We start from the raw sequence: 220,343 nt of genomic DNA, 5'->3' as shown, positions 1-220,343 counted from the left end.
ACTAGAACACCAGAAAACAAATGAGAAACAAAATATAACTGGAGCTATAAAAGGGAAAAATAAAAGAGTACCTAACAAATAAGAGAAAACTAGAGCCAAATAAAGACAACCACTTGACTAAAAAAAAAATCAGGACCAAAGAAAAAAACTGACGATAAATAAAACTCAAAGCTAGAACTGACTTGACAAGATATGCAAGAATAACACACACACACACACACACACACACACATTTTTCCTTTTTACAGGAAAAAAACAAAATATAAGATTTACAGCTGCGGCATAACAGTCTAATCAGTGGTAGTGTTTGATTCCGGCCCAAATGGCACACTTTTACGGGCTGCATCCGATATCGCACACACTTACCTAGTAGGCAAAAACCGGTATGTGACAGAAAAAGTTTGAATTCACTGTAGGCTACTCATAAAAGAGTAGGCAAAAAATACCAGGATGACCTACTCCTACTACTTCCGGCGAGATTCTGAAGTGTGCATACGATGAACACTTGACTATCCCATGAGGCCACGGGAGAGGATTTGTGAATGGCAGTGAAACGACGCAACTGATGCTGGTAGGTCGATACGCAGTTTTGCCAGTCCTGCTTTAAAGCGAGCTCCCCAGCAGACTTTTACCCGACAGTGAAAGTGGCGTTAGGTCACAAAAGTGCGGACTTAGGAAGACCATGAGTGTTTACGGTGCCATTTGGGACAGGACCTTCAACAGACCGAAAAGTAAACCCATGTCATATATTTTATTGTATATTTAGTGTTCTTGTATGTTAGTATAACATTAATGAATTAATTTTAATATACAATTTTTTTCTTTTTTGTCAAATAGCTTTTTTGCTTTTTGTAATATTCGGACATTCAAGTTTACAGTTTATCTTCTTATTTTAGCTATAGAGCTTAATCTGTGCAATACACAGCCATTTATCAATCATTCAGACTGCCAGTACTTCTACAACTCATCAGATGCAGACTTGTCATGCTTTTTTTTTTACCCTGAAAAAAATAAATGGTGTAGAAACAATTTTCACTCAGAAATTGTGGGTACATTTAATAAATGATTAGGCTACAAAGTAACTCAAAATAAAACATTTAATTAACTGTGAAATTTTGAAGTAGATAGAATGAAATAGTTTTTTCTTGTAAATCATAGGCCCACATTTAGTTTTTACTATTAACATGTTGTTTGCAATTAACAATTGTAAACAATTTCCCAAGCATCAACATAGACATTAGAAGTTGGGTTATTGATAAGAGAGTGTGCTTTTAGTTCAAGTAGATTTATTATGGCAGATATTTTCCATAAATACGCCTCATTGAATGTATTATCAGATGTTTATTTTATCAGATAAAATAATATAATATATATTCACTATAGTTGAAAGTGAATGTGAACCAATGACCCAAACAACATACAATTAAATGGCATGCATTTGACTATATTGGATTGAGATCACCATTTATTTCCAATTTCTTTTTTATTTTCTCATTTATTTTCACTTTTCTTCTAAACCACTCCTAGGTTTATGCCCAAACTGCACCATTGGTGTTAATAGCCTATAATTTAAATTTTTTTTTTAATTGGCTCAACTTTTAAATATTTAATACTAGGGTTTTAGTGACCATGTGCTGCGTAGATTTATGAGCTTTATCAGCTATTCCGCTTTGGACTGAAGATGGCGCTATTACAGTGAGAAATAAATAATGTGACTTTATTAGGCTACACACAATGAATGTATTTAAATGTCGTGAATTAGCCTATTATTTGCACGTTACAATTACACGCAATAAACAAACTCCAGTTATCATTAATCTTGGCCTATAACATGATTATCCTTTGATTGTATGAGCCAGATCGGTAAGCATCCAGTTTAATCTGACTAACGTTACTTGGGTCAAGGTGTCATGTGTCAACCCACTGTGCTCCACAATAGGGAAGTGAACTGCACTTCCTATTTCCTCAGTGTTACTGCTGCTCACCGACTCAAACTGAAATCGAGAGGATGAGAAACGAAAGGAACAAGCTTGACGCAAGGTTTATAAGTGATTATGAGCAGTAAATGACACAGATTCTCAGGTACGAATCCAGTTGAGCGCGCACAATGGGAGCGTCGCGCGTGCGGGTGTCAGTTTGATAAAACGGCGACTTCTCAAAGTTTTATATGTTGGTGGATGAAGAAGAATCAAGATGAAGAAGCAGTTCAACCGCATGAAACAGCTCGCCAACCAGACTGTTGGAAGGTTAGTGTGTTATATACTGATTGTCTTGAATATTTCCAAATGATTCGTGTAAAAATGCACACTAAAGTTGGGAGTGCCACTGTGTGCACGCGCGCGCAGTACTGAACTGCAATAAACCGAAGTGTACAGAGCAAAATGAAGGTCTGATGTGGTTAAAGTTATAAACTACACATGCTGTTTGATCATGCGTTTTATTTTCCATCGATTTGACAGTTTGACAGTGTGAATAGACATTTTGGTGAAATAGAATTATCTTCTGTTGGATAATTCTGTATACCTCTGTAGCAGTTATTAAGGGACATTTTACTAGGCTAAGCTAGCTACTATAAATGAGTAGCACTGTGATTTTGCTCATTCAACAATTAGGAATGCACCAATATATTGAACAACGAATAATTATTTTCATTCTGTGGACAATATAAAACTATTATTTGTCACTACATTTTTTGTCAATTTCAAAATAATGTTACGCTTAAGTGAATTAAGGCATCACAACAAAATGTACAGTATTATAAAATATGGATTTAAAATGAGTAAATAATGAAAAAGTTAAGATGAGAAGGTTCCTGTGGTATAGATTAGGACCATAGGAATTGGCTTTTAAAATCATGATGGAATCAAAATTGACCGTTGTTTTTTATGGAATATAGCAGTATTTATAATAAATTATTAATCCGTGCATGTCCTTATTTAAGGATAACGTCCCCTTCCTCCATCTCTCCCTCCATCTCTTCTCTGATGACATGTTTACTGGCGTGAGGGCGGGATCAAGCTGATAGCCTACTCACATGAGATCCACTGATAGCAAACCACGACCATCCAATCAATTCCCCATGGACAAAATCAAGTCCCACCCTAAATTTGTTCTTGTTTGAGAAGCCGTTTGACTCCAATATATGTCATAATAGGGAACTTCCAACTTCCATTTCATGCCGACTTCAAAAAAATGAAATGTTCATGTACATTTAATCTATAATCAAAAAGTAGTTGGAAACAAGTGCCCTTAATTAAATAGTAAATATCAGCTGATAACCATATTAGCCGTTAGTCGGGCCAAACCATTTTTTTTATAAATTGGGTAATTTCGCTGCAATAGCTTACACACAGCACAGGACGGCTTTATTTGAAACTGAACAAAATTTGCAAAACAATTACAATATTTTTTTTGTTCTTTGATTAACATGACAGACAGCAGCAGGATTATTAGGCTGATGTCACTTTAAGAGCTGCACCGATCCAATATATGGTTAGAAAACATGCTTTAATTATTTACATTCCCAAACTGACTGTGTTTACCTGAATACTCGCCAAGATGGGCATTTTGACATAATTTTGTCTGTATTTGAACATTTTAAGCGCAATAACCCACGATAAAGAAGTCAATTTGGTACTCACAATGCGAGCTGTTTGAGAGGCGGCTTTATGATTATAGATCATTGGTATGCACGCTTTTGGTGTGAGCGTGAAACCTGTGTAAAATTTTGCGCAATATAACTAAGCACTATTCACCTGGAGCTAATGAGAAGAGTGAATGAGAGCAGGCGGGTGTGTGTCAATTCGCTGTCGGAGAGAAGAGAGAACGAGGACGTGCAATTGGTATCGGTGTATCGATACTGCAGAAAAGGAGCCGTTTCCGATATTTCAGAAAAATATTTCGATAAATATCGAAGATGCTATGTGGTTGCTTGCCTTTTTGCTGCATACAGAAGCATTCTGTTGATCGCTGCAGTTCTCAAGGAGCAAACTCACAGCAAGAGGAACTTTGAGTTGGCTCGACTGGTTTCCCTGCAGAGATTTTTCAAGGGCCTGTCAAAAGGTGACAGTCATAAGTTGCCTTCTCTTGCATATTTACTCGTACAAGGGTGAAAAGGTTAAGTTAGGTCAAAATATCTTAGATGCTTTCCATTATGTTCACATTGAGCCTTTTTTTGCGTAAACATTGACATTTTCATATTGCTTTTGTGCCAAGGCGTTGTTTTTACAAGGCCTTTATTTAGATTCACTCTTCATCTCAGAGTTAAACATCCCAGGCAGCTGGTAGATTCATCACTCGCTTGTCACAATCTATCAGAGCGTCTGATGCAGAATGCAGATCCGGGGTAATCCAGAGTCGGAGGTATAATAGTCGGGCCAGCTTTCATGGCGGCTTTCCAGGCCAGAGAGACGCCACGTTTTGATACAGTCGGTTAGGTTACGGCTCCAGTTAGTTTTGCCTCTGCTTCTAAGGATACACTGTCAAGAGATTTTACAATGATTGAAATGCAATGGAATTGCTCTGTCTTCCGTGATAAATAAAGTTGCTCATATTTATTTTACTGTGATAGCTTTTAGTCATTGATATTCTAGGAGATATCCTGCGTCTTTAGTGATACTTGTGTTAAAAAAAAGTTTTAAACTTTGGTGCGTAACTTAGAAAATGTAAAAATCTAGCATTTCATGTATCGGATGCAAATCAGAAACGGAATAAAATACACAATTGCATCCAAAACATTGTACTCTGTTGACCATCTGTGGCTAATTTCTAAAATTGGGTAATTTCTTGCTAATTTTGTGTTTCTGAATGTCATTGTTTAAATGCATAGAACCACACAAAATGTCCAGACAGCAGGGATCTACCCATCAAAACACTGTCCTTTTAGATACAGGATATGTTATGCTTTTTAACCATGCTGATGAACATTGATTTCCTTCTTTTCCTGAAACCAAAAAAACAGATGTTTAATGAGCTGGTCAAATGCAAATCATGGCAAGAGTCACTCTGTCTAAAGCTTTATTATATATTTATCTTAGATCAACTAACAACAGCCCAGCTAACAGGGAACGTTCACAGAAAGTTGGCACACTTTCTGGCAAGGTTTTCTCAATGTTCTCTCAACGTTCTTTCAGTAACGCAATAAACATTAATTCAAAGTTTTCTGGTCTTTAATAATGTTCTCAAAACATTAGCACAAAAACGTTATTTATACATAGCATTTTAGTTAAACGCTCATTCATTCAACGTTTTTTAAATGTTTTTACTTGTTTCAGAATGTTCAGAGACCTTTCAAAAGTAGCATTCCTATTCAGAAATAATGTTTTCATAATTTAACGGGAACACAAAACATTCTTAGGGTACATACACGACAACAATGTAGGCTAAATGCTCACCTATAAACATTGCTTTTCACTACTCCCATAGTGTATGATTGCAGAAAAAATTGATATGTTTGTATTGAACATTTGATGGAGCAACAGATTTTGTGTGAAAATAAATCATAAAAGTGGTTTATTTTGTTTAAAAAGGTGGCTAGGGTAACACCAGCATGGGGCAAAAAGCACAAACTATTGATAAAAATATAGCTAAAATTATGTGTTTTTAATAATGTCAATAACTTTATCAAAGTTTGTGCTATTTTCCCCGTTTTCAAAAGTTTGCATTTGTTAGACCCCCAAATGGCATCATCGGGTAAATGAACAGCCAAACGCATAAAAAGTTTGCAGTTTTTAGTTGAAAACGGTGTCATGTAAACGGTCTCCACTGAGAGCTGGAGCTGGATTCTAGGACAAGCGGTTTGTAGTTTTGTTGGGTAACAAAATACCACCTAACAGAGGCTTTAATCTTAAACTAAACCTCTTATTCTGTTGGCTCAAAAGCTGCAAAGGTCTTGATCAGATGTTATATTTACAGTTAAAGCTACCACCAATCATATTCTGCTTCAATATGATCACATACATTACTCATTACATGATACACTTTGTCTTGTACTCTGAATCAGATTACTTAGAGATATTTCAGACTTCCAAGATCAATCCTGTTCCCTGAAGGACATTTTGATGGGCTAAAGCTTAGATCTTCATAGATCTTTATAATAGTGTCTAAACATGTTAGCTGGGTGATGGTATGCTGTATTTTCAACTTTGAATGTATGTGAAATGTTAGCCGTGGTATTTCTGGAGGTTGATACTCAACCCGATATGCATTGGCTGAACACAAGATCAATGCTAATTCAGTATTGATGGAAATCTAAAAATTCCCTCCCGCACAATGTGAGGTCATTCTCAGCCTGTGTAATGGGATCTTAGGGATATTTTCTCTTGTTACATGACCAATTTTGTGGCTTTTATCTAAGTTTTCTGTACTGAATGTGGACTGTTTCTCTCTTTTAGAAATAAAATGATGTCTGTGACATTTAATATTGAGCTACGAACAAAAATAATCACCATAGTGCCCTTGAGAAAGGTCCTTTTACCCTGATGGATTGTCTGTGTCAGTTGGTGCCATCACATGAAAGTTGTAGACATAAATAGCAGTTGTACTGGTTGTGAGGTGTTAAAGATTCTATGCTATAAAAAAGATTAATGTTTTTTTATTGTTGCTTTTTTTTACCTCTGGTTCAAACTGATCTTCACTGCTGGCTCAGCAGTTTTAGCACACTCAGCCCTATAGCCAGTTTCTACTGCTCCTAGTTTTTGAAGGCATTATTATTATTAGTAGTAGTATTTAAGAAGTGGTTGTTATTATTATAACTGAAACTAAAACATAAAAACTTTTGTTACTTGGACTCAAATAAATGTTAATTGAAATAAAATAAAATATATTTTTTTATTTCAAGTAGTTGACAAGGCTTAGTGCTAAACATTTTTTTATAAAAAACAATATAGACATATTTTTAAAGACATAATATGTTAAAAAAATTATTTACAAAAACAGCTAAATTACTAACTTTAACCGCTTAAACTCTGCGGTCCGGAATAAAAAAATCAAGTATATACTTTACATTTTAAATGTCTGTGGAGGAGCTCTGACCTCAAATGTGGTACCATATGAAAGCTTAGAATGTCTACTTTCTGGAGATATGCATCACTTTGGCATTTGTTTTACACAAAGTAACGTATTTACACTAAATTACTCTGGTACCATTTCCGTATGGATTTGGCCTACCCAAATTTCAAAAGCTTCCCATACCCACATACAGTGGTCTAAATAAAACATTTTGGTGTCATTTTACAGGAAACCATTTTAAGTTACATAAAACCCTGCTAAAAGTGATAAACATTTAAGTATATGTTGTCTGAGCTGTAACAACCCCCCCACCCCACCCCCACCCAAAAGAGGCGCTTTTTTATTTTTTGGTTATAAATTCATTTTTGAAAGTGTGTAACTCAGACACCTGTGTGCTCTAGCACCCTGCAGACAGTTTTGGCTTTTTCCACTAGATTCCAGAAAATACTGGAAAAAACATTTTTGTCTGGATCATGTATGCAAGATTTATTCAAATAGATGAATGGAGGAAACTGTATGTGGGTATGGGAAGCTTTTCAATTTGGGTAGGCCAAATCCAGGCAGAAATCCCCAAAAATGGCCCCAGAGCTTAAGTGGTTTTCTGAAATTAAAATAGAAAATATAAACGTAAAATTGAATTCAAGATATTAACAGGAAGTATAATATTATCTCAATGATACTAAAATAAACTGATCATATTAAAAAGGCTTATTATTAAATTAACTTGAGAAGCCAAACATTTTGTGTGTGTGTGTGTGTGTGTGTGTGTGTGTGTGTGTGTGTGTGTGTGCATGTGTGTGTGTGTGTGTGTGTGTGTGTATAAAATCAAGCACCTAGGCATGCAGACGCTTCTACAAACATTTGTGAAAGAATGGGTCGCTCTCAGGAGCTCAATGAATTCAAGAGTAGTACTGTGACCACCTGTGCAATAAGTCCATTCGTGAAATTTACTCACTACTAAATCAACTCCACGGTCAACTGTTAGTGGTATTATAACAAAAGTGGAAGCAATTGGGAACAACAGCAACTCAGCCACGAAGTGGTAGGCCACGTAAATCACAGAACGTGGTCAGTGCATGCTGAGGTTCCCAGTGTGCAGAAGTCGCCATCTTTCTGCAGAGTCAATAGCTACAGACCTCCAAACTTCATGTGGCCTTCAGATTAGCTCAAGAACAGTGTGTAGAGCTTCATGGAATGGGTTTCCATGGCCGAGCAGCTGCATCCAAGCCTTACATCACCAAGTGAAATGCAAAGCATCAGATGCAGTGGAGTAAAGCAGGCCGCCACTGGACTCTAGAGCAGTGGAGACGTGTTCTCTGGAGTGACGAATCACGCTTCTCTGTTTGGCAATTCAATGAATGAGTCTGGCAGTTGCCAGGAGCATTGGGGGATTATGGTGTGGGGTTGTTTTTCAGGGGTTGGGCTTTGTTTACATCAAGGGCAATAACTATAATAACTAAAACTATATCTATATTAGCGTCCATACCAGCGGACAATATTGTTCTGTTTATTATAAGCACATGCTGCAGTTTTGTCGTCTGCCGCTTTAAATGATCGAGCTCCTAAAAGCAGGATGAATTCTGATTGGCTGTCAATGTTTTTGATCGTTCAACAGATAGAAAAAAATATTCTGGAAGTGATTTGTTATCGTTACGGTTACGACCTCTGCTATTCTTTTATATTTAGAATGATTTTTAGTACTATATCTTTACTGTTATCGTTATAGTTATCGTCCTTGGTGTGAACAGAACAGTGAACAGTGTGAACAACTTTATATTAATAAATGGAAATGCTGAAAGTATCACAGATCATGCCATGTGAACGTTCAGATTGTATAAATTCCACGTGGCATAATTTGTGATAGTTTTATGGTCTCTGGTCAAAGGGATCCTCTACTCATTATTTATGAAGCTCCACCCTCTTTTGCTGACAAGGGTGTGTGTAAAGCATCAGCAGCCCGCCCCCTTTACTGATGTTGCCATAACAAACGATGTGGAATGCAGAAGGCAGGAAGTAGATTTTTTTTTCTTGTGAAGTGTGCCAAATGTAACAGTTTGTTGACACAGTTGCAAAATGAATGGTTTTTAATTTAGAATATTGAACTGCAATGAATGCTTTGAGTGGATGATTATAAAGATTTAATAATTTTTGCATGTGGAATGAAGGCTTCAAGCCTTGTTCTTGCATGAATGTGTTTTTTTTTTTTTTTTTTTTGGGCATCTTTTTATAGTGATACTGGCCTAACCTGCTTTCACAGTCAAGCTGAAGAACGTCAGAAAGCACATGAAGCATTGCTCATTATGTAGTCTGTCCATATAACCAAACACTTTTTCCTTTTTCTGTCCACAGAGCAGAGAAGACAGAAGTACTGAGTGAAGACCTTCTTATGGTGACTATTTTCTCCCTCATGACTTTATCACAACCATGACTGCACAAATCATCCAGCATTCCAGTGTGATTATTATTTGTATTTTATCAAAACATTTTATTAATATTTTGGATTTAGCTTTTATTTTTACAATTTCAGTTTTCATTTGAATTCCAATTACATTTTTTAGTAATTTTGCTTTTGCCATTTTTATTTTATTTTTTAAATATCACTTTTTAGGTTTAATTACATTTTTAGTTTTACTTGAGCTTAAGTTATTTCCAAGTAATTAGGTTTTTTCAATTAATTTTAATTTTTTCCATCTAAACTTTATATTTTATTTTATTTTATTTCAGCTTTGTTTCAATTAACAAAAAAAAGTTTTTAATAGGTAACGATAATAATCCTGGAAGTATTTGAGTATCATGTTTTATTCCACATCTCTCTTGAATACTTAATTCTGATTGGTCAATTGCCACATTCGGGATATAATTAAAGGAACATGCCAACTTTTTGGGACTTTAGCTTATTTGCCGTATTCCACAGAGTTAGATAAGTCCATACATATCATTCTCATCTCCGTGCGTGCCATAACTCTGTCTGACGCACCCACTGCTAGCCTAGCTTAGCACAAAGACTGGAGGTAAATGGCTACAGCTAGCCTACTGCTCAATAAGTGACAGAATAACCCCAACATTTTCCTATTTACATGTTGTGATGTGTATAGTTACATCGTGTCCGACGGAAAATTAAAAGTTGCAATTTTTTAGGCCGATATGGCTAGGAACTATACTCTCATTCCTGCGTAATAATCAAGGAACTTTGCTGCTGTACTATGAGTGCAGTGGCGCAATGATATTACACAGCGCCGTGCCGGGGACTATTTTCAGGCGCTGTGTAATATCATTGCGCCACTGCACTCATAGTACAGCAGCAAAGTTCCTTGATTATTACGCAGGAATGAGAGTATAGTCCCTAGCCATATCGGTCTAGAAAATCTCAACTTTTAATTTTCCGTCGGTCTTAGTACACAATGTAAGTATACACATCACAACATGTAAATAGGAAAATGTTGGCGTTATTTTGTCACTTATTGAGCAGTAGGCTAGCTGGAGCCATTTACCTCCAGTCTTTGTGCTAAGCTAGGCTAGCGGTGGGTACGTCAGACAGAGTTATGGCATGCACGGAGATTAGAATGGTATGTATGGACTTATCTAACTCTGGGGGATACGGTGAATAAGCTGAAGTCCCAAAAAGTTGGCATGTTCCTTTAACGATTGTCTCAAGCACACGACATTTGATGTCTCATATCACTCCACAGACTTTTTTTCTCACATATAATCTCAAATAAATATTTATGTATTGATATTTTAATATTTATCTGGTGAGTAGTTGTACAATAAGCAGGATAATATACAGCCACTCATTTATGGCAAAACAAAGGCTTTTGGAGGGCTTTTGAAACAAGACCATATTTTGCTATATAGACCAACTGACTGTACATTATCCCTTACATATATTGTGTATGTATTCATATTATTTCAATTTAGACATAGCCGTGCTCTAGTATGACATTAGCTCTTATCCAGTGTTAATGTTGGGCGTCTCTGTCTTTTGCTTTCAGTTATAGTAAGAGTATCTGAGTTGAACTTTGGTCCTTTACATTCATCATCTTCTTTCCCACAATCTCTCGTCTTTCACACCCCTCCCCACTCCTTTTTTTTTTTCCTGGCATCTTGCGGATAGCAGAAAAGCAACTGACTGTCTGAGACTAATTGATCCTATTAAGGCATTTTTAACGTCACAAGGGCTATGTTTGCACGAGTATGCACGACTGTTATGAACAAAGGATAGCCTAAAATAGCTTGGAAAAACACCAAGCCCTAGCAGCTTTACAATAGCGGATGTAGATGCTGGTAATTATGATATGAATTTCAATATACTCCATAATCTTCCAAATAATCGAACACTCTAAAACACTCACTCAAAATAATCAAACACTCTAAAAACAAAAACAAATAAGTCTAATCTGTCACTACCTCATTGTTTAAAAAGCATCTCAAGTTCAAACATGTCTGTGCACAACGGTGCATACAGGGCTGAAAGGGAAATCACTGAGACTCGACGGACTCTCACCAGAGCTTTATATGCTGCTCCTTCACCTTCATTCATGCATTCCTTGTCCAAGGGTCAAAGTTTAACTTCCTGATTGCTCTGCGTCTTACGCCGCCTCGGGTTTGCTGGAGGGAAAAGAAACACGATAATGGGCCATAAACTCCCTCTTGAAATGACTCAGACGGAGTGGTTTGAATGTTTTGTGGGTTTTGAAGGTCTGCCAGATGTTGGCAGACGGCCCCTGTTAGAGCTGCTTGTTAAGGTCGTGGTTGGAGTTCTTGAGAACCAGCGATCCGGTAACACTGTGAACTGTACTATATTTTTCAGTAGCTGGTTAAAAAACAGATTCGTTTTTTTTTTCCAATAATGAGCTGCTTTTTCCGACCAAGATTATTAGTGTAGCTTCACTACGCTTTGTGCACAGACATTTTATCGTATATCTTATTGCTGATGAATGTTTTAGTTAGTTATGTTATATGTTTTAGTCTCTCCAGCCCAGGGACTGCAGATTAAATTTAGCTCTGTCGCTAATTATGGGGCTGTCTTTGACTGTTCATTTAAATAACATAAACTAAGCTAAACGCTACTTTTTATGACACATTGTATTGCAAATACAGCTCTACAACTGAGAGAACTGAAGCTTACACTCTCTTAAAGGGGCGGTTTCAGTCAATCTCATGTCAATCTTTAGGACCTATAGAGTAGTATCGCATCCTTCATATCTCCAAAAAGTCTTTAATTTTATTATATTTATAAAAGAATGATGTCTTTCCGAGCGGAAAAGGGTTAATTGCATTGAGAGCGTCTAAAAGCTGTGCCATCCTTAAACGTGGAAAAAAAAAACGTTATCCTAAATAAACCATGGAGATCAATCAGATTTATCCATACATTTATGATCCAGAATCAGATCTAGAGGATGAAATTGAACAGGAGAAGCAGCAACGACGACTACAGCAGGACGTCTCAATGGTATATACTGTAACTGTAACTTAGAGGCTTGTCATGCACGAGTTTTGCAACATTTGTGTGTGTTTACTTGTGGTTTATGAGGACATAATTTGGTTTATCGATTGAATGCGATTTAATGTTAGCAGTAGAGAGCGGAATGGTTTTGCACGTCAGACTAGTGCGTGTTTACATAGAAAAACAATGGAATAGTAGCACATTTGAATGAACGAGTCGATGGCTAACAACACAAAGACATTTTAAGCAGTTTTACTCACGCCTGCTTCCAACACATGACCGTGAACCTTAATTGCTGGAACCGCTCCATTTTTAGCATTAGATGAGTTACACATCCGGAGTTGAACTGGGGCTTGTTCATGAACCATCGTCGCCGAAATTCAGGGAACAAACAAAAACACTTGCACAACTCCGTTGCTGCTCCGAAAAAACAAACTCCATCCACTGTCCCATTAATGCTGGGTTCTTTGGGAAGCTGTGCAGGGTTGTCTTGCTCTGACAAACAAAAACACACATCTTTGGTGACATTGTTGATTTCGTGAAGTCCTGTGACTGCAGCGCGCAGCCGATGACTTCCCTAAAGCCGAGCACAGCGTGTTAATGGGCGAGCGTTTGCTCTCTCACTCTAGTCGTGCGCGTGCCCTTCCGGGAGAAGAGCCCGTACAAGGACATGCCACCCTTGTTGACGTCACTTTGGCCCATACTCGAAAAAAAAACGTTCCGAAACTTATGAGAAACTGGAAGGAGTATTTTTGGCACAGAAATACTCCATCAAACGTCTAACTTTTTTTTGTTGAAACTTTGTCCATGTTTAGTATGGGAATCCAATACTTTAACAAAAAGCTCACTATGCATGAAACAGCATTTCACCCCCCCTTTAAAATATATTTTCTCTCTTGTATACTATACCTTTCATTTTAGTTTAGATGATTCATGTAAATGAACTGGTCAAAAAAGATTCATAGAATAATTTCATTACATCTCTGCTTTGCATTGTATGCCTTGTTTCGTAGCGAAATGTTTTAAAAGGCACCTATTATGCTCATTTACAGGTTCATAATTGTTTTTATTGGGGCTATTAGAATACGTTTGCATCATTTCATGTTTACAAACATTCTTTTTCTTATAATTTACATAGTTGCAGCACCTGATTTCACCCTCTGTCTGAACGCTCTGTTTTAGTTTCAGCTTCTTTAAAACCTGCCTTCTGAAAAGTGTAGTCTGCTCTGATTGGGCACAGCTAGCCCCAGTCTGTTGTGATTGGTCGACTGCTTAGTGTGTCGGAAATGTCACGCCCCCCTTAAAATAACCGGCAAAATCATATTCGGAAGCTTTCTGAGTCACTCTAAACACTAAAACTACGCTAACTATGGCGTCAGTTTTGCCGTATAATGGCACTGTCCCAAATGGCACACTTCATATGCACCTTTGTTCTTGTGGACTATCAATGGCTGCCATGTGCGCATGTCCGTTAAGTCCATGAGACCATAGGGTGTCCCATTTGTCATTTTCAGAACATCACTACCACATTTTCAGCATCAATACCACAGGTGCCCCCTTTGGTTGATATGCGCCCTCAATGGGCACTTTTGTTGAAACCACACTGAAGCGAGCTCCACGCTGCGCCACGAGGAAGGCCGCGAGTGTTTAGGGTGCCATTTGGGACAGGGTCAATGAGTCCAATACTGACAGTCAGGAAGAACTGTGACTGTAGTTTAAAATAAGAGCAGCTTGACAAACTACTATTTCAAAGTCATTTAGGTCTTGAGTCACTCTCAGTAGTGTGTAAATGTGCTTCATGGGAGCTTCGACCCCTGCTGGGTGAGTGCTGCCACAGGCCGGTGTGGCCCGTCATCATTTCCTGTTTGTCTCGTTTGCTTTGCTTGGAACTGTACATCTGTACTGCAGCTCTTTTCCTCTTCATTTGTCCTTTTTCCTCATTCCATACAGACCTCTATGTGTGTGTGTATATATATATAGGCCACGTCTGCATTTATTTGATCAAAAAGAAAAAAAGTAAAGAAAAAACTGTAATATTGTGGAATGTTATTACAGTTTAAAATAACTGCTATTTTAATGTATTTTTTAAATTATAAATATAATTTATTCCTGTGATGTAATAGCTGAATTTTCAGCATCATTACTCCAGTCTTCAGTGTCACATGATCCTTCAGAAATCATTTAAACATTTCTTATTGTTACCAATTTTGAAAAATGTGTGTGCTGCTTAATATTTTAATATTTGTTGAAACTCTGATACATTTTTTAAATTAAGTATAAAAAAAATTTACTGACTTTTTCCCCCCATTTAATATTTTTATTCGAGGAAGAAGAAGAACAGAGTAATGCATTACATACAAAACGAAGTAGCAATGCTCCTCTTGATTTTACAATTTTTCCTCCTTTCCCACAACCCACCCCCCAGAACAATTACAAAAAAACATACTGACTTTTTATAATATATATATATATACACACACACACACATATTAAGAATAGTTAATGCAATAATTAAGAATAGTTAATGCAATAGGTATCTTTTTTTTTTTTACAGCATTTATTTCTCTAGTTTGTTCTCATAAAAATTATATTGTTTATTGTTTTTAATGTATGTTCAGAATGCATTCAATGAAATACTCTAAAATTAAAATTAAAAGTTAGTTTATATTTGCTTATAATAGTTAGTTAATAATAAGGTAGAGATTAACTCATTTTAACTTGTGGAACTTTATTGTAAAGTGTTACCAAATATCAAGCATTGCATCAGTTCAGGCAGGCCATGTCAGTCAAGCTCGCATCAGCTTATAGCCAGCTGTTCCTGACATGTACCAATCCAGTTTCGGCACTTATCACCGCGGCCATTTAAATTCCCATTCTTCAGCATTTCTTCTAATCGAATCGCTGCTCGCAATCAAAACTCCCTCCTCCAACCCCAACTCCACCTTTTTTTCCCCTCATGTATTGTCTACACTCGTATATTGTGAATTTGTAATTATGTATGCATACTGGTTCCATTCTGTACCCCAGGGGGGTTGAATTGCTTCTGGACAGGCGTGGGGAGATCTTGCCCAGAGCAGAACCATACCGCCAACACTAACTGTATGCTTTTATTGTCAACAACGACAATAAACAATATACTTGACGAAGTGGTCCCGACTCTGTCTGCAGTGCACACACTTTTCTGCACTGTTGCAAACTGCCCTGTACAAATTTCAGTGCCCATGTTTGCAGCATAATATGATTTCCTTTAGTGAATCAGGCGCTATAACAACACAGACAGTGTGTGCAAATGAAACGGTTCTAGGTCTAAGTGTAGGTTGCATACATCGTTTTTTTTCTATGCAGAGAGACTTCTGAATTTAGCGTCTTTTGTGGTGAGCTTTTATTAAAATTAGTTAGTGGCAAACAGAAGCAGCGTGTATCTGAGATGCTGAAAGGAGCAGTCATCTCACACAGAGAGTTTCAGTTCCACTGCGACTGTCTGAAGTTATTTAAGGGACTGTCAGACACACTTTGAGTATTCGGCTCTTATACATGTGAGAACAAGAGAAACTAGAAAGTCTCTGCAAGAAACACTCAGCCAGTTTGGCAGCTTTCAGTTCCAGCTGTGAGACCGCATCAGTTCTGCTGAAGTGGTTTGTGCTCAAACTGTAAACAAACCTTGATTCTTTTCAAGATCCAAACCAGCCAAATTTCCTGGCCCAAGTCACTTGAAAAAATGTGTACATCCCACTCTGACAAGTCTAAACAATTTTTATTCTTTAAGTCGGCATGAAACACGAGGTGTGATAGTCTTTTCTTGTGCGATAGTCTTTTCTTCCCTATTGTGAAACAGCTTCTCAAACAAGAAAAAATGTAGGATGGGACTTGTACGGGATCAAATTCCCATCAAATGTATTGTGGCCAATTGCAATCAAGGTACATTCAGTCTTAGAATTAATTTACCAGGTTACCTATGATCGTTTAACAATGACAGTTAAGAGAATATGAAAAAATGCATTTAAACGTAATGGATCGCCAGGTATGCATAGCAGTGACGGGTCCTAAAGTCTTCCAACGGGTACATTGGCAGTTTTTAACTTAATTTTTTTCAAAAAAAAATTTCGTTTTGAAAAATGCAGGATGTCAGGAAGCCTTAGCATATTAGCATTATGAGCCAAGCAATATTTTTTAACACCAAATACCATATATTATGAACATAAAGATTAACGATCATAACAAGTGTGCACATTAAAAAAGAGAAGCATCTCATCATGTATCTCAAAAAAAGGAATTTAATTATTTGAATATGCTCCCCTCTTCGATTGATTGGCAAGAGGAGGAGCTGTCAACCTAGAACTAGTGGACCAATGGTGACACTTAAGCCTGCCCTAATTTATATGAAACTCGAACTGCAACAGTTGGAAAAGCAAGCGCAGATTGTGGAAAGAAAAGCGAAGAGAAAAAAATAGATATGAGCATGAAATGGAAGAGAGCACAAAACACAGAGTAATAAAACCAAGAAAAACATCTTTTTTTTCAGTTTGTGCAATATATTTTTACATGCGTGAATACATTTTTTTAAAACGCATGTAAAAATATATTGTACAATCTGAAAACAATAATGCAAAATGATCAGAATAGCAAACAACGTGATCACGGATCAAAATATAATAAGCATGAATCAAAACTTTAAAAACGCCTACTGATTTACATAATCAGTTTTAAAAAAAAATATGTGACTGCAATACATTTGACGAGAATTCAATCCAATAGACTTGATTTTGTCCATGGGGAATTAATTGGATGGTTATGGTTTGCTATTGGTGGATCTCATGTGAGTGACAGGTTGCCTCACCCTCACTCCAGTAAACACATCATCAGAGAAGAGAAGAAAACAAATTATGAGGACATGTGAATAAATTTTTTTAAAAAAAAGATGTGCATGGATAAATGGTGCATGGATAAAAACATTTATCATGGTGAATTTAAAGGTGTTGGTTAAAATGGTAGGTGTATGTTTTTTTAATTTTTTTTATTAGTTTCCCGAATACTTAATTGGTTGGACAAACAGACTTTTGACATTGGTTGAGCTGACATTGCTGTATCAGGCTGATTGGGATGCTCAGATATTTTAATAGCAGCACCGTTTTTACATTTTTCAGGGAAATCAACCTACTTATAGTCATACATAAAAATACACATCATCTCTGCACGCAGAGCGCAGGGTTTGAGGAAGAAAAGAACCAGATCAGATAGAGTGGATGGGAGGTGTGAACTGAGAATACATTTGACAGAGTTTTTCGTTATATTGAAAGATGTATGTAAAAGGCCAGCTGGTCTCTAAAATCAGGCCGTTTGTATGTGCTAAAGTGCACAACTTGCAGGCACGGTGCAGACCGTGTTCATTGTCATCATGCTCTCTGTTGCTTTAATTCTTTCACCATATTGTCCACTCTAAAAGCTTTTCCAGTCCAGGCCCCTCTGCAGCCTCTGTGTTTATGACTGCAGGTCAAAAATATAAATTGATGGCCAACTCAATGAAGAAACAACCAGAAAAGCCAGTCTGTTGTGATTGGTCTACTTGGCTCTGATTGGTCAGATGGCCCAGTCTTTTGTGATTGGTCTACTCTGCTCTGATTGGTCAGATGGCCCAGTCTTTTGTGATTGGTCTACTCTGCTCTGATTGGTCAGATGACCCAGTCTGTTTGTAACATGGGTGCAAGCAGAGACTCAGACTCAGTTTGACAGCTGACTATTCGTTTCAGGCAGTTCAGAGTCGACTCTTTCATTTGAGAGACAATAACTCAATTTATTGTGCAGTTTAATCTTTAAAACTTTGCAGACCTTTTACGTTCACAAACAGCTACAGTATATTACACACTACATGAAAGGTTATATCCGGAAAAGCATAACAGGGACACTTTTAAGAAATTAATACTTTTAATCAATAAGGATGCATGAAATCAATCAAAAGTAACACTAAAAACATTTATAATATTAGAAAAAAAATATTCTGTTCTTTTAAACTTTCTATTCCTTGAATCCTAAAAAAACACTATAAGGCAGCACAACTGTTTTGAACATTGATAATAATCAGAAATGTTTTGTGAGCAGCAAATCATCATATTAGAATGATTTCTGAAGGATCATGCGACACTGAAGACTGGAGTAATGATGCTGGAAATACAGCTTTGCTGAACAGGCTTTTTGCACATTTATAAGAACAGGACAACTGAAGGGTGTTTGTGTACAAGACAAAGACTTTGCAAAATCTCAAGTGGCTAAGCAGGAAAATACAGGAAATGCAGAACAGGTGTGCATGTAACCATTGTAAACATTGTTGAATGGAACTTTTGATGATGGCACTGGGAATCACTGAAGTCCCAATGAGTTTTAAATTTGAATCAAATGTGTGCGTTAATACAGATTGAGCGGCGCCTGGAAAACATGCGATTGGTCTCTCATAATACGCACAAGAAGATGTCCATGTGTCTGCAGGGTAACGTGGGCACAGATGCGGAGAAGAGGCATGTAAGTAACAGCTGCTTTTATGTTTTCGAATACCTCCATAGTGCACATTTATTATATGAATTATTATTTGAAAAAATTCCTCTTAGAAAAAGCTTCCTCTCACGGCCCTTTCACAATCCATGCTGGATGGCGGAAATCAGCTCGGAGACGAGTCTCTCATCGGGTGAGTTTATGAACTCTTTGGCTCTTTGACAGATGAAACCATCCCATAACCTGGTCTGCTTGACCTGTGATTCATACTCATAAAGAGAGAACTTTTAACTTAGTCATCTGTTTTCTCAGGCAGGCGGTTTCAATTCAATTCACATTTATTTGTATAGCGCTTTTCACAATACATATCGTTTCAAAGCAGCTTCACAGAAAACGCATCAGAGGAGACTATGTCCAAGTTATGTATTTCAGAAATGTACATATACAAAGCACAGTTAGCTAACAATGTATTAATAAATGTAAAAAATAAATTAAGGCACAGACAATGGGCTAAGTGAAATAAGAATACTTGTTGTTAACAATGATTAGGGTATATATATAAAATTGAGCATGGGTGCATGTTGATGCAGAGCTGCGTCATCTGAAGTCCTTGCAGGAGTTAGAGTCGTCTCTTCGCAGGTGATGGTCATCTGAAGTCTTCATAAGAGGCTGGATCCAGACCCGGCTGGATCAAAATCGCCCAGCCCTATTAATTAACATCTGTTAATCCAAGAATAATGGAAGTAACCAGGCAGCATGATGATAAGCATATTTGTATCTACAGGAGGATGATGGAAGTCTGTGGAGATGCTGAAAACAAACTGGCCTTCGAGCAGAGCCAACATGAAGTTCAGCTGGAGAGAGATATTATAGACCCCCTCAACCAGCTAGCAGAGGTACGTAACACCAAAGACCTGCATATATCCTGCTTTAAAACATGCAATGTAGGTTATATCTCTATTTTTGTGCTTGAAGGTGGATATTCCTAACATCATTAGGCAGAGGAAACATTTAGCTAAGCTTGTGTTGGATTTTGATTCTGCGAAAGCCAGGTGAGTGTATGTACTACTGTTCACAAGTTTGGGTTCAGTCATTTTTTGGGGGGAGGTGGAAGAAATTAATACTTTTATTCAGCACGGATGCATAACATTCTTTAAAAATGACAGTGATTCATCAAAGAAAAAATAATATTAAATGGTTAGTTCACCCAAAAATGAAAATTCTGTCATTAATTACTCACCCTCACGTCGTTCGAGACCCGTAAGACCTCCGTTCATATTCGGAACACAAATGAAGATATTTTTGTTGAAAGCTGATGGCTGAGAAAGGCCTCCATTGGCATTCAGTACACTTATACTCCCAAGACGGATAAAAGGCACTCAAAACATCGTTACAAAGTCCATCTCACCACAGTGACTCTACAATAATCTTACGATGCGACGACAATAGTTTTTGTGCGCAAAAAAAATCAAAATAACACCTTTTTCCAACTTGTTACTGCCTTCCGTGTGTGCCTCCACGACGCATGCGCGAGAATATGACGCAGATCCGGCGTTCGGACACATGACCCAGAAGCGATTTGTTTACAATCAGAGGAAGACGCGCGTATCTCAGCTGTTGGATTCTACATTGATCGTGCTTTAGGTCTCGGCGTAGTGCTCAAAATGGGGCTTAAGTGTGCATTTCATGGAATCCCGAGCCCCGGCGCTACGTCATATTCTCGCGCATGCGTCGTGGAGGCACACGCGGAAGGCAATAACAAGCTGGATAAAGGTGTTATTTTGATTTTTTTTTGCGCACAAAAACTATTGTCGTCGCATCGTAAGATTATTGTAGAGTCACTGTGGTGAGATGGACTTTGTAACGATGTTTTAAGTGCCTTTTATCGGTCTTGGGAGTATAAGTGTACTGAATGCCAATGGAGGCCTATCTGAAGCCTTTCTCAGCCATCAGCTTTCAACAAAAATATCTTCATTTGTGTTCCGAATATGAACGGAGGTCTTACGGGTCTCGAACGACATAAGGGTGAGTAATTAATGACAGAATTTTCATTTTTGGGTGAACTAACCCTTTAAGCATTGATTATTGATGATATAATAAGATTTTATTAAGATTATTAGGCATTGATATTGATAAGATTATATTACGCATTGATGTTGATTATAGAGTGCAACAGTCATTCATTTTCTCCATAAGGAAATCGATTTTTAACGAAACCTTTATAGACGGACTTACTGTGACCTTCGCGGTTGTTAATCAATGGTATTTGCTTCTGTTGAAGCGTCAGCCCGCATTATTTCAGCTTAGTTTTAAAATAATCATGTTTAACAGTGGAATTCCTGGTTAAAACTACATTACCCATGATGCTGTTCAGAAAATTAAACCAATTCGAAATTTAAAACAAGCAAAGTTGAAACAAGCAAAATGCACAAAGATCTTTTAAGCTCCACCCTCTCCCATCACAGATGATGTTTAAATATATAAATATATATATATATTTTTAATAATAAAGAAAAAAAAAAAAAAAATATATATATATATATATATACACACACACACACACACACACACACACACTAATAATACTTCCGAAACCAACTCCACTATAGTAAAAAAAAAAAATGAATGACTATCAAATCATCATGTTAGAATGTGACACTGAAGACTGGAGTAGTGATGCTGAAAATTCAGCTTTGCATCACAGTAATAAATTACATTTTAAAATATACTCAAATAAAAAAGTTATTTTAAATTGTAATAATATTTCACAATATTCCTTTTTTTACTGTAGTTAAATAAATGCAGCCTTGGTGAGCCTTTGAATAACATAAAGTTTTGAATGGTAGTGTAAATGCATGACACTATACCTACACCAGCGTCTGCTGACCATCTTCCGGTGCTTTGAGACATTTGATGCCATTTCCAATGCAAATTGCTTGGAATAATAAAGAAAACACTTCAAACTCCTCTATTACAGGTATCACCAGGCCACAAAGGCGTTTCCGTCATCTGCAAATGCTCAAGCAATGGCTGCCAAAGTTGACACTCTTAAAGAAGAGATGGATGAAGCTCAGAACAAAATGGAAATATGCAAGGTATGGATATGAGTCAGATTTTATGAGGTTTCTAGGTGACCTTAGGTAGCACACTGAACCTAGTCTGATCTGGTTTTGTCTTTAGGATCAACTAGCAGCAGAAATGTACAACTTTTCCTCCAGGGAAGGAGAATATGCGTGCTATTATGTGTTGGTAAGTCATTTCTATGAGCTTTATGGGAGCTTGAACCACACAAGACAAGTAATGTCTGATAAAGGTCGATTTATAGTGGAATGATGAATTTAACTTGCAAATACGTCAGTAAGAAAGTGCTCTAATATTACTATGAATGGGAGAAAGTGCAATATGGCGGAATAAGTCCTGCCTTTTAAATAAAACAGCCAATTAATTGGTAGTCATTGCATCACTGCAGCTGCCTTTAGAAACTCTGGTTAGTTTGCCGGTCCAGTCTGAAAAAGGCAATTTTTTTCTTGACCATTTAGGAACAAAATGTATGAGACGGCTGTTGTCAAATTTCATTGGTGATTTCAAATATGAAATTTAATCGTAAGTTTGGCGAACAGTTTTGGAGAATTTGATATTTCACCATTCAAAGAGAGAGGAGCGGCACTTGCATGACTGAAATAGCTGCACGAGAGGCGTTTCAAAGATGGCCGCAGAGTGAAATGACTCGCCTTAAAGGGAATTTGGTGGTGTTCGTAAGTCTTCTTACTATATGCCAGTAGCCAGCATGTCTAACCAGTGGAGTTAATTTAACTGTTATACACAATATAATTACAGTATACAGGCGGTTAGTAAATTAAAGATCATTTAGTGACAAACTTTTCTACTCTCAAACAAAAATAGAAAAATGAGGCTTGCATTTGTCTTGACAGTTGTTAGAAGCTCAAGCTGAATACCACAGACGAGCCTTGGCGTCCATCGAGAGCGTCCTGCCCACCATACAGTCACAGCAAGGTGGGATATTTACTCTTCACTTCCTAGACAGAGCATCTACTGGATAAATGTTTCATATGAATCACTCACAACACTTATGAAAGCATGGCCTTATGGGTTAGTTCACCCAACAATGAAAATTCTCTCATTAATTGTTCACCCTCATGTCATTCCAAACTCATAAGATATTCGTTCATCTTCGGAACACAAGCCTTTAAACCCTGAACTAACCCTTTAATCACAAATAAACAGAGTGTGCTGAAACAGAGACAACATTTATTTGATCTCTATAATGTTCAAATTGTCACAACTTAGAAACTAAAAGAATGACTCTCACAAAATCTGTCAAGAACATGTCCGCTAGTGCATATTTCACCCTAAAATTGTGTAAAAAAAAGTGTCACAACAATATTAACATCACACTTTATTTTCATGACAATGAAACATTTTTTCATGTCATTTGTTTAGACATTTTACTTTTGATTTTTTTTTTTCATTACAGTATACTTGCATATTCTCATAATGAAAAACAAAAAAATCTGGCAGTACCTTTATATTGAAATACTTTTAATTTAATTTAGAATAATAATGATCAATAATTTACTTTCACATTACAGTAATGAGAAAAAAATATTCATTTTATTTGAGATAGATAGATAGATAGATAGATAGATAGATAGATAGATAGATAGATAGATAGATAGATAGATAGATAGATAGATAGATAGATAGATAGATAGATAGATAGATAGATAGATAGATAGATAGATAGATAGATAGATAGATAGATAGATAGATAGATAGAAATTCATCTTGATAATGTCTGATAACTTTGATAGAAAGGTATGCAATGGATTACAATCAACCAATCACCTGTCAGCTGTTAAATTTAAGTACACAATTAGATAATACCATTTTAGATCAACCATTGACCATGCAATGCTTCATTTTGTTCAGTCTGTGGTGTAAAAGGTCACATTAGCAATTAAAGACAAAACACTTAAGCAAAACATGGTCAGGTCAAAGTGCCTGAATAAATTTGGTCCCAAATTTTTATAAATTTTACTGGTAGTCCACTGTATGAAGAATTTTGGGTATAATATGTCACATTTTAGGCCTACTTTATTTTTCTATCCTCACTTACATAAACAAACTATAGTGTCCTGCACCCACTAGTAAAAAATTATATCTGGTGTCTGAATAATTTTTGTTTGACTGTACATACATACATGGATACATATATATCATTTTTTTCTTTTGATTTTGGGGTGAAATATGACCCAGACATGTTCTTGACTGGGTTTATGAGATGCATTCAAGATCTGGCTAGTCATCAAGCTATGAATCATTCTTTCTCTTTCAAAGCTTCCTTTTGGCCGGCACTGTAATGTATCCTGTTTCACACTGCAAATCATCCTGTCTAACAGAATCTGTGTTACACACACACACACCTAGTGATGATTCTTAAATGTATCCTGCCATAACTTAAATCATTCTCACTCTGTCTCGTCGTCTGGCATAGATAAATGGACAGAGAAGCCAGCGTTTGGCACAGCTCTGGAAGAACATCTGAAACGCACAAGCAGAGAGATCGCTCTGCCCATAGAGGCCTGCGTCATGATGCTGCTGGAGACCGGCATGCAGGAAGAGGTACAGTATCTGACACTGTCAAACAACACATGAGAATTGACGGTTGCCATCCTGAAGGGATGTTGATGCACATTGTTACTGCATACACAATGGCAGATGGTGGTCATTTTCAGGGAAGTGCTCAATCTTTCTGCCTTTCGGATATTAGAGCTCTTTATACAGAACCATTTAAAAAGTTGAATGACATTTATTTGACATGCATTTAAAGAATAAAGCTGCACAGTTGTCAGAATACAAATGAAGGAGAGTTGCAAATCGGTCTGTATTCATATGTGTGCTGAATTAGCAAGCAAGAACTTCTCAATATTTGAATTTTATTCCTTTTGTCTCAGACAAAATGAACCGCGAGTAATTTGAGCTGTTACACCCCTAATAGAAAGATAGATAGACAGACAGACTATCTAGTGTTTTTTGCTAAAGCAAATAATACTGTTTAATTTACATTTATCAATTACATACAGATTCAGAACAATCTCAAAACAGCTGCATGTTCGTTCATTATTTTCCCATGGTTGAGCTACAGATTCTGGAAGACCACACACATTTTTAAGAGCAACTCTGTGGCGCTATATTCGTGTTACAGACGTCTACTGGTTCACTTCCGCTTTTTGGCTAAACCCAGACTAATAATAGCAGTGAAAGGAGACAAAATCGTTTCCCTGTGAAACCATCACTGACACTTACGAAAACTGTGTTTTGAGTCATTTTCTTTTCGTACATAAGCAAATCAGTTTATATTTTACTGCACGTTGCAAAGGTCTTGTGCGTTTACAACATTTCCTTTCGTGCCAGGGTTTGTTCCGTATCGCAGCTGGAGCCTCTAAACTGAAGAAGTTAAAGGCAGCACTGGACTGTTCCACTTCCCAACTGGAAGAGTTTTACTCTGACCCTCACGCTGTTGCTGGTATGTGCTGTTTTTCGTAAAAGAAATTGGTGAGGTACTAGCTACAGGTACCTCACCAATAGCTAGCTGTTTGCAGCTAGCTACAGGCAGAGTTGTTAGCTAACAAGTCATTTCTGCATTTAGAAGGACTTCCCAAAATGAAATTGAGACTTGATTTGTTTTATTTTAAACCATGCATTGCATTGTTGATTACAAAAACAGGATATTGTGTGACTTGAGTGATTTTGAAACCTGGAACGTTTCATATCTCTTCTCCAATGTTAAGAGTACCACGACTAGAGCAGTATTTTTAAACTCTTTGTACATTTTACAAGTCATGTTAAAACACAATCGAGGATTTGCAAATGCATTTGACGTTGGGCTTCTTTACTCATGATTCTTTAGGAGCCCTCAAATCTTACCTGAGGGAGCTGCCTGAACCTCTGATGTCCTACCAGCTGTATGAAGAGTGGATTCAAGCCTCAAAGTAAAGCACATTCACATACACCAATGTCCATGACTTCAGACATACATGCATATATATATATTAGGTATATTTGAATACACACACATACATGTATATATTTAAGAAATATTTGTTATTTGTTTGTGTATACTGTGTATGTATATATATTTATATTTATATCATATATAAATATTTTATATATAAATATAACCATTTTTTTTAAATATATACAATGCATTTGTGTGTATTCAAATATACCTAATAATTATACACAGTACACACACACATATATTATGTAAACACAAACCTTTATTTTGGATGTGATTAATCATGATACATTTTTCCCCAGCACATATATATACTAATTAAGAATATAGATAAACTTTATATTACTGCATTTGTCTAGATTGGTGGGTTTTCCCCCAACACATGTAATGTTTTATTATTACATTTGTGCAGTAAAATTAACTTTAAAGATCTACATTTCTCATTTTCATTAATGGAGATAACATGGATAATGTGCCATCCTTTAGTCGAGGATTTCTGTCACCAGGTGGAGAGAAAAAAAAACACTTTTAGAATGAAAATTACATGAAATTACCACTATAACCAGTAGATGGCTGCAGAGGACAACCCATTAGCTAATTTGCCATTTCCTCTTCTTTTATAGCTCTTTTCACGTGTTTTGATATATTATAACACATTTTAGCCATTTTATTGCACTGAAGTATGAAGTATAGCAAGAGTAGGAAAAGTCACAAAGTCTCATGTCAATTAGATGAAAGGAATTTCATTAAAATAAATAGAAAGCCAAGATTTTACAAAAAATTTAAGAAACTAAAATTGGTCTAGTGATGCCCCTGATATGGTTACATCCTTGAATGCACCAATATGCGTGTGGTGTCCAATTCCTCAGGCAGAATTCAACATAAAAAATGAGTCATGGGGGCATCAAGAAAGCTTTTTGATCTGGATTGGAAAGTGGATTGGCTCAGAAGTGTCTCAGTGTTTCAAATGATTGACATCAAAGTTTTTTCTAAAGGGTATCAGACTTGAAATATATCCAAATGAATGTGCCTGGTTCTAGTGAAATTCAATTCTAACTCTAAATAAAATGCTGATGAAAATGACACCCATGCTAATATGATACTGATTAAACAGTATGTGAATTTTAGAATATTAGAAATTATATTGAAGGTGTTTCAGATTTTAAATTCATATAAAATGTAATTAAATAATTTTTTATTGTGTAGGTACAGCAAAAGCTGTTAATGAGGCTCTTGTGTCATATGTATATCCCTTGTTTTTCTCTCGTCTGCAGTATTTCTGACTCTGATAAGAGGCTTCAGGCGCTGTGGGTGGTGTGTGACATGTTACCAAAGCCCAACAAAAACAACTTTAGGTCTGCTTGTCAAACTACATCAAACTAACTTTTAGCAAACTGACCTTTAACAAACTATTACGATCGTAACACGCTAATCCATGTCTGTGAAGGTACCTGGTGAAGTTTCTTGCCAAGCTTGCTCTGGAAAGCGACATCAACAAGATGACTGCGAGCAACATCGCCATCGTACTGGGCCCCAATTTGCTGTGGGCCAAAACAGAAGGGTGAGATTCGCTCACGTTACCCATTATACATAATGCTTCCCAAATTGCATTGTTTATAGAAGTGTCAAATGTCCTTGATGATGCTTGATGATGATGATCACTCTCACGGACCTTTTCCTGGACTGCCCCCACCTGGTGGAATGACCTGCCTATCTCAATTCGAGCCGCCGAGTCTGTAGCCATTTTCAAAAAACGGCTAAAGACACGTCTTTTCCAGCAGCACCTAACCAATCAAGAATAGCACTTAACATTCCATTCGATTCATTTTCTGTCTGTCTAATTTATTTAAAAAAAATAAATTAAAAAAAAAAAAAAAATTGTTGTGTGTTCTGTGTTAGATTAACTGAGACTTGTTACAGCACTTGCATACTGTAGCCCTTGACCGTTCTAGTTGCTTCTATTGCTCTCATTTGTAAGTCGCTTTGGATAAAAGCGTCTGCTAAATGACTAAATGTAAATGTAATGCTTCTTGTGGAACAGTTTGATATGTTACAGTTTTGTTCTTCTCCTAGAAGCCTTGCTGAAATGGCAGCCACTACTTCCGTCCATGTTGTGTCAATAATAGAACTGATGATCAACCATGCAAGCTGGTTCTTTCCTGAAGGTAAGACTACCATTGACTGTAGCTGTGCTCCAAACCTAGTGAGCTTCCTCACTGTTTACTGTCTAGATCAGTGGTTTTCAACCAAAGGGTCAGGGCCCACTAGGTTCCAAGGGGGTCTAAAGAACTATATTAGGGATCCTTAAATATTGCCCCAGAGTCAGAAAGATTAAGAACTGCTGGTCTAGATTCATATTGCTTCAGATTGGGCCAAAACAAGGCAGCATATTTTCCCAGGCTAATTTCCGCCTTTGTGTTGGAAACGTGCCTAAAATGTCTAGTAGGCAGCTCACTAGGGTTTTTGAACTGAGCTCGTCCTCTTTAAGAACAGCTTACTTTTACTCAGTCATGGCTATTTATTCATATCCTTTTGCTCTTCAGATGTGGACTTCAACGTGTCAGGCATGTTTGCCATGCCTGGGTGCCCGGGTACCCCTGACTCCGAAGCCGGAACCATAGACAGGAGGCGCCCAGGCAGCCAGGGGTCGTTCGATTATGACACTTCCCGCAAAGACAGGTACAAGTCTCACCCCCGTGTTTACAGACATGACTCCAGCTCCACAGTAGTGTCCGCGTCATATGTAGTGGCCAGTGAGTCCGTCACAGTCCAAGCAGACGGTCTGAGACCAGAGCTGGGGGCTGTTTAGACCTATTCATTTCATATGACATGCATCTTTGTCTGTGTTTTTTTTCCTCGTTTTTTTTGTTTTGCTTTGCTTTTCTTTTCTTTTGTTTTTGTTTTACTTTAGTTTTTTGTCAATCGTTGCTTATTGTATGCTTTCTGAAATAAATAAAATGTATGCTCATAGCTATGTTTAAACGCATTATTGATATATTTCATGATCATGAACTGGGTGCCAAAGTCAAAGAAAAAAAAGTCACGTTTTTGGCATGTGCGTTTCAAAAGCACTAATGCAGCATCTGTCAGAATAAAATGACTTAAAGGAATAAAAGGTTATTATTTGTATTTCAGTAATTCCCATTCTAGTTATCCAGTGAGTGTATAAGCAGGAAGTGTTCAGTCCCGCTCTTATAAGCTTGGTATGTTCAGAATGAGTCAAACAGCTCCTGTCCCGCAGGCGATCATACCGTAAATTCAGAGCTTGAAAATGTGAATGTTCTTGTGCCTCAGGTACAGGACAGACCTTCAGATGAATGTCACAGGCTGCTGCAGTCACTCTCTAAAGGAGATTTGTCTGCTTCATTACTAAATTAATTATTTTTATTTTAGTATTATAGTACTTCTTCATATTTTGAATTATAGCTTTTCTGTTTTACTTATAGTTTAATTTTTCATTTGTGTTGTTTTGTTTAATATTTCTATTTAGCTTAATTTATTTTTATTTCAGTTTTCGTTTTCGCAATTTTAGTAGCCTACTTCAGCTTAAATGAATATTAAAAATGTCTTGGCAAATAAAAAATAACAGTTCCCTTTCAGTCGGTCACGTTCGACGTACGTCACAATGTGAACCGACGAATTGGTCTCTCATGTGATATCCCAATTCGTCGGTCCACATTCTGACATACGGCGAACGTGACCGACTGAAAGGGAACGTCTCGGTTACGCATGTAACCCTCATTCCCTGAAGGAGGGAACGGAGACGCACGTAAGAGCATAATTTTTTTTCAGGCTTTATGTCAAATAACCTTTTTTTTTTATTGTTTTGGTTAACAATAACAACATTGATTAATGCTTCATTAACTAATGACTGCATACAAAAAATGTAAGCTAGGTTTTGAAATTAAATTTAGAGGCAAAATACTAAAATGTGTCACAGTTTCTGTCATTTACTGATGTAGATATACCAGTTAGTTAAAAAAAACAAAAAAACAACATTCCATTGCATAGTGTGTATTGTGCTATATTGTCTGTTTTTAATCAGTCAACGAAAGTAGTTCCGAACGATATCAACCAATGTGGGTCTCTGAGCAATATGTAGTAGTCGCAATCCACGTTTTTGAACAAATTGGTTGAGTGAATGTTTTAAATGACCTACTCATAGGTCTGGCTCAAGACCTGCTGACAAAACTATGTAACTGATATGTATATAATTAATTTATTTGAAATTTTTTTTAAAAATCTGTATGATGTATTCAAAATGTTAAGTTTGTACGATGCATTGCTAAATTCTAAAAACAATTCAAAATTCCCAACATATCTCTCTGGTTGCTGTCCCAGTGGTCAGGTGGTGGTCCTGTCCTTCTCCTCCTTCCCTTCTGTGGAGACTAATACCCCACTGTCACTCTTCTTGTGTGAGTGTTTCATACTGTCTCCCCTCTTCCCTGTAGCCCTGCTAACAAACAGCCGGAAATCGCCCCTCGTAGAGCTGGCACAATAAATAGAAAGCAGCACTCCACGCCTAACTTCCAGCCCCCTCTCCCTCCCATTGACGCCGGGGGGGTTCCCGTGTTTGAGCCCTCCCCTCAGTCGCCCACTGGCGGGGGTCTGGAGGCTGGGCAGGGGGGAGCTGCGGTGCCTCAGACGCAGCAGCTTTTAGTTCAGCAGAACCCTGCTGCGGAGAACAGGTAAGGATTGGTGCAACCGTAAAATCCCTCTACCTCACCATGCCATCCGCTGCCAGATGTCAGGAGCCAGCTGCCGAAATCTGTTGTGTGCACATCGTTTTGTGCCACTGTCTTGATTATTGCTTCAAAACGCTGCTTTAAAAAAAAATCAAATTGCTTTCAATTGGGTACAATCGCAGAGGAAGGTTACAAACCTTTCAAGATACCTGGGATTGCAATAATCAGTCAGTTTGTTTCTGTGTCATGCACATTGTCTCTTTGTGCAATTCTCATGTTTCTTTGTTCTAAACACTTTTAAAATCAGAAAATGATCACCGGTAAAGTTATTAACTATCACACTTGTACCCTTGGTCAAGACATTTAGCCTGGATTTATCCAGTGTCGGCCCAGGACAAAATTGATATGGCCCAAATAACAAGCTGTACAAACTGTTCCAAGGAAAATAGTGTTCAATTATTCAATGGAAATCATTTAAATATATATACACACACACAATTAAATCAGAGTTAAAATGATACTTTTTAAATGAATGAAAAATAAAATGATCATATTATTATATTAACGAAGAAAAAAATATATAAGAAAAATAGTGTTCAATTGTAGAAAATAAAAAATGTATGTATTGTCATTTTATTAAATTATTTCTATTCTGCTTTCTAAACAGTGGTTGGAAATTCTGTGATTAATCAGTTATTATTGATTTTTCACATGCTATTTTTAAAAGAAGTGTTTCCTCAACCTATTTTGTCAAATTGGAAGGATTCAAACAAATGCAAGCGAAGGATGATTCTTCAAACGATCATGCTGTCACAGTATTTCATCCCGGTCAGGGCAAAAATCCTTCTAGTCTTTCTCTCCATGTCTTTTCTGTAGAATATTCTCTGTTGCTTGAGTTTGTATGTCCTGCCTTGCCTTTCTCTTTTGCTTATTCTTTCTTTAGTAGAAAACATGCACTGCATGCAGAAAAAACACACTGCTAATTATGCTAACTGTTTTTCTTTAAGGCGTCTGCATTAACTTTTCCGTGCAAGTCATTAACTCAACTTGGACCACTACATGTTAATTCCCTGCATGTTAACTGACCTGTGTATACATACTGCAGTGTAATCCCACGATATGAGTTCCCTGCTTTTCTTCCTTCCCCAGTAACATGACCCGAGAGCCTGCGTCCACACCTCCAGCCATGAGGAACGGACCGGGAGGTTCGAGTGGGGCACCCGCTCAGCTGAATGTGGGGACCCCTACCTCAGGCCCTAAGGGCCCCAGTCCGTTCATGGTGCGCAGAGGTGAGTCATAATTGCCCTTATTCCAGATAAACGTTTCGATCACAACATGGCTTTCTTCAGTGTCTAGGCTCTGCCGTAAAGCTGTTTTTCTTTATCTCGCATAGTGTGTGGAAAATAATTCAAATAAAATAAACTAAAATGCATGTTGTTATAGTTAATAAAATCCGTCACTAAAATCATGTATGGATATTTTTGTTTCAGGTACAAAGAAACAAGCACCGCCACCTCCCAAACCAGCCACGCCTGCCACATCTCAGAGCGTAAAGACGGCTCCTAACCAGCCCACACCAAGCCAGGCCTCTGCCCCGAGCATTCCTCAGCCTCTCATCGCACTCCGTCGCAACAACCAAACCCCCATCCAGGCCCCCAGTCACCCTCCTCCTCAACCTCCTCCCCAGCCTTCCTCCCAGAGCACAGAGGAACCACACCCATCCCCTCCCAGAACCCCCACCCCACCCGGTACACCGCCCCATGACAGCTCCCTGCCGCGCCCCAGACCCACCCCTCGAGTGCGACCCAAACCTGTCGGCCCGCCACCACCCCAACCAACTAGCGACAGTGCCAATGGTGTCTGTGTTTCTGGATCCAAGATCATCTCAGGTAAGAATTGCCATTTTTATTTGACACTAATAGCATACTATCTGCTTTTGGATCTGTATTATTATTATTATTATTATTTGCATTTACTAAGGCAAGGTTTATTATTGCTCATACTTGAAGTTAGTTGAACAAACATTAAAAGTATTAAACTTTGGCGTTTGATGGAAATCAATGAAAGACAACAACATTGTGACATTTTTGCACATCATTTTTGCAAATAATAATAATCGTAATGATAATGAATAATAATAATAATAATAAATAACAATTAATAAATACATTATTTTATTATTATTTATATATATATATATCTCAATATAATATTGAACCATTCGGTACGGCCTTCAAGGTTCAATTCGCGCCTGTGAATTGCGGTTTTTCGGTTTTGCATTTAATTAAGTATTTTTCTACAAATTCTATCATTTGCCTCCATCCCAATACTGAACAACGCGACATCCATTCATATCACACGTTAGTGGTAGAGTTATACTCACGGAACACTATAGTTATTCACAATCACGAAAGTTCATTATTTGCATGCGTTTTAAAGCCTTGCCGGCGTGTGCGCGGTTTTAACATGCGCTTTTCCGAGCGCGCGCACTAAACGCTTGTCAAACACGTGATTACTGGACTAAGTCGTCTTACTGCGCTAATACTGTCAAATACACACAAGGTTTACATAAACACAGTCAGTTATGTCTAAAGTGAAGGTAAAATCGGCGCGTGTCTGTAAGATGCACGCAGGACAGTTCACTTCTAAAATTATGTCATTATTTACTCACTCTAATATTGTTCCAAAACTGTATTCATTTCTCATTTTTGAGTGAACTATCCATTTAATGTTAATACAACAACAAAAGACAAAGAGAAAACCACTCACTGCTCTTGACTGAAAAACTAATACAGTAGCATCAGTGTATATTTTATAGGGAAGTCTATGTAGTGTTTTATTTTTACATTTATTCATTCAATTTCATACTTAAATGCTGTACAGCTCTGAGCTGCCAGTGTAAATCTTGATATATATATATATATATATATATATATATATATATAATATATATATATATATATATATATATATATATATATATATATATATATATATATATTTATTTATTTATTTATTTATTTATTTATTTATTTATTTATTTATTTATTTATTTATTTATTTATTTATTTATTTATTTATTTATTTATTTATTTATTTATTTATTTATTTATTTATTTATTTATTTATTTATTTATTTATTTATTTATTTATTTATTTATTTATTTATTTATTTATTTATTTATTTATTTATTTATTTATTTATTTATTTATTTATTTATTTATTTATTTATTTATTTATTTATTTATTTATTTATTTATTTATTTATTTATTTATTTATTTATTTATTTATTTATTTATTTATTTATTTATTTATTTATTTATTTATTTATTTATTTATTTTATATTATACAATACACTAGGAATGTGTACAAGGGTTTTTTAAGTAAAGTTTTAAGTTTAAGTAAGGTTTTTGAATTCTTTTAAGTAAAATAAAGAAAGAGTATTGCAATTAAAAAATAGTATTTTTTCTCCTTAACCTCTTGCTGTTCCTGTCGCTTAAAATAGAATAGCAAAAAACTAATGTGACAAGCCATCAGAACCGAACCGAACCGAAAACCGTGGTTAAAAACCGAGGTATGTATTGAACCGTGGACTAACTGTATTGTTGCATCCCTATATATATATATATATATATATATATATATTTATATTTAGCATTTTCTTTGTAAATACAAATAATAAAACATAAAATGGAAATTTAAAGTCAATACCAGAGATAACTTTATCCTTTTTCTGAGAGCAACTGCACACACCAACAAAAAAAAAATCAACATGTTCGTGCAAGTCTTATGAGAATGTCAAGCACTCAATGGATGTCTCACTTTGACATCTCAATCAACTACAATATGGAAACATACTCAACTAGAGTCTTTATAAAACCACAGGTGTCCAATGTCCATAATTCTGTACCTCATTAATAGCTCATTATTGGGCAAGAAGCCCAACACTAACCCCTGCCAAACAGCTGCCCTGAGGGTTTCCCTCCATTAGGATCGTTTCACATGATGAAAGAAACGCGCAGATGCTGTGGAGACAAAGAACTTGGTCTTCAGATGACAGTGTCCATGCCAGGTCATTATAGACAAGAGCTGCAGTTTTGAATCAACCCCTATAGACAGCCTCCATGGCATTTATAAAATAAATTAAAACTAAAATTAAATATAAAATATTGGTAAAAACAAGCAAAAATCTTGTTTACGGTAATGCACTTACAATGGAAGTTTCTAAAGTCAGTTATTATAGATGCACTAAACACGACTCTTGATCATTTTTGCTGATTGAGGAATGTCAGAATGATTTTCTGTGTTAATCAACAAAATTTCAGATATTGTTGATTGAGCTGAACTTGTACTGACCCTTAAACATTCCTTTGAACGTCATGTAATCGATAGAAAATTGATGTTTGAGTTTGAATGTTTAAATTGGCAGCAAATATGTTACATCTAAATCTCAGATGATTTGTTCTTCTCTCCGTCTTTCTGGCACAGAACATTGCTGAAATCAAACACAACTGTATCCATAGAAATCAAAACAGGACAGGGAGAAAGAATCTTGAATCTTCTATTCTCTCAAAACGGAATGTTCCGTGACAGTTAATGATCATCATTCATCGTGGCTTCAGCACCTTTGTGATGTTTAATTGTCCTTGGCATCTATTTCAGCTCATGGCTGAACACAAATCTTTATTTTTTGTGTTTAATATTGATATTTACTGAACCCTCTTTCAGCCACACACACACACACACACATATCTTCATATCTGGATTTCACATTTATCTCTCATAACACAAGATGTCATCATCGGCCTCTCTGTAGGATGCGTCGTGTGTAATAATCTTAGTCGTAATTTTGGGTCAGTGAAACCACATGCTGTGATAGACTGAACCATTTCCAGTGGTTGTGGAAATATCAGCAGCTGCCCAGAGTTTGCCTTCAGAGTTTGGCCTGGGGTTCAGACGATTTCCCGGTGCAATGCTGCAACGTTCACTGCGACGCTTCAATGGCATTCCCACCACCGTCAATCATGCATAAGCACTGTTTAAAGAAATCTCAGCCATCACCACTTCTAGTGTTTAATGACGCACTTTTTGGTGGTTCATAGGCATCGGACCTTCATCAGAAAAGTCAACATGAAGTCAAAATTCAGCCTGTTTACTTTCCTAATACATGTTCCTGGTCTCAATTAGTACGTTGTTACAGGTCAAAAGTGTGGAATTTTTAAATGTTTTCTCACGCTCACCAAGGCTGCATTTATTGGATCAAATATACAGTATGTTTTCTACTGTAATATATTTTAAAATGTAATTTATTCCTGTGATCAAAGCTGTATTTTCAGCATCTTTACTCCAGTCTTCAGTGTCACATGATCCTTCAGAAATCATTCGGATATGATGATTTGATGGCCAAGAAACATTTCTTATGACTATCAATGTTAAAAGCTGTTTTGCTGCTTCATATATTTGTGGAAACGATGATATTCTACCATTTAAAAAAAAACTTTTATTCAGCAAGGATGCATCAAATTGATCAAAAGGACAGTTAAAGGCACAATATGTAAGATTTTTGGATTAAAATATCCAAAAACCACTAGATCAGTCATATATTTTATTGACTTGTGTGCTTACGTTATCTCAAATGTTTCCAAGAATGTTTAAATCCAGAGAAATAAGCAATTTTAACCAGGACACGGACCGTGTCGTGCGTCGCCTATCAATGACATCCTACCCGCATTATCCTCAATTTCCATTTTTTTAAAAAGCCTTTGTTTTGAATAAGCAACTCTAGCGGCAAAAAAATACATATTGTGGCTTTAAGACATTAATAATGTTACAAAAGAATTCTATGTCAAATAAATGCTGTTTATTGAACTTTCTATTCATCACAGAATCCTGACAAATGTATCATGGTTTCCACAAAATTATTTTGTTGAACTATTTTCAACATTGATAATAATAAGATAATAATTGATCATCAAATCATCATATTAGAATGATTTCTGAAGGATCATGTGACACTGAAGACTGTAAAGATGCTGAAAATTTAGCTTTGCATCACAGGAATAAATTACATTTTAAAATATACTAAAATAGAGAGGTTATTTTAAATGTTATATTTCACAATAATGCTGTTTTACTGTATTTTTGATTAAACAGATGCAGCCTTTTGAGCAAGAGAGACATCTTTTAAAGAACATAAAAAATTCTTAAAGGTGCTGTATGTCATTTTTTTCTGACTGTACTAAAGCATAAAAATACCATATGTTTGCAGATATTTAGGAAAAATTAAGTTCAAATACTTTTTTCTATGAAAAACAATGCTACCAAATGTCAGTTATTCTACTTTGAAATGTGCGTTCCGTGTCAGAATGTCTATTTTTGATTCCCCGGGTTTCCAGTTGGCGGTAAACACAGCATATTGCAGCCATGGAAGCCAACAAACTGGGTCAGAGATCGCAGATTCTACCCGACCTAAAAAGCCTCGTCACCCATTTAAAAATACGGGAGCACGTTAAAACACGGATAAATGCTGCGTTCCAGATGGGATTGCACGTGGGAATATCCCAAATTAAATGTCCCACTTCAGACCTCAGTGAGTTCCAGTCAATCACATTCACATGTTGACCACATAATGTCGCCATGACACAATGAGAGCATATTGTGTTTTTGTGTCAATTATGGAAAAACTGAATAAAAATAACATAAAATCGCTTTGGAAACAGTTGACGAAAATCAAAAACGAAGGTAACACTAAATTAACTTAATGTCTAATGTTAAAGTTTGTTTTTACGTTCATTTTCATTGAAAGCAGGACGCGCCAAGTGATGTCAAATGACGCATCTCACTGAGGTGGGGTTGATCGATGTACCCCGAGTTCACGCACCGAATTTCTGACTTTGAATGCCGTTCCAGATGTTATTTCCTAGAAGGAGGTGGGAAAAATCCAAAATCCAATCTGGAACGCAGCATAAGGCTCGCTCCTGTTGCGTCTCAATCTGGCAACCCGTGTCAAATATGAGGATATTTCAAGTGGTGCTGCTCACTGCAGAGTCAAATGACATCCAGCTCCACCTCTCTGGACGTCTAATGGGGTTGGAGGGATAGAGTTGTGGGTAGGGTTAGGCAGGGGTGGGCACTTCCAGTCCTGGAGGGCCACTGTCCTGCAGAGTTTAGATATCCATAATAAAGGCTAGATGTCTCGGCGGAGTCTCTAACGTCATCACCGGCGGCCATCTTGTCACAGGCCAGCTTTCTGGCGGGCTCTGTGGTACCTGATGTAAAGTGAGTGATCTGCACGAACACAAATACTCTTATCTCGCTGAAATCTTGACGGATTTACAAATGGTTTGGCTTCTTACAAACGTTATTAACGTGGCTATAATTCTGGATGCTTGAACAAATTATGAATAATCATAACTACATCTCTGACGTTTATAACAAACCAAAAAGTTTGAAAATCTGTAAAAAAAAGTTTTGGTTATTTAAAAAGTACATGCACCATTAAAACACAATGTTACGAGTGAGCGAGCTGACTGTGACAAGATGGCTGCCAGGTGCGGACGTCAACCTCCATTGGCCAGCAGCGCAGACGAGACATCTAGCCTTTATTATGTATATCTATTTTCAGGACTACAAGAAGGCTACAGGCAGGTGAGTTGTATCAGGGTTGGAGCTAAACTCTGCAGGACAGTGGCCCTCCAGGACTGGAAGTTCCCATCCCTAGGTTAGGGTGTGGTTGGATATTCTAGCTCCACCCATTAGGTCTAGTGAGGAGGAGCTAGACATAAGCTCGACCCATTTGCTCTGTGGCGAGCAGCTTCTCGGATATTTTGAAATTTGAATGCAGTTTCCAACTCAGCCGCTAGCTGTCAGTATTACATACTGCACCTTTAATTATTCCAAAGTAACATTTGAACTGTACAGTATATTTGTATCTGCAATTATTTTGACGCATTATAGAAGTAAAAATGAGTTGCAGACAGTGATTCATGTTGACTTTAAAAGGTCATTCGATTGTGATTGATAGGCTTTATGGAAGTTCACAGCCACCTGAATGATGATTGGCTTCACTTTGCTGGTGGTTGGTCGTCATCATCGGTGTTTGATCCTTTGAACATGTTGTGACGTTGTTGCACTGTTACAGATGTGTGATCTTCTGCCTGTGAGGTGTGGTTTGAGTGGCAGGCGATGGTAAGAACTCTGGGTGTATCCGTCAATGTTTTCTGAGCTCAGTCTGTGTGTCTGACCGCTTTCTGCACAGCAGCCCTCCTGGTGCCTGTTTCACACGACTAACAGCAAGTTAACCTGCATGACAACCTGCCTAACCAGTGTTTTTGTGACATGTCTTAAGAGAGAATACCAGCACATGCTTTATGCAACTAAACATGTAACTCCCTACCCATGAACCTCGGCTGCTTCTGCAGAGTGAATGTCAGCTGTGCCATAGATACTGTGTTATTTAACATACATTTTTTTAATACTTCAATAATCTACTGTTTTAAAGTTTGGGGTCAGTTGTTTTTTCCCGAAATAGCATTTATTCAGCAAGGACAAATTTAATTGATCAAAATTGACTTAATGCAAGATTACAAAATATTTCTGTTTCAGATATATGTATCGTGTATATATATCAAAAATGTATTGCAGTTTACACTCAAATATTAAATATAACTTTTTAACATTGATAAGAAATGTTTCTTGGGCATCAAATCATCATATTTTAATGATTTCTGAAGGATCATGTGATACTGAAGACTGGAGTAATGATGCTGAAAATTCAGTTTTGATCAGAAATAAAAACATAACGGATATTCAAATAGAAAAAAGATCTTTTATATTGTAATATTTCAGCATTTTTGATCAAATTAATGCATCCTTGATGAGCAGAAGACACTTCTATCCTAAACATTATGAATCTTACTGACCCCAAACTTTTGAATAGTAGCATATATTTGAACATGTTTGGATATTAATGGTGTATAATATTAATATTGCTATTGGTTAAATACAAATGGCTATATCACAACTAAAAACATTATTTTCATAATGTTATCACTGAATAAAATTATATTAATAATTGATATTAATAATATGCAGTTTGATATCCAAAAATACATTCACGGTTTCACAAATATTGCTTATTTTCCCTGAAGGGCAAGTTTTATGACATTTAGTTTTGGTGGAAAGATAATAAAATGTTGCATTTAACTATGCATTGTGTGCACAGATGGAGATGGAGAGGAGAGATCTTTTACGGGACCAGGGCTGGATCTTGTCCCGGAGTTTGAGGAGGATAAAAGCGTGGAATCACTCTCAGAAGATGAACACCAATCAGAAAACACTGCCCTGTGAGGTGGGCGGAGTCCAGTCTACACACAGCCAATCGAAAGCTATGTTCGCAATGGAATACTAGCATACTGCACCGTATATTCCTACCGATTTTAAGGATTTGAAAGTATCCAATATAAGATAAACATTGTCACATGACCTCTTTATATACCAGTTACCTCGTGAATAAATATAGTTATTAAGCATTCTTCAAGTTTAAGTAAAACTTCTGGAAACACGATCAATGAGTCGTAACAGTTGCTTCTAGTTCAAATGTCACACTGGAAATGGAAGGTCAAGTTGGTGCATTGCATTGTGGGATATGGTACCCAGCACTGTGTGCAAATATAGTAGGTCATCTGGGTATATTCTAAGCATACAGAAAGTATACATACAGTAAAAGTAGTATGCTATTCCGAACATAGCCACTTTAACCATCAGCCCCTGCAGAAAACAGTCAATTTACACAAAATACAAAAAAACAAAAACACTCTAGAAGCTTCCTGGAGTCTCTCTGTCCTCACAATGCTGGCACATTGTAAACAAGCCAGGAAGAAATCAGCACGCACATTAACATGCTCTACGATCTTGATTTCATTCACAAATGGCATAAAGCTGATTTGGGTTCTAATCAAATATGAATGTCTCTGAGTTTTGTGATGTTTTGTGTAACAAGCGTTATATATGTGCCTTGAAAAACGTATCCAAATCACTGAGTTTGTGTGGCGGATCTTCCACACACTTCATGTTTATGTTGGGTTATGGTGAATGTCATTTACTCCAATTTATTTGTATTGTTCCTTTTCTCTTTTAATACTTTTTGTGTAAAATGATACAGATACAATTCATTTGATACTTGTGATTTGTTCAAGTGTTTTTCCTGGGGTGCAATACTGACTTCGGTGTAGTGTTATGGCATTATAGTCAGATATCGGTTACACTTTATTTTAAAGTGAAGACGTTACATAGTACTTAGTCAAATAAGTAATGAGTAATATTAATTAACCATGTGCTTACTATAGAGATACGGTTAGGGTTAGTTACTTACAATGTTACTACATGTATTTACTATAGTAATTATAGTAAATAACTAACCCTAACCGTAACTCTATAGTAAGTACATGTAGTAACATGTAACTGCGTCACCTTAAAATAAAGTGTTACCCAGTTTTCTATTCATTTATTCATTTAAATTGTGTTTCACAGGGTTTTTACTTTAGTGGAGGATACCAATATCAATTCATCCGATTCATCCCATCCACAGTTTTTGATCCACTAAAAAAACAAACAAACAGCACATACGATTATGAAATAGTTAATTCTCAAAATGACCAAAGATGCTCTTTAAAATGATCCTGTACCAGAGCTTTAGGGGTTTGTTTCATGTTGTATGCGATGCACAAACAGCACTGACAACATAAATGTGAAAGAAAGGATTTATGGATCAGTCAAGCTCAGGAACCGTCAGCTAGAAAGCCAAAAGTCATTCATTCCTTTCATGAGGGAATATCTGTATTTTATTTCTGTGGTTATGTTCTCTTTAACATGCGTTCTTAATTGTACATATTGATTTTTTCCCCCTCTGTTTCTCCCCCTTTTGTGTATCTGTGCACACATTTCCTGCCTCTGAATTCTTGTTCTTCACATTCTCCAGTGCCTCAGATGAACAAATGTTGTAAAAATTCATTTTTTTTCCAACACAAACTTTTTTTCTGATTATATATATCTAATAAAATGCTAAATTACAGAAGCAAAATGGATCTCAAAAGCAGTTTTTTTTTTTTTTTTTGTACTTTAAGTTACAGAAACATCAAGGACAAAATTGTTTGCATATTAGTTAAATGTAGGGTAGGGAATTTTTTTCATAAACACTTTTGGTTATACTGGTTAAAAACTTTTCACAATCTGATAACGATCAATAACAGAAGTGGTCTAAATATTAATACATGTACATATATCTTCTGTGGAAGTCTCAGGACCAAAAGATGTTTGTCCAATCATTGCATTCGGACCGAATGCAATGATAGGATGTCCTACCTGCCTGTCAAAATAAGCATTTGCATGCTCGCGTAGACATCACACTGAGCGCCACAAACAGCAGCCACCTTTTACATTTCCTCCTGAACCAAAACAACGAGCTCGTGCTGCGTTCACGCCATGTTGTAACCGTTAATTACGTGATGGCAACCCGTGACGTTCTACCCAGAGCTGTACACGTCCGCAAACTCGGATTTATGTTACTATCAACTATCACTATCAACACCAAAATGAATCTGCAGTAGTAAGGTGGTACAAGTAAGAGCTCTGTAAGTTGTTAATGTTCATTTTTATTGTAATGTTAAAGCTGCTGGCCGTAACTTTTTTTGTGTTCAAGAGTTACAAAAATTATATAATGAGAATGTACAACATGAATCCTTTTTCCAAACCGTGTTTTTGTCTTACCCTAAATCATTATGGTACACTTATAATAAGTGTTTATATTGGGACTATTTCAGACCGGTCTGGTAGGAATCGCTGCGGAGGAGCACAGTCCCTGCGTGACTCGTCATAGACATGAACAGAGAAGTAGCTCCGGCTGCAAGAATCTGTTTATTAACCGCTAGAGTAGGGCTGGGCGATATGGCCAAAAAGTGATCTCGATAAAATCTTTTCATATCAGTCGATATCGATAATTATCACGATAAATGTCAAATATTTATTTATCTCAAATATAAAGGCAGATTTTTGCTCCTAAGTGAAAGTTATAGAAACTAGACTGTTACTTGTGGTTTTCAACTAATTTTTATTGTCAGAATATGACAAACACTTCAAGTTTTTGAATTCCTTACACTTTTCCAGTCATTTTTCCATAACAAAAAAAAAGTCTTAATAGGAAAAATGAATGTCTTAGTTTCTGCGTGTGCTAACGGGTGATATTATTTCTAGTAATGAAACGGGTTTGTGTGGCCTGCATGTATCTTCAGCTGCAGTATTAAAAATATTACAAGTTTTGTCTTAGAAATGCACATTTGACAGTGAGTTGACAGTAGTAGTAGCTTGAGTTAGGAGGATGCAGATTTATGTTCATCAACAAAAACACGGACATCTGTAAAAATTGTAACAACCTCATTTTTATATGGTAAAATGTAAATATTATGACTGAGTTTTATTAAAATGAATGATTGGTCTTCGAATCATAGATTTAGATCCTGATAACCACAGTTAAAAACACGCATATACGTTTGTATGGTATTTGTATGAAAAACAGTAGACCTAGCCTAAAAACATTTAGTACAAGTGCACAAATTATATAGCTCAATCACAAAAAATACTGTAATAATATTCCATTACTCCTTTAATACATGTCTACATTGATAATATAATACAATTCTATATGAATATCCCACATTTCTGCCACAGTACCATGGTGCAGTAGTTAGTGTCACAACAGTAAATTCATGGTAAATTATGGATATCGAAAAGCCTTCTGCCTGGGCGCACAGTGTTTCTCCTTGACAAACAGGCGCTGGTCAATCTGTCTTTAAACTAGTTTAAATCACTGAGACATTTGTGTTTTTTGTTGAATGCACGCGCTTCTCACTGGATCTAACAGCGCTGTTTAGTGTTCGCGTGACCGATCAGAGTAAACACATCTCTTCTAGTGAGCTCGCGCTGGGTGAGCCTTTTGGACTTTGACCCGAGTGGATAAATGGTCTGTGTGACGCGGTTCAAATGAGTAACAATTCGTTCTACCTTTTATCAACAAATTCATCGTCTTTGGATGATGACTCAAGGCTAGTTTCACTTTTGATTTAACGTTCGTCGCCACTTCCACTCATTTTTTCCCTTCTCGTGTCGAGTTTTCTTTGCCAGTAGAGTGTGTACTTTTGATGTGCAAGTTAAAAGCTGCACGCTGACTGGCTGTTGTCGCTTATATTTCTGCTGTGTGATTGGGTGTTAGATTAATCTATATCGAGTAAAAATGGGCAGAACTTATCATCGTTATCGACATGATTTTTATCACGATTCGATATGATATCGTTCATCGGCCCAGCCCTACGCTAGAGCGCAAAAAGTTACAGACTGCAGCTTTAAGTGCTTTGAGCAATGGGGTAATTTAACGCGGCCTCTCTTCTTTGCTCAAACTTGCTATTACTAGCCTCTCTGAAATTGCCAACCCTACCTTTAAACTGTCATTTAACATTTTTATCAAAAAAGTAAAAACTGATTGATGATAAATAAATAAGCATATACTATTATTAATTACATACTCAGTGACGATCTACTTTCACTCCAGTCATAATAAACAATCCTAAACAATCCATTATAAAGGACAAGTGACTATGCCCAGTAAGCGATGAGAAACACAGCCAATGACATGCAGACGATGAGATTGGCGTTTACCAGGTGTCTCATACTGGGCTTTTCCTCGAGGGAACATATCGGAGTCTCTGGAAGAGGAGACATGGGCTTCTCTCCTTTCTGCTTCTCCATTCCACAGATCCAGAACAGAGCAGATTTCAGTTTAGAGGAACCCGTTTCATCGGACACTGAACTACAGGATTCTGGTGAGAAACACAGTGCTCAGAATCACATGTAAACAGATTGAAACTAAACATTTCTAAAGTGTGCATGAATATACATACTGTATTAAGTGCATTTTATATCGCCTGCCAAATGCATTTAGACAATTTTTAAATTTTAAAGGAATTGCATTGCACAAAAAAAGGTCCAACGTCATTTGTATGCAGATGCCCCTTTTGTGATTTCCATGCAATGCAATGACATTCAAATATTAAGTGTGATGTAAATGTCAATACTTTTTGTAAAAATTATGAGAATTTTTGTCACAGTTGACTTTCTTTGACATAAAAAGTCCAAATTATGTCAGTCATAATTATGAGATCAACTCTTTATATCATCATGACTTTTTGTCATAATTTAGACTATCACCACATATTTATGACTTAAAAGTTACAATTATGAAATACTAAGTCATAATTTTAACACATATTATGATGCAACAAAGCGATATTAAGTGTAAAGTCAATGTTTTTTTTTGTTGTCATTGTATTCTTAAATATTTTTCATGTAAAAATATCAAACGACTTTGTCTCCCTCTGCTGGATAACTGAACTAATAAAGTCAAAGAATTAAAGGATTAGTTCTCTTAAAAAAGTAAATGTCCTGAGATTTTACTCACCTCCATCTCATCCAAGATGTTCATGTCTTCCTTTCTTCAGTTGAAAAGAAATTCAGTTTTTTTGAGGAAAACTTTCCAGGATTTTTCTTCACATAATGGTTTTCAATTGCAACCAAAATGTTGAAGGTCCAAATCAATGCAGTTTCAAAGCGCTTCAAAGGCTCTGCACGATCCCAGACGAGGAATAGCGTCTTATCTAGCGAAACGATCGGACATTTAAAAAAAAAAAACTAAATTGCTCATCTTGCACTGCAATGTTCCATGGATTGCGTAATCACGTCGGAAAGGCCACACTAGACGTCGGCAGAAGTACAGCCCCCGTGTTTACAAAGTGCACATGCGAAGAATAATACAAACATCCTTTAGCAAAAAAAATTCTAACAACGATGTCGGACGATTATGAAGTTAAAGATGGAGTGTTTTTTGGTAAAGGGCGTTTGCATTAGTCCTCGCATGTTTGCTTGGGGCAGTACTTTCGCCTACGTCTAGCATGACCTATATATATATAATTCTTTTTTTTTAATGGCCAATTGTTTCCCTGGATAAGACCCTATTCCTCGTCTGGGATTGCGCAGAGCCTCTGAAGCACTTTGAAACTGCATTGATTTGGACCTTCAACATTTTAGTTGCCATGGAAGTCTATGATGGGGAGAAAAATCCTGGAATGTTTTCCTCAAAAAACTTTCTTTTCTTTTTCTTTTCGACTGAAGAAAGACAGACATGAACATCTTGGATGAGATGGGGGTGAGTAAAATATCAGGACATTTTCCTTTTGAAGTGAACTAATCCTTTTAGCATAAAACTAAATCAGCATAAACTTGACAATTTACAACACCTTGGCAAACCATAGCATGTATTATTTATCCTAAAGCATACTGAGACTCCTCTGTCCCTGTTTAATTAAAATCACAAATGAATGCAAAAAATGCATGTAAATTGAAAAAAGCACCTTCTTTCATTCGATATGCATCATTTTCCATGTCTTTTGTGTTCAGTGTGGTGCCTTCGATCGTGTAGAGATCTGAAGCCACAACCTCTTGGCTTTCTTTCACAGGATCAAATCGCGTGTACCACGTCAAACGACTGATCTGCAAAATAACAAGCCCTTGTTGTGTATTCTTAAGGTTTATGAAAAACCATTCCTGAGTGCAAATTATGTTTTTTTTTTTGTGGAATTGCAAACTGGGTTAGTGTGTGTGTGTGTGAGTGTGTGTGTGTGTTTACCTGCTCCGGTTTGGGCTTGTCTGTAGCCAGACTAACACACACCACCACGATGAGTGTGAGGAGAGTGAGAATGATGGAGAAGTACAGGAAGTGAACATATTTGATGATGTCAGGCCTGGTGTCGCTCTCGTAGCACAGCGGTGTAGGATAGACGAAATCCAGAATCATCCTTATACAGCCCACCAACATGCCCACTATCAGACCCCAGAATGCACCCTACACCAACATCACAGAAAAAAAAAAGTTGATGTGCTTATTATTAAAGTATCATATTTCCTCAGAAACTAAAACTAATAGGAATGCACTGTATATTAACTGCTGTATGGGGATCTATCAGTGATTCAGAAACCAGAAGCATCCTAGTTTGCATACATAGTGTGTGTGTGTGTGTGTGTGTGTGTGTGTGTGTGTGTGTGTGTGTGTGTGTGTGTGTGTGTGTGTGTGTGTGTGTGTGTGTGTGTGTGTGTGTGTGTGTGTAACCTTCTAAAGTTCATATACTAGACAGAAGAGTACATTATAGAAGCCCATTTCTGCCAAATAAGAAAAACATGTTTTGGTAAATCCTAGTTATGAGTTTAAAAAGTTATAATAGCACAAGTAGAAATCTTGATATTGTGAAATTCTGTCATAATTATAAAATAAAAAGTCATAATTGTGAGATAAAATGTTGACGTGAAATAAGTAGAAATTATGAGATAAAGAGTCTAAATTATGACTTTCAATCATGAGATAAAAAAGTTATTGACATGAGATTATGAGATAAGTAAATTATTAGATAAAAAGTTGACGACATGCTGTCATAATTATAAGATAAAAGTAGAAATTATGAGATAAAGCACCTAAATTGTGAGTGTGACATAATTATGAGAATAAAAAGTTGACATTGACTGTCGTATTTACGAGATAAGGCTTAAACTAGTCCCAGACTAAAATGCATGTTTGACCGGTTTTAACTAAAAGCAACTTCCACTGAAATATCTCATAATATGTCAGTGCCATTGTTTTGTCTCAAGATGCACACCAGAAGACCTTTTTTTCTTCTTCTTTTTTTCTAAGGCACGTTTATTAAAGCTAGTTAAATGTCCTAATTGAACTAAGGCTGGAGCCCTGTCTGTGAAACCAGGCCAAAATGACAGTTGATTATGAGATAAAAAGTTGGAATTATGACATACAAATGAAAATAGACATTATGAGATAAGGCAATTATTTTATATATCATAATTATGATTTAGTGTGTCATAATTTTAACCATCATCTCCTACACATTGCATAGTATTTAGTTCATAGTGTATGGTAGGTCATTTGAGACACAACTATCGTCTAAATGAGTCATCCACTCAACCGACTGTCGATTCATTTAGGAACTCACTGCTGTCTGTTGCAGAGCACAATGCTTCTGCAGTAGCTTTGCTTTTGAACTATTTTTTGGGGGGAGCAAAAATAGACAAAGCAAGCAGCCAAATATCTTTAATACCTCACACTATCAATCGTGCTGTTGGTCTTGATATCCACTGTGATTAATGTGGTAGAATCTGAACAGCGCTTGTGTGATATTACTTAAGCATTATCTAGAATTGTACCCATATTATGAGTGTGAATTTACACAAATGATTAATGAATACGTTTCGAAAATATAATAAAAAAGAAACTCTCAATGCTTGGTCGGTTATGTACCTTCTCATTGGTCCGTGTCCAGAAGCATCCCGCAAGGAAGACGACCGTTATGGGAGGCTGCAGGTACATACTGATGGATTGGATGTAGATGAAGAGCTGCCCACCCTGACTGGCCTGAACTAGAGGAATCCACAGCACTGACACCACCACTAACACCAACACAAACACTCTTTGACATGGAAACACACACACATACACAGCAGTTGAAACGGTTGGCTTTACCAGAGAGCAAAATGTATTAAGTATTTGTAGGTTTTACAGGCCACCAACATCATAAGACGTTATTATTTGGTTTAATATAGGTTCTGTTCAATATCAATTTGACAAAGAATACAGACACCGCTAACATTGATATTTCGTTGGTTTTAAGTTGTGTTATTAACTCTTTCCCAGCCATTGATGAAATTTTCCAGTTTTCAGTGTTTTCACTGTTATACGGTAGGGGGCGCTATTACACATCTTCTGAAAAAGTACTGAATCTCCTGATCAAAACACACGCAAAGAAGAAGCAGAAACAAGTGATATCATATGCAAGCAGATGCATGTGTAAAATAACACAATCAACAACATTAAAAAGAATTTGTCAGTGGACAAAGCTAATGCGCATTCGCAGCGCAGACCTAAACGTGCGTCTCAGAAAACTGCCTGTTTCTATAGCAACCGGAGCTTCTAACGGCAGCTGCAGTGACGCGATGACTTTACTAAACGATTGGTAATGTTATGATGGTAATCAAAACCTAATGTCTGCTAAATATCATAATGTTAATGTCCACACAACATCAAATTATAACATCATTAGATGCTGATATTTCACTGGCGTCATGTCAACGTTGGGTTTTGGCGTCAACCCAATTTTCAATTTCAATAAAAAATGTTGACATCAAATAAAACTTTGAAATGCAAATGGACTCTTTACAGTCTGGAGAAATGGATGAATGCGTGCCGTGTATAACAGCTTGTTGATGTCACACCTCCCCACAATCATGAGCTCCCACTCGGAGGCAGTGCGGCGGATGTTTCTCCACAGGTCCATGGTGAAAATGGTGCTTGAACTGTTGAATATGGAGGTCAAAGAGGACATGAGAGCAGCCAACATCACAGCCATCATTAAACCCCTCAGACCTGGACAAACACACAGGAAGAAAATGATTCAGCTCTGCCAGATGATCTAGGAACTGAAAAATGTGGAAAAACAACCAACATAAGCATTCAAAGAATCTCACTGGTACCTGCGGGAAGGAGCTCCATGACCAGTTTGGCATAAGCAATGTCCGAGCAGCCCACAGGATTCCCACAAACCTGTTTACACACATCCGGGTCTCCACAGCCCACCTCGTCTACAGTTCACACACACACATTCACATGCATTTCAATAGAACTGTACGTTTAGAGTCTTAAACTTAGGAGTTTGTTTCAGTGACACGCACCTGGGTAAAGTATCCTGCTGATCATGCCTGGAATCACCATCATAAAGAAGGGCAGAACTTTGAGGTAAGCGGCGAGCAGAGAGCCTCCTTTAGCATGCAGAATGTTCTTGGAAGCAAGCGAGCGCTGCACTATCACCTGCACACAGGAACAACAACAAAATATATTATGTTTGGAAGGTTTGTTTGGTATTATTGGCGAAACATTCACACATTTAAGGGTTAAGAGTATTGTGTACATTCAATATGATTAAGTGCACTACCTTTTCACAAGAGTAGCCAGACTAGCTACCTAAAACAATAGGTTACTTGCGTAACCCCGGTTCTCTGATAGCATTAAGTGAGGTGTCTCACTATGGGATACGCCCCTTCCGCGTATTCCTCAGAAGCCCTATTACATTACGCCAGCCCCAATTGGCTGGCAGACGTGACGTTGTGTCTGGGAGTGGCCTCCCCCTCCCTCAGTATAAAAGGGGCAGCACAACGTCACAACGACATTCAAAACAAGCACACCTCTTCCTCGCTTCACACAGCAAGGAGGGTGATCTGGTGAGACACCTCACTTAATGCTATCAGAGAACCGGGGTTACGCAAGTAACCTATTGTTCTCTTTCAAGCATACGTTTCGGTGTCTCACTATGGGATATCCTAACTCCCGTATTGCCAGATAGCCTGCCTCGAAGTCTCCTGCCAACCACCATAACTATATTCAGGGCTGAACAAGTCATGACTCACGACTCACATTCCTACGCTCAATACTGCATGTGCTAACGTTTGAGCTGTAACATCCAATTTGTAGAATCTTGCAAATGTATGCGGCGAGGACCAACTCGCCGCTTCACAAATATCCTGTATCGTGACTCCTTTAAAAAGAGCCCACGACGTTGACATTCCCCTCGTTGAGTGTGCACGTAAACCAGACGGGGGCACAAGACCCTTGCTAGAGTATGCCAATGAAATAGCCTCCACTATCCAGTGCGATAAACGCTGTTTAGTAATCGGTTTCCCCGTACGTGGTTTCGCCCAAGACACGAACAGCTGGTCATTCTCCCTGAACCCTCTGGTTCTTTCTACGTAAATGCGTAAAGCGCGCACTGGGCACAGCGCATTCGACTTTTGCTGTTCTGATGACGCAAAAGGCGGTGGGGAGAAGGCTCTCAACTCAAGAGGGATGATAGAATTAATTATTTTAGGCATGAATGCAGGATTAGGTTTCAGAATTACCCCTGCATCCGCATGCATGAACTGCATACACGCTGAATGCACCGAAAGTGCATGGATCTCGCTTACGCGCTTCGCTGAAGCCAAAGCTAACAGCAGCGCTGTCTTAAATGACAATATTTTTAAATCAATCTTGTCCAACGGTTCAAATGGGGACATTGAAATAGCATCAAGCACCAATGCCAAATCCCATGAAGGAGAAAGCGGTTTTGAAACTGGCAACGCGCGGCGTGCGCCCTTCATGAATCTGCATACTAAAGGATGCTGCCCAACAGTTTTGTTATCAAAACCTATGTGACAGGCAGATATAGCGGCCAGAAACACTTTTATGGTTGAAAACGCTTTCCCTTGGTCTATCAAATCCTGCAGAAATGATAGAACGACCGCCACCGAACACTGAAAGGGAATTTCGTGTTTAGCCGTGCACCAACGTTCAAACACGCCCCATTTGCACTCGTAAAGAGACCTAGTAGACGAGGCTCTAGCATTTTGTATGGTCCTGATAACACTGTCAGACAGACCAGTTGTGTTCAAATTAAACCACTCACTGGCCAGACCCATAGTGCCAGGCGTTCTGGATGAGGTTGAAATATCTCCCCTTCTGCCTGAGACAGTAGATCTCTGCGCAACGGGAGAGGCCACGGATCGTCGTATAGCATATGTATGATCTCCGCCAGCCAGTGTTTCCCTGGCCACCTCGGAGCTATTAGTATCAGCCTCAATCCTTCCGCCCTCACTCTGTAGAGTGTTGGGGATATTAACGCTATCGGTGGGAACGCGTAAAGGAGAGTGCGAGGCCATTCGTGCGCCAACGCATCTATCCCCAGGGGCGCGCTCTGGTCCTTCAGTGAGAAGAACAGAGGACACTGAGCATTGTCGTGAGACGCGAACAGATCCACTGTCGCTCTGCCGTATATGCTCCAAATCTGTTCGACCACTTCCTTGTTCAATCTCCACTCCCCGTATAGAGGATTGCCCCTGGACAGCAAATCCGCACCCTGATTCATTACACCCTGTACGTGCGTCGCTCTCAGGGATAGAAGATTGACATTGCCCCATAAGATCAGTTTGCGTGCTAACATGTGCAAGGGGAGTGATCTGAGACCCCCCTGTCGATTTATGTAAGCCACAACCGTAGTGTTGTCTGTTCTCACAAGGACATGATGTCCCTTCAGAAAGGGAAGGAAATGCTTCAACGTCAGAAAAACGGCAAGCATTTCCAGATAGTTTATATGAAGATCGGCCAGATGATGACCCCATCTCCCATTCACTATCCTGCCCTCGTGGATGCCCCCCCAACCTGACAACGACGCGTCCGTTGTTATGACTTTCCTGGCTTGAACCACGCCCATGGGTACCCCCTGAACCAGAAAGGTCGGGAGTCTCCATTGACGCAGTGCCAACACCGCCTCTGACGTCACTCTCACTCTCCTTCGGGAGTGCCGTAGTGGATCCAGCCTCAGAGACGCTACCCAGCGTTGAAACTCTCTCATAAACAGTCTGCCAAAGGAAATGACTATCAGGGCTGAGGCCATCAGTCCCAATAGCCTGAGGCATGTGCGGAAAGAGACACTTTTTCCCTTCTGAAATTCGGCCAGGCACCGAGTGAATTTTACCACCCTGTCCTCCGACAGTCGCGCTCTGAATGTCACCGAGTCCAGTGACAACCCCAGATATGTTATGGACTGCGTGGGAATTAAAACACTCTTTTCTGTGTTTAGTTGTAAACCCAGCTTCTGTATGTGTTCCAGAAGCATAGCTGTATGTTCTCTCGCATCCTGCTCTGACTGAGCTGTCACCAGCCAGTCGTCTATGTAAGTAGCGAGACGAATACCCTGTTCCCTGAGCGGAGTCAGGGCCGCTTCTGTGCACTTTACAAACACTCTTGGGCTGAGAGACAGGCCAAACGGGAGAACCAGATACTCGTATGCCACGCCAAGGAAGGCAAATCTCAGGAATTTCCTGTGGGGTGGGTATATCTTTATGTGAAAGTACGCGTCTTTCAGGTCGATCGACGTAAACCAATCGCCCTGGCGCACTATTTTTAGGAGTGTAGAATGAGTGAGCATTCTGAACTTGTACCTTCTTAAGTATTTGTTCAGTGCACGCAGATCTAATATGGGACGAAGACCCCGAGTTCCCTTCTTTGGAACGAGAAAGTACCTCGAGTAAAACCCACTGTGGCTTTGCTCGGGTGGGACCACTCTTATCGCCTTCTTGTTCAACAGAGAGGAAATTTCTTCCTGAAGAACATGCTTTAATTCTCCCCGCACCTGAGAATGAACTATCCCTTTGAATTGCGGGGGAGAAGTGACAAATTGCATTCTGTACCCGTACTGTATCGTTCTCAATACCCAGCGGGACTGTGTGCATTCTCGCCACTTGTTTATTTGCAGTGTTCTGGTGCCATCGTGTGGCTGAGTCGTGAACGAGTCTGTGATCTGTACTGCGCGTGCGTGGGCACTTCGCGTTTGGACAGAGTTTAAGTGTCTCATCACCTCTAAGGGGGCGATAACCCCCTGAGGAGATGTAATATTGTGTTCTGTCAGTATGTTTTGCAACATTTTTTGTGGCGTTATGTTTTCCAACATGTTTTGGGGGTACAGTGAAAACTTTATTGAGTTTTGAACATGGAAAGTGCTTGTGACTAGTGGGTGGGTGTGCACCACTGCACCGTCTCTCGTTCTTTTCACCGCTCTGCTTCCCCTGGCCCAGCCGGGCTCTGTTTTCCACACAGAACATCTGGAAGTGGGAACTTCGGAACTCGTTCCTTGTCGAACACTGAACTTTTGAGGGTCGGGAGCCAGCGAACAGGGGGGCTGTGGGCTCCCGTCCCTGAGGAAGGTCCCATCAAACTGCCTTCTTCTTCCTCCTTGCTCCCTGATAATGGGCATGAGGATGAGGTTGAGGAGCTGGCTGAACCGTCTGAGCTGTTGCAGGCGGATAGTTCTTTCTAGCCCAGGCAGTTCTCTGTTCCGGTGCTCCGCCCTGACCCGCTGCATTCACGTTCGGTCTCTGCCGTTTAGGAATACGAAAGCTGGGGGGTGGGCGGGCCGCGGCCTGTGCGAAGGTCTGCCGAGGTGGCGGAGGGGGTGCAGTCTGCGACTTTCTAGGCATGCAGAGTTGCAGAGCCTCATCGTCCCTCTTCTTCTCCTCGCATCTTTTTTGCATCAGTGACAGTGCTGAGCCAAAAATGCCCTCTGCGACCACCGGTGCGTCCAGGATGGCTTCTTTCTCCCTGTCAGAGAGATTGGCCAGGTTAAGCCATCTTCCTCTCTCCTGAATTACCATCGTGGCCATGGCCTTGCCCGCGGCTTGAACCGCGCATCTCTGAAGACGTAGAGAGAGATCCGTAACGACACAGATCTCTTCCCAATGTGTCTGACCTGGCATGGTCGACACTTCGTCCTGCAGCTCCGCTTGGTATGCGGTAAGCATAGAGATCGCGTTCAGAGCCCTGACGGAGAGAGCGACTGCCTTGTAAGCGCGCTCCGTCATGCTCGACTGGAATCTGTCCGCTTTGGATGGTAAAGTCGGATTTGCAGCCGCCGTACGCTTTGGGTGTAAGTGCGCGGCAACTAGTGGCTCCATGGGGGGCATTCGGAGAAGGCCATCCTTCTCCATCCCTTCCACATCAAGAGCGGATCCTCCCTGCACGGGCATCTTGCTTGTGAATGGTTTGTCCTTCCATGTCACCGCAACCTCCTCCAGCAGCTCTGGAAATACTGGAAGGAGCTGTCGTGCTGCCCGTTTCGCTCTCGGCAGCCTCTTGCCCTCATAGCGAGACTTTGCAGTCTCTGCTACCACGGTCGGCCACGGAATATTTAGTTTATCTGCAGCGCGTTTGCACACATCTTGCAGATCAACACTGAGAAGCGGAGAGGATGGTGCCCCGCCCGCCTCTTCCGTGGATCCCGCCGCGACGAGGAGTCGTGCCGAGTGCGCAGGGGGAAGGAAGGGGGAGTCTTCGAAATCTTCCTCTCCCTCAGAGAGAAGATAATCGGATTGTCCCTCTTCCTCGAAATCGAGCGCGTCCTCATCCTCGTCCGTGCTGAGCACACCAGGCAGAGGGACGCACGCGTCAAGCTCTTCACTCCAGGACAGAACTGCCGTGGTGGGCAGTTCTACTGCAGGAATGGTTACCTGCGGAGTGGCAGCTTGAACAGGGCTAGGTGACATGAGGGGATCTTGGCCTGACAGGCTAGCTTGGCGTGCTAGCCTGCGGCGAAGGCTCTTCATGGTGAAGCGTGCGCAGTGTTCACAGGAGCCGGGGTTCTCGATCGCCAATTGGGCATGTTTCAGCCCGAGACATGCAGAGCAGACCTGGTGTGTGTCCTTGCATGAAATTTTGTTCCCGCATGAACACAGTCGCACAGAATCTCCTTCACTAGCCGGGATGGTTTGCATTGCTGCGGCCATCGTTGTATCGAACAATCCTTGCAATCGGCTGGAATGCAAATTGAAGGAGCCAGACGAAAAACGGCGTGGTGGCCAGTGGTTCGTCCAGAAGTTTGTTCTTTGAAAAGGTAGGCTTCAAGGCTTCTGGTGTGAAGCGAGAAGAGGTTTTTGAATGTCGTTGTGACGTTGTGCTGCCCCTTTTATACTGAGGGAGGGGGAGGCCACTCCCAGACACAACGTCACGTCTGCCAGCCAATTGGGGCTGGCGTAATGTAATAGGGCTTCTGAGGAATACGCGGAAGGGGCGTATCCCATAGTGAGACACCGAAACGTATGCTTGAAAGAGAACTTGAACTCTAGATAGATCTATAGCTTCTAAAGCAAGAACTAAGAATTATATCAATATAAATATATAGCAGCCATTATACCCATTATGGGTAATGCATCTTAAATCAGCAAGTTCAATCAATACTGCTGGTCCTTCACCTGGTCAGAACACCAGTACCACATGGAGGGCACAGACATGCCCAGGATCACTCCTGGCCAGGGCAGGTCAGAGGTCACAGGGTGACGGAATATGTGAAAGGCATCATCACGAGGGATTCCGCAGGTAGTGTTGGGCACTCGGATGGAGGGAATAGCTTGAGGATACTTGTCCAGGACAGCCTGAAATCCCCCAACCTCTGCAAAACCTGACATCGAGAAGAAGAAAACGTTATTGCATGAAGGCTTCAGAAATTCAATCAACATAATTGTCATGGTCACTCACTGAAGCCCATGAGGATCAGAGCCCCGACCACCATGATGACAGTCTGAACCGCATCGGTGTAAATCACTGCTGCCAGACCACCTGTGACCACATCAGTTAAGATATGGTTTAGAAGATTATAAGACTTCCTCACTTCTAGGATTAAAGGGCCGTTCAGAACAAGAACGATAACCAGAACTAGTGATGGCCACTTTCAAAACACTGCTTCATGAACCTTCGAAACTTTTGCAAATCAATTGTTTAGAACCATGCTTCAAACTGCCAAAGTCACATGATTTCAGTAAATGAGGCTTTGTTAAGTCATAACTATTTTGAAACATTTTGAAATGTAGCTAGATAGACAGAAGAACTAGAACTTCTAGACCGATTTAGAACTTCAGTCTACCTACCTAGAACTTGAAATCTAGGTAGATCTAGACCTTCTAAAGCAAGAAGTTAGAGATCGATCCAAAACTTAAACCTACCTAGATAAGACCTATAATTTTTTAGATGGATGGATCTAGAACATCAATATAGTCAGATAGTCAATATAATATAGATAGAAGTTTTGAAACCCATGAATAAGTGTCTATATAATTTATATCTGATCTCAGATCAGTTTTTTCTTCTTCTAATTTGTCAACATTTATTGACGAATTAATTATGAGTTTTTGTAATTAGTCTCTTATTGGCCTGATTTAACCCTCTATAATAGGGGTGTAACAATATATTGTGTCACAAAATATCGCAATACAAAAATGCAACAATATGTATTGTGGATAGTGGCAATCTGTATTCTGTATTGTTCACCCAAAATGAAGATTACTGTGAGAGAAAAAAAGTTTACAGAGTTCCCTTTCGTTCAGTCACTACGACGTAACGTTAGTGACTAACGAATGGGGGTTTCGCTTAGAAGCCTATCATCTTCGAGCTCAGAGAAAACGCCCAATGGCGTGCCAATGCCATGGGGCATGCGGAATTTGCATACGTAACTCCGCCTCACTGCGTGAGTATATAAGGAAGTACGTGGCAATATCGCATTATGTTTCTGCTTTCGGAGCCAAGAGGACCTCTTCACTCCTACAGCCTTCTGAGACTTGTCAGCTTCTTCGAGACGAGCAGCTTTCCAGTCGGTGTTGGTGTGACGGCGCGTTCCAGCGATCGCATACTTCCTGCCTGCTGATCTGCGCAGTGGTCTGTCTGACAGCTGGTGTGTGCTTCCCTGGGCGCTTCGGCATCGACTGCAAATTTTCCTCTCACAAAAGAGCTTGCACGTGACACGTCCTTTTCAGGATGTTTCGTCCGTGCACTTCTGGGTGCGGTAGATCTCTTCTATCTTTCGACGGGCACGAGCGCTGCGTGACGTGTTTGGGCTTTCAGCACGCTCAGGCAGCGCTCGTGGATGACTCATGTTCTCTCTGCGGGAACCTGGCCATCTCGGTGCTACGATCAAGACTCCGTGAATTCCGTGCTGATGCCGGAATGAGAGTCCCCTCTGCCACCCCCCAATCTGCGGCCTCCCCTGGTGGCGGCACTTTGGCTGGTGGCCAGGGTGATCTGAGGGTGACGGTGTGGAACAAAGCTCCGACGCTAGTTCCTCGGCCCACACCCCCCTCTCAGGCACCTGACCCGGCCCGTGCTCAAGCGTCTACATCGGGGCCGGCTCCTGCTGTCCCGACTGTGGCGTTTGGCACGGCGGAGGACGAAGAGATGTCTATCGCCGCATCACAAGGTGGGCTGGAGTCATCTGAGGATGATGATTCGGCTGTGCTGCCACCCTCGGGTGCGCCAGCATTGCCCGAGTCGGACCCAGAATTGACAGCCATGCTGTCTCAGGCCGCCGCAGCGCTTGGGTTGGAGTGGAACCCTCCGCCTCAGCCTGAGCGTTCGCGGTTGGACGATTGGTTTTTGGGGGCGGCGCGCTCGGACACCCGTCCGACCGCTCCTCCAAATCCTTTCTTCCCTGAGGTGCATGAAGAGATCGCACGTTCCTGGAAGTGCCCGTTGTCTTCACGCGAACTCTTCCGCCTTCACCTCCCTTGATGGAGCCGCGGCTCATGGGTACACTGGGGCCCCCGCAGTCGAACGTTCTGTTGCGATGCAACTGTGTCCTCAAAGCGTTTCGTCCTGGCGTGGTGACCCAAAGCACCCCTCCAAAGCCTGTAGGTTTTCGTCATCCCTGGTGGCGAAGTCCTATAGAGCTGCGGGGCAGGCCGCTGCTTCTTTGCATACCATGGCAACTCTTCAGGATTACCAAGCCAAGTTGCTGTGTGACATGCACGAGGGGGGGCTGACCCAGCAATCTCGGGGCGACGAAGGTGACCGCACGCTCCCTGGGTCAGGTGATGTCCACAAATGTGGTCCAGGAGCGACACCTATGGCTCACCCTGGCCGATATGCGTGACGCTGAGCGAACCTGTTTCCTCAACGCCCCCATATCCCAGGATGGGCTATTCGGCGGAGCGGTCGAGAGCTTCGCCCAACAGTTCTCGGCCGCTCAGAAGCAGACTGAGGCTATAAAATACATACTGCCCCGGCGGTCAGCTGCTGCCTCCACCCCACCGCCCGCGCAGTTGCCTCAGCCTGCTCGCCGCCGAGGCAGCCGCAGGAAGGCGTCCCAGTCCGCTCCAGCCCCGCAGCCCGCGAAAAACTATGTTCTCGCCCCCCCGAGGGGCCGGTAATGGACCAGGCTCAGGTGTCTTCGCTTGCTCGCCATTCCACTCCACGGACTGGATACGTGCGATTTTTCCTCAGGTGAGCTCCCCGAGAGCCCTGAGCTCCTCCAGCACTGTCGACGCCGACATCAGTTCAGTCTGCCCTTTCGAGCCCAGACCCTCATGTCCGGCCAGGTGCCCCATGTGCATGGTTCCCCTCCGGCGACCCCCACATGTGTATTTCGCCGTAAGTCTCCGCAGTGAGCGGGTTTCTTCCCTTGGCGTGTTCCCGCCACCCCTAGGGTTAAAAATCCACCTTCGGCTGGTACCCTAGAGATCTTCCATATGCAGCCCTTAGCGGGTCATATGTGTCTCTTAAGTCCTCCCCACGGGTAGGCATCTTGGCAGTCCCTCACTGGGATATGCTTCCCAGTGTACCTTGGTATTCCTGTGTTAAGTGGGAGTCCTTCGTCCGTATTAGTCTTACGACAGGGTACTCACACTTACGCAGGGCGCTGGAAGACAGCTGAGTGGCGGGATTATATTGGGACCCCCATTCGTTAGTCACTAACGTTACGTCGTAGTGACTGAAGGAAAGGGAACGTCTCGGTTACGGATGTAACCCTCGTTCCCTGAGGAGGGAACGGAGACGTAACGTCCCGTTGCCACTTCAGCTGTGCTACCTGGAACGCAGGTGTTCAGTCTTGGCTCCTCAAGCAGGTAACATAATGCGATATTGCCACGTACTTCCTTATATACTCACGCAGTGAGGCGGAGTTACGTATGCAAATTCCGCATGCCCCATGGCATTGGCACGCCATTGGGCGTTTTCTCTAAGCTCGAAGTTGATAGGCTTCTAAGCGAAACCCCCATTCGTTAGTCACTAACGTTACGTCTCCGTTCCCTCCTCAGGGAACGAGGGTTACATCCGTAACCGAGACGTTTTAGTGTCAGTACTACATTAAACTACTATGTTGAATATAATATATAATAATGCAATGGGAAAATATTTGTGGGTCCTGGTAATGCCCCCCCCAAAAAAAGTGGCCAACATTATTTTAAATATATCTAATCATATTATATAAAATAATATAAGCTTTAGAATCATGAATATTTTTATTCTGGTGTCACCATTGTCCTTTGCATTGGGTTACTAAGTCCTACAATTGAATAAAATAACATATTATACAGACAATTCATATTTAAAGGTATTAGAAGATTTGTGACTACACTTTCAATAAAACATTTGCAATCGGTTTGTAAAAGGTGTTTTTATGCATGTTTGGGCTGAGATTTCAGTGCAATGCATTTATACCATTTTGGGGTGCATCAGGAGTACAGTCAACTATAGTTGCGTCATTACCAACACAATTCAACAGAACTTGCGAACATAGTTTGCTGACGATGCTTTGAAACGGCTTCAACATTTGAAGTTTTTAAAAGCTTTGTTCATTTCACCTAACGTTCTAATTCTATTAGAATAGAGATATCCAAACAATAACGATAACTTCACGAAGGAACAATATCGTTTGTATCACTTTGACAGCCAATCAGAATCCAACAAATTTAAAGAGCTCGAGCATTTAAAGCGGCAAATGGCGTGTTTATGTTGTGGTGCTTTGGTGTGGATGCTAACACAGCTATCGTTCTTGGTGTGAACAGCCCTTAAGAGTACTAAAATATCCGACCAGCGATGGTGTACAGAGCCGTAATGCCGAGAAGCAGAACAACAGCGAGGTAGATGTTCCACTGCAGAGCCTGCTGGATGAACACAGCTCCTGCATACATGTCCACCTGCACAGACACACACGGAGAGATCTATTCAAAGCTGATCACCAAATAAACTCTGTTAATTCAGTTTTTTTATCATCATACTTACTGATATTTTTGTGAAGATGTAGATAAATAGATATAAAACGCAAAGAAATAACTGTATTCTTTTGCCCCCAAATCTTTTCTGTAAATACTCAGGCATTGTTGTGACCTGCAAAGAAATGGAAAATAATCCTAATTTACGTAATTCGTATTTAATTCACACTAATTGCAAAAACAACTAGATAAAGACAGTTGTATATTAGTATATTAGTGTGTGTGTGTGTGTGTGTGTGTGTGTGTGTGTGTGTGTGTGTGTGTGTGTGTGTGTGTGTGTGTGTGTGTGTGTGTGTGTGTGTGTGTGTGTGTGTGTGTGTGTGTGTGTGTGTGTGTGTGTGTGTGTGTGTGTGTGTGTGTGTGTGTGTGTGTGTGTGTGTGTGTATTTGTAAAGTCCAAAAGTTTGGGGTCAGTGAATTTTCCACAAAAATATTAAGCAGCACAACCGTTTTCAACATTGATAATAATAAAAAAATGTTTCTTGAGTATCAAATCATCATATTAGAATGATTTCTGAAGGATCACTGAAGACTGGAGTAATGATGCTGAAAATACAGATTTGATCACAGAAATAAATTACATTTTAAAATATATTCAAACAGAAAATAATTATTTTAGACTGTATTAATATTTCACAATATTACTGTTTTACTGCATTTTTGACCAAATAAATGCACACTCAAAAATGAACTTTCACTGTTGTTAGTTGCACTCAAATCATCCTTGTTCACATTACTTAAAAAACTCATGTAACTAAATTTACTTAGATTTACTGAGTTGTTTCTACTAAAAATGAGTATTGTCAGCTTTACTTAATAAGTGTTTGTTCGGTCAACTTAACATTGCTGAGTGAAACGAACAAACTGGGCAGTGGATCTGTGGTAGTGTAGTTCCCAGCATGCTTTGCAAGGGACTGCATTAGGAGAGTAAATTTAGGGATTAAAGGTCCCATGGCATGACATTTTAATTTTGTGAGGTTTTTCTAAATTAATATGAGTTCCCCTAGCCTGAATATTGTCCCCAAGTGGATAGAAATGTTGATCGGTGTAAACCCGAGGCTGTCTTTCTCTGCCTTTGAGAAAATGACAAGCCAGACGAGCCAATCCTGAAGTCTCCTGTTATGACGTCCACACAGGAACGGTTACCTCCCTTTCCTCCGCCCAGAGAATCTGGCACGCCCATGCAAGCGCTCGAGAGATCATTGCTTGTGAACGAGTGAACGAGTGAACGCTGGCAGTTTCTCAGTGTTAGGATGTATAAATGAAAACAAACAAAGTCTTTTTTCAGTTCCTTCTGATCTGTGATCAGTGATTTCTTATGTGTAGCTAATTATTTATTATTCATGCACACACTGCGGCTTCTCTTTTCTATCGTATGCAATACTGTATTAAATCTGTTGTTTTCTCACCCTTGATGCAATATAGATGGGTAAAAACAGCCAGCCCAAGAGCAGCACCATCAGCATGCCCTGCAAATGTACATGAGAAGTTAATCTCTGAGACATTAACTATATTACAACACATGCCAGACGTCAATCATTCCTTTGTCTTTTTCCATAATGCATTCTATAACATGGTATATTAAGCAAAACAATGTACTCTGTATCTCTTAAAATTGTAGATATTGTGTGCTCACGTTCCATTCATAAGCAGCGGCACCGATACCAGCTGCCGCCCCAGAGCCTGCGAGCCCAATGAAGTGACCACTGCCCACATTACTGGCAAACAGAGAGGCGCCCACCTGCAAAACATGATAGAAGATGGAAAACACGTGAGCTGGAAATTACATTTGATCACTGAGAAACCGTTTACACGACACCGTTTTCAACTTAACACAGAAAACGTAAACGTTTTTGGCCGTTCATTTACATGACGACGGCTTTTGGGGGGGCTGAAAACGCAAACTTTTAAAAACGGGATTCAAAATGCAAGTTTATAAAACGATACCATTATCGTCTCTGTGTAAACTACAAAAATGTAAATTTGTGGAAACGGTGAGATCATGTGCATGTGTATTACGTGTTCAGTCTACATGCGTGTAGTGTTTCTTTACAAAGTGACATCGCCACCTACTGAGTTTTTGGTGCATCGTTGTTGTGTAAACGCACCCTATAAGTTTATATTGGATTTCAATACTACATTTTTATTATTTAACAAAAAAGCATTTTATAACATGAATCTCCACAGAGCCAAAAAAAAAACAAAAACAAAGAAATACCATTTTGCATAAAGAAAGCTATAACAGAACTGTTTTGGGGACCTGTTGTTTGATATATTTTGATGATATTCGTATTAATCACGGACAGTCTTATCATATTGCCAGGGTTATTGTCATTAACTAACACTAAAACCATAAAAACATTTTAAGCTAGTTGCCAATGCAACATTTATCATTTTTGTTTAGTTTAAATTAAAGTACTCAATAACTAAAAACCCAATTAACTAAAGAACTATTAAAGGGTTAGTTCACCCAAAAATGAAAATTCTGTCATAAATTACTCACCCTCATGTCGTTGGACACCCGTAAGACCTCCGTTCATATTCGGAACACAAATGAAGATATTTTAGTTGAAAGCTGATGGCTGAGAAAGGCTTCACACAGGCCTCCATTGGCATTCAGTACATTGACACTTCCAAGATCCATGAAAGGCACTTAAAACGTCGTTACAAAGTCTATCTCACCACAGTGGCTCTACAATAATCATACAATGCGACGACAATAGTTTTTGTGCGCAAAAAAAAATCAAAATAACACCTTTATCCAACTTGTTCTTGTCTTCCGTGTGCGCCTCCACGACGCATGCGCGAGAATATGACGCAGATCCGGCGTTCGGACATATGACCCAGAAGCGATTTGTTTACGAGCAGAGGAAGACGCGCGTGTCTAAGCTGTTGGATTCTACATTGATCGTGCTTTAGGTCTCGGCGTAGTGCTCAAAATGGAGCTTAAGTGTGTATTTCATCGATTCCCGAACACCGGCGCTACGTCATATTCTCGCGCATGCGTCGTGGAGGCGCACACGGAAGACAAGAACAAGTTGGATAAAGGTGTTATTTTGATTTTTTTTTGCGCACAAAAACTATTGTCGTCGCATTGTATGATTATTGTAGAGCCACTGTGGTGAGATAGACTTTGTAACGACGTTTTAAGTGCCTTTCATGGATCTTGGAAGTGTCAATGTACTGAATGCCAATGGAGGCCTGTGTGAAGCCTTTCTCAGCCATCAGCTTTCAACTAAAATATCTTCATTTGTGTTCCGAATATGAACGGAGGTCTTACGGGTGTCCAACGACATGAGGGTGAGTAATTAATGACAGAATTTTCATTTTTGGGTGAACTAACCCTTTAATAAAACTATATAGACATATTTAAAAACTAATACAAAATAACAATACAATTACTAATAATTTATTTAGTTTGTGAAATATTTTTAAACAGAATATATATAAACTAAATCTAATTCAAAATATTACCAAATTATACTAGCATATCAATGATACTAAAATAACACTGCATAATGCATATTAATTACTTTACAGTAATGATACATTTATGTTTGTATTACAGTTATGAGAACTGATGGGAGAATTATGCTTAATTTTCATGAAAATAATGTTCCTAAAAAATAGGCTTAATTTTTTAAAGCAAAATATAATTGCTGGTTATTTTGTTTGTTTGTGGTTTTCTTTTGGAGACACCATAACTTGTTTACTCACCGGCCACCAAGTCATGTTTTTGCCGGCAAGAAAATATCCATCCACAGTGCTCCTTTTGGTCTTCCACATGGACTGTTGGGTGAGCAAAGGTTATAAATATGTCATATACAAGATGTTAAGCCATAAATGTGATAAGTAACACATTTACTGGAGTAACATTTTGTCACTGTGAAATGATAAAGCAGTGCATTTTGTCATTTCAGTAAACTTACCCACAAGCCCACTGCCAGAACCAAGAGGAAATAGATGACAAGCACCACTATATCTGGGGTGGCCAGGGTGGTTGGCGGCGATGTGCCCTCGGCGGTAGAGGAAGGGGACACATCGGGATGTTCGGTGGTAGCCATGAGGTCAAAGGTCAATGAGTTTCTCAGGTGTGTGTCACTTTAAAACAACGGATGGTGGATACTCTCCCTCACATACCCACTTTGAGAAGCACATTCAATGTAATGATATCGACACGTGACTTTATGCCTTCACTGATTATACATTATCTAGCCTGTTTTCGCATGTTCATGCTTGTTGTGTTGTTTAACCAGATACCGGGTATAAGTTACAACAGAGGAATGGCAAATGTTTCCCTACAGAGTGTAAAACTGAAATATTACCTTCTAAGAAAGGACCAGGGGGCAGATATTACATGAAACTCATTTCATAAAGCACAAACAGAAATGTCATTATAGAGGCAGAACATTCGAGGAGGAACCCACAAAAAAAGACCATACTGTATGTTTCATAACAGATGTATGTGGTTTACTGCATGGATTTAATCAGTTTTACTCTCAACAGAAAAGAGAAATACTGTATATGCAAACATGTTGGTGGCATTAAAGTTTGTAAAGGCATTTGCATTATTATCAGGCACAAACACACCACTAGAAAACTAAAAGAGTTCCCACACATTTTAACCGGTGAATTCCCGGTTGAATGACCTTTCCAGTTGTTCGTTATACTAAACAAGGAAAGATAAATGAGACTGCAGTTACCCATGCTAATCAAGTATTTGAATCTGTTCCCTGAGATGAGGGAACAAAGGTAGTGTCAGAGCTGACCCTATGGGGAAACAACTTTCTCCTAGAAATACTGAAGCCTGATTGGAACAACGGTATTTTAACACAATGGCCAATGACGTTCAAGCACACAAAATCAGGGCTTGGTTCTGATGAAGCTATGAGAGAATAACTGTAGCTGGACACTGTTGTTCAGTTGGCCTAGCAGTCGCCGCAGCAAAAATTATAATAAAGTGGCAAATCTCTGTGCTTATGAAGTAGCAGAACTGAGGCCGCAGCTGCGAAGTGATTGGGAAGCGGTGGGTCTCACTGGTTAACGAATCAACTGAAGCCGAATATCGTAGCTTCAGAGGTTTTACTTAGCTGAGTGGGCTGGGCGGCAGAAGCACCGTGCAATAACAAAAAAGCCTAGCGGACTTTGTTGAAACACCTGACCCAAGAGAAGGGGCAGTGCCTATTTGTCCGCCACAAGCACGTTCTAAGATGATCATAATATGAATGCTTAGAAACCCCTAGATTATGGAATCTGGCAAAAGTGTTTGGAGAAGCCCATTCTGGTGCTGAGCATGTGTCTTCAAAAGACGCTCCGCTCTCCCATGCCCATGAGAAAGCCAAACCCCTTGTAGAGTGGGCTCGGACACCTATAGGGCATTCCACGTTTTGTGAACTGTAAGCCAAAGCTATCGCATCCACAACCCAGTGGGATAGCCTCTGCTTTGATGGCAACTGACCTTTAGTGGATCTACCAAAGCACACAAAGAGCTGCAAACTGTCTAGAGCACATTCAGGGATAGCGACTGTGGGGGGGGGGGGGAGTGCCACGACGCATGCGCGAGAACTGAGATTAACCCTACTCCGAAAGAGTGAGCAGCCAGTCAAGTAGTAGTAGAAGAAGAACGCCGTAATCTCAGTTCTCGCGCATGCGTCGTGGCACTCCCGCGAACTCTCGTCAGAGGCTCAAATTGAACAACAATAATAGTGTGATAAAGTCGTTATTTTTGTTGTTTTTCCGCTCAAAAAGTATTTTCGTCGCATGATAGACTTAATACAGAGCCACTGTAGTCATTTGGACTCCTTAAATGACGTTTTTACTTACTATTCTGGGCCATCAAGTTTCAGTCCCTCTGAAAGCCTATGGAGGAGTGAGACAGCTCTCAGATTTCATCAAAAATATACTAAATTATGTTCCGAAGATGAACGAAGGTCTTACATGGTTGGAACAACATGAGGGTGAGTAATTACTGACAGAATTTTCATTTTTGGGTGAACTAACCCTTTAACTCATGTGAGGGCAAGCAAAAGAGAAAGAGAGCACTTTCAGCAAAGCCGACTGGAGTGGCTCGAATGCGGAATGTGTCAAGGCTTTCAGAACTAAAGCCAAATCCCAAGAGGGGATCATAGATGGGGGAGGATGGTTTAGCCATGTTGTGCCGTGTAAAAATGTCCGTATACTTAGAGCGTAGTAAGTGCACGGCCGGTGTCCAAGCGCTTTTGTAAGGAGGACATAACTGGAATCAGACAATTCGCAGGGTCCTCATTCCTTGAGCTGCACCAGCTCTCAAAGACTTTACATCTATAAGCATAGAGGCTCCAGGTAGAGGGGGCTCTTGGGGCTCTGGCTCTTGCTTCAGTAATCGTCTTCTGGCTGGCAAGCTTAGCTGAGCGACTCAGATTGAGCACACCGCCTGAATTATGAAGTCCCTCCTCAGCGAGATGGACCAGGGGATATGCATATGATGGTGACAAGCCAGTGTAGCATTTGTTTACTTGAGCATAGAGGGCATCCAGTCGCTGTCCAAGATAAAAGACGAAGTGATTGACATGGGGCAATTCCCCAGTGCCATAGTCCCGAGTACATATATCTGTAGTGAGCTCTGAACATGACAGACCATCGTTCTGAGATGGAGACTTCTTATATCTCGTGAATGAGCAAGGAACTAGGACATTTTGTGCTTTATACAAGGCAGATCGTCACTTCGTGGTGGGGACTGCGTATATTGGCTCCTAAGGTTCACCGCAGGTCATCCTCATCATCTTCTGTCATGCCAAAATACCAGACCAGGCTGTGTTGGAGGGACGGAGAGTGTAGTTCAGAGGCATGCGGACACTGAATTGGAGTGAGCTTGTTCCGTGACTCTCCTGCATCCGGCTGCTGCTGATTCTTGCTCCGTGGTTCTTGGGCGGTGGAGGGTGGAAGTCGTGGAAGTCAAAGATGAAGTCGATATGGAGATGAAAGATCCTGACACTTCGCACAATCAATGTCAACAATGTCATAATCCCCAGAACGCATGTAGGGGAGCGTAAAGCCAGGTGCTGTCCGCTGGTTGGTGTTAATCTGGTGAGTTCTTCTTGAAGATAGAGCAGCTGTCTGAAGGAGAAAGATTCTGAGAAAATGATGTTCACCGCCGCCTTATTTAGGGAGCATTCCCACCCCTATTTCATGTGCTTGAGCGTCATTGGCCAGTGCGTTACAATGACGTTATTCCAATCAGGCTTCAGTATTCCTAGAAGAAAGTTGTTTACCCATTGTGTCAGCTCTGACACAACGTTGAGACTGAAGGGAACTGTATTTAGAAGTGTAAAGTTGTATATAAAGACTGTAAAGTTGTTTTTAAAGGGGTTTGCAAAAAATAATTTGAAAATCATAAAGTTACAGCATTAGTAGTAGCCCATTTCTAATTTCTAATTCTTCTTACTGACATGAATTAATACCCAATAATGTTCATGTATTCACATTAAATATAATTAAACCCTACCAAATATATTTAACCCCCACCAAAAACAAAACAAACAAGCATACAAACATAATCAAAAGTGCTTTTTCAGCCTGAAGAATTAAACGAAGCTGAATCAAAGATTTCAAACACTTTTTCAAGAGGAGTACAATTACTTGTACACAAATGGACATTACTACATAAACAAATAAAAAGAAATAAATGAACAAAACTAACCTGAATAAGGGGTCAGAAACAGTCAGAGGTCTCTATCCTAGTGAGCGGTCCATTCAAACAGGAAAGTAGGGTCTCCAGTGAACGAACCCAGAGTTTCTCACTGTAGCGTACAGATGATCCCTCTCCGATCAAAGGGGTCAAACTCCACTTGCCTTCATGTAACACTACACGCTGGTTAAAATGTAAGGGCGTTTTATTACCAAAACAGTAATGACAACAGAACAATGTTGCAACATCACTTATACAGAGTTACTTAGTAGAGGCGCCAACATTTATTATACATGATAAATTACAAAAGGGAAAACAAACTCTGAAATAGCCATCATGTCATTTCTCAAATTAATAAACAATAGTAGAAGTGCTGTACTGCCCTATAAATGTTCATAACTTAGTATAGTTAGTATATTTTTTGCATTCATCACCGCCAACCATTAATTTGTCTTTAAAGATGAAGTCGTTCAAATCTATTCTTCTTTGGGCTGTCCCATATATGATGAGAGCATGAAATGAGCTAGTAACATTGTGAAACATGCCCTAAAAGTAAAATACAAATCAATTTACATGACTGACATTATAATAATGGCCCATGAATAAAGTTAAATAACAGTAATAAATGACAGCTATGAAATGTGCTGAGATCATATGGTAAAAATATTTTCTGTTTTTATAATACAAGCCCCTGGTTCCTTACATTTCGTAGTAAAAAAAAAAGAAAAAAAGAAAAGTCAACCATGATACAATTCAAATGAATTAACATGATGAATATTACCATATATTACCATAACACTTACTGTTGTGGTCAAAAATATTGGCACCCCTGGTATATATGATCAAAGATGGCTGTAAAAATAAATCTGCAATGTGTATCCTTTTGATCTTTTATTTTAAAATGCGCAAAAATCTAACCTTTCATTGAAGTAAAATAATTGAAAGTAGGGGGTAAATCACATTATGAAATAAATGCTTTTCTCCAAAACACATTGGCCATAATTATTGGCACCCTATTAAATACTTTTTGCAACCTCCTTTTGCCAAGGTAACAGCTCTGAGTCTTCACCTAATAACGCCTGATGAGTCTGGAGAACACCTGACAAGAGATCAGAGACCATTCCTCCATACACAATCTCTCCAGATCCTTCAGATTCCCAGCTCTTCTCTTCAGTTCAGCCACTCATTCTCTATAGGGTTCAGGTCAGGGACTGGGATGGCCATGGCAGAAGCTTCATTTTGTGCTCAGTGACACATTTGTGTGTTGATTTTGATGTTTGTTTTGGATTATTGTCCTGATGGAAGATCCAACCACGGCCCATTATTTCCCAGATTTCTAGCAGAGGCCGTCAGGTTTTGATTTTTTATCTGTCGGTATTTGCTAGAATCCATGATACCATGTATCTGAACAAGATGTCCAGGACCTCCAGCAAAGAAATAGACCCACAACATTAAAGATCCAGCTGTATTTTTAACTGTGGACATGGGGTACTTTTTATCCCTGTTTGCACCAAACCCATCTGGCGAGTTTGCTGCCAAAAAGCTCTTTTTTTGTTTGTTTCATCTGACCACAGAACCAGGTCTTGTTTGACTTTCCAGTCGTGTCTGACAACTGAATATACTTTTTCTTGAAACCCTCCCAAGCAACTTGTGGTGATGGGTTGTTAGATTTTTTTAAAGTCTTTTTGACCCTAAGTCTCAACTAATCTCTGCAATTCTCCATCTCCTTGGAGAGTCTTTGTCCACTCAAACTCTCCTCACCGTGCATTAAGACGATATACACACGTCCTCTTCCAGGCAGATTCATAACATCTTTAGTTGATTGGAACTTCTTAATTATTGCCCTGACGGTGGAAATGGGGATTTTCAATGCTTTCACTTTTTCTTACGGATACTTTCTATTTTGTGAATGTCATGTTCTTAGTCACCCTGCTGTGCTAAAAAAAAAATTAATATTAATGTGAATATATGAGATATTTCACTCATAAAAAATTTAGGGGTGCCATTTATTTCAAAATGTGATTTACCCCCTACTTTCAATTCTTCAATGAAAGGTTAGGGGTTTTTTTGCACATTTTTACATAAAAGATCAAAAGGATAAACATTGCAGATATATTTTAACAGTCATATTTACCAGGGGTTCCAATAATTATGACCACAACTGTAGATAAAGGCTCAACCATGTGTGATGTGTCACAATTTTTACAATCTGATAATTTAATACAAATCATACAGAAAGTCCAGTTTAATGTTTTTAACATTCAGAGTAACAATGAACAGAATGATACAAGAATAATATGATTCACTGTGGTAATAAGGAATTAAAGATATAAAGCAGCACAAAAGTTACTTTTTAATTAAAAGTTAATATTTAAAAATAGTAAATGCATATAGTGAAATCATAATCTAGCTCCTCATTGTTTCTGTAACTAGTAAAGCAATATACCAACTACAGTAACGGCCTCTTTAGTACAATAATATATTTCTATATATGTATTTTTTTTTTTTTTTTTTAAAGAAATCATCATCAATAATTCATAATGTATTGCACTTAAATATTCTGCTTATCAGGAAAGACTTTATCAGTTAAGACATTAGTTTAACAAAATGTTTTACAGTACAATGACCAACCAACAACTCCAAACCAAGTTGTTTAAATACATTTAAGCAGAATTAAGACACATTGTTAAAGCACTTTTCTCCTAAATAACACTTTTATTAATATATCAAGTCATTCAAATCTGATGCTCACAGTCCTAATTACACTTTACATTAAATATATCTTATCTAACTGCACTTATTATGTTTACAAATCCACTGCAAAAAGTTTGCCGGCAATTCTCGTCCATTTTCAAGAGGCAAAAATGTCCTGGTTTTTGAGTGCCAAGAACAATCTAACAGTCCATCCTGTAAATAACGTGATGATTTAAAGCCATTTTAAAGCCATTTATAATCTTTCCCTGCACCATTTGCTCTATAACAGAAGCTTTCCTGTCCGATTTGTGCCCGAAAGCCTGTACAACTCTTGTGCACTATATTGTTACTCTACGTGTCTTTGAATCATCGTAAGGCTGTCACTAAATCAGATTGGACGGATATAGAAGTATGTATGTAAGTGAACGTTTATGTACTGTAAGTGTTTGCCTCATTTTGGGTGGTTTCATCACCAGTTGTCAGGAGAGGCTGTATGAGGGCTCCTGGGGCTGCGTGGAGGGATTTCTGTGGTCTGGATGTCACTCAAAGCCCTCTAAACAACAACAACAAACATATTGAAATACACATTTGATCCATATAAAATGCATACTCCTCATCCAGACTTGTGATACTCAAGAAATATCATAAAAACTAATCATTTTCACTAAAGTCCTTCCCTCACGGGTCAAAATGACCCGAGGCCCTAAAATTATACTGTTTTTTTTCCAGAAAACTCATTTCATTTTTATATTTTTTCTATTTTTAGTGCAATTTTATTTGAATGCAATTATTTAGCTTTAAATTACTAGATTTGATCAATAAGTAATAAATAAATAATAATTTAAGCACATTCTTCACATTCTTTCAACTTAAATTCAAAATAACTCACAATTGTATGTATAACCCTGTAAATTCAGCTCAAAATATTAAATGATATTACATGACTCCAAGTAAAACTTGGAGAATATTTATTTGAAGATGCTGATTTTAATTCAGAATAATAATAAAAAAGGCTGTTTTAATTTCACCATTTATTTTGCATTTGTGTGGGGTGGGGTTGTTCTGCATTGTAGATCTAACCACTTCATATCTGTGTGCAGTCTGCATTGTGACTGACTGATTTTTATTTGAAGAAATAGAAAAAAACAAACATTGCCCCATTATTGCCTTCTCACTGATACATTTTAATGGAAATTCCTAAGTGTGTGTGTGTGTGTGTGTGTGTGTGTGTGTGTGTGGGCATGTTTTCGTGAAATATCAGGACACAAATGTGTATAATGACATGGGTATGACACAGGTATTACAAAAAGAGGGTGAAATATGAGGACGTCCCCCATGTCCTCACTTTTCAAAATGCTTATATTTCACAAAGAATGAGTTTTTTTTCACAGAAAGTGAACTGCACAGTCTCCTGTGAGGGCTAGGTTTAGGGACAGGGGCAGTGTAAGGGGATAGAAAATACGGTTTGTACGGTATAAAAACCATTACGCCTATGGAATGTCCTCACATTTCACAAAAACAAACATGTGTGTGTGTGTGTGTGTGTGTGTGTGTGTGTGTGTGTGTGTGTGTGTGTGTGTGTGTGTGTGTGTGTGTGTGTGTGTGTGTGTGTGTGTGTGTGTGTGTGTGTGTGTGTGTGTGTGTGTGTGTGTGTGTGTGTGTGTGTGTGTGTGTGTGTGTGTGTGTGTGCTCCGATGAACACTCGATTTTTACATTTAAAAAAAAATGTTGATTGTATTTTCTAATTTTTGATAAAAAGAGATATCCAAAATGCCCTCTGTAAAAACCTTTAACTCTAATATGTCAACAAAATAACACATGAATTTTAAACCTGGCTTTATCCAATGTTTAGATGTTTTGTTTTGGATATGTATGCAAATTAATGCATATTTAAATAGACAATGCATCTTTTGCATATTTAAACATAAAATTTCAGAAAATTTGTAATACAAACATTTTTTTGTTGTTGCAATTCTTAAATGTTGTCAGTCAACCGGGGAAGTATGGTGAAATATTTTTGTTACATTTTTACCCTATTCGTCTTGGGTATCTTTAATAAACATCAGCTGTTTATGTATTTGACGATCAAATTCATGCCTTTCTGTATTATGCATATTGCACAGTTTTATTTACTGAGACAGTTTATTTATTTTTGACAGTGCATCAATGATGTTCTTTGTGTGTGTTTTTGGTCTTGTAACAGACATTGTTAATGTTTGGTAAATAGTGTTGTAAGCGAGTAGAGCATGTCTAAAAACAGCTCAGATGAGTGACCTATTTTTTTCCACCTGTCTGTGCTAAAAACCTCAATACATTTGTTTTACTAGCATTCGCCTCATTTACCATAGATTGACATAGAATGAAATATCCATCAGGTTGTCTAATACAAAGCTCACCTCAAATTTGGCAATGAACTCAGCGAAGATACCGAAGAAACTCTCAGTGGCGGTAGTCTTTCCATCCTCACCAAAGAACGATGCGACTTTGCAGAATTCTTCCATCGCCAGCTGTTGCAGAGACTCCAGAGACTGCACTGCGGGGTGACTGTTTTCCAGAAATCCCTACATGCAAGTAGTTAAGGTGGTTTGTGATTAATTTTTTGCAAATATCAAGAATATTCAGTGGTCGAGATATGGTATCTGACCCTGGATCTGCTTGGAAAAGTTGGCAAGTATAAGACATGCTAAAACATGTCAGATCCAATGGATGCATCATCTATATCAATGGTAAATTTGTTCAAATTAATTACCCCCCCCCCCATTTACATCCAAGTTGCATAGAATACCATTGTATTGTACAATTTACATTACAATTTGGAAATTCAATATACATACATCAAATATGAACTTCCCATGAGGACTTAAGATTTTAAGATAAAATCTAGCCATTTTAGATATTTTGATGGAGGATACACTCATAACAATAGCAAATCGATCATCAGTGGTGGCTGGCATCTTCTGGCAGGCTAACCGAATGTCCTGGATTGTGGCATGTAGGTCTTTAAAGTCAGATGTGATGTTTCTCTGATTCACTGTGGAGAACAAAGCAATGGAAAATAATAAAGAGATCTGCAGCACCCTCTATGGAAGCAAGAAACCAACTTCAAATGGGAATGATGATCCATGTCTTGGACAAAACTTGATGAGGAGCACCATGGATTGTGTAATCAGTGTCTTAAGCCTTCATCTATGAGACATCACTAAAAAACTAAATGTATTCGGACTGCATAAGAGAAGGAACTGGACTCAAGTAGATGTTCACCTTTGGCTGCTTGTGGCACCGTCACAAGCTCCTTCCTAAAGTCCAGAACCTCAGGAAAGTGCTGGCACAATGATTTCACCAGGATATGAAGAAATGTTGACTTTCCATCCACTGTTTTGGTGGTACTGAGCTTCAAGCAGAAAAATGAAGAATTGTATTAGAAATAAACACTTTAAATAAACTTTTACACAACCTAATGATAAACCTCATGAACTCATCTGCAAGAGATGCATACACAGCGACAAGGCTTACTTCAGTGAGAAAGTTGATCTTAAATCCAGTCGTTTTATTGGTCTTGGGTTGGCCGTTATTCAGATAATTCCCCATAGCCAGCACAAACTGAAAAAATAAACAAGTTAATCTACATGCCATGATAAGAAGGTCATTTTTACCCAGCATGTGCATTGCTGTGTGTATTTTGAACAGTCAGTCTTAAGAACATGTCAACAGTCTTTTATCTAGACTGTGAATGACTTTCTTTGTGTTTGATTTTGTGACTGTATGATCATGTGTGCCTGGGGAGAAACTAAATGACTCGGTGGAAATGAAGGAATTATACCTCCAGAATCTTGGCCAGTTTTTTGCTGTTCTTGAGCTCCAGTGAAGCTTTGAAAACACAGTCGTAGGCCCCTCTCATCTCCTCTGTTTTCTCTTGCAATGTAGTCTTAAAATGCAGGCTTTTCAAGCGGGTCTTATACTCTGGCACTGAAAGCATCTGAATATATACAAAAGCACAAGTATTGGTAAAATTATACTAAAAAAAATATTTAAAAAAACGTATACTTTACATACACCGAACAGGCATACATTAATATCCTAAATTGTGTTGGTCCCCCTTTTGCTGCCCAAACAGCCCTGACCCGTCGAGGCATGGACCCCTGAAGGTGTGGTATCTGGCACCAAGATGTTAGCAGAAGATCCTTTAAGTCCTGTAAGTTGGGAGATGGGGCCTCAATGGATCGGACTTGTTTGTTCAGCACATCCCACAGATGCTTGGTTGGATTGAGATCTGGGGAATTTGGAGGCGAAGTCAACACCTCAAACTTATGGTTGTCCATCCATCCATCCATCCATCTTCTTCCGCTTTATCCAGGGCCGGGTCGCGGGGGCAGCAGTCTAAGCAGAGATGCCCAGACTTCCCTCTCCCTAGACACTTCCTCCAGCTCTTCCGGGGGGACACCGAGGCGTTCCCAAGCCAGCCGGAAGACATAGTCCCTCCAGCGTGTCCTAGGTCTTCCCCGGGGCCTCCTCCCGGTTGGACATGCCCGAAACACCTTCCCGGGAAGGCGCTCAGGAGGCATCCGGAACAGATGCCCGAGCCACCTCAACTGACCCCTCTCGATGTGGAGGAGCAGCGGCTCTACTCCGAGTTCCTCCCGAGTGACTGAGCTCCTCACCCTATCTCTAAGGGAGCGCCCAGCCACCCTGCGGAGAAAACTCATTTCGGCCGCCTGTATCCGGGATCTTGTCCTTTCGGTCATGACCCAAAGCTCATGACCATAGGTGAGAGTAGGAACGTAGATTGACCGGTAAATCGAGAGCTTCGCCTTACGGCTTAGCTCTTTCTTCACCACAACAGACCGGTACATCGACCGCATTACTGCAGAAGCTGCACCGATCCGTTTGTCAATCTCCCGTTCCATCCTCCCCTCACTCGTGAACAAGACCCCTAGATACTTGAACTCCTCCACTTGAGGCAGGAACTCTCCACCAACCTGAAGAGGGCAAACCACCCTTTTCCGACTGAGGACCATGGCCTCGGATTTGGAGGTGCTGATCCTCATCCCAGCCGCTTCACACTCGGCTGCAAACCGTCCCAGTGCATGCTGAAGGTCCTGGTTAGAAGGGGCCAACACGACAACGTCATCCGCAAAGAGCAGAGACGAAACCGCATGGTCCCCAAACCTGACACCCTCCGGCCCCTGGCTGCGCCTAGAAATTCTGTCCATAAAAATTATGAACAGAACCGGCGACAAAGGGCAGCCCTGCCGGAGTCCAACATGCACCGGGAACAAGTCTGACTTACTGCCGGCAATGCGGACCAAACTCCTGCTTTGGTCGTACAGGGACCGGACAGCCCTTAGCAAAGGACCCCGGACCCCATACTCCCCGAGCACCCTCCACAGGATGCCGCGAGGGACACAGTCGAATGCCTTCTCCAAATCCACAAAACACATGTGGACTGGTTGGGCAAACTCCCATGAACCCTCCAGCACCCTGTAGAGGGTATAGAGCTGGTCCAGTGTACCACGGCCCGGACGAAAACCAGACTGTTCCTCCTGAATCCGAGGTTCTACTATCGGCCGTATTCTCCTCTCCAGTACCCTGGCATAGACTTTCCCGGGGAGGCTGAGAAGTGTGATCCCCCTGTAGTTGGAACACACCCTCCGGTCCCCCTTCTTAAAAAGAGGGACCACCACCCCGGTCTGCCATCCCAGAGGCACTGTCCCCGACCACCACGCGATGTTGCAGAGGCGTGTCAGCCAAGACAGCCCCACAACATCCAGAGACTTGAGGTACTCAGGGCGGATCTCATCCACCCCCGGTGCCTTGCCACCGAGGAGTTTCTTGACCACCTCGGTGACTTCAGCCCGGGTGATGGACGAGTCCTCCTCTGAGCCCCCAGCCTCTGCTTCCTCAATGGAAGGCGTGATGGCGGGATTGAGGAGATCCTCAAAGTATTCCTTCCACCGTCCGACGATATCCCCAGTTGAGGTCAACAGCTGCCCATCGCCACTGTAAACAGCGTTGGTAGGGCACTGCTTCCCCCTCCTGAGGCGCCGGACGGTTTGCCAGAATCTCTTCGAGGCCAGCCGATAGTCCTTTTCCATGGCCTCACCGAACTCCTCCCAGGCCCGAGTTTTTGCCTCCACAACCACCCGGGCTGCAGTCCGTTTAGCCTGCCGGTACATGTCAGCTGCCTCAGGAGTCCCACAAGCCAACCAAGCCCGATAGGACTCCTTCTTCAGCTTGACGGCATCCCTTACTTCCGGTGTCCACCACCGAGTTCGGGGATTGCCGCCTCGACATGCACCGGAGACCTTACGGCCACAGCTCCGAGCGGCAGCTTTGACAATGGAGGTGGAGAACATGGTCCATTCGGACTCAATATCTCCAGCCTCCCTCGGGATCCGGTCGAAGTTCTGCCGGAGGTGGGAGTTGAAGATCTCTCTGACAGGGGGCTCGGCCAAACGTTCCCAGCAGACCCTTACAGTACGCTTGGGTCTACCGGGTCTGTCCAGCTTCCTCCCCCGCCATCGGATCCAACTCACCACCAGGTGGTGATCAGTTGACAGCTCCGCCCCTCTCTTCACCCGAGTGTCCAAGACATACGGCCGCAGGTCAGATGAAACGACCACAAAGTCGATCATTGACCTACGACCTAGAGTGTCCTGGTGCCATGTGCACTGATGGACACTCTTATGCCTGAACATGGTGTTCGTTATGGACAAACCGTGACTAGCACAGAAGTCCAATAACTGAACACCACTCGGGTTCAGATCAGGGGGGCCGTTCCTCCCAATCACGCCCCTCCAGGTGTCACTGTCATTGCCCACGTGGGCGTTGAAGTCCCCCAGTAGAACGACGGAGTCCCCAGTCGGAGCACTTTCCAGCACCCCTCCCAGGGACACCAAAAAGGCTGGGTACTCTGCACTGCCGTTCGGCCCGTAGGCACAAACAACAGTGAGAGACCTATCCCTGAGCCGAAGCCGCAGGGAAACGACCCTCTCGTTCACCGGGGTAAACTCCAACACATGGCGGCAGAGCTGGGGGGCTATAAGCAAACCCACACCAGCCCGCCGCCTCTCACCATGGGCAACTCCAGAGTGGTGAAGAGTCCATCCTCTCTCGAGGAGTGTGGTTCCAGAGCCCAAGCCGTGCGTAGAGGTGATTCCGACTATCTCTAGTCGGAACCTCTCAACCTCACGCACAATCTCAGGCTCCTTCCCCGCCAGTGAGGTGACATTCCATGTCCCAAGAGCCAGTTTCCGTGTCCAGGGATCGGGTTGTCTAGGCTCCTGCCTTCGACTGCCGCCCGATCTTCTCCGCACCGGCCCCTTACGGTCCCTCCCGTGAGTGGTGGGCCCACGGGAAGGTGTCCCCACGTCGCTCCTTCGGGCTGAGCCCGGCCGGACCCCGTGGGGGAAGGCCCGGCCACCAGGCGCTCGCATACGAGCCCCAACCCCAGGCCTGGCTCCAGGGTGGGGCCCCGGCTGCGCCATACCGGGCGACGTCACGGTCCTCGTTGTCATTGTCGTCATAAGGGGTTTTTGAACTGCTCTTAGTCTGACCCGTCCCCTAGGACCTGTTTGCCTTGGGAGACCCTACCAGGGGCATATAGCCCCGGACAACATAGCTCCTAGGTTCATTCGGGTACTCAAACCCCTCCACCACGTTAAGGTGGCAGTTCAAGGAGGAGACTTATGGTTGTGTGCTCCTCAAACCATTCCTAACATTTTAGCTTTGCGGCAGGGCACATTATCCTGCTGAAAGACTCCACAACCGTTTCCATGAAAGGGTGTACATGGTCTCAACAATGCTTAGGTAGGTGGTACGTGTCAAAGTAACATCCACATGGATGGCAGGACCGAAGGTTTCCCAGCAGAACATTTCCCAAAGCATCACACTGCCTCCACTGGCTTGCCTTCTTCCCATAGTGCATCCTGGTGCCATGTGTTCCCCAGGTAAGCGACGCACACGCACCCGGCCATCCACGTGACGTAAAAGAAAACGTGATTCATCAGGCCAGGCCACCTTCTTCCATTGCTCCGTGGCCCATTTCTGATGCTCACGTGCCCAATGTTGCCCTGTCCACTGCTGAAAGCCTCTAACACATTTCCTGCTTCTAACACATCAACTTTGAGGACAAAATGTTCACTTGCTGCCTAATATATCCCACGCACTAACAGGTGCCGTGATCAAGAGATAATCAGTGTTATTCACTTCACCTGTCATAATGTTATGCCTGATCGATGTATAATCATAGTATCTTGTGCAATGATAAACATCTTGCTAAAACAAAATAATAATTTATTCATCAATCTTTATCATTACACTTCTTATTCATCATGTACCTGTATGACAAACTGATCAGGCTCGCTGAGTTTGTTTGGGTCATCTCTGAACTGCTCGTACTGTCTGACCTCATCATCGTCTGGTGCATACAGGAGCAGTTGTTTAATATGTGGTGACTCCAAACGTTCGCTTGACATCGTCATCAGCACCTGGCGTAGCTCGCCTGGCGACAGCTTCAGATGGGCTATCAAGATTGCTATACAAATTATAGAAGAGACGATAAAGTGTACAAGGACCATGTGCTTGTATGCTAATGGATAAAAGCTAAGAAGCTCATCGGCTAACAGTAGGGACAGTAAGCGAAAATAGCATGCTGTTGTCAAGTTTAATTTAAAACCAAAAAACACTGTGACAAAGCAAGACAAAAAAGGACAGTCATATAAGTAAATACTTGACTGGGTAGCACTCTAAACATTTACAAGTAAACTCTTCAGTCCATTACAGCCTGAAAAAGGACAACGAGATAAAATTCCCTGACTTGAATCATTGTTTGCTACTCACAAGCATTGTAGGCTTTCTTATGGGAGAGAATCTCCACCACATCTTTCTTCTTGAAAGTCTCCATCTGAGGTGAGAGCTCTGGAAGAGAAACTGAGACATGAATCGTACCGTGAGTGATAACTTATGAGGATAAAAATTGAGTCAACTGGTAAAAGAATAGTCAGGTATAAGACCTTCAAGTCCTCTCGGGAAGTTCCTACATATGAGCTTGTTAGTGATTTTGGTTGGAAATGATAGGAAAACATAGTTGTCACACAAGCCTGCCTCCTCATAGACTGGAGAAGTGCTTTCTGGCAAGCTTTACCCCCATTCTTCATCCACAGGAAACAAAAAATAATATGTACAGCCAACATTTGCAATTAAACATTAATTATGACCAATACCATTTCATGCTGCAAGGCGGAGAGTCTGGGCGCAAAGACATTTAGCACAGGCAATTACAACATTGTGGTGGTGTTCATCTTTCTGACATAAAACTTGAGATCAACACCAGTGCTTAAAAGATTAAAGGCATGACTTGTGAGATAATCATTTTACCCTGGATATTTCTTTATGGGGTTTAGATTAACAAAAAAAAAACAATCAAATGCCACTTTTCCACCATTCTCATTGCTTAACCTTTCCATTCTGTGCCGTTCTGGCCCAGCTGGTAATTATTAACTTACTCGGGCCGAGAGCGGTTTGTAATCGTGCCGTGCCGAACCAAGCTTAAGTGGAAATATAACTGGAACCGTTCCTTACCGTTCTTAGAACCGTTCGGCTAGGTGGTGGAAAAGCAGCTAAATGTTTTATGGATTTATTTCAAAGGTCAATGACAAACAGCTCATTGACCCAGAAGTTCAATTTCCATCATGTAAGACCTTAGAATCTTCCTCGATATCTTTTTGTCTTCCACAAGATGTGCTTTAAAGAGGTTTTCCGGCTTGGGAGGCAGGCACGTTAACAAGGACGCTAAAGACCGCAGTCTCTAACGTCAGTCTTGAGATCAGGGGAGTGAGGTTTACACACACAGCTCTTACTAGCAGGCCTCTGTTAATTTAAAATGGAGTTCAGTACACTCTACAAATAACAAATGTTGCCTACAACCTATGGACCACACTGTATCTTTCTCTTTTAAAGATATAGAGAGCAAATTACCTGATGTAAAAACAGCTTAAAACAGGAGGTTTGCTGGTGTTATCTGGCCTCCAGCTGATTAGGCTTGTCTGGTTTAATGGTTTAAGTGAGGGGGGTGTTTGCCTCTTGTCAGCTGGTCAGCAGCCTGTTTGCATCAGCCATGAAATTAATACATATAACTTTTCTCACACTTTACTCACCAGGGTTCTTTTGTGTTCCAAAATGAAGCTCCAAGTCTAGGTATTTCACCATGTCACTCAGCTTATCATAATCAGAGTCTTCTTCCAACTGCAGTGAGAAAACACATCTGTCCTTACACACTTCATTCTAATGGAATGAGACAAACATATGACGATGGACCTCATGAAATGTTCCCCATTACTAAAGGCTGCAGTGTATATTTCAAATGGCATACTACTTCTTTTCAAGGTATCCTCCAACTATTAGAGGATTGTCAGTTGTGAATGGCTTATGGCAAATTACTTTACCTGTCCCCAAATGGTTCCCTCAGAATTTTCCACCTGTTCCCAGCGTAGCCTCTTTACACTCATATGACTGGAATCTGATTTTTGTGGTGAGGCCTTTGGTAGAGGAGGAGGCACACAAGGTGGGGGTAAAGGTGGTGGAGGAGGTGGCTCCATAGTGGACCCTTCAGTGGGGTGGTGAGTTTGAGATTGGTGTGTACCTGGTGGTTGGGACTGGGCTTCATTGTGGCTATGATGGTGATGGTGATGACGATATTCATGGTACATGGGTTGAGGGCTCTGCCTGGCCTGTGCAATGGGGGGAATCTGAGGGGTTGAGCGATGCTGTTGCTGAATCTGTTGTTGCTGCTGAACTTGCTGCTGCTGAATTTGTTGTTGCTGAAGCTGTTGCTGCTGCTGAAGCTGTTGCTGCTGCTGAAGTTGTTGCTGCTGCTGAAGCTGCTGATGCTGTTGAATCTGCTGCTGCTGCTGCTGAAGCTGTTGATGCTGTTGAATCTGCTGCTGCTGTTGAAGCTGTTGATGCTGTTGAAGTTGTTGTTGCTGTTGAATCTGCTGCTGCTGACGTTGTTGTTGTTGTTGTTGTTGCTGCTGCTGCTGCAACTGTTGCTGCTGAAGCTGCTGTTGTGAAGGATGAGGTTGGAAGGTCGACAGAATCTGTTGGGACTGGTTAGGTTGGTGGGGCTGGTGGATCTGGTGGTACTGAGGAGCCGACTGAATAGGCTGAACCTGGTGTATGTGTTCAATCTGGTGAATGTGGCGGGTTGGCTGAGGAGGCTGGGGGGGTGGATAGTCTTGATGAGCTTGATGCATCTGGTGGTGGTACTGTTGCTGAGTCTGCTGAGATGGTTGAATAGCTTGAGAAACAGCTTGTCTATCAGCCATTTCCAGTCTCTCAATTCGCTCCAAATGCTCCAAGCGTTCCAAGCGCTGGATGTGCTCCAATTGGTCAAGTCTATCCATAGAGCTTGAGAGGTGAGCCTGATGACTCTGATGCATCTGATATGCATGGTGTATTTGTTGATCTGAAAGCAAGGGTTGGGAGTGCATCTCATAGATATGTCTATCGAAGCGTTCTTTTCTTTCAATCCTATCAAGCCTATCCATAGAACTAGAGAGTTGAGTCTGAATAGTCTGGTGTGAGTGATGGTTTTGACGCACTTTGATCGACTGAGATTTGTGACTTGGTTTATTTTGATACATTGGATGCATCTGGTGATCCTGTTGCATCTGGTGGTGTTGATAAACCTGGTGAGCTGGATTAGCCTGATGTTGCATTTCGTAGATTGCATGACTGGGTATGGATGACTGGTTTATTTCTGGAGAGAGCATAGGGGGCAGAGATTGATGCATCTGCTGCTGAGGTTGCTGAGGGTGGCTGGCTGTTGGTTGAACTGGAAGTGAATGGTGCTCCTGAAGGACTTGGTGCGGAGTCATCAGCTCATCACGTGTGGGCAACACCTTGTGAATGGACTGACGTTTTGGAGGTGGGTTAGCCCTTGGCGGAGGCGGAGGAGGAGGTCCCGGGTGGCGACGGATGGTCAACTGTCGGGGTGTGTGTTCAGGGGTGAATCCAGCATGACCCCCTTGGTCATTGAATTGGACAGGGGGAGGGGGAGGAGGAGTCAGAGGGGGTGGAGGAATGTTTTCAGAGCTGGAGGAGTAGGTGAGAGAACTGGCATCCTCGCTGCTACTATGCACTTCACTTGGACTGCTTAGCTCAGGAGGCATGTACGGACCCTCTTCTTCCTCCTCCTCCTCTTCCTCCTCCTCTTCCTCCTCTTCTTCCTCTTCCTCCTCTACCTCCTCTTCCTCGTTCTGGAAAGTCATCTGGACAACATCCTGGTATTATTGTGAAATAAAACATACAAATGGCATTAAGTTTTTCAATAGACCATTTAAGATTAGCCACTGAACTTCAAATTCAAATTCAAGCCAATTAAGTATTGTCACAACAATAAAAGCAAATATCAAACCAATTAACCATTCTAATATACAAACCTCTTCATAGTCATTCTCTGGTGACAGGAAGTCATCCACAGATAACTGCTGTCCTAGCTGTTCACTCAGAGCCTCCATGAACAGATCTGTGTCTGGGGTACGGGGTGGACGCGAGAAGGTATAGCGCTTCTTGCGAATGGGTGGACTAGGAGGGTAGTCGGGAGGAGAGGGTGGAGAGAGAGGTGGGCTATCTAAACTGATGTAGGGGTTTGACTCAGCACTTGTTTGAGAGGGAAGACCTGGAGGGTAACAGGGGCACTGAGGACTGAGGGGAGGCTCCTGCATCCAAGAGTCAGGCTGTGGAGGAGGAGGTGGCGGAGGAGGAGGCACAGGCTGTGATGATGCAGATTTGCGGCTACCTAGGAGATGAAGACGAAAAACCAATGGTTAGGAAGATAAAATGTCTCTTATATTAGCCTTAGATGAAATTGTCACCTATTACACAGAGAAATGACAAGAACATTCTAGATAATCAGAAGCTACAATGGCAATCAAAAACCATGTACCTGAAGTGGCCCGAACAGATGGAGAGGAAGAGTGTGCCCTGATAGACTGTGAGGAAGAATGCGGGAAGACATCCACGCTAACCATAGTGTCAGGAGCAGGAGGAGGTCGACTCTTCAGGGATTTGGATCTCTTCCCGGCATAGACATTCTCCAGCTCGGCATACACAGCTGAGAGCTAGACAGAGCACAGGGACTAGGTTGTTAATATAAATAATTAATAATAATTTGTTACATTTATATAGCGCTTTTCTCTGCACTCAAAGCATTTTAGGGGGGATTTCCTCAACCACCACCAATTTGCAGCATCCACCTGGATAATGCGACAGCAGCCATATTGCGCAGAAACGCCCCACACACACCAGCTTATTGGTGGACAGGAAACAGAGTGATGAAGCCAGTCAGTATATATGGATTAGGAGGCTATGATGATGGACAGAGGCCAATGGGCAAATTTGGCCAGGATGCCGGGGTTAAACCCCCACTCTCGGTTTACCGTCTCATCCAAAGGACGGTGCTTTTTGACAGTATAGTGTCCCCATCACTATACTGGGGCGTTAGGACCCACACAGACCACAAGGTGAGCACCCCCTGCTGGCCTCACTAACACCTCTTCCAGCAGCAACCTAGTCTTCCCAGGCGGTCTCCTATCCAGGTAGCCTAATGATCAGGCTCAATCCTGCTTAGCTTCAAGTGGGCAACCAGTCTTGGGCTACAGGATGATATGTATATGATCGTAATTTCAATGTTTGCAAACCTGTACAAATTAAAGAAGAGTGCTCACATTAGTCAGGTTGTTGGGTGTCTCTGGTAAGGACGTTCCATCCCCTGACTGTCTCTCTCCAGGAGTCAGTCTCATAGGCGCCACCTCCATTTGCTCGGTGCTAATTCCTAATGAAAAAAGAAAATAGCCCAACAACTCTCATTTCAGTTTGCTAAGAAAGCTGATGGGACATGCCTTCTACAATAATGTCTACAGTGCTGTTTTCATGATCTATATATATCTATATACTGTATATCTATATCTATATCTATATATATATATATATTGCCAAAAGTTTTGGGACGTCTGCCTTTACATGCATGCGAACTTTAATGACATCCCATTCTTAATCCGTAGGGTTTAATGTGGAGTTGGTCTCTCTTTGCAGTTATAACAGCTTCAACTCATCTGGGAAGGCTTTCCACAAGGTTTAGGAGTGTGTTTATGGGAATTTTGACCATTCTTCTAGAAGCGCATTTGTGAGGTCAGGCACTGATAGGCCTGGCTTGCAGTCTCTGCTCTAATTCATCCCAAAGGTGTTCCATCAGGTTGAGGTCAGGACTCTGCGCAGGCCAGTCAAGTTCCTCCACACCAAACTCGTTCATCCATGTCTTTATGGACCTTGCTTTGTGCGCTGGTGCGCAGTCATGTTGGAAAGGAAGGGGCCCTCCCCAAACTGTTCCTACAAAGTTGGGAGCATGAAATTGTCCAAAATGTCTTGGTATGCTGAAGCATTAAGAGTTCCTTTCACTGGAACTAACGGGCCAAGCCCAAACCCTGAAAAACAACCCCACACCATAATCTCCCCTCCACCAAACTTTGCACAAGAACTTGGCACAATGCAGTCAGGCAAGTACCGTTCTCCTGGCAACCGCCAAACCAAGACTTGTCCATCGGATTTCCAGACAGAGAAGCATGATTCGTCAATCCAGAGAACATGTCTCCACCACTGATCTATATAGAGAACTGGATTGCTCATGACGTCATAAAAAGTGAAGCAGCCGCACCGCCATATTAGTATTCCCAAGTAAACTCAAACGTTCTATTGAATCAACAGGAAATGATTTGATTTTACTGAGAAAACATTGCCTAAGGAGACACCGTTTTGTCTCCCTGTACATTCTTAAAACACAAACGTCCTAAGCCTGTAAATGGTTATTCGTTTATAGACAGGAATTTCCCCAGCGTATTAAAAAGTTACATTCATATTCATTATAGTAGTGAACATCAGCTCGGCGGGCGGACCAGAAACTTCAGCGTATGTATTACAAACGTCAAAGCGAGTATTTCGAAATCAGAATAAAGGTTTATGCCTTGTAACCTGAAATCGCATTGTACTGTTGGGTTTATATTGTGCTGTAGTATTGTTTTTATTCATACAGTAGGCTAACTGCAAATGTTTCAACAATGATTTTGTTAACAGCATGCATTTTGAAGCAGTTAATGATTTAAACGATGATTAAATAAATATTTAATTAATTTATATTTAACATGGCATACATAACACTTATATGGAATACTTATACTCATATAACAGTTATACTCGCATGGAAACTGTAAACGTCATAAATTTGCGCTGTCTTTAAGAGTCTGAAATAGATGTTGCTCAATCAGGAAATAAAATACACGCATCATAACTATTCAGGCAGATAACGCTGACAGCTTTATTTCTGAGATGATGCATGGCAAACTTTGAATTGTAATACAATATAGTGCAATAGGCTTGTATTAATATTTATTGTATAAGCTATTTGAATCAATATTTCCTCCATAATGACATACATAAAGAAATATTTTTGTGTTAGTTCAGTTAAGTTACTTGTGTCAGCAGTATGCAGTAGACACCCATATTAACGATTAACAATTTCAATATATGACTTATCCTCTCCGAAAAGACCATAAACATTACAGATAACATCTGAAGTAACTATTAATTTACAATCATATATCGTAAAACTAATCCTGTGAGATGAGTTGATCCTGAGATGTTGCAAATCATGTGATTTTAGGTCAATGTTTTGGCTTTACATCAATGATGCCCTCTGTTGGTAGGGAATAGTAAGATAGACGCTTCCGGTAGCTTTACTGTCTGATGGCAGTTTAGAACGCGATGAGCAATCCAGTCAAAGATATTATATATATATTACATAAGATCAGTGGTCTCCTCTGCTCTAGAGTCCAGTGGCGGTGTGCTTTACTCCACTGCATCTGACGCTTTGCATTGCACTTGGTGATGTAAGGCTTGGATGCAGCTGCTCGGCCATAGAAACCTATTCCATGAAGCTCTCTACACACTGTTCTTGAGCTAATCTGAAGGCCACATGAAGTTTGGAGGTCTGTAGCTATTGTCTCTGCAGAAAGATGGCGACTTCTGCGCTCTGTGCACCTCAGCATGTGCTGACCCCGCTCTGTGATTTTACGTGGCCTTCCACTTTGTGGCTGAGTTGCCGTTGTTCCCAATTGCTTCCACTTTGTTATAATACCACTAACTCACCTACACCTGTGGCCATGGAAGTGATTAAATGATTTCGAGGGGTGTCCCAATACTTTTGGCAATATAGTGTAGGTTATACATTTAATGTATAAACATTTAATTTTAACTCATGCCCGCATGCCTGACCTCCAGATGCTACGTGGTTTTATAGACTATTATAGATAATTTTGCTAAATATATTTCTATAGGTCTGTCAAAGGTAAACAAAATAACAGCAATTTTATAAACATTCTTACCAAATTTATTTTTTTGACTAAATACTGACCTAATTTTCTTTTTTAAAGTGAGATACATCATATTTAGGGGTCATTGGCATAAAATAATGAAAACCACTGTCCTATGCTATAACATGCAGTGTAATACAACAGTGTTTGAAGACAGCCTACCCATGCCTAGGTGAGTGCCAATAACCAGATCATCTGAGCTGCGTCCCCTCACACTGCTCCTGTAGGTGGTTCCTGTTACCTTCATGGAGCTGCTGCGACGGTGAGGCTCATGTGCAGGAGGTTCAGGATCTGTTGTTGGCACTATCAATAATAAGTACATGCAAGCCTACATACATATATTCTCTACAGACTAAAGAGGAATGACCAGAAAGTAGGGCTCACGTGTGACTTTATAGCCAAGGAAGCGGGAGATCTTGTTCTGGCAGTGTTCCTGCTCCTCATAGGTCAGCAACTGGTAAACGAACTGCCAGATCACCTGTTTTGCTGGGGTGTCCAACACAGGGAAGACGTCCACAATCAAAGTGTCTACATTTCTAATGGCCCAGAAGAAAAATGAATCAAATCAGGTTCCACACAATGTTCAGAAATGTAAGCAACGCAATATTTCCGTCTTTCTTTCTTTTTCTAAATGTTATGGGCATGTCCTTCACCTGTGCTGGAAAAAGGCCTCCAGGGCCTTGCAAATAGTGTATCTCTCCTGAAGCGTGAGAAGGTGCTCGAGCTGCTGGCTGAAGGTGCGGCCCTGTACGCGGATACTGGGAGGCAGGATCTCAGCGACCCACTGCAGGGAGCTGAGCACAGGAGCACGGGAGCGGGGAGAAACCTCCACCTGCTCTGGCTCAGTCATGGTGAAGGCTGGCGGGCCGTCTTCAACCACCAGGCTTGGCATTGCCCCACTCCCCTGCAGCATAGACACCACCTTTTCATGTGAACAGCTCCTGAGAAAATGCACAACAACAAGACACATTAACTTACTGGATTATAAACATGGAAAGAGATTCAATTTTATCACAAAAGGTCTACTTGACCAGTTCTATCCTGCTGTAACCAATGTAATAAAGAGAACTGAATCATCGACTACTGCGATGATACAGTGTTGTGCATTGCTAGGTGGATGCTAAGGAGTTCTGATTGTTAGTTATTGTGCTTCTATGTGGTTGTTAGGGTGTTCTGGGTGTTGCTAGGGGATTGTAGACGGCTACTAACTGGTCAAAAGATCCCATCCACCCCATATTCTGATCTTTATGGGACTATTTTGCCTGTTTTATCATCCACCAGGTGAAAATCACAAGTCTGATGGTTTTGAGAAGTCCCAGCAGACTTTTACTTAACAATAGTGTTGTAGTCAAGACCACTTAAACTGAGACCAAGTCGAGACCAAGACCAGCGTGTGCTGAGACCAAGACAAGACCAAGACTTTGTGGGGTTGAGACCAAGACAAGACCAAGACCAAGACAGGGCGAGACCGAGTCAAGACCAAGTCCAGACCAGCACTCCTTAAATTCATCTAAAAGATCCATATCTACTGTCTGAGAAATGACTTATATTTATTAAATAAATACAAATAGTTATAGTAATAGTAAGACACTATAGCACTGTTACTAATCAAATCACTGACAATAAAACTCATGGCACAGAAGTTGCATCTGAATTGGTACAATTACACCTGCATAAATAATGTTCAGATTAATTTAACATTAAAACATGAACATGATTGAACAGTCACGGAATCATTTATTCAACCGATTAGTTCACAGCAGCGGATTCATTTAATAACGAAACATAGCCGAATTAGCAAAGACAGTTTAAAATGTCATTTAATATTAATTTCTTGTTTATTGAACATTTGTATAAATCAATATCATTTGCAATCACGCTCATATTCATGAAAACAGCTCTCTTGCTCTTGTGATATTGCTTAATTATATTCTCTGTAATATAAAAAAAAATGAAATCTCATAATTTTGTGGGCATTTATATTAATTTTGGGCACTTTTGAGAAAATGCTGCATTGATGTTGAACCCGGCAGCACGGTAACACAAGAAATCACATTATAAAGAAGTTATTGATTGCATTTTAATATGTAAGTTTTACATCAAATCACATTAATGATGTTAAATCAGACAATGCACCGGTGATTTAGTGATATCCCAGCAGGTGTGGTCTTGAGATAAAATTCCGAGTCCTCTAAGTCCGAGACCAAGACAAGACCGAGGAGAAATGCAGTCGAGACCGAGACAAGACCTTCAAAAAACCTTCAAAAAGACCGGTCTTGAGTACTACAACACTACTTAACAAGACAGATGATTTTTGTACATATATTTATTTTCAAAACGGTGTAAGAGAGTTTAATTCTTATGTTTAGGGGTTTGTTCAAATCCCTAAACCACCCTATGCATAAAAATAATAGTGATGGTTGCTTTAAACCCTATTGCAGTTCCACATTAGGATAAAAGCAATGTACTCCAATGCAACCCAACCACAAGCCTCACCTCATGTCCAACCCATTGAGAAACAGGATGCGATCACCAGGTTTGAGACCCGCCTTCTCAGCAGGGCTGCCTGGTGGGGGAATGACAACAGACCAAGCAGAAAGTAACTACTGACAGCAGATCATATGGGCTCCAACTGAGATTAAGCTGTGCTCATGAGATGGCCTTTGAAATGACGTGAGATCTATAAGTCAAGGCGCTGCAGCTTGGGTGTTTGTCACATCCTGCCCAAGAATGGATGCCTTTTTTTGGCTTTTGAGCGCTTGTGGGAAAAGTGTGAATCTATAAGGATTTGTGCTAGATAAAAACAGAGCTCTACCACCTGTGCCCCTCTGACTCAGCCTATGGTGAATCTTCTGTTTTGTCTTCTTGTTTCTCTCTCTCTCTCATCTCCTGCTGTTCTTGCACACTGCCAGTTTTTGCCGACATGAGTCAGAAATGACAGAACTTTAATGATTTCGGCATTCACGTCATCTGCTTCAGTAATATGTCTAATAATTTACACCCCTTCACTTGTTTCATCTCCAAAATATATTTTTTCATCTTTCTAAAGTACCTTTGTTTTGTTGTAGGATGTCAACTAAAATAAATGCACCACAAGACACAAGCCCTTCCCTTATGAAGACGGAAGTTTGAGAACGTTTGAAAAATACTGTTTGAAAAATATTGAAGAACAACAATAATATTGCTGTCATAAAACAAATGTAAAAAGAAAGCTAATTCATTTACAAGTTGTTCAGAGGGAAAAAAGGCATATATTTATTTATATACAACAGTAAAACCTTTGAATATTAAGGTTGAATTAAATAATTTAACACTGAAGACACTTAACTTATAACCATGAAAATTTTTGTTCATTTCATACCTGGTATTACAGAGTCGATCCAGACTGGAGCATGGCCACGCAGAGTAAACCCGAAACTCTGGTTCCCTTTGTACACGCGTACTGTCCTGATGAATGAATGGGGAGAAGAAATAAAAAATATCTTTAAAAAAAAGTCGAAGTGGAATATCTTGATTATTTATATAATGCAGGCTGACTTGTTTATTAAAATAATATGAATTTTATATTGCTGGAAAATATATATAATTCAATATAGTCAAATAGACTCTTTCTTCCACTACAGGCATATAAAGAGCTCTTCTTCTACAGAATAAAGAAATAATTAATTCATACTTACAAAATACACTCATATAGTAACATTGAAAGCATAATATAGGCTATATTGAAGAGAACGAATCTCAATGATGTGTCATATTTACTCTCTCACACATACAGAGGTGTCAAATTATATGACTAAAACAAAACATGAATTATAAGAGTGAAATATTGCAGTGACATAACAGCTCACAGGCATAGATAGATGGCATTTATAGCAGTAGATGGTCCGTCCGTCCATCCATCCGAGAGTATTTTTTATGTTTTTGTGTATGTGATGATAAATAATATACGTTTTTAAGTGTTGTGTGCAGACCCCGGGAAGACTATAGTGGTGCTCTTGGGCATAGCTAATGGGGATCCAACTAAATAAACAAAAAACATCCATCCATCCATCACATTTATATGAACCTAATAATGTAACACATAGTAACTCTATTTTTCTGACAAAAACAAATAAAAATAAAACAAATATAACAAAATAAAATGAAAGCATAAAAAAATATTTAAAAAAATAAAGGAAACCTAACTGATTTATTGGAAAATGAAATATTCCAAAATACAAAAGTAAAGGGCGATTTCAATTTCTACCATGGCAGAAAAAGACAAAATAATTCTTCTGAGAGTGACAATTTCACTGACCTGCGTGTAGAGAAGGAGCTGGAATGGCCTGCGATGAGAGAGGTGGTCTTGCGGAGGCCACGGGCAGGAGGCATGGCCACATCCTCATTTGAGGTCCGGGGCACAGAACTGGCTCTAGTGGACACAGACAGCAGCCGGTCGGGGTGGTCCTCACTCCGGCTGCGCCGTAGGCGATTATTCCTGTGCTCGCTGAAGCTTCGGCCCCTCAACCGACTGATCAAACTCTGAGAGACCATCTCATCAAAGCGCTGCCTGTGCTTCTTAGGGATGAAGATCCTGACAAACATGGCATACACACAGCAGACGCAGTCACAGAGGAGAAACTGTTCAGGCGTGTGAACACTTCCATGCCTACTGAGACAGACACTGGATAGAGACACACAGGCAAAGGAGGAGGAGGAGGGACAGCTATGAGAAGGTCTGCTATAATTACACCGGATTACGGAGATGTTTGTGACCTGCTATGAAAGGAAAGAGGACTCATGTGATGCAATGAAGCGTTTTTTTTCCCCGTCCTGTGAAGAGGGGCAGGTAAAAATATCCTGTTTGATCAACTTCAAAAGCTAAACAGGTAAGCAGGTGACTTCTGAAAGATGCCTGATGGGTATTTTGAAGTTCTGGGAGGATGAATGATTAAAGTGGAAAAAGAAAGGGCCTTTTACCCCTCTGAGATACAACCAGTCTCTGAATTTTTAATTCTCACCATCCTTTAGAACCACAAACCAAGTCCAACGTTATAAACATCCTCATTAGCTTCTACCAACCCTGTCTTATGGATACACAAAACTAAAGCTGGTCCTTGACTTTTTAAAACTTGTTTTTATCCATCAAAGAATCCTGAAAAAAGTATCACAGGTTATAAAAAAACGGCACAATTGTTTCCAACATTGATAATAAATCAGCATATTAGAATGATTTCTGAAGGATCATGTGACACTGAAGACGATGCTGAAAATACAGCTTTGATCACAGGAATAAATTATATTTTAAAGTATAGTCAAATAGAAAGGTAAAAAAAACATCAATGATGCCTTGCCACAAGCAGCAACAGCAGGAGCAACTACGGATGCAGTATATTTATTGGTGGCAGTGTGGTCAGAGCGCTGGTATTATTGGATATCCCTCTGCATCTTCAGCAGGTTTCTCAGACTCATGAGCATTTCGCCCCTTAACCTGAACGCTTCACCTGAGTGGGGCAGCGAAGAGGGATTCCAACTGCGATCTCTCATTAACCACAACCATCTTGAGCTAGTCTCTTCTGCCGCTGCTATCTCCCCAATGGCCTTTCTCAGTCGTTTAGGTTTCAACCCCGCGGCTGTCGACTTCGATAGGCTGCATTCCATCCTTTAATAGAAGCCTAGTCAATCAGATCTTGATACTTAGCCTTCTTCAACTCATGAGAGATGGCTAGCCTATCCTCCCAAGGTACAGTCAGCTTCACTAGAAAGATGTTTTTTGTGCTCCTGGACAGAAGAACCATGTTCTGGTCGAAGTGTAGTCACCGCCACCTCTTCTGGAAAGACAAGCTTCTTTTTAAGGTCAACTTGCATCTCCCAGTCAGAAGCTTGATACAAAATAGAGGGTGGGGCACTGTCGGTTCTTTTTAACTTTGGAACCTTGTCTCCTTGCTTTAGGAAACTGACTCCTCTGGACAGAGTTCCAATACAATTCCACTTCCCTCAATGCCCTCTGTGGCTTCCACTTTCTGCCACACTTGACAGTTTTGTCGGCATTTCTCATCCTTAGACAGTAGCAGTGTGCAGACTGCTCTTGCCTTTAACCATTATTTAAAATATAATAATAATATTCCACAATATTACTGTTTCTTTTGTATTTTTGATCAAATAAATGCAGGCTTGATGAACATGAGACTTCTTTCAAAAACATTAAAAATAGTAAGGTTTTCAAATAGTAAAAAACATAAAAAATAGAAATGTTTTCAAACAGTAATGCCTGGTTCATATTTTTCACCCCAAAATGAATAACGCATATAAATAATTTAATCTTTAAAGAAAATTAAGCCTATTTTTATTATTAACATTTTGCATTGTTTTTCATTATTGTCAATTATTATTCTCAATACAATCATATTTTAACCATTATTATCAGAAATAAAATATTTTTTTACTGTATGCAATATATAATTTCTCTTTTTATCATTTCTTCATTAAATTTCTTATTTTTTCTGATCTGGGTGAAAAATATGATCTATAAGCATATTTCTTTACCACTGCATATCTGCCAGCTGGATTCAATTTCCCAATTTAAAGTTCAGATAAAAACGTATATGTTTAGAATAGCTTTTAATGACATGATTGATTGATGTGTAAGTTCGTGTTTTGTATGCTTGATATTTCATTGCCTTGCTTGCTTTATATTGTACGGTGTCCTTGAGTGTTTTGAAATTATTATTATACACATATTGTGAGTTTGACATAATTCAACCACATATAATACATATTTGCCTGTCAACATGTCATCAAAACCAACCAAATGTAGGATATTACCCACTGGACTATTTTGACTCATCAGAAAACCGAAGATATCATATAAAACGGAATGATCCCATGCACCATCAAGGACACTATCAGAGCAAACAGCATCAGGAGGGGACTCACAGCCCAGAACCAGCTCAAAAGCTTCAGTTAATCCTCCAGCTGCCCTCATCTCAAGCTCAGCTTCAAAAATTCCTTTTTTGCTGCAGGACACAGATTTATTCTTTGGGCAACAAGTGGTGGCGATTGGCTGCGCTGGCTGGAGAGTACGTTTCTACGTCATCAGTTTCTCTGTATTATTCATGAGAATAAACTAATTTAATCCGCTGCGCTGTATTATGCACGAGATTGCATTACATGTGGAGAGCGCAAGAATACTTATCAAAACGTATTTGATGTGTTCATGGTAGTTGTTAGTAGTCTCTGATGAAAGTAGTCTCTAAAGATTTTTGAGTTTGTTGTAATAGCACTATGTTTTTCAAATACAGTGTCCCCAACTCTGTCATATTTTAATATTCATGTGTCCATATTATGAGTGTGTTGTAGGTTTTTTGTTGACTGTTTTATTGGTTGTTGTCTCCCCTCTTCCCACCCTATACACCTCCCACTTTTCCACGCCAATTTGTTTAGTCTTTTTCAAATCTCAGGTGTGAACGACCAAAGATAAAACAGGGGGGTTTCATGACACTTTAAAATAAAACAATGAAATTGATTAATATTATCATGAACAGCATAGACCAAAAAAATTTTTTAAATAAAGTAATACTTTATTCACCAAGGACTTATTTAATTGACCAAAAGTGACAGTAAAGACATTTATGTTACAAAAGAAATGCCGTTGTCAGTAGCCGAGTTTCCATTACAGATTTGCGCAAAACGTTTGCATTATTTTCTAAATGTTGATAAAAACCTATTGCGAAATGACAGCGTTTCCATTAAACGATGTTATGCGTATGTCTCGTCTTTTGTCCAAACATACCAAATTATCAACTTTTTGTACGCCAGGCAACCTGTAAATGCTAGAAAAAAACTGTTTCCATTGTATTTTTGCACAAATGTCCTTTTTCGAATTGCCTGAAAAACCACCTCATGCGAGCAGAAAAACTTTTGTGCGATATATTTGAGTTTTTGCGAAATTGGCGCGGCTAGTGACATGTTTAGTTTGGTCTGTGTTTCTGTAGTACTTTGAGTTGGTTTGTTTCAGTCGTTGTTCATTTTTTTAGTTGTTAGCTGGTTTGCACTGTTTCTAGATCTGTTTCATTAGCTTCCATGGTTTTTGATTTCCCTCATGTGTCAGACCTAATTATTTACCTTGTTTCTTGCCTGCTTGCCCTGTGTGTGTATACAGACCTCAGTTTGTTCAGTTCTTTGTGTTGTTTATATTTAAGTACGGAGTAATATTAACTATATTGCCAAAAGTATTGGGACACCCCTCAAAATCATTGAATTCAGTTGTTCCAATCACTTCCATGGCCACAGGTGTATAAACTCAAGCACCTAGGCATGCAGACGCTTCTACAAACATTTGTGAAAGAATGGGTCGCTCTCAGGAGCTCAGTGAATTCAAGCGTGATACCGTGACCACCTGTGCAATAAGTCCATTTGTCAACTGGACTCCACGGTCAACTGTTAGTGGTATTATAACAAAGTGGAAGCAATTGGGAACAACAGCAACTCAGCCACGAAGTGGTAGGCCAAGTAAAATCACAGAGCGGGGTCAGCACATGCTGAGGCGCACAGAGCGCAGAAGTCGCCAACTTTCAGTCAATAGCTACAGACCTCTAAATTCATGTGGCCTTCAAATTAGCTCAAGAACAGTGCGTAGAGAGCTTCATGGATTGGGTTTCCATGGCCGAGCACCTGCATACAAACCTTACAAGTTACATCAAAGCGTGTAAAGCAGGCCGCCACTGGACTCTAGAGCAGTGGAGACGTGTTCTCTGTAGCGACAAATCACGCTTCTCTGTCTGGTGGTTGCCAGGAGAACGGTACTTGCCTGACTGCATTGTGCCAAGTGTAAAGTTTGGTGGAGGGGGGATTATGGTGTGGGGTTGTTTTTCAGGGGTTGGGCTTGACCCCTTAGTTCCAGTGAAAGGAACTCTCAATGCTTAAGCATACCAAGACATTTTTAACAATTTCATGCCCCCCAACTTTATGGGAACAGTTTGGGGATGGCTCCTTCCTGTTCCAACATGACTGTGCACCAGTGCACACAAAGCAAGGTCCATAAAGACATGGATGAGTGAGTTTGGTGTGGAGGAACTTGACTGGCCTGCACAGAGTCCTGACTTCAACCTGATAGAACACCTTTGGGATGAATTACAGCAGAGACTGTGAGCCAGACCTTCTCGTCCAACATCAGTGCCTGACCTCACAAATGTGCTTCTAGAGGAATGGTCAAAAATTCCCATAAACACACTCCTAAACCTTGTGGAAAGCCTTCCCAGAAGAGTTTAAGCTGTTGTAGCTGTAAAGGGTGGGCCAAGTCCATATTAAACCCTACGGATTAAGAATCGGATGTCATTACATTTCATGTGCATGTAAAGGCAGACGTCCCAAAACTTTTGGCAATATAGTGTATGTAAAAAAGGACACTGTAAAAAAAAGGGTTATCGCTTCATTTTTTAATTGCATTTAGCAGGGTTTTTTTTAGCATCATCTGAACAGAACAGATATGCAACCTGTATTTGTAAACACTGAATTATCCCTTGTAATGTGTCACAATACTACTAAAGTGAAGATTAGATTACATACTGCAATTGTACATATAAATAATAGCCTCGTATACAGGCATACTTTCACTCTACATTACATTATCCCTGTTTGTATAAAGCATTTCAGTCATTCCACATACTACATATGAAGACCTCAGAACCCAGCAATTGTTGGACATTACAGTCCAAGCAAAAACTAAACTAATATTTTTAAAGATTCATGTCATTCAATTACAATTCAATGTACCTAAGTACAACTGTGCCAAAGAATTTAAGTTTTAAAAGTGCATACTCTCTTATCAGTGAATTAATTCTTGAAAGTTTCCCCAAAAAGTCTTAATGCAACTTAAATTCACATTTCTCTTAAAGTTAACTTTTATTTAGTTCAAGATGCCCTCAATTAGAAGGAGGTCATAGGAAATCTAAAATTAACCCCGAGTCAGAGAGGAGAGGGAACGCAGATCAAGGACACACTTTTCAAAATGAATGAAGGTGGGAATGAAGAGTCTCAATTATAAAAGACATCTATTAACACAAGTAAGTGAACTCTACACCCATTTCTAACTGTTTTGTTTCTTCTTTGTATATCTATAAAATCACATAAAGCATGCCATGCACTTTACAAACTGATGAACATCCCCTAACAAGTTCTCAATGCCATAAAATGATGGAAAATAAATGATTAAAGAAAGCAAGCTCAACAAAAAGGCCAAACGAGGATAATTTTGAAGTAAAATGCCAAAAACTTCAAAATATTTCAAGAAAGAAAACTCAAAGCTTTAATATTTGTTCCAATAAGTCCAATAATGTTCTTAACTGCATAATTCATTAAAGAGTTAACATTTCCCCAAAAAATGAATCAAACCCCCCCAACTTCTGAAATTAGCTTCTCTGAGCATGAAGGTTCTCCTTACCGAAAACGCCTGAGCCCCATCTCTCCTTTAAATTACGTCTCAAAGAAGCCATGATATGTTCTTGATCTCAGTGCAGGAGTCTTCATAGAGCTGTAATAATCGTTCACTGAATAAAACAGGAAAGCCATGATCTCCATTAGCCAGATGAGGAGATTAGCACCAACTTGAGGAACGATGACGTTGCATGTATGAAGAAGGAAACTTCAGGTCACGTCATCATCGAGTCAGCTTTGGCAAGGTCGTCCACGTTGCCATGCTGGGTTGCCTTGGGGAGTTTAACGTTAGAAAGGAGTCTACATCCAGAACGGTAGACCAGATGCCTTCAACTGAAGACGAGAGGCAAAGTTGCAGCTGCATCAAAGGTGAAGAGAGAGAATTGAATGAAAGAGTGCGGCAAGAACGGAGAGAGAGTAAAAGCGAGAGAAAATAGATACTGTCCCACTGGATATCTAAGGCAGGTCATCATGTGGGAGACTCAGGGAAAAAAAACGAGTTATTCAATCTGATCCACATAATTGTGCACCAGTTAGAAGATCCTTGAAGTATCCAGGTTCACGGGGACAAAAGCAGAAAACTCTTGAGGTTGCACGACCGACTCCAACCAGATGAAAAGTCATAGTTGAGTGCCACAAAGAACTGATTCCTTTAGAATTGAAGGTCCCAAAATCTAGTTAGCCGGTTCTTTGTACCTCAGCTGTAGTTTGAATCAAGAAAGTTGTTATGTGGATTTTGTTCAAACTTCTGGTGCGTCACAGACCTAAGAGAGATTTATTACAAGAAGTAGGCTGCTTAAAATAGGGAGGTTCCATGGGGAGAACAAATTTTTGCAGGGACAGAGCGCAGCACACAAGCTGGTCAGCGCTCGAGTGGACTGAAGGACGGGGAAAATGCAGTGATGCATGCCAAATACAAGTGACATCAACGAGCTAGAAAGGAAATCTCACTAAGATGTTTATATGCATTCAAACCTACTATCTTTTTATTCAATTAAAAATCAAAGGTGATCAATATTCAAAACTAACACCATCAACAATAGTCTTCTGGTAGTAAAGACATGCAACAAATATCCCATAAAAGAGAAACTTGCCTCTGAACTATGGAAAATGACAGCAAATCGAAGCAAATACAAAAAAAACGTGTCTTACTTGCTAAAGAAGGCATTCATGGTTCCTGATAATACAAGGATATGCTGTCAAGGGTTTAATCAGAACAAGCTGATGAGAAGTGTGAATCTAGGTATCTGGAGCATGCTGTTCTTCTTCTTCATAATTCACTCTTCATGAAGGTAAGAGAAGTCCAAACAGGTCCCCATTTCAGAGAGTTTAACTATAAGTCATAACATCTGATAAATACTTGATGAAACCGTATTTTATCTGGTAAACCTCACAGGCATAATTCCTCACTGGTAGCCAGAGGCGGTTGCTGTAAAAACTGCTCTGTTAGTGAAACTGAAAACCTTTCAGCTTTGAGACGAGTCAAATTCTCATGACAAAAACCCTCATCAGCGAGTTATCACTGCGAGAGACAGAACTGACACCCACAAACCTAAGGGAAAGAGATATTTCTTTATTTTCACAAAATATAATAAATAATAATACTAATAAATGTATCTGTAAAATTAAATAATAATAAATCTAATTATTAATAATAGATGGCAGATAAAAGCAATTTTTTTTTTACACAGCCGATGATCAGGGCCTATTATTTGCTGTCAATCAAAAGGTGCGGAAATAAATAGCCGTTGAATGTAATAGTTTGGACTCTGTTGTTAATTTTAACCTGTAATATTATAGTAATATACCAACGGATCTTACAGCATTAGTTGGAAGAGATTTTTTTCCCCTTAAGAACAACAAAAGTAGGCCTATCGGTATAGGCAGATATCATTCTAAATAATCAGTATTGGTGGAGAAATGTAGAATGTAGAATCTAATTAAAATCGTATAATATTTGATATTAAAATTATGGGGGCACCGATGTATTGGCCAAATAATTAACGGCCAATAAAAGCAATACATTTTTTTAAAAACAGTCGATGATCAGGGCTGATTAAATGCCATCAATCAAAAGGGGGCGGAAAAACGTATCAGACTGCAAAATGCTTCTTTGTCTTGAATTTAGGGCTTTCGAAGTTAACGTGACAATGGCCCTGCCCAAATGGCACACTCGGTCTTGTGGACTTACAATGGTTGCCGTGTACGCATGTCCATTAAGTCCATGAGACCGTAGGTGTCCTATTTGTCATTTTAGGATTCAAAAGGGTGCTCGCGTGCACCTCCTTTGCGGTCGATATGCCCTTGATGCACACTTTTGCAGAGACTGCACTTCTTCTTGGACCTCTTCCCAACAGTCAAAGCGCCATTACGTCACAAAAGTGTGGTTTCGAAGGAAGGCCGTGAGTGTTTAAGACATAGGCTATTGGCAGATATCATTCTGAATAATCAGCTATCGGTATCGGCGGTGAAATTAAAATCAAATTCAAATCAAATCATATTTTTATTAAATCTGTGATCTAATTGTTTATGACGATAATTTTTTTTAAACAATTTATGAAATACATAATCTATGATAATAGTTTTTTATAAAAGTTATTGTTAAAAACACATTTCAATAAGCATGTTGAAACAAACTAAAGAGTGAGACAAAGCTAAACTTAGATCGCTGACATTATGTTATTGCCGGCCCACAAAGGTGACAATATCCGGTCCATAATGACATGGCGAATTTTAAATGAATGTTACATAAAGCTGCTCTCTCACCATTTCACAGTACAACAAAAAATGTTGAATTTCTGAAAAATGTCACTCCACGTTGAAAGAATTATTGCAGCTTTGAACTCATGGACCAGATCAGGTCAGATGAATCACCTGAAATGTCTGGGAGACTCAGAGGAGAGCATTAATAAGGAGACATCTTGTTTAAAAGATGTGGTACAATACAGAAGATTCAAAGAAATACAACATCCAGGGCTTTGAGACACCCCAGTGTGATTGAAATACAACAAATTGCTTCCTTAACCACTGCTCCTTATGAGAAAGTGAATTGATCAAAGTTTCCAACTGCTATAAAGATGGTGTTACTCTAATTTTAATGAAAATTCTGAGATGAATCATTTTTAATGCTCCTCTTCTATTGTTAGATTGGAAAAGACATTATAAGACATTATGCAGAACTTAAAAGAAGAACAAGATGAGGTAGTCCATCCAGTTAACACTTTGTTAGCATCCTTCATTTCCACTACAGGTGAGACAATGCTAGCTCAGACAGCACAATTCAGATTCACAATATAACCAAAGCATCCTGTTCATGGCTGTCCTGATAGTCTTAAAGGGATAGTTCACCCAAAAATGAAAATTCTGTCATCATTTACTCCCCCCCCCCCCCAAGTTGTTCGACACCTGTATGAATTTCTTTCTTCTGCAGAAAACAAAAGAAGATATTTTGAAGAATATGGGGAACTAAACAGTTGGACCACATTGACTTCCATAGTTTGCCAACATTTGGTAACCGAAATTCTTCAAAATATCCTCTTTTGTGTTCAGCAGAACAAAGAAATTCATACAGGTTTGGAACAACTTGAGGGTGAGTAAATGATGACAGAATTTTTGGGTGAACTATCCCTTTAAGGCAAGCTCACACTACATGACTTTTGGCTGGATTTCGCTGTCGCAGACAGATTTCCAAGGTCTGCAACAAAACCTCCGGATCGCAGCCAAAACGGTGCTCTTTGTGGTCACCGACACTCGTTAAAAATGAGCAGAGGTCAGAGACGTGATCTGAGCCTGTCTCCTGTCTCTGCGATATTTTCAAGCCTGTTTGACGATAGTATCGCCACGTGATCCTAGTGTGAGATGGTGGTCCAGTGGGTTGAACCATGGAACTGATACACAGAAGGTTGCTGGTTCAATCCCAGCGGTCACCACCAGTGTGTCCTTGAGCAAGGCACTTTACTCCATGTTGCTCCTGTAATAAGGGCACTGTAAGTCGCTTTGGATAAAAGCGTCTGCCAAATGCGTAAATGTCAAATGTAGTGTGTGCAATGCAATGCAAGAGCAAGGTGGAACTGATCCAGCCAATCACAGTGCAGATGGTAAAACCCCCTAATCACTTGCATGAATTTATGTTAGTCTGGACTGCCTATTGACCAAATGTCTTGTAGTTTGTGCACCTCATCAGCATTGTGTTGTGCGCTGCTAAGACAACAGATGACAAGACACCTTGTGTTGTGTGAGCACCACAACAATTCAGCTAGTCTTACAGTCCTGTAGTGTGAGCTTGCCCTTACTTGAAAAAATACATAAAACAACACTTTACAACAAGGTTTTTTATTTTTAAATGTATTAGTAAATGTTGAAATTAACGTGAACTAAGGTAAATAGATGCTGTAGAAGTATTGTTCATTGTTAGTTCATGTTAACTAATTAAACCTTATTGTAAAGTGTTAGAAAATATAATAAATAAAATAATACAATAATAAATAATAAAATAATACAAAAAGAAAGAAAAGAAAAGAAAAGAAAGAAAAGAAAAGAAGCATCGTCACCAATCCAAACACAACGAGGAAACTTAAAATGTAATGAGTCGGAATTGGTTGGAAAAAAGAAGGCGGGTCATATCCGTATCATGAAAGCTCATTGGTACCTGATGCTGTCGATCAGTTGCTGATGCTCCTCGGTGAGCAGTATTTCTGGAAGTGTGGACGCCAGCCCTTCAACATCCCTCTCACTTGCATACTGCTTCAGCAAATCAAACAGCCTCTCTTTCACCTCAGGCTCCTCCCCTAAAATCTCCTCAACCTACACAAATTCAGAACAGACAATTTTACACTTGGCACTTTTTATAGTGGGCTTTGAAATACTAGAAAATATAGTAACTTTTTGGGGTTTGAGTTACAGTTGAGCCGTGCTTTTAAGACCTACCTTCTTGTTGAACTCCAGAGCTTTGTGCTTGCGGTCCTGCTTCAGGATGTCTCCGCTCTGATAGGTCTCTTTCATGCTGCTGCTGGTGCGTTTCTGCCAGCGGTTTATACGGAGCACGCCCAGACGCAGCGTACGTCCCTGAGAGGCCTTGATCATGGCCGCCGCCGTCTCGTGCTGTTTCACTGGAATCCCATTCACCTCCATCACGTAGTCTCCCACTCGCAGTCCACTCCGGCCGGCTGGAGAGTTGAGCATGCAGTCCTCCACCAGCAGGGGACTGTCGCCCACTATGGTGAAGCCAAAACGTCCGTCAGGCCCTGGGGCAATGTCCAGCTGTGGTGGCAATGATGTGCACAGCCCAAAGCAAAGTGAAGAAAGATCTGAAATCTCTTTTAGACAACAAGGGTATCTATCTTTCCATCCATCTATCCATCCATCCATATCCATCTATCTCTTTCTATCATCCATTTATCCATCCATCCATATCTATATCTATAATCCATCTATATCTATAATCCATCCATCCATCCATCCATCCATCTATATCGATCATCCATCCATCCATCAACTATCCATCCATCCATATCTATCCTCTATCCATCCATCCATTCATATCTATCATCCATCCATCCAACCATCGATATCGATCATCCATCTATATCTATCATCTATCCATCCATCAACTATCCATCCATCCATATCTATCCTCTATCCGTCCATCCATTCATATCTATCATCCATCCATCCATCCATCCATCCAACCATCTATATTGATCATCCATCTATATCTATCATCTATCCATCCATCAACTATCCATCTATCCATATCTATCCTCTATCCATCCATCCATCCATTCATATCTATCATCCATCCATCCAACCAACCATCTATATCGATCATCTATCCATCCATCAACTATCCATCCATCCATATCTATCCTCTATCCATCCATCCATTCATATCTATCATCCATCCATCTATCCATCCATCAACTATCCATCCATCCATATCTATCCTCTATCCATCCATCCATTCATATCTATCATCCATCCATCCATCCAACCATCTATATTGATCATCCATCTATATCTATCATCTATCCATCCATCAACTATCCATCCATCCATCCATCCATATCTATCCTCTATCCATCCATCCATCCATTCATATCTATCATCCATCCATCCAACCATCTATATCGATCATCTATCCATCCATCAACTATCCATCCATCCATATCTATCCTCTATCCATCCATCCATTCATATCTATCATCCATCCATCTATATCGATCATCCATCTATATCGATCATCTATCCATCCATCAACTATCCATCCATCCATATCTATCCTCTATCCATCCATCCATTCATATCTATCATCCATCCATCTATCCATCCATCAACTATCCATCCATCCATATCTATCCTCTATCCATCCATCCATTCATATCTATCATCCATCCATCCATCCAACCATCTATATTGATCATCCATCTATATCTATCATCTATCCATCCATCAACTATCCATCCATCCATCCATCCATATCTATCCTCTATCCATCCATCCATCCATTCATATCTATCATCCATCCATCCAACCATCTATATCGATCATCTATCCATCCATCAACTATCCATCCATCCATATCTATCCTCTATCCATCCATCCATTCATATCTATCATCCATCCATCTATATCGATCATCCATCTATATCTATCATCTATCCATCCATCAACTATCCATATCTATCCTCTATCCATCCATCCATCCATTCATATCTATCATCCATCCATCCAACCATCTATATTGATCATCCATCTATATCTATCATCTATCCATCCATCAACTATCCATATCTATCCTCTATCCATCCATCCATCCATTCATATCTATCATCCATCCATCCAACCATCTATATCTATCATCCATCAATCATCTATCATCCATATCCATATCCATATCCATATCCATATCCATATCCATATCCATATCCATCCATAATATATCCATACATACATCCATATCATCTATATCCATCCATATCCATATCTATCCATCAATCAATATCCATCCATCCATCGTAAAATATTACCTCAATAAAAAAACAAACGGACCTGTTCAATTCTAGACACGACTCCGATGCTGGGCGGCACAGTCTTGAGGGTCTGAGCAAGAGCGACAAGAGCTTTGGTGCTGAGGGAGGAGACGTTCTGCCCATCGATCTCCAGGACCTGGTCACCTGGCTGCAGCCCGGCCATGTAAGCGCTGCTGCCCTCCACCACAGAGAGGATATAACTGGGTCCATCTCCACCCAGCTTAAAGCCAAATTCCTCTGGCCAACCCTGGTTATTTGCTGGAAGGCCCAGCTCTGGAAAAAGTCAATAAATATATATAGTATACCATGGTCTGTCTGAATACTCGATTCTGACTGGCTGGAAGGTGCGGAATAAAACCATTTAATGCACAGGTAGTTCCAGTCAGTTTAATCACCGTTCTATATTAATGCGCTGTTTTCATTGAATCACACACACAAGCGTCACTCGCACACAGACAGCGGAAATCGTGCTGCGCACAGAGAAACATTCAGGAGACACTTGCTATCAACGCTGCCCTGCGACATTATACATTATATTTCTCTGAAACGAGGGTTACATCACTGTTTTTTAAGTATTTAAACTCAAAGCTTCATTGTTAATCGAGAGACACACTGAACAGACGCAGATAATTCACACATGCATCTCTCTCTCTCTCTCTCTCTCTCGAATAAATGCTATAGTTCTTTCATTCAAATAAATGTAATCTTTTGCACTACTTTATCTCTGTGTCCGATTCAAAGCGGGCAAAATGCTAGATCTAACAACAAGCCGTAACTGACGGAAATAACCGTCAGTTTTACCCTTCTGGTCAAATATTGCGCTGCAAACATCAATAACAACTTTAAGTTGTCAATGTTGGCAAATGATCATGGAATAAGTAGGATAATCCACAGCTAGCTGTGTATTAAATGATTTTAATGCACTTCGCAGAGGCAACCACCCTCCACTTCACGTCGGGCGGTTCTTTGTCTCCATGTTGTGCATTAAAATCGTTTAATGCACAGCTAGCTGTGGGTAAACCCTTACTTTTATACTCCACTTTTCCACCAAGACACTTGTAAGTTCTCAAACACATCTCAGGGGACATATAATCACATGTTTGGCACTTAAAGGACAATCAGCTGTCCCTTCTGTCTCCCTGTAGCATCGTATCATGTGTCTTACATTACGAACATTGCAGTTTATTGCTCTGTTCACATCTGCAGTCCTCATGCCTCCTGCAGCAGGTCTATGGCAGATTAATGCAGGTGATCAGAGACCCTGGACATCTTTTGCTTTGTGTTTTTCAGTCAGTAAAAAGGTCACTTTAGTGTCCTATGTTATTGTAACTTTGCGCTTAACTGTCTTCCGCCAGTAAAACCGTTAGTGACTGTTCCACTGGTGTATAAAATAGAATTATAACTTTAAATATATTCACTCCAAAAGACATCTGCTCAAAACCAATCCATCCATCTATCCAAATTTAAATAAATAAATAAATAAATGAAATAAAATGTTGGAATGTCAAAATCCCCACATCCATTCAAACCAAATCTACACCCTTGTATCTAAAATAGCAGAACTTTTCAGTTCAGTTGATTGTGTGACCTAATAACAGATGAAAAAAAAAGAGAGAAAAAAAGGTCAAGCAATTACTTTACGCACCAATATTCAGTGGGAAATCTCTCAGCACGTTAGGGTTTGGGTCTGTGGAAGTGAAGGAACACATTAATTTGTGTATGTATATGTTATATTATATATTACTATATTATATAAGGTAAAATGGCATAAGAATAATAATAATAATAAATTTTTTTTTTACTATATATATATATAATATACATAATACATCACATGGCATCTAAACTATACAATAAAATATATGAACTTTAATATAATATATAAAATACAAGAATAGTTTTGTCAGTTAATAACCATAGCACGACAGTCAGCGCCTTACAGAGCTCTATGTTCTGCTTTAGAAACTTACAGAAATCTTTGGAGGCACTGCGGGATCCTGTTCGGCTTTGGCGAAGAGAGAAGCGGCCCTTCTGGCTCTTCAGAAATCTTCTCATCATGGTTTCTGGGTCTTCTGAATGGTATCGAAGTCAAGGTCTAAGAGGTCACATCAGGTCAGCACCTCATCGCCCTCCTCAACAAGTCACTGCTCCATTTTTACCGAAAAGCCTTCTGTGAAGGAATCGATCCAGCAGGTTTAGTCTCCATCCAGGATCCTTCGATGAAGATATCAGTCCAGTGTAGATCATGAGTGCGCTGTCAAACTCTGCAGCCGTGGCTCTACATCTCCACTGAGTTGGTCCAGTCCTAACCCTCACGCAGAGCACCGAGCAGAAATCTGGGACAAGCTAGCTGGGTCTTTTAATGATTCTTTTGCAAGAAAAAGGTACAGTGAAGCCCCATTTTTCTATAAATACCTCCCTCTCCCTCTCTCTCTCTGTGATGCTGGTGGATTGGGCCCTCTCTCAGGGCTGAGGACTGACCCAGAAACTGCCTGTCAGAGCAGCAAAGGATGGCGCTCCGATTAGAGATCCTCAGAGATGCTGTGGTACAGTTAGATATAGTCTGGTACATTTAACTCCAATTCCCCTTCTATGAATCTGATCCATTCTTCCAACTTTTCCTTATGCAGCACAAAAAACAGTTTCAGAACGCCGAAGGGTTAACCTCCAACACCGCAATGAGAGGTATGATTTAATATGATATTAATAGCATTGACAGCATGACATCAGAAAGTAATGAGGAGATGTGTGGCGCTCGGGGCTGGTAACCAGAAGGTTGCTGGATTGACCTCTGCAAAAAAAACAGCAACAGCCCATCATCACAATTGTGCCCTTAACCTCGGGATGCAGGGAAGTAATTAAAGCACTGGGAATTGTTTTGTTTAGTTCCCTGTCAATAAATATACTGCAAATAACTGAATAAAAGGGTGAATATCCCAAAATGTCTTACACAAAACAAACAATATTTAAAACCAAATAAAAGAAACAAATATATAACAAACAAAACACAAACTAAAATAAAAAACAAAACAAAACAAAAGAACGAAATGTATAAATATTATACAAAACAAAAACATTATATGTAAAACTACGTAAAAAAACAAATATGAATATAAACTAAATAAAACTAAAATCAAATTAAAATAATATATAATTAAATTTAAACAAAACAAAATTATATAAAACTACATGAAACAAAAAATAAAACGAAAAAACAAAACAAAAATAAACAAAACATTCAAGTAAAATCGAATAAAATAAACAAAAGAAAAACGAATTAATAAAATAAAAACAAAAAACGAAACGTTTAAAAAAAAATTAATATAAAACTAAACTAAAACAATAGTTACATTTTTTGTTCAAATTTTATATTTTGTTCTTTTTTTTAGCAAAGTAAAATAAAGAATAAAATGAAAATATTATATTACAATGACGAGAATGTACAAGATATGTCAAAAAAAGATCCTTTTTTATGTAAAATATAATCTTATTTGTAAGTTTTGATTGTGAGGTGAAATGTGACCTGAAAATCTATTTAATAAAATGAATACTTGCTGGCTATAATGAAGTGTTAACAATGCAACGGCATTAAACAGTGTAAATTAAAAGGCATTTGATGCTAAAAGATGACCCTAGATAACCCTATTTAATATCACTCTGAAACATGTCAAACCAGAGGGCTTAGCTGTTTTTCAACAGATCAGTAGCACGTCAGGTCAGGGATTCAATTATAGCTGGAAATAAAAGACAGGTGTCATTATATATGGGCATATGTGAAGGCCTGAAGGGGAAAAGCACCCCAGCATGGGATGGGAGGGAGGACTCATAGAGCCAAGGTGACCAGAGCTTCATTATGCCCCCGATCTGCCAGAATGAAGCGTCTACTACTGCATCTATCTATCGCTTAATGAAAGCACAGGGTGAAAAGAACCATTGAAAAATGACACTTCAGCTGTAAAAGAATGTTCCAGGTTCAGTATATATGGGCTGGGATGATTGGATACCATCACAATACTTGGGAACCGACACGATATGTATTGTGATTTTTAAGAATTGTGATTCTACTAGTATTGTGATCTTTGTTTGCTTTATTAACTCTAGACTATAGGGAAAAAATGAATGATACACTTATACATGATGGTACAGGTCGTATATAGTATGCTGTAGATGTTTCTCCATACAACATTTTTCACTTTCTCATGTCCATTAGTAAGCCCTAAAAGATGCAACTTTCCTCCGCCTCATCTATAAGCAAGGAATAAAATAAAGCAATTTTATATGAATTAATATCGATTCTGGAATTTAAAGCTGCAGTCCGTAAGTTTTGCCATCTCAGTTTGAAACCTGCAATTGCAGTTATTTGCGGAGTTATCATCTGTGCGGGAGTTGTGCGGCTCCTCAGCGCGGATTAATCTAATGTTTTGAGGAGTTTGTGTGGCTGTCATTCATTCGCCGCACTGGTGTGAATACTGTACTTCAGAATCACAGATTCTACACCTTGGAGTTTAACCCAAATACAAATTTCCTCCAGAAAATGTCATCTGAACAAGTAACGTGAACAAAACATTACAATAAATCATGCTACAAACGGTGATTAAATCTAACGATCGCTCATATAACATCAAACCGTTCAAATTATTATTATTGTTATACTTTGTTCTCCAATTGTTAATGTTAACAGCATTAGCATTGTGTGGCTACGTGTTTTTAGTGTGTATTAGCATTACCTGTAGATTTCAATTTCTGTACAGTCTAATCTTTTGCTTTTGACTGTGGGTGAATCTCCAGTTGTCACTGATGAGGTCATCTGGGCCTTTCTGGATAACAATCCGCCATCAAAATGATACGTTTAATTATTCCAGCAATAAATAATATTTTCTGTGATAAAAGGCTATAAATGATCCACCACCTGCAGCATCCTCACATGCGATATAGCCTACTAGCTGGACTCCTTCTTATACAGACGACGGAAAGACATGCTTGAATTTCCCATGGAAATCCACCAGTACCGCTCAAATTATAACACATTATTACAAGCTTACCGTTGTGAATACGGCTATGGTAAGGAACACTTTGAACACCGGCTGGTTATGTACTTGCTCAAATTTTGTCCATACATTTTAACCCCAAAAAATGTATGGACTACAGCTTTAATTTAATATTACATTATATTATATATATATATTTATTAGGTGAATAGATATTTTCCCCCATATATACGGTTATACATAAATAAAAATACAGTAATGCACTTACTACGAGCATAAGCATTAAACATACCTTATGCCAGCCACTTATTATAAAACTAATTAAACAGTGAATTACCCGTTAACATTACCATTGTGGTTAAAAAACGCTTAATAACCTTAACTGTCCAAAATCGTATCCAAATTTTTCAACTCGTCGGGATTATGAACTTTGAAATTGCAGAAAGGCACTGTCTCTCCAGAAATCGTTATAACCGAAAGTTTATTGAAAAAACATATTTAGACATTTTTAGCTCTTTCTGATTTTAAACCCTCCCGAAAACCTTGTCCCATAGGCATTTTATGAAAATGGGGGATGAAATATGTCAGAGATGCTGTTAATGAAGCTTAACATGCTTTTTGCGCACATAATATTCCTTTTAGGAGATTACTGTGCAAATTGTGCATCACTAAATAGGCAGAAATGAGAACTGATCAATGACTGAAAAAATACAAGTGCATAAAAATATATTTCATATTTTGTACTTTCATTCCCTGCCAGTTGTTCTATTGGTGGCAACATGTTATGTTACATATTCATGATAAGTAGATGATAGTCGTGTATGGTTATATGCCATTCAGCAGGAGAGAAATGTTGGTATGGCGGCATCACTGCCATGAAAGCTGTACAATAAATCTTGGTGTGTAGTATCTGAAATCATATTCAATAGAAAAACAACATGGTTTTACTGTCCATTGAAAACGGCATAGTAGTTCATTAGTGTAACCTGCAGCTTGAAAGTAATCTGTTTAAAAAACCCAAACAAAGTTTTAAACACTGAAATGTTCCATAAGCAAAATTTAGGAATCCATCAGACCTCTCTCATGCATTGCAAAACAAAGTCTCACAGAGAACGGAAATGCAACACCACCGCTGGGATAAGTTATTAACTTAACGAAACCTGTGACTTAGACCACTACCACAGTCTGGATTTCCATTTCGTCAGGTGACGCAATGACATATTGCTCCTCTTGCTCAATTGTCTCAATGTTCTCTTCTGTTACCATGGTAACTGTGGTGTGGGGCGTCTCGCCGGCGCCCTCTGTTGTCGTGGTAAGGATGGTGCCATCACTAATGGCATTTGCAAGTGTCATTGCAACCTGTTCAGTCAAACTCTCTGGTGTGGCGATAGTGATGGTGTCTCCGCAGTCCGAGATGCCGGGAGTTTCGTTGGCGGCCACGTTACGCACGATGATCTGGTGGCCTCCGTGTGATTGGCTCACGATTTGCTGCACCACCTTCATGATGTGACTGTCCATCTGAAGTCAGACACATTGAGCAATGTGGTTACACCATTTGGCTCACAAAGCCCTTTTTTATCTTGCTAATATTTGCTTTAAGTTGACATTGACCAAAGTGAAAAATGACCTGGTGCTGATTGTCTTGAATTATTGCCACTTCCTCCCCTTGAGCTGCTTCCTCAGCTGGTGCCTGCAAAAACAAACACAAAATCTGTATTGTTAGCAAAATTATAGTGACTATACTGCAACAACTAATCTCTAAATGGAAACATTTTTAGATAAATATTTGGCCATCCATTTTATTAATTCTAAAATAATTAATAATTTTATTCAGCAAGGTCTCCTTACACTGAAAATTGATCAAATGTTACAGTGAAGACATTTATAATGTTACAAAAGGTTTCTATTTCAAATAAATGCTGTGCTACTTACTTCATATTCATTCAAATAATCCTGAGAACAATGATCATGGTTTCCATAAAAATATTAAGCAGCACAACTGTTTTCAACATTGATAACAATAATAAATGTTTCTTGATCATCAAATCATCCTATCAGAATGATTTCTGAAGGATCGTGTGACACTGAAGACTGGAGTAATGATACTGAAAATACAGCTTTGACATCACAGGAATAAATTACATATTCAAATAGAAAACAGTTATTTTAAATTGTAATAGTATTTCACAATATTACTGTTTTTATGATTAAATAAATGCAGCCTTGGTGAGCAGAAGAGACTTTCAAAAATAAAAATCTTACTGACCATCAACTTTTGTAGTGTAAATAATGGTAAAAATATTGAATATATTGCTGGTATGCATGTGATGAAATTAATTTGTTTTCTAATATTTTCAAGTTAATACTTAAATTCTCATACACATTAGATGCACATCAAGTCACATAACAAGCATAAAGTAACATCACACACATCCATGTTCGTTCATTGGCCAGAGGAGAACTGGTCCCTAGACATTCTGTCACCTGATGGAGTTCGGGTTCCTTGCCACGGTCACCTCTGGCTTGCTATTATATATTATTGATCTGACTGAGAACTGAACTGAGCTGGACGATGACAATATTTTAGCAGATTTGCTTTATAGATTAAATGAACTAATTTAAAGCTGCAGTCTGTAAGTTTTGCCCCTTTGTCGCCATCTCTGTTTGAAACCTGCAATTGCAGTTATTTGCGGAATTATCATCTTCACAGCTCCTCAGCGCGGATGAATCCAATGTTTTGAGGAGTATGTGTGGATACTGTACTTCGGAATCACAGTATCTACGTCTTGGAAGTACGACCAAACCGGAAAATGTCATCTGAACGAGTAACATGTCTGCCATTTTTGTTCTGACCGACCGAGAAAAAAAACATTACAATGAATTGCGCTACCTACGGTGATTAACGATCACTTAGCTCACATCACATCAAACCTTGTAAATGATTATTATTGTTATACTTTGTTCTCAAATTGTTAATGGTAACAACATCAGCATCACGTGACTATGTTTATTTAGTGTGTATTAGTGTTACCTGTAGATTTCAATTTCTGTACAGTCTAATCTATAATTGTCATACCATTTGAATTTCATTTAAATTGTTCTTTAAACCCAAAAAGCAAATTAATGTTCCTTAAACTGGATGTCTTTGAAATGTAAATCTTTTTTCTGTAGCCCCTCCACACTCCACTCCAGCTGCTGTGATAAAAGGCTATAAATGATCCACCACCTGCAGCATCCTCACATGCGATATAGCCTACTAGCTGGACTCCTCCTTTATGTATGCAGACGAGACGTTATGCCTGTCACGATAACAAATTTTGCTGGACGATAAATTGGACAAGAAATTATTGCGATAAACGATAATATTGTCGTTCTGAGAGCATTTTCATCTAAAATAATGATAATGGCATAATAATGCAGGGACACCTTTTCTAAGATCAATAAACTTTTATTTCTAAAGACTATTTAACACTGAAAACAGAAAGCATTTTAAATATCCACAATAAATGAACAAAACAACCATAACAAAAAAAGCAATGGACTCTCAGTCTGTTAACAAACAAATGCACTTGAATAAACAGCTGGAAAACTGCAACGGATGATTGTGTTTTAGGTAGTGCTGGGAATCGATAATTTTTCTAAAAACTAATTAATCTCATTTTTTTCTGTTATTAATCACGATTAATAAGCTTTTAATATTTTGATATTGTAATAATTTCAGTTACTCTCCAAATTAATGTAGAAACTATTTATTGACAGCATATTTTAAATATGTGTTGTATTGTCATGTTTTTATGAATGAAGGCCAGTATCACTGATGTCTCTATGAAACATTAATGACGTTACATTACAGTATAACTGAAAGCTACCAATTTCAACATTTATTAGGCTTTAAAAAAACTACTTTTAATTTAAGTGAACTTAAAACAATCTTTACATAAACCCATTATAATAAATGTTATATTTACCTGTGGCCTTCCCTGTCAGACATATACAGAAATGTAATACTTATCAAACACCTTTCTTAACTGCATAAATAATAAATTATATATAGATTTATCATCATTAAAGCTACACTTATCTCTGTTCCTGTTGTTCTTTGATGACCATTAATGACAGGCATCATCAGTGCTCCTGTCACTTTAAGAACGGCCGCAGACGAACATGACGCGGATCTGACACGCTGTCCCGCGCATCTCATTTCCTCACAACTCTTTTAAGTTCATTTAAGACGTTATTTAACTAATTTAAGACTCATAATACGAGAATACAAAAAAAATTTCTGTGTTGTTGTTATTGTTTGTTCATGAGCAAAAGAGAACTCGATATGAGCAGGACGCGAGTCTGTCTGTGCGTCGAGTGTGTGTGTGTGTGTGTGTGTCAGAGTGTCCGTAGATTCGCTGACATGAGCAGCCACACAGACAGGACACGACACACACACACACACACACACACACACACACACACACACACACACACACACACACAGGACATTGACATACAGCGCGTTCTCTTGTGTCTTGTCGTGCTTAGAAGCCTTTACATAAGAGCGTGATCATATAATGTAACGCTCGGCAAAAATGGATATAAAACGGACGCTGGCAATTATCGCGGCCGGAAAAATTAGAGCAAATTTTTTTTAAATCGTGCGATTAATTGACTATCGCGACAGGCCTACGTGACGTAATGACGCAAAGACAAACATGCTTGAATTTCCCGTGAAAAGCTACCAATACCAAGGTGAGGTGATCGTTTTGAACACTAGCTGGTTATGTACTTGCTCAAAAAATTAACTGAACTGACTTCGGCTGAACAACAGCGAAAATGCATTATTTCCATTATTTTACAGTTATCACTGTAAAGCTGCTTTGAAACAATCGGTATTGTATAAAGCGTTATATAAATAAAGGTGACTTGACACTTACCCCTATGATGTATTCCTGAGTGTCGGCCACTACTGAGGAGAACTCCACCAGCACAGCATGAGGGTCGTCTGATACGATAGTGGTGGAGACGTCCTCAGCCGTCACCTCCTGCTCCTCAGAGCTACCTGCGTGTTCAGAGTCCTTCTGCTGCGTAGCAAAACAGCCTCCTGACCACACACACACACACACACACAGTCATTACAAATGACAAATGTAAAGGGCCTTTCACAATACGAAGGACAACATTCTGTTTATTATAAGCACACGCTGCAGTTGTTGCTTTAAATGCTCGAGCTCTTTAAAGCAGGATGGAGTCTTATTGGCTGGCAATTTTTTTTAATCATTTATCAGCTGAGGAAAAAAAGCTTTGATATTGATTTCAACGATGTTGTTCCTCTGTGTCGTTATCGTTGTGGTGTGTGCTATTTCTAAAACTAGAATCTTTATAGTAATTATCATTAGTGTGAATGGGCCTTGATGTCTATAAATGGCTTAGAGTCTCTGAAGTGTCCTCACGTTTTTGAGAAGGTAGGTCTTAAAGGTGCAGTATGGGATTTCTGAGAAACACTGCTGATATTGGAAACCAACCCAAACAAACAAACCCCCTTCATTGCTCCGCCCCCAAAATACACAAACACGCAATGCAAGAGTGGATGTCTTTTTATCATAGCTGAAGCAAAGCAAAATAATGCCTTCCAAAAAAGATGGCGAACAAATGAAAAGGAAGAACAAGAAATGAACATACAGTAAAGAAGAGTATATTCAAGCAAGAGTTGGCTGTTCGTCGCAAGCAGCTCCAGACAAACAGTAGTTTCACGGCAGAAGGTCTGGACTCTATCATAGCTTCCATTGGTCAAGGGCCGCCCAAGCGGACGTTTATGGGCGTGAAAAATGGATAAAGTAATAAATTAATAATAAATTATTAATTTAAGAACATTGTGCAAGTCAACTGCAAAAATGGAGCCGCAAACTTCACATACATTTGAAAATCCAGCTTTAGTCGATCCTGGTAAGCGCTCGCTGTCACAGCTGTAAACAGGGAGTTTGGAGTCGCAGCATTTGTTTCCAGGCGGAACGTTAACGAACACAACACGCACGTCTCGTGGACATCCTGTAAAACTCAACCAATCAGATGACGACTTCGAAACTCCTGAAGCGTTTCCAGATAAGTGTGCCATATGCATCAGACGTTCAGCCAACGGTCTGAGACTAGACAAACAGTGACACTCAAAGCTCTTGCCTGACCATAAACCTTTTTCCAGTGATATTCCTCTGAGCTTTTCTCTTTTGTAATGTCTCTCAGCCATCTCTCTTTCTAGTCTTTCTTCAAATCTCCCTTTTGCTCACTCTCTCTCTCGTCCCCCATCATGAGTTGACACGCTCCCTACTGCTGATTAGCTACAAGTGTGTTGTGATGCTCAATCTGATTCGCTTTCAGAAATTGCTTACTGCACCTTTAACAAAATACTAATTTATGGCTCAAAAGAGTTTGAAAATTTGTTTTTGTTTGTTCTGTTTTTACCATACCTTGTTTACTTGTTGTCTTCTAACATTCACTTCAGTATTAATTTAAATTAATAACAATAATTGATTGGTTAATTAATAACAATTCTACATATTTACATACCTTTAGCTCGCAGGTGGCGGTTCAGTGTTCCATGCTCAGCAAAGCCCCGCCCACATTTCGAGCACTTGAAGGGTTTTTCTCCCGTATGATGTCGGATGTGACGCACTAAAGCGCTTTTTTCCCGGAATCCACGGGAGCAGTGCGGACACACATAAGGCTTTTCATCTGCATGAGTGCGATGGTGGACCTGCAGAGCATTCTGGAACAAAACGGATATAAGTCGGCATGAAACGGAAATTGCAATAGTCTTTTCTTCCTTCCAGATTGTGGCATATGTCCGAGCTTCTTGAACAAGCAAAAATGTAGGGCGGAACTTGACTTTGTCCATAAGGAATTGATTGGATGGTTGTTTTTTGCTATTGCTGTGATCTCATGTGAGTGACAGGTTGCCCCGCAACATATCTACTGTATAAACTAGTGGTCGACCGATATATAATGCCAAGGCCGATATATATTGGCCGATATTTTTTATTCTGATTGGCCTGTGTTTGAAGCAGGACTTTTATTTTGACAGGTGCCGCTGAAAAGTCCGGCGCCTGAGAACTGCAGCTCCTGATCACACAGCGCTCACATTCTTCTCGGTCTTCATTAGTTTACGGCCTCTGTTAAACAGTTATATCTAATACGTTATTATATAGACCTGTTAAACAAAGAAAGTAAACGGTTTGCAAAAAAGTATGGCGTTTGCTTTTATATTATTAGCAACAGAAAGGCAAACAATAGGCTATAATACTTTCTAATTTAGTCAACATTCAGCTAATACACATCTATATTGTTAAAACAAATCTCTGAATATTCAATAAACATTTAATTACACAATCCTTTCAGATGTAATCGAATCCAGCCGTGAGATCTTCTGAAGTGCGCATTTGTAGCCTGCATTAATGTGTTTCTGTGTGTGACGGTCGCTCAGGGCGAAGTGAATGCGGACAGGAGAGTTCAGCTTCACTGGAGATGCAACAAACTTTAAATCCTTGATTTTAAAATATGCTGCGCTATATTCAGTTGATCACTGTCACATTAATGTCATTTACACAGTGCTGCTGTATGTAATATTAGTGCTACCTTGTCTGTATTTGAAACAAATATGATTACCAGTGTGCACAAACTTAACAGGTTACTGAGTGCCCTGTTAGCCTACAGTGTTTACTTCCTTTTTATTCATATATTTTTAAACAATTACTTTATTTGTGAAAAATACTGTAATATGATTGCAGAATCAAGAAGTTGCCGTCTAAAGTATAAGCATGTTTATTTAAAAAAAAAAAAATTCTTCATAATATCAATTCAAATCAATATAAATTATGTATATTATATATCAGCTTTATATCGACCATCGGTCACCCTGTTCTCCAAGATATCGGCATCAGGCATTAAAAAACCAATATCAGTCGACTACTAGTATAAACCCAAGGATTGTTTTTGCATATGTAGTGTCTCACCTTGGTCTTGTAACTCTTGTCACAGAAGCTGCAATGGTACGGCCTGTCGTCCGAATGAGCTCTCATGTGTTCCCGCACGTGTCCGATGGCTTTAAACTGTTTGCCGCACTCTCCACATTTGTACCGCCGCTCGCTGACATGCGTCTCCATGTGTTTCTTCAGCACGTAGCCCGTCAGGAACTCTTTCTGACATGTTAAGCACTTAAATGGCTTATAACCTGCGGAGAAAAAAAAAAACACATTTGAAAAAGTTTTCATAATTAGGTCCCACTTTATATTAAGTGTATATAACTACTATGTACTAACATTTAGATTAATCATTTAATACAATGCACTTATTGACACCTCAACACACCCTTAACTTTTCCCTAACTTGTCCCGTATCCCTCCTCAATGGCAAGTGCATAGTAGTTAAAGACACCTAATATAAAGTGTGACTCATAATTACATAAGAGACTCTAAGAGACATTTAATAAGAAGGCTTGTGGGAAATAATATAGATAATAAATGAATAAATTGCTTTAAATGGGGCCTACCAACATGCCCTTTGACATGAACCCTCAGGTAGGTCAATGTCTTGAACATGCGCTCACAGTGAGGACATTTGTATAATTTTGACTCAACAGGTTCTCCTTCCTTCACAGATGAATCCTGCCATGGATAAAAACAGTTTGAAGTCTCATTTGTGTTTTATTGTAATAAAACGTCCCACCATGACCTTAGAAACTCACCTGGGTCTCTTCGGCCACGGTCTCCACGCACTCTTCTGTCACCTGGATGTCAGTGAGTCTAGCCTCTGCCTCAGGAGACTGCAGGATGGCTTTAGGCGATCGGGCCTCGGCCTGCTCAGCTGCCTCTGTGGCTTCGGTCTCCAGCGCGATGCCAGAGTTGATGATGGCCTGGCAGATTAGATTGTCGGCTTCAACCACAGTTGCAGTTTGAGGTTGAGACACCACCTGTTATGGACAGAGGAACCATATAATGCAAAAGTAGCCTTAAAAAGCAACTACTTCTGAATATACGCTACCATTCATATTTGGGGTCAATAATTTTTTTAAATGTTTTTGAAAGAAATAACGTATGCTCACCAAGGCTGCATTTATTTGATAAAAAAATACAGTAAAAAAACTGTCATATTGTGAAATTTTACCATTTAAAATAAGTGTTTTCTATTTAAATACATTTTAAAATGTAATTTATTCCTGTGATCAAAGCTGAATTTTCAGCATCATTTCATTTTTTAGCAAGTTTCTTCTTTAAATTTTTTTTTTTCTATTGTTAAGTTTGTTCTAATTAAATAAAAATATTTTAAGCTACAGATTTCAGTTTAAAAACAAATAATTATAATAATGGCTTTACAATGAGATTCACTTTGTTTATATGCATTTAATATTGTTAACATTAGTTAATGATTTAGGCATCATTTACTAACAATAAAAAAATTATCTCAAGATAAATGCTGATATATTTGTTCATAACACATTAATTTGAAATGCTAAAAATGTGTATGTAGAAATTAAAATTAACCTAGATTAAAAATGCTGTAAATGAATATCTTATCGTTAGTTTGTGAAATCTATCCCATTTAGTAATGTTATCATGTTTTATAATGTCCACTTATTATTGTACATTTTCCATAAAAAAATTAAAAAAACCTAATTGTTGAAACAATGAATAATGAAATGTAACAATATTTTAATCATAAATATTATTAAAATAAAGGTAACACTTTAGTCTAGGGTGCACTTCTCGCTATTAACTAGTTGCTTATTAGCATGCATATTACTAGGATATTGGCTGTTTATTAGTTCTTATAAAGCACATATTAATGCCTTATTCTGCATCCCTTAATCCTACCTTACTAACTATTAACATGCAGTAAATTAGGAGTTTATTGAGGCAAGTCATAGTTAATAGCTCGTTAATAGTGAGAATTGGACCCTAATCTAAAGTGTGACGAAAATAACATAATACATCATATGAAACATAAAAATTATACTACATAAATATAAATTCAGAAATATAATTTTTTTTGTTTGTAAAAATGGCAAGAGGAAATCCAACAAAGCAGACAGACAACCAAGAAAAATCTTTCATGCTAAACGTTGTCATATGCTTAAATATAAAAATGTAAAATTGCAGCCCCCAAATATGCAGTAACTGTTTTTGCAAAATGTTTTTGTTTCAAATAGTGCAATTCAACAAGCTGTTTTGGCATAAAATACTTAGGGCCAGATTTACTAACAGCTTGCGCCAGCGCAAACCCTCTTTTGGCGTTAAAAACTACAGTCAGGATTTACTAAAGACAGGGTTATTTTTGCGGCTGATCTTATTGCATATGCATTTATAGCAGTTTCCCTTTCAGACGCAAAATTTATGGGCGAAGAGTATTTAAATGAATCATGCATGATGATTTACTAAGGTTTGCACTCGTCAATTTACTGGTGTTTGCGCCATTATTTACTAAAAAATACGTCTTAAACTAGATGCTTACAGGTAGATTGCGTTGGTCATTATGGAAATGATCCGGCTGCGTCTGTGTGCTTTAATTTGCGTGTCATCAGTAGATCACGCGCAGAACTTTCCACTCCCATCAGTGCTTTTTTTGGAATTGCGCTCTCCCTCCAATTTGGCCTGTTTAGTAAACCTGGCCCTTAATATACTATGTTTGTTAGTTTCAGACCTGTTGTACTTGTCCTACCACCTCGATCTGGATGATCTCCTGGCCAGATTCCACCACTCTCACAAGAGGAATTTGCTCCTTCTCGGGTTCAGGAGGTGACAGCTGAACTTCTAGAACGATATCCAACAGCGGCAGAATCAGAAAACCTCACTTTTACAACAGTTTTCACTTTAAAAACAAAACACCATTGTGACAAACAAATCAGCTAAAAATGTTGGCCAACAACATGCACACAAGAGTTATGCTTGTACTTCCGATGTTTTCAAACGACCCTTCAATCAATTATGAAAATCCATCGTGAGATGTGAATTACCTTTCTGAACTCCATCTTTGCTGACAAGGATCTCTTTACACTGACTGTAGCGAATCTTCTCAGTGCAGGGCGTGAGAGACTTCAGATGTCTGGTTAGAGCTCCGGACTCTCTGAACGCAAGTCCACACTGATTGCAGCGGTAAGGACGTTCATCTGCCGAAGAAAGTTACATCATGATTTGATTCATCAAATGACAACCGTGAAAACTTAAATAGGACCCATTATGCTTTTTTACATTTTCAACTCTCTTTAGTGTGTAATATTTGAGCTTTATATATTGAGTAGTGTTGAAACTCACGGTAATGGTAAGGGGAGTGACATTTCACAAACAAACAAACAAACAAACTCAAAGCAATTGACCAAACACAACAAACTGATCTAGCCAACCAATCATTGCACATTGTGCTTTTCAGAAGGAGGGGCTTCATAGAGACTAAACAGAGAGCTACTGACAGACTGGGAAGAGAGGTATTGCAACAATGTCAAATATGTGAAATTTTTCAAGAATGAAAACCTACTCTAGTAGACCACAAAAACAAAATATAATAATATGGCCTCTTTAAACAGGCGCTATATAACTTTCACTACCTAGTTTATAAAGATTCCACCTCACACAGCTGAGATTTACCTGTGTGTCGACGCTTGTGTCTGATCAACGAACCCTTGGTCCTAAACGCAGTCTCGCAGATTTCACACTTGAAATCCTTCTGATCAGTGTGCGTGAACATGTGGGTTCTCAGAATGTTTGTCTAAGGGACAGTGAGTAGTGAGTAGTGCTTGCATATTTCTCAAATATGACAACGCAGTATTTAAATGCATAAAAATGATCTAATATTGTACCGTTTTAAAGGTCTTATCACATATGTCACAGACGTATCGTCCCTCTGCGTTTAACTTCCAAACCACTTTTGTAGGATTGGGACTGTCATCCTCGCTTGCAGAGAGGCTTCTCTTTTGTCCTCCAGCTGCCGCCCTTTTATCTGTCTTGTCTAAAAGAACAAAGCAACTTTATTTAGTACCCAAACAAAGACAGAGAGATTGGTAAATTACGTTAAATTCAGCCCCAAATGAGCCCATTGTATTCATACTGTATATAATTATGGAGAGCAGATGTCTTGTTTGGCTTTGGACGGCCCTGTATTTAAGACAAATTCAAATAAGTTGGGACATCATGAAAAGGTCTGTCCCATTAAAATTGGGCATCTGGTCCCCACCCCCCAAAGAAAAATGACAGTGATATTTTAATGACTTTAATAACAAAAAGCACAGTACCTCCACTGGACGTTCCCGCTTCATCAGATGAACAATCATTTTCAGTTATTTTCACCTCAACGGTAGCACCTTCATTAGGGACAACATTTGTCTGAGGGAGGAGACAGACGGATGAGCACTGATACATCCTACAATGACCTCAAGTTACATTTCTTACAGACTCTTGAATTGCTGTTCAAAATTTAGGGTCAGTAAGATTTATTAATGTTTTTGAAGGAAGGCTCTTATGCTCACCAAGGCTGCATTTATGTGACCAAAAATACAGTAAACAGCTTTATTCTGAAATATTATTACAATTAAAAGAATTTTAAGACATAGACATTTTCTATGTCAATATATTTTTGTAAAGTAATTTATTCCTGTGATCCAAGCTGTATTTTCAGCATTATTACTCCATTCTTCAGTTTCACATGATTCTTCGGAAATCATTCTAATATGATGATTTGAGGCTCAAGAAATATTGCAGGGCCCGTATTTGTCAAGCATCTGACAATTACTCACAAGAACACTGCTAAGAATTGATTTTAAGTGTCAGTCTTAGAGTTGATTCACGACACTTTGCTGTGCCACAAACAGGATTTTGGACGATGTCATGAGCATGAACCATTCACTGAATAGATGTCCTTTAAGAATATTCTCAGATAAATTCACATTGAATGGTGAAATTCCTAAGAAGAGTTTACATTCAACACACATTTGACAATAAAGAATTTTCAAGACAATGCATTATAATATACACATTTGAAATGGAAGATAAACACGTTTCCACCATGTCTTAATTAAATTTTTTAACTGGTGTGCTGTTAACTGACCTGCCTATATATGGCCTAGATTTTTGGATATAATCAGCCATTATGGATTCTAAAAGAAAACCGAACTGGCGGGAGGAAGAAGCGCTACTGCTCGCTGAATTACTCGATCAGCGTAATGTTATAAAAGGCAAGTTCAGCCCAACATTATCCAGCACTGACAAAGATGATGCCTGCTCTGTCCAAACGATACCGTTTGATTAACTGCTCATTGTCAAACATTTCAAAAACATTCTTCCTCTTCTAAAAAGATTTGCGCACGTCTCTCTCCTCAGTGCCATCACAAGCCCCTACTGGCAACTCAGAACCACTTGAGAGACCTCTCAAGTAATTTGATAACTTGCTTTTATACTTAAGTTTGAAAGTAGGAGTAAATATAATGAATTCTCAGCAATTAAGACTAAAATGGCACTTTGAGAAGCTTGATAAATACGGGCCCAGATTATTAGAAAACATTTGTGCTGCTGAAAGTGCCCCTATTATGCTATTAGTATTTGCCTCCTAATTTTTAAACTTGAACTCTGAGTTGACTTACCCCGAGATGGGAAACTTGGGTTTCACAACAGCTGAATTGAGGTAGTTCAATCAACTCGGAGTAGACTTACTCTGGCGCGTGCACCACAACTATGAAAAGCCATGATCAATGGAGCTCCGTAATTATGATTCACCATGGCAACAGCACCCGACAAAAAACATCTGCATACTTCTGGGTCTTAGGTTACTTCTACAGGTTATCAAGTGAACGTTATCCTGTAAAAAAAGGACATGCCATTTTTGTCACTTTGACGGGGTCATCATGACGAAAATATGTTCAATTAATGAATGAACCAGCACTGCAAAGAATGCTTTTCTAACTTTGTCATATTTTTGTCTTGTTGTTTCCAGTCAAAATATCTAAAGATTCTTAAATCAAGATGCATTTTCTACATAAGAAAAATTACATAAGGTATTTAGTCTTGCTTCCAGAAGCATTTTTTTTTTCTTAATTTGCAAATTATCTGTGGGGTAAGAAAAAAAATCTTTACATTTGCATTAGGATTATTGCGACGTGCCAAGGATTGTGCAATCACGTCGAAAAGGTCAAGCTAGACGTAGGCAGAAGTACCGCCCCCGTGTTTACAAAGCGCTTGTGCAAAGACTAATACAAACTTCCGCCAACGTCTAGTATGACCTTTTCGCCGTGATTGCGCAAACCTTGACATGTCGCAGAGCACCGCAAGGTGAGCAATTTAAGTTAAAAAAATATGATCATTTAAAAAAAAACATTGATCATGACCGATGGTTTCCCTAGATAAGACCCTATTCCTCGTCTGAAGCCCTTCAAAGCACTTTGAAACTTGATTTGGACCTTCAACATTTTTGTTGCCATGGAAGTCTATGATGGGGAGAAAAATCCTGGAATGTTTTCCTCAAAAAACTTAATTTCTTTTCGACTGAAGAAGGAAAGACATGAACATCTTGGATGAGATGGGAGTGAGTAAAATATCAGGAAATTTTCATTTTGAAGTTAACTAATCCTTTAAAGAGCAAGAAAAGTTGCGTTATAGCTTCAGCTCCGAGGGTTCTCTGAATAACGCAGATATACGCGTATGTACAGCTGGCTAATGAGAGTCTGTAATCTGGGCCTTTATAAAAAGGTGTTTATTGTGAGAACTGGTGAGAATGGCACACTTGGCACTGTTCGAGGATCCAGGCGAGAGCACGTCTGCAAACAGTGGAAAGTTTGAGTGTTTTATGCAAATGACTAACCTCATGCACGCGGCTGCTCATTTAGAATACTCTTCACTTACATCAGAACGAGGTTAGGAACAAATTCATGTGCGCACGAACGTTTTGTGAATCAGGCGGATATTTTTTTCGTGAAAAATACGAAAGAATCCACACAATTATTAGTGAATGAGACCCAATAACTTAATTGTGCACTTTGATCTTCAAAATGTGTAGATCTTTCACATTCACAAAGAGCTATATTACAAACTGCATGAAAGGTAATATTCAGAAAAGCATAATAGGGGCACTTTAATATTTTTACGAAATCCATAATACATTTTTAAGGATTCTTTGAAGAATAGACAGTTCAAAAGAACAGAATTTATTTGAAATTGAAATCTTTATAACATTATAAATGTCTTAACTGTCACTTTTGATCAAATGTGTCCATGCTAAATAAAAGTAGTAATTTCTTTTTAAAAAATGACAAGTTCGCCAGAAAATACTACTCGTTTTGCTGGTTTATATGGTTAATCTCAGGGAGATTTTCCCAGAAGAAGTATTTACAATAAAGTCACTCTGGATAAGAAAGTATCTGCTAAAAAATGAAGAATGATAACAATAAATTTTCTTTTAGGCCAGCACGAGCTACTCCCTCTAACCCTTGGTTATCTGATGTTATTCGTGAACACCGGACGATACTCAGGGCAGCAGAGAGGAAATGGCATAAATCAAATCACCCATCTGATCTAGCTAAGTATCAGTCTTTGCTCTCATCCTTCTCGAATGAAGTACACGCAGCTAAATCTTCTTATTTCCAAAACAAAATCAGCAGCACCTCAAACTCACGCACACTATTCAGAACATTCAACTCTCTGCTCTGTCCTCCTCCTCCACCTCCCTATCTCCAGACGACTTTGCACAATTCTTCACAAACAAAACAACAACTATTAGCAATCAGTTCTCACCCCCACACACTGTGGATTTTAGATCTGCCACTTCCACGACCGAACATACTCTCTCCTCATTTTCCACACTCACTGAGGCCGAAGTATCTAAACTTCTCCTCTCCAGCCATCCTACCACCTGTCCTCTCGATCCCATTCCCTCACACCTCCTTCAAGCCATCTCTCCTACTCTCCTTCCTGCACTCACACACATCATCAACACATCGCTCTGCACTGGCACTTTCCCTACCACTTTCAAGCAGGCTCGGGTAACTCCACTGCTTAAGAAACCCACTTTAAACGCATCACTCATAGATAACTACAGACCTGTCTCTCTCCTGCCATTCATAGCAAAAACTCTTGAACGAGTTGTTTTCAACCAGGTTTCATCCTTCCTCTCACAGAATAATCAGCTGGACACTAACCAATCCGGTTTCAAAAGGGGCCACTCCACAGAGACTGCACTACTGTCGGTCACCGAAGCCCTGCGGATAGCTAAAGCTGAGTCCAAATCATCAGTCCTCGTCCTCCTTGATCTATCTGCTGCCTTTGACACGGTCAATCATCAAATTCTTCTGTCCACCCTCTCATCACTGGGCATCACAGGGACTCCGCTCCATTGGTTTGAATCTTATCTCACAGGTAGGTCCTTCAAGGTTGCCTGGAGAGGAGAGGAATCCCAAGCGCATCAACTGACCACGGGGGTTCCTCAGGGCTCAGTGCTTGGACCTCTCCTTTTCTCCATTTACACTACTTCATTAGGTCCCATCATACAGGCACATGGCTTCTCATATCACTGCTATGCTGATGACACTCAGCTCTACCTTTCATTCCAACCAGACGACCCCACAGTAGCTGCACGAATCTCCAGCTGTCTGGCTGACATCTCGGCATGGATGAGTAAAAATCACCTACAGCTCAACCTGGCAAAGACTGAGTTCCTCATCTGTCCCGCCAGTCCCACTATGCAACATGACTTCACCATCCAGCTAGGTACATCCCTGATCTCCCCTTCAAAATCACTCAGAAATCTTGGAGTTACATTTGATGACCAGTTGTCCTTCAGAGAACACATTGCTAAGACAGCTCGCTCGTGCAGGTTTGCGCTCCACAACATCAGGAAGATTAGACCGTTCCTAACAGAACACGCAACACAGCTTCTTGTCCAGGCCCTGGTTATTTCTAGACTTGACTACTGCAATGCGCTTCTGGCTGGACTCCCCTCTTGTGCGATCCAAACACTTCGAATGATCCAGAATGCAGCGGCACGTCTGGTCTTCAACGAGCCCAAAAGGACCCACGTCACACCACTCTTCATCTCTCTGCACTGGCTACCACTCACTGCTCGCATCAAGTTTAAGTCGCTGACGCTTGCCTACAGAGCCACCACGCACTCAGCTCCTGCATACTTTGACTCGATTCTACGACTCCACACCAGAAGCCTTCGTTCAGCTAAGGAGCGAAGGCTTGTGGTACCTTCACAGAGAGGCAAAAAATCCCTTTCCAGAACATTTTCATTCAACGTTCCCAGCTGGTGGAACGATCTGCCCACCGCCATCCGAAATGCTGATTCATTGACAACATTCAAAAGTCAACTAAAAACTCATCTCTTCCGTGAGCACTTAACTTAAAAAAAAAAAAAAAAAAAACTTTCCTTTCCTCTTTTCCTCCTCTTTCCCTCCCTACTCTAGCCTGTACTACACTGAGAAATGTACACGGACTAAGTATTTCAGGCACTTGTTGCGCTCACTCGACTCTTCACGACCAATCGCTTATTGTACCCCCAAGCTGTGGGTCGCTTTGGATAAAAGCGTCTGCTAAATGCATAAATGTAAATGTAAATGTAAATACCACACAAACCTGATGGTCTTGCAGAGGACGCTTGCAGTTCCTGTTGAGTTTATGTTGGATGAAAGCATCCAGAGCGGAGAACTCCTCCAGACATCTCCCACATTTATGAATATCCTCATCTGGGCAAACATATGGACATAACTTCAATTTAACAGATCATGTATATTGTACAATTATCAGTGCAAAGTTAAACAAAGAATGAAAAACATATTTACTGATCTAAAATAATCACATTTCACACAGCTGTGGCATTGTTATTTGCCTTTAATAAAGTTAATAGGTTAAAGATATACATTTAATAATAAAATACCAATTATTAATAGTGCATTTAGGACATAAAATGCTAGCAAGAAAGACAAAGCAATTCAACTCCATGAATATTTAACATGTAATTTCCATCACAAAATGCTATTCAACAAAATGAATAATTTAAGGTGCAGCTGACTTTGTTGTGGAAATTGACATTGTGTTTTAAGAAAGTTGGTCTTTTATATAAAAATCTACAGGATCAAAAGTGTCAATGAATGAATAAACACTTATTAAAACTGCACGGCAGCAGATTTATCAAACAGTTTTTTTACTGATGCAGCAAGGACATAGATGAGCTGATGCTAAGCAGCATTAGCAGCCTAAACATGCTGGACAAAAATAACATTGCAGCTAATGGAGACCCTGCTAGCGTGACTGAACAACACAAAGTCGGGCCCAAACATTTAACGTTAATCGCGTTTTTGCTATGTGACTGTGCCCCGTTACACTGGTTCTACCTTCGTCTCCAAGAGTGGTTTGGATGGTGATGATGTTGCTATGCTCCGTTTGGTCGGTAACTGTTGCTGCCGTATTATTATTTTCTTCAGTCATGTCGTTCTAGACCTCCGTCTCTGTCGCAACGCTTCAGCAAGGAAAACATGGCGGATTTACGACCTCGTAGTCATAACAACAAAAGGGCGGAGAGGTGAGCGAGAGCGAATTCAAAATAAAGGCGCGCTCATAGTCAAATCGGTTCTTGCGAAAGATTTGTTTAAAAGAACCGATTCAGTGATAAGCAACGTTCCAGTAAAGCACCATATAAGCATATATTGCTGTTTATTACGTATTTTATTTAAGATATATCGTTATATTTGATACGCATATTTATTGTAACTTCATGTATCGAGGCGCGCTCACATTCTCCAGTCAAACCGGTTCTTTCGAAAGATTCATTTCAAAGAACCGATTCAGCGATAAGCAACGTTCCACTAAAGCACCATAGGCACATATTGATTGTTATTCCCTATTTTATTTAAAATATATAGTTATATTTGATTTGTATGTTTATTGTGCAATGTTTATCATTGTAATTTTGTACCAACTAGTATCGGCTCGCTTGAAGTATAGTCACTTCATTACAATGTTCGGTCCAAACCAAAACACAACTGTAAATTGTACTATTATAATATACATCATATAATATTCTTATCTTTCAGTAAATTGTCTTATGTAAGGTCTATGATTATCTAATCTGTAACAACAGTGTCATATTTGGGATGTTAAAACTTGAGAACTTTGAAAATAGAAGTGAAATATTACTTTCCTACATGGGTAATGTAAGACACCACCTGTATTGTATCTAGTCAACAGAACACATTTGTGTGGTCATACCTGGGGCACATGTTCGTAAAAGTGATGTGGTGAAGAAGCTGCCTCAACCTAAAAGGCCTGGAGGAACCACACAGAGAGAGCAACTCCTCATCTTTTCCTGTCACCTTCAGGGCTGGAATGTAGATTAGGCCTAGTTGTAGAGTATGACAGTAGGCTGATGTTCTTATCCAGGTGGGTCTAGTCCTGTGTTCTGAATCCCAGGCTGTTCTAGCTGGTTCTGATTGTCCTTTGCTCTGACCCAGACACTAGCTGGCTCTAAGGGTCCTGTGTTCTGACCCCCAGACTGTGTTCTAATCTAACTGGTTCAATCTGTCATTTGAATGTTAATAAAAAAAACTTTTGAATTAGATAATGTTGTATTTGAGTTACTTTCAAGTGTTTAGAAAAAAAAAATGTGCTTAAATTGACCAATCCCTGTTACTAGTCCGACATTAGTTCTGGACTGTGTGGTTGTCACGCTAGCAGTCAGGATTATAACTGTTACAACATGTGTAGTTATGGTAGTTTCAGAGTGGAAAAAGTAAGTGGTTCACTTTACCCCCTTGATTTCTCTGGTCTGTCTCAGTTTACCCCTAAGCTGGGGTAAAGTGAGACACAAGACGACTTTTTTTAAAACAATCATATTTTCACTGACGTCGTCCTGAATACATTCTGATAATTTCCAGGAAACATAGGAATTTGCTAGGAAACATCCCAAATTAATGGGAAATGTGTCCATTTTACTGATATATCATTTTAGCTTGCTTAGAGGGGAGCAAATTTAAAAAATGTCTCACTTTACCCCACTCTCCCCAATAGTTGAACATGATCACAGATAAGTAGGCCTAACACAATGCTACAGCATATGTTCTTAAAATAGACTATTATCATATATTAGCAGTGTTGTGCAAGTTACTTCCAAACTGTAATACATTATACATTATTACGCTGACTTTCATTCACCACTCTCAGACTGAGACAGAAAAATCTTTAATAACTGGTACTATATTTTGATACTCACTTACTGTAAAATGTATGTGTCCGAATACTAGAATAGAAACCATTACATTTTAAATGTTGAGATTTTGCAGTCAAAAACAGTGAAAACAATTCAAGTACAAAATACTTTCAACCATTTTTTTATTCTATGTTGTAAACCCATCAAAACAGAAATTACAATCAATCAAGCTAAAATTTTTGTGTTATTTATTATCGCTTCCAGTGAGGCCTTCAGGAAATAAGCAAGATCCCCGGTGGAAAAAGCACCTTTTACTGAGCACAACAGGTTTGAAAGTCACATTTTGAAATGTCCTTCCTGTTGGTCCAGTTGTCCATTTCACCTAGTTTTCAAGGGATCGACCTTTGGCTGTCCATTGAGTTTAATGATTCGCTCAACGTCCACCACCATTTCATTAAGTCTTTCTAAGTGTTCGTTGACATTCTCTTCCAACCACTCCTCTAATGTGTCTGGGAAGTAGATAGCATCCATACTTCGCCGGAAAGTTTGTAAAAAGGAATCCCATTCATCCATCAATCTGACAAAGAGGAAAAGCAAAAGATTCAGATTCACTTTATGCACCCCACAGCATGAACTTTACTAAATCCTACACCTGATGATAGCAAACACACAGTGTTCCCACACAAATACATCCTCCAGTCAGTCGCAATTACTGGACAAGGATTAAACAAATTGATACAGTCCAATTCATTAATGACCATCATTTGAGAACCGTTTATGAGAAATACAGTGAAAAGAACCACCCAAAACAACAACTGGCTCACAACGACTGTGGGAACCCTGTATCTAAATAATAACCAAAATGTTTAATGAAAAATATAAAAAGACAATATACTTGCAATCTTACTTTTTCAGTTCATCTTTGAAAAATCCAAGATTTCGTGGGTTTGCAAAGCTGCGTTTGCGATGATAAGAACTGAATGATCCTCTGACATGGCTGCACAACACAAGACAAACAAAACAACAAAAAGTCCAAGTGAAAGAGAATTAATACTGGCCTATGCTCTGAGTGAATGTCATTTGAGCTCATATTCATCTGATGACTCACTAGCTTTGCATGATCTTTTTGACTGAACTCTCAAGGTTGTCGTTGATCTTCTTCACCATTTCATAAACATCTGAGCCAGGAAAGGATGCACCATTACTGCAGAACATTCAAGAAAGGATCCATTACAAACATTACTGTAAATTTATCTAATCTAACGTTCAACATTTTGAGATCAAAAATACAGTAAAACATTAAAATTGCTAAATATCATTTAGATTTAAAATAGCAGTTTTCTACTTGAATGTATTTTAAAATGTAAGTGTGTGTGTGTGTGTGTGTGTGTGTGTGTGTGTGTAAACTATTTCATACCACTCATTTTTGTCCAGCTGAAGTTCACAGCCAAGGATGCGTTCTACCTCACTCTTTGCTTTGTCATCAAATGAACCTAACGCAAACAAAACACATGACAGCATGATACCTGCAATGTATCACATATGATTTTATTCACATACTTAACCATTCCTGAAATAAAATTTGTTGGTCGGCATATTCCATATATACACCATATACATCTATACTCACCATATTTCAGTGTCTGAAGACAGACAGCCAGAGAAGGGATGGCCACTGGGAGAAGCTCGCACAGCACAGTGTGATGCTCATACCTTAAATACACATTGTTTTTCATTAACAATATTAATAATAGTCTATTGTTGTTGTTGTCAATATACAATGCTTATTCATTTACTACAGTGGCTATAGGGTACGTGAACGAAATGCTGAGTTTTGCCATTCATTTAATTTGACACCAACTTGCATGTATTTCTAACAGGCAAAATGCAGTAAAAGCTCAAAAACATGGGATACAATCAAATTAGCTAATTTTTTTGTGATCTAAACTGGCTGCATTGACACAAGCAGCGTACTTGTGTAAAGTGATAGTTTGCTTCCTTAGCAAATCACGCTACATTACTGCCGTTCTCGACCTCTGTGCCTTAGTAATAGTTGTATTTTAGCACTTACTAGCGTGAATAATAAATATAGACACAGTGCATAGAGATCTATTTAAGACTCAAACTCTCTTCGATACAAAACATGCCCTGTGTCATCTTGTTTTTAATGTTATTAATATATTATAAAATGTTTTCCCAAATATCCACACGATTGCAAATGTGACATTGATTTTATACAACGGTTCAACAAACAAAAGGGTAATATTAAAGGCACAATATGTAATTTTCGCCGCTAGAGGTCGCATTTTCGAAACAAAGGTGTACCTTTATGATGCCTTGATTTTGCGGAATCATGGGAGTTGATGTTTTATCATATTAGATACATTTGAGTGTGTTGAAAAGCTATGTTATAATGCTACTCGTTCGCTCGGCCGCTACTATAAGACACTTGTTGCACACTGCTGTAAGCTAGATCGATATTAGGCATGGTAAAACATGGTACTCGAGGTAAATCAAGAAAATTTGATTTAAACAATAAGACTAACCGTGTTGAGCTATATAACAATGATTAGATTTCTGTCTATGAAGGAATCCAAACAGCTGCTCACCTGTCTAATGAAACACATAATATATTAAAGCGTCTTTGGTGTTTCCATGGTTTCTACAATATAAAATCTAGGGTAACACGGGTATGATGTCATTGATAGGCCACCCAAAGACATGGTCTGTGTCCTGGTTAAAATTGCTTATTCCTCTGGATTTTAACATTCTTGGAAACATTTGGGATAATGCAAATATAACACTGTTCTAGTGGTTTTTGGATATTTTAAATCCAAAAATCGTACATATTGTGTAAGATATTGTGTAACATAACTTTAAGTTATGTAGATTTTAAAGCTGCACTATGTAACTTTTCCGTCCACTAGAGGTCGCCCATTCAAAACAAAGGCGTAATTTGATGACGCCACATTTGAGCGCTGAATCTTGGGAAATGTGGTCTTCACCTCACAACCAGTGGAAAAGAATCGGGATAGGATAGAACAGAAATCATGTTCATGGATGCAATTATTAACATTACTGTAGTATGAAGCAGAGCAGGACCGACTGTTGTGGGAGCTGAGCAAGGCCGCAGGAGCGATTGTTAATAAGAAAAACGGAACGCACGCCTCGCGAGCAGCGGGACTGTTATTATGGCATAGTCGCTGGCGGGACTTTTTTTATGCCACAGTCGCCGGCGCCACATCCGCTTTTCCGGTCATGAGTATGAGGTAACGTAGCTCTGTTTATCATATTAGATAAATCTGAGTGTGTTGAAAATGATGTTATGACATTACTCTATGTAATGTCATAACGATCACTTCTATGACACTTGTTCACACTGCAGTGAGAGTAAAGCGTTTGTGCAAAATAAATCCGGAAACCGGGGGAAACGCAGATATTTACAAATAGTTGGAAACATTTGGGATATTGTAAGTACTCAACTGAACAAAATATATAACACTAGCCTAGGGGTTTTTGGATATTTTACTGAAAATATTTTACAAAGTGCACCTTTAACACAGTATTGTCAGTATCGTTTGCTCTATTTTGCAAAAAACAAATTGTTCCAACGAAAGCAATCGCAGTTTTCAACACACAGCTGTGTTTCGTGAACGAATCTGCAGCTTTGAATGAAGCGTGGGAGTCAATGATTCAATGACTAATTCATAAATACAGCCACTTGCTTCATTACTGAATGAATTAATAAATGAATGACTCGATGACTCACTCATTAAGACATTGACTTAGCACCACCTACTGGCAGTTTTAGTTTAATATTTAAAAGTGTCACTTCGTTTTTTACCATCATTACATCATTTGAATGACACTGCAAGCTTACCTCTGCCAGCCAGTCAGAGCAATGCCTTGGAATCTCACAGACTTGTACTGCGGCATAGATGTAATGATGTTCTGCCACTGTTGGTGGTTTTTTAAATGGTGACCGATTGGAGTCCATTTCTGGTCAATTCCAGAGGCTCCTTTAAAAGCGCTAGCAAACCACACGCCCTGAAATCCAGCCTCCTCATACTTAGAGATATAGTTACCTATAAACAATAAGTATAAAAAAAGGAAAACCATGACACACTAGACACTACTGTTCAAAAGTTTGAGGTGGGTAAGATTTTTGAATGTTTTTTAAAGAAGTTGAGGCATCTCCTAAGAGAGTTTTTAACGTTTTTATAAAACACTACAAAGAGAAACCTTTTTTTTCTGAATAATATGCATAGATGAATCATTCACAATAAGGAAGCTGTTAAGCTAATAAACTGGGTCAATATTTTCATTTATAAGAAACAGAACATGGCCTCACCGATCTCCTTCACGTCCATGTTTGGGGTGTACGTCCATATCATGGGCGATGCAAGGTCTTGCAAACCTGATTCTAAAAATGCAAAACTCACGTCAGAACCAAAACATTAATCTTGCTTTTCTGTCCTACTGACATTGTTGTATTTTTGAAAGCTTAAAGGTGCACCACGTAACTTTCCATTGTAAAAGTCATTATCCCACCACTTTATCTTGATAAACCCTCTTTTTCATACTTTCAGTTACAGAATAAATCATTTCAGAAGGTGACAAATGCACATGTGAACACATCTACTATGGCATGGGTCACCATGATGCTTCATCCACACCAATAGGTGTCACTGTTATATGATTATAAAAAATAAGCATCTTTTTTTACTATCATTATATGCAAATACATTACAGTAAATGAACAATGTGAAACCGATGTCTTTTACTGTAACAGCAGCAATGTGGGTTTGCATATTTTGATCATTCCCATAGAATTTGATTTGAAATATAACTTTTATGGCTTTTGGAGCTTTGACTTTTGAGCTCTCAATTATAAATTTGGATGCATTGAATTTTTAAAATATACCACATGCAATTTAAAGAAATAATACATTTAAAGGCTTGCATTAAACCTTTGATAGAGTTGGAGTTGAGTTTCCTAAACATGTCATCCCACAAGATCAGCTTGATTCCTTGCTTCAGGTTGGTCATAAAGCTCCCCACTGCGGTCACATGATTGAGGAACAGCCTTCCCATGTCTCCATTGTTGGTTTCCAACCAGCGCTTCGAATCTTCGCTTTTGCCCAGGCCACGCACCTAAATGTATTTTATCAAAAGTGGACAGTGCTGGGGGGTAATGTAGTTGGGGGGTTACTTTTTTCAAGTAACTAGTAAAGTAATGCAGAAAATATCTGAGATACTTTTTCCAAATATGTACAATATACTTTATGTATTTAATCTCACTTTATCAGCCAATGTCTTTGCTGCTGACCTTTGATGATCCACTTCAATCATACAAATAAGCAAAAATGACTTTAGATAAACAACACATTTGTGTTAAAAAAAAAAAGTTTGTTTTTATTGCTGAAGTAAGAGTGTTGAACTTTCTTCCAATCCAGGGGTGTGTTTCCCAAAAGCATCATAAGCTAACTATGGTCGCTAAATGTGGCCATTGTTATCAGCATAATAAGTCAGTGTTTCCAGAAACCACAGTTCTAACATTCGCAAACAGCATCTCAAAGTTGTGTGGTTGGAACGACAGCTCTCGACCTGTGGTTAGAAGAATAGTTTCTTGTTTGCATGACATGTGGACTTAGTAAATCCTTATCTGGAGCAAAATAAGCAAGATGACATTCAGAATAAATTTTATTTCAAGTATATATATATATACAAATACAATTTACATATTTTAGCTTGTGTGTTTCGAGTGTGCATGAGCTTAAAGAGATCACCCAAAAATGGAAATTCTGTCATCATTTACTCACCCTCAAGTTGTTCCAAATCGGTATGAGTTTCTTTGTTCTGCTGAACACAAAAGAAGATAGAGTGAAGAATGTTTGTAACAAAGCAGATAGAGGTTGATAGAGGTTGCTCTATCTGCTTGGTTACAAACATGCTTCACTCGATCTTCTTTTGTGAGTAAATTATGACAGAATTTAAATTTTTGGGTAAACTATCCCTTTAAGTATGTAAGTGTCATGATTCCAGCCTGTGTTTCCCTGTCTTGTGAGGACTCTTTTGTTATTTACTGTCTTGTCATGTTTTGTAGCCGTTTTTCATGTTGATTAGTCTTCCCAGGTGTTTCCAGTTTACCACACCCCTTTTTTATCTTGTTAAGCTTGTCTGCCTGTGTGTGTATATACAGTATATATATATGCTTTTGGTTCACTTGTCTTTTGTCGGTCGTTGTTTGCTGTTAACCTCTTTGTGTCTTGGTTCTTGAGTTTCTGGATGTTCCTGTTTTATTTATGGAAAAGTTTCATTAAGGTTGTGTGTGCAAGTGGATTCCATCTCTCTGCTTCGTCTCTCAGCATGCGTAACAGAACGATCGACCACAAATTAATCCAGCCGCACAGATCATGCGTCTCCGCCAGGGAGATCACCTGATTAGGGAATATGCACAAGACTTTATTGATCTGGCAAATAAGACAACGATGGATGACATGTGCCTAATGATATTTTTCCGGAGAGGACTATCTGAACTGCTTAGTTTGATAAAGCCTTTGCATGATCCTAATTGGTCTCTGAAAATGATATAGACATTGCCTTGCAACTGAGCGGCTCGGCTTTCACAGTGGGGGTAATGGAGGAGGATTGTGACATTTCCCCTGCATCTGCCACGCCTGTGTCTTCGGACAAGATGGCTGCCGCTCCAGAGTCTCGTCCCATCATGGCTGCCATTCCGGCCGCCAGTCCAGAGTCTCGCTCCGTCATGGCCGCCAGTCCAGAGTCTGCAGCCAAGATGGCCACCAGTCCAGAGTCTGCAGCCAAGATGGCCGCCACACCAGAGCCCTCAAGCAAGATGGTCGCCATCCCAGAGTCATCTTCAGAGTGTGCAGCGCTGACCATTGTGGCCACAGCAATGTGGTCTGTGTGGGCAGCACACACATCAGTGCTGGCTCCTGCCCCGAGACAAGAGAGGACGCCGCCTTCTGTCCTGAGTCCAGCAACGTCTCCTGTCTACGTCCAGCGATGTCTCTTGTCCACTGACCAGTGTCCAGAGAGGGCTCCAGCCACTGACCAGCGTCCAGAGAGGCCTCCAGGCCAGGACCCCAGAGCTCTGCCCAAGAAACTGTGGGGTGGGGGGGTTAAAGGTTGTTGGGTACCTATGAACTGTATGAACCCACGCTCCACAGCCCAGGTCCGCCCATGCGCCACGGCCCAGGTCCACCCACGCTCCAGGTCGTGACATTGATTTGACCAAATCAATCCGATCGCGAGTCCGATGATGAAACATTGGAAGAACTAGTTTTTCAACCCGATCCTCCATTGCAAGGATGACTTGAGCAGGACATTTCTCAGTGATATGCTACTCAGTTTGAGGTACATTATGAGATGTTGCAACTGTAATTCCTCAGCATCAGCAGTCAGCACTAACAAGAGTATGAAAATCAACAAACCGATGTGTATATTTCTAATTTATTGCTGTGCACATGCGGGAACTGTATCAATAACTAGGGGTGCACCGAAATTTCGGCCGTCGAAAATGGCATTATCGGTTTTCGGGCCGAAATAAAAAAAACAGCCGAAAATGTAAACCGAAAATGAATGCCATTCTGTGAATTTTTTTTCTTTCTTTTATTTCTGTGCAGTTATTCAAATAATTGTGGATCTCTTTTTGCAAAACTGTTAAACTATTTTATTTGATGGAACATAAAACTTGAAGAATAATATTATTTGGTATTATTATTTATATTTATTGTAAAAAAATATTTTAGGTTTTGTTATGTAACTTAATAAAAGTTTGATTATTTTATAATCAATTTCAGATCCATTAAATCCAAGATATATATATATATATATATTAGTATACGTTTTTAAAAGAAGCCATTTTCGGCTTCAGTTTCGGTTTTCGGCCAAGTGCATCCTAAATTTTCGGTATCGGTTTCGGCCCAGAATTTTCATTTCGGTGCATCACTATCAATAACAGTGCATACATTATTGGTTGAACAACAAATTTGTTAAAAATACGGTTTTCGGGAAACCGTCGTGACTAGTAAGTTGATTTCTTCAATGATGGTAGTTAGGGTAAGCAGCGAGTAGCATTGATGCACAGGAAACACACCCGAGAATGGCTTAAAGATTTGTGTTAGCTACGTCCTTTACTTTACAGCTGTGAATTTGCATTTTCATTCACCTTTGGTCTGAAAGGGCCTTTACATATGCTAGATAAAGTAACACGTAACATTACTTTCCATAAAAAGTAAGTTTTTCGAAAGTAAAACAATACTGTAATGCATTCCTTTTAAAAGTAACTTTCCCTAACACTGACAGACAGTGGATATAAGCTAATATTTACACTGGGAGTCATTCACTCAAATTAAAACAATTTTCTTTCTTCCATGAAATACAACCATTTTTGACAGATCCATAAAGAATAAAGATCCACCGACCTCATCAGCACCAATGTGGAACCACCGTGCTTCCTGGTGCTTCTTCATAACTTGCGTTAACATGTCTTGAACAAGGTCCATGCTTCCTGGGGCCAGAGGGTTTAGGCTATTGGGAAACGTTTCCACTTCTCTCAATCTGAAATACTTCTCATGTTTTAACACAAACTGAAATGTGAACAGAAAGACAGGTTAAGTGTAAAGCAGGAGTGTTAGGCATGCTAATAAAGTTTTGCCTTCAAACGCAACCACCATAAATGGCTGACCTAGATGTGTATGTAAATGTAAGGGTGCCTTTAGCTCTTTACTGAAGCATATGTAGTGAGCATATGTTTGAGATATCTATAGTTTTTAAGAACTTGCCTCCATGTGTCCAAACACCTGCACCAGAGGAATTATTTCAAGATTGTGCTGCTTGGCCAGTGACTTAATTTCCTCTATATCTTCCGGACTTTTTCAGAAATAAAGATAAACAAGTGAGAAATATATAATTAAGATTAAGATGCATAAATCATGAGCTTAGGTTCATTGAATATCTTATAACAACAACAGTTCAGCCAAAAATTGTATGGAAAAGTGCTGCATACAGGGACTATTCTTCAGGATACCTACTTTTGCATTCCACAAAAAATAACAGCATACAGGTTTGGAACAACATGAGAGTGAGTAAATAATGGAATTTCAATTTCTAAATCAAATGAAAGGGATAGTTCACCCAAAATGAAAATTCTGTCTTCATTTACTATATACTATTTAATATCTTCTTTTGTATTCAGCAGAAGAAGACATTCATACAGGTTTGGAACAACTTGAGGGTGAGTAAATGATGACAGAATTTTCATTTTTGGGTGAACTGTCCCTTTAAATCAAGTTCAGCTCATCAGAAGCTCAAAATCAGTCACCCACCTGTACGCAAAGCTTGATTTGAGAATTGCAAGTTCCCCCTCATAGGGAAACATATCCTCATACTCCAGCAATATCCCATTAGCACCCAGAGAGGACAGTAGAGGGAATATCTGTTAAAGAACATGAAGGGAAACTTTACAAAGGACGCCATTCATTCATTTGTAACACGTTTAAAACCAGCTCCAGTTTGCATCCCACCTCTTTGAGGTATTTGACTTTGGGCGGTGCACCTTTCAGATCTAAGTGCACGATCTTTAGTGGATCTGTCGGTGTATTGTCAGGAACTTCTGGTTCCAGCTTCTCTTGATTTGACTCGACGGTGTTCTTATTTTCTGGCTGAACCTCTGGGCCATCTGTATGTTCTTTTTTGACAGGATCTTTCTGATTTTCATACAAATTCAGCTTTGGGACACGCTGGTCAGCCCAGAACGTACCAACTTGTATGATTTGGTGTGTCTTTCCACTTGTGCCTTTGCTTGAGCTATAAATAAATAGAAGGTAAATAAACTGCAATTATAAGCTTGTTTGGGACAATTAAGCCAGGTTTGAAAGATGTTCATGTATATATAGAGACCTTTGAGAACTACAATCCTCACCTGGGACTAAAGATAAATTTCACCATGGCAACAATCACCAAGCCACCGATAATTAACTTCAATAACTTTTGACTGGTCATGTTTGTGTCTCTGCAGGTGAATGGGATGGATAAACCATAAAAAATCAAGGCAAGCTTTAAACTCGTGTGAGCTTTAAAACACAAAATTTGCATTACAAATTACACATAATGACAGGCTAAAAATGTTTACCTGATATAATGAAAATAGATTAAAAAAAAAACAATTTATTTATAATAATAATCGTCATAAACACTTTGGAAACACTTTGCAAATGAGCAAATTATCTGATTTTAAAAAATGAAAATGCATCAAGTAACGTTAGCTAGATAAAAAAAATAGCATGCATTTAATTTATTTTCCTCACAATTCTAACTTAAAGGAGAAATGTTTTCTTTCTTCAAATAGAAGCTTTATAAATGGATGAATCTAGAAATATCGAAACGTCTACTTACTTTGTTGAAGATCATGAATCCTTTAAGTAAAACTTACTTCCGTGTAGTTTATTGTGCTGCAAGTGCATGTGAGCATTTGAAAACCTCGACAGGTTCAGCCTGTTTAACGTGATGTACTCACGGCATCGTATTTGCATCTATAATTTAAGATGACGGATGATTGGTTGTCAAACATCCTTGGCCAAAGCGCGAACACCTGAACGCAAAACTGCGTGACAGTGAAAGTAAGTGTGCGCGTCACATTGACACTTTACGGCGTGTGTTGTTCCGGTTGTTCTTTTACTGTCTATGGTTGTTCCACATACACCGACCGTAACGTGTCTTATATATGCGCATATAAATAATCGCAGTTGCTACAGTACATAGATGATTTTTTGTTTGTTTAAAAAAAATATTTGTCAGTAAAAACAAACAAACAAAAACGATTTTAACCTTCTGTGTTACATGATAATTAATTTAATTTAATTTGTTACATTTATATAGCGCTTTTCTAGGCACTCAAAGCGCTTTACATAGAAGGGGGGAATCTCCTCAACCACCACCAATGTGCAGCATCCACCTGGATGATGCGACGGCAGCCATATTGCGCCAGTACGCCCACCACACACCAGCTGATTGGTGGAGAGGAGACTGAGGGATGATACCAATCGTATAGGATAGCCAGTTAAAACAGCATTTTCTAAATATTCTTTTCAAGACAAAAAAGCAGCATCTAAAAAATATATTTTGGCAGTTATATTTAAAGTCCAAATCTGAGTGAAAATAATTTTATTATGCATTATTTTTAATGTAATCGCTAATACATGCTAATAAACTGTATTACAAATTAAGTGAAATAGTTTAATCTCTATGGTTTTAGAAAGACGTTTGCCTTGTATTAAAATCTATTTTTTTACAGTCTATGATTAAAATGTGTAAAATGCAAAAGCATCGACGTTCAATCATATCAGCTGGTTTCTTTTATGTCCCGCCCTTAGCCTCTTACTGTTTGCTTTGATTGGGCAGAGCCTCTATTTGGCGGTCTACGATTGGAGAGTTTGGAAGTCATTCACAGAGCCCTACCAATCACATTACAGGCATACGGTAGCAGACCAGCATTAAAAAACAATGGCGTCGCATTTCAGCGGTGTGCTTCAGCTCACGGATCTGGATGATTTTATCACCCCGTCTCAGGTTGAATAGCTGTTTCTGTCCGTAACATTAAAGGCATCCACATTTCTGTTAATTCAACGCATTTAAATTATATCAGCTGAAAAAAACTAAAAACTCCGGTCGGCTGATTAAAACATAAATGAATGTAACGTTAACATTGTGTAAATAACCATAGTTTCTAAAAGTGACAGATGTTTCTGACAAGTCTTATTTTTGAGACCTGTAAATACTGTAGATGCTAATTATCAAAAATATTTGCTTAGTTCGAGGTTGGGCAACACATTATTTGCCCGGTTAGATACAGAAAGTGACTGTCTAAAACCTAGTGATCTACCAACTAAGTTACTGTGTATAAAAGAAATAATGTACAGTGGTCTTGGATTTTTTTTACACTTCGGACACACTTAACCCTCATATGTCCTTAGTTTCCTGTTTACACTCAGTGCATTTGGGGTCAATATGACCCCAAAATTTAAAGAATGATTGTAAAAAAAATGTAAATTTTTAATAATACATATAATATATTATTTTTTTTGTTTACTTCTCATCTATACAGTAATGCTGTGTTTTTGGATATACAAAGTACTTTTGTACCTATTTACCACACAATTCCTCAACTATACCATTAGCTTGCGTGTGAAATATTAATTTTTTATGAAAAAAATACTTAAATGATGATCTAAATTAAATATAATTTGTTTCTGGATATTGATCTAGGTGTTAGCTGTACAATTCTGCCATCTGTTGGTCAAAGACAAACCTGAAGGAATTACAATTTAAGAAAGAAATTGTTTTGTCCATAGAGACCCAGCAGAGGGCCATAGGGATCCATTCATTTTACTGGATGTGGCCAACTGCTCATATCATAACTTTTGTGATACATTTTGTGAATTTATACATGTATACACATTATACAAGACATTAAAAATAAATATTCTTTCAAATAGTAGAATTTTGGTAGATTTTGATGTGTTTTGAAATGTCTGTTTTTACAAAATACCACATAAATCGCCACATAAGAAACACCTAAAGTTTCTCTTGAATCAAGCAAGTAATTCAAAGTCTCCAGGAGAGTGTATTTCTTTGCCATACTGCCACAGAACTGTGTGCAGGACACCAAAGACCCTCTTGTATACCTTTCGTGTGGGAACAATTTATTTATTTTCAAAACAAAGTTGCAGCTCTTAGATCTCAGTGTAAACTTTCTCAAAGTTGAACAGGTTAGTTGCCTTTCATCTCTCCCTTGCTCTCTCTGCATGTGTGTGTGTGTGTGTGTGTGTGTGTGTGTGTGTGCATGCATTAGGTCTCACTGATTCACTCACATGTGTTCTACATTTGATAGCTGATTTCATTTGACAAATGATTTCATTTGCTGATTTCTGATTTCCTTTGACAAATTCCATACAGATGCTATTTGTGACAGTCACACCTCTCTCTCTCTCTCTCTCTCTGTGTGTGCGTGCGAGTGTGTGTGTGCTGTGTGTGTGTGTGTGTGTGTGTGTGTGTGTGTGTGTGTGTGTGTGTGTGTGTGTGTGTGTGTGTGTGTGTGTGTGTGTGTGTGTGTGTGTGTGTGCGCGCATGTGTGTATGTGTGTGCCCGTGTGTGTGCATTAGGTCTCACCCCTTTTATCTTAGTTCTGCATTTATGGCTGATTTTATTTGGCTGTGGCAGTCATACCTGTTTGTGTGTATGTGTGCGTGCGGGTGTGTGTGTTTGAGTGAGCATGTCTTTTCTACATTAAATTTTTGCTCTAGTACCAGGCCTTCATTTCTGTGTGGAAATTTTCAGATTTATGCTGGAATTATTGATTTTATTTGTCAATTTCTAAAAAAAATGCTTTCAATTGGAGTCACACCTGTGTGTGTGTGTTTGTGTGCGCGAGCATGTGTGTGTGCAAGTGATCATGTTCGTTCCACATTACATTTGTGCTCTAGTACCAGGATTTCATTGTGGTATGGAAATTTTCAGATTTATTCTGGATTTATAGATTTTCTTTGACAAAAGAAAAATAAAAAACAAATTTTTTTTCGATTTTTCCATTCATTTCAATGTGGGGTCATATTGACCCCAAAGGTCATGAGTGTGACTTTTTTTTTTACATCCCTTTAGAACAACCGAATCAAGCCCAGTTTTTGTGTGTGTGTATAGTTAGATAACTTAGAAAAAGTCACAAGATTTCATTCCACTGAGATATAGGGAAACATTATTTTTAACTAAAGAAAAGTCGATTGGGGTCATATTGACCCCAAAGCACAAATGAGGGTTAAATGTCACTGTATTAGATAAAATATCAAACCAGAAACGGTACAAACCCAACTGTTAAGAGCAAAAGATATGACAAACAAGTTTGTTGGATATTCCCTTACAAAAAATACTGCAGTTTTTACATGTAGAAAATACTGCAGTTTTACGTCAATGTACTGCATTTATATTGCATCTATACTTCCTTATACTGCAAATCTACAGTTGTACTTCATTGTACTGCATTTATACCACATTATACTGCAGTTCTACTTTTGTAAGGGTTATATTCTATTCAAAATGTATTTGCCATGCACTAAAAGTTACTGCCACACCGGTAATTAAAAATGATTGCTTATTACACTTGGTTTAATATTTTGAAATGTGTTTGTCATCTAAAGCATTCACAGTCATACATTTTTAACTGACCTAAGTGTCCAGTCTTCAGTGTCACATGATCCTTCAGAAATCATTCTAATATGATGATTTGATGCTTAAGAAACAACTCTTATTATTATCAATGTTGAAAAAAGTTGTGCTGCTTAACATTTTGCGTAAACCATTATACTTTTTTTCAGAATGCTTTGATGAAAAGAACGTTGAAAAGAAAAGCATTTATTTAAAAAATAAATCTTTTGTAACATTATAAATGTCTTTACTGACACGTTTGGTCAATTTTATACACCCTAAAACTCTTATTGACCCCAAAAATTTTAAACGGCAATGTATACCAGAATACAATTTCACTGATGGTAATTTTCCCAATTTATTAGGAATGTGTGAAGCCTGTAAAGGTGGAAAAGAAACAGGGTAGATCTGTGGCTAAAATCCAGATAGAAGATGATGGCAGTTATTTTCAGGTCCATCAGGTGAGTACAAATTATTTTGAGCTAGTATTGTGGAATTGTGTCTTGTTTCATTTGATAGCAAAAAGCATAGTATGTTTTTGATATGTCACCTTTGATAGATATGTTGAATATGCTCGTTTCCCAGGATGGTCAAAAGGAAAAGTTGGAGAAAGCGAAGATTACGCTGAACGACTGTCTCGCTTGCAGTGGCTGCATTACGTCTGCAGAAAGTGTCCTTATCACCCAACAGAGTCACGAGGAACTGTACCGTGTGCTACGTCATAATAAGGTGTGCATTGCTTTACAATCATTCAACTGCATTTAACTTTTTGCTCCAAATGAATAGTTCACCTAAAAACATGTTTGTGTCTCTGAGCAGCAGGTTAGCAGTAGCGAGCAGAAGGTGGTGGTGGTGTCTGTATCGCCTCAGTCAAGAGCCTCTCTGGCTGCACACTACGGTCTCAACAGCAGTGAGGTGGCACGAAGACTCACCAGCTTCCTGAAAAATTTGGGTGAGTTGGAGGCCCCAATTCATCTGACCAATCAAACCTCCTATGGAAGCTTATTTTCTGCCACAGAATAAAAAATAAAAAAGGTAATAGTGACTTTTTTCCCCTCACAATTCAGTTTTTTTCTCCGGTGAATTGTAAGATATAAACTCACAAAATTCACAAATAGCATTTGAATTTTTTATTCCATAGTAGAAAAAATGTAGAATCACAAGATGTAAACTAGGGCTGGACAATTAATAAAAAATTCAGAACCTCTTACCGACGTAATTTTCCCATGTCGGTTATTTCGTTTTTAATCCAGTTAATACTTTCCCCAGACAGCATCCTCTTGACAGTTTGAGGACTGTTTGAGCACCTAACCATTCTACACTCACCTAAAGGATTATTAGGAACACCTGTTATATTTTTCATTAATGCAATTATTTAATCAACCAATCACATGACAGTTGTTTCAATGCATTTAGGGGTGTGGTCCTGGTCAAGACAATCTCCTGAACTCCAAACTGAATGTCAGAATGGGAAAGAAAGGTGATTTAAGCAATTTTGAGCGTGGCATGGTTGTTGGTGCCAGACGGGCCGGTCTGAGTATTTCACAATCTGCTCAGTTACTGGGATTTTCACGCACAACCATTTCTAGGGTTTACAAAGAATGGTGTGAAAAGGGAAAAACATCCAGTATGCGGCAGTCCTGTGGGCGAAAATGCCTTGTTGATGCTAGAGGTCAGAGGAGAATGGGCCGACTGATTCAAGCTGATAGAAGAGCAACTTTGACTGAAATAACCACTCGTTACAACCGAGGTATGCAGCAAAGCATTTGTGAAGCCACAACACGCACAACCTTGAGGCGGATGGGCTACAACAGCAGAAGACCCCACCGGGTACCACTCATCTCCACTACAAATAGGAAAAAGAGGCTACTATTTGCTCAAGCTCACCAAAATTGGACAGTTGAAGACTGGGAAAATGTTGCCTGGTCTGATGAGTCTCGATTTCTGTTGAGACATTCAGATGGTAGAGTCAGAATTTGGCGTAAACAGAATGAGAACATGGATCCATCATGCCTTGTTACCACTGTGCAGGCTGGTGGTGGTGGTGTAATGGTGTGGGGGATGTTTTCTTGGCACACTTTAGGCCCCTTAGTGCCAATTGGGCATCGTTTAAATGCCACGGCCTACCTGAGCATTGTTTCTGACCATGTCCATGCCTTTATGACCAGCATGTACCCATCCTCTGATGGCTACTTCCAGCAGGATAATGCACCATGTCACAAAGCTCGAATCATTTCAAATTGGTTTCTTGAACATGACAATGAGTTCACTGTACTAAAATGGCCCCCAGAGTCACCAGATCTCAACCCAATAGAGCATCTTTGGGATGTGGTGGAACGGGAGCTTCGTGTCCTGGATGTGCATCCCACAAATCTCCATCAACTGCAAGATGCTATCCTATCAATATGGGCCAACATTTCTAAAGAATGCTTTCAGCACCTTCAATCAATGCCACGTAGAATTAAGGCAGTTCTGAAGCGAAAGGGGGTCAAACACAGTATTAGTATGTGTTCCTAATAATCCTTTAGGTGAGTGTATAACATCAATATAGAAAATATGGTGCTCGCAAGCTTTTTCTGTGAGACAGAGAGGCGAGCCACGTTGTGTCTCTGACAACGTTTTGTCAATTATATGTTTAAAGGCTTGTAAGTTTGGACATTAAAGCGATTGTAGACCATGGGATGTGTATCGTTATATTGAGCTACTGCGCTGATGCATTGTGACACATGTCACGAACACTCATACAGACAGTAGCTCGCATATCACCTGAGGATCACGTACACAGAGAGGAGCGCAGAAATTCATTGTCATCGCTGTCCTGTGATTTATCACTAAAGTAGCTTAGAAACTCAAAAGTTATGGCATACATTTTTCTACTTTTGAAGTAACTACATACAATGCTTCACAATTAATAGAGAGACGCAATCTCTATTTCATTAATGCATTCAAATAACTACTCTCTCACGGTGCTGATTTATTTGAAAAAAGAAATATCCCACCTTTTAATAGTCAAGCATATTTACAGTACATACCTAGTCAGTGAACTATAAGGGCAAAAAAAGCAAAATAATCGTTCATTAATCGTAATCGAGGTAGTGTTCAATTAATCAAGGTTTTGATTTTAGGTCATATCGTCCAGCCCTAATGTAAACTCAGAATAACTAGATGTAAACTCAAAATTACAAGAAAAACGTCAGAATCTCGAGATGTAAACTCCGATTTACTTAGAAAAAAGTCTGAATTATGAGATGTAAACTCAGGATTACAAGAAACAATGTTAGAATTGTGAGATGCAAACTCTATAACTTACAATTGCGAGCTATTGTGAGAAGAAAAAGTCTGAATTTTGAAATGGGTTTCCATATGCTCCTCTTTTTATTGAGATCATGGAAGTGCTATACTGATCTTTCAGGTGTCCATCATGTGTTTGAGACCGGCTTCAGTCGTTCTTTCAGCCTGTTAGAGAGCCAGAGGGAGTTTCTGGAGCGATTCAGTCGTAAGGACGTGGACAAGAAGGCCCTACCGATGCTGGCGTCTGCCTGTCCAGGTAGTCTTACTCAATCGGTTTTTTCATTTTCTGAAATATTCATGGTAGTGTGATTTTATTATGGGTCCAACATGGATTTATTCTCTGTATTTTGTTCAGGGTGGATTTGCTACGCTGAGAAGACTCATGGTGAATTCATCCTCCCGTACATCAGCACAACGCGCTCGCCCCAGCAGATAATGGGTTCTCTAGTCAAAGGCTATTTTGCTTCTCAGGAGGTACTAGTTCAGAGAGGGAGGAACTGCCCACAATGCTTAGTTTGTGCCAAATACAAAGTCCCACATTAAAAAACTTTTTTGAAGTATTTTTGGAACTTCATTTAAATTTTGAGGGTCACATTAGACATTGAAGTTATTGTGTTATGCCTGTATTGTTTATAACCTTAAATTGTTTCATTTTTTCCTTATTTAAACTGATTATAAACTTTGCTTTGGTCTCTGCCATGCTGCACATGTAATGCCTTTTGTTGCAGCTTTCACAAGCGTCAGTAACACAGAAAAGGCTAATCTATTGAACACACACTACTATATACACCGATCAGGCAAACATTTTTTGTGTTGGTCCCCCTTTTGCTGCCAAAACAGCCCTGACCTGTCGAGGCATGGACTCCACTAGACCCCTGAAGGTGTGCTGTGGGATCTGGCACCAAGATGTTAGCAGAAGATCCTTTAAGTCCTTTAAGTTGCGAGGTGGGGCCTCCATGGATCTGACTTGTTTGTTCAGCACATCCCACAGACGCTCGATTGGATTGAGATCTGGGGAATTTGGAGGCCAAGTCAACAACTCAAACTCGTTGTTGTGCTCCTCAAACCATTCCTGAACCATTTTTTGCTTTGTGGCAGGACGCATTATCTGCTGATAGAGGTCACAGCCACCAGGGAATACCGTTTCCATGAAATGGTGTACATGGTCTGCAACAATGCTTATGTAGGTGGTACGTGTCAAAGTAACATCCACATGGTGGGAAGAACCCAAGGTTTCCCAGCAGAACATTGCCCTAAGCATCACACTGCCTCCGCTGGCTTGCCTTCTTCCCATAATGCATCCTGGTGCCATGTGTTCCCCATGTAAGTGACGCACACGCACCCGACCATCCATGTGATGTAAAAGAAAACATGATTAATCAGACCTGGCCACCTTCTTCCATTGCTCCGTGGTCCAGTTTTGATGCTCACGTGCCCACTGTTGGCACTGTCGGCGGTGGACAGGGGTCAGCATGGGCACCCTGACTGGTCTGCGGCTATGCAGCCCCATACGCAACAATCTGTCATGCACTGTTTATTCTGACACCTTTCTATCAGAACCAGCATTAACTTCTTGAGCACTTTGAGCTACAGTAGCTCGTCTGTTCGATTGGACCACACGGGCCTGCTTTCGCTCCACACGTGCATTAATGATCCTTGGCCGCCCATGACCCTGTGGCCGGTTCACCACTGTTCCTTCCTTGGAGCACTTTTGATAGATACTGACCACTGCAGACCGGGAACACCCCACAAGAGCTGCAGCTTTGGTGATGCTCTTACCCAGTCGTCTAGCCATCACAATTTGGCCCCAAACTTGCTCAAATCCTTACACTTGCCCATTTTTCCTGCTTCTAAAACATCAACTTTGAAGACATGTTCACTTGCTGCCTAATATATCCCACCCACTAACAGGTGCCGTGATGAAGATATACTGTGTGCCTGATCTGTGTACTGTATATGTATATAGTCTCACCTATTTTAATTTGCACAACAAATTAAGGTCAAAATGCATTTTATTCTCCATCATTTGCTTTGACAGGGTATTTCACCACAGAAGATCTACCATGTGACTGTGATGCCCTGCTATGATAAGAAACTAGAGGCTTCCAGACGAGACTTCTACCTTAGCGAGTATGAGACCAGAGAGGTGGACTGTGTTATCACTTCAGGTGAGTGAATCTAACAACATGAACAGATGCTACAAGAACGAGGCTCAGTCCTTCATCTAGTATGCGTTTGTTTCACAGGAGAAGTTGTGAAGATGTTGGACGAGGAGAATGTGTCCTTGAGAAATGTGGATTTGGCCCCTTTAGACACAATGTGAGTACTTCATGTTTGCCAGTCTAACCTATAGTGTTAATACATAATAGAAATTGTGTCATACATGAATGTGTGTTTTAGGTTCAGTAATGTCTGTGGGGAGGAGCTGCTGGCTCACGCCGGAAGTGGATCTGGAGGATACCTTCATCACATCTACAAACACGCTGCCAAACAGCTGTTTGGGGTTGAAGTGGATGAACTCACATACAAGACAATGAAGTATATCTGAGCACAGAAATACTGTTACAAACAGAACTGGGTTATTTGTACACTATCGTTTTTTTAAAAGAAATTAATCTTTTTATTAATCAAGGATGCATTCAATTTGATAAAAAATGACAAAAGCGTTACACAAGATACACAAATAAATACATCTTACTGTAAATCTTTTTAAGAAGCAAAATCTTTTTTAACATTGATAATAATGAGAACTGTTTCTTGAGCATCAAATCATCATATTAGAATGATTTCTGAAGGATCATGTTACACTGAAGACTGGCGTAATGATGCTGAAAATACAGCTTTAGCATCACAGGAGTAAATTACATTTTAAAATATATTAAAATAGAAAACAGTTATTTTAAAGTGTAATAATGTTTCACAATATTAATGTTTTATTATATTTGTGATCAAATAAATGCAGCCTTTCAAAAACATGAAAAAATGTAACCAACCCAAACTTTTGAATGGTAGTGTATACACTTTATTGATATTTAAATAAATATTACCTAAATAATGAATATTAATTTTAATGTTTTAGGTTAGTTTGGAATTAATAAATGTAAAAAAAAATGTATATATATATATATATATATATATATATATATATATATATATATATATATATATATATATATATATATATATATATATATATATCCTGTTCCATCATGGTTTACACAGTCCAGGAAAACCTAGAAATATGAAAGAATTTGTAAAAGTGTGATTTTTTTTTTTTTTTTTTTTTCAGTACTGGAAAAGTCAAAAATGTATTATAATAATATTCGCAGATCATGGTAATTTCTATGGCCAATATTTTTTTCCAGTTAGCTCAGTTCTTTAAAAGTTTTTTTTTTTTTGGCTAGAAATTACTAGAAAAATTACCTAATCATTTTCAAAAAAATTTAATCACTAAATAAATCTAAGTTTTTTCTAACTAAGAATTTAAGTATAAAATGATTTTTAAAGTTTTATGACTGGAATTTGGTCAGAAATTGTAGCAACCATGTAATACTGTGGTATTATTTGAAGTACACTGGAGCACAATGTAAATACCATGGTATATGAATATGATAATCATTCAGTTCCCTAGTATTATCAAGATACCATTATACCTTTATCATGGTGCTACCACAGCACTGTTTTGTTAAGGAATAATAATATGCTTGTCACATTTTATTTATTTAAAAAGTGTTTGCCAATAAAACTTCCGAAAGTACCATGGTGCTACCGTAACATGGTAGTACCTCAGTACTTTTTTAAGGTACATTTTATCTGTCCCTCTTTTTGTTCAAACAGAAACAAGGACTTCCAGGAAGTCACTCTAGAGAAAGATGGTCAAGTTCTGTTGAGGTTTGCTGCCGTCTACGGCTTCAGGAACATTCAGAACCTGGTGCAGAAGCTGAAAAGAGGGAAGTCACCGTACCACTTTGTAGAAGTGATGGCCTGTCCGTCGGGTAGGAAATTACATCTCTAATCCTGTTTTCTTGAATAATGTCTGTTCTAAACTTGCATAACCTATGAATATTAGACAGTATTTTGATAGAGTTGTTCAGTAGCGTTTTAAAATAAGGTCTGATTCACCAGTGTGTTTAATTGAACTCTACTCTATAGGATGTCTTAACGGCGGCGGTCAGCTCAAGCCTTCGTCAGGTCAATCCAACAAAGAGTTGCTGCAGCAGGTGGAGGAGTTATACCAAGGTGAACGTACCTCAGTGCCAGAGGAGGACTCACGAGTGGCCGAACTCTATCAGGGCTGGTTAGAGAGCGTGGGAGAGGAGAAAGCCCGACAGTTGCTGCACACGCAGTACCACGCCGTAGAAAAAAGCACCAGTGGCCTCAGTATAAAGTGGTGAGGAGCTGCCCAGACACTGATTAACCAACTATGTTGTTAACGTTCTGTGTGCGTTAAGTCAATATTAAACATCTGTTTGACACTACATCAGCTAAACACACATATACATGTCATTATGTTTAAATGGACAGATGAAGTAACATTTTCTACAAATAGGCTTTTATTAGATATCTGCTGAAGAACAGAGTTCAGTTACATATCAAAACGGCCTTTAATTTTCTTTATAGCCATAAGTCTTTTTTTTTCAGGCTTATGCCCATGAATGTTGCCTTGTATTATTTCTTTCATTTATTCATGGGTTGGTTTTTTGGAAAGTGCTTCTGTAAATTCGTTGTTACTATGTAGTATGCACTGAAAACTATGGAAGCAATTGTTTCTGCCGAATAAAACATTTTAAAAGATAATTGCAACTTTTTATCTCACAATTGCAAGTTTACATCTCGCAATTCTAACAAACTGACAATTGCAAGTTACATAGTCAGAGTTTATATCTCGCAATTCTGACTTTATCTCACAATTCTGACTTTATATAACATGCAATTCTGACTTTATATCACAATTCTGACTTTATATAACATGCAATTCTGGCTTTATATCACAATTCTGACTTTATATCTCGCAATTCTGGCTTTATATCACAATTCTGACTTTATCTAGCAATTCTGACTTTATAACTCACAATTCTGACTTTATAACTCACAATTCTGACTTTATATAACATGCAATTCTGACTTTATATCACAATTCTGACTTTATATAACATGCAGTTCTGGCTTTATATCACAATTCTGACTTTATAACTCACAATTCTGACTTTATATCACAATTCTGACTTTATATCACAATTCTGACTTTATAACTCACAATTCTGGCTTTATATCACAATTCTGACTTTATCTAGCAATTCTGACTTTATAACTCACAATTCTGACTTTATATAACATGCAATTCTGACTTTATATCACAATTCTGACTTTATATAACATGCAATTCTGGCTTTATATCACAATTCTGACTTTATAACTCACAATTCTGACTTTATATCTCGCAATTCTGCCTTTATATCACAATTCTGACTTTATCTAGCAATTCTGACTTTATATCACACGCAATTCTGACTTTATCTAGCAATTCTGACTTTATATCACACGCAATTCTGACTTTATCTAGCAATGCTGACTTTATATCACATGCAATTCTGACTTTATAACTCGCAATTCTGACTTATATCACACGCAATTCTGACTTTATAACTCACAATTCTGGCTTTATATCACATGCAATTCTGGCTTTATATCACATGCAATTCTGACTTTATCTAGCAATTCTGACTTTATAACTCACAATTCTGACTTTATATCTCGCAATTCTGACTTTATATAACACGCAATTCTGACTTTATATCTCGCAATTCTGACTTTATATAACACGCAATTCTGACTTTATATCACACGCAATTCTGACTCTCGCAATTGCATGTTATAGTTTATATCAAGCAATTCTGAGACTAAAAAGTCAGAATTATGAGATGTAAACGCGTAATTGTGAGAGAAAAAATTACCTTTTCAAATTTTTATTCTGTAGCAGAAATAAGCTTCCATAGAAAACAGTACTTTTTTCTTGTTTTTGAGAATACATTTTGATTTATGAGAATAAAAATAAGATGTTGCCATGTGCTGTATATACTCATTTCATGAATGTAATTATATTTATTGAGGAAATAAACTATACATATATTTTACTCGATACATTTTTGTGTGCATTTGTGATTTATTTATTTATAAGGCATCTTGATTGAGGTAATTTGATAAATATCTTTTAATATTCTAAAATATCTCCTTTTTAACAAAAGTAACAACAATAACATTTGTATTAGTCCTGCACAGTCATTTTTTTCATTTGTGTAACGGTATTTAAAAAACGGTATTATGAACCTTGAATTATGGCATAATTTTATACCATGATAAAGTTGAAAAAAAAATCCTGGACTGTTAGCAGACTTTGGTGTTGCAATATTGCAACAAGAACATTATTAGTATTTTACAATTAGTACTTAATATCGTTTCATACAAAGCAGATAATAAAACAATGCATTAAGAAAATGTGTGTAGCTGCATTTCTAAGAAACAAAACCAGCTGCTTACATTTATATTAAGACTTTATTCAGTTTGAACACTATGATTATAATAAAATCTCTTTGTAACTTCTGATGACTAGTGCAAGATTGGCTGAAACAATAACTGGATGAGCTTAAATGAGGCAAAAAGCTGAAACCAGTATGCAGCGTTCAATATTTTCTACATTCATAATCATACAGAGACATCAAAATAAATGCAATTCAATCAAATGCAATTTTCTTAAAGGGGTACTTCAGCGCTGGAAAGATGCATGTGTATTTAAAATTGGGTAATTTATGTAGTAGAAATATGAAGTTATTTTAGAAGTTGGTGCCTTCTAGACTGAGAAAAGCCAGAAAATTTATTTTTGGCTCTGTGGATGAAAGACAACAACTCCCAGAATGCACTTGCTTCGCTGCCCTACGAGGCCACTCCCAAGCCACGCCTACCAGTTACATCTCTTGCCCACCGCGGCACCACTCCACCGTCGTTTTGATTTTTATAGTAATAAAATAATTTAGTTCAGTTAGAGAACAGACACTGCAATTAAAAACTGAACGTGTCTGTTCAATACAGTGTGAGCCAAATGAGAGTCGCAGCACAAACTCAGCAAGAGTCAGATTTCATTCATCAGAGAGTGAAGAGCTGACAGACGATTTGGTTTCAAAGTGAAATGCGCCTATTTAAGTGAGTTTGTCAGTGTGGGTTCATGAAAACACAACAACAAAACGGTACAATTCAAGCAACCCGCCCTCGAATTGGTGCCAATTTTAAACCTAAACTAAAATGAGCACAACCGACCAGCATTCATTCACGGCCGCATTGCCATTCATTAACAGCCTCACAGTCATCCACGGTGCGTGTCCAGTCTGGTGCGTTTTCAGTTCATGCCAATGGAAGCTTAACTTTCATGGGAATTAATTGAGAACACTTGCTCCGCAACGCTCTGTTATGAATGTCCGTGTGGCCATCTGTGTCTTATATTCTGTGAGTGAGATCCCACCCCTATGGGCGGGATGAAAACATGCTGAACTAGCTCCTTCTACTGACTGTAGTCTTTAGCCTCTGTCCAAAAATAAAGCCTCCGATAACGTAAAATGACGATATTTGCGTCATCGGAGGCTTTTTTCCAGACATAAAATACATAAATTTCTCGTCTCAGGGGTATATATTAGGAGGGAAGCACGATCATTCGAATATACTACCGGGCTTCTACTGCTAAATCGCTGAAGTAACCCTTTAAGGACAGTAAAACACACCAAATACAATTTTGCTGGAACACCTCGCTTTGTTAACATCTTTAAAATAATTATTTTTGATTTACAAAATAAAACATTACACATTAAGATGAAACATTTTGAAATAAAACTATAGTGTAACCACACAACATTGGTTCAGACATGGCCTGGATCCTCCGAAAAATAAAACTTACGCAAGCTTACGTAAATAAAATTTGGCCGACAACACAGACCTAATACATTTGTATTTTCTGTAAATGCAAACCAAGAATTTTTCAACGATGAAAACATTTTTCTAAACAATATCTGTTTTGTTTTTTTATCTATTGCTGGTCACAATGATTTAAATACATTGTTTTACAGTTTAACAATCCTGTGTATTGCTCATTGAAGACGATACGCTGCCCAAAAATAGTGCTTTTGCTATAAATGAAGCGTGTGTAAAGACCAACAGAGTTTATGCATGTCCTGCTGTTGTTAGTGAAAAAACGATGAGCAGAGATGAGCGTAGTGATGACCATCAAAAAGACAAGCCCGAAAGCTCAATTCTTTGGGACTCTAAAGCTGTCCTTCTCCTTACGGATACTTTTCATGGCTTCAATCGGGTCACTGGTCCCAGCATGCTCCTGTACGGACTTCTCTCTGAAGCACAAACACAAAGACGCGAGGGGAAAAAAAACTTAGTAACACTTTCCAATAAGATCTCATTTGTTAACATTAGTTAATGCATTAACTAACAAGGAGCAATATATTTTACAGCATTTATTACACTTTGTTAAAGGGGTCATGAACTGAGAAATCAATTCAATCAACTCATTGTGGAATGTGCCTATCTCTGATTGAAAGGTGAAAGAGTGACTCTTACTAGGAGATAGGAGAAAAAGATCAACACCTACTTCATCATTGCAACTTTGGCCCCGCCCACCGGTGTGTTAGTGAGATGATGAGGAGAAACGATCGATACAGGATCGCTGCACTTAAAATAACATTACCTTCCAAAGGATCCTAATGCTAGGAATGTGCTTATTTATTTTCAACAATGTGAATGTCTCAGTTGAGCATTATTTATTTGTATTCGGTACATTTCACTGTGGATTCTTTGGTAAATCAGTCGCAATTTCGGTGCAGGCTTTGCAAACAGACTTACGATATGGACTAGACAGTAATGCCAGAACATGTTATTAACCATGTTCATTCTATAGGCTGATCTGTGACCAGTGATTTCTGATATGATTCATGTACAGTCAGATGTTCTTTGTCTTTGTGCCCGAAAATCCAACCAGTGACTAAACTTCACATTGTTTCTCTTAGTAGGATGAAAATAATCTGTTATTAAACTGTGATTATATTATATACAGAAAGCGATCAAAGAACGCTCCTTTACAACAATTGCTGAAGCTGTCAATCAAAGTGTGAGTTTATTAAGTTCTGCACTCTCGCCAAAACTCCCATCGATGCTCATCACTGGAACCTTTCATGCCACGATCTAAATATACATAAATGCTATAATCAACACTTTTAACGATTAGTTAACCTTGAGAACTGTAATAGTAAAACTGAGCTAAAAGTTTTTAGAGAGTTAAACATGCAATACTAGCAATTTCCTATGCAAATATGTCAGCCAATCACAGCAGTGGGCATTTGAAGTCTCACAGCAGACACGCCCCTTCAAATCAGAGGACTAAAATCAGGGTAGGAAAAATGCCTTTTATTTCTAAATTATGACAATTTTTGATCATACAAAAAAATATATATATATCATACTAAAAATATTCATACTAACATTATAAGAGCACCACATGTTCATTTTAATTCCCAGTGCATAAACTGACAACTTTTAATCTTAAATGTATTAGTAAATGTTGAGATTATCATTAACAAAGATTAATAAATGCTGTAGAAGTATTGTTCATTGTTAGTGCATGTTAACAAATGAAAACTTTAAATAAATGTCTGTTTTTTTGCTTTTTAATATAGATAGAATACTTTTTATAATTATATTTTAAAATAAAACATTTTCCAAGTACATCTGGCTGCAGCCTGCAGATCGGGGTGGGGCTTCGTACTCGGTTTAGGCAGAGTAGTGCATGGGTCGATGAGTGAACGTCATCAATCCAGTTACAAAACTGCAAAAGAGAGGTGTCTAATACCAGACAAATAAGATCGAGCTTGAAATGTTGAGCTAGAGCATTAAAATGAGAATCTGAGACAAATTCAGGTGTTTTTGTTAACAACTCGCAATGTCAGTCAATTTCACAAATCAATCATTCACTGGGTGCGTCTCAATCAGCTCCCTAGTTCAGTAGTCAGGGCACTGGTCAGGGAGTCAACCCATTGACTTATGTCCTGATCAGTGCCCTGACTACTGAATTAGGGAGCTGATTGAGACCCAATGTTATTTGTGAACCAGTTGATTTTAAAAAATATGTTCAAAAGGTTCAGTCGCGAAACGGGTCTCGGAGATCTCGATTTTAATATAGGCTAAAAATTGTTTTCCAATCTAATTTTGGCCGCACCTGAAACGGAAACATCACTTATTCAAGGACGTGCATTTATTGCATGGACTTAGCAAAACATATGTGTAAAAACGTGCGCACAGTTCGGTTGAATGATACATAAACATTTAACTTAATGCTGTTAAGCTGAATTCACGAAACCGTTTAAAATAAACATTAACAACAGCACTGAAATAAAAACCTGTTTATGTCAGTCAGAGTGAAAGTTGCGTTCATTACAATCGCAACAGAATCCAGGCGCGTTCTTTCATAATCAGGTAGGCTACAGTTTAAAAGTTCTCGATTTCGTCACTTTAAAATAACAAGAGACACAATGTTTTTTTCTGAAATAAAAAGTGTATCAAAAAGTATGAAATAATGTCATATATCATAAAATCATTTAATACATAATTTATTCCTCTACCTGAAGACCTGACCCTCCTGCTGTTGATAATCAACTTTCATTTTGTGAAATGTCGTGGGGTCGTTCGTGCGTAGTCTAAAGACCAGCTTAATTTAGCAAAACGTTTTTTTCCTTCTGTGATTTATGAAGGTTTTGCGAAACCGTACAGCTTTTCCAGTTTTTTAAATGACATACACTGAATTAAATAGCTTCCTTCCTACACCGAGGACGAACACATTTTCTATCATTATATTTCATTACATGTATTCCTATGAAAGACGATCGAGTCAATCGAAATAGGTATGGGACGGGGTGACACGTGCAGCCCCGCCCAAGGTTCAGCAGCGCCCCAATCTGCAGGCTGCAGCCAGGTCTTTCTCATATAATTGGGAATGATTTCACATACCTCACTCTCATGAAAGGGTTAAATGTGAACTCATCAGCCATCGTAGAAGGAATGGTTGGCTCTCCGTTATCGTATTTTTCCTAATCAATGTAAGACAAGGTTATTCAAACACTTGCGCTATGATAGTATTTTCAGCTTAAGTAAATGAATGTTAAAGAAGAGTGAAACACCTTAGCCCATGCCAACTTTGTCCGGATGGCCTCGTTTTTTGGCTCAACATGCCGTGCAAATTTCAGATTATTGATAGTGTACTCGTGCCCACAGTACACACGCTGAAACCAAAGGAAATTGTGAGTTTATATGTGAATTTCTATTACCTAAAACAAATTTTTACAGCAAGAGTTTAACAGTATGTATTGCTTTAAAATGAAATTCAGTAATATTTTAGATGCGGGAATTGTTACCGTCTCTGGAGGAAGACGGCCTAAAACCTCGATCAGGGCTTTGTACATCTCATCAGCGGTGCCCTCAAAAAACTTCCCACAGCCGGCCACGAAAAGAGTATCGCCTATTCATACAGAGAGCATAGCAAGAAGAAAACTGCTTGTTAATACAGTTCTACAAAGTGTGCATATGTCAGATAGTCAGAATAGTTTTCATAGTCTCTGCTCAAAAAGGTTGGAACTGGAATGTCTTTTTAATGATCAAATTAAATGAGAAAAAAGTTTAAAGTTGTTAAATCACTAAATAATTATTATTTACTTAGTGTACACTACCGTTCAAAAGTTTGGGGCCAGTACTCTACGATTTTTATTTTCAAAGAAATGTATATTTTTATCCATCATGGATACCTTAATTTGATTAAAAAAAGAGTGACAGTAAAGACATTTTTTAATCCTACAAAACTTTATAAATGCTGATCTTTTGCACTTTCTATTCATCAAAGAACAACATTCTTTGAACGTCAATGTTTTCAACACTGATAAGAAATGTTTTTTTGATCATCAAATCATGTGACACTGAAGACTGGAGTAATGATGCTGAAATACAGCTTTCTATCACAGGAATCTATCACAATCTTAAAATATATTAAAACAGAAAACAGTTCTTTTAAATTGTACATTTTCACATGTAATTATTAAACAATTAATTAAATAAATGTAGCATTGGTGAGCATAAGAGACTTCTTTCACAAGCATTTAAAAATAATCCTAGTGAACCCAAACTTTTGAGCGGTATTGAATAGGGCTGCTCGATTAATCGAAATTACATTAAATTAATGCTCCTATCATTATATTTTGGGTAAAAAAATAAAATAAAATAATACTTTTCTCTGAAGAAATTTTTATGATAATCCACATGTTTTTCTTCAGTGTACAGAAGGGGTTATTTTTGGGGGTTTTTCCACAGTGGATGCATATGAGGCTCATATTTCATATTAAAGTCATGGACTTCCTCTTTAATTTTGCATACCTCCTGACAAAAAATACTGTCACAGATTTTTATCATAATAATATAATCTTTTATAAGAAATCCTTAGACCTTTCTAATGATTTATAGTCATAGGCTGCCTGCATGTTAACAGGTAACCCTGCAGTTTATCTGTAGGTTCTCTGTAAAATAAAAATATTATTTTCTTATCATATTGTTATCATATTATTCTGAAATATTCTATTTTTTTATTTTTAATAATGAAGGTCTTAATACAAGAGTAATATTTCTTATTTTGTTTAATATTTTTAGCAATAATAATAATCATCATTATTAAAATTCATTATTAGTCATATTAATATACAAGCACAAAATGTTGGGCCAAATTGTGCAGCCCTAGAAACAAGCACAACAAACCAGGTGTTATTAGTGCTGTGATTAAATGATTAATTACGATGAATCACATCCTAAATAAAAGTTTGTGTTAACATAATATATGTGTGTGTGGCTTTTATTTTGGATGCGATTAATCGTTTGACAGCCATAATATATATAATAAATCTTTTTTTTATCATATACTTTTTTTTAATCGCAATTTTAACCAGACAAATCGTACTTAGATTTCCCCCCAAATGGTGCAGCTCTAGTAGTGTATAAAAATATGTCTTACCCGTAAACACAGCTGGTGGTTCGGTGCTGTTTTCTTTTGTTACAAAATAGCAGATGTGGCCGGTGGTGTGACACGGCGTAAACAAACACTTTACATTCAGAGAGCCCACCTGGAATGAGCAAACAATCTGAAATGTGTCCAGCGGTATAAAGATGGCGGATGGTTCTGATTGGCTAAGCTGCATTCAAAGCCAATCTGTGCACATGCGTTTATACACTACCATTGAAAAGTTTGGGGTCAATAAGACTTACTAATGTTTTGAAAGAATGCTCAGCAAGGCTGCATTTATTTGATCAAAAATACAGTAAAAGCAGTAATATTGTTAAATATTATTACCATTTATAATAACTGTTTTCTATTCTAATATATTTTCAAATGTAATTTATTCCTGTGATGTAAAAGCTGTATTTTCAGCATCATTACTCCAGTCTTCGGTGTCACATGATCCTTCAGAAATCATTCTGATAGGATGATTTGATGATCAAGAAACATTTCTGATTATTATCAGTGTTGAAAACTGTTGTGCCGCTTCATATTTTTGTGGAAACATTGTTTTACACAATTCTTTGATAAATAAAAGTTATTACGAAATTGATTTGATGTAACATTATAAATATCTTTAATGTCACTTTTGATCAATTTATCTCATCCTTGCTGAATAAAATCTTACTGACCCCAAACATTTGAGCAGTAGTACATATTATATAAACCAGACTTACTTTGAAAGTGTTGTGGTGTGTGACTTTCTGAGTTAAAGCGCCTACTCGGTCATCTCCGCCGTACACCGTCAGTCCTGGCATGAGCTTCAACAGCTTCTCATTGCCTCCAGCATGATCCCTGGAAGTTATGAAACATCAACTATAATTCCTGTTTCAAATCCGGTCATATTAGCGCACATACACATCACAGAATGATTGTACTTTATTCCAGGTCTGACTTACCAGTGATGATGAGTGGTCAGGACAGTCTTGAGCTTCACTCCATGCTTTTTGACCGCATCTACAACCTGAGACAGACGACGATTATGGATCCATGGGATACACAATTTAATGTGAACAATGCACAGTGAAATATTCATACTTTCTGGGGCTCTACTGGATCGACTATGGCTGCTTCCTTCGTGTCTTCGTCGATGAGGAGGTACATGTAGTTGTCGGTGAGAGCAGGAAGCAGTTCGACCTTCATATCTGATTGTTCCACCAGAGAGGACTTCCTAAGAGCGGAGTGAAACCAGGCCGTAGGAACTTCAAAACAGAGATTCGGGATCAGTAAATGCTCTCACTACAATAATATTTTCATTATTTCAAAACATGATGAAAAATGTACCAATTCTGATGCAATCTCCTTCAACCTGTGTTGCCACCAAAATACTAATGACTACAATTTGAGTACAATACATTTTTACATAATTTCTAGCTGATAAATCTGGTCATTTATGCTCATAAATTGGTTAAAGCTGGTAGTCGACCTTGTCTATTTTTTGGCAGGTGGTTAGGCTTCACCAGTTTGACTACTTTAGACTGGTATGACCTGCTTTTTCCAACGTTTAAATGCAATTAATCAAAAGGGCGGAAAGAAAAAAAAAAGCTCAGTTTGAAGGAGATTCTACATACATGATTATGATTATTGGTGTATGCAAAATTATGTGTATTCAAATACATTTAATTTCTTCTTTTATCAATGTCTTTTTAATGTATTCATTTGATGAATTATTCTTTTACATGTTTTATTGATTTCTTTAATTGTTTGTTATATTTTGTACTACTGTATATGCTCTGATATGTTTGATTAAGATCTCTGGTGTCTCTTCTGTGCTGTAACATCTAAGATCGAGTGGGTGTATTTTCCATCAGAATTGATATTGTGAACTAGCTTTGTATCAAAATATGTTTCCATCTCTGCATACACGAGATCATGCAAGACCTGTGATATTCTCTTAAAGGTCTTAAAGGTGTCAAAACAACACACTATATATCTATTTTCATCTATCATTGATATTTGACCAGTCACTCTGACCTAACCGTTATACCAACTATGACATTTTCTTATTAGACCGAAACATAATATTAAGAGGATGTAAGTTTCATGTATATATAGTTGATCTTATTTTGCTTCTTCATCTCTTCTACCACTCCTTTCATTTTGCAAACGTCTTACTTCTTTTGTCCTTCTTTCTCTATACTCTGATCTTCACAATCTTCATCTGTTAGCTACAACAATACTTTGAATTTTATTAAAAACTATTATTTACTTGATTAATTGGTTTGTCTCTGTAATTTTACTTAATCAATTTGTAATTCAAATTTGATCTTTGACCTAATCATTACTTGTCTGCCTGGATCCCATTGCATCAATTATACAGTTATAATGATAACAATTACTATAGTGTATTGCAATTTGAATATATTTTAAAATGTAATTTATTCCTGGGATCAAAGCTGAATTTTCAGCATCATTACTCCAGACTTCAGTGTCACATAATCCTTCAGAAATCATTCTAATATGATGATTATTACTATTTTCAATGTTGAAAATAGTTCTTGCTGCTTAATAATTAAGTATGTGGAAACTGTGATACATTTTATGTCAGGATTCTTTGATGAATAGAAAGTTCAAAAGAACATAATTTATTTGAAATAGTTTGTAACATTACAAATGTCTTTACTGTCATTTTTGATTGCATCCAAGCTGAAAAAAAAACCTATTCATTTTTTATTTTTTTAATTTGTTCGAGATCTTACCATTATAAAAAGTTAGGGTTCACATCAACACTTTATCTATAATCTGCATATATATATCGCGGAAATTGAGCAGTGTTTAATGTTTGGTGCTGGTCAAGTCATTCTCCCCATTGCATCTAATGCAATACCGTAAAATAAATAATAAATATAAAATAATGCATGCCATGTTTTGCAATAAAGATCAGGTTAACATCAAAGTGTTTGTTAATAAATCTTTTTTTTTTTTTTTTTACTTTCAATTGCACAACACAGAACAAGCATAAAGCACGAAGTGTTTACAATTACATCACAAGTGTTGCATTTTGCCTTGAATATGATCACTGTAAGTTAATCACGAATGCGTTATCTATACTTGTCACATGTCACGCTCGATGACATGTCAACAGCCGGTATGATGTAACTCTTCTCTGTATAGGGAACTATTATTTTACTAGATCAAAACATTGACTGGAATTACACGACCAACGGTTCTGTGACAGCACTGACATAAGGCTGTATATCGATAAATGAGGTGTTCCGATCATGCGCGAGGAAGATCTTCGAGTAAACATACCGAGTTTATTTGAGACAGCCGCTCCGAGAACACCAAGAGTGCAGGCACTCGCCGCCAGCGTCCTGAACCACATATCAGGACTTCAGCTGTCTGATATTACAGTCAACACAGGGAGGAAGTGCAAAGTCTGGTTTAAAGTGCAACACAGCCCACTTTTTAACTTTGACCCCTCGTTTAACCAATCCAACACGGGGGAGTGTCGCGCGCTCAGTCGCTGTAGATTAGGTTATTTACGAACCCTACTATAGTGAAGGCGTGACTCACGATATACTGTACTACCAGTCAAAAGTTTGATTGTTTTTGAAAGTCTTTTCTGCTCACCAAGGCTGCATTTATGTTATTAAAAATACAAAAAAAGCTGTAATATTGTGAAATATTATTAAAATGTAAAATAACTGTTTTCTATGTGAATATATAGTATAGTGTAATTTATTCCAGTGATCAAAGCTGTATTTTCAGCATCATTACTCCAGTCTTCAGAGTCACATATCCTTCAGAAATCATTCTAATATGAGGATTTGCTGCTCAAGAAACATTTCTGATTATTATCAATGTTGAAAGCAGTTGTGTAAAAAATATATTTTTATAATCAGTTGATGAATACAAAGTTTAAAAGAACAGTATTTATATGAAATAGAAAGCTTTTGTTTCACTTATTGTGAAATTAAGCATACACCATTTATCATTAAACACATTCATTTTGTCATAATTCGCTATATCCAAAGACAGTAAACAATCAGATTGAAGGATGGTTCTCACATAACTGTATTTTCTGCAAGCTCCAAGGATCATTGGCAACAAAGGTGCGATTAATTGCGATTAAATTTTTTTTAAACTATTGACAGCCCTAATATATATTATAGGGTGAATTCAGGGTGATTGGGACTTGGAAATATATATATATACAATACAATTAAAAAACAATACAATAAAACAATACAATAAAATACAAATTAACTGGAGTGAGCCTCTAGCTAGCCTATATAAAATAAGAAAACAATTGCAAAAGAAAATATAGAAATAATTACAAAAGGCAAAATTTTAATATTTTCTTTTCATTATGAGGGATGAAACACCAAATAGTGACATTTTAATACAATTAGTAAAAAAAAAATCTCAAATCAATAGAAAAATAGCACACAATAGAAAAAGACACCAATAGAAAAATAGCACACAATAGAAAAAGACACCAATAGAAAAATCGAGATAAACCTAAGACTCGCGCTTTGGTCATTGGATGGCCAACTAGTGGCGTTTGCAAAACGTCATTAATATTCAATGACGCAGCTTTCGCCATTGGACAGATTTCAAGAACGCTTGTGAGACCTAATTCATATTCATAATGTAAGCCTTTGCCATAGTAGGATTTTTGATATTGCTTTCGGTCTTCGTGATTGTGAATGAACTTCTTCAAGCCAAATAAATAATGTTTCCTGGACTTAATTCCTGACAGGTGTAGCCTATCTATTTCGTGTTTGTTTTATTTGCACTATATTTATGTTTTTGGTGCTGTAGTGTCTCACCGCCTTCCGTTATCAAGCGACCAAAGGTCATTTAATTTCCGGCTGCAGAACTCGCTGGTGTGGAACTACAAAATGAGCGCAAGGAATATTGCTCGCTTTTGGGAATGGGGAAGGAAAATAATATGCGTCGGGAGAAACTATGCAGATCACGCCATAGAACTCAAAAATGCTATTCCCTGCGAGCCTGTGCTCTTCCTGAAGCCCCCGTCTGCTTACATTAGGGAAGGGTCTCCTATTCTCGTCCCCTTCTACTCCAGCAATCTCCACCATGAAGTTGAGCTCGGGGTGGTCATTGGTAAAGGAGGAACTGCTATTCCTCAGTCTTCAGCAATGGACCATGTGGCTGGATATGTGCTGTGCCTGGACATGACAGCTCGGGACATTCAGGACGAATGCAAATCTAAAGGTCTTCCATGGACCCTGGCCAAAGCTTTCAACACCTCATGCCCCATTAGTGACTTCATTCCCAAGGAGAAGATCCCAGACCCTGGGAGCATCAATCTGTGGTTGAAGGTGAACGATATCCTGAAACAGAATGGAAGCACATCCCAGATGATCTTTTCCATCCCATATCTCATAAACTACATCAGTGAGATCATCTCTTTGGAAGAAGGTGATCTCATTCTCACTGGGACCCCTAAAGGAGTGTCAAGTGTCCAGGAACACGATGAACTTCAAGCTGGGATTGATGGCATTGTGACTATGACATTTAAAGTTAATAGAAAAAGTTGATTTGAACTAGAATCAACATTCTTGAGTCTCAAATGGCTGCAAAGCATAACCATTTTGATTGTTTTAAATGAAAATACAATGTCTGACAATGGGGAAACATTGTATGTTTTATCTTTCTAAATTAAAAAAATCACCTGAATACATTATTTTGTGGCCATCTCATGCTATTCTGATTCTGTAAAATACCTGATGCTGATTTGTTTTCTCACTTTCAAGACTCCTGGCCATGTAAGTTATTATGTGTAATATTTAACAGGACCAAACAGGACTTTAATCAGAGCAACTTAGTTTTGCAAATTGACTAAAAAACAGCAGATCAAAGGAAAATCTATTCTCAAATGTCTCTTTTCAGCAGCCATTTGACATTTAAATTAATGCTGACACCAGAATAAAGACATGGTGCATGGTTTAAGCTTGAGGACAAATGTCTAACACAAACACACACACACACACACACACACACACACACACACACACACGCGCGCACACACACACACACACACACACACACACACACACACACACACACACACACACACACACACACACACACACACATATATATATATATGGCTTGCATTTTATTTTACAGTCATGCACTTACGTGTACTTAAAGTGCATTTACCTAGTACTGGGTAATATAAGGTTACATGGGTTAAGTTTAGGTTAAGGGATAGGTTCTGTGTTAGTACCTATATAGTTATTACCCAGTACATGTACATGGGGGAACGGGGCCGTAAAATAAAGTGCTACGCTATTATGCAATCCTTACTGTCAAGGCAGGGACTACAGAGACTGTAAATGTTTCTTTATAGGTTCAAAGCGTCAAGCTTCATATTAATTCCCACAATTTATTTACTAATCCCATTTTTAAAGATGTTTAAGGGGGATTTTAAACTTTAAGCATCTCCTGGGGTTTTCACCAATATATAACAAAATGCAGCTGTTTAACAATCACACAAAGTTTAATGATTTAAATAATTGTGGTGAGCAAACAAACAGTGATATACAGAAACAGCAGAAAGTTTCCAGAGTTGATCTTTTGGCATTGTTCTAAACATGTAAATACATAAATTATTTCGAGAGGTAAAAATGTGCTAAACCAGGGGTGTCCAATCCTGCTCCTGCCACTGTACAGCAAAGTTCAGCTCCAACGCCAATTAAACACACCTGAACCTGAAGCTAATCTTGGGCTGCATCCAAAAACAAATACTTACCTACTATATAGAGGGTATGCACGTGACTTCACCGCTGTCCGGAGTGACTGCGGTTACGCCCACTGAGTGGCAAAAAGATTGTAGTGGCAACATTGGTTTTCAGCATGAATGAGCAAAAAGCACATAAAACACATCTAAAACAGGAAAGAGCTTTGAGATTGACTGTACAAATAGATTTGACAAGATATCTGAGGTATATTTTTACTGACGAAAGCTACATAAAAACTGATATAAAACTGATAACTGATATAAGTGATCACCCGGATTTAGATCTACCTATATTGTATTTATATAAAGCGTTCACTGGCAAATTTGCTTTATGTATTTCCCCTGCATTGAAATCAGGCACATATGTCAGGAAACACAATTCCTGCCTGTATGTCAATATCCATTGATCACTGGATCTTTGGTAAGTTGTAAGGAACACTATCGAGTGAAACCTTTAGTTTAAACTGATAATCGTTTGTTTCACTCGCATTTTCACAGTTTTCCCAATTAAATCCAGTCATGCAACAGCTCTTTTGCCACTCAGTCTGGCTGAGGGTGGCGTGTTCCTGTGGGAAAGTGACGTTACCCTCTATAGGGGAAAATAGTAGCTATGTGACAAAAGAAGTATGTCTGAATTCACAATACTCCAAAAGAGTAGGCAAAAAGTCCAAGGATGACCTACTACTTCCCGCGAGATTCTGAAGTGTGCATACGATGGACACTTTATCCCATGAGGCCACGGGAGAGGATTTGTGAATGGCAGTGAAGCGACGTAACGGACGCTGGTAGGTCACATGATAATGACAACATGGTGAATGTAGTACATCCAGATTACATTCATACTACACACATTCATACTATATAGCACATAATTTGTTTTGTGAAGTAATTACTTATTCAAAATAAGTACCTACTCAAGAGAGTATTTGATTTGGGACGCAGCCATGGACTTACTAAGCATACTATAATCTTCTAGGCAGGGGTGTTGAGGAAAGTTGGAGCTAAACTCTGCAGGACAGTGGCCCTCCAGGAGCAGGTTTGGACACCCCGTGCTAAACAATATCTAAAAGATGATCTCCACATGACCAAGTGAGGCTGCAGAAATTATTACGTCAGCATTTATGATCCTTGTTATCAAGTAACCAAAAGATATACACTTTAAAAAGTAACTATTGACCTATAACAGGAAAACTAAGATAAAATGTGCACTAGCATTCAAAAGTTTTAGGGTCTGGATACGATTTTTTTATTATTATTTTGAAATAAAGAGATACTTTTATTCAGCAAAGATGCATTTAATTCCCTTTCAAATAAATGCTGTTCTTTTTAGTTTTCTATTCCTCAAGAATCCTGAAATACGCTATATTGCTATATTCATTTTCTGTCTGTCTAATTTATAAAAAATAAATAAATAAATAAAAAAAACTGTCCTGTGTGTTCTGAGCTAGATTAACTGAGACTTGCTACAGCACTTGCATACTGTTGCCCTTGACTGTTCTAGTTGCTTCTTTTGCTCTCATTTGTAAGTCGCTTTGGATAAAAGCGTCTGCTAAATGACTAAATGTAAATGTAAATGTATAAAATCAAGCACCTAGGCATGCAGACGCTTCTACAAACATTTGTGAAGGAATGGGTCGCTCTCAGGAGCTCAGTGAAATCAAGCGTGGTACTGTCAGGAAAGATGCGCAGGATCTAAGTGCGGATCTCAGAACAAATAAAGGAAGATCAAGCAGGAAGTCCAGAGTCACTGGGAAGCACAGAATGTCCAGGAAGGCAAAGGAACAGGCAAACAGGACCACAGGGCTGTGACGCAGGGATGCAATGGGCCACTCCACGGCGGTGAACCTCTAGGAACAGGCGGAACTCCCAGGAGAACCGGCAATGAACACACACACAGGACACAGAAGCCTGCAACGATCTGACAACATGTGTGAGTGAGGTGAATAAATAGGGAGAGATGATCAGCTGCAGCTGGTGGTAGTGATCAGAGTCGCAATCAGTAGCCACGCCTCCAACACAACCACACAAACACAGAGAGAGAATGAATCAATGAACCCATGAGCCGTGACAGTACCCCACCCATCCGCCTCCTGGCGCTCCCAGGAGAACTTACCTGTCGGTTGTAATCATCGATAAGAGAGTGATCCAGTATGTCCCTGGCAGGAACCCAACTTCTCTCCTCCGGACCGTAACCCTCCCAGTCCACCAAATACTGGAATCCGCGTCCCCTCCGTCTCGAGTCCAGAATACGATTGACCGTATAGGTTGGTGCGCGCTCCCACCTGGAGCAAGGTCTCGCGGGCTCTGCTCCATGTGAGGCGACACCTGTGGACAAAGGCGTGAGTGGATGGGGACCGTGACTTCGGATTCCAGATTAAGAAAAATTGGTGGCTGGTAACCTAAACTACATTCAAACAGAGATAGGCCCGTGGATGACACTGGTAACGAATTGTGCGTATTCAACCCATGACAGTTGTTGGCTCCAGGAGTAAGGATTCTTGGATACCAAACACCGCAACACTCTCTCAAGATCCTGGTTGGCCTGCTCGGTCTGACCATTGCTCTGGGGATGGAAACCCGAGGACATACTTGCACTCGTTCCCAGTAACCTAAAAAACTCTCTCCAGAATTTAGATATCAATTGGGGCCCCCTGTCGGAAAACACGTCTATCGGGAGGCCATGTATCTGAAAGACGCGATCTATGACAGCCACTGCTGTCTCCTTGGCAGAAGGTAATTTGGGCAAGGGAATGAAATGAGCCGCCTTCGAGAACCGGTCCACGACCGTCTTGCCCTGGGAGGGCGGGTACAAAATCTAGTGCAATGTAGGACCAGGGTCTCGAAGGAACTGACAGCGGTTGGAGTAACCCATCTGGAGGACAATTGGAAGTCCTTCCAGTGGCACAAACCGAACAGTCCAAAACAAAATCCCGAATGTCACGAGCCATACCAGGCCACCTGAATCTTTGCTTAACCAAAAAATTGGTTCGATTGACTCCTGGATGACAAGCCACGTTGGAACAATGACCCCATTGTACAACGTCGGACCATAGACTCTCGGGCACGAATAATCGACTCGGTGGTCCCGCTGGGCGGAGGCGTTAGTTACCCCTTCTAAGGCCGATTTGACCTTCGATTCGATCTCCCATGTGAGTGTGGAGACAATGAGTCTCTCAGGTAAAATGCACTCGGCAGTGGACGGGCAATCGGAGCGGTCAAAAACGCGAAATAAAGCATCAGGCTTGATGTTTTTAGAGCCCGGGCGGTACAAGAGAGAAAAAATCAAAACGACCGAAAAAAAGGGAAAACCGAGCCTGCCTTTAATCGAGTCTTTTAGCAGATCTGATGTAGTCCAAATTCTTATGATCGGTCCAAACAATAAAAGGTACCCCCGACCCTTCTAGCCAACGACGCCACTCCTCCAACGCCAGTTTGACTGCCAACAACTCTCCATTACCAATGTCGTAATTGCATTCGGTAGGTGACATACGATGGGGAAAAAAACGCACAGGGATGCATCTTGTCATCCGAGGAAGAGCGCTGGGAAAGAACCGCACCTACCCCCACCTCTAAAACGTCGGTAAAAATTGGCGAATCCCAGAAACCTCTGTAGGGCCTTACGAGAATCTGGACTTGGCCAATCAACCACAGCCTTAACCTTATCTGGATCCATGTGCATTCCCTCGGATGAGAAGAAGAAAATATAAAATTTGTCATCCAGGTAGACTTAACTGAATTAACTGATCGACCATATCTCTCAACACGTCATTGACGAGTGCTTGGAAGACCGCAGGAGAGTTGGACAGCCCAAAGGGCATGACCAAATATTCAAAATGTCCCCTGGGGGTATTAAACACAGTCTTCCATTCATCCCCCTCCCTTATACGGACCAAATGATAAGCATTACTCAAGTCCAATTTTGTGAATACGGATGCTCCCTTCAACTTCACAAAGGCCGAAGACATCAACGGCAAAGGGTAGGTATTCTTTAAAATAAATGCTTCCAACCTTAATTGCTGGAACCGCTCAATATTTCAGCATTAGACGAGCTACAAATCCGGAGTTGAACTGGGCCTTGTTTATAAAACGATCGTCGCCGAAATGCAGTGGTTCCATTAACGCTGGGTTCTTTGGGAAGCTGTACAGGGTTGTCTTGGGTTGTCCTGGACAACCAAAAACACACATCTTTGGTGACATTGTTGATTTCGTGATGTCCTGTGGCTTCCCTAATGCCAAGCACAGCGCTATAATGGGCATGAATTTGCTCTCTCGCTCTAGTCGGGAGAAGAGCTCGTACGGCCCGTAGTACAAGGACATTCCGCCCTAGCTTACGTCAGATGGACCCATACTCGAAAAAAACTTTCCAGAAACTGGAAGGAGTATTTTTGGCACAGAAATACTCCATCAAACGTCCAACTTTTTTTTTTTTTTTACTTTGTCCATGTTTAGCATGGGAATCCAAGTCTTTAACAGTGTAAAAATCTCAGTATGCATGAAACAGTATTTCACCCCCCCTTTAAACAGTGTTTATTAATCTCAGAACAAATAAAGGAAGATCAAGCAGGAAGTCCAGAGTCTCTGGGAAGCACAGAATGTCCAGGAAGGCAAAGGAACAGGCAAACAGGACCACAGGGCTGTGACGCAGGGATGCAATGGGCCACTCCAAATAAATGGGCCATCGAAATAAAAAACTAAATTAACCATTTAAACTAAATTATTGATCGAATTATTGATCTAAAGCCCACACTGTCACTGTATGATAATTGAAATGAACTGATGACATCAGCGTTTTTTCCAGAATGGCTATACAGCTGAATAAAATGATGCTGCATTATTTTCCTGTTTTACACTGTAAAGCTGCTTTGAAACAATCTACATTGTTAAACGCGCTATATAAATAAAGTTGACTTGACTTGACTCCACAGCGTTGAACCTCCAGGAACAGGAACAGGCAGAACTCCCAGGAGAACCGACAACGAACACACACACAGACACAGAAGACACCTGCAACGATCTGACAACATGTGTGTGTGAGTGAGGTGAATAAATAGGGAGAGATGATCAGGTGCAGCTGGTGGTAGTGATCAGAGTCGCAATCAGTAGCCACGCCTCCAACACAACCACACAAACACAGAGAGAGAATGAATCAATGAACCCATGAACCGTGGTAGGTACCGTGATAGGTTGCCACCTGTGCAATAAGTCGATTCATCAGCCGAGCAGCTGCATCCAAGCCTTACATCACCAAGCTGTTATAGCTGCAAAGGGTGGGCCAACTCCATATTAAACCCTATGGATTAAGAATGGGATGCCATTAAAGTTCATGTGCATGTAAAGGTAGATATCCCAAAACTTTTGGCAATGTATGTAGTGTAAATGTATCACAGTTTCCATAAAAATATGAAGCAGCACAACAGTTTTCAACACTGATAATAATAAGAAATGTTTCTTGATCATCAAATCATCATATTAGAATTATTTATGAAGGATCATGTGACACTGAAAACTGGAGTAATGATACAAATTCAGTTTTGCCATAAATTACAATATATTCAGAAAGAAAAGTTATTTTTAAAGTGTAATAATATTTAACAACATTACCGTTTTACTGTATTTGTGATCAAATAAATGCCGCCTTGGTGAGCAGAAGAGACTTTATTTTTAAAAACTTTTTTTTTTTAAATCGTACAGACTCCAAACTTTTGAACAGTTTGTATTGTGCATATTATAAAATACATTTTTCATAGTTGTGTATGCATAGTGTAGCAGTAGTAGCAGTTATTGGGAGAAAGCTTCTTAATGTTTCCCATGAGGCTGTTTTACATCATCGCTCTGACCGTTCCTCTGTGGGCTTTTCATCAGGGCGTTTCATCCACCATCCACACGGTAAACACATCCAAGCTTCTCCATATGCTCTTACTGACATATCCTCACATGCTTATCCAACCATCAGGCTCTGCTGCTGTTCATTCTTGACTGTGGAAGAAAGAGAGAGGGCTGTGCCACATTTCAAATGTATTGAAAGACATACTGTACATCTATGGATGCAGTTATCAATTGCTTACTTGAAGAAATTACAGAATATTACTGTAATAATAACAGCCATTCGTTTACAAATTCTGATTCTGAATAGTTTTCTATCACAGTGGTACACTAGATATTGTATTTTAGAATTATTATGGGTCACTATTTAATAATAGATATACATCTAAATATAATAACAGTCTATTGTTGGTTGTAAAAGTTTATACCTTTAGGAACGAACTTCAGAGAGCTGCTGAATATTCAGAAGCGTGAGAGGCCGCGCTTGGGTCCGTCATTCACAAACTCATGGCCAAGACCATTTCCACACTTACCACATTTAACCTGTAAAAGATGTCACATAATTAATTGTTCACATTCTCTGAATCAAAGATTAAAGAACCGTTCACACCAAGAACAATAAATATAAAGATAACTATATTAGCATTCACACTAATGCACAATATCGTTCAGTTTATTATAAGCACACGCTGTAGTTTTGTTGTCTGCCGCTTTAAATGCTCGAGCTCTTTAAAGCAGGATGGATTCTGATTGGCCCTCAATGGTTTTATCAGTCATCAGCTGGAAAAAATAGTTCTGAAAGTGATTCCAATATCGTTCCTGTGCCGTTATCGTTCAAGCTGTGGTGTGAATTCTGTTATTCTTTTATATTTAGAATGATTTTTAGAACTATATCTTTATCGTTAATTTTATAGTTATCGTCCTTGGTCTGAACAGGACTTAACCACTAAACACATAAGGTCTTTAGTGACCCGGGACATCATTCTCTACCCTCCTCATTCATTTTTTAAAGTTAGACATCAACATTTTTAGTATTCCTCAATCAATTCATTATAAACAATTTAACAAGAATATATATATATATATATATATATATATATATATATATATATATATATATATATATATATATATATATATATATATATATATATATATATATATATATATATATATATATATATATATATATATATATATATATATATATATATATTATTAAAATGCCTGCTTTCCCATTCGTTTTTTTTTTTGTAAAAATGTAATGACCCAAGGTGTGTAACAGTGTAAGTATTTTTGTAAAAAAAAAAAATCTTCTGCACAACAATAATTGAATCTTTGATGACTCAATAAGTGCAATTCACTTTTATTCCACAAGTTGGCAATGTCTGATACACAATGATGAAGTGACATTTCACTCATAGTTACCGCAGGCAGAAAACAAAAGAATAGGAAGAATCATCAGCAAAACTTGAACAAAACTTGAAAGCAGAGCAGGAACCAGTGTTAATTTCGTCGACGAATAATTTTCGCCATCATTTTCGCCAACGACCTTTTTTCACTGACGAAAACGAGACTATAACTAAATAAAAACTAGTGTTGGATAAAAAAAACTATGACGAAAATCAACTGTCATTTTCGTCAACAAATAAAAACGAGACGAAAATGTTAGGAAGGGACGATTAGGGAAGAGATCCAGTCAGAACTGATATTTCCTGTGTAACAGATGCGCACATTTGATTTGAACGTGCTGATCTAACAACCGCTGGAAAACACGGCGCTGTTGAGCTTCTCCAGGCTCACGCATCCCCAATACAGCGCTCCAGAGCTATCAATGAATAGCGCACGTTTATGCCAGGCAATTGTTTATGAACCAATGCTGATGAATAATGACAATGTTTACTTTACGATGTTTATATAGTAATATGTTTAAGACGGTTGTAACAATGCATATTTTATCTCCTCATCTGAACTAGAATGAGCAGCTGCAACTGGCGTTGACATTTCAAAATAAGAGTCCCGGTGTATTTCGAGCTTGTTTATAATTACAAGTCACGCATTATATATTCGTTTTTGGTTACACAATAAACTGTATTTAATTTAATTCCCATTTAATTCATATTCAGGAGGAAAGACCAGTATTTGACACATATTCAATAAAGTATCAGGGTTATAATAGTTAACTAAAACCATTTAAAAAAACTTCATTACTTGAAATTAAAAAAATAAAATAAAATAAATAAATAAACAAACTTATTTGAAGCTTTAGCTTAACCTGATATGGCCTACTGGCTAAAACAGAAGTTACAAAGTTATAAAAAACTATATAGTGGTTTTTAAAAAACAAACAAAAAAGTGAATTGAGCTCTTTCGTGTATTTTTAATGTCAAAAACAAAATTATGTCAAAATGTCAGTTCATGTGACAGTCGGTTATGTAAGGCTTAAATGCTTAATTTATTACAATTTAACTAAACTCATTAGATTTTAGGAGACTAAATCTATTGTAGATTCAGTCGACTAAAACTAGACTAAAATAAATTAAAAACAATTCAGGAGACTAAAATATGACAAACTAAATGGCATTTTAGTCAAAAGACTCTGACTAAAACTAAATCAAAATTTGCTGTCAAAATGAACACTGGCAAGAACTGAACGAAATCAAATATTACTGTCAGTAGCCACGTTTCCATTACAGATTTGCACAAAACGTGTGATCTTTTCTAAATGTCGATAAAAAAAATGACAGCGTTTCCATTAACCGATGTTATGCGACTACAACTTCTTTTTTTCATCTCATGGTAAGTCATTCAAAAAATGATGCCACATATGTTGTTAGGTTTATGTATATCCAATTCACCGCACTGGCCATTATTTTTAATGGAAGGAGACGTGCGTGTTATCCAAGCATTAATGGCAAGGAAAGCCCCTTACACTCGAGCGTATGAGGTGTGTTTCTCCCTCATATCTGCTTCAAGATCTTCATGATAATGTGGTATTTCTGTGTTTAGAATCCAGTACTCCTATTGTCTATTATGAGTTTATTAAAGAACTCGGTCTCATCTTCTGTCCAAACACACAGCGTAAAGAATTATCCACTTTTACATACGCCAGGTGACCTGTAAATGTGAAGAAAAAAATCAATGCAGGTTTGTGAAAATGTCCTTTTTCGAATTGCCTGAAAAACCACCTCATGCGAGCGTAAAAACCTTTTTGCGATATTGACGTGTTTCCATTGGGCATATTTTCAATTTGCGCAATTTGAAGGGTAATGGAAACGTGGCTACTATCACTTGATGGTCACAGGTGGATCAGCGATCAAAACATTGATCTTGATGTTGAAGATGCTAGTTTTGAGAATAGGTTTGAGATGGTGAACATGAGGCAGATACTGAATATACTGGTAAATGAGCTCTGACGAGGACAGTGATGATGGTGTAAAACATTTGCTCAAACTGAACCCTTACAAGCTCCAAAAAGAAACGAAATATGCTTCATTTTATTCTTCTGTAATTGTTACTCTAATAACATTTTATATTATCATGCCGGAGTTTATCTACAGACTGGAAACCACTTTAACATTCACCTTGTAAGCGCCCCGTCTCTCCTCGTGTTTAGACACACTGTTTTCATGGATGGTTTCTGTGAAGGCTGGCCAGGGTGACGAATGCCCGTATTTGGATCTGCTGGAGAACAGCTCATGCCCACATTCAGCACAAACATACATGCCTGCAGGAGAAGCATGCATGTTGAATAAGTCTCAGATGATCTTATTTTATACAGTTACTAACTTGACAAAAGTCACAAATACTACTATTCAAAAACATTGTAATTTATATATTTATATATATATACACACACATACACACATAAGCCAAAACATAATGAATATTGTTGATCATCTCCTAACAAGACCACATATTAAGGTCTGGGTAGATCACTTCTCATAATCAACATATTGGATGCAGGAGAAATGGGCAGGAATAAAGATCGGAGCGACTTTCACAAGGGCCAAATTGTTATGGCAAGGTGACTGGGTCAGAGTACCTCTGAAATGGAGAGGCTTGTGTGTTGCACCCGGTCAGGATTGGTGAAAAATTACCAGCAGTGTCCGAGGAGGGACAAACCACAAACCAGCGACAGGGTGTTGGGCGCCCAAGGCTCATCGATGAACGAGGGCAATAAAGGATATTCGATCTGGTCAGAACCAACAGAAGGTCTACTGTGGCACAATCCACTAAAAATTTTAATGGTGGTTATGGGAGGAATGTGTCAAAACACAGAGTGCATCACAGTCTGCTGTGTATGGGGCCGCACAGACCAATGAGAGTGCCTATGATGACCCCTGTCCACTGTCGAAAGCGCCTACAATGGCCACTCAAGCTTCGGAACTGGACCTTGGAGAAGTGGAAGAAGGTTGTCTGGAACGATGAGTCCCGTTCTCCTTCACAGCTAATGGCCATGTGCGTGTGGGCTGTTTATCTGGGGAAGGGATGGCACCAGAACTGTGGGACGACGACAAGCCAGCGGAGGCAGTGTAATGCTCTGGGCAATGATCTGCTGGGACACCCTGAGTCCGGCCATTGATGTGGACAAAAATTTTAGATGTGCCACCTACCTAAACATTGTTGCGGACCAGGTACACCCCTTCATGACACTGGAGTTCCCTAGTGGAAGTGTCCTCTTTCCACAGGATAATACACACCCTGTCACACTGCACACATTGTTCAGGAATGGTTTGAGGAACATGATGAAGAGTTTAAGATGTTGCCCCAGCCTCCAAATTCTTCAGATCTCAATCCACTTGAGCATCTGTAAAGGTAATGATACACATGGCAACTTTTTGAGCAATGTTGCCATCAACAGCACAGGACCCACGACCGATCTAAAGTATCCTGTCTGTTACCCATTCTCAATGGGAAAGTGCCAATAGCAACAGCGCTTGGCAAAATTGCAACAAAAATTGCCCGTGTGCCATGTGCCTTAAGATGTGCTGGACAAACAAGTTCGAGACCACTGATACCAGGACACCTTCAGGGGTCTGGTAAAGTCCATCTCAACAGTTTGGTGCCGTTTTGGCAGCACGCATAGAACCTCTAATATATTAGGCAATATTTGGGCTTATCGGTGTATTGCTCACTGCTAGTTCATACATAATTAATGTTTGTTTGTTTTTGTTTTTTTAAAAGAGACATTAATGTAAAGTGTTACCGATTAAACTGATCACTGAGACTTAAGGGTAAAGAAAAGCAACTCGCATCAACACAAATTAACCTTTAATGTAACATATTTATTGATGCTTTAGCAATATTAAATGTAAAATAATCATGTCAAAAAGTACTTTAATAATCAAGGAGCAACAAGAACAATGTGCGATAACTTTAAAACAAGACATTCCCATAGTTTTACTAATCAAATAACAAGTTACATGGTCTTACATAAGTTGCCTTGTTTACGTTATACAATAACTACTAACGTTAGTTACATCGGGGTCAACTTACCAGTCTCAAAATGATCTTTATAAAACTCCCCTCCGGAGAACGAACAGAAAGACATGACTACACGACTGTGGTGGTGAAGTTAAAACGAAGGACTGTAACTTTCTGTATCAACCATGGACTGGCGTTTTGGTTCAGAAACGGAAGAAACTTGAAAGCGTTTCTTGTAGCACGTGATCACACAATCGACTGCACACGTGTCAAACAATCACATGGTGGCAGCAGAGATCCACAGATCCGTACTTTAGCTGATGTCTGTCTGTAGCATATTAGACTTTTTTAATATTCACAATATCTGCTAGACCTAATTTACATAAACCACACAAACATGTATATTCTCTGTGACTTAAATACATAAATTACATGTTATTTAGACTTACTAAACATTTTAATTGTTGAGTTTAATGGGAAGCCATAAAATGACTTATTATTATTTTAAATTATTATTATTATTCTTTTAATTACTTATTATATCACTGTTTTACTTTCACATATTGTATTTGCCTTTGTTGTAGTTTTATAATTTAGAAGTTTATGTATAATGTCAAATATTTGGAATAAAAAACAATAATACATTGTACAGTAGTGAAACGACGACATCTATTGGTAGAACAAATAATTACGTAGATAACCTTTCACCTTCAACCTGGCAGTTTATAAACGAAACGAGGAGATAAAATAGGCAATTTTATTCAGATTAATAAACTTAGTTTAGTTTTTAAATATAAATGATTCAAAATGAATACAAGTAATTTCCACTCAGTTTATTAATCGTAGCTCAGTGACCTTTCTCGCCATGTTTTGTGAAGCGCGCATGCGCACTGTGGAGAAGGGAGACGGGCGATTGAGGTCGATTAAAGGGTTTTTGAAATTTCCCTTCCAAATAATTGTCGAAAATGCCCGAGGATCACGATAAAGATGTGTATCCAGAGCCTCCCCGCCAGACTCCAGTGGTGGATAAGCAAACGGTTCTGCCGAATCCAGCTTTAATACTGTCCAAGCTTTTCTACTACTCGGTGGATGTGCCAGTGACCACATTCAGAGGTGAAGTGACTTGATACTGTTTACAACTGCTTATTCATATAGTTTCATACATAGTATATAAAGTAGTCTGAAAAATTATGGACATTTTGTGTATGTATGTAGTACTATTTTTATGGTGGGGGCCCTGACCGATATATATCGATTATAGATCATTGGGAGCGGAAAAATTTGTACGTTACCATAATTGGATTCAATACAATGAACCTAAAATCACACTAAACTAAAACAAAACAAAAGAACAAATATGTACAGCAAACATTAACATCAATACACATTACAATAAATAAACATGATAACAATATTGCATGAAGGAATGTATAAGAAAATGTATCAATTTAATACAGTGTATACAAAGCATCTGCCCAATGCATAAATATAAATACCCTCAGAGGGTAGCTGAGAAACGGACATAATACAGACTTCCTTTTTTCCCTGTTTTGGGGGGAGGGATTTGTGTTTCTCATGAAGCTGATTTTCTTTCCCTTTTTCCTTCATTGGTTGGTTGGTTAGTTTTTATAATGGTAATGCATTTTAGTTTAGTTTAGCTTGTCAAATACAAGTATTGAAATATTCTGCAGTGCAAATTGTATGGAGGACAAAGATTAAAACATCTCTACTCATTGTTAACAAAACTGTAACAATCAATATCAGAATAATATATTCAAAGGATATACATTTTGTAACAAGTACCACCTTAAATCTACTTGGCTTGTAATTCTCGATCTTTATTTTATTGTCCTGTTTTTTTTTTTGTTCTACCAGGCATTATCGAAGGCATCCAGGGCGATAAGAAATCCCACTACTACCACCAGAAGTTTCGCCGCGTTTCTGAGCTAACTGAATGCCGGGAAGGAGATTATCTGTGCTATTATGAGGCTGAGATGCAGTGGAGGAGAGACTAGTATGTGCATTAAAAAAATAAAGCATTGTTCATACATCTCTATTTTTGCAAACAATCAAAAAAGAATATTTTAATTTGATCTGCAGTAAAGTGGATCAGGAGATTGTGAAGGTGATCCAGGAGCGTCTTCGGGCCTGCCAGCAGCGTGAGGGTCCCAGTTACAGACAGAACTGTAACAAAGAACTGAAGCAGTTTGATGAAGTGTCCAAGTCCTTTCAGTCACGCTGTGAGTATTTTGTCAGGTAGCAAGGCTCCAGACTCAGACCAAATGGTCACGTTTGCAACCTTTTTTCCTGCTGGTGCGACTAAATTTTGTTAGAGGTCACATTGGCCAACTGATAAGAGCTGCCATTTCTGTTGCATATGAGAAACATTAAAACTTTACACTAACTGTAACCATGGTATTGTGGCAGAAATAGTCGAATGTTTCAGTGCAAAATATTTGTATCATGTAAAGAGCACTCCTTTTATTATCACTGAAGATGTCGGTCAGTTTAGTATGATACTATAAAAGAACAATGGTGCATTTAATAAGAGTAAAATATTTGAACTTTGCATGTTACTGTTGTTAATAAGTTAATTCAATCTGCATCTCAATTCATGCTCAGTGACTTACTGTCAAATTTCCAGTAAACAAACTAATATTATCAGTAAGTGCACTTAATAATGCAAAACGATCATCATTTTATGATTAAAAATCAGCCAGTGCTGGCGCCACTGTCTGTAGAACTTTGTGGCACCAGTGCTACTGCTCTCCAAGGTTAGTCTGAAGCCCTGGGTAGTAATATTTTTTGTGCAATTAGCTGTAGAGTTTTAAATCCATTCAATATGTATAACACAATGGGACAATCCCAGTTGTAGTAGGTGTTGTCTAGAAAAACCCTATTCATTTGATAGTGAAACCAAAGCTATGTTTATGTACAGGAATTAGTTTTCTGGCTGTTAACCTCTTTCTTTCTTCTAGATGGGGACCTCGGCGCATACGCCAGCTCACGGAAGTGTTTGATGAAACAGAAGGAGAGGATGATTGCAGAGACACAGAAGGAATAAACCTCCTGTCCTTTGGCTTTTCTTTGTCCGTCTCTCTCATCTGTGTATCAAAGTGTAAAATAAAGTTTATCGGAAAGTGACATCTGAGTAGCTGTTATTTAATAAAATCCCACCAGTGCCTTATATATTACTCTCCCTTCAGTTCAATATCAGTTGTGTTGTTGGTTTTGTTGTATAGACATTTCCAACATTTAAAAAAAAAAAAAATTCAGATGTTCTGTATGTGTCTGTGCTTATTTGCAGGATACAGTCTGTATGAAACGGAAGTTGAAATAGTCAATGTTGTGGGTAATGCATTACAAGTAGTCAGATTACTTTTTTTAATGTAGATAAATTAACAAAATATCTGAGTTACTTTTTCAAATAAGTAACACAAGTTAACTGTTTTTCCATTTATTGACTGACAGCTCTATCCTCAAGTGTGATCATGATGCTTATTGTAGTTCTAGACTAAATGTGAGCAGGCATTTACTCATCTCACAAAAACAGATTCAGTATTCCTCAAAATGAATAAAAACAAATATAACATGCAAACTGATATTTTATGCAAACCTGTGATTTAATCTAGCTTTATTTACCAATGTCTTTAGTTCTGGCCTCCGATGATCAAATTCAACCATACAAATAAGCAAAAATGACTGTAGATAAACAGCACATTTCTTTTATTGCTGAAGTGTATTAAACTCCTGCCTCCTATTCTTGTGATCCAAAATGGCAGCACTGCTGAAAGGTTGGTTTGCACTGCACCCTCTACTGTTAAGATGTGAATTTGCATTTCCTTAAACCTGAGGTTTAATAATCTCACTTTTGGTGTGAAAGGGTCTTTTGCCAGAATAGAACGTTCTGTTAAAAAACAAGCCCAGGAAAAGTGATGCAACAAAGACTAATGCGGAATTTTACTTTTTTTAGGGAGTAGCGCAATATTGTTTCAAATTTCTTTCCCCAACATTGGCAACAGTCTTCTTTACCTTCTTGTGATGTATCCAATGGAACTCGTGTGAGAAACCGTCTTCCATAAATAAGAATTTTGATTTTTTGGTGAATTAAGATCTGCAAGTGACAATATACTTATAACTCAGATGCTGCCTTTCACGTAAATTCAGCAAGGATACATTAAATTTATCAGAAGTGATTGTAAAGCCTAAAATTAAAATTCTTTCAAATACATTTTTGAACATCGACTAATATATATATATATATCAAAGAATCCTGAAGTTGCAAGAACATTCTGAAGGATCATGTGACACTGAACACTGGAGTAATGCTGAAAATTCAGCTTTGATCACAGAAATAAAATAACATTTTACAATAGTCAAATTTAAGTGTTTTTAAAAATATATTTTACAGTATTCACAATCAAATAATTGCAGTTAAAATTAGCAATTCATATAGCGTACCAAATCAAATATTGTAAAACTGTCATTTAAATTTAAACAAGGGAGCATCTATTTAAGTATTGTGAAGCACCATATATGGCAACAGCATTACCATAGCACTTTTTTTAAACTAGTTGGCATGTGACGGACTATTTTATTCTAGGACTGCATTTAATGAATTTAGGTTCATTAAAATGTTCCCCCAGTGTTTGCAATAAAAAGAACCAAAAGGCAAATTGAAGTTGTGCTTCGTGGCATTATTAGACGATAGGGAGAATGAAGCCCCTTCAGCCATGATCAAAATATAGCATGCATCTTGCAATCATTTTAAACTACCTAAATAAAATCTCAGAATTGTAACCTGCCCACTTTGTTGGAACAGTTTTTGGTGTGCAAACCAGAAACAATCCACAAACCTGTACAAACTTTACCACTTTTACACTGCTTCAATGTCAAAAAGTACAGACTCAAAAGAGGTTTACTTTCTGGACTTTTATTTCAATCCATTGTACAAAATTTAGGAGGCTGCCTGGAGAGCTCCCTGAGTCCTCTGAACAGAGACCCTGGTGTGAGTCTTGGCCAGATGATCAGTGAATTCCTGAAACAAAGGAGATGCTTTAGTTTCAAGAACGACACGATGCATGTGAAAAAAAGAACAATGTCTGGAAATACATGCATTACCTGGTAAGGAGACTTGGTAAACACAGTTTCCTTCCAGAGATCAGGGGTCAGGTAGCTGTAAGTCTTTGAGATCGCGTCGAAGGTGGCCTTGGCTGCAATGAAAATACGGTAGTTTTTAAACATTGAAATACTCAAGCATGGAAAGCTGCATCCTGAAACAGTATCCAAACAAAAGCCCCTTACCAAAGTTGCCCAGAGTGGCGGTGCAGCCCCTGGCAGATGTGTAGCAGTCATCGATACCAGCCATCATCAGCAGTTTCTTGGGCACGGGAGCAGACACAATGCCGGTACCACGGGGAGCGGGAATGAGACGCACCAGGACTGAACCACAGCGACCAGTCACCTGACCAAACACATACAGTCAATAACATGCTCAAATTCAAACCAAGCCAAATAAAACCAACAAAACCTCTGAAGTCTCACCTTGCATGGCACGGTATGTGGCTTTCCAATCTTGTTACCCCAGTATCCTCTTCTGACGGGAATGATGGACAGTTTGGCCAGGATGATGGCTCCTCGGATAGCTGTGGCTACCTCTTTGGAGCACTTCACTCCCAGACCAACATGGCCATTGTAGTCACCAATAGCGACAAAGGCCTAGAAGATGAGAAACAAGAGCGAATATGAGCCAGCTGTAAGAACAGATCAAGAATCAGACAAGTACTCAACACTCAGGCAGAAGAAAGTCACCTTAAACCTGGTGCGCTGACCAGCCCTGGTCTGTTTCTGGACGGGCATGATCTTCAGGACTTCATCTTTCAGTGCAGAGCCCAGGAAGAAGTCAATGATCTCAGACTCCTACAGGAAAGAAAAGCATATTAAGTTTCACTAAAAAAAACTAAGCTTTTTTGAATCATGTTTTGGAAGTCTTTATAACTTTTAAGTCATGATAGTGATGGTGATGTACACCTAAGTGTCATGGCAGACAAAGACCACATGTAGGGCGTGATTGGGTCTACGCAAATTGTAGTTTCTGTAAATTGGAGTTTGGATTGCTGCCTGATGTTACAGGGACTGCTCAATTAAATTTAAATTGTAATTACGTAAACCCTCATGTTGCTCCAAACCCATAAAACATTTATCTTAAAAATATAAATAAATCTGAGATTTCCATCCTTCCACTGAAAGTCCATTAATAAACAATACTCATATCTTAATTTCTCAAAGATGAACAAAAGCCTTACCTAGTTGGAATAATATTTCTTCTAGTTATGACATTGATTAAACATGTGCTCGATTTAAGAACCCCCAACAGTAAATTAGAAGGGTGAATTTTACCATCAACTTTAGTACTTTGATAGGCAGAGAATATATATATTTCCTTTTAATTTGGATTGCGGTCAGTTAAAGCGATACTTAATTTCATTGCATTTTAAGTTAGTCGCCAGGTCACTCCAAACCCACAAGACATTCATCTTCAAAACACCTGAAATTTTTTTTTAAAGAAATTCAATAGACTTCTGTCCCTTCATTGAAAGCATGTTCACTCAAAATATTCATCTCTTTAATTGGGTTTGAGATGAAAAAGATGAACAAGTCTATCACCCAAATTTCATTTTGGGTGAACTATCCAGTTATGACATTAAACTTGTGCCGTTTATAAGACCCATAACAGGCATTTAGAAGAAAATAAAATGGGTGAAATTCAATTTCATGTCAACTTTAGTACCTTGATTGGCAGAGAATACAGATAGATTTCCTCCAGGGTCTTGATCTTCATGTCCTTCACCAGACGACCAAGTTTGGTCACAGGCACCCACTATATAAAACATAATTCATAATAAGTTATTCGCACACCGGAATGGAGAGTAACTTAAACTGACGTAACATTGACAGCTAACGTTAACTGAATAAAGACCATATGCTGTACAAAGGAAAAACAACAGAACACTACAGCATGCACGTAAATAAGCATACCTTTAGTAAACCATTTAACGTTACCTGTGCCTATTCATAACTGTCAGAGATTATGAGTAAGGTGATGCTTTACCTCTTTATCCTCAGATTTGCCTCCCCGGGCACCGCGGCCTCTTCCACGGCCCCTGCCGCGACCACGACCGCGACCCCGGCCGCCAGTGCCGAAACCTCCGCGAAAACCTCCTCTACCACCGGCGTCGTCCGCCATTTGCTAAATAAAAAAACATTAAAACATCTCCGTAAATCATACGTTTGAGGTAAAGTTAACGTTACAACATGTTAAGATTAAAGGCACGTGTATTAAAATACACAAATCTTCTACTATATCAGTCAATAAAGACATTACAGCAAAAGTACATACATGGAATTGTGTAATTAACACGAACCATATAATAAAAAACGTATATTATGAATAAATGACCAGCTACACCAGTTCGCCGCCATTTTGAGACCCTCTAACAATTAACTGGCATAAAATAGTATTTCTGCTCAATTTATAAGATTCATTTTGCGGGATCATATTGTAAGCAAAACGTACACAGATGTTTCCTATACAAACGTAATGTTTTTATTTTACGATTGCATAGATAAAAGCAGATTCTGTTAAGCAGCGACAAGCACCCGTGTCGACTTACGTGATGTATGTTCAGGAAGAAGAAGACCGCACGAGAGTTCGAGGAGGATTTATTCAAGTGCAATTCTCGCGATATTTCATCACAGCTGTGATAATTATGGCCTCTAGTGGCAGTCGAGAGATCTGTCAGGAGATGTTCGCTCGAGCAAATAGGTAGTAACAATAATAACCATGATGACATAAACATTTATTAAAGATTATGATGTCATTAATAATTAATTAAAAAATAGAAAAGAAAGAAATATATATGTCGTGAATTGGACTGTAAATTGTTCGTTAATAAAATCCTAATTTATGCCAATGTAGCCAGATATTGTTTAGGGAACCAATTTGTTTTGAAGTAGACAAAGTAGACCAATTTGTTTTGTTTATAGAAATACACTATACAGCCGCTACAGTTAATATTTTGTGATTCTGTCCCCATAACAAGTATTCTTTCAGACAAGGAAAGAAAATCTGTGTCTTTAGATTTCAGTTATCTCCAGAAATCTGGAAACACTTAAACACATAAAGCTTTTCACTTTTATTCCTGTCTATATTCTGAAGGTTCTGGGGTTTGTTAAGGTATCATTTGCAAGGTTTATATATCATTTAATTCATAAAAACATGTTGAAAATATATTTTTGTCCGGATGTTGACAGTATTTTCTCATTTATGGAGTGATACAAAGAGATATCCAAACTCCCCCTCTGTAAAAAACCTTTAACTCCCAATATGTTTCCAATATGTAAACAAAATAAAACGGGAATTTTGAGCCTGGCTTAATCCAGTGTTCAGATTTCTGTCCTGGAAATGTATGCAGACACTCTACAAATAAAATACAGTTAAAGAGGACAGATAAGACAATTTTATTAAAAGATTGCCACATGTCTGAGACAACAGAAAAACAAACAATAAAATAGGCCCTGAACAGCATGTCCGGTTTTCATACACAGTAATACAATGAATACATTTTCCTAACATTTAACATAAATGAATGCAGTTTACAATGTAATTGTCAGCGTATTTGACATAGCAAGAGATAGACATGAAATGCAAACGACTTGTTAGAGGAAGGTCATCAAAACAATATGTCACAATTCTGGGTTTAACTTTACCCAAAATGGCAGTTTGCGGATTTGCAGGAAGCTTGCAGGTTTCTCGATCAGCAGGACAAGCATGGATTAGGGCATTCGTTGCTTTTACTCATCAAGATTTTGGTAAACATCTTCACTATCGTACACATTTTGAAGACCTTTAGACTATAGGGAAGATTGAAAATAAATGTTAGGCTATAACAAGAAATTTTGGTACAGTATGACAGCAATCTGAGTCTTAAACTCCACAACCACAAGGATTGTGTTATAGGTACAAATTAATGTGCATTTGCTAAAAATATGCATGTGTGTTTTAAAAGAATAGTCTGAAGTGAAAACCTTGTCTTGGGAAACTTTGTAGCGCGCCTGGATTTTGTCACTGTTCCTCTTGCTCAGTTCTTGCACCACTCCACTGAAAAGCACTTGCTTAGCAGAGTTCTCCTGAAAACATCAACAAGTTTGACAATAACACACTGTAGCCGTTCAAAACGTCTTTTTTTCTCAAAATAAATTATTTTTATTCAACAAGGATACGTAAAATTGACCAAAAGTGACAGTAAAGACTAGGGATGCACCAATTTTTGGGTCGATATAGATTTTAACAAACAATTATTGTTCGATAACGGATTTGTCATTTGCTCTCTTATTTGAAGTTTTGTCATTGAAAAAGATATAGTGTTTTGATCATTTTAAGTTAAAAAACGCATGAACTGGCTAGCTTATTGCTGCATCATCAAATAATTTCTAATGAACATGGATTGGATTCATTTAACATTCAGCGGGGGCCAACATAAATACATAAATATAATGCATTTTAGGTTGGTTTAAAATTAGTTTTCAGTTACAGAAATAAAGTAAACAATGTAAAATAACTGCATATTCTTCACTGTACATAAATAAAGTAGCCTACATATTAGTGAGTGATTTTTGGTCTTTTGTTGTTTGATTAACATTAAAACGCACACAGCAGCACAGCAGGAATATTAGGCTGCTGTCACTTTAAGAGCTGCATATGGATCCAAAATACTGTTACACAAGCCTTTTATTTCACAGCTGTTTTCATTTAAGACATAACCGACTATGTTTACAAGATACTTCCAAGACAGCCATTTTGATATAACTTTGTGTGAATTAGAAGAAGCGAAAGACAACTCTGTTCAGTATTCGTGCGCTGTCTGAGACGCTGCTTTCCGGGTGCACGCTATGGATGTGTGTGAACTTCTCTGAGTAGAATTGAGTTCTCTTTTGTGTCTTCTTGTGCTTGAATATTTAAATTGGCAAGGCTTAAAACCACATGGATAAACTTTTGCGAAGATGTAGCACTGGACAGTGACAGTTTTTAGGGTTAAGATGTGTCGGTTGGTGTTTTGGTTTTCTCTTTTTGTTGCATGTCTTGTGATTGGGAATTGAGTGCACCTGTTGCTCGTCATAGCATCTGTTTTAAGCATGGAGCAAGAGGCTGTCTGGGCGGCTGCTCAGCGCTCATTCAGGAGCAGTTTGTGTTGACCTTTATGTTGCTCCCTTTATGTTGCACCGTTGAGCCGGGTGTAACACAGTGTTGCAATTGTCTGGAGTCTCTGAGCTGTTAAAAGTCTCTGAGCAGTTTGTGACAAATGATTTCTGAAGGGTCATGTGAAAAATGCTCCAGCATGAGATCCAGTGCCGTTACGGTGTAAACGGGACAACAGAGACTGATCGATTACTCTTGAATTATGTCTAAATGTTTAATTTTTACTTCTAACCTTTGTTAAACGAGCTTAGGCAATATGTATTAAAAACTATATAAAATATGCTATACTGTAAAATATGATCGAAGATAAAGGAATTATCATGCTAACCAGTGGTTGAGTATTTTAAAAAAGTTAGGGTTAGGGTAAGTTAAGTGAATCTGTACACAGTATTATAGTAAAAATGAATAAACCCATTATGCTGGGTTAAATAAACAACCCAATGTCCTGGGTAAAATTAACCCAACATGTGTTCTGGCCTATATTTACCCAGCCCTTGGGTTAAAAACAAACCAAATTGGGTGCAAAGTTTTTTAGATTTTAATTTGTATTAATGTATTTATAACACTACTCTATATTATATTACCTTTTGTATCGAAAAACTAATTAACGCTGCTGTGAGGATGTTTCAAAGCAGTTATCGGAGTGACTGTAAAATTGGCATATTTCTCTCTTCTGACTGCCGTTCAATCTCTTTCCTTTTTTCAACTCGGTAACACTTTACATTAAGGTTCCCTTTGTAAAGGGTTTATAAAGGTGTTTGTTAATGACTAATAACTCATTTACAAATGCATTGTAAATTGTTAATAAGCAGTTATAACTGCATGAATAAAAAGAGTGACTTCAACGCAACGCCTGCCAAATAGTGAGCCATTTTTAACTCACATGTTATAAATGCTTAATACATGTATTTATTCACACTTATTTAACTCAATACCAGATTCCTGATTTCTAAAGTGAACAGGTTCTCAGGTTTCCACTTTACATTAAGGTTCACTTTCACAGGTTATAAATGTTTGTAATTCATAAATAAATGGTTCACAAGTGTCACTCTACATTAATGTTCACAATTAACTATATTGGAATTTAAATATTCATTATATCTCATCAAGTTATCGTTGTGCTCTTGTGTTTTTTTTTTTTCAAAATAAAGTTTGTCACATGCCTGTCCTGTCTCGTGTAGCACATGTGGTGGTTTGTTATTTTCCTGTCTCTGTCTAGTTCCCAGCCCCCTTGTTATCTTGTTATTGGTTTAATTTTCCCCACATGTGTTCCCTCATTACCTACCTCATTTGTCCCCTTCTTAAGTTCCTTTGTGTTTGCAGTCTGTGTGGTATCGTTGTATTGTCTACGTCTTCTGTTTCCCTGTGATTCCTGTTTTCCCCGTATTTGGTGTTTTGAGTTTATGTGTTTTCTGATTATGTGTTTTGCCCCATTGTGGGTTTTGTTTTGTGTTTATGTTTTATTTTGTTAAATAAATATTAATTTCTCTGCACATGAGTCCTCGCACCAGTTTCCTTGTTTGTGACGTGACAGTTTGATAATTGCATCTTGATAAACAAGAAATCAGTTTTTATACACTGCTATGGATAGGCATTATGAGATTTTTGTGGAATATCATGGGTAAGACCTTAACCTCTGTTAAGGAACATTAAGATGAGAAAACCACAAATACAACACCCTTCAGTCTCACTATGATAGTCTATTTTTGCTGGATCATGAAATAAATGAGCAATCTGGTATTGAGTTAAATAAGTGTGCATAAATACATTTATTAAGCATTTATAACATGTGAGTTAAAAAAGGCTAACTATTTGGCAGGCGTTGCATTAAAGTAACTCTTTTTATGCAGTTATAACTGCTTATCAACGATTTATAATGCATTTGTAAATTAGTTATTAGTCATTAACAAACACCTTTATAAACCCTTTACAAAGGGAATCTTAATGTAAAGTATACCTTTAACTCTTTTTGAAAGTAGTGAAAACACTGTTTTGAAGTTTTTTCTTTTGCTATTTGAGCAAATGGGAACACACAAACACACACACACACACACACACACACACACACACACACACACACACACACACACACACACACACACACACACACACACACACACACACACACACACACACACACACACACACACACACACACACACACACACACACACACACACACACACACACACACACACACACACACACACACACACACATATATATATATATATATACATATATATATATATATATATATATATATATATATATATATATATATATATATATATATATATATATATATATATATATATATATATATATATATATATATATATATATAAACTAAAATGTCTCTCATTCACCGCCTATATAAGTTTACCCATGACGACTTCCATTTATGAGAAACCCGGAATTGTGTATAAGGGTCAAACCTTTTTACTTTTGCTCCATCTTCTTATAAAATCTGATGTGAATCGTCCAGTCTATCAATTAAAAAAACATTTTACATTTATATAAATTCCGTTAAACTTTCGGAAGAAGTACTTTGAGAATACATGTAGTAACATTTTGAGTATATAAAATAGCAGCATTATAACATTTCATTACTTTCAAAATGTACTATAACTTTAATTGTACCTTAATGCAAATGATGATGCCCAGGACGAGGAGGCTGTACACAGTCAGCAGGACTAGCAATGTCAAAAGCAATGCTTGAGGGATGTTTAAGCCCTTCTCTGGATACAAAACAAGAACACCCAGATAAAGATATGTGTAGCATATTAGCAGAAGAGTCTGATGGGGTCGTCCTGAATCTTCTGCTAGTGCTTACCTGACACTTTCAAAGTGGTCCCCTGTCCGATTGCCTGCGCCCCACTGTGAGCCAGAGCCAGCAGAGCCACTGCACAGTAATACACCCCACAGTCTGCTTTTGACAAAGAGCTGATTTTCAGATCATAATGCTCCAGGCTGTACTTCAGTGGCTGCCTTGACACATCAATCTGGTAGTGAAAGTTTTTCCGGAACACATACCAAGAGATCATCTGAGCTGTGTCTGGACAGCTGGATATATTGACAGAGCAGGGAACAGAGACGGACTGTTGCTCTTTTTTTCTCATGAGCTTCGTTGGCTGTTGGACATCTACCATACATCCTCTGACTGTAGAAATTCAGAATATTATGTTTTAATACATTTAGTGGCTGATATTTCATATTATTAATAATTCACGACTTTCAAGTTACCCATCACAAGAATTTAAACTAAATCTTCTAAGCTTAAAAATAATGCATGGGAACTTGCATTGCACCAAATGCTCTTTATATTGGATAAAGGTTTCTTCAGATTATTAAAAAGTTCTTCACACTAAGAAGAAAAAAATGGTTCTTTGAAAAATTCTTTGTTAAACAAAATGGAATCATTCTTCTATGGCATCACAGTGAAAACCCCCTTTTGGATATTTTGTTTTTAACAGTGTAGCATTGATAAGTTCAATCTCTGCTCACCTAAGCTCAAAATGAGAAATGCGACGGTGAAGAGGAAACCAAAGTTCATGTTGATGTCACAGTTGTATGTGGCTCCTGTATCTCTGTGATAGTTTTTCAGTTTGTTAGTCATCGGAACAAAGGTCTCACGGTCCAACTGAGGAATAAAACCAGAAATGACTTGTAAAAATGAGAAGTGAAGTAGACCCATCCCCTCAGTTCTTCCTGCCTTGTGACAGACTTCTTGTCACCCTGAGTCACCACAGCTTGACATGTGAATAATGTGCTAATGCCTTAAACACAGAACGTTCCCCATACGTTTTTGGTTCCCATTTGGTTATTTTTTGATAACCAAATAATATCATTCTATGATGACCATAAAATAACGTTCCCAGAATGTTGCAGGGTAGTTCTTTTTAAATAATCTATAAGTATATAGAATCAATATCTATATAGGTGTACCAAATTTTCATTGATTATAACCATTAAATTCAGTTGGATTAAATAATAGACAAATGTATCAAACTGAACGAGAAGAGATGCAAATCAAAACTGAGCTTTATGAAAGGAATGAAACATTTATATAGGCTAGATGAAACACTTATTTTTTGTGAAAATGATACTAAGTGATTTTGTGTATTGTACTAAAACAATTGAACATATGCTGAAATGTTTTAAAATAAGTGCACTCTTGATGATCTGTTGTGATATTACTGGGAGTTTTGAAAATTTACCAATTGCTTGTCAAAATGGCGCCAAAGCAATTAAAAAAAAACTGTAATAATAATAATATGTTTTTGTTTGTGTAACTATTGTTACCAAGGTTATTTTATAAGAGAGCTTGGGGCGTGGTCAGACTCCTGGAGCTCGCGGCTGCTTGAACTACTATTCCCAGCATTCATTGTGGTTTCGCTGTTGGCCACGTCACGTCCACCGGCCACGTCGCCCCTCATTCGCCATATTTCGTGGAGGAATGCTCTGCAGGAGATCGGCACTCAGCCGGTTCACAGTTACTTCATCCACCCCGAGCTCTCTTTAACGCCACTAAAACCAGTCAGAGAGGTAAAAACAACAACATGAATATCTTTAGGTTGACTGGGGATCTGTCTCATCTAGCTGCCATCATCATCCTGCTGCTCAAGATATGGAAGACCCGGTCGTGCGCAGGTGAGCTAAACTCACACAAAATATAGTCTTTTCTCATTCATTTCTTACTTAATACGCGTGTTTATCAAAGATAGGAAATACTTTAAACTGGGTTGAGCTGTCCGGAAAAGTCTACTTATTTCAGATTAAAGCATGAGGCAAGAAATGAAGCACACAATGAAGTAATTTGTGTAGCATGCAAGCTAACTTTTGTTACTCTAGATGCTTTGTTTAATTAAAAGTGCAATTTGGGTTTGAATGAACAGATCTGTATGTATTTAACATGTTGTGAAGCTAATGTTTGCTTGTATTGTATATTTAAAGGTACAGGCTACATAACAGACTTGTTATCAGTGTAATGACCGAATTAGCTGAAAACCTAAGGCCTAGTTACTATTGTTTAATATTAGTTTGCTTGTATACATTATATTTGAAGTCATGCATCTTAAATTCTCCCTCCTTTCATTTGCCTTACATTCCTGAAGTGCATTACATTCCTTGCCTTGACGTGGCAGTGCATGGGCTTTGCAAGGATGGGTCACCTGTGTGCATGGTCTTCAGACTTTTGCCCTGCAGAGATGTAGAGAACCTAGAAGCAACCCTTTTGACATGTTTATGAGCTCAGTATTCAGTAAAAGCTGCTGTTGTGTGCTCTTGTTTTTAAGTAGTAGTCTGAGTGTAAGTATTCTTATCCCCAGGTATCTCTGGGAAGAGCCAGATACTCTTCGCCTTGGTGTTCACCACACGATACCTGGATCTCCTGACATCCTTCATTTCTCTTTACAACACTTGCATGAAGGTACATGCATATAATTAACTTTTACACCCACACATCAATACATTTGTCTATCAGTGATTGAAAAGTCAATGTTTTGCCACATCCGAGTAAACAGTTGATTGTATGTGTTTTTATATGTGCACTGTTAATCAATTGTTTGTTTCTGTTTCGTAAAAACAGGTTATCTATGTCGGTTGTGCCTATGCCACCGTCTACATGATCTATGCAAAGTTCAGGGCAACCTATGATGGAAACCATGACACTTTCAGAGTTGAGTTTCTAGTGGTTCCTGTGGGAGGTCTCGCCTTTCTGGTCAACCATGACTTCTCTCCATTGGAGGTGAACACACACACACACACACACACAGTATAGTACCGGTCAAAACATTGGAAACATTACTGTTTGTAATGTTCTCTTATGCTCCTCAAGGCTGCATTTATTTGATAAAAAAAAAAACAGAAAAACAGTACTATTTTGAAATTATTATAATTTAAAATAATGTTTTTCTATTTTTATTTAATTTAAAATATAATTTATTTCTGTAATGCAAAGCTGAATTTTCAGCATCATTACTCCAGTCTTCAGTGTCACATGACCCTTCAGAAATCATTCTCATATGATGATTTGATACTCCGTTATTATCAATGTTGGAAACAGTTCTGCTGCTTAATATTTTTTGGAGCCTGTGATACTTTTTTCAGGATTCATTGATGAATAAAAAGTTAAAAAGAAGAGCATTTATCCTGGATAAAAATCTTTTATAACAATATAAACCTTTACAATCACTTATTAATTTAACACATCCTTGCTGAAAGTTTAACAAAAAAGAAATTTAACGGTAGTGTAGTGTTACAAAATATTAATATTTTAAATAAATTCCGTTCTTTTTTAAACTTTTTATTCATCAAAGAATCCTGAAAAAAGTATCACAGGTTATAAAAAAATATTAAGCAGCAGAATTGTTTCCAACATTGATAACAAATGATCATATCCGAATGATTTCTGAAGGATCGTGTGACAGTGAAGACCGGAGTAATGATTATGAAAATACAGCTTTGCTCACAGGAATAAATTATATTTTAAAGTATATTAAAATAGAAAACCATTATTTTAAATTATAATAATATTTCACAATATTAAATATTTTGTTATATTTGTATTTCCTGTATTCCTACATTAAAAATAGTAATGCTTCCAAACTTTTGACTGTATATATTAAATCAAAATTAAATAATTACTTGAAATAAAATAATTATCGAAATAAAATTATAAACAGAACATTGCAAATAATTTAGAGTTTTAAGGCATTTCTTTTTTCAGCTGCCTTAAGGATTGAAATAAAGTTTTGTGGCATTTCAAAATTAAGAAATATATTGTAAATAAAACTTACCTGTGCTCAAAATATCTTTGACAGATTCTGTGGACCTTTTCCATCTACCTTGAGTCGGTGGCCATCCTGCCTCAACTCTTTATGATTAGCAAGACCGGCGAGGCCGAGACCATCACTACCCACTATCTGTTCTGTCTGGGGGTCTATCGCGCCCTCTACCTCTGCAACTGGATCTGGAGGTTCTACTTTGAGGGCTTCTTTGACATGATTGCCATCGTGGCTGGGGTCGTCCAGACTATTCTCTATTGTGACTTCTTCTACCTTTACGTCACAAAAGGTGAGTTTGTGTGCACTCACACCTATGCAGGGATTGTGGGTGTGAAATGACATTCAGTTTAGCTGGTTGTTATTCCAAAAAAATATTATTTTCCCACCTGGTTTCACTCACAAAAACAACTTTATTTTAAAAAAAGTGTTCATTAAAGCATTATAAGCCATAAACGAAGCCAACCAGCTACAAAAACGCAAAGGTACAAGACTGTTCTTAATGGTTTTAGTGAGGGAAAGAACTACAATCCTATGAAGCATTGCAAACAGCATAATCAAATTATTAACAATGGACAAATATGTATATACATGTATATATTAGTGCTGTCAACGTTAACAACGCATTAAATAATTGTTTTCCTGTTTAACACTTTAAAAATATTTAACGCAATTAACGCAGCATCCATGTTTTCTGTCATCCTTTGGCTAGCATTACAATATATGATCACGCTCTTATTCATGCAAATGCTTTTAATAAGTGCAACAAGAAAAACGAGAATGCGCTGTCTGTGAATATCCTGTCTATGTGACACACACACACACACACACACGACGCACAGAAAGACGCGTGCCAGTATCGTGTGTGCACAGCACGCCAGAATCGAGATCTCTTGAACAAACAATAACACACACAATTATGCCAAAATTCCCGTTTTGGTGAGTATTCTCATAAGAACAGTCTTAAATTAGTTAAATAACGTCTTAAATGAACTTAAAAGAGTTGTGGGAAAATGAGACAGCGCATCAAATCTGTGTCATGTGCGGCAGATGTGACAGCAGCCTATTAAAACAGTTGCTGTGATGTCTGTCATTAATGTTAATCAAAGAAGGTAAAGGTAACAGAAAATTGTAGCTTTAATAAGGATTAATATATATTTAATTTATAATTTATGCAGTTAAGACTGTAAAGTGTTTGATAACTTTATTCAATTTCTGTATATTAGGCCAATATATGAAGGCCACAGGTAAATGTGACATTTATTATAATGGGTTTATGTGAAGATTGAACTTATATTACGTCATTCGCAGTGGGAGTGGGCAGAGCTAAAAAGATCTTGGCGCATCTTGCTTTTTTCAACTCATACTACGACTGTCATTAAAGATGTATAAGTTATTGTTCAAAATAGCACTCTAATGTAACTCACATGTAACATCTAACAAGGACACTGTAAAGTAAAGTAATCTTATATACACTGATAATTCATTGATGCATGTATTAATTATACTTTAAAGGGATAGTTCTCTCAAAAATGTAATAATTTATAATTTACTCACCCTGGGGCGTTAATAAAGGTCTTTGGAAGCGAATTGATGAGTTTTTGTAAGAAAAATATCCATATTTAAAACTTCATAAAGTAAAATATCTAACTTCCGGCGGACCGCCTTCCGTATTTAACTTACGAAGAAAGTGTAACGCCCCTCGCAGTTCAAAATGCTTACGCTACGTCCGATGTCTTGCAATGTGCCAGTTACGCTTGTTTTAGGATGAAAAGTCATTTTTTATGCTTTATTTTCTGAAATCTTTTGTCTCGTCCACAGTGCTGAAAGGAAAGAAGCTGAGTCTACCAGCCTAAGTGCCAAAGAACAGAGAGCTGTGTCTCCGTCAGACTTATAGAGGGGCACAAGCCAATGATGCCACCGCAAGATGCCCAAGACAAAGAACGCATAACGCCAGTTCAATCACTGATTTATTTCTCTCCGCCTGGACACCAACCATCCCCTTACAGAAACGAGGACGTTTTCTTCTGTCTTTAGCATCTTGCAATACTTTTTTATTGCTGTTAAAAAGAAAAAGAAGAAAAAAACTTTTCTATATGCAAGGTGTATTGAAATATTGAATATTGAACAGTGCATTGTACACACTAACTCCAGTTAAATGCTTCACTTGTAAATTTGTCCACGATTGGAAATGGTTCCCTGAGTGTCGAATAAGTTCTTTCCTGATTTAAGAGGGAAAATGAAATGTGTCCCAACAATTCAAATTATTATATCCCATTCTCTCTTTTTTTTTTTCCTCCCCCAGAGTGTAAATGTGTTAAAATCACCCTTTGCTTAAATGAGAGGTTCAGCCACCAGTGAAAATTGAGTTTTCATCTTCTCACATAAATGCCTTATTTGTCTTTCAGTTTATACCCAACCATTTGTGCTGATGCCACCAATAGCAACGAGTCAACTGTAAATAAGAGAATGTTTCATATTTAACTCGGCACACTTCTCCTTGTGACCCATATCATTTTTTTTAGGGTGTCAACATTTATCAATGATATGCGATATTAAAGCAAGGTTGTTTAAATATTCAGTTATTTCCTGCAGACATCACATCAGCTTGTTGAAATGCAGTAATTTATGGTAAGACCATTACATCTAGTGGTGTGGATACTGTCAAAGCACATATTGGAGTGAATATAAATTTTGTAGCGTAGTTTTTTTTCTTTCTTTTTCTTTCAGTTCAACATCCCCAATGCCCCCCCCCCTCATGTCATTCCAGTAGGGTTTACAGTTGTTTTTTCTAGTTTTTACATGTCTCCAATAAATATTTTAAGGGACACAATTCTGTGTGTTATTCATTGGTGCTTTTTGAAATCAGTTATCTAATTTTTGTTGACAATTTTACTCTATATATTCCACAGTTTTTCAGTAATTACAGTACATTTTTTCAGTACAATTATATTTTTATTAAGGAACACAAGTGTTGACTAAAGAAGCAGGAAATACATTTAAATTTAACGTAAACCATATCAGTGTCGATGGTGCTTATGACTAAGTATTTCATCATTTCTATTCATGATTTTGTTTTTGCTAGCTCACTTTAAATGGTCCTGTGGTGTGATGAGTTATGTTCCATGGAATCGCTCAATAATCATAATCATAACTGCATGCATAGTGATTATAAAAGGAGCAAACGAAGAAAATTGTATACAACATCACAGTTTTGACACACATTCAAGGAAAATTGTATGTTTGTTATTAATTTAGTTCACATCAGAATGAACTGAACACTAGTTCTATATGGATATGTGACTACAGAAATTAACACACGTAAATAATTCATTAAGATCCAACTACAAAGCACTGGCCATATCACTGATTCTTGAGAACTAGGACACATATTTCAATGATTATTTTGAATGATTAATTCAGTATGTTTAGAAGAATACATTTCTGTACTTCTGCTTTTTTCCCCTTGTATATCATATATTCGTCAACAGTGCTGGGTAGTAACTGATATGTAATCTGGTTTACATAATCAGATTTTAAAAATTAAGCACTTGTAAATAGATTATATTACATTTTAAAATACTCATAAATCAAACAATTTTTTTAAATTGATTACATGATTACATTTTCTCACATTGGCAGTAAATTATTAATAATTCATTTATTCTACTTCTTTGTTATATTTTAAATGTTCCTTTCTATATAGCTACTGCTTATCTATGTTCAGAAGCTCTGCAGGTTTGTGGAATTACAGACCAACCACTAGTCACGTGACTATCACTGACAACAGCATTTGATCACTGGATTTACAGAAATCATTTCATTTTTAAGTGTTTTCTCAACATTGCAGCATTGCATATCTAATCATCAGCTCCTGACGAACACGTTAATTATTATTTGAACTCAGTGTTAACTCAATATCACCAGAGAATGTCTAATATGGCGAGAAGTTTCACTCTCACTGAACTTCCGGCTTCTGAACTGGTTGCAGTTCCTCTCTGATTCCATATGAGGGCGCTCACAGGACGAGTGCAGAATGAATGGAGGTCTATGGCGCTATACCAATAAAAATCCACTTTTCTCAGGATATAATTTTTTATCTAGTAATTTGAATGTTGTATTCGAAAGGAAATGCAAATAAATTACACATTGCTGGGTGTTAGATTTTTTAGAGTCACTTATTTGCTTTAAAAAGTCTTTTAAAGTGTCAATGACGTCATACACATGTACGACCAGAGATACTGCTTAACGGCAATCCTTCAGTCGCTCTGGTGCTTTCGCGCTCTGCACTTTCTTTTCTCTCGAGGCATCGACAACACAGCTGACACAGGTAAATACACGTGCTAGAAGAGTTTTTGTTTTGTTTGTTTCTGGTCCCGCTTCAGATGACACGATGCCATCAAGCGGGATCTCTGGTCGTAATCAGTCCTTCACTGACCAATCAGCGTTCATTAGCAGAATGCTAGCGTGTTATGGACAACAACAACTCAACCTGTAAGAAATCAAAAGGACATAAGTACTCGTTCATTCAACTTTCGACCTAAAACCCATGTTGAACTTGCAAAATCTACAATCATTTCTGAGATTTCTCAACGGCAATCGGGTGAAAGAGACAAATTTAGCCGTCAAGCCCCATTGACTTCCATTCATTTTGCACTCATGGCGATCGCCCCCAGTGGAACTCTGGTGGTACTACAACCAAAATTCTGTACAACAGGGCTTAATAGGGAGTGGGCAGGCTCTCCGTAGACGGGCTCTGATATCACTCAGTGAGTCATTTAAAGTCGTTTATCTTTCAAACACTTTAAAATGTACATATTCACGTCATTTCATATTGTGTTTTATTTTAATTTGTAAATTATTTATTTTATTTTTTATTTACACGAACCACAGTCAGCCTGTGAAACCCTGACGCAATAATGCACTTCATGTTGTTGATAACAAGGGAATACATTTTCTTTCTCTTTGTATTTTTATATCAATATGGTACAAGATGCAATCATATTCAAATCAATGTGATAAACGAGTTAGGGCAAAAGTAATCTAAAATATAATTAAAAAAATAGATTACTACTGTTGCCATGGTTACCTTTTGAGGCGCACGCGATCTCTGTTCGCGACTATTTACAGTTTTTACACTTATTTATTTATTCAATTAATAATTATTTTAATGTATTTCTTAATTTATTAAAAAATCTTTAATATTACCACCCCATTTTTTTTTCAAGAAATGTGTATGCTCAGTTATGATCAACTGATTCTTCATTCCAAAGTGGAAATGTCGCGATTTAAAAAAAAAAAACTAATGGCAGGTAATGTAACGGGACAGGTTTTGTCCCATGTCTCAAGAATCAGTTTGCGTGTTACGGTTACGGAGCGTGACGTCACCGCGCGACTGTCTGGTCAACAACTCAGCTGTTGTCGGTCGACCGCGGGAAAATATTCCACGTAACACATCGGCCGGTTCCAGGGAGGGACTCTGGACTTACGTGGGATCCTTGTGGATGTGTGTCGGAGAATATAACGGGAATATAACCGCGTTTGTTCTCAAATCATAAGCCAGGGCACGTTGGACTGGAATAGAGGAGGTTTAAATCTAGGACATTCTCACAAGAGGAAGGAAAATGGAGTTGGATGACGGAGTTGTGTACCAGGACGACCCGGGGACATCGGCGATCATGTCGGAGCGGGTCTCGGGCCTGGCCAACTCCATCTACCGCGAATTCGAGAGGCTTATTCGCAAATACGACGAGGACGTGGTGAAAGAGCTGATGCCGCTGGTCGTGGCGGTGCTGGAGAACCTCGACACCGTGTTCGCCGAGAACCAGGAGCATGAAGTGGAGCTGGAGCTCCTGAAGGAAGACAACGAGCAGCTGATCACACAGTACGAGCGCGAGAAAGCGCTGAGGAAACACGCAGAGGAGGTGAGTGAAGCCTGGAGATCAATCACTGGACATCAGGGGGGAAACGGGAGGCTGGCATCTTTGTTTTGTTGCAGCTGCACGTGCACGAATGGCTTTGTCATCCCATCATGCCTTGTTTAGCCAGTGCTGCCCTTTGATGATGAGTCAGTCTTGGGCCTCAAGTAAATCAATCAATAAAAAGCATTATCAATGCATGTTTTTAACGTTCGTTACTGTGTCCTCTGATGGGGTCTGTCTGGCTCTTGCTGACGGCGAGAACTTAATGTACAAGCATAGTTGGCACCACAATGTTGTTTGCATGCTTCTAAATGAAGGCCAGAGATGGAAAACAACATAAAACAAACAACAGCAAACCTGTTTGTTGTCTTGCCATGCAGACTACAAGAGACAGATGCTTGCCTCAGTGCCATGTAGGAGAGACTGAGGCAAGTTGTCACAAGGGCTAGCGCTAACTGCGAGGTTTTTTAAAGCACATTATGCATTTAGCAGACGCTTTTATGGGACTTACACAATGGGAACAAAAGCAATTCGTCAAGGAGCCAAGAATATTTGTTATACACAATGCCAGACTAATATATTAGGAGTCAAAAGTCCAGTTTTTTTCTTTAGACTTGTGGTCTCAAAATATTCAACATTTCACATCATATTCTTTTAAGTTGGCAAGTTAGGCAAGTTGTCACATGTTGTAATGGCGATACATTTACATTTTTGTCAGATTGTTTTGCTTAATTATTTTAATATGTAAGCTAATAATAATGACAATTTTCACTGTGACAGCTTAGCCCATGTAGTGTGACAGCATGTCAGGTGTCTTTGTGTCTATACAGAAATCGACTTTCAAAACATGATCTTACCTACCCTGGCAAATATTCACGATGAGTCAAATTGTCAGCTATTCCAACTTAAAGGGACAGTTCACCCAAAATGAAAATTCTGTCATCATTTACTCGCCCTCAAGTTGTTGTGTTGCTGAACACAAAGGAAGATATTTTGAAGAATATGGGGAACTAAACAGTTTCTGGTCCCCACTGACCTCCATAGTAGAAAAAAAATACTATGGTAGTCAATGGGGACCAACTGTTTTGTTTCCGACATTCTTCAAAATATCTTCTTTTGTGTTCAACAGAAGAAAGAAACTCATACAGGTTTGGAACAACTTGAAGGTGAATAAATGATGACGAGTAAATTATAGAATTTTCATTTTTGGCTGAACTGTCACTTTAAGTCTCCCATATGTGTCTGGATTTTGATGCAACAGTCTGTCGTCACGCTTGGAAACACACTTTTTCCACTTTAAACCGTGCATGTGTCATTAGTGTTCAATGACGTTATGATATGAACCTTTCATAGTTGGTGTACATGAGTAGATGCTTCGACGTGACTCTAATCTGTTTTGGAAATAAGATTACACTGCATTGTACAGTTCTCAACGTGTATAAGCCCGACTTTGGACAGATTAAGGCTGCTCAATGGCTTTGTGTTCCTGACACAGTGACAGTTAACTGGGATTATGAGCAATATGCCTGGCACGTTCTCCAACCAAAACACAAATGAGCTGCATTAATCCCTGTGTGAACTGATATGGGATCTACGACACATCCTATGACAGACGGGTGTCACTTCCAGAAGTGTGACATAAGGTTGTGATCAATATTCAGTGGTGAACATTGATCTTTTACTCTCCTTTCATCTCACTGGAATGCTAGAGAAACTTTAAAGACCAGCTATTTAGGATAATGTTGTTTAGGTTTCAGGCCTAATGTGTCAAGTTTTCATTGTTTAATATATTTCTTACAGAAAAATAGTAGCCACACGTTGTACCACTATGCTGTCTTTGTATTATTTTAGTATTTGTTATACTATTAAGCCTTAGATTTTCAGTTTTCAGTTGAATTTTAGTAATTTCTTAAAAAAGCTTTTTTCCATTTTTTTAATATCCGTTTTAATTATTTTAGTTCTTCAACTTGCACTTACTTATTTCAGTTAGTTGTCAAGGCAACATTTAGATTTTATTGTATGCTTTTATTTCAATTACTGAAAATGGTTAAGTTAATAACAACAGTGTTAATCATGTTTGCAAAATCAATATGAGACAAGTTTAAACTATATACATACTAAACTACTCTGATAAGGCAACACTTTATGATGACCACCTGCCTAATATTTTGTTGGTCTTCCGTGTGCTGCCAAAACAGTGTCGACTGTAGATCACGAGGTGGAGTCGCCGTGGATCGAACTTGTTGGTCCAGCACATCTTACAGATGCTCAATTGGACTGAAATTGGGAATTTGGAGGTGGTAACTGGTCTGCAACTATGTTTAGGTAGGAGGCACGTGCCAAATTTACGTCCAGTTCAATGGCCGGACCTAGGTTTTCCCAGGACATTGCCCAGAGCATCACACTGCCTCCACCGGCTTGTCGTTGTCCCACAGTGCATCCTGGTCCCATCACTTCCCCAGGTAAACATTGCACATGTACCTGACTAAACTGGATGGATTTAGACTGTCCCTGTGATGTAAAAGAAAACCGGACCAATCGGACCAGACGACCTTCTTCCGATTCTCCAAGGTCCAGTTCCTATGCTTGCGTGGCCATTGTAGGCGCTTTCGACAGTGGACAGGGGTCATCATAGGCACTCTCATTGGTCTGTGCGGCCCCATACGCAGCAGACTGTGATGCACTCTGTGTTTTGACACATTCCTCCCATAACCACCATTAAAATTTTGAGTGGATTGTGCCACAGTAGACCTTCTGTTGGTTCTGACCAGATCGGATATCCTTTATTGCCCTCGTTCATCGATGAGCCTTGGGCGCCCAACACCCTGTCGCTGGTTTGTGGTTTGTCCCTCCTCGGACACTGCTGGTAATTTTTCACCACTCCTGACCGGGTGCAACACACAAGCCTCTCCATTTCAGAGGTTTTCTGACCCAGTCACCCTGCCATAACAATTTGGCCCTTGTGAAAGTCGCTCCGATCTTTATTCCTGCCCATTTCTCCTGCATCCAATATGTTGATTATGAGAAGTGATCTACCCAGACCTTAATATGTGGCCTTGTTAGGAGATGATCAACAATATTTGATTCACCTGTGATGTGAGGCTCATCAGTTTATGCAACGTCTTTTTTTTAACATTTGAATTAGTTAATTTGGGGGTTTCCATCGCTGATGCGAATATTTTTTAATCTCTAGAGAGCATAGTGTCTGATATTATGCTGATTTATAATTTATTGACTTAAGATGACGTCGACTTGTTTCACATAATATTTACTCAGAAAACAGTTTGAAAACAAAAAATCTCTTTGCTCGGGGGGTTGCTCAATGAGATTTGCGTGCCAGTGTGACAGGAACCTAAAGTGACACTGAAACAGCTCCTCTTTATCAGATGCTCCCACTGCACCAGGCTCTCCAGGAGACCCCTGTACTCCAGACATGAAACGGGTTTTGTAGGAGAGAGATTCCAATTAGGGAAAATGCGTCAAGGTATTACTTCCAGGTCAAGGGATCCTTTGCTTTGACCAGGCTGAAAGACTCTTGCTGCTGAATTCAAACTGTATTTTTCTTGTGAAACAGACAATTTTGTCAATGCTTAATGCACCTTTTGCTGTTTTCATATATTTTAAACTTTCTATTCATCAAAGAATCCTGTAAAAAATGTATCACAGTAAAATATTAGTAGTGTAGTAGTAGTTTTCTTGAATTTGGTGAGTAAATATCATGAAAAGCTAATTTTTATACATTCAGCAGTGTTGTTAGTTGCTATCATTAAATCATCTCTCTGCATTGTATCAACAACTGTGCTTTCTAGATATCAGAATCGGCTATTGAAAAAAGCATCAATCACATCGGTCAACCATTTACCGACATTTCACATCATAGATTTGGTTACATATATATTTGTACAAAAAAAAAACTGACTATAAAACTGTTCATTAAATCAAATCCTTAGAAAACTTTTCTGGCTTTTTCATGCTTCAGTCTCGATAGATTTGACATTTTGTTCCTCAGTCTGTAAAAAAGGCATAAGGGTTCACACTCTTAATTCTATTTTTCATCTATTCTGCTAGGCTACTTGGTAGAAATCAAAGTGTTTTTTCTGCTTGAAGTTTTGTAGCATTTAGTCTAAGTGTACAATCAATATGCTAGCTAACTGACGTTTATTTTAACAGATATATGCATATAAAAATTTTGATAATTCATGAACATGTATAAGACTGAAAATGCATCCTTCCTTTAAATTAAAAATACCACCTAGCGTTGACTAGCAACAGCAAGTAGCAAATCATGGTCTATTCACGATGCAAGAATGAAATAATGTAACACCTATTGGCTATTATAAAAATAAATGTATTATGCAATGCTTATTTTTTTTCTTTGTGTTTTCTGTGAGCAGAGGTTCATTGAATTTGAAGATTCCCAGGAGCAAGAGAAGAAGGACTTGCAGAACCATCTGGAAAGCCTGGGATCACATTCCCGTCAGCTGGAGCTGAAGATCAAGAATTATGCTGACCAGAGTAAGAATCACCTGCTTTTATCCCCTGTTCTCGTTTACACTAACAGTGTTTATATGAAGTATTGGTTTACTTTGTTCTTCACACATGGTCCATATAACAGAGTACCATCCCATCATTCAATTTGCTCGCTCTCCTCAACCCATTCCACTGATCCCATTAATGGATCAGTGATAATGTTACCCATTTGCAGCAGAAAGAGTTGACATTTCCTTTGGCTTCAACGTATAGCTGTTTGATTCCTCTTGGACCGTGAGTCATTAATGTGAAAAGAATCTAAATCTGAATTTGAATCATTGTCAGAACAAATATTTACACCCCTAGTAATCTGGCTTTGTGTAAGCGAGTTTAGTCTGGTTTTGAATTAATGTGATTAATCTCTTCAGTTTTATTAAATGCAGTGTTTTCTGTGGCCTTGAATACAATTACTCATGTTCTGCTGTTCAAAAACATCTGTAACTAAAAGCTAAAGCAGGGTCAGTGCAGACAGAGTGTGCGCTAGAATCGCCCTGTACTCCACAAGATGCCCGTGGGTGATAATGATATTAGTCAAGCACCAATTCATGCTAATTATGGATGTCTGCTCTTTTAATCTGGCACTAATGAATTAATTCGGGCATTAATTAATAGTGAATGGCCAGCAAACCCTTGTCTGAGATTTGAACTGGACTTCAGTTCTACTTGAAATCACTGCTGAAATGAAAGTATGCAGTAGACAGTGAATTACTGTAGGAGGTCTGATGGTGGGATGCATTGGGCAATTCTGCTGCAGGCTTAGATTTAAACCTGACAGCTAAAAGTGGATTATGTCTTTGTGTCACCTCTTTTAAATCAACCCTGTTTAAAATCCTCTGTGAATATCCTCTCTACAGAACTGCAAGTATTTTTATAGGCCTCACTGAAAGCAGAGGCTTTGCCAACTCAGCGTAGCTTAAAATCTGTCTTCAGACCAATTTAAAGTGGAAAGCTCTCTCTCACGGTTTTACAGTGAAACTGCCGGTCGTCTTTGGTCATTTGGGACATTCTAACCTGTGTTATGGTGATGACTGGAATAATTAGCCTCATTTCTCTGTCCTCATTTAGTTCTAGGCTCTCCTTCAGAGCTTCTGTGTGGCATGTAATGTGTGTTTACACTGCAAACGTTTGCATGCAAAGAGAAAACAAATATTCTCTTTCAAAGTTTTTTTTTTAAAGCAGTTTATAAAAAAGACAAGTAATTGTGAACTGAACTACAACTCTATAATCTTTGCAAAATACTCTTGTACTGCTGAACTAATCTTTCTTACTCTTTCTTTCTCAGTAAGTCGATTAGAGGAGCGAGAGGCTGAACTCAAGCGAGAGTATAATTCCCTTCACCTGCGGCACACAGAAGTAAGAAAGAGAGCAAATTCAACACCATGTAAATGACAGAGGTCATGTACACAGTGCGGCTTTGAGAGTGACAACCGTATATATTTTAAAGTTGGCATGAAACAGAAGTTGCAATAGTCTTTTCTTCTCTATTGTAATTAACAAAAAATAATGATGTGCACGGATAAATCATTTGTAATAAATACTGCAATATTTCATTAAAAAACAAGAACTGTCAATTTTTATTTCAAGGTGACTTTAATGCAGTCAATTTAATATGTTGTTAAATATATACCGTTCAAAATTCGGGGGTTAGTAAGCTTTTTTTTTCAAGAATAAAATAGAAATTAATACTTAGAGGCCACATACACGCTGCAGCTAAATTTGGTTGTCAATTCACAAAAGAAGATATTTTGAAGAATGTTGGTAACCAAACAGACCTCGGGCCCCATTGACTACCATGGTAGTGGGAAAATTACTATGGTAGTCATTGGGGCCCAAGATCTGCTTCTTTACAAACATTCTTCCAAATATCTTCCTTTAAATACGGTTGTCACTCCTGAAACTTTACAATGTGTACATTGCCTTATTCGGCAATTGATAAAAGTGACATTTATAATGTTATAGAAGATTTCCATATCAGGTGTATGTTTTTTTAAACTTTCTATTCCATTAAAGGATCCTGAAAACAATTGATCATGGTTTCCACAAAAATACGAAGCAGCTCAACAGTTTTCAGCACTGATAATAATCAGAAATGTTTCTTGAGCATCAAATCATCATATTAGAATGATTTCTGTAGGATCATGTGACACTGAAAACTGGAGTAATGATGCTGAAAATACAGCTTTGACATCACAGGAATAAATTACATTTTAAAATATATTACAATACAAAACAGTTCTTTTAAATTGTAATAATATTCCACAATTTTACTGTTTTTACTGTATTATCAAATAAATGCATCCTTGGTGAGCATGAGACTTTTGAGAAAAATGATTGACCTCAAACAAAACTTGATTAATCATTTAGAAGAGAATTTACAACCATGTTTAGCTGCAGCTCTTTATTTAATCTACCTACTTTTTTCCATTTGTTCTTCAGATGATCCACAACTACATGGAACATGTGGAACGGATCAGGCTGCAGCAGACGGGAGGAGAGACCTCTGACACAGGAACACTGGGCCGAGTTCGGTAAGACGGACATGATGTGTGCTAGAAAGAAATGTCATGTAGTTGAATGAGAACTGGCAAACCGATTGGGAAGTAGATTGTTTATATAGATTGAAATAAAATTGGTGAAATGAAACAATGGCTAATTGCAATGCATTCCGTGTTTATCTATATATATGATGCAGGTTATCATGATTTTAATCCTCTTTTTTCCCCCTTCTTTAAACAGGAAAGACCGGCCCCTGTCTCTGGGAATCTTTCCCATGTCTGGCGGGAGCTCTTCAGTGACGTCTGACGTCCAGGGTAGAGCCGAGACTCCTGGGACAGAGGGCTGGAGGTTCAACAATCTCAGTCACCAGCGCTCTAACGCCAGCCTCAAGGTACAATAACAGCCAACGACATTTTCTACTGAGACACTAAGACAAATGTCGAGGGAATTTACACCAGGCATTTCGAATTGGCATAATTATCAATCATAGAAACATAGAGAGGATCATAAAAACATATTTGATTTGTTTTGTGTGGATATCTTCTGAAAGAAGGGCTGTTTGTGTAATGATAAATGTTTCCCGGTGGATGTCTTGACACTTTTTTAAGCATCTTGTAACACTGACAGTGACCCATAAAAAATTTACTACAGGTTTAAAGGAGTAGTTCACTTCAGAATAAAAATTTTCCTGATAATGTACTCACCCCCATGCCACCCAAGATGTTCATTCTTTCTTCAGTCGAAAAGAAATTAAAGCTTTGTATCAGTAGAAACTCTGTAGTATATTCAAATTATCGTACTTTCCCCCCCTCGTGTCCCCTTGAGACTAGACAATTATGCATTTTATTTCTGGAAAAAATCTTCTGATGACGCAAATATCACCATTTTGTGTCATCTGAGGATTTTTGGGCCAGAGGCTAAAGACTACAGTCAGTAGTAGGAGTTAGTTCCGCATGTTTTCAACCCCACCCATAGGGGTAGGATCTCATGCACAGAATGTAAATGCGCACTGGATCTCGGATCAGGCATTAATAACGGAGCGGTGCGGAGCAAAGTGAGTGTTTCAACTTTTCAATGAATTCCTATGAAAGTTAAGCTTCCATATGCGATCTGATAACGAGCCAGACTGGACATGCGCCGCGAATGACTGCCGCGCTTACCTCAGCTCTGCTCAGCTCTTCGCTCTTGTGATGAATGAATTTTGACTCCTGCTGCGTTTGTGCCGGGACTTTCGTTCGGCTCACTCACACTTTATTGAAAAGACACGTTCAGTTTTTAATTGTAGTGTTTGTTCTCTAACTGAACGAAATGATTGTATTACCATGAAAATCAAAACGACGATGGGGTGGTGCTGCGGTGGGCAAGAGATGTAACCGGTAGGCGTGGCTTTGGGAGTGGCCTCGTAGGGCAGCGAAGCAAGTGCATTCTGGGAGTTGTTGTCTTTCATCCACGAGACAAAAATAAATGTTCTGTCTTTTTTCAGTCTAGAAGGCACCAAATTCTATAAATGACCCAGTTTAAATACACATTCATCTTCCCAGCGCTGAAGTACCCCTTTAAGGTTTTTGAGGAAAACATTTTTCTCCATATAGTGGACTTCAATGGGGTCCAACCATAGACTGTAAAAAAAACTCTTCCATTGGAGAAATGTGAAGCCGCCAATGTCTGAATATGGCGTTGACATCTTGCGCTGATTTTGGACCGGCATCTGCGCAGTAGAGATCAGGAAGTGTATATTTTTAGAAAATGACTGATCGATTTGCTAGATAAAACCCTTATTCCCCGGCTGGGATCTTGTAGAGCTCTTTGAAGCTGCATAGAAACTGGAATTTGGACCGTCAACCCGTTGGACCCCATTGTAGTCCACTATATGGAGAAATATCCTTGAATATTTCCCTCAAAAACCTTAATTTATTTTCGACCGAAGAAAGAAAGACATGAACATCTTGGATGAATTGGATAAATGATCAGGACATTTTCATTCTTAAGTGAACTACTCCTCCTTTAAAATGCTAAAAAATACAGTTAAACAACTAAAGAGTTAAAATGCCTGTATCTACACCATTCCTTTTACCTTTTATTTAGGATAGGCTGTTGTAAACTTGTTTTAAGGATGTGTTAGATGCACATGTAAAAATTGGATTTGAATGGACAAATATGTTCAATCACACAGAACATTCATGCCTTTAATGTTACAGCCATTTTTCTTTCCGTGAACTGATGCTTCGACATCCACGTTCACCTCCATGAAACATGGCAACATTAAGAATTCGAAGCTCTCTTGAATGGATCGCTGCTTTAAATGTTCCCATGCACAATAATGTTATGTTAGTTATGTTTTCCCATTCACCAATGCTAGATCGCAGCACAACCACAAACACATGTGAGCACTATTGTGTTTTGTGTTGTGCCAGTGTTGCAAACAAATATAAGATGCCACGTCCCAATTTTCTTGTCCAAGCAGTTGGAGGCGGAGGACGCTCCAAAGAACAGGGAGGGTAAGGATGTTCTGGAAGCTTGGGATTCGCTGGCAAACGACTGCAAGGTAGCAAGGCTCCGTGCCGGCGGACAGTGTGTAGTGCAAATCACTGTTGTCCTCTAATAGTCAGAAAGTTTATTCACAGAACCATGTGTGGTGTTTTAGCTGCATGCAACTACAAAGATGTAGAAAGTCCAGATTTATAATAAATGCTAAATAAAAAGAGCATATTAAAATGATCTTTAGCTATCAATAATCTAGGATGTAGTTGCATACAGCTAACGCATGCTTTTAATTTCAGTTTCACCGCATGCCATTTCAGTTTCACGCCGTCTTAGATTTCATTCTTCATTCACACTTTTCTTACATTGTGTTTTTTAATATCAAAATGGTTGCTGATAGTATTGCTTGTCTTTAGTTTTTAACACGCATTGTAGCTTTTATGTACTTTTAACCTGTGTTGGGGAATGTTACTTTGAAAAGAAATGCATTACATTTATTTCTTTACTCCTGTTAAAAGTAACTCTGTTACATTGTTTTGAGTTGTGGACAATGAAGTTAGTTTTGCATTATTTTGGCTAAAGTGTGTGGGTATTTAAAACATAAATATGTAGCAATAAAAGTTTTACATTTTAGTAGGTTACATTACAGTTTAAATGAAAAAAGTTATGTTTTTATATAATTTATTTGGTGCTTCCTGTACATTACTCTTAAAGTCACCGTGAACCGAGAGTTACTTCAATATTATGACATTTTCTGATCGAAACGGAATATTGAATGAGAAGAATTAAATAGAGGGCGAGGCTTATTTTTTGCCGCTGGGAATTGATTGGATCTATAAAAGTATTCAGCTCGCTGTCAAAGCTCGCAACTGACTGACAGTTGGAGGGGATGTTCTACCCGAGCCGTCAAACTGACATCATCTGAGAAGGAAGGCCAATCTAGAGGGTAGAGAAGTACTTTTTCAGATTTTGATCAAAGATTACAAAGACAATTTTTTTGTTTTCACTTTATTTTGATTGTCCCTGTAACACATTCTGTTGACTATGAGTAACATTGCACCTACATGTCAACTAACTCTCATTAGAGTGTTAGTCGAGTAGGTAGACTGGTAGGGTTTGGGTTAGGGTTAGAATAAGTTGACATGTAGTTGCAAAGTTACTTATAGTTAGTAGAATATCTGTTGGAGGACCATCACAATAAAGAGTTAGCAGATGTTAAGCAGACAGTCTTCTCGAATGATAGTTAGTTGACATGTAGGTGCAAAGTTACTTATAGTCAACAGCATGTTCAAAAGGGACCATCAAAATAAAGGGTACATTTTTTTTTAATAATCAACTTGCACAAATTGTTCACCACAAGACTATACCGTGTGCACAATTATTAGGCAAGTGAGTATTTTGACCATATCCTCATTTTTATGCACATTTTCCAACTCCAAGCTGTATAAACTTGAATGCTTATTGGATTTAAGCATATCAGGTGATATGTATTTGTGTAATGAGGGAGGGTGTGGCCTAAGGAAATCAACACCCTATATCAAGGTGGGCATAATTATTAGGCAGCTTCTTTTCCTCAGGCAAAATGGGCAAAAAAAGAGATTTAACTGTCTCTGAAAAGTCAAAATTTCAGAGGGATGCAGCACTTTTGATAGATATAAATGAAGATATTGGGACGTGATCACAGAACCATCAAACGTTTTGTTGCACATAGTCAACAGGGTCGTAAGAAACATGTTGAGAAAAAAAAAAGACGCAAATTAACTGCCAAAGATTTGAGAAGACACAAACGTGAAGCTACCAGGAACCCATTATCCTCCAGTGCTGTCATATTCCAGAACCGCAATCTACCTGGAGTGCCCAGAAGTACAAGGTGTTCAGTGCTCAGAGACATGACCAGTTTAAGGAAGGCTGTAACCCACTGAACAAGACACATAAGTTGAAACGTCAAGACTGGGCCAAGAAATATCTGAAGACAGGTTTTATGGACTGATGAGACGAGAGTGACTCTTGGCGGACCAGATGGATGGGCCCGTGGCTGGATCAGTAATGGGCACAGAGCTCCACTTCAACTCAGACGCCAGCAAGGTGGAGGTGGGGTACTGGTATGGGCTGGTATTATTAAAGATGAGCTAGTGGGACCTTTTCGGGTTGAAGATGGACTCAAAAGCAACTCCCAAACCTACTGCCAGTTTTTAGAAGACCCTTTCAGTCAATAGTACAGGAAAAAGTCTGCATCTTTCAAGAAGACCATGATTTTTATGCAGGACAATGCTCCATCGCATGCATCAAAGTACTTCACTGCGTGGCTAGCCAGTAAAGGCCTTAAAGATGAAAGAGTAATGACATGGCCCCCTTCTTTACCTGATCTAAACCCTATTTAGAACTTGTGGGCCCTTCTTAAACGGGATATATATGGTGAAGGACAACCGTACACCTCGCTGAACAGTATCTGGGAGGCTGTGGTTGTTGCTGCACAAAAAGTTGATCGTCAACAGATCTAGGATGGATGGAAGGCTAATGACTGTTATTGAAAAGAAGGGTGTTTTATATAGGTCACAGCATTTTCTTTTTAATGTCAGAAATCTTTTTGTAAATTGAGTTGTTTGTTTTTCATTCTCACTTTAACAGATAAAAATAAAGTGAGATGGGAAAAGTTTCGTTTTTCATTTTGTTGCATAATTCTGCACGCTTACATTTGCCCAATAGTTGTACACATAAATATTCTAAGTAAGCCAAAACCTCACTTTTGCTTCCTTAAATATTAAGGTTTGATGTTTATTAACATTTTGGATTGACCAAAAGCACTGTAGTTCTTCAAGAATAAAATGAATCCTCAAAAATACAACTTGCCTAATAATTGTACACAGGGTGTAGTAATGTGCACTAACAAAGTAAATAGCTTCAATTTTGATTTCGCGCCGACTTTTACCCTAACACTTGGCTTTAATGTAGTTTTTCTTTTCTATAAATCCCTGCATTAATTTCAGTTGTGTTGCATTCACAGCAATACCCGAACCAAACTTATTTTATCATTCATTATAAATTTATTTGCTTTGCTTTGGGGTGTGTTGTGTAAATGGTAAATGGTCTCTGTGTGTTGCAATGTGTTTTTGTAATAGTATTTTTGTATGAGATTGACCGATAATTGGTTTAGTTGATTTTAAAATAAACAAAGTTATTTATTATTTAACATTGTTAAGGTGTAAATATTAATTAAACATCAAAGTTACAAAGCATCTTTGCACAAATTATTATTATGCATACACTTTTGCATAGTTGTATTATATTTTTTAACAATATTTTTTGTCAAAAAGCAGACATTAAACAAAATTTGACTCTTATAACTTAAACAATTTTAAATGTGTAGCCTAATATGTGTAAAATGCATGTGTTAAATGGCATAACTATTATTATTATTATTCATACACTTTCTATTATTGTGTCAAAAAGCAGAAACAAAACAATATTTGAAATCGTTTCTGGATATCAGATAGTTAATAATAATTAATAATAAATACATTTTATTAAATAATAATCTGTATCAATCAATCTCAAAAATGTTTTTGTTTTGTTCTAACAACAGTTCTTTGTTGTTTTGTGTTGTATCTTGTTGTAAGCTTTCTTACAGTAGCATCAATGAGCTGTCAAGTGTTTCTCTTGTTTCTCCACTGACACTGATTTATCTAGTTATTATTTGACACCAATTTCATAATCTCCTTTTTAATTAAGTTTGAGGTTGTTTACAGTGCCAGCAGTTATGAATATTATTCATTATAATTTTCATTTTGTCTGTCCTGTGTGTGTGCTCGTTGATCTCACCTCAGGTTGTTAGTTGATGTGCAGGGATAAACCGAATATCCCTACCATTCTGTGCTTTCATGTTGTTCATGCTCTCCTCTGTCCTTGAGCTGTGACCTCTGACCTTCTCGTAATGATCATTGTGCATTGAATGATTTCAGGATGAGCTGTCTGACCTCAGCCAGGGAGGCTCAAAGTCTGTCACTCCCATGTCCACTACAGCCTCTGACATGGCACTGGACTCCCATCGAGAGGATGGAGATGGATTCTGGAAGAACACAGAGGTTCAGGCTGTTCCCGGCACCAGGAGCGTCTCTGCGGGTTAGACGTTCTTTTACTGTGGATGGAAAGCATTAATAGAAGTATAAATAACTCTAAAATTGCTGAATGTTTTGTAAATTGTGCTTTAGTTGCTGCTAAACTACTGCTTTCTATTTGAATATATTTTAAAATGTAATTTATTCCTGTGATCAAAGCTGTATTTTCATCATCATTACTCCAGTCTTCAGTGTAACATGATCTTTCAGTAATCATTCTAATATGATGATTTTGATGCTCAAGAAACATTTATGATTATTATCAGTGTTGAAAACAGTTGTGCTGCTTTATATTTTTTGAAACAAAAATATTTTGTGACGTTATAAATGTATTTACTGTCACGATCAATTTAATGCCATTTACATTTAGAATTATGCTCTTGGCAGACACTTATTTAAAGCGACTTGCATTGCATTTAAAGTATACCATTTTTCTAAGTTCGTTCTCTACTGATTGAGCTACATGAATATATACTAATATAAGATGCAATTCATGAATAAACTTTAGCAATTATATATATATATATATATATATAAAATATATATATATTTGTTTCACAGTAAAATATAAAACTGTTCCTTAGTCAGAATTTACCCTCCGCTTTTCAGACTTTGTCAAAAGCTGCGTTTCCTAAAATTACTCGGAGCAATTTGTCCCAGGAACCTTTTTCCCCCCAGACCGGTTGCTGTTTGCGTTTCAATTGCGGTCTAAAGTACCGTGAAGATTAGGCAAATTAGTCCGGTGACGTAGTACTGCGCATGACTTTTCGTCCTCCACATATAAGCTTAATAAAGCCTGAACCTTGTCGTTGGCCGTATTTTTTAAGCTCCATTGTTGATTCGAATAGCAAACAACTCTTACTGCACTCACCACAACAGACTTTTAAAAATGGTGGTTGACCTAAAATGCTGCGTGGAGTCAACCAATTAACCAAGTCCCACCCCCGAAAGTTTGTGAACTTTGAAAAGTACTACGTCGTGAGCAGGGACTTTCTGAGGGGGAATTTTTTTTACCCAGAACTTCATTTAGACCCTGGTCCCTGCAGTGGAAACGCACCTAATACCACCCCAAAGTCCCTGGTTCCTGGGGAAGGTTCCTGTGGTGGAAACGCAGCTACAGTGTATCAATGAAAAATAACAATTTCACTCATTCTTGAGTTTAACTTTACTATGAGTAATATAATACAAGCATACTTGTATATTGCAGATCACATGTTAAATGCATTGAGTCCCCAGAACAAGACAGACAAATATGTAATTGTCCATTCTGATTGTTCAGGTCTGGCTGATAATGAGGAGAAGTCAGATGTTCAGGCCATTATTGAGTCCACCCCAGAGCTGGACATGGACCTCGGATATAAAGGTGCAAGGTAACCAACGTGCCGTAACATTGTGTCTGAAACATTTGAATGTGCGCTAGGGGTCAGGAAATATTCTAAGTGCTCAGAATAGAATAGAAAATTAAGGCGTATGATATAGGCTATGTTGTTGAATGCATTACTGCTTTAAACACTTGCAAAAAAAAAAACACCTGCAAAGCCTGGAAAAGAGCGAGCCTCAGTCAGGTGAGAGAAACTGAAAAGTAACATAACATTACTTTCCACAAAAGGTAACTAAGTAATGTAATCAGTTACTTTTTACATAACCCAATATTGTAACGCATTACTTTTAAAAGTAACTTTCCCAACAATGGAGATAACACCTTAAAACCTCAGTTTAATAGGATTCTCTGAACTGAACTGAGTAACTGCAGTGTTACCCTTTCAGGTGAAATCCAATGCTGGCATATATTTGAATGATGTAACATGCTTGTTGCTGATGTGTTGAAGTACCCCGACCCGAGGGATTGAGAACATGGCATTTGACCGCAACACAGAATCTCTCTTTGAAGAAGTGTCGTCAGCAGGCACAGGTTTGATTGGAGACGTGGATGAAGGAGCAGATCTGCTGGGTGCGTTTATTGCTGTTCATTTTCAGATATTATCAAGAGAAATGTGTATTACACAAACATATGACATTTTTACCTGAGATTGAGTTTTATAAACATTAAATGTGTGTCATTTTCCATCATTATGAGATGAGTTCTGTGATATAGTGGCATAGTCCCATGATGCTCTGTTCTGCATGTTGAACTGACCCAGATTTCTCTCTCCATGCCCTGTTGTCCTGTTCCTCTTCCCTCTAACCGCAGTGGAGTACTCCGGTGTGTATGACATCCTTGCTTCTTTATTTCAGCGTCCTCTGTTCCACTTGTTTCACTCACAATTCGTAGCATCTTAATCTTCCATTCATACTTTTTCATACTTTCCCCTTTAACTGAATCATACAGCAAATAAATAGTGCCAGCCATATGGGTTTGGACTAAAGCAGCAACATTTTTAAATAAATGTAGCCCAGTGCTAGTGTTATTTCTTAAGGCCACACAGAATCTGCCGACATTTTCACATTTTCTGCAGTAATTATTGTAGAAGCATATTTACATTCAGTGTCACATGATCCTCCAGAAATCATTCTAATATTATGATTTGATGCTCAAGAAACATTACTTATTATTATCAGTGGTAAAAACTGTTGTGTTGCTTAATATTGTTGTGGTGGCAGTGGTACATTTTTTCATTTTTAACTATTTTGTAATATTATAAATGTCTTCAATGCCACTTTTGATCAATTGAATACGTCCTTGCTGAATAAAAGTATTAATTTCTTTAAAACAAAATTGTACAAACCCCAGACTTTTGAATGGTAGTCTGTATATATTATATATATTTTAAGATAAATATTATTTAATACATATATTTAAATAGTTTTTATGAGAAAATATTGATCATCTGATGAGTCAACAGTTTTCAACCAGACACTTTAATGAAATATGTCATTACATGTTTTAAAGATTTAAAGGTGCAGTGTGTAATATTTATGAGGATCTATTGACAGAAATGCAATATAATATACATAACTATGTTTTCAGTGGTGTATAAACACCTTACATAATGAACCGTTATGTTTTTATTACCTAAAGGCCCAGGTATACTTCGGCCGTCTGCGTTCATGCACCGCCCGCATGACGTCATTTTTGTCATTCCCCGTCCGGTCCGCGTGCAACAGCGCATGCGCCAGCAGTACAGAAGAGTCCACTAGGTGGCACGATGCACAGTATTGAGCACAGTTTTCAGCCGTCGAAGAAGAGTGTGCAAAGACCGGTTTAAAAACAACACGCTTGGAAAAAAAAAAAGAGAGAATTTTTGATTCTTCAGTGTTTCTTCCAAACTATGTTGCCCAGCGAAAAGAAGTGACTGCCCAGCGAATGTCCCGTTGATGACAGGACTCAGTGCTGCCCTCCGATGTCTGGTAGAGCATAGACATTTTTTTACTGCGCATGTGTCGAACGCGATTATCCGCGCGCATCCGTGGTGTAGTATACTTTGAAAGACGCGCGTCCGGGCGCGTCAAGGCGCGGAAAGTGAAGTATACCCGGGCCTTTAGAATGAGCCATTTCTATCTACATACACCGCGGGTCCCCTTACAGTGAAGTCACCATTTTGCGCCGCCATGTTTCTACAGTAGCCCTAAACGGACAAATTGCTCTACAGAGCGCTAGCATCTTTGTCCTGTGTTGGCCACCGTAGCTTCTCTATGTGCTTCGAAAGGGAGGGGTGAGCGGTGGCCGGTTGCAATTCACAACCTCACTGCTAGATGCCGCTAAAATTTACACAGTGCACCATTAATATTTTAATTTAGTCATAAAGGCATCGTAGTCCCCAAATGTATTTTTTATACCCCAAGATTACTCAAGTTGCCCAAGTTTTTGCCCTTTTCCACAAAGTGAAGCCTGGTCTCCCATGCTACTCTTTGTTTGTAGCTGTCTTGTTGGACAAATCAGCCATGATATTAAATAAACTGGGCATGGATTCTGTGTGGGCCTAGTCATATAGCTAATCTAAATGTGGTAGAATAGTCGTGCTGATCTGTCAGTAGACTCTCCACTCTTTCCAGCATCTCTCTTGGTTTTTCTGTGACCTGTTAACTCTCACCTCACAGCTGTCCATTCCTGTTTCACTCTCCATGTGTCTGTCTCTCTGTCGAACACATGCAGTGCATGCGCTTTCACACCCAAGTCTTTCCGGTAAGACCATTCATATGGCCTGTCCAACCTAAAAACACAGGGCACATTAAATTCATCTCAAACATTTTGAATTTTTGAACAGTGTTTTAATTATCGGATCATTGCAGTTGTCATCAATTTGCCTTGGGTTTACTGTAATCATTTGTGTTGTATTTCGCAGGCATGAGTCGTGAGGTGGAGAATCTTATTCAGGAAAATGTGCAATTGCTTGAGACGAAGTGAGTCAATTTGTTTGCTTTTTACAGATAATTTGCTGTTTTATGTGGCTTTGTTGTTGACACCATATTGTTTGTGTTTGTGTGCACAGAAATGCGCTGAACGTGGTGAAGAATGATCTGATCGCTCGTGTGGACGAGCTGTCCTGTGAGAGAGAGGTTCTTCAAGAGGAGCTGGATGCGGTTTTGCAGGCCAAAACCAAACTAGAGGAGAAAAACAAAGACCTGGAGGAGGAACTCAAAAAGTGAGTCATTGTTTTGTCCAAATAATAAGCCAAAGGGGTGCATTTATATGCAGTTTTCAGGGTGTCATGCAGTAGTCGAATAAATCAAACATGACATATTCAGGTTAGCAGCCACAGGTGATGTTTTTTTACATTAATATGCATCTTTTTCATAACATGCTACTTGGACTTGGTTATTAAATGTTTAACTAGACTGTACAATTGCACTGAAAATGAGGGACTTTATACACAGAGTGAAAGCGGAGACCGAGGTGGCCAAACAGAACAATAATAAAGAAGAAGATGAGGTGAGTATTATTATTTAAATATTATCACAACAATTATACACTAACGTTCACACGTTTGGGGTCAGAGGATGCATTAAATTGATTAAAAGGGACAGTAAAGACATTCATAATGTTACAAAAGATTTCTATTTCAAATAAATGCTGTTCTTTTGAACTTTCTCTTCATCTAATAATCCTGAAAAAAAGTATCACAGTTTCCACTAAAATATTAGCAGCACAACTGTTTTCAACATTGATAATAATCAGAAATGTTTCTTGAGCAGCAAGTCATCGTATTAGAATGATTTCTGAAGGATCATGTGACACTGAAGACTGGAGTAAAGATGCTGAAAATACAGCTTTGACATCACAGGATTACACTTTAAAATATATTCATATAGAAAATATTATTTTAATTTGGAATAATATTTCACAATATTACTGTTTTAATCAAATAAATGTAGCCTTGGTGAGCAGAAGAGACTTCTTTCTAAAACATGAATAAATCTTACTGAGGTTTTGAACAGTTGTGTATTAGCCTTATGATAG

At 38.6% G+C, this 220,343-nt stretch overlaps 14 protein-coding genes across 29 annotated transcripts in view; 6 read left to right on the top strand and 8 right to left on the bottom strand.

The window, feature by feature from the left end:
- Positions 1 to 1,932: 1,932 nt before the first annotated feature.
- Positions 1,933 to 41,744, top strand: arhgap17b (Rho GTPase activating protein 17b). 5 transcript variants are annotated; one of them, XM_079829462.1, is made up of 21 exons: positions 1,935 to 2,246; positions 9,358 to 9,397; positions 18,863 to 18,967; positions 19,054 to 19,130; positions 19,722 to 19,833; positions 19,913 to 19,989; positions 21,915 to 22,032; positions 22,118 to 22,186; positions 22,870 to 22,951; positions 24,453 to 24,580; positions 25,373 to 25,484; positions 25,869 to 25,950; positions 27,251 to 27,331; positions 27,424 to 27,537; positions 28,053 to 28,141; positions 28,520 to 28,655; positions 30,428 to 30,664; positions 31,811 to 31,950; positions 32,152 to 32,550; positions 38,805 to 38,851; positions 39,888 to 41,744. In XM_079829462.1, the coding sequence occupies exons 1-20, from the start codon at positions 2,194 to 2,196 to the stop codon at positions 38,810 to 38,812; spliced, it is 2,259 nt and encodes a 752-aa protein (XP_079685588.1). In that variant the 5' UTR covers positions 1,935 to 2,193; the 3' UTR covers positions 38,813 to 38,851; positions 39,888 to 41,744. The 5 variants fall into 5 exon arrangements, with proteins under 5 accessions (XP_079685589.1, XP_079685588.1, XP_079685587.1 ...); XM_079829461.1 differs by having other exon boundaries at positions 28,050 to 28,141; XM_079829463.1 differs by lacking the exon at positions 30,428 to 30,664 and having other exon boundaries at positions 1,933 to 2,246; positions 28,050 to 28,141.
- Positions 41,745 to 43,077: 1,333 nt separating this feature from the next.
- slc5a11 (solute carrier family 5 member 11) lies at positions 43,078 to 63,183 on the bottom strand. Its single transcript, XM_079829529.1, has 14 exons — positions 62,885 to 63,183; positions 62,018 to 62,122; positions 61,791 to 61,850; positions 60,393 to 60,497; positions 60,202 to 60,307; positions 55,881 to 55,961; positions 55,598 to 55,803; positions 49,496 to 49,631; positions 49,298 to 49,405; positions 49,040 to 49,190; positions 48,069 to 48,237; positions 46,395 to 46,610; positions 46,120 to 46,258; positions 43,078 to 44,532 (listed from the first exon to the last, which is right to left on the bottom strand). Exons 1-14 carry the CDS (start codon positions 62,888 to 62,890, stop codon positions 44,309 to 44,311), a joined length of 1,812 nt encoding a protein of 603 aa, XP_079685655.1. The 5' UTR covers positions 62,891 to 63,183; the 3' UTR covers positions 43,078 to 44,308.
- A 7,571-nt stretch (positions 63,184 to 70,754) lies between these two features.
- grid2ipa (glutamate receptor, ionotropic, delta 2 (Grid2) interacting protein, a) lies at positions 70,755 to 106,661 on the bottom strand (the record flags this gene model as incomplete). Its single annotated transcript, XM_079829449.1, has 25 exons — positions 70,755 to 71,294; positions 73,138 to 73,302; positions 73,654 to 73,772; positions 74,003 to 74,132; positions 74,255 to 74,341; positions 74,562 to 74,717; positions 79,078 to 79,274; positions 79,580 to 79,669; positions 80,896 to 80,983; positions 81,184 to 81,533; positions 81,744 to 83,019; positions 83,179 to 83,537; positions 83,685 to 83,859; positions 84,466 to 84,572; positions 87,325 to 87,465; positions 87,547 to 87,698; positions 87,816 to 88,103; positions 89,659 to 89,728; positions 90,524 to 90,609; positions 91,460 to 91,735; positions 102,224 to 102,378; positions 102,502 to 102,834; positions 104,623 to 104,876; positions 106,249 to 106,290; positions 106,574 to 106,661. 25 exons carry the CDS (start codon positions 106,659 to 106,661, stop codon positions 71,211 to 71,213), a joined length of 5,268 nt encoding a protein of 1,755 aa, XP_079685575.1. The 3' UTR covers positions 70,755 to 71,210.
- Positions 106,662 to 110,053: 3,392 nt separating this feature from the next.
- e4f1 (E4F transcription factor 1) lies at positions 110,054 to 128,076 on the bottom strand. Of its 2 annotated transcripts, none has more exons than XM_079829508.1 (14): positions 127,938 to 128,076; positions 127,180 to 127,289; positions 121,854 to 121,944; positions 121,422 to 121,570; positions 121,210 to 121,330; positions 120,582 to 120,734; positions 120,269 to 120,378; positions 118,317 to 118,541; positions 118,122 to 118,236; positions 117,586 to 117,803; positions 116,144 to 116,342; positions 114,517 to 114,683; positions 111,219 to 111,281; positions 110,054 to 111,109 (listed from the first exon to the last, which is right to left on the bottom strand). In XM_079829508.1, the coding sequence occupies exons 1-14, from the start codon at positions 128,029 to 128,031 to the stop codon at positions 110,759 to 110,761; spliced, it is 2,166 nt and encodes a 721-aa protein (XP_079685634.1). In that variant the 5' UTR covers positions 128,032 to 128,076; the 3' UTR covers positions 110,054 to 110,758. The 2 variants fall into 2 exon arrangements, with proteins under 2 accessions (XP_079685634.1, XP_079685635.1); XM_079829509.1 differs by having other exon boundaries at positions 120,290 to 120,378.
- Positions 128,077 to 129,765: 1,689 nt separating this feature from the next.
- On the bottom strand, positions 129,766 to 140,429 carry LOC307125869 (hexosaminidase D). The gene is made up of 14 exons (XM_079816065.1): positions 140,171 to 140,429; positions 139,698 to 139,787; positions 139,300 to 139,582; positions 139,102 to 139,211; positions 138,559 to 138,646; positions 138,199 to 138,363; positions 134,719 to 134,902; positions 134,100 to 134,171; positions 133,629 to 133,833; positions 131,379 to 131,461; positions 131,166 to 131,241; positions 130,857 to 130,952; positions 130,656 to 130,745; positions 129,766 to 130,325 (listed from the first exon to the last, which is right to left on the bottom strand). The coding sequence occupies exons 2-14, from the start codon at positions 139,775 to 139,777 to the stop codon at positions 130,127 to 130,129; spliced, it is 1,731 nt and encodes a 576-aa protein (XP_079672191.1). The 5' UTR covers positions 139,778 to 139,787; positions 140,171 to 140,429; the 3' UTR covers positions 129,766 to 130,126.
- An 819-nt stretch (positions 140,430 to 141,248) lies between these two features.
- On the top strand, positions 141,249 to 153,404 carry narfl (nuclear prelamin A recognition factor-like). Its single transcript, XM_079831343.1, has 11 exons — positions 141,249 to 141,343; positions 144,337 to 144,432; positions 144,557 to 144,700; positions 144,791 to 144,923; positions 147,384 to 147,518; positions 147,618 to 147,736; positions 149,301 to 149,430; positions 149,509 to 149,581; positions 149,663 to 149,800; positions 151,100 to 151,257; positions 151,415 to 153,404. The coding sequence occupies exons 1-11, from the start codon at positions 141,278 to 141,280 to the stop codon at positions 151,654 to 151,656; spliced, it is 1,434 nt and encodes a 477-aa protein (XP_079687469.1). The 5' UTR covers positions 141,249 to 141,277; the 3' UTR covers positions 151,657 to 153,404.
- hagh (hydroxyacylglutathione hydrolase) lies at positions 153,202 to 163,788 on the bottom strand. Of its 3 annotated transcripts, XR_013817634.1 has the most exons (10): positions 163,650 to 163,788; positions 161,436 to 161,599; positions 161,297 to 161,361; positions 161,075 to 161,192; positions 160,356 to 160,464; positions 158,719 to 158,822; positions 158,485 to 158,586; positions 158,315 to 158,394; positions 154,917 to 155,652; positions 153,794 to 154,854 (listed from the first exon to the last, which is right to left on the bottom strand). XR_013817634.1 is itself a non-coding variant. In XM_079831352.1 (9 exons), the coding sequence occupies exons 1-9, from the start codon at positions 163,720 to 163,722 to the stop codon at positions 155,553 to 155,555; spliced, it is 915 nt and encodes a 304-aa protein (XP_079687478.1). In that variant the 5' UTR covers positions 163,723 to 163,788; the 3' UTR covers positions 153,202 to 155,552. The 3 variants fall into 3 exon arrangements, 2 of the variants coding, with proteins under 2 accessions (XP_079687478.1, XP_079687479.1); XM_079831352.1 differs by having other exon boundaries at positions 153,202 to 155,652; XM_079831353.1 differs by having other exon boundaries at positions 153,347 to 155,652; positions 161,436 to 161,568; positions 163,650 to 163,759.
- Positions 163,789 to 165,012: 1,224 nt separating this feature from the next.
- On the top strand, positions 165,013 to 166,085 carry fahd1 (fumarylacetoacetate hydrolase domain containing 1). The gene has a single exon (XM_079829454.1). It carries the CDS (start codon positions 165,245 to 165,247, stop codon positions 165,902 to 165,904), a length of 660 nt encoding a protein of 219 aa, XP_079685580.1. The 5' UTR covers positions 165,013 to 165,244; the 3' UTR covers positions 165,905 to 166,085.
- Positions 166,086 to 172,749: 6,664 nt separating this feature from the next.
- msrb1a (methionine sulfoxide reductase B1a) lies at positions 172,750 to 178,619 on the bottom strand. Its single transcript, XM_079822708.1, has 4 exons — positions 178,432 to 178,619; positions 176,517 to 176,659; positions 173,361 to 173,475; positions 172,750 to 173,085 (listed from the first exon to the last, which is right to left on the bottom strand). The coding sequence occupies exons 1-4, from the start codon at positions 178,484 to 178,486 to the stop codon at positions 173,048 to 173,050; spliced, it is 351 nt and encodes a 116-aa protein (XP_079678834.1). The 5' UTR covers positions 178,487 to 178,619; the 3' UTR covers positions 172,750 to 173,047.
- A 614-nt stretch (positions 178,620 to 179,233) lies between these two features.
- Positions 179,234 to 181,503, top strand: ndufb10 (NADH:ubiquinone oxidoreductase subunit B10). The gene is made up of 4 exons (XM_079818325.1): positions 179,234 to 179,472; positions 180,235 to 180,373; positions 180,460 to 180,599; positions 181,338 to 181,503. The coding sequence occupies exons 1-4, from the start codon at positions 179,325 to 179,327 to the stop codon at positions 181,421 to 181,423; spliced, it is 513 nt and encodes a 170-aa protein (XP_079674451.1). The 5' UTR covers positions 179,234 to 179,324; the 3' UTR covers positions 181,424 to 181,503.
- Positions 181,504 to 183,271: 1,768 nt separating this feature from the next.
- rps2 (ribosomal protein S2) lies at positions 183,272 to 186,051 on the bottom strand. Its single transcript, XM_079820620.1, has 8 exons — positions 186,033 to 186,051; positions 185,471 to 185,608; positions 185,150 to 185,239; positions 184,171 to 184,278; positions 183,904 to 184,077; positions 183,664 to 183,823; positions 183,481 to 183,572; positions 183,272 to 183,397 (listed from the first exon to the last, which is right to left on the bottom strand). The coding sequence occupies exons 2-8, from the start codon at positions 185,603 to 185,605 to the stop codon at positions 183,317 to 183,319; spliced, it is 840 nt and encodes a 279-aa protein (XP_079676746.1). The 5' UTR covers positions 185,606 to 185,608; positions 186,033 to 186,051; the 3' UTR covers positions 183,272 to 183,316.
- An 812-nt stretch (positions 186,052 to 186,863) lies between these two features.
- Positions 186,864 to 192,256, bottom strand: LOC307128236 (immunoglobulin superfamily member 6). The gene is made up of 6 exons (XM_079819939.1): positions 192,125 to 192,256; positions 191,454 to 191,780; positions 191,261 to 191,358; positions 191,056 to 191,106; positions 187,447 to 187,548; positions 186,864 to 187,272 (listed from the first exon to the last, which is right to left on the bottom strand). The coding sequence occupies exons 1-6, from the start codon at positions 192,234 to 192,236 to the stop codon at positions 187,213 to 187,215; spliced, it is 750 nt and encodes a 249-aa protein (XP_079676065.1). The 5' UTR covers positions 192,237 to 192,256; the 3' UTR covers positions 186,864 to 187,212.
- On the top strand, positions 192,247 to 198,234 carry kdelr2a (KDEL endoplasmic reticulum protein retention receptor 2a). The gene is made up of 5 exons (XM_079819949.1): positions 192,247 to 193,270; positions 193,948 to 194,048; positions 194,208 to 194,366; positions 195,442 to 195,694; positions 197,224 to 198,234. Exons 1-5 carry the CDS (start codon positions 193,180 to 193,182, stop codon positions 197,256 to 197,258), a joined length of 639 nt encoding a protein of 212 aa, XP_079676075.1. The 5' UTR covers positions 192,247 to 193,179; the 3' UTR covers positions 197,259 to 198,234.
- Positions 198,235 to 200,782: 2,548 nt separating this feature from the next.
- spag9a (sperm associated antigen 9a) overlaps positions 200,783 to 220,343 on the top strand; it is a 36,311-nt gene continuing 16,750 nt past the window's right edge. For 2 of the 9 annotated variants that reach the window (XM_079821732.1, XM_079821728.1), the window contains exons 1-13: positions 200,893 to 201,326; positions 205,718 to 205,838; positions 207,136 to 207,206; positions 208,290 to 208,381; positions 208,590 to 208,740; positions 210,811 to 210,894; positions 214,790 to 214,949; positions 216,225 to 216,315; positions 216,775 to 216,896; positions 217,137 to 217,148; positions 219,229 to 219,286; positions 219,376 to 219,528; positions 219,761 to 219,815. In XM_079821732.1, coding sequence (XP_079677858.1) covers positions 201,027 to 201,326; positions 205,718 to 205,838; positions 207,136 to 207,206; positions 208,290 to 208,381; positions 208,590 to 208,740; positions 210,811 to 210,894; positions 214,790 to 214,949; positions 216,225 to 216,315; positions 216,775 to 216,896; positions 217,137 to 217,148; positions 219,229 to 219,286; positions 219,376 to 219,528; positions 219,761 to 219,815 — 1,470 coding nt within the window. In that variant the 5' untranslated portion in view covers positions 200,893 to 201,026. Of the gene's footprint in view, positions 201,327 to 205,717; positions 205,839 to 207,135; positions 207,207 to 208,289; positions 208,382 to 208,589; positions 208,741 to 210,810; positions 210,895 to 214,789; positions 214,950 to 216,224; positions 216,316 to 216,774; positions 216,897 to 217,136; positions 217,149 to 219,038; positions 219,069 to 219,228; positions 219,287 to 219,375; positions 219,529 to 219,760; positions 219,816 to 220,343 lie in introns of all 9 variants that reach the window. The other 7 variants (XM_079821736.1, XM_079821730.1, XM_079821735.1 and 4 more) reach the window with 6 other exon arrangements.

Source organism: Gobio gobio (genome assembly GCF_949357685.1).
Source record: "Gobio gobio genome assembly, chromosome: 1".
Lineage (NCBI taxonomy): Eukaryota > Metazoa > Chordata > Actinopteri > Cypriniformes > Gobionidae > Gobio > Gobio gobio.
This window is presented reverse-complemented; position numbering and strand designations above follow the sequence as displayed.

Coding starts and splice junctions, on each gene's coding strand:
- arhgap17b (XM_079829461.1), top strand. CDS start 2,194: ATGAAGAAGCAGTTCAACCGCATGAAACAGCTCGCCAACCAGACTGTT. Junction 18,968..19,053: donor CAGATGCGGAGAAGAGGCAT/GTAAGTAACAGC, acceptor AATTCCTCTTAG/AAAAAGCTTCCTCTCACGGC. Junction 19,131..19,721: donor GGAGACGAGTCTCTCATCGG/GTGAGTTTATGA, acceptor TTGTATCTACAG/GAGGATGATGGAAGTCTGTG.
- slc5a11 (XM_079829529.1), bottom strand. Junction 48,238..49,039: donor GAGCTCATGATTGTGGGGAG/GTGTGACATCAA, acceptor TCCATGTCAAAG/AGTGTTTGTGTTGGTGTTAG. Junction 46,259..46,394: donor ACAAGCCCAAACCGGAGCAG/GTAAACACACAC, acceptor GTTATTTTGCAG/ATCAGTCGTTTGACGTGGTA.
- e4f1 (XM_079829508.1), bottom strand. CDS start 128,031: ATGACTGAAGAAAATAATAATACGGCAGCAACAGTTACCGACCAAACG. Junction 117,804..118,121: donor TCATGTCAAAGGGCATGTTG/GTAGGCCCCATT, acceptor TTTTCTCCGCAG/GTTATAAGCCATTTAAGTGC. Junction 111,110..111,218: donor TTCAAGACAATCAGCACCAG/GTCATTTTTCAC, acceptor GTCTGACTTCAG/ATGGACAGTCACATCATGAA.
- LOC307125869 (XM_079816065.1), bottom strand. CDS start 139,777: ATGACCAGTCAAAAGTTATTGAAGTTAATTATCGGTGGCTTGGTGATT. Junction 134,172..134,718: donor CAACTCCAACTCTATCAAAG/GTTTAATGCAAG, acceptor TTGCATTTTTAG/AATCAGGTTTGCAAGACCTT. Junction 130,746..130,856: donor AAAAAGATCATGCAAAGCTA/GTGAGTCATCAG, acceptor TGTGTTGTGCAG/CCATGTCAGAGGATCATTCA.
- narfl (XM_079831343.1), top strand. CDS start 141,278: ATGGCGTCGCATTTCAGCGGTGTGCTTCAGCTCACGGATCTGGATGAT. Junction 144,433..144,556: donor GTTATTTTCAGGTCCATCAG/GTGAGTACAAAT, acceptor CTCGTTTCCCAG/GATGGTCAAAAGGAAAAGTT. Junction 144,701..144,790: donor GTGTGCTACGTCATAATAAG/GTGTGCATTGCT, acceptor GTCTCTGAGCAG/CAGGTTAGCAGTAGCGAGCA.
- hagh (XM_079831352.1), bottom strand. CDS start 163,722: ATGTGGTTCAGGACGCTGGCGGCGAGTGCCTGCACTCTTGGTGTTCTC. Junction 161,193..161,296: donor CTGACCACTCATCATCACTG/GTAAGTCAGACC, acceptor CATAACTTCCAG/GGATCATGCTGGAGGCAATG. Junction 158,395..158,484: donor CAAAGTTGGCATGGGCTAAG/GTGTTTCACTCT, acceptor TACATTGATTAG/GAAAAATACGATAACGGAGA.
- fahd1 (XM_079829454.1), top strand. CDS start 165,245: ATGAGCGCAAGGAATATTGCTCGCTTTTGGGAATGGGGAAGGAAAATA.
- ndufb10 (XM_079818325.1), top strand. CDS start 179,325: ATGCCCGAGGATCACGATAAAGATGTGTATCCAGAGCCTCCCCGCCAG. Junction 180,374..180,459: donor ATGCAGTGGAGGAGAGACTA/GTATGTGCATTA, acceptor TTTGATCTGCAG/TAAAGTGGATCAGGAGATTG. Junction 180,600..181,337: donor CAAGTCCTTTCAGTCACGCT/GTGAGTATTTTG, acceptor TCTTTCTTCTAG/ATGGGGACCTCGGCGCATAC.
- rps2 (XM_079820620.1), bottom strand. CDS start 185,605: ATGGCGGACGACGCCGGTGGTAGAGGAGGTTTTCGCGGAGGTTTCGGC. Junction 185,240..185,470: donor GCAAATCTGAGGATAAAGAG/GTAAAGCATCAC, acceptor TGTTTTATATAG/TGGGTGCCTGTGACCAAACT. Junction 183,573..183,663: donor CGCCACTCTGGGCAACTTTG/GTAAGGGGCTTT, acceptor TTTTCATTGCAG/CCAAGGCCACCTTCGACGCG.
- LOC307128236 (XM_079819939.1), bottom strand. CDS start 192,236: ATGACTAACAAACTGAAAAACTATCACAGAGATACAGGAGCCACATAC. Junction 191,359..191,453: donor GACCACTTTGAAAGTGTCAG/GTAAGCACTAGC, acceptor TTTTGTATCCAG/AGAAGGGCTTAAACATCCCT. Junction 187,549..191,055: donor GATGGAGCAAAAGTAAAAAG/GTTTGACCCTTA, acceptor TGATGTTTTCAG/GAGAACTCTGCTAAGCAAGT.
- kdelr2a (XM_079819949.1), top strand. CDS start 193,180: ATGAATATCTTTAGGTTGACTGGGGATCTGTCTCATCTAGCTGCCATC. Junction 193,271..193,947: donor GAAGACCCGGTCGTGCGCAG/GTGAGCTAAACT, acceptor TCTTATCCCCAG/GTATCTCTGGGAAGAGCCAG. Junction 194,049..194,207: donor TTTACAACACTTGCATGAAG/GTACATGCATAT, acceptor TCGTAAAAACAG/GTTATCTATGTCGGTTGTGC.